We start from the raw sequence: 257973 nt of genomic DNA, 5'->3' as shown, positions 1-257973 counted from the left end.
TGAGCATTTATTACCCATAGGTTGGTCCCTGTGCTGTCATCCTATCATCCCTGGTCCCTGTCCTCTAGTGTCAGTAACAACTCCTTTATTATTGTGATGTCCCAAAAGGTCCCTGCAAACTTCCAAAATGTCCTCAAGGGTGCAATACTCTCCCCTTGAGAATAAAAAAAACAAAAAACAAAAAACAAAAAACCAACCCAACAGGAATTTCCCACAATAAGTCCCAAAACGTCCTCTAGGGGGCAACATCATCTCCTTGAGAACTAGGTGGAACCATGATCTAGCCTGGAGTTCATTACCCTCCATTTCCCAATAAAAACAGGGTTGGATTAGCAAGGAAGGTAGAGAAAATAGCTATTGGTTGGCAGTCAGCAAGATACCATAATGCCTCCCTTTGGCCAATGGTCTCCTCCTTTCTTCCCTAGTTATTTCCACGGGCTGGAGCCAGCTTCTGGCATTTCTTCCACACCGTGTAGTGACTTCTCTGTAGAGCCATCCCCGTGACTAGAAAAACAAAATCTTTTGCCAGAATAATGATGTTCCCAGAGCAGAAAGAAATAGGTACCAGGGAAAAATTGGTCACGTATGGGCATCACAGAAGTTTCCATCTCAGAAAAACACAAGGATCTGCCAAGCTTGGAGACATTTTGGAGGTCCAGATGAAGAATTTTGGAAACGATGGGCAAGTTGGTAAAACACGCAACCTTCCTCCACAACCTCCCCACACCACACCCCCCACACACCTGGCACACATGGACACGTGCGTGGGCACACACACAGATACACACACGTGCACACACACAAAGCCACGTTTGGTAGCTCTGTGGCAATCTTAGTGGCAATTTGTATCATGACTGGGAGACTTGCTCTCACTGATCAGCAAAGAAAAGCTCTAAGGTATACAAAAGAAGGTTCTTTAGATATATCGCCCAAGATGTATTGCAAAAGACTGCCATCTGGGTCTTCCAACCCAGCCATCCAGGGGGTCCTCAAAAGTGGCAAATATACTACAATTTACTTGTCTGTTCTCCAATCGATGGGTATTTAAGTTGTTCCCAGTTAGGGACTATTTTGACTAGTGCTGCTGTGAACATTCTTTTCATGCCTTTTGGTACACATTTGTTGGATATACACATTCGGGTGGAATTGTTGAATCATAGAGTAAGCTTCCTTTCAGCTGGAGTTGATATCGCCAAGCCATTTTCCAAAGGGGTTCTAAGGGAGATCCTGTATTTCTCCTCTACTCTAGCATTCTATACTTCTCTACTCTGGTCACCAAATGCTTAGAGGCTTTCCCACACCAAGCAGTTCGGCAACTGGGGGATACCAGCTGAAGTTCAATTCCGTTCTGATACGATCTACCCGGAGTTAGCATGAGACCCCGTTGGTTAAGAGCTCATTCCCACAAGATTGCCCACCCCCAGCTTCAGCCTCAAATTGGAAGCACTTCTGATTGACTGGGTATAAATCAGATGTTGCCACAACCCCTTTCTCTGTTTCCATTAATTTGCTACAGTGGCTCACAGAAGTCAGGAAAATAGTCTACCTACTAGACTACTCGTTTGTTACAAAGGATATTAAAGAATATGAATGAACAAGGGGCGCCTGGGTCGCTCTGTCCATTGAGCATCCGACTTCAGCTCAGGTCACGATCTCATGGTTTGTGAGTTCAAGCCTCGTATCAACTCACTGCTGTCAGCATGGAGCCCACTTCCTATCCTCTCCCTCTCTCTGCCCCTCCCCCATTCAAGCGGACATGCGTGCACTCCCTCTCAAAACTAAAACATAAAAAAAAAAAAAAAAGAACAGGAATGAATTTAACTCATTAATGAGCGAACCAGCAGAAAAATTAAGCTGGTTCAAGTTGGAGATGAGAAATGTGTATGTATAAAAACAAATGCAGGAATTAGGTTGGAAAGTTTGCTACAAAATTGATTAATACCACCCAAGGTCGTCTTTCCTACCAGACCAAAAATCCTTTGAAACTTGAGAATCTTCCATAACTTCTCAGAGTCTAGACCCCAATCAACAGTTACATAGGAAATCAAAGTGACATTTAGAACGTTAGGGCGGGGGCGCCTGGGTGGCTCAGCCAGTTAAGCATCGGACTCTTGATTTCGGCTCAGGTCATGATCTCACGGTTTCATGAGCTGGAGTCCTGCATGGGCTCTGTGATGACAGTGTGGAGCCTGCTTGGGTTTCTCCCTCTTTCTTTGCCCCTCCCATGCTTGCGCTCTGTCTCTCAAAATAAATAAACTTAAAAAAAAAAAATGTCAGAAGGGCTTGGTAGGCAATGTTAGACAGTGGTCTAGTAAGACTCCAAAAAGGCATGGAGAAACCTTCCTGCCTCATGAGACTTGCTGATCTTTTCATTTTTCTCATTACCTAAAAGCAGACAGCCCTCTAGAATTCTGGAATGGCCTGCTGAAGCTTCAGAGATGGCCAGCTGGAGACCACAGCTTGAAAGGACAGACCACCATGTGGTCTACAGTCTTAACCAGTGTGGCTTCATCCATCGCTAGAATACATGGGGTTCAGAAAACAAGGCACAGAAGGGGAAAGACAATTCGCAGTATTTTTCTTTCCATTCTCATAATCCTGCTCTACCAGTCCTGTGTTAAAGAAACCTCTCGGACAATTTTGTTAAAAGCACGTGCCAACATTTCATTGCAATGATGCATGCAAAGGAAAAAAAAAGTCTCTTGTAGGTGAATTAGAAATGTATTCTTGGTATGGACATTTTAGGGGAGAAGTGAATGGTTAAATAACCATCATGAAACTAGAGGCTAGATCCAGAAAGTAAATCAAACTAGATCCAGAACATAAGAAAGGAAAGACGGAAGATTAGGAGTCTTGATTGGCAGGCAGTAAGTAGTTCCTCAGAACAAATTTCATAACCATCAAAATTCACTCGAAATGGCTTAAATCTTTTTTTTTTTATCAAGAAAGCTAATTACTTCACTGAAGGACATTGTTATAAATTACTCACAAAAAGCTTATGTCCCAGACTAGTTTGCGGACATTTTTTTTCTTCTTTCATGGTAGGATTAATAGACCAAGAAGTAATTTGGCGCCTTTACCTCCAGATTTATCTTTCATGCTGCACGGGTTTTCTTTCTGTTCCCGGAACCTAAATGGTCCATACCTCGTATCAGGCTCTGAAATAAGCTTTTCCTTGGCTTGGAACTTACTCTTCTCCTTCCCATCTCAACTTAAACAACCCTGTCCTGGGCGCCCCCTTTAACACCTCATTTAATAGAGGCTCTCTTCTAACTTGCAGTTCCTTTCCCCTGGGGCATTATCGGTTTTTAAGCTCCAGGAAGCTAGAAACTGTTCCCATCGACCATCACAGAGTTTGACACTGTACAGGGAGCTCATAAAAGCACAGCACAAAGATCCTTGGATATAAACCGGCCTCAACGAATTTTTGCAGTAGGCAATGGAATGCCCACACGGACTAAAATTCTTGAGGCGCTCTCTACGGCTAATATTACGTTCCTGAGACAACTATTTAGACGCCAGGATTGTCTGTATCCATTAAATGAGAATAGTAGTTCCTCCCAGCGGAGTTTTGAGGATCAAAAGATTGTAGGTCGTTTGCACACCGCTTGAACCCGGTCAGTCGCTCCCACGTGTAACATTTATCTTGAGCCTTCCCGATAACCTACGCTACAAGCCCTTAAACTTCCCGGAGGCAGTACCAAGGCCCGCCCCTCTCGCACCGCCCCAGGGAGACGTCACTGACCGAGGTTTCTAATGACGTCAGCTCCGGACCTGTTCGGCTCCATCCTCCCCTTCTCCGGAAACCTACAACTCACGGCACCCGGCCTCCAGCTTTCGGTTATTTTTTTTTTTTTCTTTCCGTAGCTCGAATTCTTTCCCTCCCATTCTTCCACCTAAAACTTTAGTCTCTTCCCGCCTTCCCTCAAGCTGGTAATTTTCGGTTCTTCCCGCTTGCGCTCGGGTGAATTTCCCAGCCTTTTGCTCTGTTAATCGCCTCCCGAGCCCCGCCCTTCAGCCTTTCCCGTCTAAATTCCTCTTTCGGCTAGTTCCGCCTCCTGCCACCCGCCTCCGACACCGCCTTCGGCTCCTTCCGGATCGTCGCTGTTCCTTGCCTTCCCCGCCCCCCCCCCCCCCATCCCGTCCTGGTCCGTTTCGGCTATCTCCGGCTCCCGCGACTTTCCATCCATTCTTTAGCCACACCCCCATCACCAACCTCGGCTTTTTCCGTCTCTACCCGTCTCTCGCTCCTCTGCCTTCGGCTTTTTCCGCCTTGCCTCGACCTCACTCCCTCCCTTCGGCTCTTTCCGCTGGCTTTCGGGAGAAGGCCTGTGCCCCTCTCCTCCACGTGACGCGGCCTCCGCCTCCGCCTCCCAGTTCCCCCTCCCACCTCGCCCTTCCTCCCGCCTCAGCCTCTCGGCTCCTCCAGGCCGGGCCGCCATTTTGTGTGAATTTCTGACTGCGGCGGGGGCCGAGCAGCCGGGGCACCTAGGGCGGGCAGACAGACAAGACAGTCGGCCCGTCTCCGCGGCCCGTTTCCTCCCTCCCTAAAATCCTTTTTTTTAACCCCCCCTCGCTCGCTCTCCTCTTCTCCCCTCCCCCCTCGCTTGCTCCATCGCGCGCGGCCCGCGCTAATTACACCCAACCACCCACCAGTGTCCGTGTCTCCCGGGTCCCCCACCTCCGGGCCCGCGGGGGAGGTGTGTGTGGGGGCTCTCGCCCCGATGAGGGCCCCGCGCCCGTGAGCGAGTGACCCCGGGGGCGGGCTGCGGAGAAAGGCGGCGAGCGGCCCGCCGAGGCCTAGGCCGCGCGGCCTACGCGGAGGTCGGCGCAGAGGTGATTCCGAAACCGAAAAACTATATACCCATTCCTATCAGGAGCCCTCAGAGCTGAAGTGTGCCCCTCCCGCCACGCCCAAGCAGTCCTTTTTCGTGCATTAACATCCCCTCCCCCCCAAAGGAACTATGGAGGCCGCGCCCGGGACCCCCCCGCCGCCACCATCAGAGTCGCCGCAGCCGCCATCGCCGCCGCCGCCATCAACGCCTTCGCCTCCTCCGTGTTCCCCCGACGCCTGCCCGGCCACCCCGCACCTCCTCCACCACCGCCTCCCGCTCCCTGACGACAGGTCAGGCCCCCGGCCCGGCCGGGGCAGCGTCCCCGGGGGGAGGAAGAGGAGGAGGAGGAAGGGGGGCGGCCGCCATGTTGGGCCGGGCCGCGGAGGAGGAGGAGGAGGAGGAAGGGCGGGGTCGGTGGGTGTCTCTCGCTCGCTCGCTCTTTCTCGCTTGCTTTCTCTCCTGGCCTCATGCGTTTCCCCCCCCTCGCGGCGCTCGCCCGCTCTCCCTCGCTCTCGCTCTGTCTTTTTTGGGCGCCATGCTGAGGGGAAGGTGAGGAGGCGCCCCCCGGACCCCCGCGCCCGCCCGCCCGCCCTGGGGAGGGGGCGCTGGGGGGGGGGCTGCGGAGGCCCACGGGGGTCCTGGCTGCCCCAGCGCCCGGAGCTGGCAGCCATGGGCCCGCCTGCCCGTCGTCTGGCTTCGGGGAAGGGGATGGGGGAGGGGCTCCCGGACCCTTTTTGGGGGGGGGGGGGGATCTCGAGTAGTAACCCCGCTCTTAGGCATTTGGGAGTTGGGGGTTTCCAGCCCCTGGCAGTATCCTTTCTCCTGGGGGAGGTGTGCCCTGCCCTACTTGGAGAGGTACCCTAGTTCAGGCAGAAAGTGGGGGTTCGTTCAGTTCTAGCTCCATCCTTTTAGTGGGGGGGGGTCCTTTGGGTGGGGGCTCTCGCACTTTTTTTGGCGGGAGGGATTTCCTAGCTATTACCTAGAGGGCAAATTTGGTTGGGGGGGGGGATCTCTAGTTCCTTCGATGGAAGCCCCTTTCTCTTTTGCGGGGAGAAGCCCCCTCCCCGTGTTTTTCCTTGAAGGCAGGGGTCCTCTCGTTTTTCGTAGGTAGGTGATGCGTTTTTGGCGAGGGGGGTGGGGGGGGGTGAGGTTTGCTTTCCCTGCCTTGGAGGGGAGAGGAAGTTGGTCTCTTCTTTCTCATGGGGTTCCCTCCTCTTTCGGGCTAAAATGGGGCGCCATCCCTTCCGGGGGAGATAACGATTTTTTTTTTTTAATTTTGTGCTTTTGCAGGGGGTGAAAGGGAGTGCCCCCCTTCCCCTTTTATTAAGTGCGAAATGGGTTTGCCCCACGCCCTTCTCTGGAGGGTGATAAAGGGGCCAGCCTGGCGCGTTTTAGAGCGAGGTTGGGGCCCCCGTTTCCCCTGCTCCAGCAGAGGGTTGGGGTGCAGGGTTTGCCCTCCCTTTCCTGGCGGGGCAGGGGAAGAGGTGTCTAGAGAGTGGATTGGGAAATGGAAGGAGGTTTTCAAGCGGCAGGAAAGGCAGGCTGAGAAGGAGTGGGGGCGGGGAGGGGAAAAGATCGAGCTGGACAGATGGCTGCCCCATAGCAGCCCGGGCTGGGGAGTCGCGGGAGGACCCTCCCCTAGATTGGGGTCTTAGCGAGGGCTTCCTTGCCAGGCACCTCGGCCCCTTCTCCCCACTGCCACCTCCCCTTTTCCCTTTCTCCTTCACAGACCATACTTTGCCTTTTAAAAGAAATGCCACCCACATTCAGAGACACAAGTGCAGCAGTTTGGTGAGCTTTTACAAAAAAAATTTTTTTTGGTTTTTTTTTTTTTGTTTTGTTTTGTTTTGTTTTTGTTTTCTGTTTTGTTCTAATTAAATGTATCGTCCTGGGAATCGCAGCCCATCGCAGCCTGACTCCAGTTCAAGGAAATAAACAGATTAGCAAAGGTCTGTGCGCTAAGCCCACGTTGGGCTTCCGGGCCCCCTCTTGGGGGCAGGTGCATTACTCAAAGGTGCTTACACGCTTTATTCGACCTCTAAGGAGTTCTCTTATGTCAGAAGTGTATGTCTTACAATGGGTTGGGATGGTAAGTAGCCTCTTTTATTGAGTAATTCAATTATCTCCCTCTTTTTGTCCCTTTCCTGCCTGCCTTCCTCCTGCCTTTAGACCAAAGTGATGCTTGAGTGAATTGGTATGTTCGAATCAGGATTCTAACCCAGTTTTGAGCCCTTTTAGACTTGCACATCCTTTCGATCTTTAATTTTTTTTTAATTTGTCGTACACAGTTTTGTCAAAAAAAAAAAAAAAAGAGCGTTACTGTAACATGACAAAAACTTATGTAAAAGGCCCATATGTTTTCAAGCCCTTGGTATCCCTCTGTCCCTATCAGTCCATTGCTTTGTCTCCAGCCTTCGTCTTTGAAGAAAGTGGACACTTCAGAGGTCCATTTCTAGGAGACGAGGTTAAAACTGAATTTGGTTTATGATCCCTGTATTTGAGTTAATGTGCTCCCTCCCTCCCCCCGCCCCTCCCCCCTCCCCAAAAGATTGTGGTTCAAGTAGATCCAATTTTCTCATTTTACTCCAATGTCTCTTATGGTGATGGACGTTTAAATTAAGCAAGTCATTTGTAAAGTACTGTTTAAGCACCAAATCTGTAAAGTGTCAACCCCCAGTCTCCTCTCCCCGTCTCCACTGTTGTTCCCTTTGTTCGAAAGCACATGCCTGACGGTGAAAAGTTGATGCAAACGTGTTACATGCCCAGTCATGGTGGAGAGAACACTTCCTCCGGCCCCCAGTCCTCCCTCTCCTACACATACAAGGAAAAAAACGGCAACAGAAATGACTTGCAGAACCAAACACTTGTACTTCCGATGTGTTTTACAAGCATAAGTTCCGTTAAAAGACAAAACACGTTGAAGTTCCATTTTCCCTCTTGGCCCCAGTTTTGGTCCCTGATGTACTTTGGTCGAGAAAACTTTTTAACACACGGCCCTTTTCCCCTCTGAAAGATCCTGTTTACCTTTTTTTTTTTTTTTTTTCCCATTCTTAGGGGGGAAAAAAAGTTCACTTACGTTGGGATAAGGAAATGTTAACTGCAGTTCAGTGGGCCATTTGTCTTAGTCTTCCTCTCGAAATACTCACAACGTAACTGCTGTGAAGTGGGGATGTTAGGTATGTAAAATCAGTTGTGGGAGGAAGAAGTGTCCACGCTGTACAGTGTCCTGCAAAAAAAAAAAAAAAAAAAAAAAGTCTCAAGCACGAACTGAACACACTCTCTCCAGTGCGCAGGGTCAGCCGAAAATGAACTGCCTTTATTTGAAGTTTTCCATCCTTGGTGAAATTCCTTCTCCAGGAGCCAGATTCAGCAACTGGCTGCTCACAGACGAACTTTCCAAGTTTCGAGGGCAACTGAGTTGTAGAGGGATGCTTGTTTAACTTGACTTGAAATGTTAAGGAAATGGGATTTCTTTTGTAAGTGAACATTGTAGCAATCATTCAATGAATTCAAAAGTATCTCCCCAAACACTTAAAAAGGACTCAGGCGTACCAACACAAGGGTTTGGTTTTGGTTTTTTTGGTTTTTTTCCCCCGTTCTTGAAGGAATCATCCATGAAAACCAAGAAGCCCCAGTAATTATGTCAAACTGTATTTCCATAGTCTTTGTTTTTGAAATGTCACAGTACTGCCTTTTTTTTTTTTAACCCCCCCAAACTGATGTACCAATACTAGTTAAAATTCAAATTAATGGATGTTGCAAAAAAAGAAAAAGGGTGTCACTCAGAATCCCTGATTTAACAGCAACTCTTAGACGCTTGCAATCTTTAAAATTGTTATATTCTCTGGGGAGAGGTTTAATCTGAAATCAAATACGAATCTCCCAGTAGAAGTACAACCAGTTGTAGCCATGAAAATACGGGTATTCCGCTCATGAAACCCCTTTATTTTTTATTCTTAAATGTGTTCTTCAGAAGAAAAAGATGATTCCCCAAAAGGGCTTTTCTCATTCACGGTCTGTCCTGTCTCCCAGATAGGGTTTCGATTTGCTCAAGTTTTTGAGTTGTTGACAAGCCAGGATTTGTCAGTACAGCAAAGACACTCCTATGGCTTTTGCTTAGCCAGGAAGGCTCATCCTAAGTGGAAAACTGCTTTGCGCCTGTGGAACTGAAGGCTTTCCCAGCTGTTGACTCCCTGGCAAGCTAGAGATGAATGGTCGACTCCGAGTTTGTTTCCATCCAGTTGAATGTAGACCGTTTCATATCAAGCCGGTTTAGTAATTTGTCCTTTATTATTTATTTATTTATTTTAACGTTCTGTTTATTTTTGAGAGAGAGAGTGTGCGAGCAGGGCAGGTACAGAGAGAGTGGAGGACAGAGGATCCGAAGCAGGCTCTGTGCTGACGGCAGAGAGCCCGATACGGGCTCCAACCCGTGAGCCATGAGATCATGACCTGAGCCAGAGTCAGATGCTCAACGGACTGAGCCACCCAGGTGCCCTGTAATTTATCCATTAATAATTCCTCCACCTCCGCTCTTTTCAATCTTTTCCCTTCCCTGATAGGGGAGGAATGGATGTCTCCCTGTCGCCTTACCCATTGTTCCCTTCCGTTCACGTCGTCGTGGCTATTGAGGCCCGAGGACCATCTCGTAGAAGCCAGATCCAGTTACAGCAAATACCTGGATGGTGAAAGTCGCTAATTATTCCCAAGCCTCCGGGGATAGCTTTAGGTGAAACCATATTCCGGAGAACCCAGTTTTGGTCCCTGTGGACAGAATGTGCTAGACCCAGAGTGACTGGTTCTGACCCAGGGTGGGAAGTTGAGTGACAATAATTCGGAGCAAATAGTAAGTGAAATGGCTGAGTTTCTGAGCAGGCAAGGTGCTTGCCTTTACCTTGGCAACATAGCCCCTAACACAATAGGAGAAAAGAGGCCGGTCTCTGAGGTTCCTGGTAGTTGGTATTTAATAGGTCGATTCAGGCATCTGTGTAAGCGCAGTCGGCTCATCGGAGGCAGGAATCAGAATAAATGATTCGAGGCCGGTTTCATAATTAACACCTAGTGGAGAGAGAGGAGCAAGCTGCTTGTTCGGGTGGCTTATGATGTGCTTTCGGTTAAGGTAAAACTGGGGCTGTATGTTTGGAGCCAGGTTTCATTCATGGATTTGGCTCTCCAAATTTATCGGCCTCGTCTTTGCCGCGGAACCGTTCTAGTTTTGATAGTTAATGAAGATGGCAGCCTGGAAAGGCTGCACAGGGTTTTTTTCTTTTTCTTTTTTTTTTTTTGGCTTTGTAACGAAAGGAGATTACACGGGCAGTTTTACAATTTCTGACTTGATCAGTTGATGGCAGTTGGAAGACGTGGCCCCCTCGGTTGGTGTGGACTTAGTTGCATCCCACAATCATCATTCCGATAGAATGCTTTTTTGTTCCCATACTGGATATCTACCGGGAGCATAGTTTGCTTCTCTTGGCCAAATGGCTCAGGATAGAGAATCTCTCTCGTATTTTTTTTTTTTTTTCCCCTCCTTGTGTATTTTTTTTTTTTTTTCTTGGTGAATTTGTATCTCTGTGAATTGGTGACTCAGCTCCCTGTGTGTAAGGCAAGTGTTGACATCTTTTGAACGTTGGAGGTGGCTACGGGATAGGAAGGAACAGTGTGGGCTCTGGAAGCAGATAAGATTGTGTCCAGGCCTGGCCATCCCTGAAGTGGGCACTGAGGCTCATGCTCTTTTCTCAGGGTCATTGCGGTCAGGTGGGCATGTAACCGGACACCCACACGATGCCTAGCATTTGGCAAATCTTGGTTTCTCTATCTTCTTGCTGTCTCTACTGCAGAAAAATTCTAGATCGAATGTATAGCCTGGTCTGTAAGCAGAAGAGAGAACATCCGTGGTTTTTTTTTGTTTCTTTTAAATATTTTTATTTTTGAAGGAGAGAGAGAGACAGAGAGAGAGCATGAGCGGGGGAGGAACAGAGAGAGGGGGAGAACACAGAATCCGAAGCAGGCTCCAGGCTCTAAGCTGTCAGCACAGAGCCCGATGCGAGGCTCGAACTCCCAAACTGTGAGATCATGACCCGAGCTGGAGTCAGATGCTTAACCGACTGAGCCACCCAGGCGCCCCAGAGCAACTGTGTTTTTGAGGCAAGTCCGTTTCTCTTCACCCCTTAGGTTCCTGGCCAGCTTATTTAATTTTGAGCAGCAGATTGGGGTTGAAACTAAGTGGAAGCCATCTTAAGGCCTTTCTGGCTTGCTCAAGGTCCTTGTTATAGATGCTGGGACGGTCTCGGCGGCTTGAGCTTATGCTGACGTCCTGCCTGCGTTCATCTTTGGCGATTAGGGTTTGAGCCTTCCTGCCACCTCAGTGGGCCTCCCGAGAACTGAGAAAGTGGGGCCAGAGCACCCCAGCCCGCTGCTGACTGGTCTCGTCACCTCAAGCAAGTCCTTTACCCCCTCTAGAATCTCTGACAGACGAGCAAGGCCCGTCCCAGCTCCCAAGATTCTCCTCGCCCCTTGGGAGTTTGGCTGAGTCAGTAAAGGTTTTTGTTCATTCAGCAGTCAGGCCCGTACCGTGCTTTGCTTGGAGCAGAAAAGTTTTCAGGGTGTGCAAGGAGCTCTTCTCTCTGGAGGACTTTATTTAGATTTGAACTAAGCTTGTTCCTACCTTTGCCCGACCTCAAATTTCCTTCCCATGTCTGACACCTGCAGCTTCCGGCCACCATAGGGGTTGCTGCTGCTGTGGCAGCTCTGGAGACCCAACTGCAAAGGGGGTGCCTTAAAAATGAATTGCGAGGTTAGGCTGAGTGGTTACATCCCAGGTGGATCTGTCAGTCAGCTGAGCACCTGGTTCCTTTGTCCCTGTTGTCCCTGTCCGATGGTCCCCAGAAACCATAAACTCCTAGAAGTTTAAAGCTTAGTACCGCGTGGATTCCGTTTGTTCCCTTTAAACCTGTCTTGATCCTCTTCTGGTACAGGGATGGTGGGGAGTGGTGGACCGCGTGGACGTGGGGGTCAGGCCGACTGTATGTGACCTGTGAGTCACTGACTGCTGGTCTCCCCAAAGGTGTGACAGTGCCTCGTGTGAAGGTCAAAGATTACCTCCCTGGGACCTGCTGAGTGCTTCCCATGTGCTAGCTCGCCCCAGGCCTGCGTTGAGAATTTGAAACAAATGAAGTCACTTGTCCAAGGTCACAGAGCTGGGTGTGGAGGCAGAGGTAGAACCCCGGGCCCGTACCTGTATGCTGTCGTGGGGCCGATACGATGTTTTCAAACTGCAGTGTGCAGCCATTAGCAGGATATGAAGTCCCATTTATTGATTTGTCTCCTGCATTTGAAAAACAAAGGAATGAAAGAGGGTAGAAAAAGCAGAGTACAGTAGAGTTTAAGAGCCACTTTGTAAAACTTCAGAGAAACACATAAAGGAGATGTGGGTCAAGGTCAAAGCTGAAAAGCTACTGCTGGGAGGACGGGTGGACAGTCTGTGGCTCTACAAGATCCAAGCCTGCCCGCTTGGCTTTTTTTTTTCTCCCCCCTAAGTAAAGTTTTATTGGAACGTAGCCACGCCCATTAACTTACAAGGTCAGTGCTGCTTTTGCACTAAACCTCAGAGTTGCCATAAAGGTACAGAGAACTGTACGGCCTGCAAAGCCTACGGTATTTATTCTTGGGCCCTTTAGAAAAATTTTTTTTTTTTATTTAGGTCATCTCTACCTCGAACGTGGGGCTTGAACTCAGTGGCCCCAAGATCAAGAGTTGTATGCTCTTCTGGCCGAGCCAGCCAGGCACCCCCACATTTGGGGCCCTTAAAGAAGAAGGTGGCTGGTCCCTACCTGCACAGGAGCCATTGCTATCTTTGTTGTGGCAGAGGTGGTGGGAGAGAATGGAAGGGAAGTACAGGTATTCCCTTAAAAGTTGGCCCCAAAGACGCCTGGCTGGCTGTCAGAGCGTGCAACTCTTGATCTCAGGGTGATGAATTCCATCCCTACTTTGAGTGTAGAGAATACTTTTAAAAAAAGGGGGGGGGGGGGTGGCGCCTGGGTGGCTCAGTCGGTTGAGCGTCCGACTTCGACTCAGGTCACGATCTCGCGGTCCGGGAGTTCGAGCCCCGCGTCGGGGCTCTGGGCTGATGGCTCGGAGCCTGGAGCCTGCTTCCGATTCTGGGTCTCCCTCTCTCTCTGCCCCTCCCCCGTTCATGCTTGTCTCTCTCTGTCTCAAAAATAAATGTTAAAAAAAAAAAATTAAGAAAAAAAAGTTGGCCTCAGAGAGTGGGGACCCTCCGTGACCTGGTGCAGCTCCGTCAGCCCGTTGTTTCACTCCTTCCAGTGCATGTAGAGGCCCAAGCTTGGGCTTTTGAACCTTTAAGTCAAAGAGATTTTCATTCATCGGAAGTAACGGGAGACTTCTTGAAGCCAGCGGGGAAGTGGATTGCAGCTAACACGTCCCTGTTAGGGCCCAACCCAAGGGAGCTGGGCCCAGACAGGAGTGTCACTTGGCTAAATGTCCGTTGCAGGTGGCTTGGGTTATTGCCCTCCTCATTTTCCTAACAGACACCAGGGCTTAGGTTTCCTTGGGATTTCAGGCCCTGCCATTGCATGGAAAGCCAGAGCAGTCCCGGGAACCATAGCTTCTTGCCAAGGGAGGTGGGCCGCAGCCCTGGGGGGTGCTGACTGGTGGCCCCTTTCACGTCAGTTGATGCATCACGTACGGGTTTTTGTCACTCTCTGGCCTATCAGGAAGCCCTTGGTAGACACTCGGTGAATGAGTTTTTGATTAAAGACAACCCCTCGATGACCTCATTGGAGTTTTAGGTAACCCACGTTATTGCCTGTGAAAATAGTCCCGTGTCTGTGTTGACGAAACTGAGCAAGAGGGTATGGAGAGCTGAGGCCAATGCTGGGTTTGTGCAGAACATGTCACAAGTGCTGCCCCCAGTCTGAACCTGGCCCTGTGCTGGACCCTTGGAAACTCAGGTGACCGCCAGCCTCTTCTCTGTCCTCCAGGAGCCCACAGTTGAAGTTAGCAAAGAGTTGAATACAGATAATTGCAGTTCTGGTTTTTTTTCTTCTTTTTTTTAAGTTTATTTATTTATTTTGAGAGAGATTCTCAAGCAGGCACAGAGCCCCATGTGGGGCTCAGACTCACAAACCATGAGATCATGACTCGGGCCGAAACCAAAAGTCAGACGCTTGCCTGACTGCGCCACCCAGGCACCCCCAGATAATGGCAGTTCTTAAGGAAATTCTTTGGTGGTGTATGAGCAAGAAATCCTAGTAATCCTAGGCTAGGTTTTCTTTTAAGACGAAAATGTTAATATATTCTTTGTCTTAGTTGAATGTATGTTGAATGGAACCAAACCTATTTCCTCTGAAAAGATTCCAGACGAGCAAGAGGCTTGGTTCACAAGTTAAGTGATTTGATTTTCCTTTCTGGAATAATAGAAATTGGTCCTCCTTGGATGAGAACCAGCATCCTTCCAGCTGTCTGAAGCCTTGGTTGGCATGAGAAGGTGGTTAAGAAACTCTGTTGCTGAGAAACAGACTTCAGAGGTTCATCTGACAGGAGGAACTGGGATCAGATGGATGCCTTTACCAAGAACAGGAGCTGTGAGGTGCCCGGTGGCTCAGTCGGCTAAGCATCTAGCTCTCGATTTCGGCTCAGGTTGCGATGTAGAGGTTCGTGGGTTCGAGCCTGGGCTGTGCACTGACAGCATGGAACCTGCTTGGGGGTGTCTGTCTGTCTCTCCTCCTTCCCTCCACACCCCCCCCCCCCCAACTCTCGAGTGCTGGCTTTCTCGCTCTCTAAATAAATAAATAAACATTAAAAAAAAACCAGGAGCAGCGTTCAGAGTGAGTGGGAGTGAAAAAGTAGCTGTTCAGGCGAAGGAAATGACACCGGACTCCGTGAGACTCTAGTAAGTAGGCCAGGTTTTTTCTCGATCAGCTTGTTTGAAGCTCTGCAGAAACGCTCTGCCTGAGGGGTTTGTGTGCTGGGACAAACCCTGGCGTGGATGCCGCACACCCCGGGATGAAGTGTTCCTGCTGGTGTTGCACGGCTTTGGAATTTCCTTCCCTTGGAATGATTCCCGTTGCTCTCTGTCCATCTGGGGAGAAGACCCTTTCCTTGGGGTTTTTCCAGGATTCTTTGGGCCTTTCTGTGCAAAAGTCTTTGGTGAGATTTTTGAACGTCTCATTTCCCTTTATTTGATCTTGGAAGGACTGTATTTGCCTCGTGTCTTTGCTTAAGGATAGTTTTTCCTGCTAGGCATTTGTTCTGGGCCAGGGTAGTGCTAAGCACGTGATTGACCATGGTCTCAGGAAATTGTTCCCAAGAGGATTCGGTCCTTCTCACAGGTTCTGTTTCTGTCTTCACCTCACAGTTGAAACCCGGACACAGACCTCGCCCAATGTCTTAATACCTCGCTTTGGTGTTTCTTGGAATGCTGTTGCCTTTGGTCGGTTTTCTGTACATCTGTCTTCTTTTTGCCAGCGCCGTCATAAATTTCGGGGAGGGGTTTTGGCGGTTGGCCTGTTGAGTTAATTATTCTCTTCCAGATGATTTCTAATTCTCCAGGGTCGAGGTTGAGAGTTGGGCCTGGAGTCAGAGAATCCAGGACTTGTTCCAGTTTTGCTCTGTGCTGTGACCTTGTAGGCGAGTATCTTCTCCTCCCTGAGCCTCTGTGAAATGGGGGTACCGGTGACTCACGACCAGCGTGGGTCTGCTACCGCGTTTCAGTGAGGGATGAGTGGATGTGAACTCAGCAGTCTGGTGCCTGGCATGGAAGTCGGCTGCTACAGGATGTTTGTAACGAATACTTCTCACTGCTTTCGGTGTATAAGACGCTGAGGTATTCTGGCAGGTTTTGTCGTTGAGGAAATCAGGGCCGAGAGGTAAGGCCCTCATGGGGGTGATGGAGCCCCCCCCCCCAACCCCAGACTCCAGCTCTCTGCCTTCCTTGATAACCTCGCCTCAACTTGTTGAGGCGGTCCCCACTCAGGGCATCTTTTTTTCTTTAACTTATGGAAATTTTCTAGCATTTTCGTTAGAAGAGAAAAGCCATCATCTACACATCACCTGGTTTCACAGTTATCTACATTTTGCCAATTTTGGTTCATCTCACTACATCCCCCATCTGCCTTGTGTATTTTTTTAATGTTTGTTTATTTTTCAGAGAGAGAGAGAGAGAGAGAGCGCGCGCGCACGTGTGCGTGCAGGTGGGGGAGGGGCAGAGAGAGAGGGAGACACAGAATCCAAAGCAGACTCTGGGCTCTGAGCTGTCAGCACAGATCCTGACGTGGGGCTTGAACCCATGAACCACAAGATATGACCTGAGCTGAAGTCAGATGCGTAACTGACTGAGCCACCCAGGCGCCCCTGCCTTTTTTTAAAGCAGATCTCAGACTTCACGTCATTTGACCTGCAGATTCTTTTTTTTTTTTTTTTTAATTTTTTTTTAACGTTTATTTATTTTTGAGACAGAGAGAGAGAGAGACACAGCATGAACGGGGGAGGGGCAGAGAGAGAGGGAGACACAGAATCGGAAGCAAGCTCCAGGCTCTGAGCCATCAGCCCAGAGCCCGACGCGGGGCTCGAACTCGCGGACCGCGAGATCGTGACCTGAGCTGAAGTCGGACGCTTAACCGACTGAGCCACCCAGGCGCCCCTGACCTGCAGATTCTTTAGTGCATATCTGTAACTTGGAGATTTTTAAAAATTATTATATTTATTTACTTATTTATTTTATTTTATTTTATTTTATTTTATTTATTTATTTTTTTATTTATTTTATTTTATTTATTTTTTTTTTTAATTTTTTTTTCAACGTTTATTTATTTTTGGGACAGAGAGATAGAGCATGAACGGGGGAGGGGCAGAGAGAGAGGGAGACACAGAATCGGAAGCAGGCTCCAGGCTCCGAGCCATCAGCCCAGAGCCTGATGCGGGGCTCGAACTCCCGGACCGCGAGATCGTGACCTGGCTGAAGTCGGACGCTCAACCGACTGCGCCACCCAGGCGCCCCTTTTTATTTATTTTAAAGTAGGCTTCACGCTCAGTGCGGAGCGCAACACAGGGCTTGAACTCAAGACCCTGAAATCAAGGCCTGAGCTGAGTCCGGTGCTTAGCTGACTGAGCCACCGAGGTGCCCCAACGATTTTTTTTTTTTTTAAAACGTAACCGCAAAGCTATAATCCTATGTAACAAAATTGACAGTGACTACTTAATATTTCAAATACCCGTTCCAAGTGCAGATTTCTCCATTGGCATTGGAGAAAATGACTTCTGGCTGTAGGTGCGTTCCCATCCGGGTCTCAGCACCAGACCGGCTCTTCTGCTCACGTTGAAGTGAGGGGTTGGGGGTGCTGGCGATCGGGCTTCTCGTGTCCCATGGTTGGTTTGCGCTTGGCTGCTCGGGTGGGGTGTTGTCTGTTACGTGGGCACGTTACCATGGAGGTGGCGCGATGTCACAGTCTGTTGTGACACCACGTGAGAATGTTGAGGGGAAGGGAGACACAGAGCCCATTTGCTCTTGAGTTCTGGTCGATAAACCTAGGTAGTAAGGACACTGAAAACCATGTGCGAGGCCCAGAGGTTTATTTCAAGAATTTCCTGCCTCTGAAAATCCCTCAGTGAGGTGCCCCCCACCCCCCGAGGCTCCTTCAACCTCGTCGGAAAGCGAGGGAAAGCCTCTGTGCCTTCGCTCCCAGTAAACAACTGTCCCACACGGTCGGATTTGGGGACTTCGGCAGTTAGGCCTGTCGTTAACCGTTTGAAGAGGCAGAGCCTCCCCATAATTTTTGTAGTTTTGTCCCTAGTTAATGGGTCATTCTGAGCCTACCCAGGCAATTTGTTGAGCGTTTGGGCAGTTAATGGTCATAACCCTGACCTTCACATTAACCTAGCCGCCTCTTGTCAAGGGCTCTCATGATCTTCAGGTAACAGCCACTGCTCCCATGAGTGTCCATCTTTTGTTTTTTTTTGCCCCCACCCCCTTCTCTTTTTTTGCAAACCAGATCGATCCACAAACCCGGGCCCCTTTCAGTTTCCTTCCAGCTCTCTCGTCTAGAGAATTTCCATGTCGGGAAGCTTTGTTTTTTTAAGGGGCCTTTGTCCCTTCTTCCTGGGGCTCAGCTCTCCCTGTGCCTTTCCCTCCTGGTCACCCACTCGGTTACTTCCTCTTACCAGCTAGATTAGAGCAGAGGAAGGGGACGTGTTGATTTGTCTGTTTTGTCAGGGTCTGTCGGGAGAGGACGGCGCGTACTCAGTCCGGCCAAGTGTAGCAGGAACTTGTTGGCCAGCAGTCAGCAGCGACCCCCAAGGGGGGTTGGCTGAAGCTTCTCCGTACAGAAAGTGCTTCCTGATGAGCACCCCAGCCAGTTTAGGGTTATCCTTAAATCTGGTAGCTGCTTTTTGTCTGGTACTTTGTGCCTTTCTCACGTCAAGGGCTTTATCCGTGTTAATCTCATTTAACCTTAACAACCCTGGTAGGTACTACAGTCACCCCATTCCACAGGTGAGAAAACCAAGGCGCTAAGTTATGCGTACCAAGAGCGTAAGAAGCGGAGCTAGTGGTTGGTCACTTGGCCTGCAGAAAGCGGCCCCGTGCCCCACCCCGCCAGCCTGCTTTGAAGCCATGAGATTTCTTGACTGCGTGCTGTTTTTGCCAAGCCCGTGGTGTGTGTTGAGTTCAGCACGCTCCTGTGCCCTGTGGAGTGGCCAAATAGGCATTCCTTAGAATGGGCACCCAGATCTAGTCTTTGACCCGAGAGGGAGGAGCTGGCTGTCACCAGCTCTGTGAGTGGGAATTTAAATGCCCTGGAAGCTTAGTGCCGGAGGCACGAGACAGATCTGACCCTCGGCAAGCCGGTGGCTTCTTCCCGTTCCCTCTTGGACACCCGTTCCAAGTCAGTCCCCCAGCTTGGTCGGTTGCCTGTCCCCGATGGCCCCGGCGGGCCGACCCTGGCGCGGCCATCCTGGGACATTGCCAGTCCGGGCTCTGGGAATAAGGTCGTCCCTGCTCAGGCTGACGCCTCAGGCTTTCTCCTGCTTACTGGTCTCAAGAGGGCTTGGCAGGTCTAGATTGAAATGATTAGCGCAGTGGGGCTTCCCCCACTTTTCTTGAGGGATTATGTCACAGTCTATTAGGCAAGCTCCCTCGGTATTTAATCCCACTCTGACATGGGCTTTGCTGGCAGTCTGTGAGGTGGCACCACTGAAGCCTGGCTGCTGTTCCTGGAGCCTGCTTTTGTGCCGGCGTGTCAGTGGTCCCCGGGGATTTCTGCCCCTGTCCCGGCTGGTTCGGTTTTCTTGGTTTTTGTTCTTTCCCCTTATAAGGAAGACAGACCCCGTGTTCGTACAGAAGTTAAGCTGGGAATTTCCTGTGTTATCAGAGGGCACCCCCTCAGGTGACCAGAGGTTAGCCCAGGGCTCCGAGAAGTTTGAGAGCACAGCATGGCCAGATGGCACTGAGGACGCACAGTGGGCACTGGAGGGTCACCGGCCTGGTGTCCCTTGCAGTCTCCCATTTTCCCTTCGTAAGTCGCCAGCAGGTTTTTTGTTTCTGTTTTTTAAATACTGTTTGTCAGTTTTCCCCAAGTCCGTGTAAAGAAACAAAGTTCTAAGTATTCGTGACCCATTTAGTAAAAAGTTGCGGGGTAGATTCTCACTGAGCCCAGATATCCCGGCGGTGTTCGTACAGGTAACGCAGAGCCCCTCTTTGGCTGAAAGTCTTTGGAGGGTGGATTTGAACACTGTGCTTCCTTGCTTTGGGAAGTCCTTCGGCATGAAAGGGCTTTCTTCGGAATCATTCTTTTTTTTTTTTTTTTTTTTTTCTTTTTTAAGTTTATTTATTTTGAGAGAGTATGTGTACGAGTGGGGGAAGAGCAGAGAGAGGGAGAGAGAGAATCCCAAGCAGTCTCTGTGCTGTCAGCACAGAGCCCGATGCCGGGCTTGAACTCCCAAACCATGAGATGAAGTTGGACACTTAACCGAAGGAGCCACCCAAGTGCCCCCTAGGAATCTTTCTTGCTGGCGGTGAGGACTTTGGAGTCGCTCGGGTGGTCTTTGTAGCCAGCCCCCAGGTGTCAGGTGTAGACCCGGCCCACGTATTCAGGCAAGCTGCCTTGTGGGTGCGGGACAGGGATGGAGCCTGACCCTGACCCTGGGCAAGACCTTGGCCTGCCCTGTCATGCTGTGGGCGGAGGTAAGGGAGTGTCTGCAATGTCTGCCCTTGACAAGTCCCATCACCTGTCCTCCCTTTGCGGTCCACCTGCCTGAGAGGAGAGCGTTCAAAGCGTCTTGCCATCCCTTCCGCTCTGATAGGCTTCTTCTGGCTCCATGAGGGTCTTTTGCTCTGGGAGCCTTATTTTCTTTCATCAGAGCTTCTGGGAGCCCGGGCCCTTCTTGTCTCCCTGTGTCCCCTCCGTCCCCACCTGCCCGGAGATTCTGGCCGCTTTTCCAACATGTCCCTCCGAGCTGTTTCCTTTCCAGACTGTTGGTTAAGAGCGATGCGCTTTTTAGCTTTTCTTCATGGAGCACGGGCCTCCATCCCCGCCATCCTCGGTCTGTCTCTGGGCCTTCCTCAGCTCCATTTTGTCTGTCTGTCTCCCTGTGTTTCTCCTGAGGTGTGGCAAGCTGGTCTGCCCACGGTGTTCCCAGCAGGGAGGGACGTGCCTCCTGTTTGCTGCGGGAACCACACCCTGGCGTCCGCCGTGGTTCCAGGCAGCAGGGAGCCTGCCCTGCTCCCTCCGTCTGGAGAGCTCGCCGAAACCAGTTTCCCCAGTCGGGTGGCACTTTTACTGTGGGCAAGGCCACTCCAGCCGAGGCAGCTTCGTCCCACACCCCGTTCCGTGGGCCGCACCCAAGCCCAAGCCGGAAGGTGCCTCACTTGTCAGGAATGCCGGCTCCTCCCCGCTTTACCCTGCATCGTTCTGCGGGGCTGCCCCCCACCCCCCACCCTGGCGATTTGCAAGGAGACGACCCGAGACGCACGTCGGTCACCTCCCTGACTTGTTTCCTTTGAAACATCTGAACAAACTTTGTGTCCCTCGCTGTGTGTGAGAGAGCTGCCCTTGACCTCTGCCGGGCTGTCCGTGGGGTTGGGGCCGCTTGGGTTTTAAGCTGACCTGACCGCTTTGAATGGGGAACGAGAATTAAGAGAGGCTCCTTGACATTTGGGGAGCAGCGCCACCCGGGGCGGACAAAGGGGGTTGCGTGAGTGAAAGGACGCGAAGGACTCTTGGAGCATCACCAGGGTGGTGTTTCTCTACAAAGCCCCGTAGAACCTGCGGGGGCTCTGGGGGCGGGCTTGTTCCCACTCTGACCCCGGGCCCGTCTGGGCAGCAAGGTCTTTTCTGCCTGGATTAGAGCCTTTCATGGTTAGCCTTTCGGATCCTGGGTTCATTATGCCCCTGTTGATGTTCTCTTCGTTCTCTTCTGGGGTCCTAGTTAATGGAGAAGAAAAGAATTTTTTCTCTTCTCACACACGCTCTTCCATGGTCACGCGTGAGGCACTGTGGGAGCTTTTAGAAAAGATTTGCGGAATTTATTTTATTTTTCTTTTTTAAACCAACTCCTGTACTTGTGACAACTGTCTCTGTGGGTTTGGCCAAAAACTGGATTCTTTTTCCAGTTGCTTTCCTTCTTAACCCTATTTATCCCCTTCCCTCCTCCCCACCCTGTAGATATTTAGAATGTTCTGTGGGCAGCGACTGTCATGTTTGGAGAGTGCTTTTATTTTTGAAAGTACTAGGGATGGGGGTGATGTGGGGGCAGTGACAAAATCAGGAAATCTGTAGGAAGGGGAGCCAGAAGGGATACCGGGGGTCGGCAGCAGTGGAGTGCGGGGGACCCGACCCCGACAGTTGTTAGGAGGGGACGTCGGGAGGGGTTTGGGGCCTGGGACCCTTCGCTCACCCCTTCCCCTTTCTTCACCTGCTCGGTTGCCCCCCGGCTCCCCAGCCCAGAGCTGTGCAGCCCAGGCTGTGGGTGAGACCTCTGGAGACCAGAGCTTGTCACTGGTAGTTCTTACGGGGCTTTGGTGAAATACATTGTGTCCTTGGGCACAGCCCGAGCCTGCTTGCGGGTCGGGTCCAGGAGACCGGGGGCCGCCTCTGGTTTAGAACCACGGCCCTGTCCCCACTGTGCACAGCCACCACCCTCAGCTCACAGGACACATCCATAGGACTAGGACCAAGCCCGTAACCTCAGGCCGCTGTGCACCACTGTACTCTGGGACGGATGCTAATCCGTGTTCCCTGAGAGACAGCAGCCTCTCTGGTCAAGTAAGTCCTGGAAATGCTCTTAAAGCAGGGCTGCGCAGGCTTCTGGACGGTAAGACCTCTGGGAACTTCCATTAGAGCATTAAGCACTGTGATGCCCCAAGGTGGGGATTTCCTCCCCTCATTTGACCACAGAACCTTGTCACTTTTCTTCTTTAGAATTCGAGGTCCTTGGAGCACTCTGAGAAATACTGACTTAGGGTGGTCCCCGTATCAGTGGCTGCGCCTTGAAAATCCAGCGGTGTCGGGCCCCCACCCGCTGTCCCCCAGCCAGGTTACACGAGAGTAGGCGCAGTTCTTGGGGGGGGGGGGGCCGAGAGGCAGCGGCCCCCAGTCCTCCCGAGGAAGGCCTCGCTCTCTTCCTGTCCACCGGGGCCACCCCGCAGCCCTTGGACATCCCCTCTCACACCCCGGCTTCATACTGGCTTTGGGATTGGTTTATAGGGAAGATGGTGAGTTGGAAGAAGGTGAACTGGAGGATGATGGGGCCGAGGAGACCCAGGACACCTCCGGAGGGCCCGAGAGGAGCCGGAAGGAAAAGGGGGAGAAGCACCATAGCGATTCGGACGAGGAGAAGTCTCACCGGAGACTGAAGCGGAAGCGGAAGAAAGAGAGGGAGAAGGAGAAGAGGAGGTCGAAGAAGAGGAGGAAATCCAAGCACAAAGTAGGTCTGGGAGGGTGCGCCGGGGCCGGGCTGCGTGCACCGGGCCGGAGCGGAGCCCCGGGGGCCGAGCTCGCCTCGGAGGCCAGAGGGCACGCGTAATAGTGGTGCTTATTCCTTCCCCAAATTGGATAAACAGTTTTATTTTTCTTTAAAGAGTCCGTGGCTCATGCTCCATTGCCACTAAATGCCCTTAGGTGAGGTGTTTGGCAGGGAGCGCTGGGCCCTTCGGGCACATTCCGGCAGCGTCTGTCCCTGGGCTGACACTGCCCGCAGCGGAATCACTAAGTCCGTTTCTTCTGCCACTGCAGCGCCACGCTTCTTCCAGTGATGACTTCTCGGACTTTTCAGATGACTCGGATTTCAGCCCCAGCGAGAAGGGGCACCGCAAGTACAGAGAGTACAGCCCCCCGTATGCACCGGTGAGTATCTGCCTCGCAGGGGCCCCCACGGAGCCGGGTAAACCACCCTTGTTTGCTAAGCACTTGCTGCCTGCTGGGCATTCTTGCACCGCGTGTTACGTGGGTTTTAAGCCTGCAAGATGAGATACTGTTTTTATCCCCGTTTGACAGGTGAGGAAAACAGAGCCGGGAAACCAGCCAGGTGGCAGCCTTGTAGTGTAGGAGCTGGGGTTCGAGCCCAGTCAGTGGCTGATCTCCATTAGCCATCCTGAGACTTCCCTCTTCTTCCCATGGCCTTGGCAGGACTCAGGATGTCCCCGTCCCCCAGAAATCTGCTGATTTATCCTTGGTGTAGCTGACCGTTGTCCACCATTGAGAAATGACCTGTTGTGGAAAATTGGAGCAAATTATCTCAAGGGCCGTAGAGTCAGAAGTCAGATGTTTATCTTGTTATAACACGGAGCTTAAACGGGCATTTAGATTATTTGTTTGGTTTCTGTACTGTTTTTTCTCCCCAGCAAAATTGGTAAGAAAAATTGATATAGATTTTCAAGTTTTGATGAAAAATGCTTTTAAAGTTAGTAGCTCTAAAATACATCCCTGTGTCCCATGACTCAGCATCATCTGTCCTAACGAATAATTCAATCATATAATGTTACACTTGACATTGATATGCTAGCAGAGATTCAGACTTTCAACCTGAGACAAGAAATGGAGGGCACACCACAGCTTCGATTAGGAACTAGAGTTTGAGGCTTTTTTTTTTTTTTTCAAGATTTTATATTTAAGTAATCTCTACCCCCATGTGGGGATCGAACTCACAACCCCGAGAGCGAGAGTCACACGTGCCACTCACTGAGCCAGCCAGGCATCTGGGGTTGAGGGATTTTAAGGTCTGCTAATGTAGTCCTATGTGTCTATATACTTACGTTCTGTATTTTCTCATAACGAGTGTGGATTTTTTATTTTTTTTTAATTATTTATTTATGTAGGCTTCACACCCAGCACGGAGCCCAACATGGGGCTTGAACTCATGACCCTGAGATCAAGACCTGAGTTTGAGCTCAAGAATTGGATACTTAACCGACTGAGCCACTCAGGCGCCCCACGAGTGTGGGTCTCTTAAATTAATATAGATTGTTTCTTAGGACAGTTTTAGGTTTGTAGAAAATTGAGCAGATGCCTTAAATGTTTATTTACTTTTTTTTTTAAATTTTTTTTTTTTTAACGTTTATTTATTTTTGAGACAGAGAGAGAGCAGGAAAGGCAGAGGGTCAGAGAGAGAGGGAGACACAGAATCGGAAGCAGGCTCCAGGCTCCGAGCCATCAGCCCAGAGCCCGACACGGGGCTCGAACTCACGGACCGCGAGATCGTGACCTGAGTCGAAGTCGGACGCTCAACCGACTGAGCCACCCAGGCGCCCCAATGTTTATTTAGTTTTGAGAGAGAGAGAGAGAGAGAGAGGCAGAGCATGAATGTGGGGGGGGGGGGCGGGGTGGAGAGGGAGGAGACACAGAATCTGAAGCAGGCTTCAGGCCCTGAGCTGCCAGCACAGAGCTCTATCGATGCGGGACTTGAACTCACGAGTTGTGAGATCATGACCTGAGCTGAAGTCGGAAGCTTAACCTGAGCCACCCACGTGTCCCTCTCCTGTTAACGCTTTACGTTATTATGATACATTTGTTGTAATTGATGAGCCAGTATTGATGCATGGCTATTAATCAAAGCTTATGGTTATACTAAGGTTCCCTCCTCTGTGTTTTACAGTTCTTTTGTTTTCGACAAATGCTCATGTTATGTATTCACCATACACTATCATATGAAATAGTTTCAGTTCCCTAAAAATCCCCTGTGCCTTACCCCCTCCCTCCTCCCTGAGCCTCTGGCAACCCACAGTCTTTTTCTGTCTCTGTTGTGTTGCCTTTTCCAGAATGTCAGAGAGCTGGACTCCTACAGCGTATAATTTTTTCGGATCAGTTTCTTTTACTTAACAGTATGTGTGTGTGGTTTTCCCGTGTCTTTCCGTAGCCCCGTGGTTCATCTCTTTTAGCCAGTGAATAATACTCCATTGTCTGGGTGGACCCCAGTTTATTTGTTTACTAAAGGCCATCTTGGTGCTTTCCATTTGTGTGTGTGTGTCTGTCTGTGTGTGTCTGTCTCTGTCTAACTTCATCCGATATCTCTTTGCACTAACACACTTTGGAAAGCATCATTTAATAGCTTTCTAGTTTGGTTGCCAAGTAGATTATTAATTGAATTCCAAGGCCCCAAGAAAAGGTTGACCAAGGAGCACCCGTCTTGGGGGTGCCTGGCTGGCTCCGTGGGTGGAGCGTGCGACTCTTGATCTCCAGGTTAAGTTCGAGCCCCATGTTGGGTGTAGAGATTACTTTTTTTTATTTATTTATTTACTTACTTACTTATTATTATTTTTTAAGTATTCATTTTTGAGAGAGCAGGGGGAGGGGGGCAGAGAAAAAGGGAGACAGAGGACCTGAAGTGGGGCTGAAACTCACAAGCCGAAGTCTGCCGTTGAACCGACTGAGCCACCCCGGCGTCCCTAGACGGCATCCCCTAGACGGCGTCCCCTATAAATAAATAGATGGATCGATAGGTAGATAGATGTGGGCATCTTGGTGGCTCAGTCGGTTCAGCGGCAGACTCTTGATTTCAGCTCAGGTCATGATTTCAGTTTTGTGAGTTTGAGCCTCATGTTGGGCTCTGTGCTGACAGCACAGAGCCTGCCTTGGGATTTTCTCTCTCTGCTCCTCCCCCACTTGCTCTCGCTCTCAAAATAAGTACATAAAAAGGCGCACCCCTGTTGCCTACCAGGCCTCCTCCCCAAATGAGATTGCATATCCCTGGGCAATAGCCCTTTCTCTCCCCTCCCCAGTTCTTCAGGGATCGTGGGGTCCGTGTTTCTAAATTTTCTTTCGAGCCGTGGCTCTTTCTGAAGAACAGAAACATCTGAGCCCACCGCCCAGCTCTCGCTCGTCTGGGAACCAGTGCCCCGAGTGCCGGGGGCTGGTGTGTCGCCGCCGGGGTGGCAGAGGCCCCCAGACGGTGCATCAGTTGAGGGAGCGGCGGGGGTCTTGGCAGTCCGGGCCCGGGGCCCCGGGGCCGCCTCACGCCCTCTCTCCATCAGTCCCACCAGCAGTACCCCCCGTCGCACACTACGTCCCTGCCCAAGAAGGCCTACTCCAAGATGGACAGCAAAGGCTACGGCATGTACGAAGACTACGAGAACGAGCAGTACGGGGAGTACGAGGGCGACGAGGAGGAGGATATGGGCAAGGAGGACTACGACGACTTCGCCAAAGAGCTGAACCAGTACCGGCGCGCCAAGGAGGGCAGCGGCCGGGGCCGAGGTGAGGCCCTGCCGCCTCTGGGGGGGGGGCGGGGGGGAGGAGGTCCGAGCAGCTCCGCGGCGGGGGCTCGGGGTGCAGCGCGGGGCCCAGTGCCGCCGAGCCTCCGGTGCGGGAGGAGAGACCGGCCGTGGTTTCGGTGCAGGGGTGAGTACGGGGGAAGGGCGGGGGCTGCACACGCAGGGCCCTGAGAAGAAGCCCCGGTGCTAGGCCTGTGCTTGGGACGCAGCCAGGCTGGCGGGAGGCGGGGAGACGCCCTCGTGGCCGAGGGTTGTTTTCTTCATTCACTTCCTGCTCAGCTGTGAGGAGCGAGAGAAAAGGGACAGCTTGTCAGATACAGGCCAGGGTAACGGACAGCTGGCTGCCCCAGCCTCCTCCCCACTCCTCCCAGCTCCTATCACCCAACAAGGTGTGCAGCCTCTGAACCTTGAACTGTGGCAGTTAGGAGGTGAGGGAGGGCGGAGCACCGGAAACCTTCTAGAACTGGCTCCTGCCTGCGAGGTTCTGCCACCCACGAGGGTTCCTGGGACCTTATAGCTCAGCAGTACTTAGCCCTGACTGAGGCCCAGCTTATTGTTAGAGTGGCTGCTCATTCATTTTCTTGGCAGGTCTTCCCTGGACACCTCCCTGGACAAGCCCTGCTCTTTGGGGAGATTCTAGACCAGTGCCGTCCGATAGAAATACAGTGTGGGACACCTGGGTAGCTCAGTCAGTTAAGTGTCCAAGTTAGGCTCAGGTCACGATTTCATGGTCCATGAATGTGAGCCCTGCATTGTGATCTGTGCTCACAGCTCACAGCCTGGAGCCTGCTTCACATTCTGTGTCTCCCTCTCTCTCTCTACCTCACCCCACTCGTGTGTGCGTGCTGTCTCTCTCTCTCAAAAAATGATGAAAACATTTAAACAGAAAAAAATATATAACACAAATCACCGTAGAATTTAGAATTTTCTAGCAGTCCCATTGAAAAAATAAAAGGAAACAGATGAGATTAATTTAAATTTTTTTTTATGTTCATCCTTTTTTTTTTAATTTTTTTTTTTTTAACACTTATTTATTTTTGAGACAGAGACAGAGCATGAACACGGGAGGGGCAGAGAGAGAGGGAGACAGAATCTGAAACAGGCTCCAGGCTCTGAGCGGTCAGCACAGAGCCCGATGCGGGGCTTGAACTCATGAACCGCGAGATCATGACCTGAGCCAAAGTTGAATGCTCAACCGACTCAGCCACCCAGGCGCCCCAGATGAGATTAATTTTAACAGTTTATTTTATCTACCTCATATACTCCAAATCTTACTTTAACACATTATCCAAACAGATAGATGTGGTATTTTATGTTATGCCTTTCTCTCTCTGTTTTCTCTCTCTCTCTCTTTTTTTAATGTTTACTGCAATTGTATTTTTTTGTTAATGTTTACTAATTTAAAAAAAATTTTTTTTGACATTTATTTTTGAGAGACAGAGCATGAGCAGGGGAGGGACAAAGAGAGAGGGAGACACAGAATCTGAAGCAGGCTCTAGGCTCCTAGTTGTCATCACAGAGCCCGACGCAGGGCTTGAACTCACGAACCGTGAGATCATGAGATCATGACCTGAGCCTAAGTCCAATGCTTAACTGACTGAGCCACCCACGTGCCCCAGTGTTTACTTATTTTGAAAGAAAGAGAAATTGTGTGTGTGAGCAGGGGAGGGGCAGGGGGTGGGGGGAGAGAATCCCAAGCAGGCTCCACACTGACAGCTTGAAGCCATGAATCTCAAAATCGTGACCTGAGCCAAAACCGAGAGTCAGGTCCTCAACCGACTAAGCCACCCAGGCACCCCCACTCTTTTTCTTTTCCTTTTTTTTTTTTTTTTTTTTTAAATGATGTTCTGTAAATCCAGTGTGTGTTTTACCCTTGCAGCATCTCTTAGTTTGGTCGTGTTACAGGGGCTCCGTAGCCACAAGTAGCTGGACAGTGAGTACAGCTTTCAACGCACAGATGCCCTTGTGGCTGTGTAGTGAGTGCCATAGCAGGTGCACATCCACAATGCTGAGGGGACCTGGGCTGGGAACCATGGGACCTTCTGCCTGGAGCTGCTAGGAAGGCTTGGGGAGGAGGAGGAAACGATCGACCTCGGGGGTGGAAAATGGGCTGCCTTCTCTCCTGCTGGGGGCATCTGCTCACCATCTGAATCGCCCTGCAGGCAGCCGAGGCCGTGGCAGGGGCTACCGGGGCCGAGGCAGCCGCGGAGGATCTCGAGGCCGAGGCATGGGCAGGGGCAGCCGTGGAAGGGGCAGGGGCTCCGTGGGAGACCACCCGGAGGACGAAGAAGACTTCTACGAGGAAGAGATGGAAGTAAGCTCTCCTCCAGTCCCGGGAGAAAGTGGGGGGCTGGTGGGCGCTTTTGGGGGAAACCTTGGAAACAGTGGAAGGAAAGCATCGGGTGGCAGTTCTCTGCGTTTCCACATTCGTTTCTTATTTCGGAATAGAGGAAACCTTCACGTGGTTCAAAATTGGAAGGGTACCAAAGCTGTGAAAACCTCTCCCCACTGCTGCTGCCCCCGGCAGCTTAGTTCCCATCCCTGGAGACAAGTTTCCTGAGTGCCTTCTGGAAATGTTTGATGCCTTTGCAGTCAGGTGCTTGTTTCTTCACGCCCCCCCTACGCACACACGCACACAGCTTCCACGTTCATTGTTCTGTCCCTGCCCGAGACCTTTCCCTGGCGGCCCGTTGTTACAGCCACAGCTGTCTTGTGTGCGAGCAGCCCTGTGGGATTTACCTGGGGGGAGGGGAGAGGAGTTGTAGGGGTGAAGACACTACCAGAGGTTAGACACCCCCCTCCACCTTAGGCTGTCGCGTGTAAGGGGGGGCACAAGCAGGTGGCCTTGGGTGGGTCATCTGCCCTCTGAATCTGGCGTTCAGCCAAATAAAAAGGCGTAAGGGGACGGAGAGCACAGTTAGGGACAGTGCTCGTTGTTCCCTGCACGCCACCTGCTTCTCTCCTCCTTTCTGGAACCCTAGTATGGAGAAAGTGAGGAGCCGATGGGAGATGAGGACTATGACGAGTACTCCAAGGAACTGAGCCAGTACCGCCGGTCCAAAGATAGCCGAGGACGAGGTGGGCAGGGGGCCCAGGAGGTGATGGGTCGGCGGGGCTCCTTCTGGCAGCTGCTGCCGGACCGGGATCCTGGGGAGAGGCAGCAGGTGAACGCCATCTCTCTCCCCTGCAGGGTTAAATCGAGGCCGTGGCCGGGGTTCCCGAGGTCGAGGGAAAGGGATGGGCCGGGGTCGCGGCCGAGGTGGCAGCCGAGGAGGGATGAACAAGGGCGGAATGAATGACGACGAAGACTTCTATGACGAGGACATGGGCGTGAGTTGACCCTTCACTCGGATCTGAGATACTTAGCCGAGGCCCCCTTCTCGGACTTTTCCTTTTCTTGAACAAGTTGGCCTCTGAGGCCTGTTCATCCTCCTGCTCCCGTCCGCTCTTCTCCATGGGACAGATGAGCTCTCGTCAACTCTCATGGTGGGTGTGCTGCTGGTGAGACCCTCTGTTTTTAAAACCACATCCCTGTAGCACCTGCATCTCTGAGGTGTGGAAGGTTCTAGGTGACCCATCCAGGCAGCCTGGAGAGTTTGCCCCCTGGGAGGTGGATGCGTTCCTGCACAGCTGTGTGGTGCCCTTCGGTTGCCCACAGCTCCGAGTGGCAGAACTTCTCCTGTCCGCGCCGGCGCCCCCTGCCTTGGGGCTCACACCCCTCACGGCCATGACACTGCTCTTGTCACGAGAAGACGCTTCTGTCGAGGGAATGCTCGTGCCCACCGGCCGACTTCTGTCACTCCCGCGGAACCCGCCTCCCCCAGCCTGCGTTGTCCCCCCAACCCTTCCTTTTCACTCCCCTTTACGCTCACACTCTGTGTTCCTGACAGGATGGTGGCGGGAGCTACCGGAGGAGCGACCATGACAAGCCCCACCAGCAGTCCGACAAGAAAGGCAAAGTCATCTGCAAATACTTCGTGGAGGGGCGGTGTACGTGGGTAAGGGGCCAGTTACAGTGCCTGGCTGCCGGAGCAAGGCAAGGCAGCCACCTCACGGAGGATGCTCAGGCCTCTGGGAATGTTCTAGAAGCCACACTAATTGGGGGCGGTGGCCGGGTAAGGGTGGAAGTGACCGCCTACAAGAGATGCTGGGGAAGACGCTCTTGCAAAGATGTAACGTGCTCTGGTGAAGTTACTGGACTTTAGCGTTGGAAAGGGAATTTGTTACGACCTCTAGATAAAAAGGCAGGTGGGGTGAAGCAGGCCAGCCTTGAATTTCACAGCAGAGTTCAATACCAGAAGGTGGGCCGATGACCGCAGAGCTCTGAGGGTGTAGCCCGGTGTGAGTGCCGCCAGCCTTGTATTCAAGTGCGATGGCAGTGGACAGACAACGGCGCACACATGCCCAGGAAATGCCGCACCGCGTGATAAGTCTTAGGAAAAACTGTGCATTTCGAACAAATACGAACAAATGCGTACACGTGTAAAAAACGCTCTGTGTTACAGTTTCGATTCATATTATTTTTAGAAGCTTGTAATACATCCAACGAAAAATGAGTAGCCACTCCTGAGAGTAAGGGGAAACAGCCATAGGACAGTTTCTATATTTTGTTCACCCGGGTGTCGTGTTCTGAGTGTGTCTGTGGATAATGGAAAATCAAGCCCCACCAGCTTAAACGCTCAGACATTGTTCCTCTGAGGTGAGGGATGTTGGTGCCTTGGTCAGTGGCACCCTGGGGAACTCAAGCTCCTTCCTCCTTCCTACTTTTAAGAATATCCGCCATCTTTGCCGGTCCCACAACGGCTGCTGTGGCTCCGGGCGTCCCATCTAAGGGCTGAGAGGAAAGATAGGTGAAGGGGTTTGGTTTTTCTTTTAATTGAAGCAGTATTGTCCTCCCTCGGGGACGTTGGCTTATATTTCATCGGCCACAGTATCTCCACACGAGCCTGGAGAATGTGTGTGTAGCCGGGCACGTTCTTCCCAAACAAAACGGAGGTTGCGTTAGGAAGGAAGAAGCGTGGCCGTCATGCAGCAAATGGTGAAAAATAGTGGCTGCAGGGAGGGAGAGGGAGAATAAGAACGAAGCGGTGCGGGGCAGCGGAGCGGAGCCTGGATGAACGGGGACGTGGGGCGGGGAGGCAGGGCCCGAGCGAAGGGAGCGCAGCTTTGTCAGAACTTTCAAGGTGGTGGGAAGCCACGTCGTGAGCCCTCCCTGCCCTGTTGGGGGGGGGGGGGTGTCATGCGTCCCTGCCGTTGGTCCCTCCATGCTTCAGCGGTGACAGAGGAGGACTTCCCGTTGCAGGTGGGCGTCGGCGAGGGCTCAGCGTGGCACCCCCTTACCTCTTCCCGCCTCTCTTCCAGGGAGACCACTGTAATTTTAGCCACGACATCGAGCTACCAAAGAAGCGCGAGCTGTGCAAATTTTACATCACCGGCTTTTGTGCCAGAGCCGAGAACTGCCCCTACATGCACGATATCCTTTGGCGCTCACGCGTGACCTGCCGCAGCGTGCAGGACCTCCCCTGTCCTCCCCGGTGACGGCGGCTGGCCCCCGCCACCCGCGCTGGCCCTCCGCGCCTGCGCTCCGTCCGCCTCTCCGGGCGACCCCTCGCGGTCTGTCGCCTGGCAGAGCTGCCTTCCCTGTCCTGCAGGTGAGTGAACTAACCACGCACGCGTCCGCTCTCTTTACGGGTACCCTCGAGGCCATTTGTAGCGCCCTTGTCTGTTCCCTTCCTGAGACTTCCCCAGTTGGCCGTGTGGCGTTGGGCAAATCCTCCACCTGAATCGTTCCCGGGGAGTCAGGACCTGCGGACGCGGCCCCGAGGCCGGCGTGGTGCAGGCAGGAAGCCCTCCGGAGGGAGAGTCCTGAGAAAACGGGCTCTTGTTGGGTCTGCTGCGAGCACGTCATGCAGCCCCCGAGCGGGTCACTTCACCTCTCTGGGTGTCCGTTTCCCCGTCTCCAAAACAGAAGGGGCTGGATTCCACGCTCGGGTGGGTTCTGTGACACGATACGTTTGCCTTAACGTGCCCGTGAACGTGATTTCCCATGTAAGTTGTACCACACGACGGGGAACTGCATCAACGGGGACGACTGCATGTTCTCCCACGACCCCCTGACCGAGGAGACGAGAGAGCTCTTGGATAAGGTAACGTTTGGGGGTAATGTGGGGCCACAGCTGCCTCCAGGGGAACCAGGAGGTGCGCCTCCCCTTGACCTGGCGCGTCCATCTGGCTTCTGTGCGGGACCAGAATGCCCACTTGCCTTGACCTGGAGCTGGGCCGTGTGAGGGAGGGAACGGGGACTTTTTCTCTGCGGGGAGAACTGAGGTGCTCTCGCGTGTATCTTCTCTCCAGCCAGGGCGGTTTTCGTGGCGGGGCGGCAGGAGGAGGGGGGCAGCGGTGTGAAAGGAACGTTGCTTGCAAACACATCTTGCGTGGCTTAGCCATCTTTTAGAGAGAGCCCACGGTGCACAAGGAGGAGAGTGAAACTTGGGTGGGTTGTATTTTGACGGAAACGTCAGATGCTTCCTCCTAAGACTTAAGGATTCCGTTACGCAGCCGACAACGCGCAGGGTAATTGGAGGTTCTCGGGAGAGAGCGGCTTCTCCCGTGCTGTGCCAGGCCTTCCTCCCCAGCCAGGCGATGTTTGAGACTCATCCTAGTACCTGTTGTTCTGCCCGATGAGTCATGAGGACTCTGGGGGGCCCAGGTTCCTGTCTTGGGCTTCCTGACGCACTAAGGGAACGGGTGAGGGAGAACACAGGTCCTTTCAGACGAAGGCTCTCGTGCCTTCTAGTTCACGGCAGGTCTGAGAGCTTTGGCCGGTTTTTTGAGAATGGAAAGGATCGAGTCTGAGTAGCACATGAGGCAGCTTCTGGAGTCCGTCAGTACCGCTCTGTTGCTGGTGGGGTCCAGGTCTGCCTGAGGGGTCAGGGGTGAGCACTGCACGAGCAGAGCAGGGAAGCACCCCAGTGCTCACGGGCAGTGCCGTGGGAAGAACTCTCCCCTTACCAGGCCCTCTGGGAAATCTGGTATCCTGGGGATAGGGTTTTGTAATGAGCAGCTTGTCTAGAGTCTGTTTCTCTGACAGGGTAGGGAGCGGGGTAAGCAGTGGCTTCCTCTCACAAGAAGAACTGAAAGGTGACTTGCCGAGGCCTGCCCCCTGCTGGAGGTTCAGAGCTGGTGCTCTAAACCAGTGCTGTCCAAGTAGGAACACAACCGAGCCACCGGTGTCCTTTCACATTTTCTGGAAGCTACGTTAGAGTAGAAGGAAACCTAGAAAAGTCAATTTCAGGCAGTTTGTCTTAATTAACTTGGTGTGTCTGTGTTCAGAATACCGTTTCAGCGAGTGATAACGAAAAACGTAAGACGTTTTGCATCATCGTTCTCGTTGCTGTCGTGTCTTTGGAATCTGGCGCTTATCTTCTACTCAGAGCCCCTCTCCGTTTGCACCAGCTGCATTTCAAGACTCAGTAGCCACACGTGGCCAGTGACCATCGCCTTGCACAGCCCAGGTCTAAACGCCCTAGTAAAAACCCAAGGCAAACCCAGATGGTACATTTCAGCTCCCCATTACAAACATTTTGAAAGCATCGGTATCCTCCCCAATCTAAAAACTAAGTCTCAGTGGGTTAAAAACGAGTGTTGACGGACACCTGGGTGGCTCTGTCGGTGGAGCTTCCGATGCTTGATTTCAGCCTCAGGCCACGATCTCAACGGGTCATGGGATCGAGCCCCGCTTTGAGCTCTGTGCTGACACTGCTGCTTGGGATTCACTCTCTCCCTCTCTCCCCCGTTCGTTCTTTCTCCTTCTCTCTCTCAAAATAAATAAACTTAAAAGATGGTGGAAAAACCATACCAGAGTCAAATTTGGGTAGTCAGAAAGTAAAACTCAAGATGAATTTTAAGGACCCGATTAACCCAGATGAAGGCATCGGCCATTCCTCCTTGCCCAGACAGCTGCAGCTTGTTGGCCAGGGCTGGGGCCCGGAGCTTCTGGGCGGCCCCTGGGTCCACACTGTGGTGCCAGTCATGCCTGGGCCTTGGCCAGCCTCCCCTGAGCTGCCTGTGCTCTTTTTCTTTCCTTCCTTCCTTCAGCTCTGTTTTCCCACTTCGCGGACACCTTTCTGTCCGCCTAGACACACGTGTTCCCAGCCATCCGTTCCACGTTTGGAAGCATGCTTGCTCCTCCACCCAGATTTGTCTGTTAGCAACATTCTGCCCCATTTGGTCCTGTTTTATCTTATATATGTGTGTGCACGTTTGTTTTTGTTTTTTGTTTTTCCTCCTTGAACCATTCGGGAGTGAGTTGCTCACGTTTTGGTTCTTTACCCTGAAGTCCTTTCTCACACGCTCTGTTTTTTTATAGTCAGGTTTGGCAAGGTGTAGTTTGTATCCAGTAAAATTCCTCCCATTTAGTGTGAAGTTCTATGAGTTCTGACAAACACAGAGTCATGTAGCCGTCCCAAAATGTAGATTGAGGAAATTCAGTCTTCCATTGCCCCCAAAACCCTGCCCCTATAGACTCCGTGCTTCTCCATTTTCCAGCCTTTGGCATCACTGCTCTGTTTTCTGTCTCTATAGTTTGTGTTTTCGAGAATGTTCTCTGAACAGGCGTATCCAGTAAAGAGCTTTTAAACACACGTACGTGTGTGCGTAACCTCTTGGATCTGCTTTTTTCCACCAGGCATAGTGCATCTGTTGAGAATAGTTGTTGAGGGTAGTTCGTTGCTGTTTGTTGGTGAGTACGAGTCCGTTGTATGGATGGTCGTAAATTTGTCTAGTTATCAACCGAAGAAGATTCGGATTGTTTCTAGCCTGGGGCAGGAACCTACGAATTTTCTAGCCAATCAACCGACACAAGCTGATTTCTTTGCCTTGATGAGCCTTGGCTCACATACCTTCGCGTGTCTGTGGGTGTGAGTGCCCTTTGCCGCTAAGAGGCTGCTCCGAACTTTCGGAAACCCTCGGCCTCAGTCAGGATCCATCCTGGTAGGGGAGGGCCCTGGTGTGTCTCGTCTGATGGAAAGGTCCCGGGAGTGCCCGTCTTTGCAGGCGGAGAGGCCCAGAGGGGACGCGCGGGAGGTCTGGAACAGACGTGTCCCTCTCGGCGTCTCTGAGCAAGGGCTGTGCGGTTTGGGTTCGGCTTTCCTGGTGGGAACGCGGCTTTAATGTGTTTTACGTGTCACCGTCCTGCCCTCTGACGTGGTTCGGCGCCTGCTTTCGCAGCGACGTGCGTGGCTCAGGGTGGGAGATGGAGGGTAGAGAGACGAGCGCAGGGAGCTGGTCTAGACGTGGAGCTGGGGTCTGGCGAGGGGTGAGGGGAGCTGAGTCCTGCAGCGGGGGGGCCGCGTCCTCCAGCTGGCCAGGAGGCTGGGACGGGAGACTCCCGCCTGGCGTGGGGCAGGAGATGGAGGCCCTGGTGGCCGAGACGCTGCTGGTCCCGGGTAGCGCCCGGCGCATGCGGGCTGCTGGGCCGGCGCCGGCAGACGCTAGTGAAGACGGCACACAGGCTCGCTCTCCAGAGCCCGTGGTCTAATGGAGGAAGGGGGACGCTGGCCGGGTGTTCCCGACTGTTAAGTGGTACAGAGAAGCGCACGCGACAGGCATGTCTGGTCTCCAGAGGCCATCAGAGGCTGGTGGCGGGAGGCGACCCAAAGGAAGAGCGGCCGTCGGGCAGAGGAGGCAGCGCTTGCAAGGAGGGAACGATAGGGCGTCTGGGTGTGAGCTTGGCAGGCCAAGGGAGCGTGACCCCTCCGGTGGCCAGAGCTTGCCACCCCCTCCACCGGAGGGGAGGAAGCTGAGGTCAAGGTTGTTCCTGGTTAATGAGGTATAACCTTGTTAGGTTCTGCCTTCTGCCTGAGGGCATCGAGTTGCCGCTGATGGAAGGACCTAGCTTTGTGATTGATGTGTGCTGGGTCAGTGTGCAGCAGGGGACGGTGGGAGGGAGACCAGAGACCAGGTAGGAGGCTGGGGCAGAGTCCTGGCCAGAGGCAGCGGGGCCCAGGACAGGGGGCGGGTGGGCCGCTTGGGAGGTCCAGGCAGTAGCTTGGGAACAGCGTGTAGGAGAGAGACCCCAGATCGTGGCTCGGGGTTCAGAAAGTAGAGGGGGGTCCCTCACTCAGAGAGCCACGCGTGTGGCCAGTGGAGAAGGCACGTGGGGTGAAGTGTGCCCGGGTGGAGCTGAACACCTACCCGCAGCTCTCCGGATGGAGGAGTCTCCCCAGCCCCGTGCTGGCACTGACTGAAGGCTTCGGGGCGGGCAGGGCCTTGGAGCCAGGGAGGGGGGGTGGAGGCGGGGTGCCGGGGAGACCCACTGGAGAGGAACGTCAAAGAGCGGGGTCAGGGTGGCCAAGGCCTTAACTCTCTCATCCCCCCCACGCGCCCCCCACCCCTCACCCCTCCCCTCCTCCGTGGTCCTGATGTTAACCGGCTGTTCCCTAGAGCCCAGGGAATGCAGGGGGAGGTGCATTTGTGTGTTTTCCTTGCTCATTTACCCAACAAATGTGCGTCCGTGCCTAGCTTCTGCCGGGCACCGTCCTGGGCCCTGGGGGACGCGGTGGCGAGGAGACGGGATCCAGTCGTTGGGCAGATCCTGATGATGCACCGGGATCGCGGAAGTGGAGGGAATGTACAAGGAGCCCAGAGGCTCTGCAGACAGGCTGCCGTTCACGGGAGCCTGGGTGAGGCGACCCTGTGCTGGTCCCGAGGTGAGCGGTGGAAGAAAAGAGTGAGAGGCACGTGCTGAGCAGGGGACACAGCCCAGGCAGCAGCCACGTGCTCGGTCGAGAAGCAGAGGGGGCCCGGGGGCCAGTACGCCGGGCGGGAAGTGGACCGAGCGTCAGGGAGGTGAAGCATGCAGGGCCGGGGCCTGCCTCGCCGCTGAGAGGCACTGCTGGTTCGGGGCAGGGTCGCCCACACCGTCCCAGGCACCTGTTAAGATGCGGTTCCAGTTCAGCAGGTCCACTCTCAGACCACGCCTCGAGTAGCGGGGCTCTAAGGGACAGATGTTTTCTGTCAATTGGTCGAGTATTCCGGCAGACCCTGCTGTCCCCAGGTGCAGGTACCATTCCTGACAGGAGAGAGAAGAGCCGAGACCGGCCTGACACGCACCTGGAGACCCTGCTCCCACCACCCACGCTCCCGCCATCGCTGCGGGGAGGGAGGAGTGGGGGGGCGGTCTTGAGCGGTGCCGGGGCTGGGATGCTAGCTGCTAGCTGCTGAAGCATCTCTGAGCCCCATGTTAGGATCCACGAAGGCATCTGTGCTGAGGTCCCTAAGGTGGCCCCGGGCCCAGGTTCAGTCGTTTCCTGGCGGGGGGCGGGGGCGGTCCCAGGACCAAACGTGTAGCCACAGCGGGCCAAGGCTGGAGAAACCAGGCGTGAGCGTCCAAGAGTCCTTGCCCCGTGGAGTCCCAAGGACCGTGCTTAATCCTCAGGTTGTGATAGCACTCGTGGAATGTTCTATACCAGGGACGCCCAAGGGGCTCAGTGCTCAGAGTGGCGCCTGTGCCTGGCATGTACCAAAATTCCAGAATCCCGGAAGGAAAGGATGTGTTTCGGCAGAAAGCACATCGTTTATATAAACAGTTTGGCCACGGGACAATAGGGTATTAGGTATAAAGTAGGTGACACGTGCTACAATGTGGGTAAACCTGGCATTCTTTAAAATGTTTTATTTAGCTTTGAGAGAGCGCAAACGGGGGAGGGGTGGGGGAGGCGGGGACAGAGGATCCGAAGCAGGCTCCGCGCTGACAGCAGTGAGTCTGACCTGGGGCTCGGACTCCTGAACCCTGAGATCATGACCTGAGCCGAAGTCTGACCATCAGCCGACAGCCACCCAGGCGCCCTGAACCTGGCAAACGTGTTGAGCGAGAGAAGCCAGTCGCAAAAGGCCGGGCAGTGTATGCTTTAGTGAACTCTCCGGAATAGGCAGGTCGTAGACATGGCAAGCAGATTAGTGGTTGCTGGGGCCCCGGACGAGGGGGAAGGGGAGTGACTGCTAATAGGTATGGGCCCTCCTTTTGGGGTGATGGGGAAGTTCCGGAACCAGATAGAGGTGGTGGTTGTGCATCCTCATGACTACTTAATGCCATCGAGTTGTACAGTTTAAGGGGAGAAAAACAGGTGTCTTGGTGCAAACAGGAGCGTCTGCCCCCTTCCCTGCCCCGGGTGGTCACAGAGCAGAGGCGGCAGTGGTGTGGGATGACGACTTCCGTGCCTCGTGGCATGGTGGCCGCGGGGTCCTTGTGTTTTAGGGGTCTCAGAAAGTTCAGCTTCCCGCGCGGGAGGCCTGGTCCCTACCTCATCCTGGTCGCCCCCCCCCCCCCCCCCCCCCCCCGCTTTGTTCTCACCGGCAGATGTTGGCTGATGACGCAGAGGCGGGCGCTGAGGACGAGAAGGAAGTGGAGGAACTGAAGAAGCAGGGCATCAACCCCCTGCCCAAACCCCCCCCTGGTGTGGGCCTCCTGCCCACCCCTCCTCGGCCCCCCGGCCCCCCGGCCCCGACCTCTCCCAACGGCAGGCCCATGCAGGGCGGCCCCCCGCCCCCGCCCCCACCTCCCCCTCCGCCTCCCGGGCCCCCCCAGATGCCCATGCCTGTGCACGAGCCGCTGTCCCCACAGCAGCTGCAGCAGCAGCAGGACATGTACAACAAGAAGATCCCCTCCTTGTTTGAGATCGTGGTGCGGCCCACAGGACAGCTGGCTGAGAAGCTGGGCGTGAGGTGAGTGCCCCAGGGCCCCAGATTCCGTCTGGTGGGGCTGGTCTGGCCTCAGCCGGGCTCCTCTGTGCCGGGGGTCTCACTGCGAGCCTGGTCTGGAGCCCTCCGTGACCAGCCTCACGGATGCCACCGTGTCTCCTCGAGGGCATGGCCACCACGCGTGCTTTGCAGCCCCTCACAGGTGCATTTCTTCCTCCTAGGTTCCCTGGACCCGGAGGACCCCCGGGGCCAATGGGCCCCGGGCCCAACATGGGCCCCCCGGGGCCCATGGGGGGCCCAATGCATCCCGACATGCATCCCGACATGCACCCGGACATGCACCCTGATATGCACCCCGACATGCACCCCGACATGCCGATGGGTCCTGGCATGAACCCTGGCCCGCCCATGGGCCCCGGTGGCCCCCCAATGATGCCCTATGGTCCTGGAGACTCCCCACACTCTGGAATGATGCCCCCCATCCCGCCATCTCAGAACTTCTATGAAAACTTTTACCAGCAGCCCGAGGGCATGGAGACGGAACCCGGACTCATCGGGGACGCAGGTGCGCGGGGGGCCGGGTGGGGGCTGGGTTGGGCCGCTGCGGCTCGCGCAGGGGAGCGTCATCGGGGACTTGGCTTTCCTCCTTGGTCCGAGTCTTTGGAAGCATGAATCCGACTCCATCTCTGTCCCGTGAGTGGTTGAACGTTTTCAGTGACGGGGTTCACCACCCCGTTGAGGTCGAAGGGAGTCCTGTGACGTGATGAGTCTGGTTTACTTGATTGTCGCTTGCTCTGCCTGGAAGCCCGAGGGGCGGGTGCGGGGTGGCATTGGGCTTTGAGGCCAAAGCGCCTTCTCCAGTGTGGGCTCCTCCCGGACGGTCCTTGGCTTGGAGCTGCTGGTGTTCTATCGACCGACCGTCTTCCTTCCGTCTTTCCTTCCCTCCTGGCTGAAACAAGAATGCGTCCTGGTAACAGCTTCAGTGTCTGACAGGGTGCTGGCCGGCCCATGGCGCTGCATCCCTAGGAGGTCACGTGCCGCCTTCGGGAAGGCTGGGATGTGCCCACTGCTGCCAGGCCTGGGGTCAGAGCAAGCAGGGCAGCCGTAGGCCTTGCCTCAGCTGCGTTTTAGTTCAGGGAAGCAGACAGGAGACGTGTAAATAAACACATAACGCTCGTTTCAGCAGAGATCGTTTCTCGAAAAAGTAAAACGGAGAGCTTGTGGCAGACGGTCGGGGCAGAGGCAGGTTGGGAGTGGCTGTGCCGCGTGGGGATGGCCAGCAGGGGCCTCTCTGAGAAGGGAGCGTGAGTTGGGATGTGAAGGGGAAGAGGCCAAGGGGCGGAGACCCCGGTCCGTCGGCTCGGTTGAGAAAAGTAAGGGCAGCCGTGTAACTTGGGAAAGGGAAGGGACAGAAGTCCCAGCGTGGGGACTCCGACGGCCCCGGTGAGGTGGCCTCATTGGAAGAATGGTAGGGTATAGGCAGAGGCATTCGAGGGGGTGGATAGTAGGGGTTGGAGTGGAATCAGGGAAGTTTCTGGAATGCTATGGAGTTGTCCTGGGCAGAGCTGGCCGTGACGGGGCAGGAAGTAGCGAGTTTGGAGAAAACGCCGTGGGGCCTACATTCCTCCTCGTGCACATGTTATAAGACAGGAAGGAGCAAATGGGGACGCCGGCCTCGAGGCAGGGTCACCTGGGCGGATGCTCACGCCGTCCCTGATGCCGGAACGTCCTGCTGGAGAGCGCCGAGTTGTGGGTGCTGAGCACCCACAAGAGATCACTTCAGCCGCCCCGTTAAGCAAGAGGTGCCCGTTTGACAGCCGTGGGGAAACTTCGCGGGGCATCAGGGAGACCACCAGGCTGGGGGTCAGTGTGAGCCTCCGGCATCTCGGTGGTGCCCGGAGCCACAGAGCAGTGTTTTCGGCAAGGAGCGGGAGCCTTGGAAGCGGGAGTGAGAAAGGCAGGCTGTGTGAGGGAGGTGCCGTGGTTCCCACGGGCCCCTCCTCCTTTCGTAAACGTGTAGAACGTGCATGGAAAAAGGCCTGGGCGCGGAGGAAAACCAAGTCTGGCGAGCTGTTCACAGCAGGTGCCTCTAAAGTAATTCGCCCCTATTTCCTTATCCGGAAATCTATGCATTTGAAGTGTGCCCGCCCAGTGGTGGTTACTATATTCAGTCGTACGGCCGACGAGTAGTTTGTTCTGTGCAGGGGCGACTGGGACTGTTGTTCACGGCGTGTGCCCGGCACCGCGCTAGGCTCCTGCCCCATAGTGCAGGTTTGCCCACGAAGTTCAGGGGCTAGAAGAGGGTGGCCTTTCACTTCTTCCTTCATATGCTTTGTGCATGAAATATTTACAAATCGCGTTAAGCCTTTTAGTTTCTATTAAGTTACAGATTATCCTCTTGGTAGCACTGGCCACATTTCAGATGCTCAGTAGCCCCGTGGAGGATAGTGGTAGCCAGGTTGCACTGTGCAGATACGGAATATTTCGTCATTGCAGAACGTTCTACGTGTGGGGCGGCGCTGACTACACGTTCTCTGTCTGCACACACGCACGCATGCACACACAGTCCCCACGTGCAGCAGGCCCCTGCCTGCCCTTCAGGAGTGAAGGCAGACCCCGACCCTCGAGCCCTGTGCTTCCTAGACGCCATGTGAGAGAGACGCCCCCCCGCCCCCGCCCTTAAATGCAGTCGCACGCTCGTGAGCATTTGCAGAGTTCAGGACCCCGTGAAGGAGGGAGGGAGAAGGAGGGATCACCCGAGAGCCCCTGGATTGACATGTGGCCATAGCAACATTTAGTTATTTCCTTTTCTTTACAAGTCTTTGGTCACCGTGGCCGAGCTCATATTACGAGCTCTCTACGAGATGCAGTGTTTTTCTTTTCTGATTATTACAAAGAAATCATAAAAAGAGGGCGCATGGCTGGCGTAGTCGCAAGAGCGCGCGACTCTTGATCTTGGAGTTGTGAGTTCAAGCCTCACGTCGGGGGTAGAGCTTACCTAAATAAATAAAACTTAAAAAAAGAGGAAAACAGAAACCATAAACTGAATGCCCCTCACCGGTAATTAGAACAGATCAGAAGCACGTGGGGGCCCCTCTCTCCCGAGTCTCGCTCCCAGAGGACTGTTTTCTGTCTGTCTGCAAAGCCTTTTTGTTGCGTTTTGTAAACATCTGTACGACGTTGCGTCTTGTTTTCACTTCATGAGCATTTGCCCGCCCACATCACTAAATCGTGCTGTGAACCCCATTTTTCAGTGGCTGCATCCTGGGTGGGGAGACCCCCGTTGGCTGCTCCGTCCCCTGCTGTTGGGCCTTCTGTGGGGACCCTCCTGGGGAGGGTAGGAAGGGACGGGCTGCACATCGTCACCCATTGCCATCAGGGGGTGGGGGTTCTCCAGTTAAGGGCGCGCAGGTGGGATGGAGCTGGTGCCGCAAGGCCCTTCCCGACACGAGCCCTCGGTTCTTCCCTGCCACAGAGGACTACGGGCACTACGAAGAGCTGCCGGGGGAGCCTGGGGAGCACCTCTTCCCCGAGCACCCTCTGGAGCCCGACAGCTTCTCTGAGGGAGGGCCCCCAGGCCGGCCGAAGCCGGGCGCCGGTGTCCCCGACTTCCTGCCCTCAGCCCAGAGGGCCCTGTACCTGAGGATCCAGCAGAAGCAGCAGGAGGAGGAGGAGAGAGCGAGGAGGCTGGCTGAGAGCAGCAAGCAGGACCGGGAGAATGAGGAAGGCATGTGTCCTCCCCAGGGGCAGGGGCTTCCCCTGACAGGCACAGGCCCCCCCCCAGGCCGCTGTGCCGTGGAGAGGTGGGGAAGGCCTAGCTGGGTTTTGTGTCGGAAAGGAGCTTGTGGCCAGAGAGGACCCCGGCCCAGGGCCGTGGAGCCGGGCTGGAGCCGCTGCATTGCATGTCCCTGAGGAAATTGGAAGTCAGGGCTGCCTTTCTGTATCTTGGGGGTCGAGAGCGACCCTGATCCCATTGAGGAGGGCGGTGGGCTGGTCCCCGGAGGAGACAGCAGCCAACAGGATTTCCCTTCTGAGCCCTTAGAGAGGAGGCTCACCGCTCTCCTTTCCCTAGACCATGCTCTCAGGAAGTCAGCAGATGACAGCCAGTTGCTGACACAAACCAGTAATAAGCACAGTCCCAGCTGCCAGGTCACTTGGTGCCACACAGCGGATCTGATGGCATCCAGCCCAGGAGGAAATGGGGCGGACAAATGGTGTCTAGAACCAGGGGCTGGAGCCTGGGAGCAGGTGGGGACAGTGGGAAGAGGGGGCCACGCCCTCCCTCGGTGGCTCCGGTGTCACCTGCCCAGAGGTTGGACTTGGGCCAATTTCTGAGTCTGCCCACCTGGCCCCGTCTCTTATCAGCCGGTGACTGCCCTTCGCCGGGATATGGTAACGCTTCGAGGGGCCTGGGGGCCAGTGTCTGTGAGCCCCAAGCGCAGAAAGAGCGGAGTCAGTGCTAGGTGCTCCCAGGCGCCCAGGGCAGGGCCTGCCATGCTGGGACCTGAGCCCATGGCAGGTGAGGACGAGGTGTCGGAGCCCCGGGCTGGGATCCTGAGCTCAGTCCTCGCTCTGCCCTCGCTCTCAAGGTACCGTCCATGCCTCCGCTTTCTCGTCTGTCAAATGGGCGTGATAGTAACACTGCCTTCTGGGTGGTCATGAGAATTAATAAGATAGAGCACATGGGGAAGGATCCAGGAACAGTAGCCAGTGATCTCCCAGGCTTGGTGCTCAGCCCACCTGAGTTTCGTGGCTGTTCGTAGCAGCCCGCAGAGGGAGGGGTTTTTAGGAAAGGAGAAACTGAGGTTCTGAGAGGTAAGAGGCAGAGGAGCCGTTCACCCAGCGGGCCGCTGTGGGTCTGCGGACTGGTGGCGGTGGCGGTGGCCGCTCATCTTCCTGTACCTCTGTTCTTGCTCAGGTGACACCGGAAACTGGTACTCAAGTGATGAGGATGAGGGCGGGAGCAGCGTCACCTCCATTCTTAAGACCCTGAGACAGCAGACGTCCAGCAGACCCCAGGCTTCCGTCGGGGACCTGAGCAACAGCGGGCTGGGGGATCCCCGCCTCCAGAAAGGACACCCCACGGGAGGCCGGCTGGCCGACCCTCGCCTCAGCCGGGACCCCAGACTCACCCGCCATGCCGAGGCTTCCAGCGGGTCTGGCCCAGGAGACGTGGGGCCCTCCGACCCTCGGCTGGCTCGCTCCCTGCCCAACCCAAAGCCCGAAGGCGGCCTTCATTCCAGCCCTGCAGGCCCCAGCGGCTCCAAAGGGTCTGGACCACCCCCTGCAGAAGAGGAGGAAGGGGAGCGGGCCCTGCGGGAGAAGGCCATGACCATTCCCCTGGACCCTCTCCCTGGGCCCCCGTTGCGGGACCCACGGTCACAGCTGCAGCAGTTCAGCCACATCAAGAAGGACGTGACCCTGAGCAAGCCGAGCTTCGCCCGCACTGTGCTCTGGAATCCTGAGGACCTGATCCCCCTGCCCATCCCCAAGCAGGACGCGGTGCCCCCCGTCCCCGCAGCCCTGCAGTCCATGCCCACCCTGGATCCCAGGCTGCACCGTGGCGCTGCCACGGGACCTCCCAACCCCCGACAGCGCCTGGGCGCCTCCACAGACCCCAGCGCGTCCAGCTCCAACCTGCCCGACTTCGAGCTCCTCTCTCGCATCCTTAAGACTGTTAATGCCACCGGCCCCTCGGCGGCCCCTGGCTCCAGCGACAAGCCCAGTGACCCCCGGGTGCGGAAGGCACCTACCGACCCTCGGCTCCAGAAACCGGCAGACTCTGCTGCCTCCTCCCGGGCTGCCAAGCCCGGCCCCGCCGAAGCACCCTCTCCAGCCGCCAGCCCCAGCGGGGAGTCCTCCCCACCAGCCACCGCCCCCTATGACCCCCGAGTGCTGGCTGCCGGCGGGCTGGGCCAGGGCAGCGGGGGTGGGCAGAGCAGCGTGCTGAGTGGCATCAGCCTCTACGACCCCAGGACTCCCAACGCAGGTGGCAAAACTGCGGAGCCAGCCGCCGATGCGGGCACCCAGCCCAAAGGCCCTGAGGGCAATGGCAAGAGCTCGGCCGCCAAGGCCAAGGAGCCCCCATTCGTCCGCAAGTCCGCCCTGGAACAGCCTGAGTCCGGGAAGCCCGGTGCAGACGGGGGCACTGCCACAGCCACAGACCGATACAACAGTTACAACCGCCCCCGGCCCAAGGCCTCCGCGGCCCCCACCGCCACACCGGGTGCCCCGCCACCAGAGGGCGCCCCGCCCCAGCCTGGCGTGCACAACCTGCCCGTGCCCACCCTCTTTGGGACTGTGAAACAGACGCCCAAGACGGGCTCTGGAAGCCCATTTGCTGGCAACAGCCCAGCCCGCGAGGGCGAGCAGGACGCGGGGTCCCTGAAAGATGTTTTTAAAGGCTTTGACCCCACTGCCTCCCCGTTTTGCCAGTAGTGTTAAGCTGGAGTCAAGCGCTCCCCGCACCCCACCCTTCCCAGGGCAATATTTAAGGGTAGCAACCAGAGTTGGGAACTTGGGGGGAGGGGGGCTCTGGGTGGTTCCCCCCCCCTTTTTTTTCTCTCCCTCCCCTCTTCTCTCTTTCTTTTTTAATAGTACTTTCTTTGCAACATATAAATTGTATATAACCATTTTCAGTCAGTTCTGGTCAGTGCTGCGGGGCTCCCAGGCTCCCGCCAAGGAAACCTACTTGTGCACATGAACAGTTGGAAGTCCCCGGGGCCTCAGCCCCAGCGGGCCCTTCCTCTGGCCAGGCTCAGTTATCAGGGACTCTCTGAAGGCTGGAGCCCCAGTCTGGTGGCTGGAGGTCCAGTGGGTTTTCTGGGCAAAGCTGGGCCCGTCCTCCTCCCCACCCGCCCCCCCCCCCCCCCAGCCCACACCCGAGGACAAAGGGAACAGTAGGTGTCAGAAGGCACTGAACGCTGCTCACCCCGTGTGAGCGAGGAGAGATGAAGCCGAGACCGTGGGCAGACCCTGCGTCGAAGCAGGTCCAGGCATTTCTAGAACCCCATCCCCTCTGCAGTGGGCCGGCCCCAACGACCCGCTTCAGGGGCCCGAGGAAGGAAAGAATTTGAAAGAAAGGCAGAGAGCCCTTGGAAGCTGTCTGAGCTGGGAGAGGCACAGCCATTTCTGCTCCCGTCTCCTGTGGATTCGCACACCGGCTTCCCTGCTGCCCTCCGTCCAGAGTTCGTCCTCAGACCTGTGCCCTCCGCCCACATCAGAAGACTCCAGGGTGAGAGACGAACCTGGAGACGGCAGGGCTGGTGTGGGGCGGCATCCCCCAAAAGCTGCCTCCAGGAGGCAGCCTCCGCAGACCGCGTGTTTTCTGTCAGTATTAGCTCTCGTTTTGTCCCGTCGCGGCCACGCCGTCCTCCCCTCAGCCCGGGGTCTTTCCTGGTCCCCCGAAGCCAGAGCACCCAGTGTGCCGGCCCCAGCCCCTCTGGGGACAGCTCAAGGATCCGTGGCATGGCCGCTCCGCCAGGCTCCCGACAAGAGCCCCGGGGGGTTCTTGCAAAGTGTTTCTGTTCTCCGCTTGCTTTGAACCTCCTCCCACCGCGTCTGATGTAGGGCCCGTGGTTTTAGTGTGTTTTTCTTCCCAGCTAACAGGTGCACGGGTTCAGAGGTATGTCACAGTGTTGGATCTGGGGGGCTTGAGGAAAGGGCAGGAGACTAGCCAGGGCAGGGTGGGGGGCCGCTGGGCCTTCTCTAGGAGAGAACCGGCAGGACCCCCGCTTGCAGGTGGAGGGCGTGGAACCAGAAGCCTGCATCCTGCTCCCCTCCTCCGGCTGAGCCGGGATGGGAGCAGAGACATCTGCGCTGGACTCCCCCCACCTGCCCCAGGCCCCTGGCTGAGGTCCAGCCCCATCCACAGAGCTCCAGAAAAGGCTCACCCTGTGGATGGGACCTGGGGAGGCCGGTCCATGGCTCCGGGGTCCTTCCTACCTGTGCATAAGCAGGTGCTGGCCATCTCTTGCCTTGCTCTTGTCCCATCACCCCAACTGCCTTGCTAAAGGCCGCCATCTCTTTCTTGCTAATAATGAAGAAAACTGGTGATCCAGCCGGAGGGTTCCCCTCCCACCTCCTTGGGGTGGGAGGTGAATGAGGCTCCTGTACCAAACCCCTCTCCCCCGGAAGAAAAACTGTCCAGTTTGGGGCCAGAAGCACGGGTGGGAAGAGGCAGCCCGCAGGGTCAGTGCGCCGTGATCAGGTTGGTTTGGTTCGTCTCTGTCTATTTCGTTTTGTGGTTTTTAAACAATCATTAGTGAGATTTTTCTTCAGCCACCGGTGTTGGCCTTGAAGCAAAGGGCTGCAGCCCTTGATGTTTGTGAAATAAGTAAAGATACACAGTGTGGCTGTGGGTTTTTTTGTTTTTTGTCTTTTTTTTCCTTCTCTCTCTCCCTCCTTTGAGAATTTTCTTTTGTAAAAGCAAAATTAAATACTTTTTTAAAACCGAAATCTGTGGATGAAATAGAAGCTGGAACCCTCCTCTAGGAATATTCAGCCTAAGAACCTCACGGGACTATGAATTCCCCCCAAAATTTTCATTTTGCCATCAGGCCAAGCTTTTAAAAATAAAATGTTCTCTAACCAGGATTGTAACAAAAGTGTAAATATTACTTCAGAGTTGAAAGTTGATGGTGCAAATATGTATATAACGTACTGTATTTTTACAATGATCATCGCATGACTGTCCCAGCTCCCTTTTTGTACTCCTCCTCTGTCTTCCAGAAATGTCACCTGCCCTTTCTCCTGTGGTCTCTTAATCCAATAATTGTATTACTGCCATTAAAGGATGCAGTTATTTTAAAAACCCTGCGGTCTCGCCTCTCTGTGCCGCTCCCACCATCCCCCACCCTGGGAATGAGAAAAGCTGGATCGGTTCTCGAGGTGGCCGGCCCCCAGGGTGGGGGCCGAACCGCCTCTGCTTTCCTTAGTGGTTGGCGCCTGCCTCCCACGGTTCCTGAAACCCCGCCTTTGGGCCAGTCCCTGCATTCAGAGATACAGCGGTGAGCTGCACGGCCCTGCCCCCGTCCAGCCCACGGAAGGGGCCAGTGTGAACTTGCAAGACCCCCGGGCTGGCTCCTGGGGATGCGCCAAAGTGGGAGCCCTGACCAGCACAGACTAAATGCGTGCGTCTCCTCACAATTCATATGTTGACACCTGTTTTCCCACCGCCACCCCCACCCAATGCCACGGTATTAGGAGGTGAGGCCTTTGGGAGGTGATGAGGTCGGGAGGGTGGAGCCCTTCCACTGCTTGCTGGTCTAGGCTGCTAAGCTCTAAGTTCATGTCACAACCTCAGGATGCGATCTTTGAATTTCTTCCAATTCATCCATTACTGAGTAAGGTTGATTTCACCTGCAACTCAAAGATCCCAACTCCCCTTGGCTTCAACAGCCAGGCGTCCAGCATTTCTGGAAGGTCAACAGGGCAGTTCAGGGTTGGTCAGCTTGGAGTGAGTTGTGAATTCACACAGGTCCTGACCGGTTTTCAGACTGTCGGTCACCCCCTTGTGATCGCAAGATGGCTAGAGCGCCCGACAGCCTTCGCCTCAGCCAAGTGTGGGAGCAGGGAAAGAATTCTTCTGTACCTTCTCAGGAGCAAGGGAACAGTTCTGGAAGTCCCTCAGGACCCTTCCTGTCCGGTCTTGTCAGCCAGGATCAGATTGTGCGCCCCGTCCTGTGTTGGTCCCAGGGAAGAGGAGAACAGAAGTCTTGTGTTAACAACGACAAAGATCCAGCATCCTGAGGCTGAGCCCGCGAGGCTCTGTAAGGTGGGGGGAGGCACAGGGGTTGACAGTTACAGTGACAATACAGCCAGCAGTCAGGCATGGGCACGCACCCATGGTGCATCAGATCCTGTCGGCGACCCTGGGCTCCTGCTGAGGCGACACACCGGCCTGGGGCAGGGCCCTGCAAGGGGAAGGGAGCTGGTGCCTGGGTCACGTTGGCAGGTCCTGGAGATCCTCGAAGGCGGTGCTGCAGACACAGGGAGAGAATCTGGAGAGTCTGTGTTCAAGTAAGGTAGTGACTGGGTCATGCAGACCGGAGCCTAGAACCTTCTTTCTCGCGGGCGTAGGAAAGGGATTAGCTAGGGCGAGCCTGCTGGGATGACGAAGCAACGGGAGCAGGCAGCTGGGGAGCCGGTAGACTTGAGACTTGGGGGGGAGATGGGGGTCGGTCACAGTCACACGTGGTGGGTGACCGCGAGGGATCAGAGAAGATGTCTGGTCAGCCCAGTGGAAGGCAGAGATGGCACCTCAGAGGAGGACGTGGTCTGGGAACCGGCCGAAAGCAGCTGTGGTCGCAGGCTGGGGGGCTCCTGCACAGAGCTGGTCAGGAGAGTTGCAGGAACGGGTGGCATCTCCAGAAGTGCATGAAGCCTTGAGTATCACTGTTGGAGGAAGAAATGGAGCCTGAGGACAGAAGTGGCCATTGGGCACCGGCTGGTGATTGAGGCCAAGAGCTGTGTCAAGAGCCTTCCACTTTCACCCAATTCCTGGGGCATTAGGACCGGCAACCATGCCAGGTTGTCCTCAGGCACCTGACCCCGCCCACGGCCTGGATTCCACAGGTGTGAACATGGTACCATACACGCTTTATCACAGTTCAGCCATCTGCCCATCCCCCTCTCCACCCATCCATCATATTTGGATGCATTTCAAAACAACTTGCAGACATCAGAACGCAGAGTTCAATATTCACAGTCCTTTTTTTTTTTTAATGTTTATTTAAAAAAAATTTTTTTTCAACGTTTATTTATTTTTGGGACAGAGAGAGACAGAGCATGAACGGGGGAGGGGCAGAAAGAGAGGGAGACACAGAATCGGAAACAGGCTCCAGGCTCTGAGCCATCAGCCCAGAGCCTGATGCGGGGCTCGAACTCCCGGACCGCGAGATCGTGACCTGGCTGAAGTCGGACGCTTAACCGACTGCGCCACCCAGGCGCCCCTAATGTTTATTTTTGAGAGAGACAGCGAGAGCAGGGTAGGGACAGAGAGAGAGGGAGACACAGAATCCGAAGCAGGCTCCAGGCCCTGAGCTGTCAGCACAGAGCCCGACGTGGGGCTCGAACTCACAGACTGCGAGATCATGACCTGAGCCGAAGCCGGATGCTTAACCGACTGAGCCACCCAGGTGCCCCTAGGATTACTTTTTTTTTTTAATGTTTATTTATATTGAGAGGAAGAGTGTGCTTGAGCGAGGGAGGGGCAAAGAGAGAGGTAGAACAAGAAAGAGAGAGAGAGAGAGAATCCCAAACGCAGAGCCTGACAGGGGAGGGACTTGAACTCACAAACTGTTAGGTCAGGACCTGAGCTGAAATCAAGGACCAGATGCTTCACCGACTGAGCCACCCAGGTTCCCCGGTGAGGATCTGTTAAGACTAGTATAGAAACAACTGTTTAAGATGGGGAGTGTATCAGTTGTGTTAGTAAGGATGGGCAAGGTTATGCTGCAGAAACACAAACTCCCAAATCGCAGTGGCTCATTCATGGGTCGGCCGGAAGCTCTGCTCATCATAGCCACTGAGGAAGGGACCCGCGCTGAGGCTCCGCCCCTGAAACCACTTGGTGAGGGAAGGCGGAGGACAGCACCCCCCCAGCCCTTAACTGCTTCTTTCCCAAAGCCATGGACTTCACATCTGTTGTGTTTCATTGGCTAAAGCGGGTTCCAGCCAAACTTCCAGGGGTATCGGGAGGTGCTATTCTGCTGTGGGGCCGGAAGACGGACAACTGGAGCTGCTAAGAGACCAGCGCTAATGCCTCCACACCAGCCCCCCCCCCCCAGGTTCTCCCAGGCATCCTCCTTGCCTGCAGGGGTCCTGCCACGGGCTACAGTAGCCAGCCGAGGAAGTATGGTGGCCTGGAGAAGGTGTCTTCCACTGCCCGGGAGCGTCGCTCACCCAAAGCCCCAGCACCTGAAATTCACCGCGACATTTGCATGGAGGCCACGCCCCGACAGGCCGCTCCAGCCAATGAGTGAGTGGGGTGGGGCTGGGGATGGAGTTCTCCGGGGGATCCGGGTGGAGAGAGCCAGAAAGCACTCAGGCGCTAGTCCTCCTGGATCAGGGCCCCACCCTATCCCCTCATTTAAACGTAATTAATTACCTCCTTAAAGGTCCCCTCTCCAAATGCAGCCACACTAAAGGTTAGGGCTTCAACAAATGAAATTTTGAGAGGACACACTTCAATCCGTCGCACCCACTCTGCCCCATTCCACCATATCCCTCCAAAAGATGATTTGAAAGGCAAAATCTTTTAAGCATTCCTTCTTGTTTCTTCTGGTGGTTACTCTGTTTCTCTTAAACTGTGTCAGCTTTAGGTGTTTTTTTTTTTTTTTTTTAATCGACTTCCTGCTCCCTCCCCTCTTCCTTACTTTCTGGTTTGTCTCCTAACTTTACACACTAGGACACATTCCCTGTGCCCTATTCTCTCAACCAGCACTGCCCATTAATTAGAATGTTCCGCAGAGATGGAAATGGACTCTCTCCTTGCTGTCCAGGAAGGCAGCCGCTGGGCCCATGTAGAGACACTGAGCACTTAAGCCCAGGTACTGGATTTTAATTTTTGGTTAATGTGAATTTATATGTACATAGGCCATGTAGGGGTGCCTGGGTGGCTCCGTTGGTTAAGTGACTGACTCTTGATCTCAAGATTGTGAGTTCAAGGGTGCCTGGGTGGCTCGGTCATTTAAGATCTGACTTTAGCTCAGGATATGATCTCACGGTTCGTGAGTTTGAGCCCCAGATCAGGCTCTGTGCTGACAGCTTGGATCCTGGAGGCTGCCAAGGGCTCTGTGTCTCCCTCTCTCTCTGCCCCTCCCTTGCTCATGCTCTGTCTCAAAAATAAACATTAAAAAAATTTTTTTAATAAAAAAAAAAGATTGTGGGTTCAAGCCCCATGCATTGGGCTCTGCGCTGAGTGTGAAGTTAAAAAAATAAATAAGGGGCACCTGGATGGCTCACTTGAGTGTCCAACTGTTGATTTCAGCTCAGGTCATGATCCCAGAGTCCTGGGGATCAAGCCCTGTATGGGGCTCCAGGCTCAGCATGGGGTCTGCTTAAGATTCTCTCTCTCTTCCTCTGCCCCCTGACCCCACCACCGTTCACGGACTCTCTCTAAATAAATAAATAGGCCCATGTGCCCAGTGGCTGCCATGTGGGACAGCACAGCCCTAAATCCTACATACAGCACGGGGCTTCCCAGCTCTTAAAGTGATCACAATTACCAATTTGCTTTCCTCTCCAGACCTCCCACCTCCTGGCAACTCGTGTTCATGGTCAGGCTTGGTAACCGTGTTTGCCACCGTAATAAATTATCACAAACTTAAGGGGCTTAAAAATAATGCAAATGTATCCTGTTATGGTCCTGAAAATCAGAAGTCTAATATCAAGGTGTTAAGCAGGGTCGTGTTCTTCCTGGAGGGTTCAGGGGAGAATTCATTTCTTTGCCTTCTCCAGCTTCTAGAGTCCTCCTGCAGTGCTTGGCTCCTGGCCCCTTCCTTCTGTCCCTCTGACCTCTTGCTCCTGTTGTCACATCTCCCACTATTAACTGGTCCTCCGGCCTCCCTCTTGTAAAAGCCTTTGATGCGCCCCTAATTCCTGGAACCCGAGAACGCTACGGTATATGGCAAAAGGAAATTTGCTGGTGGGATTAAGTAAGGGTCATGAGATGGGGAGACAATCCTGCGTTATCTGGGTGGGCCTGATGTCATCACAAGGACCCTCAATAAATACGAGGCAGGAGGGGGGCACCTGGGTGGCTTAGCTGGTTAAGTATCTGACTGCGGCTCAGGTCATGATCTTGTGGTTTGTGAGTTCAAGTCCCCCGAAGGGCTTTCTGCTGTCAGCACGGAGGCTGCTCCGGATCCTTTGTACCCCTGCCTTTCTCTGCCATTTCCCTGCTTGCACTCTCTCTCTCTCTCTCTCTCTCTCTCTCTCTGCCCCTCCCCAGCTATTTCTCTCTCTCAAAATAAATAGATTTACTTTAAAAAAAAAAAAAAAAGGGGAGGCAGGAGATCAGAGAGGTTAACTGGGAAGCAAAGTTTGGAGTGGTTCAAGGAAGAGGCCCCAAGCCAAGGGGAGCAGCTGGCTTTCAGGCCATGCTTCCCACCAAACCCCCAAACATTGAAAACAGGTGCATTTGGGGCACCTGGGTGGCTCAGTCGGTTGAGCGGCCGACTTCCGCTCAGGTCATGATCTTGCAGTTTGTGAATTCGAGCCCCGTGTTGGGCTCTGTGCTGACAGCTCAGAGCTTGGAGCCTGATTCGGATTCTGTGTGTGTGTGTGTGTGTGTGTGTGTGTGTGTGTGTGTGTGTCTCTGCCCCTCCCCCACTCACACTCTGTCTCCTTCAGAAAGAAAGAGGAAGGAAGGAAGGAAGGAAGGAAGGAAGGAAGAAAACAGATGCATTGGGGCGCCTGGGAGCTCAGATGGTTAACCATCTGACTTCAGCTCAGCGCATGATCTCACGGTTTGTTGGTTCGAGTCCCGCATTCGGCTCACTGCTATCAGCACGAAGTCGGCTTGGGATCCTCTGTCCCCCTCTCTCCCTCCCTCTACCCTGCTCACGCTCTCTCTCTCTCAAAAATAAATAAACATTAAAAATTTTGGGGGCGCCTGGGTGGCTTAGTCGGTTGAGCGTCCAAACTCGGCTCAGGTCATGATCTCGGGGTCTGTGAGTTGGAGCCCTGCATCGGGCTCTGTGTTGACAGCTCGGAGCCTGGAGCCTGCTTCTGATTCTGTGTCTCCCTCTCTCTCTGCCCCTCCCCCGCTCATGCTCTGTCTCTCTCTGTCTCAGAAATAAACATTAAAAAAATTTTTTTTTAATTTAAAGAGGAAAAAGAAAACAGGTGCATTAACAAATACTTGTACATGAATGTTTATAACAGCATTATTTATAATGTGGACAGCTCAGAGCCTGGAGCCTGCTTCCAATTCTGTGTCTTTCTCTCTCTCTGCCCCTCCCCTGCTCACACTCTCTGTCTCTCAAAAATAATGAATAAACACTAAAAAATTTTTTTTTCTTTTTTTTTAATTTATTTTTGGGGCAGAGAGAGACAGAGCATGAACGGGGGAGGGGCAGAGAGAGAGGGAGACACAGAATCGGAAACAGGCTCCAGGCTCCGAGCCATCAGCCCAGAGCCTGACGTGGGGCTCCAACTCACGGACCGCGAGATCGTGACCTGGCTGAAGTCGGACGCTTAACCGACTGCGCCACCCAGGCGCCCCCTAAAAAAATTTTTTTAAATAATAATAACCAGTAAGAAATATAAAGGTAAAGCATGACTTCACATAGAATAGGGGTAAAGTGGGGTGAGAGAAAAACATTTTAATAGAGTTGAGTTACCCAACGGCTTATGAACTACAGAATGGTGTAATAAGATTTTCTTGCAAGATTATCACAGATCAGTGAATAAAGAAAATTCATCTCCTACAAAAAGACAAAAAAAAAAGAAAAAAGTGAAAACATTAAGTTAACTGAAAGAAGCCAGACAGGGGCTCGTGGGTGGTTCAGTCAGTTAAACGTCCGACTTCGGCTCAGGTCATGATCTCGCGGTTCGTGGGTTCGAGCCCCGCATCAGGCTCTGTGCTGACAGCTCAGAGCCTGGAGCCTGCTTCAGATTCTGTGTCTCCCTATCTCTCTCTGCTCGTCCCCAACTTGCGCTCTGTCTCTGTATCTCAAAAATGAATAAACATTAAAGACAAATTTCATAAAAGAAGTTTATTTATATTAATTAAAAAAAAAAAGAAGAAGAAGCCAGACACACAAGCCCCCTCCCCCCCCCCCCCCCCGCCAACATGTCCAGAACAGGGGCTCTGTCGGAAGAGCCGGTGACTCTCGATCTCAGGGTCGTGAGTTCGAGCCCCACGATGGGTGTAGAGATTACTTAAAAATAAAATCTTCAAAAAAAAAAAAAAATACCATTTCAGTGAGGAGGCTGTTCTGACCTCAAGAAGTCTCTGCAGGTGGGGCGCCTGGGTGGCTCAGTCGGTTGAGCGTCCGACTTTGCTCAGGTCACGATCTCGCGGTCCGTGAGTTCGAGCCCCGCATCAGGCTCTGTGCTGACAGCTCAGAGCCTGGAGCCTGCTTCGGATTCTGTGTCTCCCTCTCTCTCTGGCCCTCCCCCCGTTCATGCTCTGTCTCTGTCTCAAAAATAAATAAATGTTAAAAAAAAAAAAAAAAAAGATAAAGAGGCTTAAAATTTAAAAAAAAAAAAAAAAAAAAAAAAAAAAAAAAAGAAGTCTCTGCAGGTGTCTCCAGGTCAAACAGGAAAGGGCATTGCTTCTCTATGGCGAGCTGGGTTGGCAGTTGGGGAAGTTGGGTCGGAGAGAGGAAATAAGTCACCAGTGTGGTTTGACAGGAAACGTGTCCTTCTGTGGTCAGCGGGTCTCGGGAGATGCTGGCAAAGGGACACGTCCCACATTTCCGAGCTCAGTTAGCACTTGGAGAACTGAGGTTCGAGGCCTGCGGGGGCCGGGGGAGAGTAGCCTAAGGTTTGGTCGAGGGGGAGACAGAGGGTGACGGTGAGCACCTGGTCAGAGGAAGTGTTACAGTTGTGTCGCAGGACTTAGAGAGCAACCTGAATAAAATGCTTGGTTTGTGGGTCACATGACCTTCCCTGTGATCCCCTCAACACACGCTCGAAAGCCCTGCCACAAAAGCCGATACTTTGTCTCTGGTTCATTGTTGTGGCCACGGTGGTTGGAACGGGGCCTGACATCAGGTCAGCTCTTTTTTCTTTTTAAAGCTTATTTATTATTATTATTATTTTAAATGTGCATTTACTTTTGAGAGAGAGAGAGAGAGAGAGAGAGAGAGAGAGAGGGAGGGGCAGAGAGAGAGGGAATGGAGGATCCGAAGCAGGCTCCAGGTTCTGTGCTGTCAGCAGAAAACCCGATGCAGAGCTCGAACTCACAAACCGTGAGATCACGACCTGAGCTGAAGTTGGACGCTCAGGCAACTGAGCCCCCGGGGAACTAAAATTTATTCATTTTGAGAGAGAGTGCACTTGTGAGTGGGATGGGGAGGGGAGGGGAGGTGGGGGGTGGGCAGAGAGCTAGGGAGAGACAGAAACCATGGGATCACGATTCGATCCGATCCCATGAACCGTGAGATCATGACCTGAGTTGAGATCAAGAGTTGGACACAAAACCAACTGAGCCACCCAAGCACCCCCAGGTCAGCTGTTGATAAAAATATATTAAAAAATTGGGAGGGGGGCGCGGGGGGTGCCTGGGTGACTCAGTCAGTTGAGCGTCCCGACTCTGGATTTTGGCTCAGGTCATGATCTCATAGTTCGTGAGATTGAGCCCCACATCAGGTTCCATGCTGATGGTGCAGAGCCTGCTTGGGATTCTCTCTGTCCTTCTCTCTCTGCCCCTCCCCTGCTTGCTCTCTCTGTCTCTCTCTCTCAAAAGAAGTCAACTTTAAAAAATGTTTTTTAATTTATTGAGATGTAATTGACATAGAACATTGCATAAGTTTAAGACACAACATGTTGCTTTGATCCTCACTGATTACATATATACATGTGTATATGTACACACACACACACACACACACACACACACACTTATATATAGTACTTCAATAGGATTACCACTGTAACGTTAGCTAACACCTCCATCATGTCACACAATTTTCATTTCCTTTTCGTGGTGAGTAGATATATATCCTGTAAAAGAATACCAATGCCCGCTTTCTGCCTCCCATCCGCAGATATGGCTGCGTTGGTCTGGGATGAGGCTGGAACGTTAACTTGTCTTTAAAGCTCCCGGACAGTTCGTGTATTAGCACCACTGATCAAATTACAAGTGCAGAGGCAGCTGGCCAACATCACGATCTGTCTCTTTAAGGAGGATTTGTTTTCTCTGCCCTGACCCTTTCTGGCATTCATTTCTCTTTCCCTTCTCATCAGCCTAAACCATTTCACCAGCCAAGAATGTGAAAAATGTGTCTCCAATATTTTCTGTTCCACTTAATCCCATTTAATGCTTAGCATTCATTGCCAGCAGGCAGGCTGTTACAGCCCAGTTGAACTCCCTCCCAAGTTCAACCCCCTCCGGAGCTCCCAACTTGCCTCCCCCTCCATAAAATCTAAGCTCTTCTCGCTGGGAGATAAAGATCAGGTCTCGTAGACAAGGTTCCAGAGGGGGATGGAGAGCTACGGAAGGGTTTCAGCTAGAGACACATCACTAGCTGCTCATTTAAAACATCCTCTCTGGGGTGCCTGGGTGGCGCAGTCGGTTAAGCGTCCGACTTCAGCCAGGTCATGATCTTGCGGTCCATGAGTTCGAGCCCCGTGTCAGGCTCTGGGCTGATGGCTCAGAGCCTGGAGCCTGTTTCCGATTCTGTGTCTCCCTCTCTCTCTGCCCCTCCCCCATTCATGCTCTGTCTCTCTCTGTCCCAAAAATAAATAAACGTTGAAAAAAAAAATTTTTTTAAACATCCTCTCTGGGATGCCTGGGTGGCTCAGTCAGTTAAATGTCGGACTCTTGATCTCCGCTCAGGCCATGATCTCATGGTCTGTGAGTTCAAGCCCTGCGTTGGGCTCTGTGTTAGAGCAGAGCCTGCTTGGGATTCTGTCTCTCTCTCTCTCTCTCTCTCTCTCTCCCCCTCCCCTGCTCAGTCCTTTCTCTCTTTCAAAATAAATACTTATACGCTAAAGACATATATGTCAGTTCATGCTACCCCTCAGCTCAAACTCTCCCCAGCTCCCATCACACTTAAAATTAAAGAGGAAGCCTTCACTGTGGCCCACGAGACACCAACAACCTGACTCTCCATCTGGCTTTGACTTCCTCTCCTCTCCTCTCCTCTCCCCTTGCGCATTTTGCTCCAACCATGCGGGGCCCCCTGGCTATTCTTCCAGCACATCAAGCACACTCCAGCCTCAGGGCCTTTGCACTTGCTATCTATCCCCTCTACTTGGAGTACTCCTCCTCCTCATCACCTCATCGATAACTCTCTGTCACTCATATTGCCACTCATATGTCACATCCTCAACACTCAGAAGCTTAAAATAATAAACACGTATTATTGTGTTCAGTTTCTGTGTATCAGGAAGTACCCACAGGAGCAGCTTAGCTGGGTAGGTTCTGGCTTGGGATTTCTCATGAGGTTCTGGTCAGGGCTGTGGTCCCCCAAGGGCTTGACGGGGACTGGAGAACCTTCCAAGGAAATTCGCTCATGTGGCCGGCAAGCTGGTGCTGGCTACTGGCCTGTTCACCAGGCTATTTCTGTGTCCTCACGATGCGGCAGCTGGCTTCCCACAGAGAAAGGTGGAAGTGACAATGTCTTTTATGACCCAGCCTTGGAAGTCACACTCTGTCACTTCCACAGTATTCTACTGGCCACACAGTATTCTACTGGCTCACGCTCCTGAGCTGGGGCGGGGATGGGGGTGGGGGTAGCATGATCTGATGTATGTCTTTAGAATATGGGATGAGACAACACAAACTGTGATGGCTGAGGTCATCTTAGAAGCTGGCTGCCATATGCTCTTGTCATTCTCTACCTCATCACCTAGATTTATTTTCTGGATGGATTTACCTTCCTGAAAATATATTAATCCTTCCTTGGTCTCCCTTTCCCAGTGCTGCCGTGTCCATAGGGGCTGGGACACTTCATTTTTCTGTCTTGTTCACTGCTATATCCTCAGGGTCTTAGGCAGAACTTGGTACATCGTAGATACTCAATAAATATTTGCTGAACTACTAAGTGGAGAATGTACCCTGAGGGCGTTCTGGAGACCAATAAGTGGGCTGGTTTCAGCTGTCCAGGTGAAAGATAGCAAGGGTTTGAACTAGGAAAGAAATGGAGAGAACTTGATAGCTATTGGCAGGATCTCCTGTCCCCTTGCAAGTTTCTTATCTCTCCCTGCTACAACCCAGCCTTCGCAGGGAGGTGGAAGTGTTCTTAACAGATCAGTGGAACGTCATATGTCCCCTGCATAAATCGTCTATGGCTTTCTACTGCACAGTGTCAGGAGTTACAGGTGACCCAGGAACTAAAGGGGGTAACCTCGGAAGGCCCTCTTGCTCTGGTTGGGGTTAAGGTGTCCAGAGAGCTGCTTTTGTGGATTCAAACGATCTCTACACATTGTAGGGCATCTTAGAAAATATAATTGTGATGGCTGCCCAAGGAAGGAAAGGAAACCATCTCGTGATGGTAAATGATTGTTTATGTTCAGTGTCCTACACTCAGTGTAATTTTTCTGGGCCCCAGATTCTTTCTGCAAGGCTCTGATCATGGTTTATCTGGTCCATGCCTAGTCAGAGTTCAGGTTTCAACTAGGCTGGGTTAGGTGCCCTCTCTGGGCTCCTCTAGTCTCCTGGGCTTTCCCTAGAATGTACTTACTTAGCATGTTTATTGCTTATTTTCTGCCTATATCTCTAGAACGGAAGCTCCATGAGAGCGAGCAGCTTTCCAATCCATGAACATGGTATATATCTCCATTTATTTAGATCTTTAATGTTCCTCAACAGTATTTTGTAGTTTTCAGTGTAGAAATCTTGCATGTGTTTTGTTAAAATACTTCCGAAGGTATTTTGGGGTTTGATACTATTGTAAACGAACTTTAAAAAAAATATATGAAAAAAAATTTTTTTAAGTAGACTCCGCCCCCAACGTCGGGCTTGAACTCACGACCCCGAGATTAAGAGTTGCAGGCTCTACCAACTAAGCCATCCAGGCAGGGGGCCCCAGGAACTTATTTTTAGTATCATTTTGCAACTGTTTCCTGCTAGTATATAAACATAAAATTGATTTTTTATATATTGATCCTGTACCCTGAAATCTTGCTAAATTCACTTATTAGTTTTAGTAGTTATTTTGATTTTTTGGAATTTTCCACATAAGCAATCACATGTGCAAATATCAACAGTGCTAATCTTCTATCTTATGTCGATGCCCTTCTATCTATTTATTTTGCCTATTGCACTAGTGAGGACCTCCCATACAATGTTGATTAGAAATGGGGAGAATGAAAGTCCTGGCTTCGTTTCCAATTTTAGGGGAAAAGCAGTCAATATTTCACCACTAAGAATGGTGCTGGTTTTGAGTTTTTTGTAGATGTCTTTGATCAGATTGAGAAAGTTCAGGGCAGAGAATGTTGTCTGTTTGTTTGTTTGTTTGTTTGTTTGTTTTAAGGTTATTTGTTTTTTGAGAGAGAGAGCACGAGTTGGATAGAGGGAGAGGGAGAGATCATTTCAAGCATGCTCTGCACAGTCAATGCAGAGCCAGATGCGGGCCTCAAACCCATCAACTGTGAGATCATGACCTGAGCCAAAATCAAGAGTTGGACAGTCCGCTGACTGAGCCACCCCGGTGACCCCCCCCCCTTTTTCCCCCTTTTTGACAGATTTTAAGTAATCTCTCCACTCGAGGTGGGGCTCAAATTCGCAATGATGAGATCAAGAGCTACGTGCTCCCCTGATTGAGCCAGCCAGGTGCCCCAAATTTTGTCTGTTTTGTTTACTGATTTGTACCAAATGTGTAGCATAACTGTCAGGGAGTGAGTGCTGAGTAAATGATGAATGAATGAAAGATCAAATGAGTATAAGCTGCATGGCACTGGGCCTAGTAATGTAGCATTGGACTTATCTAATTAGCTATGTGACTTAGGATAAGGTAACCGCTCTGTCTCCCTTCTCTGTAAAATGGGTATAATAATGGTATATATCACAGAGGATTATGTTGAGGATTTAATCAGTGTATCCATGTAAAGCAAGAGCACTGAATCTGACACATGGTTAGTGCTCAGTAAACATCAGCTTTTATTATCTCAGTTTTCTGAGCCTCATTTTATTTCTTCTATAAAAGAGGGAATATTCCAATTCTTTTTTTTAAACTTTTTAAAATATTTATTTATTATTGAGAGACAGAGAGACACGTAACGTGAGCAGGGGAGGGGTAGAGAGAGGGGGAGACACAGAATCCGAAGCAGGCTCCAGGCTGTCAGCACAGAGCCCGACGCGGGGCTCGAACTCACAAACTGCGAGATCATGACCTGAGCCAAAGTCGGTCGCTTAACCAACTGAGCCACCCAGGCGCCCCTCTGATTCTTTTTAAGATTTTAGTTTATTTATTTTTTTAAAGCTTATTTTAAGAGAGAGAATCTCAAGCAGACTCCACAGCTCGATGTGGAGCTCGAACCCACGAACCATGAGATCGTGACATGCTCGGGAGGATGCTTAAAACTGTCTCAGCCATCCAGGTACTCCTTAAGATATTATCTTTTTTTTTTTAATTTTTTTAATGTTTATTTTTGAGACAGAGACAGAGCATGAACGGGGGAGGGTCAGAGAGAGAGGGAGACACAGAATCTGAAACAGGCTCCAGGCTCTGAGCGGTCAGCACAGAGCCCGACACGGGGCTCGAACTCACAGAGTGTGAGATCGTGACCTGAGCTGAAGTCAGATGCTTAGCTGACGGAGCCACCCAGGCGCCCCAAGATATTTTCTTTTAATGTATCTTTTTAAAACTATTTACTTATTTTGAGAGAGAGAGAGAGAGAGAGAGAGGGAGATCATGGGAGGGGCAGAGAGAGAGGAAGAGAGAGAGAATCCCAAGCAGGCTCTGCACTGTCAGTGCAGAGCCCAACTCGGGGCTCGAGCCCACAAACTGCGAGATCATGACCTGAGCCAAAATGAAGAGTCCACAGCTTATCCGACTGAACTCCCAGGCGCCCCGAGATTTTATTTTTAAGTAATCTCTACACCTAACATGGGGCTCGAACCCACAGCCCCGAGATCAAGAGTCCTACACTCCACTGACTGAGTCAGCCAGGTGCCCCTATTCTAATTCTTAACTCCTAGGGTTACAATGAGAATTAAATAACATTACGCACAGGCTATGCCTAGCACAATTCTTGGCACAGGCAAAGTCATTGATAAATGTTTGCTGTCATTATTTACCAAGTTCCCTACTTATACTGGGTTGAGGGCATAGGAGATGCATCAATCAAGGACCCAGTCCACTGAAAGCTGTGAAGCCTGTTGGCAGACACAGATCAGTATAGAGATCATTACCACACAGTGTAGTAAGGGGGGGGGGGCATAAAGCCATGTGTGGACCCAGAAGCAGAAGCTGGCTGCTGAGATTTGTCAGTGGGATCAGGTCTGTCCAGACTCAGACCTAAGTTTAGACCTAAAAGGAAACAACAATGGTTTATATCAAGGAAAATTGGAAACAACCTACAGATGGGGATCACCTGTGGTACCCACCTGTAATGCATCAGTATGAACCATTAAACTTCATGCTGTGGAACAGAAGAGGCGGATGGTTGCCTGGGGTATGGGGTTACTTTCCATTAGATCCTTCTGTATGTTTTGTTTCTTGTACCATGTCCAAAATAAATTAATTTTTATTTATTTATATTTTTAAGATTTTTTTAATGTTTATTTATTTTTGAGAGAGAGAGAGAGAGAGAGAGAGAGAGTGCAGGCGGAGGAGAGGCAGAGAAAGAGGGAGACGCAGAACTCAAAGCAAGCTCCAGGCTCTGAGCTGCCAGCACAGAGCCCGTCGGGGCTCAAACTCACTAACGGGGAGATCATGACCTGAGCCCAAGTCGGAAGCCCAACTGACTGAGCCACCCAGGCACCCCTATTTTTGTTGCTAAAGTTTATTTAAGAGAGACAGAGACAGCAGGAGCAGGGGAGCACAGAGCCTGACGTGGGGCTCGAAGTCACAAAACAGATCATGACCTGAGCCTAATCGGGGAGTCGGTCGCTCAACCGACTGAGCCACCCAGGTACCCAATTATTTATTTATTTTTAATTTGAGAGAGATTGCAAAAGTGGGGGAGAGGGGCGGAGGAAGGGAGGGAGGCGGGGGTGGTGGGGCGAGAGAAAGAGAACCCTAAGCAGGCGCCACGCTCACGTGGAGCCTGTGGCGGGTCTCGATCAAACCACCCTGGGATCACCACCTGAGTGGAAATCAAGAATCGGCGGCTTAACCAGGCACCCCAATCATATTTTTAATATAAAAATTATGAAAAGTATTCAATGCCATCAGTCAATGTTCTCGACTTCTATGAAAAAAAGTTAATGTGTCAAAGGGCATCTCACTTGACATTTGCCTATAAAAAAGACAGGGCAAGAGTACAACAACCGATAGCAGTAAATGCTCATCAGTGGGATTAATGTTGAGGTTTACTTTCTCCTCCGGGCTATATCAGATGTTGCAAAGGTTCTGTATTAAGTACCCCAGCTTTGTTTTGTTTTTGTTGATTGGCTATTAGAATTAAAGTTATTAACATAAACTACAAGTCCCGGCAGACATCGTGCCTCCGCCTTCTGAAGACCGGACTTCTATGGGCGCAATGATCGCTGGGATTCGTAGTCCAGCAGCAGAAGCGAGGTGGGACGCGCAGTACCGGCACAGATGACAGAGGAGGAATCACCGCTATTTCGACCAATGGACCGTGGGCGCCAGCCCTGAGTGGCGCTCTCCAAGCCAATGGGTGAGCCGCCATGCCTGAATGACGTGGGCTTCAGCCTACGGGAGCCCGTGGGGGCGGGGTGGTGAGCGGCGGCCGTAGTGGGAACCATGGGAGGCGGCTGGTGGTGGGCTCGGGCCGCCCGACTGGCCCGGCTCCGCTTCCGGGGGGCGCTGCTGCCGCCTCCGCGGCCCCGGAGCGGGGGCGCCCGAGGGTCCTTCGCCCCCGGCCACGGCCCCCGTGCCGGGGCTTCGCCGCCCCCCGTGTCCGAGCTGGACCGTGCGGACGCCTGGCTCCTCCGGAAGGCGCATGAGACAGGTCTGAGGCTGGGGCTGGGGTCGGCCCTGACGGGACAGGGGGTCCCGGATAGCCGAGCTGTCGGCGCGCGCGAGTGGGGAAAGGGGGTGGAGCTTCTGCTGGAAACAGGGCTGGGACTCCGGAGCGAGAAGGGCTTCCGTAAAAGCGCAGGGAAGCGCTTGCTGCAAGAGCGCAGTCTGTCCGCATAGAAGTGCTTGCGGATGGGACGGTGTCCGGCTAGTGGGACGCAGTGGGGATTGGAAAGGTGGGTCGGGGTAGGACAGGCAGCCTTATAAAATTGCACTGCCTGGGCGAGAGAGGCATCCGAAGAGGGTGAAGGGCGGGGGTGTTGCCCACTGGAGGGGTCCGCCTTGGAGGAGCCAGTTCAGATCCAAGAGGCGACCACTCTGCATTAGGCGGGAGCGTGGATCCCATCAGAAGAGGGGGCGAGTTCCGGATTGGAGGAAGGAACAACCAATAAAAGAAAAGCTCTGGGCTGATTGGAGGGCCAGGTGATCCAGGCTGCAGGGGGAGGGGCCTCATGTGTCGATAGTGGATGGGGAGTGGGTGTGGGGTTTGTAACCCGGACCAGCCGGTTAGCGCCACACAAGGGATTTGAATGGATGTGAATAACAGCAAGGAAGTTCACACGCGGTAGCAGATGATTGGCGTTTGAGGCTCCCTGAAGGGGGAGGCTGGAGAGAGGCCTGAAGTGCAGAAGTTTGTCCCAGAGCGGGGAGGCGGGAGGGGGATACACACATGTATGGGGAGAGGAGAGGTGTTGACCAGGATGACCCCTCGGGATCTTCCTGTCCTCATATTTAAGTTCGGCAATTTTGGGGGCGCCTGGGTGGCTCAGTCGGTTAAGCGGCCGACTTCGCCTCAGGTCATGATCTCGCGGTCCGTGAGTTCGAGCCCCGCTCTCGCGGTCCGTGAGTTCGAGCCCCGCGTCGGGCTCTATGCTGACAGCCCAGAGCCTGGAGCCTGTTTCAGATTCTGTGTCTCCCTCTCTCTGACCCTCCCCCCTTCATGCTCTCTCTCTGTCTCAAAAATAAACGTTAAAAAATTTTTAAAAAAATATTAAATAAGTTCGGCAATTTTGGTTCCTAGATTCTCCTGCAGATTCTGCAGACTATGTTGAATCATTGGTGCTGCAGAGTTTGGGGAGAGGGCTCAGATGGATGGAAGCTACAGTTTGGTGGGGGTTAAGGTTCAGTGGAGGGCCGTCAGGACCGGGTGGGGATTTGGGGTGCAATGGGATAACACTGTCTGGGCTGACAGGCTGATGCTGATTTCTTCCCCCCCCCCCCCCCCCTTCCTCCAGCCTTCCTCTCCTGGTTCCGCAATGGCCTCCTGGCATCAGGCATTGGGGTCATCTCCTTCATGCAGAGTGACATGGGTCGGGAAGCTGCCTACGGTGAGTGCAGACCCCCACTCCCGCCCCAACCAGGGAGTGTGGGCACTTGCTCCCCCACTGAGGAGGGCAGAACCCCCAACCTCCCCCGTGGGTGTAGATTCTTCCCTGCCCTGTCCCACTGCCACCCACTCTTTCCTCCCCCACCAGAAGCCACCTCATTTTCACGTGTGACTGTTGACCTTACATCCACCTGCCCCTGCTTTGTGGCCACTGGATCACCAGAGTGGGTGGCCCACGGGGTGGCTGTGGGTCCTTGTCCCCTCCGATCTGACTTTCCAACAAAGATGAGGGTCGCGTCTTAGCCCCTCATGCTGGCCCAGCCCCAGACTGGCCCTGCCACTCCATCCCTGTCTTTGCTCTCAGACCAGCTCCCCACTCCGCCTCTGGTCCTGAACCCCACCTCCCCATCCGGGACACCTCCTCTGATACCGGTACCTTCTCATGTCCCTGACCTTGGCTCTGTACTACTCTTGACGCCTACCCTGCTTTTGAGTTTGCCTCATTCTCTAACTCCACCTTGGTCCCCTGCCCCGCCTCGGTCCCCGGAGTCATCTGGATCCCAGAACCCCCGCCCTGCCCCCATCCCCCTCCCCACCCCGGCTTCTCCATCCACCCCACTGCAGTGCCAGCTTGGGCGCTCCGGCCCTGCCTCTCCTTGACCGTGGCCTCCTGCCCTCCCCCACAGGCTTCTTCCTGCTGGGCGGCCTGTGCGTCGTGTGGGGCGGTGCCTCCTACGTGGTGGGCCTGGCTGCACTGCGGGGACCCATGCAGCTGTCGCTGGGGGGCGCAGCAGCGGGCGTGGGGGCCGTGCTGGCCGTGGGCCTGCTCTGGGCTTGTGCCGTCGGTCTCTACATGGGTCAGCTGGAGCTGGATGTGGAACTGGTGCCCGAGGACGATGGGACCGCCACCGCCGAAGGCCCCGATGAAGCCGGCCGGCCGCCACCGGAGTGAACAGCTGGGCCACGGGGAATGGCCGGGCGCTGGACGGCCCGAGGACCGGGACATTAAAACCTGACCCTTGTCCACATTCTGAGTGGAGGTTCCTGCGACCGGGAAGGGCGGGCATGGGAATCAGTAAAAGCAGGTGGAGGTAACCAAGGAGAAAGAAAAGGAGCGAGGGGCCCCAAGGCCCCGGGAGACTGAGCCACGGAGGGGGAGAAGGTGTTTAATTCTCAGGGAGGGCCATCGGGGCCGTGAGCCCCGCCCCTGCGCCCTCAGGGCCCCGCCCCTCCTTCAGGGTCCGGCTCTGGAGGCCGCTCTCCAGTCCTCAGTCACCCTTCCGCTGCACCCTGGTGCCCGCGGGCCCCGGGTACGACAGGCCCAGGGTGGGATAGAAGGCCTCGGGGAGGCCGGGCCCCGGGCCCAGCCTCTGCAGGTGCGGGTACATGAGACCCAGCTCCGCAGGGCCGTAGCGGATGGTGCCGGGCGTGCACAGGCCCCGCACGACGGGGGGCAGGAAGCCCGCGTGGAGGAGGGAAGGTGGGGGGTCTCCAGGAGGCCCCAGGCCCCAGGGCCGCACCAGGTCCTGCTTCAAGGCCCCTGCCCGGATGACAGAAGTAAACTCGGGCCTCGGCAGGGCCGGGTGGCTGGACGGCTCCTCCTCCGCGCTGTCCTCTGGGTCTTTGGTCTCCCCCGGGCCAGGCTCCACTTTGATGCGTTTTCCCCGGGTCCGAGGGGGCTCATCCTTGTCTAGGGGGGCAGCCTGCTTCCCTTCCACCGGAGGCTCTGGCTCTGGAAGAGGGAGATACAAAGGGCACTGCGGGTGCACGTCCCCAGCCCTCAGTCTTCCCATCTGTGGTCTAGACCTGTGTTGTCCAACTGAACTTTCCCCAATGACGTTCCGTATCTTTATGGTCCAACCGCATTAGCCACTGGCCACGTGAGGCTACGGGGCCCTCGAAATGTGGCAGGTGTGACTGAGAAACTGAACCGTTCATTTTTAATTGAACATAAGTCACCACTCGTGGCTGGTGGCTTCCGGACTGGAGAGCACAGGTCCCAGAGGCCCCTGGGAGCTTCCCCCGGGGGCTGGGGTGCTGGGGGGTGGGAGGTGGGGCTCACCTGTGGGTTCTGGCTCAGGGCTGGACACGTCCTCACAGGCCACGCTGGCTGGAAGCTGGAAGGCGTCCAGAGGGGTCTGGCCACCCTCGGCTTGGCTGGGGACAACACAGGTGGGGTAGAGCCCCCACCCCATGGTACTTAGGGCTCATCACTGGACACCCCCCCCCCCCAGGCTCCAAGCTGGCTTCTAGCCCCACAGCCCTGTCATCCGAGGCCAGACCCGGGTAGCCTGTGCCCCCCTGCCCCCGATGCCACCAACTAAGTGTCCCCAGCATCTTCCTTTCAGGCCGCTGTTCCTCTTAGGGGCCCAAATCCAGGCCCAGAAAAGCCAGAGACGTGGGTGGCAGCAGACGGCTCTTCCCCTCCTCCACCAGCATTGCCTGGCATTTCCGGGACTTGCCCCCACTTCCTCCCTGGGCTCCCAGCCCCCGTCGTGCGTCCCTCAGAACTCTCATTTCGAGGCAGCCAGAGGAGTCTTTCCACAAAGCAGAGTTGACTGTGACCCTCTCCAGCCTTGAAGCCTGCCGTGGCTCCCCAGTGCCCCGGAATCAAATCCAGACCCTCTGCCTGGGCTGAGGCCACTTCAAAGCCGCCCCCCTGCACGTAAGGTCTCGCCACCTCCAAGCCTCTCCTCTCACTGTCCCCTTTCCCCTTCCTGTTTTCAGGCCCCTCTGGGTTCTTGTCCTCTTCGAGAAGCCCTCCCTGAAGAGCCTCCACCCCAAGCCCCCTTCCCGGTGAGGCCGGCCGGGGACAGCCCTCACCTGAGCACGTAGCTGACCCACAGCACGTGGCGCTCCCCAGGGCTCTTCCCGCTCACGGCCACGGTGGCCACGGACTGCAGCCACACAAAGCCCCCGGCTCGCTGCAGCCAACGGTAGTAACCGGTCATCACCTGACCCTTGTCCAGCACTGGGCCCAGCGCAGGGACGGGGTGAGACAGTTGCAGAGAGACAGGTGGACAGGAAGGCGGGGGCGAGAGAGGGAGACAGGGGCAGAAAGGGTGGCGGCAGGGAGGAGACAGAGGGGGGGACGAAGAGAGACAGAGTCAGAAGGACTGAAGGCTAACCTGGCTGGGGGGGCCTTCTGGATTTTTAAGGGTGGGCCCGAGAGACCCCACGGCCCCTTTCCTCCCACCCCACATGTGAGCTGTTGCCCAGGGTGCAGGGCACAGCGGGGCGGAGGGGGGGGGTGGGTTGTGGACTCAGGCCTGGGGTGCCAGCAGACAGGGGTTCTCACGGTCCAGGTGGCTTTGGCGGATCCTGGCTGCGTCCTGGCCGTGGACAAACTGGTAGCAGCTGCGGCCCACAAGCTCTGAGGGCCCCAGGTCCATGTGGTCGCTGACTCTGAGCACAGGGGGCGACAGAGAGAGGAGGTGAGAAGGGCTCTGAGACAACAGGATTGGGGGCAAAGAGGCAGGGTTGGTTCTGGAACCCCCAGCTCCGAAACCTTGCTCTGGAGCGCTCTGGGCCTCAGTTTAACCCTCGGTACAATGGCGGTGTCATACCAGCGTCCCGCCTGGAGTGGCTGTGGGCCTCGTGGGGTGGCCCCGGGCTCCCCGAAGGCACTCGGAGCTTGGGGGCTATTTCGCGATTTAATTTTCCCCACTGCGTGGTGCAGGGCGCAACCCGCCCCGCCCCCAAAGGCCCCGCCCCCCGGCCCCCTCCTTCCAGGACCTCCTCCCTCGCTGCTCTTGTGTCCCCCTGGATCCCCAGAGCCCCCCCCCCCACCTGCCCGCAGTCCTGGCTCCCCCGTGTGGCCCCATCCGCCCGCCTCGGCCCCCCGACCCCGGTACCTGCTCTCACAAGCAAGGATGGTGAGACCCAGGCTGAGGCGGAAGACGATCATGTGTCCGTGTAGTGGCAGCTCAGCCAGTGGGGCTGGGGGCAACGTGTGGCCCAGAGCCACCAGGCCCAGGGAGCGGGCCCGAAGGCGCCCGGTGACGTGGATGACCTGTGGGCGACAGGCGGGGTTGGAGGAGAGGCCTGGCGAGGCCCGGTGCCGGGGCACAGGACATAGCTGGCAGGAATGTGGGAGCCCCCCCCCCCCGTCCCCCGCAGGAGAGGAGACCCAGGAGTCAGCAGCCGGGGCCAGAGAGCTGACCCTCACCTTGTACCCCGAGGCCTTGACGTGCAGCCCCCGCTTGGTGAGGGTAGATTTCATGCGGATGAAGAAGGAACGCTCCTGGGCCCGGGAGAAGTGAGGTACCTCGGCGGGGCTGGCCTCTGGGGTGGAGAGTGAAGGAAGGTTAGGAGGTCCTGAAGGAGAAACACACACAGGCCGTCCCTGCCCCCCCGTACATCTAGCCAGACAAGGTCAAGGCCACAGCCTGAGGGTTACACAACCTCACTGAAGTCGCAGACTAACCTCCCCTCTGAGCTACAGCTGAACGGGTCTCTTCTAAAGCTCAGATATGACCCCGGCCCCTCCCTGCCCTGAAACTGCCATGGCTCCCTAGGACCCTTGGGAGAAAGCTCAGCTCCTCACCTTGGCCTAAAACTTCCGCAAGAACTGCTTCCTGCTGATACCATCTCTAGCTACAGCCTCCAGGTCTCAGGGTAGACAGCTCCTCCTCCAGGAAGCCCTCCCTGACCCCCCCAGGCTGGGTCAGCCATCCCTCCGGGGTCTCCCAGCCCAGTCCCGACCACTTTGGATTATCATTCTCTAGGGACTGGTCGGCCTGCCCACACCCGGACTGTGAGCACAGGGAGGGTAGGGCTGGGGATGCTGTCATCACTGTGTCCCCAGCCCTCCCCAGCACAGAGCAGGGGCTCTGGGTATAAGAAACAAGAAAGACTCACAAATACAGATTAGTCTGTAAATCCTGAGATACATTCTTGTAACTGCTCACCGCCAGACGAACCTGTTTCTCAATCTTTGATGCAAACCTAATCACCTTCCCCAGTGGACCCACAAACATCTCCCAAGCGTGCAGGCCCTGATGACAGCTCAGATATTTTTGCTGTTAAGCAAACCCAACAGAAGAAAATCCTCCTTACGGGAAAGTTAACCTCCTAGTCCCCCCACATCTCAGAGCTAAAAGAAACTTCCAGGGTAATCTCCCAACACCCTCCTTCTCTGACATGGACTGGAATTTTCCACTGCAGGGAAGGACTAGAAACACAGATGCAAGAGCCAGACAAACCCGGGCCGCGGTCCAGACCAACCACGTACAGCTGTGTGACCCGGGCCAATTAACTTAACCTCTCTGCGCTGTGCCTCAGTTTCCACCTCTGCAAAATGAAGACAGTGATAGCTCCCCGCTTGTGGGGTGGTGATCAGGATTCCAATTACGCAGTTAAAGGCGCAGCATGGGTAAAGCCCGTGAAGCACGGGCTTTATTGTTACCAAAGCCTGGGCCCATCTGTCCCCCAGAAGCAGCCGCAAGAGGGGCCTTTCTAAAGCTCGACTCCGGGGGAGCCAGGCAACCTTAGGCAGCTTAGGCAATTTTCGGGAGCCAAGTCGCGTTGCCTTGGTTCAGACTCTGATGCATTTTGCACAACTTTGCACAACCCGAAGGAGAGTGGGTTTTGTAACAACAAGCCCTACACCCTTGAGGCCGCGTGACTTTGGGGCCCCTGGAATTACCGATCTCAGGAGTATCTGCAAGCGAGGAAGAAGACGAGGAGGAGGAGGAGGAGGGGACGGAGGGCGGCGTGGGGGGCCCGGGAGTCCGGGCCCGGAGCCCCAGTTGCTCCAGCACTTCTGAGTGGTCCCCGGGATGGATGTAGTCGAAGACGCTGCTACCCGTCAGCTCCACCTGCCGGCGAAAGAGGGGACGGCAGAGGGCGGGTAAGATGCGCGCGCAGCCACTCGCCCGGCGGCCTTCAGCCTCCGGCACGCTCGCCTAGGTTGCAGGCACGCTTCACGCCAGTCTCGTGTTTTTATTAGGATTGCTTTTTAACCTTTTAAAAAAAAGAATACAAACTTTTAGGCTCTTCTTAAGCCTTCCCACTTCAAACCCGGCGATCGTTAAGGATTTTCTGCACCTGCTTACCCTATTAAGAAGCTGTGTACTGGGTTGTCGTAGCCTCCATTTACCCAACTCCCACCCACTCACAGCAAAAAACTGTGCCCTGAAATGAATCACAGGATGTCCCCGCAGGAATGGCAATCAGGATGCAAGCAGTGGAATGTTTCTCGAGCTCTTTAAAGAGTTAGAACTTTTTGAAGCGTCTGGGTGGCTCAGTTGGTTAAGCATCCGACTCGATTTCGGCTCAGGTCCTTATCTCACCGGTTCCTGCGTTAGAGACCCACATCGGGTTCTTCTCTGATAGCGAGGAGCCTGCTTGAGTTTCTCTCTCCCTTCCTCTCTGCCCCTCCCCTGCTCGCACTTTTTCTCTCTCAAAATAAATAAACATTAAAAAAACACAAGAATAACTTTAATCAGACAGACTTTCACACTGAATTCACCCCAAACTCTCAGAGCAGTTCCCCGTCTCTCCACACCTCCCCTAGTCCAGGCCCCCAACTTTTCTCTGCTGTCTTCCTGCCCCAGGGTCCTCCCTGGCGCTCTGGCCTTCAGTCCCCAAACACCCTTGCTAAATTACTCACCTGACCATGGCCCGCCTCCTCTCAGAAACCTCTCAGAGCTCCCACTGCCCCTGGGCTTGGGGTCCCAGGCTCCCCTCTGTCCCTCATCCCTCTGAACTCCTCCTCATTAACCCTTCCCTGCACCAGCTTCCAGCCCTAACCCTCCACTTCTCCGTCCCTCCCTTCCCCTTGGCCACATGCCCCTACCTCCAGGGTCTTCCTCCTCCACATATCTCCAACAACTCACTGTAAAGGTGCTCACAAAGGCCAAATGCCTAGCATTGAATTTTCTAAGTTTACCATTTGCCAAAACCTTTGTGATAGCGATAACAGAGGACAGTGATTTGTACTGAATGTATTGGTAGCAGGAAGGCCACAAGGAGCCAGGCCCCCCAGGATTGGGAGTCCATTTCCGTTTCTGCTATATATATATAATTTTTGAGAGGGAAGAGAGAGGGAGACACAGACTCCAAAGCAGGCTCCAGGCCCTGAGATGTCAGCACAGAGCCCCACGCGGGACTTGAACTCAGACTGTGAGATCATGACCTGAGCCGAAGTCGGACACTCACCCGACTGAGCCACCCAGGCGCCCCCTCCCCTGCCTTTTACCTTCCAGTGCCAGCTGCAGGAGCTGGGGGCAGACACAGCTGGCTGAGATAGAAAAAGCAAGCCAGTTCACTAAAACGCTACAGAAAATCTCCCAAAGTTGGCAAAACCCAAGCCCTTACGATGCAAATCGCTGTGAATTCTTCACAATTGTGGAGGAAAAAACAAAACAACAACAACAAAAAAAGCGAGTTTTGGTAAATATGGCGCACTTGGCAAACACTCATGGGCCAACTGACCTTTCTGCTAATTTGCCGTCTTCAAATTGACCTGCTACTTTAACAGCCCCCCCCCCTCGCCTGTAAGGAGGAGCCACGTGGGGTTCCCAGGGGTGCACTTTGGGAACCACGGATGCAGCCCACTTTTCGGGCTGGGATGGTGAGGCCAGGAGAGAGGAAGGGCATGCAGGGGCCAGCAAGGGAGACGGTGGCCGGGCCAGTCCAGGCAGCCCGCTGCGGGCCCCTTACCTGTGAGAGACCCAGATAAATGGAGACGGTCTCTGAAATGTAGAGGAATTTTCCTTCCTGGTTCAAGGCAAACACGAAGCCATCCAGGGACTAGAGTGGGGAGAAATAGGGGGCGGAGAGAGGAGCGCTGGGCGTCTGTCTGTCCAGCAGGCAAGTGGTAAGAGATTCTAAAAGCTGGATCTCCACCTAGGATGGATTAATCGGGGGGTGGGGAGGGGAAGGGGATCGGGTGGCCCTCGGAAAGGGGGCCCTCGCTGGGATGGATGCTGGAGAAAAGGGTGCTGCTCGCCAGAGGTGGCCGCCAGGTGGCAGCAATGAGCAGCAGGCAGGGAAGGGGCCTCACCTGCAAGATGTGTCCTCCCAGGTGCTGCTCGAAGACTTCGGAGACCAGCGCCACGGGGCCCCTGTGGCTGGGGGCTGGGGGCAAAGGGAGGGGTGAGGCCGGGGCCTGTTGGCCCCCATTCGAGCCAGGCTACAAATCCCGCTCTCTTCTCCCCGGTCCCGCAGCCACCTTGGGGTACTGGGGACCCCGGGCCCTGTCGGGGAGAAACCTGGGCTGGGGGGAAGGTTGGAAGGGGCAGAAGTGGGCTGAGACACACAGAGACAGAGAGAGACACCAGAGGATGCAGACAGGGGTCCGTCCGTCCGTTTGTCCATCCATCCAATCCAGGCAGAAACTCCCCGAGCACCAACTGTGCGGCAAGCCCTGTCCTAGGGCCACCGAGGTGACCGGGGCGGCCTGGTTCTCCCCTCCCAGGCCAGAGGCAGATACACAACACGCAAGAAACTAAAAAAATCCAGGGGCGCCTGGCTGGCTCAGTCGGAGGAGCAAGACATTTGATCTCGGGGTCGGGGGTTCAAGCCCCACGTGGGGTGTGGAACATATTTAAAAAAAAAAAAAAAGTGAAAACATTACTCAAGACCCAAGAGGCCACACACTGTGTGATTCCATTTCTATGAACCGTCCGGAACAGGGCAAATCTACGGAGACAGGAAGTAGATTAGCGTTGCCCAGGGGCTGACGGGAGGGAGGGGGGATGGGAGTGTCTGCCGATGTGGGCAGGGCTTTTTCAGGAGGCAGTGAAAATGTTCTGGAACGAGGGGCACCTGGGTGGCTCAGTCGGTTAAGCATCTGACTTCGGCTCAGGGCTTCATCTCATGGGTCGTGGGTTGGAGCCCTACATCAGGCTCTGCGCTGACAGCTCAGAGCCTGCTTGGGATTCTCTCTCTCTCTCCTCTCTCTGCCCCTTCCCCCAGTCATGTGCACGCTCATTCTTTCTCTCAAAATAAATAAACTTAAAAAAATTAAAATCTTGGCGCGCCTGGGTGACTCAGTAGGTTAAGCATCTGACTTCGGCTCAGGTCATGATCTCACGGTTTACGGGTTCGAGCCCAGCATCGGGCTCTGTGCTGACAGCTCAGCTCAGAGCCTGGAGCCTGCTTCGGATTCTGTGTCTCCCTCTCTCTGCCCCTCCCCGGCTGGCTCTCTGTCTCTCTCAAAAAAAAAAAAAAAAAAAAAAAAAAGTGGAGACAAAAGAAAGGAGATGTCCAGGAGAAATACAGGGAAAGACAGTGACAGGAGGTCATGTCAAATGGGACAAAGGGCAAAGAGCGCCCCAGCCCCCACAGTCTGGAGCAGAGAGGAGGGCAGAGGGTTGGGGGGAGTGGTGGATGGAGGCTGTTCCCACGCAGGTCCCTCTCCCTGACCCTGCAGAGAAACACCTCCCAAGGGGCTCTATGTCCAGATCAGGGAGCCAGGGGACTCCGTGACCTTGAGGGTGGGCAAGTGGCTGGCTCCTGCAGGCCTAAGGGTCCTGGTCTGGTGCCCAGCCCCAGGGCCGGCCCTCCCTGGCTGTGTGCCCTGGGACCAGTCCCTTCACCTCTCTGTGCCTCAGTTTCCTCCTCTGTCAAGTGGATTTGCAAAGAGCGCGGACCTCACAGGCTGGTTGAGCACTCAGCATAAGGAAGAGAAAGGGCCCCGCACCCTCCAGGCACACCTCAGGTGCTCCCAAACACAGAGCCAGGATCAGTATTAATAGTGTGATTACTATTGTTATTTCCAGGCCCTCAAAACACCAGGCGGCCAAACCCCCGCCCCGGCGCCCCCATCAGGACTCAGCCCCCCCACAAAACATCTAAGCCACGCCTCCTCCCGGGAGCACCTCCCCGCTGTTCGCACCCTTTTCCCACCCCGGGCTGGAGCACCAGGAACAATAAATGGAGGTGGGGGGGGGGGGTGCTGATGGGGACCCCTCCCCCGAGATGCAGCGCGAACCAGCCGGGTGACAGGCAGGAACAATGCTGCCTGCTAATTGTCGCAATTTTCCCCTGTCATTTTTGCTAATTCCTTCATCTTCCCGCTCACAGGATCAGCCCAGGTCAGACTGAACGGCTGCAATTAACAGCGTTAATGGGCACGTCGGATGAGGGGGGTGCGCAGGGGGAGGGCTTGCTGTTCCCCCGTTGGGACGGGAGCTTTGGGGTCGGTCCCCTTCGCTGACTGATGCGTCCTATTACCCCCAGCCCCCCCTCCCTCCCCAAACCCAACTCCAGACTCCTTCCTCTGCCTTCCGGCCTCTCCAGGCAAATGCCTCAGCTCCTCTGTCCCCCAAATTCGGCAGGCGGCTCTTTACTGCTCCCAGATCTGCCCCCTGCTCACGCCCAACCCCCAACCATCACTCACTCACTCAACAAACATTCGCCGCGCTTTTTATTGGAGCCTGACTGGCCGCTGGAGAAGAAAAACTGTCCTAGTTGTCATCACAGAGCTGGGACTGAGGGACCCAGGGGAGAAGGGGACTCCCAGGGGTCTGATCGCCTCCTATTCTCAATTGCCCGGAGAGATTCCCCGACCACGTGGTGGGGATGAAGTCCAGAGAGGGAAACCCTGCTCCCAGGAGGGGCAGGCCCCGCGGGTCAGATGGGGCACCTTCCTCAGCCTCAATTGTAAACTGGGTCTCATGCTAGAGCGTGAATGGGTCCGTGCGTGTGAACAACACACAGCCAGGCACACGGTTAGGGACCAAATTCCCGAGTCCTGCCCTTATTCTTACCATGTACGGTGGATAACTTGGGGCCACCTCTACCTTTCCAGGTAATTCCTTGCCGTTGGCCCTGACCTATCTCTTTCTCCCACCCACGGCTGTTTTCAGCACATCCCTCTCCGGATTCCCACCACCCCTCACCCCACGGCCCCCGCCCTGGTCTAGCTGCCCCACCAGGCAGGAGCCTGGACCATCGCACTCGCGTCCTCACTGGGCTCCCTGCTTCCACCTCTGGCTCCCGTCCCACTTGGGCTAACAGCCAAAGTCCTCACCAAAGCCCACGAGGCCCTGCAGGGCCTGGTTCCGGCTGTCTACTCTCTGCCTCAACTACTTACTTCTCTCTGACTACTTGGCCTCATTGTGCCCTGCAGCCAGTAAGCGGATTCCTGCCTGCCACAGGGCCTTTGCACATATTCCCCGCAGTCCAGACTGCTTTCCTTCCAGCTTTTCTCACGGCTTGCTTCCTCACCTCCTTCCAGTCTCAGCTCAAAGGTCACTTCCTCAGAGTGAGGCTGGGCCTGACCTGTGAATTAAGATGTCAACCCTCCTCCCCTCACTCTGTTCCATGGCCACCCAACAAATACTTAGGGAGCCCTTACTGTGCCCCAGGAACTGTCCCAGGCTCGGGGAACACGGTGTCATGGGGGAGAGACACAATAGACAATAAGTGCTTTGGAAAGAAAGAAGGCAGGAAAGGAAGACAAGAGAGCGCTGGGGGACAAGGGTGTTGTCAGTTTTAACAGAGTGGTCAGGGCAGGCCTCCCTGAAGAACTGACTTTTGGAAGGAAGGGAGCTCCCGAGGGGGGGCACAGCAAGTGCAAAGGCCCTGGGGTAGGAACAGGTTTCTCTGAGGAATAGCGAGATAGCTACTGTGTGTGTGTGTGTGTGTGTGTGTGTGTGTGTGGTAGTGTGTGTGGGGGCTTGAAGAGGTGAGAGGGGCAGAAAAATGAGATCAGAGAGGTGAGGGACAGTGGGCACACCACGAAGGGCTGGTAGGCCCACCCTTGAGGTCAGGGACTTTGTCCTGTCCCTAGAACAGGGCCTGGCACCGAGAAGTGTTCGATGATGCTGAATGAATGACGACCACTGATCTAAGATCCAAGCTGTCTCCTCCCCGGACGTGGAGGTCCAGGGCTAGGCTTCCGCATCTGTCGTGCTGTTTTACAGACACAGAGGGAGGCCCAGAGACAGGCCGAGACCCGCAAGATCCCCGGAGACCTATGGACGTGCCAGGTCTGGAGGCTGAGGAGGTGCACTCTGAAGACAGTTTGGATCTCAGCCGGGCCCAGGCTCGACCGATGGGTGAACGGCTTCCCCTCTCTGGGGCTCAGTTTTCCACTTCTATAAAAATGGGAATCAACCCTGCTCTCTTCCTAGCGTTTGCGAGAGGACTGAGTTTTGTTATTTTTTTATTAAAACACATTTTTTTTTTTAATGTTTCTTTACTTCTGAGAGAGAGAGACAGAGAGAGAGCATGAGCAGGGAAGGGGCAGGCACAGACGGAGACACAGAATTCGAAGCAGGCTCCAGGCTCTGAGCTGTCAGCCCAGAGCCGGACGTGGGGCTCGAACTCACACACTGTGAGATCATGACCTGGGCGGAAGTCGGCCGCTTAACTGACTGAGCCACCCAGGCGCCCCGGGTTCAGTGAGTTAAAAAAAAAAAAAAAAAATTGGCGAGTTATTTGTCTATATTATTGAGGAAGCCACAGAATGGGAGACACACGGCTTTGCTCTCTGACTAGCTAAGACCCTGTCCTCAGTTTCCCCGTGTGAACTACGGAAACAGGCGCTTGACCTCTTGTTGGGGCCCCTGGGAGGCAGGAGATGCCTCCAAATGCCTACTTTAGGGGATCCGGGAGGGAGTCCACGCAGTACCTTCCATACGGGGCCGGGGGGAGGGGGAGGGGGTGCTCCCCAGGAATACAGGAGGGGGGCCTCGACGGAGTCTGCGGTCTGCCCCCTCGGTGCTGTGTCCTCAGCGGGCTCCTGTCCCCTTCAAGTGCCCATCCGGGCAGCGGGAGGTGGTGGAAGGGGGGGGGGGGGGAGCTGGACGCCGGAGGGACTATCTCAACACCCCCTCCCTTCCTTTCTCTCCCGGCGTTCGGGACAATAGACAAGATGTTTATCCCCCCGCCGGCGCACATGTTGTTCGCGGTAATGACAGTAATCAGCCGCGCTAATGCCGCATTCTCTGGGCGCCAGTCAATTCGCCTAATTACCGCCTGGGAAGCCGGATTATTTAAATTTAAATGGTGATTTATTGCGAGCTTAATCAATGCTATTTTCTCTCCCCCCCCCCACCTCCTCCCCTGGGACCGGGGGCAGGAGGGGACCTGGAGCCCCTCCAACCTCACCCTAAGGACACCCGTTCTTCTGGGGGGCCCCGTCGCCTGGGGTGCCCGGTCGCTGTCACCTGCCACCTCAGATTTACACGATTCACTGTCTTCTAGTTGAGTGAAGCAGTAATACATAAAACAAGCAATAACAGTAACATAACACTGCTATGCATCCATCGGGAATAAAGTTGAATTCTAGAGGCGCCTGGGGGGCTCCGTCGGTTACGCGGCGGACTTCGGCTCAGGTCACGATCTCGCGGTCCGTGAGTTCGAGCCCCGCGTCGGGCTCTGTGCTGACCGCTCCGAGCCCGGAGCCTGCTTCAGATTCTGTGTCTCCCTCCCTCTCTGCTCCTCCCCCACTCACACTCTGTCTTTCTCTCTCTCAAAAATAAACAAACATTAAAAAAATTGAATTCCAATAAAAGTCGATATCTGTGTATCTGTATCTGTCCTTTACCCAATTCTATATTTTTACAGATGATAGATTGCCTTTCTTTGTTCATTTCATTATTGGGTCTTGGCTACTGGGATGTCAGCCTGTGCAGGACTTTTCTCAAGTTTGTTTCCTGCTGCCTCCTCTACTCAGAACAGTAGCGGGCACACAGTAAGTGCTTAAGAAACTGCAGGTTCCGCGAGGTAACCAGTGGCACTAAGGGTGGCTACATACTCATTGCCCAGGCTGTGCCCAGTATATCCAGGCTCTTTGCACACATCACCTGGCTTCCTTCTCGGCTCTCCGGGTGTCTGTGTGCGGACTTTCATCAGGATTCCCATTTCACATATGAGGCACAGAGAGGTAAGGCGACCTGCCCAGGGTCACAACGCTGGGGAGTGGCCGGGATGGGGGTGGGAGGGTGGGCAGGGACCCTGGAGAGTCTTTCTGAAGCTCTCTCCGTCTCACCTGCCGCATTATACTGTCTCCCTCCCGCTTTCCCAAACTGGGAATTCTGACTCCAGAGTCCTTGTGCTCAAGTCTGAGTGAGGGGGTTTCTTGCCCATGAGTGGATAGGAGGCCCAGGCTGGGCCCCCTCTGTCCCGCCCATGGGGCTGCGGGCCTCCTTTGTGAAAACGATTCATCTTCCCTAATAAAAATAATAGCATTTACTAGTGGTCTGATCCCTGGTGGCCAAAATTCATGAACTCATCCCTACGTCGTGTGCCCATTTAACAGATGAATAAACGGAGGCTCGGAGACTAGAAGCCACCTGATAGGGACACACAGAGGATCTGGTTGATTCCAAACCTCGTGCTCCCTCTCGGCCAAGAAGGAACTGGGCAAAAGCTGGTGGGCCCTTCACGTTCCCACTTGCCCCCCCCCCCCCCCCCCCGCCCCGGCCCCCGTCCCCTGCGCACGCGCACTCACCGAGGCCGGCCGGTGGCCCCGCGGCCCGCAGTCCCCAGGGCGGCGCCCCGAGGGCGGCGAAGCGGCGCAGGCGGAGGTAGGTGACGCTGAGGCGCACGATGGACGCCTTGTCCAGCTGGCTCGAGATGGCTCCGGGCAGCGGGAGCAGCTTGGCCAGCTCGAAGAACTCCAGGTTCTCCTTTCCGCGCCGCGAGCGCGCCGCGTTACGGGACTTCTCCTTGCGCTGCGCCTGCAGGCTGGGCGGGCGGCGCGGAGGGGGCGTCAGCGGGGCCCCCGGCGCTCAGGGGTCCGCGGCCTGGGGGAGCCCTGCCCTCGGGGCCTCGGAACGGGGTCGGGACGTGGGAAGTGGGTTCGACACTGGAGGTGGGGGCGGAACCCGCGTGTGGATGCTGCACCCGGCCGTGGGGACAGAACCCCGGGGTGTAAATCAATTCTGGGGCGGGGGGAGGGAGGAGGCAGAGGGGAGAAATGAGAACGTTGGGTATGAACTCTGAGGAAGGGGGGTAGGAACAGAACGTGGTGGGGGTTGTTTGCAGAACAAAGGTTGAGCTTCCCGGGGTAAGAAATTCTAGCTCCGGAGGGCGGGGCGGAAAGCCGAGTGTGAATTCTCCCAGGACGCCCTTGGGGGCGGGGCCACGGCCCGGGGGGCGGGGCCTTGCTCACCAGGGTCCGGGCGGGGCCTTGACCACTAGCCCAGGCAGAAAGTCCCACGGGACGCTGCGGCCACGACCTCCCCCGCACTTGACCTCGCCTCCGCCGCCACTGCTGGGGTAGGGGGTCGCCATCTCCGCGGGGGGGTGGGGGGCGGGCTCAGGCGGACTCAGGGCAGCCTCGAGACCCGCGTCTCCTGCCGCGGGAAGGCAGCGCTCGGTGCCTGCGGGGGTACCCCGGGGACCTGCTGGGGAAAACTGAGGTCCGTGAGGGGCTCGGGGTCCCAGCAAGGAGCTGGGGCCGGATGGTGCCTCAGTTTCTCCTCCCCGGAGGCCCCGGGACGGAGCCCGCCGCTCTCTCACCCTGCCCGGCCCCAGGCGAAGCTCGGGGCGAGGACGTGCCCCGCCGCCGCCGCCGCCGCCGCCGCCGCCGCCTCCCCCGCGCCGCCCGCCAGCGCGGCCGCCTCACGCCCGCGCCGGGCCGGCTCCCGCATACCAATAGGCGCACGCGGCGCGCATACGGATCCGACCGGCCCGCGCGCTGCGTGCCAAGCATGCCCAAGCCGGGCGGGCGGGGGGCAGGCGCCTCGCCGGGGCCCAGTTGCTCCCGGCTCCTGCCCCCAGAGCCCTCTGTTCCGGGGATCCGCTCTCCTAGCCCATCCCACGAGTCCGAGCGCTCGCATCCGCGGGGCGCCCATTTCCCGGGCTGGGCTAAGGAGGTAAGGGGGGGAGGGAGAGGGCAGGGACCCCACCCCATGCCCGGCCCAGGGACCACCCCCCACCCCCCAGCCCCTAGGGGTGGGGCCATGTGTCCGGGCCGCCAGATCTCCGCAACCGCAACTTCCTTTCCGAAGACCCGGGCGTGCGAGCCACAGCCCCCGACGCAGTGGCCAGAGCACCAGCCAGAGGACGCCCGCAGGATGGACCCGACACTCGGGGCCCAGGTGTCCCGGGATCCAGATCCTCCAGAACCAGGAACGTGTTCACTCAGGTCTTCATTCCTCCAGGACTAGGCATTAAGGATTCCCTCCCCCACCCTGCCCCCAGGATCCAGGCCGCCCCCAAGCCTCTCCAACCAGGTGTCCAGATGCCCTAGACCTTGGTGTCCAGGTACCCAGCCCCCTATTTCTCCAGGACCCAAACATCCGTGTGCCCCTTCCCCCAACCTCAGGATACGGGCGTCCTGACACCCTAGCCCCCAGGACGCTGGAGTTCCGGCCCCCCTATTTCTGCAGGACCCAGGAGTTCCCTGTCCCCTCCTGCCAGCCTCCAGGCGTCCCCGACCCGCAGGACCCACAGCCCCCTTACCTGGCCGCAGGGCAAGCTCCGGGCGCGGCGTGGGGCCGGCCGGGCGGCGCAGAGGGGTGGCCCCATAGACCCCGGGGCAGGCCGGGCTCGGCGGGGCGCGCGTGCGGTGGCGCTCGGTTCTCCGCGCCCACCGCGGCCTCGCAGACTTGGAGACGCGCGGACCGCGCTGGCAGGCGGGGGCGGTGTCTGCGGAGCCCCGCCCACCTAGTCTCCGCCCCTTCGGTCCCGCCCAACGCCAGCCTCTCCGGCCTTTGCCGAGGTAGGGGCTTCCCAGCCAGGGACTCCCGAGCTGCCCTGGCGTCCGAGTCCTCTCCCCCCACGGCAGCTTCGGGGGTCCGGCCCCCTTCCCACCGGAATGAGAACCTCGGAGTCGGAGCTTCCCTGCCCCGACAGGGGAACCCGGAGTCTCCAGACTCCACCGGGAGGAGCTGGCACCTTAGTCGTCCAAGAGAACCCCGTGCTCCAGCAGCCCCCTCGGGACACGGCGGGTACCGTGCACCCAAGCCCCCTGTAGATGGAGGACTTAACCTTCAGTACCCGCGCCAGGGACGCGAAGCCAGGTGTCGAGACCCTCCTTTCCCAGGAGAGAATTTCAGGATGTTAGTATCCCTTCCCCATAAGAAGAGGACCCCGCCTTCCGAGGGCCCCCCATCTCATGAGGCCAGGCTTTGGCGTCTGGACCTAGGCTGTCTCACGCACTGGGACCCAGGTATCCGCAGAACTTCAGAAATCAGGATCCTGGGATCTGACATCCTCCCCCTATCACAGGGACGGGAACCCCAACGTCCGAGCTTCCTATCAGATCATAAATAAGAACTCGGATTGTAGCGCCTCCCACGGAGAACCGGGATCCAGGCGTCCAAGCCAGGCCCTGTCCACCTCTGTCCCTCCCAAGCCTCTTCAGCGGCCTGGCATGAGGGCCTCCGGGAGCTTAACCGCTCCTAGGAGACCCCGAGGCCACCAGTGCAAATGGAGTCTTAGGAGAGCCAGGCAGGCAGGGCCTCACAGAGAGCATGGGCCTGTCTCTGTTGGACAGTTGGAGACACTGAGGCACACACCTCCGAACAGTCCTGTGCACTAGCTGGTGGGAACCCTGTTTGTGTTTTTAAAGTAAGCTTTATGCCCAAGGTGACGACCACACAATCAAGAATCACATGCTTTACCAACTGAGCCAGCCAGGCCTCCCTGATGGGAACACTTTTCAACCTGTTCACAATCACCAATTAACAGCCAGGGATCACTTACGTTCTGCTAATTCTTTTCTCCATAGGAAAGTTCTGAGCGGGGCTCTATTGCTAAACCCATTTTACAGCTCGGGAAACTGAGGCAGAGAGAGACCACACAGCCTGATTATGTTGGTCTCTCAGCCAATAATATTTTCCTGTTTATCCCCGGCGAGACTTGATAGGGCGTCAGGGTAGGGATTCGAGCCCAGATCAGTGGCTCCTATCTCCCGATCGCCACTGTCACCACTTCCTGGCTGTGTGGCCCGGGGAAGTGCCATGACAGGCCCTGAGAGGAGCACTCATGCTATGCAATTGATCTATGATTACGTACACACAGATCTTGTCAAGGTTAAGGGCCTGAATGCTCAGGTTCAAACCCCAGGTCTGCCACTTACTGCTGTGTGACGCTGGGCAAGGAGCTTCACCTCTCTGGGCCCCGTTTTTTTCTTTGTAAAACAAGGTAAATTTCCACCTAGTACACACCTCAAAGCGTGGCGGAAAGCGTTACAGAAGTTCATCCGGACGTTCTCAAAGCGTGACCTGGCGACTGGTTCCTGAGACCTTCTCTAGGTCAGATTTGCACACCGAGATGTTTTTCTGCCTTTTTCGCTTCGTTCTGGCACTGGTGCCCGGTGGAGTTTTCCAGAAGCTGCAATGGCATGTGATATCGCAATAGGCTCCACGCAGGAGCGGCCTTGAGGGTCCGGCTGTCTTCCGTAATGCCGGACTTTACAGAACTCTGCAAAAGTGTGAGATAATGACAGTCTTCTCGCTAACATGTTTTGTATGGGAACATAAATTTTAAAACCGTTATTAATGTTAACCTGTAATAGATTTCTTACTGCTGTTTAAAAATGAATGTTGCCTTTAAAAAAAAAAAAAAGATTCTCAGTTTTACGGTCTGGTGTGGCTGCTAAAGCAAAAATAAAGCTCTTTGGTCTTTCCTAAGGAGGTACCCCAAATCTTTTACCTCCACACTACTCAGAGTCGCCGGGAGACTCATATGCACACCACTAGGGGTCTCAGTTTCCCGTCTGTGAAATGGGTGGGCTGCCCTGTGGTTACCCGCATTCTTCTGCAGCTCCGAAGCCAGGGGTGCGAAGAAACACGAGAGGGTCTGGGCTGGGGTGTGTAGCCGGCGGGGGACCTCCAGCTGGGAACTGAGCTTTTCACCAAGGGCTCTTGACCAAAGTTTGGGGACCTCCAGGAGGGCTGGTGCGGCACCCAGGGCCGGCAGAGCAGGGAGCAGTTAGCACCTGGGGCCTGAGGGGGAAGGGAGAAATGGGGGAAAATAACATGTCCCCTTGGTAGATAGTGAGCTCCCTGTCACCGGGGGGAAATCAAGGAGAGGAACAAGGATTTTGGTGCGCACTGAGAGTGGGGTGTGTGTGTGTGTTCCAGTGACTTCTACTTAAACATCCTTATTCTTCCAGGGTGCCTGGGTGGCTCAGCTGGTTGAGTGCCCGACTCTTGACTTTGGCTCCGGTCCTATCTTGTATGGTGGTTCGTGAGTTCAAGCCCTGCATCAGACTCTGCATGGTCAGCACAGGGTGGGCTTGGGATTCTCTTTCCTTTCTCTCTGCCCCTCCCCGCCGCTCAAAATAAATAAACAAACTTAAAAAGCATTCTCATTCTGGGGCACCTGGGTGGCTCAGCCGGTTAAGCGGCGGACCTCTGCTCAGGTCATGATCTCTCGGCTTGTGAGTTCGAGCCCGGCGTCGGGCTCTGTGCTGACAGCTCGGAGCCTGGAGCCTGCTTTGGTATCTGTGGCTCCCCCCCTCTCTCTCTGCTCCTCCCCGGCTTGTGCTCTGACTCTCTCTCTCTCTCTCTCTCAAAAATAAACATTAAAAAAAATTAAAATAAATAAAGAAATACACACACAAACTTAGGGAAAGAGAGAGAGAAGGATGAACGCGATGAGGTCGTTGAGTCTCCAAACGACTCCAGAGGGAGAGGATGTGGTTGGCCGGGGAGGGTCGGGGGACCAGGGGGTGGGCCCCCGATAACCGCTTAGTTATTATCCCTACAAACAACCAGGCAGAGGTGTTTCGTGGGATCTTTTGTTTGTAGGATGTAATTTACGATAAGACATAGGAAGCGCTGGTCCCACAATGCCAGCGAGCTGAAAACCATTTCAACAGGGTCAAGCGGGGGGCGCCGGGCCGGCTCAGTTGGCGAAGCGACTGACTCTTGATTTCCCGCTTGGGTCATGGTCTCACGGTTCGTGAGTTCGCGCCCCAGGTGAGGCGAGCCTGAGCCCGGCTCTGCTTTGGGCGAGTCCTGCTTCTTTCTCGCTCTCTCTCTCTCTGCCCCTGGCACACTTGCGCCCCCTCTGTCTCATAAATACATAAATAAGCAAAGAGGTAACAAGCCATCTTTCTTTGGGTGTGGACGGACTTCCAAAAAAAAAAAAAAAAAGTGGATCGTCTCCAGATTTAGTGAGATTTCAGGAAATGGGTTCTTTTTTTCAGGCAACCTGGTCGGCAAGGGGAGATCTATTCTGCCTCGTACAGCCTTCGGGATTATTTTAATTACTTTTTTGGACCACGTATGCATTTAATGAGAACATATGAACAAACATGAACAAACTGCTCGATCCTAAAAAATGGGGGAGTACCTAGTATGTGCTAAGGGCTGGGAGACATCGGTGACCCAGACAGAGAAGGTCCCTGCGGGACTGGGGGGAGGCAGGCACAAGGGGCGGGGTGGGGAGGAGTCAATGGGCAGGGGCTTTGGGGGAGGGGTTTGGTGTTGGCTCCACGGAGATGAGAAGTGATGGGGGGGGGGGGTGTGGGGCAGGGGCGGGGCCTGGTCGAATTCCTCATTTCTAAAGACATCTTGGCTGCTGAGTGGGAAAAGAAATGTCATGAGCGAGAGCAGAAGCCGGGGGGGGGGGGGGGGGCAGCTGAGGAAGAGACTGGAAAAGTCCAGACAGGAGGTGACAGCGGGGGCCCTGCCGGAGACCCGGTGCGAGGGGGGAGGAGCCACGCGGACGCAGGGGTGTGGGCTGGAGAGGCCGGGAGGCAGGGCCGCCCTGAATGAGATGGGGGGCAGGGGCGGTCAGAGGAGCAGGTGCTGGGTCCGAGCTCGCGAGGGGGCAACGTCCCAGCAGCGGATGAAACCCCCCATCCACCCCCCGGGGCCGTCTTGTTCTGGAGACCCCCCCCCCCTTTCACTTCTCAGGAAGTCCTACTTCCTGTCTGATCTGCCTCTTCTGCATTGGGTCCTCAGTGCGCCAACATGTACCCAGAGGGGCCTTAGAGCCAGGCCTTGTCCAAGGCCAAGGATTGGGAGACCTAGGTCATCAGGGAGATGTCTGCCCTGGCCCTGGGGTGCTAGTGGGGTGCAGCACCCCAGGAACGTTCTCCTTGAGAGGATGATGTCGTGTTCAGTTCTAAGAGTGAAAATATTTTAGGGGCGCCTGGCTGGCTCAGTCGGTTAAGCGTCCGACTTCGGCTCAGGTCATGATCTCACCGTTCGTGGGTTCGAGCCCCGAGTTGGGCCCTGTGCTGACAGCTCAGATTCTGGAGCCTGTTTGGGATTCTGTGTCTCCCCCCTCCCCCCGCTCTCTCTCAAAAATGAATAAATATTAAAATATGTATATTATAAAGCCCATTAAATGGATGACGAGGGGTCATCCATGGATGACATCTGGACAGCGCAGTTTGGCCCCAGAGTTGTCACGCTTTTGTTTTTGATCCGTCTAGCCAGAAACATTTATTGAGTACCGACGGTATACCAGATGCTCTAGGGATCCAGCAGGGAAGGGACAGGCAGAGGTTCCTGTCACCTGAGCGCCCGTCTTAGTGGGGGTGTCGGACAACAGACAAAACAAGAAAATCCTGTGTCAGATGGAGCTAAGCGCTAGAGGACAGACTACAGGGTGCGGGCGCACGCGCATACACGATGTCACGTCGGCTGGTCAAGTACTGACAATTATTAGCAAGAAGAAGTTGGGGGTGAGAGAAAACACCCCCCCACCAACTCCATAAATGGCCCCACATCTAAATATCACCCAGCTTGACACTTGACTGTCCTCCCGGATGCTTTCTGCCTCACCCCGCTGTGGCTCCCATCTCCCGGCCCCATGTTGTCTCCTTCAGGCCACCCAAGGTGTCAGGGAGGAACTCTAATCTCAAAGAGGATGGCGAGGGTTACCCTGCCACCTGCCACCTGCCCACAGGTGCAGAAAGAAAACGAACCTCGATGGAACGGAGCCGGAGGCTTGTCACAGCAGGGCGCACAGAGGGACAGTCAGCAGCACGCTGGGCTCGTCCTCTGCCCCTGAGGGACACTAGGCAAGGCCACCGGCCAGTGGGGATGCCTCCTCCGGTCCAAGGGCACTCCTTCCAGAGAGGGAGGGCTTTTCTCTCCAGGACGCTGCAGATTCCCCCCGCCCCAAGAGGGGACAAGAGCCTGCGCACTCACTGGGGAGGCAGCAGGGGGGGTGGGGCCACGATAAGATGCCTTCTGCAATTATTAGGCGCCCACCCCTCACTGTCACTGCCTTCTGTGTTCTGCGGACTTTTCCACATCGGGGTCTCTCACTTGGTTCCAGCCCCGAACGGAACTGCCTTTCAAGGTAGTAAGAATTATACCAGCACCAGCAATAATAATAATAATAATAATAATATGGAGAAGAGTTGAAGGGGGGTTGAGTCGTGGCCCCCCTCCCCCCAGAAAGATATGTCCACGTCCTAACCCTGGAAACTTTACAAAAGTGATCTTATTTGACCTTATTGGCAAAAGGGTCTTTGCAGATGTAATTAAATTAAGGACCTCGAGGGGAGATCATCCTGGATCGTCTGGGTGGGCCCTAACCTCAGTGACCAGTGTCCTCGTAAGAGACAGAGGAGGAGGGACGCCGGGGCGGCTCAGTCAGTGAAGCGTCTGACTCTTGGTTTCTGCTCAGGTCACGATCTCACAGTTCCGTGGGATCAAGCCCCGCGTTGGGCCCTGTGCCGACAGCCAGCCTGGTCATTTGGAAGTCTGATGGCCGGGCTTCTTCAAACCTTGGCTCCCTCTCACTCGCTTGAGACGTCAGACAAATCACTTGGCCCTTTTGTGCCTCGGTTTCCTCATCTGGAAAATGGGCATAATGACAACGTCCTGGAGTTTGTGTGAAAACTGAGTTGATAGAGTAAAACAAAACAAAACAAAAAGACTCAAACAAGGCCTGATACCTTGTAAGTGTCCCCAGACCATTAGCTTTTGTTAGGATTCTTCGCCTTGCTAACATTTACATCCACTGTGTGCTCTGTAATTCCCATGGCGGGGGGGGGGGGGGGGGGGGGGGCGGAGGGCGGGATGGAGCGATCTCTCCAGTCCCCACTTTCTTCTCCTTCCCCCGAACTCCTGCAAATCCAACCCAGCCTCACCACGCGGCAGCGCCCTGGGGACGAGCTTGTAGCCCCGTGTGGCCTGGCTGCGACTGAAGGAAGAAATGGGTGGGTGGAAGAAACACCAGGAGCAGTAGCTCGTCCCCGTGCTTCTCAGTCTGCTCTTGGGCCGCTGCCAGCCCCATTTCTCAGAACCCGCCCCCGCGCCGGTCCCCACCGGTCCCCGTAATCCTCGACTCCCTTTCCTTAGATCGCCACCAACCCGGCTTCCCACGCGGTCCTGCTCGGCCGGGGCTGGGCAGGCGGCGCTCTGCTGACCCCTGGTGGCCGCGGGGAGCATCGCCGCACTCGCCGGCGGGCGCTCGGGAGCGCCTAGGATGTGCTTTTTGGGGAACAGACTCCGGCTGCTGGGTGTCGCAGGGTCGTGGGGGTGGGGGTGGCACGGAGGGTAATCAGTGTCAGCCCTGGAGTCGTCCGGTCCTGCCTTCTCTCTCCACTTGGCCGTCCCCGCTCCTGTCTACCCACCACCATTTCCCTGCCGACCCCAGGCCGTCTTAGGATTTCTCCGCTGGCCTCAGGCTTCATTCGGTATGGTTCAACACCGTTATCGATCCGGTTCTATCTAAAATTGTGAACACCGATTTTTTTTTTTTTTTTTGCACTTAAAAAAAAAAAAAAAAAGACACCGCCTGGGTACATTTTTTTTTTTTTATCTTGATCCCGGAGTCTTTGTATCCCTTTTGTACCCGAGGCGAGTGCCTCACTCACTTGCTCTGCTGCACCGTCACCTCCTCCAAGAGGTCTTCCTGACCACCCTCAAAAGCATCCCTGCGGCCCCAAATCCACATCCTTAGTTCCTTATCTGTGCTTGGTTGACATTATGGCACACATTCATTTCTTTGCCTGTTTACTGTGGGTTTCACTAGATGCCCGTTCCCAGTTGTGTCTCGGGGGCCTGGTGCAGACAGAGTGGGTGCTCAGGAAGAGTGTGTTAAGTGGCAAATAACAATTTGAATGAGTAACAAACTGAGAAGAATGCTCTTAAAGACGAGAGCTTGTCTTTCCTTGAAAGCAAATGGGTCCATCCTGGTCTGGGGTCGCAGAGGGCTTTGCTGAGCAAGTCGGTGGTTGAGGAGGAGGGTGTTAGCGAGGAGGGGTGGCCAGGAGGGGAGGACAGTGTTCCGGGAGGGAGCAGCCCTGCAGACGGCCGGAGGGGGCGGGTCCCCTGGGAGTCTGAAGGCTGGAACGCAGGGGGAAGGGAAGGTTCCCCCCAGAGGTGGGCAGGCTGAAATGCTGGGGCTCTCCTCTAAGGGATCTGGGGAGCCCTGGAAGGGGTTGAGGGAGGAGTAGCAGGGCCAGATCTGTTTTGGAAAGCTCCCTCTGGCTGCCTGAGGAGGTGGAAGGGAGGGGGTGGGATGGGACGTTGGAAGGCCAGGGAAGGGGCCGGGACAGACACCTAGGTGAGATTGAAACAGGATGGTGGCAGGGGACGTGGAGGAAAGTGGCCAGACCGGACAGCTATGCGGAAGGTACAACGGACCGTGGAGGTGGTCCGGGTCGATGGGAAAGGGAGAAGGACACGCAGAGGCCTCCAGGGTATCTGGCTTGTAGGAGATGGACAGCTTAGGAGAAAGGGTCAGGGGTTTGGCTGTGGGTGTGTCACAGTGGAGTCACCAAGTACCGTGTCACGGGCAGGTGGGTGAGTGCGGTGCTGGGAGCAGAGCTGGAGAGTCACATGGGAGAGGTCGGCTTATAGATGGAGAATCAAGTCAAGGGCGAGGTTGAGACCACTGCCATCTCCAAAGGGATCACCGTGTTCATGGCAGCTCGCGAGGACATGTGGGGGGGGGGGGGAGTCACAGGCCCTGCTCCCCAAAGCCCTCCAGTCGGGTGGGTGGCAGCTGAGAGGTGCAAGTATATAGGTACACACAACCTGAACGTGGAGAGCTATGGGCAGGTTTATGCCAGCGCACCATTGAGTACCAACTGTATACTGTAGAGAATTTTGTTTTAAACGAGGACAAATGCTCAGGCATTTACGGGGAGTTACAGAAGTCCCCAGAGCAGGCAAATAATAGCCGTTGGGAGAGTCACTGTGTGAAAGGGTCAGGGAAGCATTTCTAGACCGCGACTAGCTTTGAGGGGTCAGGTGAGGATATAGGTGAGGTGTGGGGGCACGTGGACAGGGGTTCCAGGCAAAGGGGACAGCACAAAGACCTGGGTGTGGGAAGCAGCCACAACATGCGGGGACGTGCGTGATTTTGACTGATGCCCGGGAGCTGCTGGGAGGAGTGTGGGAGAGGCAGGCTGAATCCAGGGCGAGGGGCTCCAGCATGGATGTCACAGCATCTGAGTGACAGCCCGGCCAGAAGCCCGTGCGAGCAGGTGGCCTCTCCAGTGCCAGCTCTGTTGATCGCCAGCGGCTGCCTCTCAAGGCCTGCTGGGCTCGAGCTCCGTGGGTGCCGTGGTCAACAAGCCACATCTACCGCAGGCACAGGAAGGGGAGGGGGCTCGTATGGGGACTGTTTTCCACTCCTGCCATAGGTCTCCTTCTGGATTAACTTTGGGGAATGAAGGATTAGAAGGGGCAAAACTGAGGGCAGGGAGGCCACTTAGGGCTTGGGGTTGTCGTCAGGCCAGGTGAGCTGGACTTTGGGCCTGTGCTGGAACGGAGGCAGTAGGGACAGGAAGGTCATGGCTGCGAGTGGACCTACGGAGCCTAGAAGGGGAGGGGGCAGAGTAGCCAGATCTGGGTGACTGAGGCTCCTGTGGGAGGAGCACTGTCCAGAACGTGGGCGGTTAACAGAGGCTAACACTCCACGGCTGCCCAGGAAGTCAACTCCCAGCAGCACCCCCAGCAAGGTCTTCTCCTGGGGGTGCTCTGGGACCCTTGTGCCCTGTGGGGCGGGGGGGAGGTGCTCAGGGACCCTTGTGCCCTGTGTGTGGGGGAGGTGCTCAGGGACCCTTGTCCCCTGCAGGGGGGGGGGGAGGGGGTGTTCAGGGACCCTTGTGCCCTGCAGGGGAGTGGGGGAAGGTAATCTGGGACCCTTGTGCCCTGTGGGCGGGGGGGGGGGGAGAGAGGGGTGCTCAGGGATCCTTGTGCCCTGCAGGGGGAATGGGGGAGGTGCTCTGGGACCCTTGTCCCCTATGGGGGGGGGGGAGGGGGTGCTCAGGGACCCTTGTCCCCTGAGTGTGGGGGGGTGCTCAGGGACCCTTGTGCCCTGCGGGGGGTGGGGGGAGAGGGGGAGGTGCTCTGGGACCCTTGTGCCCTGCAGGGGAGCGGGGGAAGGTGCTCTGGGCCCGGCAGGAGGGGCCGCCTTCATGTCTCTCAGGTTTGGTTTTTTACAAGATTGATTTATTAACTATGATACATATCACATAAGGCCTTTTCAGTTTTTACACCATTCCCATTGAGACGAATACATTACTTTGTAGCAAATACATGATTTTAAAAAACAAAACCAAACAAAACCACCTCAGTCAGAGATGCTTCAGCCTTGATTGATGGCTGACCATGCACTAATCGGGTTGGAGCCTCAAAAACCCACAACGTGTTTTTTTTTTAAAAAAAAAGGGGGTCTGGAAATTAAGCAAACATTCCTAACACCAACTAGAGGATGATGTCCTGGTTAAAGCCCCTAAAATACAAAGAAATAATTGTTATACTTTCTTTACATACAGTTCTCCACTTTTGCTGCAAAACAGAAATTTGGGCACACGGCCAGACTACTAACACATTTCAATACCATTAATATGCTTTTTTTCCCTCAGGAAACTCAAAATATTTGTTAATTCAACATATATAAAGATCATTTAACATGTGAAAATACAAGTACCAGAAAAATAAGCTGGCAGCAGCACTATTCCAAATTTTCAAACAAGTTTTATTCCCATACAATTCAGAGACATTGCCTTTTTTTTTTTTTTAATGTACACAGGGAACAGGATTCTTTTTTATGCAAACAATAACTTACGCCCTGTCTTGACTACATGAAAGTGGAACATCACTGCCGCGGGCGCCGGCCCAGGGTGGCGGGCGGACGTGGCTCCCGGCTCCTGACTCGGGGGCCGGCGGCCCTCCCCCCATGCCGCCCCCTCTCCGGGGCCAGCGGTCCCGGACTCGACTCGGTCGGTCCTTTCACCTAAGCGCAAACGAGTGGCTTGAACCTGCCAAGCAACAGGAGGGCGGCTCCTCGTCCACCGTCCGCCGAGGCGGCAGGGCCCGGGAGCGAGTGCAGCGCCCGCTGTCCCGGCCCCCAGGGCGCACCGTGCCCACCGCACAGGAATGTGGAGCCCGGCCCCCAGAAAGCCGCCCAGGTCCCTGGGGCTTCCTTCTCTTGGAGAAGCAACGGTGGGCAGAGCCCTCGGCGGGCGGCAGCGAACCAGCGTCCACTCCTTTCTCGGGAACCCCAAGGCAGTGTGGCTGTCCTCGCAGGAGCGGGAGGGGGCACAGAGGGAGAGGGCTTCTACCCAGTGTGGTTTTCAAGTTTCGGGGCCGAGGCTGGAACGCCCTCCAGGCCTCCCTCCCGAGACCCGGGGCCCGGGGCGGAGGCGCGCTGCTCCCAGGACGGCCCCCTCTGCCCACCTGGCAAAGACCAACACGCTCGGCGGGAAGGATCACACCCGGCAGCAGGAAGAGCAGGGTGGCGGTAGGTGTAGACACAGGAAACCGTACGGAGTATCTCTCAGCACTCCAGCACGTCAAGTGACGGGAAGAACGACTCAACAGAGAGCAGGAATAAATGTGCCGCGTGTGATCCCCAACACAACACAGCCAAGAACTCGGGGCGAATTCGCAAGCCACGCCGCGACCCCTTCCTCAGTTGTCAGAGCCTTCTAGAAGGAGCCTTCTGCTCACGACCAAGGGCTGTTCATTTCCACTGAATATCACCACCACATTCTTGTGGATGTCAGGCGCGGGCCAGGCAGAGCGCTCCCAGGCAAACTGCTATTTAGCTGTCGGGCGGGAAGCAAGTCCCATACCTCTGCTGACCTGCTCACCCATTTCGGCCAAGGCTCATTAATGCCTGTCCTGCCCTCGGTTCCAGAGCCGTGGCGCACCTCGCACGAGAATCGTTTGTGAAAACACTTCAGAGCTGACCGCGCCGCATGCACCGGAGGGGTGGGGAGCGACCCATCTAAAGCCGCACGGCCTGACATGGGCCCAGACTTGCCCTTCTGGGTCTTACCCAAGTGCCCATTTGGTATGGACGCTCACTCCCGACCGAGGGGGAAGCCCAGGGCCCAGAACTACCACTAGTGGCAACGCCAACTCAGAGTGACAAGACTAACACCCCCTAGTCCGAGCCTGGAGTCTGGAGCAGCAGAAAACTGGAAGCTCGGTCCCTGGCACTTCCTGTGCACTGTGGCTCTTGTGGGGCACGGGCCACCAGGTCCGCCCCCCACACCCTTTAAAGCCCCGGCAGGGCACAGGGCAGGCATACGAAGGGGCTCCCTGAGCTGGCTGCCAGGGGGCACCGTCGGCCCAGAGGCTGCCCTGGGGAAGGCCGGCTCCTGCTACTCTGGGGAAGGGGAGGGGGAGGGGGAGGGCAAGAGCACAAAGCAAGTATTCCTCCTCCCAGCGCGCCCCCTGCTCCCGCCCCCCACAAAAGTCACCATCTATACATCCGTTAGTCTCAAGAATGAGGGGAACTTGGGGGCTTGTGGAGCCCCCGTGCACAGCCGAGGTGGCAGGTGGTGACGTGGGGCACCTGGCCTGGTGCACCAGCACAAAGTGGGCAGCCGAGGAAACAGGCAGTGGGTGGGGATCAGGCTACTTTTGTCCCCGTCCACAGGAGGGAAGGTGGTCCCAGGCCACGCACACCCAATACCTTGAAGGGCTGCCTTGGGGCGGGGGGGGGGGGGGGGGGGGGGCGTGGACAGGTGGGCACGATCTAGAAAAAGGCTGAGATTAATTCTGTGGAGTCATTTCCTCGCCTGCCCGGGACTTAGAGTGGAGGGAGCTGGAGAGCCAGAGCCACGGGTCTGCCACCACAATCACCCACAAGCCAACCCGGGCCTAAAGCCTCAGGTGCAGATCGGCCAGGAAAGAGAGCCCTCACCCAGCATTTATGTAAAACATCTGTGTACCTTGGGTTTCTTTTTGACTAGTGTTAAAAAGAGGCGGTAAAACTTGCTGGGTAGTATTTTCCAAGCACCTTATGTTGCCGTACGAGAACTCTGAACAGTAAGGTATCCAGCTTATCCAGAGGGAGCAGTTGGCGAGCGCAGGCCCCCCCCCCCCCCCCCCCCGGCCAACAGGAAGTTTTTGGGGCCAGACCGAGGCAGCTTTTTGTCAGGCCACTGGCTGAGGGGACCCAGGGCATCGGGGAACCCACCACAGGCGTTGCTTCTTAAAGTGCAAAGAGGCCCGGAGGCTGTGTGGCACGCAGGGCCCCGAGCCCCACGACCTGGGCCCGGGGCGCCTTTGTGCCAGGCTCCCCCGCTGCAGAGGCCACGGCCCAGCCACGAGGAGTGGAGGGCAGCCAGTATCTGTAGCAGCCTTAGCACGGCGGCTGCACTGGAGAGACGGGTGGGCACTCGAAGGGTTCCCAGTGGGAAGGTGGGAAGGCGGGAAGGGCACGGAGGCTGAGGAGGCGGCCATTTCCCAGGAAGGGCCGGGGAAAGCCACGGGGCTTGTAGTGACGGGCAGGCCCGGCACCCTCCTCACGACTCCGACTGCTTCTGTGACTTCTGCTCCCCCAGGCCCTCAGTCCCTGTGCAGGAACCCGGACCACACTTCCCCGTATGTCACCCACTTCCCGTGAAGTGCCCTAAGCACTGGGTTGGTGGTGTTCGGTGGCCCGGGATGAGGAGGACTAAACCAAGCCCCAGGTGCCCCCAGCGCCCTCAGCTGCACCCTAACAGGGAGACACACACACACACACACACACACACACACACACACACACACACACCCCGCACAGAATAGTGTTTCCACAGCACTGTAGTGTGTTTCAAAGCAGACCAGGATCCAGGCTGGTCTCCCAAGCTCTCCCACCAAGGGCTTAAACTGTCTTCTTGGGAAAAGGGGATCTGCTGACAGGGTATCAGTGGGACCCCAACAGCTTTCCTGGCAGCCACCCCTGGGCATCCCTGTTTCGCTTTTACCAAGGCAAGGGCCACCCGCCCCCCGTTTGCCTCTCCGAGAGGTGGGAGGAGAGCTCAGTCTTGAGGTCTGGATTTTCTTCCTTTCTCTTTTGTGAGTTATCGGAGGGGTTTTCCGTTTTTCTTCCAGCGTTCCCTTGTTTTAAAGGGAACGTAGGCCAGATCCTGTGAAGAGGGAGGGGGCGTGCGCAAGTGGAGGGGAGTCCCACGCTCTTGGTCCGGGCACACAGCCGCCCTCCCCCGGTTCTGACCTGCAGGGGCTACACCCTCAGCACGGTACCTTGGGTGGACAGAGCCGCGGCCCGCGCATTCCCGAGGAGGCCACCGGACAGGTGCCACCCTGACGGGGGTGGAAGTGCAGACGCGGAAGGTGGAAAGAGGTGGACAAAACGGACGGGAATTGTTTTCTGCAGGGACCGATGAGCCCGCCCCGGGGCAGCCCAAATCTCGGAACCTGCTTCCACTGGCAGAGGCCGGGGCTCTGTCCAAGCGGTGAACGATGCCCTGAGGCTGCTGTGCACGGGCAGGCGGGGTAAGTGGTCTGGGGAGCAGTGAGCGTGTAGAGGGTCACGGGGGCCACTGCCTGGCCAGTTCGGTCCTCAAGAAGGTCCAAGTCAGAGAGCAGGGCGCCCTCTGGCTGCTGCCTACGGCCAGCTCCGGGGTCTGCAGCGCCGGGCTCGGGGAGCCTGATGGCCCAGCACAAGGTGTGGACTGGGGCTGGTGCTACCGCTGAGGTCTTGAGAAGGTAACAGGGGAGAGGGGACACTCTCCCCACTCCTACCCCAGTGGACCTGGTTTTGTTCAAGGCCACATGCCACCCCGCGGAAGAGAGAAGGTCACCTTTGGCCCCAGGCCTCGGTGGCTCACAGCGTGTGTTCGGCTTGCAGCTGGGAGGGGAGCAGGGCCTGCATGGGAGACTGGGGCGTGGGTGGAGGCGACTGGGGGGGTGACGGCTGACTCGTGACAGGTGTGGAGGTGAGGAAGGGGACGGTGGAAGCCACGGCGGAGGGGGAGCTGGGCGTGGCACCGGGAGGCTCACTGATGGGCCGATTGTGGAAGAAGAAGGGGCACTGCTGGATGAAGAGCTCGATGATTGTCTGGTAGGTCCGCGTGGCCGTGAGGGCGTCCATGGTGCTGAAGTCGGGTCTCATCAAGGTGGGCCAGAAGCAGATGGAGAGGTTCTCACTGGTCATGAGATTCACCTTGTTGTTGTGGCTGACTCTGTGGGCGACACCAAACTCACGGTCAGGGCTCCACAGGGCAGGGGGCCCCAGATGAGGCTCTCTGCCAGCAGGGACCCTGCCCTGTCCCATGTGTGCTCGTGGTCACTGACAGCCCAGGTTGCTCTGCCCGCCTGCCCGTCTACAGCCTGAACAGAGAAAAGGCCCGAGCACAGCTCTCCCGGGCCTGGCCTGGAAGCCGAGGTCGGAGACCCTCTAGGGGTGGTCCTCTGCCTCGGTGTCGCCACAGGGCCAGCCCCCGAGGAGTGACTCTGAGGTCTTACCTCAGGGACAATCGCCCGGGCCTCAAAGTGTGTGCCACTGCTCTGGCTGCACCGAGAGGGAGCAGGAACCCCATCAAACACTACTCTGGCGAGAGAAGAACAGGTTTGCCTGGAAAACCAACCTACTCTGTCTGTACATAAATCCGGGAAACAGTTACAGGCTTCCTGCCCACACTCCTGCACGTACTCGACGGGTTCGAGCTTCTTCACAGCACACGTACCTTGGCAGTGTTCTGTCACATACCGCGGAGGACCCTGGGCATGCCCGAGGCCACACGGGCCTCTCAGACAGAAGCAGGACGGACATGGGAGGAGGAGTCGAGACCCCAGGATGCCCCTGGTGAGCCAGCCGTGGCCTACTGAGGAGGGAGACGGCAGCCCTATCACTGCCAGGCTGAGGACAGGGCCTTGCTCTGCGTCACGCTGCTGCTCACCGGCCCGGCCCCTGACTAGCGATTTCAGGTGGAGGGAAGACCCGAGGGCAAGCCCGGCCACATACTTGTTCAGGTGAGAGATGACGTATTTGAAGACTTCGTGGTTTTCCTTTGGAAATTTCTTGAGTACTTCCTTAAGGGCGTGCAACTTCTGCTCCCGGTCATTGATTTCTGAGGGAAGAGAAAACCAAAGACTTCCATGGCCACAGCTGGTGGGTGTTACGGGCTCGAGAGATGGCAGTCCCGGGCGGGTGGTGAGACTGGTGGGCCGGGGGCCGCCTAGGGGTGGCCCAGGGCTCTTACACCAGGTCAGCCCCACTCTTCCCCCCGTAAGTCTGCGCCCACAGCGGGCACACCTGGCGGTGGCACCGACCCAGCAACCGGGCCCACCTCGGGGTCCCAGGCCCCTGCTGAAGGGGAGCACTGTGCGCCCGGGGCTTCCTGGCCCCCCCCACCACCCGAGACTCAACGATCCACACAGACTCCCCATACAGAACACCATTCTTCGCTCATCCGGTTGCCCCCGGAGACAGGAATCCCGGTGCAGAAAGCCCGCGTGCTTCCTGAGCAGACGGGTGAGCACTGCCACCCACCCATGCCCACAGACTGTCTAGGGAGGGAGTCTGTCACAAGACCAGGGCTCTGTCCTTTCCCTAGAGACACAAGGACCCCCTACACATCCCCCTATTGGAGGAGCCGATGGAAACAGTGGGGGAATTCTCATGCAGTTCATCAAAGGGCCTATGCACCCCCTTCCCCCACCACCACCCACACTTCGCCCACCATGGAATCCTAATGTAGTGGGAGTGTGAAAACAAGCTAACTCGAGTAAGGGCTTATCCACACCAGGCCTGGTTCAGCAAGTCTTTGCTGTCCTACGAGGAAGGGGCTTGTCGCCCTATTGAGGGATAAGGAATCTCATACCCAGAGAGGTTACAGAGCTGGGACTCAAACATCACTGACTGGCTGTGGATATCGTCTTCCCTGGGATCCCAGTTCCCTTCCCTGAATACGCCCGGCTTATCTTGGCTAGGAGAGCCAGCCTAGACAGATTTCTCCGAGCATGGAAAGAGCCCCCTGTGGCTACTTCTTAGAACTGAAGGTGATCTCTAGCACTCAGAAAAACTAGAGTAGGGCCCAGGAAGAGATAACAGCAATCCCACACTTACGGTTATGGGGGTGGATGAATTGGGGGATCGCTAAAAAAATACGATGGTTCCCGACTGGTTTGGGGGCACAGACTCCTTTGGGCTGGATGTGCGTTCCAGAACCTCTCCCCAGATAGGCCGTGTACAACCCCGTCTACAACCTCTGGAGTTCAAGGACTCGCCCAAACCCATCACATTCCTTAGGAAGCCTGTGGCCTCCAAGTTAAGAACCTCTGCGGTAGGCATTGCCCCTAGAGGGTCACGGTTTGGGGAAGCGCAGGAGGAGCCTGGCTCGAGCTGGGCGAGGAAGGACAGGTGGTGCACGAACGGGGGGGGGGGGGGGGGGGGGGCGGCGGCAAGGGACAGGGGGCCAGGGCCATGCGGTGGGACAGAGCCAAACCCAACCCACACGGTCTTGGGTACAAATTCTGTCCCTGACACCCGCCACCTGTGGGATCTTGGGTCAGTGACACATGTGAGTGTCAGGCCCTTGTCTGTAAAAGGGGCTGGGGATGGTGGTGCCATACTGTGAAAGGAACAGCACACACACAGTAAGCATCTGGAGGTGGTCCGAATGTCAGGAAGCAGCGGGAAGGGAGGCCACAGAGACAGGCAGGGCCGGAGCGACCCAGAGCTTTTGCCGGTAGGCTCACGGTCATGAAACTGGGGAGTTTTAGGACTCAAGATTGGGACTTGATAACAACAGTGTTTTGATAGTGTCTGTCTGTTAGAAAATGACTGAAAAGCCAAGGGAGCGAACTGGGTGGGGTCATTATCACCTTCACTGCTCTGCGCCTAAGATTTATTTTAAGGGTTCCACCTTGAGAGCACGCTTTGTCTCCGGCCTTGAATTTCAAATACTTTTTACTGTTAAACTTCAGTAAAAAGTTTACTTAAAAATAGTACACTGCTCTAGGGAGGATGCGCGATCGTCCTGACACCCGAGAAGCACGGGCAGGGCTCAGAATCTCACTTCATAAAAAAGTGATTGCGCCCCCTTACAGATGCAAGCCCGGCCCAGGTGTCTCCTGGGCGCTGGTGCGGCACAAACGCAGCTGTGTGTTTTCATCAGGCACTTGACCCCTAGGGCGCCTTCACCCAAAAGCGGGTCTCTGCCATCCTGACTAGAGGCAGGAAGCGGGGCTGGAGTGACAGGTGCTGGTCTTCTCCTTCCCATCCATGGTGCCACAGGGATGCTGGCTCCCTTGGTCTTCCTTGGGAGGAGGGAGAGGAGGGGGAGGAGGAGGAGGAGGCAGAGGTGGGGGTACCAGGCTGCCTCGATAGTAACTCACGCCCCTTTCTCAGGAATGCCACGTGGTGCGGCAGCAAGGTGCCCAACGAAGACCTAGATGGTCCCCCCTACTCATGCTTCCCCTCCCTTTCTCTAGCCAGCTTCAGCGTGCAGGTGCTCACGAGAGCTGGGGAGCACAGGGTTTGGCAGGAGGAGCAAGGAAGTCAAGGAGACAACAGGAAGCCTCTCGGTGCAGGGTCCGGCCCTCTGTTGTCTGTCTCACGAAAAACACGGCCCATCTTGCTGACCACCTTCTGACTTCATCTCGCTCACCTCCCCCCTCAAGCAAGCGAATCTTCTTCCCGGTGCTCGGGACGCCAGTGATTTCTTCCTCTGCACAGGCCAGAGTGCTAGCGGGGCAGCTTCGGAGCTGCTGTCTGTGCAGCCCTCACCGCACTAGGCTCACCCTACACGCTGGCTGGGGCGACGCCAAGAGGCAGCGCCAAGGACGTAAGACCGGTGGGGGGAGGGCGGCCGGGCACAGGCTCCGTCTCCCGGTCCCCCACGTCTGCTCCGGGTCCCCTGCCTTCTGCCAGGCCGCAGCGCTCTCCGGCTTCAGATCCTCTTTGAAGGACGACTCGGGTGGTGAGGGGCCCTCTACAGGGCAAGGACCCCCCCCCCCCAGCTAACATGTCATACTTGTGAAATGAGGTCTCAGCTGACGGAGATGGCAAGACGGGTTCAGAAGAGGCATTTTCAGGCCAGCTGAACCAAGGCAAAATCTTTACACAGACCAGGCAATTTAGAACCAATTTAGAACTAACACATACCCTAAGAACTCGGGAGGAAGAGAAGGGGACAGCCAGAGGCCACAGCCTAGAGGTTAGCTCGCCACACCCCTCACAGTATACAGAGAAACTAAGGCTCAGAGAAGTAAGAATATGGGCCCAAGGTCACACAAATTGCTGTCAGGGATCTCGATCCCACACACAGCCCCTGCCTTGGCCGTGCCGCCCTGCTGCCCACGTCATCCCAGGCCATCAGACAGGCTCTAGGCTTGGACCTGCTGCCGCCCCACACAGTGCCTGGAGGAAAATCTGATGGCCTTCGACCATCTTGCACACCTGCACCACCAGCAGAGGAAAAAAGTGGCTCAAGGTCACAGCACCCTCTCAGTGAAGCACGCAAGCACGTACAGCATGCACCCTCTACCTCTCCCTCAGGTACAAAACGAATCCAAGGCCAAGATTTCACTCCGCTGGGCTTGGAATGGAAGATTCTGGGTATCTCTCTCCGGGAGGCGTGACCCTGCAGTAACTTGTTTCATGCCTCCTACCCCGCCAGACCGAGGCAGGGACTACACACTCCTCTGTCCCTGTCCCACACAGGGCCTGGTACGTGCCAGGATGTGAGTGAGGAACACCCCTGTGACCTTAAGCAGCTATCTCGACAGACAAGAGGAGGCACGATCCCAGGATGTTTACCACCTCTAGCTGTAAGGCACCCCGTCTCCCAGTGGGAATGGTAAGACGGGAGCCAGCGCCCTGAACCACTTGGGTCCCACATCCCTTTGACAATCTGATGGAAGCTGCTGGTCTTCTCTGTACACTAAACTGCACATATGGAGCTTTACAAGTAGTTACGGGGCTAATGAGGCCCCGGAACCAAAGGTCCTTAGGCTCAGAACTTCTGGACCAAGACAGGGCTAGCTTTACGTCCCTCTGGCACGAAGGACCTAGGACAGGACTGGCTGGACCGGAGGGACTCTAAATAGGTGGTGGTGAGGCTGGCGGTGTCATAAGAGGAGGAGGGGAAGACGTGGGGCAAGAACGAATGATAATATTTGGCGAAGGCCAGGATGAGGGGTGCGTGTGAGATGAACAGGGAACCCAAAGCCCTTTTCTCCGCCTCCTGAAATCCTGGTCCTCCCTGAAGCCACAGCTCAGGTGCCATCTCTTCCACGAAGCCCTCCACCCTGCATTTTCTACCCTTCCAGCTCAGCTGGCTTCATTCTGTCTGGCAGGTAACTAACGTATGCACCCTGGCAGGGCAGGGACGACGTCTCTGCATGGAAGGTCAAGCCCCAGCGTGCCACTCCCCAGCAGTGTGGGTGACGGATGCTACTGCCACTCATTTCTGAGTCACCCACACATCACCTTGAGTGTGGTAGGAAGATAAATGGTAAATAATCACAAAAATCTCTATTTGTGCACACATTTTCAGCAATGTTCAATATTGTGAAATTCTGGAGCTAACAAAACAATTTGATAGTGACCTTGATATTTGTTGTGATGGAATCTGAAACCATTCTCAAGCCCTGAACACACAGACACAACAGCTCTTAGTATTAAGTGGGAAGAGCTGGTCAAGTTGACGTTGCCATGGAAACCCAGCCAGGCTGGGAATAGCTACTTTGGGCTTGAGAATCTTCGTTTCATAATGTCCCTTAACACTAACACTGGTACTGCCTACTTGGTGCCCCTGGCTCAGTTAAAGCCACCCCAGGACATACACAGCCCACCTTCACTCAACTGCTGTGGCCTTGAAAGGTGCCATGTCAGCGAGATCCTCTCCACCCTCCTGCCCCCAGGTTCAAGACAACGGAACCCCAGCTGACTAGCTCGGGCACAGGAAACACACAATGGGAAGAGGAAGCAGAAATCTCCACCCTTTTCCAGGCTGCTGCAGCAAGGGGCTCCCTTTCTCAGCAGTGGAGACTAGGGAAGCTGCTGTAGGAAGGGCAGCTGATTCTCTATCAATAACACCTCCCTCTCCTGCCCCCCCCCCCCACCCCTCCAAAAACAAAAAGATGCTATGTTAGCAGTTCCTGCAGAGACAATGGGATTCTGTCGGGTGCCAGGACTCTACAAGCCTCTAGATGGCGCCAAGTCAAGACAAATGCTGACAGGAATCCACTGGCTCCAGGAGGGGAGTACCAGCCCGCACCTTTTCTCCCGAACTTCCGCCAAGAGACAAGCTTAGGTGGAGAGAAAGCTGGCTCCACATAGAGATTTCCTATGTGGTTCACATCTGGGCCAGCCTGGAGCCTGCTGGAGGAGTCTTTGGACAGCAGGATCAGAGCAGCAGCTGGCACCTGTCCCCGCCCAACTCATCTTGGAGAAACCCGGACTCCTATCCAGAGAAAGCAGGTGGGAAAGAAGGCCCGGCAACCCTACGACAGCCCCAGAACCATGCGCTCCTGCCCCATCCGTGATGGGCTTGGATAAGATCAGGAGCTGTGAGAGATTTCAATCCACCGAGACCATGAGGATAAAGCAAGGCAAAGGTGGCACCCAGGTTGTGAAAGTTAGCACCGCGGAGTACGTAGACCATGGAAAGGTGACCCCAGGGGCCCCGCAGTTCTGGCAGCAGCCAGGTTCTGACCTGGGCACCCTCACATTTCAGGGGTGGACTTTTGTCGGCACGTCCATTTCCTGAAGCCACTAAGAATCTGTGACCTAAGACTTAAAACCCTGATTTGCGACTGCCCCCAAATTTCTGCCTCCACCACCTGCCTTGTGAGTAAACCATGCTTGCTTGAAACTCCCTCTTCTGAGTTGGGCACTGATGAGATGAGACTAAAGTCCTGTGTGGTCCAAGGAACATGGCTCCTTTTCCTCTTCCCCACCTCCATGGTCACCGGCCAAGACACTCCCTTCTGCAGCTGCGCAGCGATGGCTCCTTCTGGGGGTCCCGGCCCACCAGAGCCGCACAGCAGGAAGGATGCCTCTGACTAAAAAAGGTAAAAAGTGCCACAAGGTGGGAAGCTGCAGTACTACACAAAGTCCGGGAAAGGCTGCCCAGAGGGAAGGCTCCCAATCGGGTGGACAGATGCCTCCTGAGAGAAGCAGGTCAGGGTGGAAACAGCTGGCAGGGCGGGCAGGATGGCACACAAAGGTCACCATTAAAACCAGAGGTGCTGGGGCACCCGGCGGCTCAGTCGGTTAAGCATCCGGCATCGATTCAAGTCATGATCTCATGGCTTGTGAGTTGGAGCCCTGTGTAGGGCTCTGTGCTCAGGGCCTGGAGCCTGCTTTGGATTCTGTCTCCCTCCCTTTGCCCCTCCCCCGCTTGCTCGCTCTCACTCTCTCTCTCAAATATAAATAAACATTAAAAAAATTAAAAACAACAACAACAAACAAAAAACCAGAGGTGCTGCCCTGCCACCCCCCCGGCCATTGATCATCTGGTCAGGGCAACTGGAACCATCCCTTTCCCCCCAGAGGTGGGCTGGCCCCAGACTACATGCTAACTTCCTTGTAAGAGGGATGGGCAAGCAGAGGGGAAAAGAAATACCTGCCCCCTTTAACAGGTCTCTTACCGCCCTGCCTCGAGGTCTCTCCTAATATTTCATAAATAGGAGCGGGGACAGGGCTGTAGGGAAACTAAGGGTCAGGGAACATTGTGTCGACCACGCTTACACTTTGAACAAGCATAGGAGCAGACTTGACCCAAGTCTGCTACAAAACCAGGCTAGTACGTCGTGGGGTTTTGGGGGAACCTGCAACGATTTTGCTAGAATGCTTAGAAAAGCATCTCTGGTCTACAAAGGTGGGGGTGGGGGTGGGGGCTGATCTACAAGCCCCCACGGCATCATCCTTAGTTAGTTCCCTGTCCTTCTATCCTTCCAACCTCAGCTCTAAGAGCCAGCGTGTCTGTTCCCTGAGCGCAGAACTCATTCTACGGACGCTCAGCTCCTCTCCCTTAGTTCAACAAACACAGTCGGCCTGGAGTGCTGCCTGGGCCCACGAGCCGGGCTGGGTTACCAGTACTCACTGTGTGCCTCCACCAGATCAATCTGCATGTTGTACGGGACCAGGGGGTCTGGCAGCTCTGAGAAAAAGCTCTTCATGGCACCAGCCACGGTATTCACTGTAAAGTCTTTCTCTGCCAAATCCAGGTTGTGGTCTGAAAGGAAGTGGGGAGAGTGAGGTCAGTCTAAGCTGGAAAGAAGCAAAAGGAAAACTCAGTGCTTGGAGAAAGGCAGAGAAACCTCGAAGACCCTGGGATGCTGCCCAGGGCTGGCCTGGAGCCTGGGCAGGGACTCAGGATTATCAAAGACTGAACAGGAGGTGGCATTCCCTGCTAAAAAAAAAAAAAAAAAAGCTGTGAGATTCGCAGACAGAGGCTGACACCCAATGCCTCCTTCCAAGGTCATCCTTTGAATAAAGCAGCTTCACCCCCTCCTTCTGTCCTCCTTTTCCTTACACCCCCCCGCCCCCCCCTTGGAAAATCAAAGGACTTTCCTAAAAGGTTGGCTTGCTTTTCACGGTGGGTTACAGAATGTTACCAATAATCTCAGCTCCATCCTTATTCCTTAAGGTGGCAGGGTGAGCAGACTCCTCTTTCTCCCTCTGCCCCTCCCAGCTTATGAAACCAATGACCTCTGTGTCTTCACTTTTCTTTAAATACTTTATTACATTCCCGATTTACAAGAAATCATCTACTGTTAGACACCAGCTATTTCCATTTGGGGCGGTAGAAACCATTAACAGATTCTTGCATACATACAAGTACATAACTGAGTGTGTGGCTCTACCCTCGTGCTGACGTCAGGCCTCCCATCCTGCAAGATTCCTTAGCGCGTGCCCTCCCCGCACCGCTGGCTAACCGGCTGGCCGTGGCGGGGTTGGGGGCCTGCTCCTGGCCGCTGCTCTGTCCCACACGCCCACGCGGGCTGCCTGGCTTCAGAATCTGGCTTGGTCTCCTCAGGCCCAGCCACACGCTGGGTTGGACCCTACTCTGATCTGCAGCTTACTTTCCTCTCTGGCTGGTGACATCTGAGAACTTTCATCGCTGTGGCTCGTTTGCTTCTGGCACCAGTGGGTGTGACTTCTCAGCCCATAGTGTGCTCAGTTCTAAGACTCAGAGTTTAGCTCTCTGGCTTCAGACCTCTGAGACCCAGCTTTGGAGACAGGAGTCCCGGCCAAGAGCCAGTCTAACTCATGAGACTTCAGCTTTGGGAGTCTGGGTCCCAACGCTCAGCTGATCATAAACGTTCCCTCGCTTTGTCTCTCTCGTGCAGGGACTCTGCGAGGAGGGGAGTCATGGCTGAGGGTATTCCTGGGGTTGGCAAAACGGGACTATTGCTGCAACCCAACTTCAGATTATGTGTCTGCAATTACGCCCCGGGGGCCCAGGGCAAGGGAAGCAAGGCCCTTGAGAGGTGACGGAGGCACATGTTGCCCTTCCCAGGGTGAGAGAAGCAAGGCACCTCGAGAGGTGACCTGGAATACGGTCAGTGGACGGTGACACGGGGGAGCAGCGGGCTGACTCGGGTTCGGCGCGGGGAATGCTTCCGTCTGGCGGCAGGGCTCGTTCCCCTCCCCTCCGAGTGGCAGTGTGACCTCGGAGGGAAGGGTAACCGGGGCCAAATGCTTTCTCTTTCTCAGTCACCAGGCCAGCACCTCTTGGCTCCGGGGCTGTGCGCGGCAGGACACCCCGGCAATTTGGCTGTCCCGTCCCCCCTGACCGGCTCGAGCCTCCGATGCTCAGCCAGGCTGTGGCCTCACCTTGATCAAACTGTCTCTGCAGACTCTCCATCTCCGACTTATTCCCGCTGACCCGGTAGATCCCTTCTGTGCTCAGTCCTGAGGAGAAACAAACCGGTATCTTAGGAGCAGGGAGTGCAGGGAATGAGCAGGACTGGACTTGAGCAAAGACGGGGCGATTCCGTGAGGAGCCCACACGGGGGAGGAAGAGGGCGAAGCACAGACTTTCCTAGATGCTTCAACCCACTCCCCCCATTTTCGTTTTTACTTCAATATTTAAAAATATTTTTTGTGGGGTGCCTGGGTGGCGCAGTCAGTTAAGCGTCTGACTTCAGCCAGGTCACGATCTCGCGGTCCGTGAGTTCGAGCCCCGCGTCGGGCTCTGGGCTGATGGCTCAGAGCCTGGAGCCTGCTTCCGATTCTGTGTCTCCCTCTCTCTCTGCCCCTCCCCCGTTCATGCTCTGTCTCTCTCTGTCTCAAAAATAAATAAAACGTTAAAAAAAATTAAAAAAAAAAATAAATAAAAATATTTTTTTGTAAAAATTAAAATAATATAGAGGTACCTCAGCTAAAGATAATTTTTGTCCACATCTTGATGTATATTCTTGTATTTTAATTAAAAACTTCAGGGGCGCCTGGGTGGCGCAGTCGGTTAAGCGTCCGACTTCAGCCAGGTCACGATCTCGCGGTCCCTGAGTTCGAGCCCTGCGTCGGGCTCTGGGCTGATGGCTCGGAGCCTGGAGCCTGTTTCCAATTCTGTGTCTCCCTCTCTCTCTGCCCCTCCCCCGTTCATGCTCTGTCTCTCTCTGTCCCAAAAATAAATAAATGTTGAAAAAAAAAAAATAAAAAAAAAAAAATAAAAACTTCAAAACAATTTTTTTCAGTGTTTATTTACTTTTGAGACAGAGAGAGACAGAGCATGAACGGGGCAGGGTCAGAGAGAGAGGGAGACACAGGATGGGAAGCAGGCTCCAGGCTCCAAGCTGTCAGCACAGAGCCCGACGTGGGGCTCAAACCCACAGACTGCGAGATCATGACCTGAGCCGAAGTCGGACGCTCAACCGACTGAGACACCCAGATGCCCCTAATTAAAAACTTTTAAAAATATTTATTTTGGGGAGAGCACAAGCAGGGGAGGGGCAGAAAGAGGGGGACAGAGGAACCAAGGCAGGCTCTGCACTGACAGCAGCGAGCCAGATGTGGGACTCAAACTCACGAACTGTGAGATCGTGACCTGAGCCGAAGGTGGACGCTCAAACGACTGAGCCACCCAGGTGCCCCTTAATTTTCTTTTCTTTTTTTTTTTGAAATTTTTAACGTTTATTTATTTTAGAGACAGAGCATGAACAGGGGAAGGTCAAAGAGAGAGGGAGACATAGAAGCTGAAACAGGCTCCAGGCTCTGAGCTGTCAGCACAGAGCCTGACGTGGAGCTCAAACTCAGACTGTGAGATCATGACCTGAGCCAAAGTCGGACGCTTAACCAACTGAGCCACCCAGGCGCCCCCTTAATTTTCTTTTAAAGTAGGCTCCTTGCCCAATGTGGCGCTTGAACTCACAACCCCGAGAATAAGAGTTCCATATTCTACCGACTGAGCCAGCCAGGTGTCCCTTGAGTTTTAATTTTAATTTTTTTTTTAAAATGGGAGATAATGCTGTGTTTTAACCTGACCTTCTCACTTACAAAGTTATGTTGTGGGCTTATTCTAATCATTAACTATTCTTTTTTTTTTTTTTTTTTAACGTTTATTTATTTTTGGGACAGAGAGAGACAGAGCATGAACGGGGGAGGGGCAGAGAGAGAGGGAGACACAGAATCGGAAACTGGCTCCAGGCTCCGAGCCATCAGCCCAGAGCCTGACGTGGGGCTCGAACTCCCGGACCGCGAGATCGTGACCTGGCTGAAGTCGGACGCTTAACCGACTGCGCCACCCAGGCGCCCCTCATTAACTATTCTTTACAACATGATTTTAATGACATCAAAGTATACAGTAACTTTAAAAACAGTCCTATTGTTAATCATTTAGTTTTTCCTGAGTTTTTTTTTTTTTCCTGTTTAAATACCCCACAATTATGTTTCTTCTGTTTTCTGGAAAGCTAGTAAGTTTAACAGATTCTTGGCAATGTGTGTTTCTTACTTTGTCAATTTCCTATTCATGTTCTTGTCATTCTTTTTATTAAAAAAATTTTAATGTTTATTTATCTTTGAGAGAGAGAGAGACAGAGAGAGAGAGAGAGCGAGAGCGAGAGCGTGAGCAGAGAGAGAAGGAGACACAGAATCCAAAGAATGCTCCAGGCTCTGAGCTGTCAGCACAGAGCCCGACGCAGGGCTCGAACTCGTAAACTGTGATATCATGACCTGAGCTGAAGTCGGAAGCTCAACCGACTGAGCCACCCAAGTGTCCCTAATTTTTAAAAAATGTTTATTTTTGAGGGGGGGGAGAGGGGGGGTGGAGATTGGGCATGACAGCATGAGCAGGGGAAGGGCAGAGAGAGAGGGAGAGACAGAATCCGAAACAGGCTCCGGGCTCTGAGCTGTCACAACAGAGCCTGATGTGGGGCTCGAACCCAGAAACTGTGAGATCATGACCTGAGCCAAAGTCGGACGCTTAACCGACTGAGCCACCCAGGCGCCCCTGTTCTTGTCATTCTTGTTCATTTTTTATGAATGGTCCCTCTCACTGTGTACTTGAAAGAGGCCTCTGAATAGTAAGGAACTATGTTAATGTTACAACATTCTCCCTTTTTGTTATGTGTCTTCTAAATATGTATAATGAATTTTTTGAGGTATGTAATTTAAAATTTTTAGGTTTCCAGGACCAGTCTGTTTCTTTAACATGTCTCCCTTTGTCTTTAAACATTTTTTTAAAAGTTTGTTTATTTTGAGAGAGACAGCCCGGGCAGTGGAGGAGCAGAGAGAGGGAGAGAGAGAGAGAATCCCAGGCAGGCTCTGTGCTATCAGTTCAGAGAGCCTGATGAGGTGCTCTATCTCACGAACTGTGAGATCATGACCTGAACTGAGACCAAGAGTCAACCGACACTCAACTGACTGAGGCACCGAGGCGCCCGGATGTCTCCCTTTGTTTTTATCTTTGAACAGCTTTTCCTATTTTTAGAGCAGGTACTCTCTATTTCTTTCTTGTTCTTTTATATATATATTTTTTTCACTTAGCTCTGTGATCCTCTTATAACCGATTTAGTATATACAGCGTTAGGTAAGGAAAAAAAATCCTAAAATGTAGTTAAGTAATACAGAAGAACATAAAGGATCAGGTCAGAGACTGACTCACCCCACCCTTCAGCTCTCAACCCCTCGGCACAGGAAGCACCGCTCAGGTTAAAGTGGAGTCCAGGCCCTGGCTACTGCCTCCACTGTCCTCATCTCAGGGAAGGAGAGGCCGCGGCTGTGCCCGAGACCACAGTTCTAAAGGACGAGGAAGTCACAGTGAAGAGCAGAGTGGGATCTCATGGCTAAACCAAGCCTGGCCCCTTCTGAAGACTACGGTTTCGAGCAACCCTGGCTAGCTGAAGGGGCCCTGAGGATGTGCCCCGGAGCCAACACCAGAAGGCAGTGTGGGCAGTGGAGACGGGACCCGGCCCGGAAGTCAATTAGTGAGCCCCTGAGAGCCAAGTGTCTCAATGTCAGTTATCACCGTAATTACTGCCTCTGGAGAGGCACCCATCAGGCAAGATAAAAGCAGCAGCCTATTTCTGGGGCCCCACAATAGTAGCAGGTGAACTCTAAAGAACATCGAAGCAAGAGTCATCAATTCTCTGGCTTAAAAGCTGTTAATTGCACATAGGCCTTTCACCCCAGAGAAAAGGGGGTTAACGGGCCAGCCGTAAGGACACCCTACCTTGCAGTGCCTGGCTACAAAGGAGCTGCCCTCACTGCATTTGTGGGGAGGGAGAAGTACGTACACTTTCCAAACCTGAGGCCCCAGACGAACCCCGCTCGGCAACCTTGCTCACTGCCTCCCTTCGGCACTGACGTTTCTTGAGTGTCTCTATGTTGTGCACTGAGCCGGGTGCTTCCCCACCACATCCACCTACCACTCACTCACTCACTCAATAAACGACGATGCCCCTGAACCCTCCAGCCCTTATGGTAGGAGCTGCTGGACAGTGAGAACACAGATGAGAAAAGGAAGATTCTAAAAGGTGAAATCCTCGCCCCAAACTGCACAGATGATAAGAAGCCCAAGTCCAGGGCCTCTGTCACCCTTCTGCCTCAGTGCTGTTCCGGAAGATGTCTGGCATCTACCCAACAGGTTGGGGTCCAGACCACAGTCTTCCCCGCGGAAGATATGCCACACTTGAGTGAAGTCCATTGGTCCTCGCCATTCTGGGTCGCTTTTGAGATGGCACATCCCCTAATGCTGTCAACCCCCAAAGGTCAGAGTCAGGGATGGACCTAGTAAATTTCCAATGGTCTCTTTTCTACTTAGTGACTTTTCCAAAGCGTCTCAGACATATTTAAACTTTTTACCTATTTCACATCCCAGGTAACCACACATACCACACACACACACACACACACACACACAAAATCATCCACACTTTCACATTTTGGCAAGCCCTGAGTTATGTGTCAGCAGGCACAAGGCTTCACCTCCTATAGGCTGAAAATACAACCTACTTTCTACATACTCTTCCCTTTATCTGAATATCAGCTCCCTCCAGCACACAGGAAACAACGGCACAAGTGGCAGGGGCTTAAAAGTCCCTCAAGAATGTGGCAATGCCCTGGTCTGAGCCCCAGGTGTGGACAGACCCCGTAGGAACTGCGGAAGATCCTGACAGCCTCAGGCCATTCACCATCTTCTGGCAACTCTGACCTCCAGCGTGGAGAGAAGTCCTCTGCGCTGTCTCCTCGTGGCCACCTGCCCCAGCACCGGAGGGCAGAAAACAAGCTGCAAATCAGCTCTCTGGAAACTATCCGAGGCGTGGGCCTGCTGAAACCTCACTAGATGGACGATCACGAGAGTGGAGGCATTTACAAGCGCAAGGCCAGCTCTGCAGCGTCAATTCATCATCAACTTAGTATTTCCTGTAATCGGGACACGTGTTTATTTTACGAAATGCCATTTTAAAATAGCAATTCTGCTGCTGCCCTACACAACGCCACAGCATAATTTAGGAAAGGTATCATCTGCTTGGCCACTGCAATTTTTCACAGCTACTAATCAGACATCAATTAAATAAAAACAAAAGCTCAGAACAGACTGCAAACACCACAAAGGCCGCTACCGAAACAGAGCCCAGGGCTAGCGATACCGCTGAGAACCACGGCCCCTGACACAGCAGGACGGGCTTCCCCGGGCTGCGCCTCCCGGGACCCACGAAGAAACACTCTGGGGGGGCGGGGGTTGCGCCTGTGGCTCAGGCCTGCCAGCAGGAAGCAAAGCCCTTGCCAGCGGTGCCCCGATGACACATCCATTCCACGCCTGCAAGTCTGCTTGAGAAGCTTCAACCTCGACTCTGAGGCATCTCTGCACACCAGAAATCTCCAAAGACCCGCTACCAAAGCAGGGCCTCACCTACAGTCCTCTTTCTTTCCTTTTTAAAAAGTCCGATCTGAAAAAGCCCTTCAAATATGTTCTCCATTAAAGCTAATTTTTGGGAATAGAACAAGGGAAAGTTCAGAATGGCCAAGGTCACTCTCTTCAAATACCTCAACAACTGCTACGTGAACAGTCTTGTCCAACTGCTCTGGAGAACAGGGCTACGACTAAGAATGGAAACTGCAGGAAGGGAAACGTTCTCTCAATATATGAAATAACAATCTAATACCTACGGCTGACATTCGCTGGCCCGGGCCAGAGCTTCTGAGCTCCCTCTTCACCGGACAGCCATCTGTCAAGGGTTTCTGTTTAAAAATATTAACACCTGGTCTAGGAAGATAGCCAACAACAACAATACCAAAGCGCCCACTGGACGCTTACTACGTGTGAGGTGCACGATGCCAAGCGCTTGCTGTGCATTTTTACGTTAGTTCTCACAACAGCCTCTTCAGAGAGGTTATTACTGATCCCATCGTACAGTCGGGAATGCAGAGACTAAGCGGTAAAGTCAGACGGGCAAGGTCAGAGAGCTGCTGGGCTGTGATCTCAACCCCACCTGACTTTTAGAGTCTGCGTTCTTTTACCCTGTTCTAAATCACCACTTCTGCAAACTGAGCACGCGTCAGAACCCCTGGGAAGGCCGGCTGCAATACAGGTGCCCGGGCTCTGCCGCAGAGATTCCGACAACATCAGCCCGGAGCGGGATCCAGAACGTGGATCTCTAGCACATTTCCGGACAGTGCGGACACTGCCGGTCGGGGAATCCTCCTTTTGGATAACCGCTACTGTAGAAGATGACCCAGACCTTGAAGATCAGACTCCTAAATTCGACGTTTCAATAAAACCGGGAGGCAATATGTACAAGGCAAAATAAATACTGGATACTCTGGAAACAAAGCATTTTCAAAAGTATTAAACTGCTGCTTTTTCGTAACGTGAGCAAGCCTTTAGTGTATTAAACTTTATCCATAGCCATGTATGACTTTCACAAAAATGTTAAAAAATAGTGAAGAGAAAGGCAAAAGGGCCTTATTCTTTCTTTCGCTGAATATTTACCAAGCCCCTACATGGCAGTTAAGTGCCTTTCCAGAGCCTTTCAGGTGTGGTCTTCCTCAAAACTCCTCTGATGACCTAAGAAGGCTAGATGGCCCGCCCATGCCAGCCAGGAGGCATGCCCCATGGGCCCGAGAACTAGCATATTTCACCCTTGATTTCCCCGTCAGAGTGGCTGCTGACCCCGGCTCCTCCCTGGCACCCGGAGCACTAGGGACACTGGGAGCTTGGAAACCGAGGGGGGCGAATCACCTCCTGCCAGGGCACGTGTCTGATTTTCTGAAATGTCCAAACGAGTTTATATTCTTGGGTCCCAAGCACCACTTCTCAGCACCAGCGTTCGTGGCCAGGTGGCTTTCCGCAGTCGGCCCACGTCAGGCTTTGCCTCTGCTCATTTACACCAGGACTCCGTTCCTCCCAAGTTTCCTTTCTAGCAACAAATCAATTCCTCTTCTAAGATAAACTCTGACTGGTTTATTTTTCACATTCTATATTTAGGTATAAAAACTCAGCACTTCAGTCCTTTAGAAAAAACTTAATTGGTGCCGCCGGTGCTCTAAGTGGCCCACACGAGACGGGCCTTAACTATGAAATAACTTTTGTTGACTTTTCTGGGGGCTGAAAACCCATCTAACAGAGTACTCTTCTCGTCCATGCATCTAAGAAGAAGAAGTCACAGGTGGGCTAAATTACAAGCCCAGAGGGGTGCTGGGAACTCGGAGAGAAGGCAACTCCCTCGACCATAAAATCTAAACGGTCTTGAAGAGGGCCAACCTCTGGGGAGGAGGAAGATGCCCTCCGTTGGGGCCGCAGGCCAGCAGCACACGTGGTCTCTCCTTCTGAGGGTCACACCGCAGCACCCCCACCTTGGAGGAAGACGAAAGGGCTGGGGGCGGTGGAACAGGGAGGTCAAGAGCAGAAGCGACCTGCTAGCTGTGGGGTCCCGGGCCCCCTGGCTTTCCTTCTCTGCACAACAGACAGAACAGCTCCCCCGCGGTGGCCTAGTGGTGTGCCTTTTGGGAGACCTTGGGGTCAAGGCAGTAGCTATTACCCGGATGATCTGAGTGGAAAGCAAGCCGGCAAGTGGAGGGGCACCTGACTTTTGTCGTCAGGGAGACACGGGCTCGAATCCTGACCCTCGCTGCGGCTCACCTGACCACGGAACGGATGCACGCCCACCTGCGCTGCTGTGACGGAGAGACGGAAACCTACGCGAAGGCCGCAGTTTAACGGCTGCTGTTGTCCCGCCTGGCTCTACACCCTTCACAAGCCTCGCCGGCAGTGGCGCCTAGAGGCAGGGCCCGTTCTGAGGGCTGAGCCCAAACCAGCCAGTCCGCAGAAAAATATTTTAAAACACGCCTGGGCTCCGACACCAAAGTGACCGCGATTCTGATCCTGGCTCTGCCTCACAGCTGGCAGGGTGACTGGGGACAGATCACTCACCTCTCGGAGCTTCGGCTACTCGGTCAAAACCAGGGTTGTTTATTAAGGACTCTGGTCGAGACGCCGCCAACAGTGAGATTACACACGTGCAAGGGAGGAATACGAATGGCTGGCACACTGGAAGGCCAATGGCAGTACGAAAACGATGACAGGAAACTTTTTGTTGAGGGCTTACTATGCACCCGGCAGTTTTCTCAGCTCTTCACTAGAATTATCACAGTGGATCCGCCCACTAATTCTTCAAGGTAAATATTGGTTTTATTCCCATTTTACAGATAGCAAATGGAGGCTTGGTGAGGCTGAGCCATGTGCCCAAAGCCATGGAGCTGGGTCAGTGGTGGGGGCAGGATCTGAACCAGCTCGCCCAGGCTCTGTCTCCGATTACTGTGCAAGGGGTCCACTATCTGCAATGCTAATCCCCGGTCCCTTCTCCCTTGAATGTGGTATGGAGGTTACATCCTGCCAACGCCAGATCGATCCACTATGGGCTCTGAGGACTTTCCATCCCCTGCGCAGTCCTACGCATTCATCTCTTCATTCACACCCCGCTCCGTGTTCTCATCTGTCACTTGGAGGGTGAGGAGGAAGCGCCACAGAAAAAAATGCCACCTCCTCGCCACATAAAAAGCAGCCAATGGGAAGTGTCCTTGCTTTATTCCTACGATGCAGTTCTACTATTGATGACACGAAAGAGTCCCCGCCAGATCTCCCCGTTGCCTTCCTGTTTTGGATGTGCTCGGAATGATTTTCTGGCTCTTCTATTAATCGAACACTAGGGTCACTCTGGCCCCGCCAGCGCCCCTTTGTTAGCTGTCTTCCCTCGGTAATTCCCTCGTCAATCAAGATCTGTTTCTGGCAATGCCAGACCTCCTCTCTCCCCATGACAGAATGCCACTAACACTCTATTATGACTGCTTGACCGGGTGTTAGCCCCACAAGTAGGCACTGTGGCTTTATAAATTTCCAACTCTATTGTACGTACACACAGTCACGTCATAAATCTCAAGGCTGAGGAGGAAGGGAGACAAGAGATCCGGGGGAAAGAGATGAAAATATCACACCAGGTCTGGGGCATCATATGGCTCCAGCATCTGGCTGATCCTTTATAAGCTACCCATGTATTTACTGCATTTAACTGTGAAGGAGGGCTTCTGGACTCTGCTCTGAGCCAAACAAGGGGCCCTGTATTTTTCCTGATTTTCAAGAAAATGCAGACCCCGAAAGATGGGTTTGAGAAACCACGCCGACAAAGTGAACTTCAGGTCAGCCTAGAGCTGATGCTGCCTGTTCTGGGCAGCCCGGGACGGAGGGGAGAGGAGAGTGTGACCCACAGTCGAGCTGAGCAAACCGTACCCAGCAAAGCAGCAACCAACGTTCCAAGCCGGGAGCAGCTGGGAGACCCTTCTGCCAAGAATTCGAGCATCCTTCGGGCTCCGGGTGTGGTTCTGTCGGCACACGCACAAGCCCAGTGGCACAGGGGTGACGGCAGTGTGGCTCTGAGGCGAGCTGGGGCCACCACGGTGAGGGGTCTCCCTGGCTAAACAAAGCGCTACCGACAAAGAAACAGCTCCAACCAGCGCAGAGGTAGTGTGTCACTGCCAGCCCCATGCATATAATGCCAACTTCCTTTCCGACAGGCCCCCAAGGAGAGAGGCCCCTTGAGGTCATGGGCAGATTCCTCCCAAGCATTAATGAGGGCAGAGGTTAACTTCTTTCAGGTTCCTGATTCCCAATGAACCATGAAAGGAACAAAGATGTCACCAATCACAGCCCGGTGTCCTTCCTTTCCCGGTTTCCCTTTCCTCACTAAGACGAGCACTCTTCATAGGTGAGAGGCCTATAATCCTCAGGCAGAAAAGGGGCTTGTAGCCCCCACCGGCCAGCAATCCTTCTGCTCTGCGTCTAGGACACAATACGGCACGTGGCGTGGGGTGGCCCGCGTCACCGCCCGAGCCTGCTCCCCAGCCCCCCCATCGTGTTGGCTCGGAAGCACCGGATCTTTCTCCGCAAGGCCTTCTTACAGGTTGTCACTTCTACTTTTCCCTCCGTTGCTTCTGGCTGGCTAAACATCGCTCCCTCAGAGAGGACGCCCCTGAGCCCCAGATCTAAATTAAGCGTGTTACGGTAAGTGCTTCCATTTACGCGGTGCTTCCACGACGGGCCAGGCTCAGGGATAAGCCCTTTACGTGCCCCATCTCAGCAAGGCCTCACAACAAGCCGGGAGCTGTAGACTACCATTGTTATGGTGCCCCTTTTACAGCGGGACAGACCGAGCCATGCGGCAAACGAACGGCAGGGGTGCACTCGAACCCAGGCAGTCTGGCCCCGGAGCCTGTGCTTAATCCCCACACCCCACTCGCTCTGCACCTTCTTACAGGGCACCGGCGAGCTGGAAAGTCCCCGCGCAGCCGAGAGGTTATTTGCTGCGTGCCGGCCCCCCAGTAGGCCATGGGAGCAGGGAGGGTTTTCTGATTACCCTTCTAGGTACCGGGACTCGGCAGGGCCACTCACACCGGAAGAAGGCATTCAGCAACTAGGCCCAGAATGGAGGGAAAGAGAAGTAAGTGCCTGACACTAAATGTGCAGTTTCTCTGGTTGAAGAGAGGGAGGAAGCGGATGGCCTCGTGCCTCCAGGCGTCCTGGCAGGCCTTCCCAGCCCGTGGAATGTGGGAAAGAGAGAGCCTCCGGCCTGGCCAGCATGGAAAAGATGTTTCATAAACAACTGTGTCCAACCCCTACCTTCCTTTATGCACCGGGTGAGGGTCTGCGCTCCCCATCTCCACTAGTCCCTGCAGAGGTCAGGGGGACTTCATAAATTCATTTATCATCTCCTGGGGGTTAGTCGCCTGCTGCTCTGTGTGTGGCTTTCCGATCTGGGTTGTTCACTTTTTTTTTTTTTTTTAATTTTTTAAATGTTTTCTTTTATTTTCAAGAGAGACGGAGACAGAGCGCGAACAGGGGAGGGCAGAGAGAGAGGAAGACACAGAATCGGAAGCAGGCTCCAGACACTGAGCGTGTCTGCACAGAGCCCGACGCGGGGCTTGAACCCATGAACCGTGAGATCACGATCCGAGCCCAAGTCGGACGCTTCACCAACTGAGCCACCCAGGCACCCCTGGGTTGTTCACTTTTACAGAGAGGGGCCATAGTTTGGCTTTGGCTGGGATCCCCCACAGTGGGTTGCACCCCTTCCCACACACACATGTGTAGGCATGAAGGATAGACAGGGACCGAGAGCGAGGGCGAGGGCCAAAGAGCTCCCCTCAGGCAACAGTTCAGGGGCACAGGCGGGTGCGGAGAGGCTCTCGCGGGCGGCCTGCCGAACCGACTGTGGGAGCAAACGCGGCGTGTGTCCGGGCCGCTCGCTAAGGGGGAGCAGCCTGCCTGACGGAGCTCACCGCTGCCGAGAGGGAAGGCACAACCGGAACAGCCAGGCCAGGCAGGTCTGTCGGAACTGTCTCGGGGATCTGGGCTTCCACCCAGACTATTTCTGTCTTGGATGGAAGGGCAGGATTACTCTGTGAAACAAGCTTTACTTCTCTTTGGCTGCTGGGCTGTCCAGGCAGCCTGCCAGGGCGCACTGTGCAGATCAGGGCACTGGGTCCTGAGGAAATCCGCTAGCAACGCCGAGTCACAAGCCACACGAACTCTGCTTATCTGGAAGAGGCCAAAGTGGGGCTGACTGCCTGCTTTTATGGCAAGGGAGCATTTTTTTTTTTTTTTAAATAAGTCAGTTTTTAAACACGTTTGTTTATTTTGAGAGTGAGAGATTCAGAGCGTGAGCAGGGAAAGGGCAGAGAGGGAGGGACAGATAGAATCCCAAGCAGGTTCCACACTGTCAGCACACAGCCTGAGGTGGGGCCCGATCCCACGAACCCATGAGATCGTGACCTGAGCCGAAATCAAGAGTCAGGCGCTTAACTGACTGAGCCACCAGGTGCCCCATGGGGGCATTTTTACAACGCAAGTGCCTGTGTTTAACTTACAAGTGACCAGAAAACAGGAGGGTGGTGAGAAAGGGGCACATGAGAGGCAGTCAAAAAGAGTGGAAAAACCTCTGTTTTCACACTATTTAGGTTATGGGCCAGCAACTTGCCAGCGAACCTAGAATTACAGGGGGTGGGGAGATTAAGGAACACAGAACCCCCATAAAAATCACAGCAGATGAAACCACACACCTATTTCAGCACTTTATCATCAATTCAAAGCAGTATAAATATGGCAATTACTCCATAAAGCCTGTTGGTGTACCCAAGTCGTAACTGTGCCTATTAAACTGTTACAGTGATAGATGGGAGCATCTACACTGAAATTAGCTGCCGTCTCTGAAAGAAAGAACTACAGAGACCTAGGCTGATGGCAGGGAAATAAGCCACTGGATCTGACGGCTCCAGTTCCACCAGATCTCTTCCACGATAGCTCTAGAATATGGCTATGATGCACGTGGATAGCAATATGGAGGCTTTTTTAGGGTAGCAGTTTCCCAAGTGTTAAAGAACTTGGTAAAATTCTGAATCTGTTCAGTCGGATGAGACAAAGCTCACAGCTTCAGCAGCGTGAAGCACGGAAGAAAGAGCTGGAACGTGGGTCCTGTCCATTCCGACGGGCTGCGAGTGGCCTCTGCCCAAAGGACTCCAGGACTTGTTTCCTCTCTTCTAAAAAGGGATTAGTGGTACTTTGAGATCAATAGCGTACGAAGTTTGTACGGTGACCTGGGAAGAAGCGGCACGAGCACAGGGCTCTCCCCAGGCTGCGGAGGGGCGCGCTGGCCCAGGCTGGGTTCTTCTGGCTGCTCCCTTCCGGCGTCTCCTTCCCAGCCTTGGAGGACAGCCGCCTCCTCGGCCCTGGTGCCCTCAGAGGGGCAGAGGAAGCCCACCTGGCAAGACCTTAAACTTAGGCACCCTGTGGGAAGACGGGCAGGGGCAGTGTCGTAAAACAGGAAGTATACAGTTGGTCTTTGTACCCAGTTCCTGGCACAGGGCTCCTAAAACCCTTGGAATTTCCTTAAAGATAAGAATGTCTTTTGTTATTCATAACGAGCCCTTTCTAACCATACCTGAGTTTTTGATGAGTGACTCTTACAGGGCCCTAGACAGCTTCACGGTGGGGGTTGGTGGCCACAAAGACCGCGTCTTGATTAAAGGGGTTACGACTTTCAGCCCCCCTCCGTGAGAGAGGGGTTGGAGATCCAGCCCAATCACAGACAGTCAACGACCTAATCAACTATGCCTAACTAACGGCACCTCCGTAAAACCCCTACACAACAGGGCTGGGAGAGCTGCTGTGTTGGGGAACACGCCAAGGTGCCGGGAAGGTGGCACACTCAGAGGGCGCACGTGTACGATGCCCTAGCAGCTCTTCTGTTCAGCTCTTCCGGAGTTGCATCCCATGTAACCAACTGTAAGGGTCTGTCCGGCACCGTCCAGAGTTCTGTGAGGCGTTCGCCCGAACTACTGAATCTAGGGGGAGGTTGAGGGAACGTTCCCCCTGACTTCGTGGCCAGGTCAGACAGAAGTGTGCGTGGGTAACTCGGGGATTCCATACTCGCAAATGGCGTCTGAAGTGAGGACCGGCTTGCGAGACTGAGTCCTTAAACCTGCTGAGTCCTACAGTAAGTAACCCTGGGGAGTCAGAGTCAGAAGGGAACTGCAGGACACCTAGTGGGTGTCCGAGAGCTGGAGAAGTGGTGCTGGAAAAGACCTCACATATCCGATGTCAGGAGGAAAATAAAAAACCTCTGATGTGGTTAGAGAGGAAGAAGGGTGTGTGGTGCAGGCAGCAGAGTCCAACATTAGCCGGCCTGACCCCACTGCTCCGGGAGCTGCCAGGGTACGATCTTCTCCGGGCTTCAAATTCCTAGCAAAGGGGGGGCAATACAGCTAAGAGGGTGATGGCTCTGGGTTAGAATCCCAGCTCTCCTACCTTCCCTTTCTGAATCTCATTTTCCTTATCAGAAAATCGGAAACCACGCCCATCTCAGAGGGCCGCCATGAGAACAAAATGAGACTTCTGGAAACGGCTCTGGCCCTGTCGACGTGAGCTCCAAACTGGCCCCCGGGCCACATTATCTGCCGCAATACCCACGACTCCCCTGCAAGGGAGCCGTTTCCATCTTCATTTTACAGTCCAGGAAACCGAGCCTTAGACGTTCATGAACTCGCTCAGGGTCACACCTGTCACGCTGCCCACAGATGTCCCCTCTCTGGGCAAGGCTCTGTGCGGCATAAAGAGCGTTTCCCAATGAGATCAAGCAACCTGGGAGTTCACCAACAGCTGGAGGAAATCAGCTCAAGTAACAGTTTGGCCTTTTGTCTTGCTGTCTCCCATCAGGGCGACACTGTAATTTGCTCTCAGTTACGAAGCGTCTTACTTACTCCAAACACTAAGCAGCCATTTTCCATGGATGAGTTTGGTGGCGTTTTCTGGAGGGCAGTTCCAGGGAAGACTGGGCCGGGGTGTTCTGAAGAACCGTGAACCACGTATCCGAGTGTTCCCTAACACTGGGAGGCTTTCTCATGTTCACCGTGAAGACACAGGAAGAGACAGAGACGTGTGCTAGGCCGTCTCTCTGTGAGGAGGGATAAAACTCAGGGACCCCTGATGGTTGTCTCTTTTCAATCTACAATATGGAGGCGACACCCTGGAAATAAAGCCAGGAGCTAACCTTACCGCATAAAAACACTTTTACTGCCGTTTGTCATGAGGATACGTGACCAGTGAGTGACTCTCACTTGGGAAGGACCCAGTGGGAGGGGACAGGCACACAGTAAAGCCAGGGGTGGACTATACCCACCCTCTTTGGCCAGCGGGGCACATGGAATCCCTGGGAAGCTACGGGGTCTCTCCCGTCCCGGGGCTGTGACGAGAACACTGTTCCAGCTAGGCTCAATCACCTCCCAACTACTTACCCTTTAAGTAGGGGAACTCTACCTCCCGGCCCTCACAGAGCTCTCTCTTGTCAGCTCTGAGTGGTTTAGGGCCAAGTGGTTTTGCTTTTATTGGACCATAAACTCCTTGAGGACAAGGGTGTGCCGTCATCCTGGCTTGCTCTGGGTCATACGGCAGGTATGCCACAAACATGTGGCTGCAGAGCTATCTTTAACCTTTTGGGAGGAGGCTCCCCTCACCTTGCTCACCTGACGAACACGGCTGCACATTCTGGTCTAGCCACGGTGTGCATGCGCGCACGCGCGCGCGCGCACACACACACACAGACACACACACAGACACACACAACCTCCGCACTGATTTTCAGGGGTTCGCGGATCTCCGGAAGCCCATCCACAGACCCTAGGTTAAGCGCCTCTAAATACAAAATACACTTGCTTGCACAGTCCCTCAAGTTGACTCCAGGGGTCTGAGAATCTGCTTTTCCCCAAGTTATCTGCTCTAACAATATAAATCCCTCCAACAACACACATTTCACCAAACTCCACAAAGACAGCCCTTGTGGCAGGAGCATCCTACAGCCTTCAAAGGTGAAACAAAACTTGTGTGCAATACAGCCACCTGGACAAGGAAAAAGAAAAGCAAAAATGACGGGCTCCAGCCAGTAAGAGATCTCCAAGTGATCAATCCTCAGGAATTCATCTTGCATCTAGCGACTTTATCTCCTTCTCTGCCCTCGTCTAACCAAGTCCGTGCGCAGGAAGAAGTCACTTACTCCTTCGATAAATACCCGGGTGCCCACAACACGTGAGGGGCCACGCTAGGTGAAGGCGAAGAAGAGGCAGTTCCTGCCCTGGAGTTCCTTACGGTGTAGCAGCATCGCAGGACACAGAGGAGCAAAGTGGCAGCACCAGTACAGGGCTGTGCACCAGCAGCAGAGAGCCTACTGGTTCTGATGCCAACCCCTCATCTTGCCTTGAGCAGGTGGGAGAGTGGGACTCAGAGAAGGACTCCTGAAAGTGGAGAGGACAGACAGAAACAAAAACGGAGGTCATCTCAGACGCTGAATCCAACCCAGGAATACACGGAGCAGAGAGATCCAACAACGGCATGAGTTCAGAAACCTGGGGCTGAGGAAGAAAATCTACTGCTTCTTTGAGGCTGAGGACACCCACGGAAGCGATTCATTCAGCAGTTATTTAGGTCGGGATGGTTCAACTCGGGGTCTTTAGACCCCTGAAGAGAGTGTTCTCTATTGTTCTGCCTGTTGCTGCTCAGAACGGCCCAGATGTAGATGTTCTCTCAGAGTCACTGAGGCTCTAACGCGGTCGCTGTCTCCGCCAGCCCCTGTTTGTTCCGTGGCTGAACGATGGAGCAGTCCCAGGGTGCGTGAGACAGCAGAGAAATCAGGCAGTGAAGAATCTTTGGCAGACAGATCTCTTCTCAAAGGACCCACCTTTGAATGAGTACTGGCTGCTACGAACGGAGAAATTTTAAGTACAAACCTAGAGCAGAACATCTACCCATCTTATCCTCCACCCATATTGTTGTTGTCATTATGTAACAGCCCTATAGAGACACAATTCACATACCATACAATGCACCTGTTGAAAGTACACAATTCAATAGTTGTTGTTGTCATTCTTCTTCTTATTATTTAGAGAGACAGTTCGAGTGGGGGAGAGGAGCAGAGAGAGAGAGAGAGAGAGAGAGAGAGGGAGGGAGGGAGGGAGGGAGGGAGAGAGAGAGAAAATCCCAAGCAGGCTCCATGCTCAGGGGCTGGGATCATGACCTGAGCTGAAATCAAAAGGTGGATGCTCAACTGAGCCACCTAGACGCCCCCAATTCAGTGGTTTTTAAATAAATTTAGAGAGTAACCATCATCACAATCAACTTTAGAACATTTTCATCAACCCAAAAAGAAACTCCATACCCATTAGCGGCTACTCCAAATTTCTCTCTCCTTGAAGCCCCTGGTAACCACTAGTCTACTTTCTGTCTTTATAGATTTGCCTACTCTGAACATTTCCTATAAATGGAATCCTCAAGTATGTGGTCCCTGTGACTAGCTTCTTTAACTTATTTTCAAGGGTCTCCCACGTTGTATTAATTTGAACCCTAAATTCTAAGATGATTTTCAGACACTTCCCCGAACCCAGGAAAGATGCATTTGAATATTCATGGCTGGCACCTCCACTCAGGACACCACATCTCCCATTGGCCCAGGCAGCCTGATTCATTCGCTTTCTTGCCCTGCTCTGCTGACTCACAGCCCCTTTCTTTCCAAGCTTGTCTACTTCAATATCCTACCTCTTAAGTTTCACACATCCCTTGGACTGTTAACAGTACACCCTCTACCCCTCACACTAAGAACACAGAGAATCTGTTTCCACTCCGATGCTGCAACCTTGCTCAAGGTTAGTATTGTATGCATCTTTTTACTTCTCCTTTTCTGTGCATACAATTCCATGTTTCCACTGAATGGAAGTCTTGAAGGAAGAGGTCTTTTGAATGTCTCTATACCAGTCTACCAGTCGGTCATTCACAGCCATTTATTAGAGCCCTGTGTCCTTAGTTTGCGGGATACAATGATGAAGACCCAGTCCCTTCCCTCAAGGAACTTAGGATCTATTGAGGAAGGAAGACAATCGGAGTTCAGTGTGATTGACTGGTCACAGAGGACTGCACAGAGCCCTACAGAACATGGGGTGGGGTGGGGTGGGGGGGTCCTGGCTCAGAGGGGAGGTCAGAGAAGGACTCCAGGAGGGGAGTCCTTGAAAACAGCAAGTAAAGGTGGTGTGGGTGAGAAGTATCACAAAAGCTTAAGGAACTGCACATAGTTCTAGTCTGTGTGGCCGCATTTTATCATTGTGGGTGAAAGTAAAGGCCAGAGGTGAAGCTCTCTAATGACAGGTGGGGGCTGGATCCTACTGGCAATAAGCATTAAAACTTTATTCTGAGCCACTGAAGAATTTTAAACAGGGGAAGGTGATGCAATCTCATTTATTACAGAAAAACATCTGCAGCAGTGTGGAGAAGGAACACAGGACGAGAAGCTACATCCATAAACCAGGAAGGCAGACTAAATGCAGAGGTGGGGGCCAGATTCGAGACCCTTGAGTAGTAAAAACAACAGGACTGATTGATCAGAGTGACTGACGTGGGAAGGTACAGAGGGAGAGGACTCGGACAGCCTCATGCCTACACAGTTTGGCAAATTCTTGCGGATGAAACCCTTCAAACCCTGCCTTCCCACTGATGACAGGGCTGACAAGCTTTCTTGGGAGCGGCAAAATCCCTTCTCCAAATGAAATCTGAAACTAAACCTTCAGGGTGAAGAACCCAAGGTCCTGGTAGCTTGCCTTCCCCATCTGCACACAGAGGCACTTCCTTGGACTCCTAGGGATCCAAGACAGGGAGTCTGAAAAGCCCTGGCCAAGTCCAAATGCTGGAGCCTGACCTTCATGCCTAGGGCAACAGGACTTTGTGGTCAGCAGCACCTCTCACCTCCACACCCAACTCTTGTGCAGCCCACTTCCCTTGCCTGGAAGATTCTTCTGCATCCATTGTTTGCTACAGAATCCAAGTTCTCCTACAGGCCTGGCCACCACCCCGGACATGTACCAAGCCAGCTCAAGGGAATTCCTTCCTTCCTTCCTTTCTACTAAAACCTCAGTTTCATGGACACTGGGCAAACTCACTGCCACGAACTCTTCCCTGTTCATGTTCTCTTCCACGGAGCCATCTCATCTCTCCAATGAGACCTGGTCTTTGGCTTCCTCGGGATTAAAAATGCCTTGGGAGCACCAGGGTGACTCAGTCAGTTGGGCATCCAACTCTTGATTTCAGCTCGGTCATGATCTCATGGTTCGTGGATTTGAGCCCTGCACTGGGTTCTGGGCTGACAGTGTGGAGCCTCCTTGGGATTCTTCTCTCTCCCTCTGTATGCCCCTCCCCTGCTTGTGCTTGTGTGTGCGTGTTCGTGTTCTCTCTCTCTCTCTCTCTCTCTCTCTCTCTGTCAAAATAAATAATAAATAAACATAGCGGGGGGAAGAATTCACATATTGACCTTAAAACCCAGGGTAAAATCATCTTCCCCTAAGCTCCAACAAGCCATATCAAGCCCTCTGCTGAACTAAAACTGCCTTGTCAAGCAAACATGATCCCAAATTCAGAGGCTAGCTGAGTCAGTTAAAAGTTGAAAATTATTCTGTCACAGTTTTTCAGTGGAGGCTGACCTATGGTATAAAGGAAGACAAAATGTCAATAGTTCAAGTTCGCAAAACAAGTTGGAAATTGAGGGGCGCCTGGGTGGCTCAGTCAGTTGAACGAGCAACTCTTGATTCTGACCCAGGTCACGATGTCACAGTTGTGGGACTGAGCCCCATGTTGGGCTCCACGCTAATAATGAAGCCTGCTTGGTATTCTCTCTCTCCATTTCTCTGCCCAACCCCGCCCCCCAACTCTCTCTCTCTCTAAATAAATAAATAGGGGCGCCTGGGTGGCGCAGTCGGTTAAGCGTCCGACTTCAGCCAGGTCACGATCTCGCGGTCCGTGAGTTCGAGCCCCGCGTCAGGCTCTGGGCTGATGGCTCAGAGCCTGGAGCCTGTTTCTGATTCTGTGTCTCCCTCTCTCTCTGCCCCTCCCCCATTCATGCTCTGTCTCTCTGTCCCAAAAATAAAATAAACGTTGAAAAAAAAAAAATTAAAAATAAATAAATAAATAAAAGTATACCAAAAAAAAAAAAGTTGGAAATGAATTTTCAATTTACAGTAAGCTCATCTCTGATGATATGGTGGCATTTGGTTAACAGAGCATCACAGCAATAAGTCATTACTGACAAAAATGCTACTGGGTGACACTCTATTGAATTCCACGAATAGTGGGGATACAAAAATAAAGAGCACTGTTGTGTCTTTTCAGGTGACAACTTGGGGAGACAACGTAAAGATGTGAAAAGTGAAATCACACTTAAAGGTAGTAAGGATCGTCGGGGTGCCTGGGTGGCTCAGTCAATTAAGTGTCTGACTCTTGATTTCGGCTCAGGTCATGATCTCCGGGTTCGTGAGATCTAGTCCCACGTTGGGCTCTGGACTGACAGCGAGAAGCCTGCTTGGGATTCTCTCTCTCTGCCCACCCCCTCCTCTCTCTCTCTCAAAATAATAAACAAACATAAAAAATATATAGTCAGGATGGTCAATCAACAAGAAAGAAGGATTCAGGCTGGGCCTTTGATATAAGACGGATTTGCTGAGGCCAGAGGGGAGGATAGAAGGCAGAGGGTAAAGGAAAACAGAAGGGAAGAAATAGGTGAGGTGTGTTAGGGACCTGCAGGAAGGCCTAACATGGGAATTGTCTAGCGGGAGAGTGCCTCCCTATAGTAGGCCCCGTCTGGTTCAAAATAAGGACTTACTTTAATATTATATCTGGAAGGTCCCTCCTCCAGCACTATATTTACCAGTGTCCCTTTAGTACAGATCAGGTTTCTTTAACACTTCCTCTATGTGTCAGGGGTATTTGGGATTTAAGAGGAGGCCAGTCTGAACTTTATACAGTTATCTGAAGTTTGCACAAATCTCTCGGTATGGACACGGAACACACCATGCTTGTGAGGCTGTCTTACATTAAGAGGGCTGGCCCTTGTAATTTAGCTTGCTTGTTTTCTTTCTTTCTTTCTTTCTTTCTTTCTTTCTTTCTTTCTTTCTTTCTTTCCTTCCTTCCTTCCTTCCTTCCTTTCTTTCTCTTTCTCTCTCTCTCTCTCTCTCTCTCTCTCTTTCTTTCTTTCAAGTTTACTTTTATTTATGTTGCGAGTGAGCACACACAAGTGCGGGAGGGGCAGAGAGAGAATCCCAAGCAGGCTCCGTGCTGTCAGCGCAGAGCCCAACGTGGGGCTCCAACGCACGAACTGTAACATCAGGACCTGAGCCGAAATCGAGTCAGGACCTTACCCGACCGAGCCCCCCGGGCGCTCCATTAGCCATTATCTGTAACACAGGACCAGACAGGACATCTACAAAGATGTGCCACCAGTGCTAGCAAAGTCAGAAGTGTGTGCACCAAGGGTTCAAAATACATCTCCAGTCAAAAGCAACAATTTCTGACCACGGGAAATGTTCAAACATCCAGCTATGCTTTGACTTACAGAAGGTTTCCAGATAGAATCTCCACAGCAAAATCAAGGAGTCTTGGATGCTGAGAATCTCCCATCTTGGAGCCACACACCATGCAAACAACCCCTTGGAATCCACCACTCTACCACCCTCTCAAAGCAGGCCGTGAAGGACAAAAGAGAAATCACTTTCCTTTTTACTTTGAGCAAGCAATTTTCTTGAAGAAGCAATTATGTGAAACAGGGACCGGCCTGAAAAATGACCAGGAAGCAGCAGCAGAGGGTACAGACTGGAACGCAGTGAGAAGAAGGACTGAGTGGGAGAAATCACGAGTGGAGGGCAGGATGGCATGACGGGCACTCTGACTTTCTCGGCAGTCCACGAACCTTCCTAGGCTGGTCTGTGTGAGGCCCTGGGCCGGGACTTTCCCCGAACACGGTAGCGTGTGGCTGTCAAAGCAGAAACTCCTCTTGGCACATCAGCTGACTCTCAGACGCACCGCTATTCTTCGAGGGCCTCAAGGTGAAAGACACGGTCACACATTCACAGCGCTTCTGGATGCCAAGAGCATCCCTAGTCCAGTCTTGGCAAGACAGGCAAGGGCTCTGGCTTTAAGCACAAGGCTCTCAGGAAGCCTCAGCTGCATGAGGTGGCAGAGGGAGGGGGGGAGCTTTCGACTCATGGGGTTTTAGCTGTAAAATGAAAAGAGTTGGACTAGACGCTCCAAAAAGCCTTTTTTTAAGGTTTATTTTGAGAGAGACAGAAACTGCACGAGTGGGGGAGGGGCAGAGAGAGGGAGAGAGAGAATCCCAAGCAGGTTTCATGCCGCCAGCGCAGAGTCAGACGCAGGGCTCAGACCCACGAAGCCACGAGATCATGACCTGATCTGAAACCAAGAGTTGGACGCTCAACCAACTGAGCCACGCAGGCGCTCCTAAAAGAGCCCTTTGCTGAAGTATACTACACATTTGTAAGTTTTTTTTTTTTTTTTTAAGATTTTATTTTTAAGTAATCTCTACACCCAACGTGGGGCTCGAACTTACCACCCGGAGATCAAGAGTCACACGCTCCACCGACTGAGCCAGCCAGGTGTCCCCACATTTATAAGTTTACAGAGAAGCACACAGTGATGAGTTTCCATGCACCGAACATACCCACGTAAATAAATAGCACCCAGGTAAAGAATCAGAGCATTCCCAGCATTCCTGAAGCACTCCTCCAGTCTCTACTCCCCGCCAAGGATAACCACTGTCCTGATTTCCAACAGCATAACTAATCTTCCCTGATTTCTACTTTACAGAAACAGAATCATACAGTATAGCATGTATTCCTTTGTTTCTGGCTTCTTTTGTTCAGTATGTTCACGAGAGTCACCCCTACTGCGGAGGGCGGAACTAGATGATTACAAAAAAATTTTTTTTTGTTTAAACTTTATTCATTTTTGAGAGACAGAAAGAGACAGAACGCAAGCAAGGGTGGGGCAGAGACAGAGAGGGAGACAGAATCCAGAGCAGGCTCCAGGCTCTGAGCTGTCAGCACAGAGCCCGACTCAGGGCTTGAACCCACGAATTGTGAGATCGTGACCTGAGCCGAAGTCAGACGCTTAACCGATTGGGCCACCCAGGCGCCCCTGAACTAGATGATTTTTAAGGCACTTTCCCATTCTAATGGGTTACCATGTAAAACCACAGTGTTGCCTTTATATACTGCATAAAGGCAGATGTGGGTGGCACGCTGGACAGCATTTTGGCAATATCCATAAAATACAAAATGTACACACCTGTCTGTCCATTCTGAGGTATTTATTCTGCAGACAGATCTGCACACACGTATGTATGCATATGTGTATATACCCCCCCTCCTGCAGATAGACAGCCACAGGAGTACAGTTTATAACACAAGATTAGAAACAATGTCTTTCAATAGGAGACTGCGTAAATAAATTATGATCTATCCAGACCAAGAAATACTATGCAGTGAGGAAGAGGAGGAAGAAGGGGAAGAGGAAGAAGGGGAAGAGGTAGTAGAAGTTCACACCTACCATTATGGGAAAATGTCTACAATGTATTTTTATATTTTATTTTTTGAGGGAGGGGGGAAAGGGAGAGAGAAAGTGAAAGGGAGGGAGAGAGAATCTTAAGCAGGCTCCACACCCAGCACAACGGAGCCCGACATGGGGCTCAATATCACAACCCTGAGATCATGACCTGAGCTGAAATCAAGAATCAGATGCTTGGGGTGCTTGGGTGGCTCAGTCGGTTGAGCGTCCGGGTTCGGCTCAGGTCATGATCTCGCGGTTCGTGAGTTTGAGCCCCGCTTCGGGCTCTGTGCTGACAGCTCAGAGCCTGGAGCCTGTTTCGGATTCTGTGTCTCCCTCTCTCTGCCCCTTCCCCACTCCTGCTCTGCCTCTCTCAAATGAATAAACGTTTAAAAAAAAAAAAAAGATGCTTAAGTGACTGAGCAACGCAGGGGCCCAGCGATGTATTTTTAAGTGAGGAAAAAAGCAAGGCATAGAACAGTATGTTTGGTGTTGCTCCCTTTGTGTAAAAACAAGTAGCACCTGCTATATATATTGTGTGTATGTGCAGAGAAAAAGAAAGTTTTGTGAAGGAACGACTCAAACTCGTAACAGCAGGTAACTTTGAGGAATGAGAAGGCAACTTTATTTTTTTCCTTCAAACAATTCTATCCAGTTTAATTTTTTAAATAATTTAACACTTACTGTTAAATTCCTTTTCATTCAATGCAGCAATTATACATAAAGTACATAGTGAAAGTCTTATTTTTCACCATTACCCCTATCAAAAATCTCCCTCCACTCCCAGAGCCACCTGGGAGATACTCCCGAAGTCTTTGCCATTTCCAGACAATTTTCCTTTCTATCTTTTCTTTCCTATCTTTTCCTTCCTTCCTTCCTTCCTTCCTTCCTTCCTTCCTTTTTTTTTTTTTTTTAAAGTAATCTCTAAACCCCACCATGGGGCTTGAACTCATGACCCTGAGATCAAGAGTCACATGCTCTGACTGAGCCAGCCAAGTGCCCTGACATTTTCTTATCATGTCATAAACACACACGCATGGTTTCTTCTACCTTATGAATGGGATCATACTACAGACATTATTTTATATTCTGCTTTTCTCACTTTCTAATACATTGTGGGCATACTTCCGTATTAGTACATACAGATAAACTTCATCATTTTAACACCATCCACTGGATGGATGCACTGTTCTGCCGTTAACAGACATCCTTGTACATAAATTTGTGGGCAGAGGCAAATAATTCCATAGGACAAATTCCCAGAAGAGCCAATGGCTAGGACTAAAGACATACGAGCTTAAAATGTTTATTTATTTTTATTTTAGAGAGAGAGCAAGCGAGCACGAGTGGGGAGGGGAGGCAGAGTGGGGGAGAGAGAGAATCTTAAGCAGGCTCAGTGCAGAACCCAACTTGGGGCTCGATCCCATGACCCTGGGATCATGACCTGAGCCAAAATCAAGAGTCGGATGCTCAACTGACAAAGCCACCCAGGCTCCCCAAGGGTTTAAAATTTTTAACAGTTACTGCCAAATTATCTTCTTTAATGGCCGTATCTATATTCCCACCAATAGTACACAAATGCACAATCTCTAGACACTGCACCTTTGGTGATTTTTAATAAGGAATACCCATTTTACCACAAAAACAAAAGCTTTAAAAAGACTGAAAGCTAAACTTAGCAAAAAGCCCAATTTCTAAGTTTAACCTATTTTTTTTTTAATTTAAAAAAATATTTTGAGAGAGAGAGAGAGAACAAGTGGGGGGGGGGGGCAGGCAGAGAGAGAGGGAGAGAGAATGCCAAGCAGGCTCCCTGCTGTCAGTGCAGTCCCGACGTGAAATCTGTGAGATCCGTGACCCTGACTCACGAACCATGAGATCACAAGTTATGCCGAAATCGAGAGTCGAGCACTTAACCGACTGAGTCACCCAGGCGCCCCAAGTTTAAAAGCCAGTCTCCTAACTGCCAGATTTATTTAGAAGGCTGAACAAAGCACCTAACTTATCACTGTGCATATATTCTCCACTGACAAAGAATGCTGGCTCTGAACATTCTGACCAGAAACGATCAAGCCACCACGACGGCTGGTTGCCAAGGTCCTTGCTAGAGTCAGGCACGAGAAGTATAACTTGTATTGCTAAGAATCATGTTTCTCTGCCATTATCGAGATTTCCATTTTAAAATTACTCAGTTGTAGGTTCTGGTTTCCTGTTTCTAGGAAAGGCCAAACCTTGTTTTTTTGTTTTTGTTTTTTATTGTTTATTTATTTTTGAGAGAGACAGAGACAGAATGCAAGGGGGTTTGGGCAGAGAGAGAGGGAGACACAGAATCCGAAGCAGCTCCAGGCTCTGAGCTGTCAGCACAGAGCCCGACGCGGGGCTCGAACTCACGAGCTGCGCGATCATGACCTGAGCCGAAGTCAGACGCTCAACCGACTGAGCCACCCAGGTGCCCCTGAAAAGGCCAAACCTTGTAAGGGCTAGCATTTCAAAGCACAGACCAACAGGGCTGCTATGCTAGTTTTTAGGAAGGTGGGCAGATTTTTAAGTCAGCGAGGCCCTTGTCTAGATGAGCTAGTCTAATAAGCCTCTCATTTTAAAGTTGGGGACACTGAGACCTTAAGATACAAATAAATAAGATTAAGAGCTTGAGCTCTGGAATTAGATCAACATCTGAGATGAATCTGCTACTTATTAGTTAAGCCACTTCTGGGCAAATGAATTAATTTTCCTCAATACCAGCTCATCATTAAAAGAGGAAAATGCTAGTTTCTTTCTCATAGGACTGGAGGGGGATTAAGTAAGATCATGCAGAAAAGAGAAAAGAGATTAGTCCAGAATACTTTCCCTCTGCAAGATCACCCAGGAAGGTCTACGCAGAGCTGGGCACAGACATTCCGCTCTACCGGTACGCTAAAAGAAAAACGTACAAATCCAAACACTAGAAATTCTAAACGGAACATCTGTCAACTCTGCTGACACAACTGACAGGTGGCTGTGGTAGCTTTAGTGCTTCTCCCAACATTCACTTCTCCTGGGAACAAGAAGAGTGAGCTCCCTTGCCCCCTGGGCAGGTGAAGTCACGTGCCCAGGTCTCACCAAGGCCTTACACATGAGTAAAAGTGAAGCATTAATGGCGGGAATGAGATCTTCCGCAAGTTTCTTTCTCTCTCGTACCCAGCATCATTCAAGAGCGTGGCTGCCCTATCATCTGGGTCCCCGAGTCAGAACAATGAAGACCACAGCCCCCAGGACAAATATCACGGCTAAGAAAAAGTCTGCTCTGGGAGAAAAAGGGAAAAAAAAAAAAGAAAAAGTCTGCTCCTTTAAGCCATTGAGATTTTAACCTGGTCTGACCTGACTGACACACCGTGGCCAATCGGAGAAATTCAGCTACAGAAACGATAATAATAATAATTAATGGTGAGGTGAAAAAATGTCTTCTCTCAAAAAAGAACGCTGTTCTCTTTACGCAGACTAAAGAATGAAAACCTTGAGGGCACCTGGCTATTTCAGTCGGTGGAGCCTGCGATCCGTGATCCGCTCCACACCAGAAGACCCAAGACCCGAGGGAGCCACAGGGGTCAGCAGGTCGGTTACCTACGAGCTCCCAAAGCGCCTCCGGTCTTGGCGACGAGAGTGGTCTGCACTTGCTCCTGCCGCGCACGCTGCCGGTAGGAGAGGAGACACCTCTTCCTCAAGATTCTCAGCAGAGTGATATACACACAAGAAATGTGTACTCGAGGACAGAGAGTCCAACTGAAATGCTAATAAAATCAGAGGGAGACGGAAATAGCCAGGCTAAGGGAGAGAAGTCAGGGAAGGGTCTAAACCCACCCCTCTCAGTAAACCCTGAAGCCACTCCCTCAATAAGATCAGGTTACCCCGAAATGACACAAAAGCAGCAAGTTCCCAACCAATGGTAGTGAGGAAGGTCTCATCAGGAGGCAAAAAAAAATAAGGACCGTAAAAAATGAGTTTTTTGGAATGTTCAACTGATTTAAGTTAGAAGATTGTACTTCCTTTTAAACCGGCAGAAAAAAGACGACTTGATCCCCTTTCTCCACTGGAGAATCACACAAACCAACCAGGAGAATGAGAAACAGAAACATCACGTCTTTGACAAAACTAGAGACATGTGTGACCCCAAACCCCAATATATGAGTAAGAACCGCCAAATGTTGTAAAGGTCAGATGAGGGTGTGGGAAAGCGATGAAAGAGGCAGCCTGTTGTTACAGATGTCGGACAAAGCAAAAAGCCCATTTCTAAAGAGTAAATTCCTCCTTCGAAGGGGGCAAAACCAGCAATCCATTGTTTCAACCAGTGGGAACTGGCTCAGGGACTGGTAACTGAGGCAGACCCATCTGGCACGAAGACTCGAGCACAAGTCAAACCTACAGGAAGCAGTCCAATCAGGGAGGCCGGGCAATGGAGAAACAGCCTGGGGCCTTACAACCACCGATTCCAGACGTCCCAGGGTAGGAAAGGCTAGGAGCTCCGTTCACAAGTAGACATTTAAGGAAAACTCCAGCTAAGCCAGCCTCCCCCACCAAAACGGTCCACAGATTTCCAGATGAGGAAGGAATTGCCTCATTCAAAGATGAATGACAATTTAAAAAGGATCTAGCACGTATTGAACGGGACCTTTAAAAATGGTCAAGACAGTACATTTTATATTATGCAATTTTACCTCGCTTAAAAAAAAAAAAAAGAGTGCCCAAATTCTCCAGGAAGACTACCAGCAAAAAGGGAAGTTACAAGAAAACCTAACTGCAAAGAACATCTATCACAAGATGTTGCCATGTGGCAAGTAAAATATATTCCCATTAATTAAAAAAACAAAAGAAACAGGCAATTCCCCCTGTGAAACAGCGTGTAAAGCAGAGATACAAGCACTGAGAAACGATGAGACCACAAGCAGAGAAAACATTTATGGGCAGAGTTCAGAGAAGTAGAAGAGAGAAAGAAATATTTTTCCATTATGGAAATTAAAAAAAACACATGGAAAAGACATTGCTGAAAATCCAGTAAGGGACACATAGTACAGAAATTAAGATAAGTCAAATCTACAAATTAAAAGGGCTCACTACGCTCCAGAAAAAAAGTGACTTACTTCAATTAACAAGGTATGTCCTGACAAATTTATTGAACTTAAAAAGGGGGCTTCAGGTAAAAAAAGGCTGTCCTCAGACTCCCCCATGCACGGTCTACACTAGAAGACCACAGCACTGTGCCTATGAAGGCATCAACAAAAGACAGGATAACCCAATTATTTCATATCCAGTAAAACTTCCATTTGAATACGAAGACAATAAACATTTCTGAGCATTCAAAAGGAAAAAAAAACTCCCACGGAGTAACTGCATTTATGAATACTGATGCAAAAACTGTGAGCAAATAGCATTCCGCAAGCAGCACATTTAAAAATAATATGCTATGTATGACCGAGTGATCTGTTTTTACTCACAACACCTCCGACACCAAATGTATGTGGGTTTTTCCTCACACCAGCCAATCCTCCGGATACCAGCTGGGTGTCCAATTCAATTCAATTCTCACACTAACTACCTGGAGTCAGTGCAGACCCCACAGGTGAAGAAGGGCTCAGTCCCCTCCACTTCGGAGGCCAGTCACAGATCTGGGGCTCTCCTGTGTACTTCTGACTAACAGCTTATAAACTGGGGGCTCCCACAACCCCTTCCGCAGGTTTGAGAACTTGCCTGAACAACTCTTAGAACTCAGGAACATCTTTTACTTACTACTGGTTTATCATAAAGCATACATCAGGAACGGGCAGAGGGAAGAGAAGCACAGGCCAGGGTGTGCAGAAGACAGGAGAAGCTTCCCTGCCTCTCGGAGGGTACCACTCTCCCAACAACTCAACCAGGAAGTTCTCCGAATGCCATCATTTAGGGGTTTTTACAGAGGCTTCATTACACAGATATTTTTGATTACATCACTGGCCTGCTGGTGAGTCAACTGTCTCCCAGTGAGAAAATTATTAATTTACTGTATTCCTAAATAGGTGGAAGGAGAAAAACTATAACGACTGCAACTTCATAAAAGCTCAGAGGGCATTTAATGTAACTGAACTCCACTCTTGATAAAAATAAAACCAAAAAATTCTTAGCAAAATAGGATGGATGAATAAGCTCTTCAAAATGAAAAAATATATATAATTTATCATAGAGGCCACCTTCAGCCAAGCAACTTGAATGGAAACCTGAGTAAGGCAGAAGGACCCACGGTGACCCCCACCCCCTGGCTAAATAGATAGGCCCATCAATCAACGCACCTCAAAGTATCTAGAAACCCTAGCTGATCAATGGGCTACTTACACGTGAACACAGGTACCAAAAAAGGAAAATTCCATTTGTTCCCAGACCTCCTCAGCTTCTGCCTTTAACTACAGCCCCTCACCACTGCCTGGCAGAGTCTCTCCCTTGCTGTCCTCCCCACTGCTCCCTTGCAGTGTAGTCAATAAACTTCTATCTCCTTTGTTCTGCCTTGTGACTTCTTTCCTGGCCCATGCCGCAGGCCTCCATCTGATCAGGTTGCCCCACATTTGGTGGCCTCTATCTGATCAGGAGACCCCAAAAGCCAACAAGGAACAAGGTAAGAATATCCACCATTACTAGTATTATTTAAAATTGTCCTAAATTGTGGTTTATATACACAATGGAGTACTACGTGGCAAGGAGAAAGAATGAAATATGGCCCTTTGTAGCAACGTGGATGGAACTGGAGAGTGTGATGCTAAGTGAAATAAGCCATACAGAGAAAGACAGATACCATATGTTTTCACTCTTACGTGGATCCTGAGAAACTTAACAGAAACCCATGGGGGAGGGGAAGGAAAAAAAAAAAAAAAAAAGAGGTTAGAGTGGGAGAGAGCCAAACCATAAGAGACTCTTAAAAACTGAGAACAAACTGAGGGCTGATGGGGGTGGGAGGGGAGGGTGGGTGATGGGTAGTGAGGAGGGCACCTTTTGGGATGAGCACTGGGTGTTGTATGGAAACCAATTTGACAATAAATTTCATATATTGAAAAAAAAATAAAAATAATAAAATTGTCCTAGAGGTACTACAGGTACTATTGATCAATGTAATTAATACAGAGGGAAAAAATATCAGAGGAATAAATACGCAGAAAAGGAGATAAATTATAATTAGAGATGTTATAAATCATTTACCTAAAAAAACCAGGAAGTTCCATATCTTGATTGTGATGTTACATCTGTCAAAACTCAAGAATGTCACACTTAAAATCGGTGTTTTATTGTATGTAAATTATATTTCAGTAAAGCAGACTGAATCATTTGAAAAATTATTACCAGCAATAAAAAGTTCAGTTAGGAGTCTGGTTACAAAGTTAATATACAGAAATCGAAAGCCTTCATCTACATAAACAGCCACCTACTAGTCCCTTTTCAAACATTCATCTTAAAAAAACGTGCAAGACTGGGTGTTGTATAGAAACCAATCAGACAATAAATTTCATATATTGAAAAAAAATGTGCAAGAACTATAGGAAGAAAACTTTCAATAAGGCTGAGGAACACAAAAGAAGACGTAACATAAAGATAGCCAACAGTTAACATATGATCTAATATAATCCCAGTAGGATTCCAAAAGGTTTATTTTTAAAACTAAACAAATAGATTCTAAGGTTCATATGGAAAAATAAACAAAAGCAAGAAAAGCCAAGAAAATCCGTAAGTGGCTACCTATAAAACTACAGTAAATAAAATAACGCAGTTCTGGCACATACATGGACTGGACGAATACCTAGCTAGCTAGATCAATGAGATGAGAGGGTTCAGAAAGACATGCCAATAAATGTAAGAATTTGGTATATATTACAAGTGGTTTTCGAATCAGTGGTAGGAAGACAGATGATGCAATAAGCAATGCTGTCACAACTGAAATAATGCTGTATCTTCTTCTAAAACAAATTTTAGATAAAAATAAAAACCACAAAATACTAGGAAAAAATTATGGGTTTTCAAAAATAATCCTGAGTGGAGTAACCCTTTCTGAATACATCAAAAGCCCAGAAGCCAAAAGAAACAAGGGAAGATTCAGCTGTAAAACAAAGGAATAAAGTCTATGCAGAAGAAACCTTATAAATAAACTCAAGCAATGAACAAAGATACCTGTAACTTACATCTTTAGCTAGTTTAAGGGGCCTGGGGCAGAAGGCTAAGAGGGAGATTTGCTTTTTCATTGCTTGCTGTTCTGCATTTCATACCAAACACAGGATTAAAAAAATTAACAGTGGACTAGCTTGTATTCTGAAATCACCTTTCCTACTACTTTGGGATTGATAAAGTATTGTCAGTTTAAAAAAAAAAAACGTTAATTTTTTTTTAATGTTTATTTATTTTTGAGAGAGAGAGAGAGAGAGAGAGCATGTGTGAGTGCACACATGAGCAGGGGAGGGGGCAGAGAGAGAGGGAGACAGAAGATCCAAAGTGGGCTCTACTCTAACAGCAGAGAGCCTGATGTGGGGCTCGAACTCACGAACTGTGAGGTCATGACCTGAGCCGAAGTCAGATGCTTAACCAACTGAGCCACCCAGGTGCCCCTCAAAAAAATTTTTTTAAAGTTTTATTTGTAAGAGAGAGAGAGAGAGAGAGAGAGAGAGAGAGAGAGAGGGAAAGAAGCGGAGTGGCAGAGAAAGAGGGGGACAGAGAGGATCTGAAGCAGGCTCTGTGCTGAGAGCACAGAGCCTGTTGCGGGGCTCGAATCCGCGAGCTGTGAGGTCATGACCTGAGCCAAACCTGGATGCCACCCAGGCACCCCAAGTATTGTTACTTTTATGAAATAATTGTCTAACAGGTTTTTTAAGTTTTTATTTAAATTCCAGTTAGTTACCATATGGATTAACATTAGTTTCAGGTGATTTGTCTAATAGTCTACAAAAATTTAACACTCGGCGGAATGAAAATGCAACCCTGTATTATTCCCAAAATGCTGAGAGTGACTGTACTGAGTGATTTTAAATAAAAAAGTCTGGGAGCCCCTCTCGTGCAGGTAATGATGACACTGACAACCTCTTAAAAGGCAAGATATGCAAGAAATAAGACCAAAGTTGTGATAATCCAGCTCCCTACTTGGGAAAGCGTGGCTGCTGATCGCTTCCGATCTTTCCGGCACCATTACAGGGTCTCCCTCACAGGGCCGTCGTGAAGATTCGATGAGCTACTGTACCTGGCACGTACCTATTCAAGCACAGATGAAGGCCTTACTTCTTCTCTGAGACCAACACACCTCCAGACAAGAAGAGCTGCAAAGTTTTATAATCTGCGAACATTTCAACATGTCTCTCTCTTTTTAAGTAGCTTCCACGCCCAATGGGGGTTGGAACTCAAGACCCCGAGATCAAAGGTCACACGCTCTAACCGACTGAGCCGGCCAGGCGCCCCTCCATTTGTCTTTCTTGTGATCTCCAGTATCACCCATCATGTAGCACGGGTAAGGCTCCCTTCTGCACTGAAGAAACCAAGGACAAAAGAGACGAAATGACTCCAATTCTCTCCCCTGGGTTCTCCTAGTCTTTTTTTTTTTTTTTTCCTTTCCCTTTTTGTTTTTTCAAATTTATTTATTTTGAGAGAGAAAGAGTGTGAGCGGGCAGAAGCAGAGAAAGAAGAGAGAATCCCAAGCAGGCTCCACACTGTCTGTGAGGAGCCCAATGTGGGGCTCAATCCTGTGAAACGTGAGATCATGATGACCTGAGCTGAAACCAAGAGTCAGATGCTTGACCCACTGAGCCACCCAGGTGCCTCTTCTCAGTCTTTTGAACACAGACATGTCCCTCCTATATCTCTTCACCCATTCTCACCTCCTAACTCCCAAGGGCAGGAACCATGTCCTACTCACTGACTCTCGGACTGCTGAAGATGTTCACTCATTGCCTGAATGAGTGAATGACAGACCCAGAACTAAAAGTCAGATGTTCTGATGGCTGCATCAGTCACCTTGCCGCCATACCAAAATGGCTACTATGCTCAACTTCACAAATTTGAAGCAACTGAGAAAGCCTACTTGGATGAAGAAATCATCTAAGCCGCGCATTTAATAGTTTAAATCAGACTTAAAAAACAACAACAACAACAAAGATGAAGGATAGTACCACCCGAACAACAGTATTAGAAGGTCAGCTTTAAGAACAGTTAAAAATTGGGGCACCCGGGTAGCTCAGTCAGTTGAGCATCCGACTTGGCTCAGGCCATGACCTCATGGTTCGTGAGTTCGAGCCCCAGGTGGGCTCTGTGCTGACAGCTTGGAGCCTGGTTGGGATCCTTTCCTTCTCCCTCTCTCTGTCCCTCCCCTGCTCTCTCTCTCTCTTACAAAGTAAACTTAAAAAGAAAAAAAAAAAGAATAGTTAAAAATCATCTGTCAACAGTATGGTTTTTGTTTGTTTGTTTGTTTGTTTGTTTGAGAGAGAGCGAGCGATTGGTAAGGCGGTGGGGGGTAGGTGAGGGGGAACAGAGAGAGGGGGAAAGAGAGAGAATCCCGGGCAGGCTCCGCGCTGCCAGCATGGAGCCCAATGCGGGGCTCAGAACTCAGATCGTGCCCTGAGCAGAAACCAAGAGTTGGACGCTTCACAGAGTGAGCCACCCAGGTGTCCCTGTCATTAGTATGTTAACAGTGATCAACAAGTACTGTATTTGTCAAATGCGTAGAAATAACTGGTGAGGGGTGCCTGGGGGGCTCAGCCGGTTGGACATCCGACTTCAGCTCAGGTCATTATTTTGTGTTTCATGGGTTCAAGCCCCGCATCGGGGTCTGTGCTCACAGCTCAAAGCCCGGAGCCTACTTCGGATTGATTCTCTGGCTCCCTCTCTCTCTGCCCCTCTCCCACTTGCACTCCGTCTCTGTCTCTCAAAAGTGAATAAACGTTAAAAAATTAAAAAAAAAGGAAAGAAATAGCTGGTGAAATCTGGATATACGGACATATTGCAATATCATTTTTATCATCATCACCATTTAATAGACTAGGAAGCTGAGGCATAGACAGAGTAAGTAACGTGCCCCAAGTTACAGAGCTTTGGAGGTGGCAGAACAGGGCCTGGCACCGAAGCAGAAAGATCCCAGTGGGTTGTTCCCGACTGCTCTGTTGTATTCTCTTTCTTGTTAAATGATGCTTATAACTGAGTGGCAGCATTAAGGCTCATTTTTACTTTCTTCTTACATCTTTCAAGAAGAAAAGTCTGACATTAATACAGCCATTTCCATTTTGTAAAAAAAAAAAAAACAAACAAAAACCAAAACCTCATTTTCTTTTTTGGACGGTTTAAGGGGTTCTCCCCTGGAATCTTGCTTATGTTATTTAAATGATGCAGACGTCCGTCCTTCCCTTCCAAAATCATGAAGATCAAGCTGCCTTACCTAAAATACAGGAAATATGAAATAGAGATGTTCAGATTAGGAAGATCTTGTCGACCTTACGAAAATGCTGCCAAGAAGGCTGTTGAAAGGCGAGCTGTGTGTGGGCCAGGGCCAACTCCTCTGGGGCTCTACCCTCCCAGCGAGGATGAAATGAAGTAACAACGCTTACAAAGAGCTTAGAACTGGACCTCGGAAACGTTCGTTATTCTCACCATAACTGTTGTGAAAAGTGCCGCTACCACATTCCTAACACCGGATGACGTACGGATCATGTACGTCTCAGCCCATTTCAAGGTTTTCCCAACTAGGCTGACTTTTCACGAATACTTTACTTACTTGTCCTGCCCATGACCCTTCCCCCAAAGCTGGTATCACTTGGATGAGGGCAGCTGAGAACCAAGGGGGCCTTTCTGAGAATCAAGAGTTGTTTCATTTAGTTCAGTTCCGGCCAGGTACTTTTAGCTTATTTTTCCTCATCTAGTCATAGCGATATCAAAACAACAGTGACAACAAATCCATAATCTACATTTTTAAGACTCAGAAGAACTTTGAATTTACCCAGATTTGGGGTCCTTCCCTCACTTTATGGGTCACAGAGGAATACGTGCTCTCTGCCTAGGAAGTGAAATACTTCATTCTAGATTAAGTTTCTACACAAACACTCTCTTGCTGCCACAGCCCCAAATCTGGCTCCTGACGACCACAACAGAAGAAAGAGTTTTCTGTCGTGGCTATTGAAACATGAAAACCAGATCACACCACGGAAACACTGGCCGTAGTTACAGTTATCAGGAGCTCTGGACCACGTACTAGAAAGGTCTTGTTTCAACCAAATTGTGGCTTACGTGAAAAGATAAACTGTGTGAGTTTGTTTCTTCGAACTGCTGGGAGGCCACCAAATCTACACAGCCAAAGGATTCCAGCCAGGAGTGAAAGAAGGCAAACAGAGGTGAAATCACAGGGCCTTTACACCATCTCTGTGTGAAAAAGTGGGATCCGATTGCCCGATACCCCAGTCGGCTTACATTGCAAACAAACCAACCACCTGAGAGCCAGGCGCTACACAAAAGAGCAAGCTTATCTTTTCAGACCAGGGTTCTCAGGTGGCGCTCTTCCCCGTCTCCTTCTACCAGCCTTAGGCCTTCTGACTTTCTGTTGCCTCAATCCCCATTCTTACTGACCCAATTGCTCTCTTCGGGTCACGTGAACACAAAGATCCCTGAGTGAGGTCACTGGAGGGCCAAGCCCCACTGGGATGCATAAGCGAAGAAAGAACTGGCCCCTGCTTTAAGGGTCTCAGGCCTCCCGATGCCTCTGTCAAACCACCCGGCCGCGTGTATCCGTCGGCTCAGGCTGCCACGGTGTCTATAGAAAGTACCACAGACTAGGGGGCTTAACAACAGAAACACTTTCTCAGTGGAGGCTGGGAAGTCCAAGACGATCACAGCGCCGGCCAATTCAGTTTCTGAGAAGCGAGCTCTCTCGTGTCTCTTCTCAGAAGGACACGGCTCCTACCAGACCGAGGGCCCCACCCTTATGGCCTTATTAACCCTCAAGCAAGGCCAATGTGACACAGGAGAGGTACATCTAGAGTGTGAAGACTTTAGAGAGAGGGGGGATTTGTCAGGTGCAGGGGTTGGGGGAGGGCACGTACACAGCACATCGGGCGGTTAAGAACGGCGATGAGCAGACACGGAAGCATGAAACGGGAAAATGCGAAGAAAGAGGAGGTTGGAAAGGCAAGCCAGGATCAGCAGCTGCCCCGCCTGCTTACCATTTCTTGCATTCTCCCAGTCTGGCTCCAACCGGGCTGCCCACCCCCGTGCTGAGTTATACCCCTCCACCCTTTCAGGTCTAAACCAAGGGTCTAGGTCAATCCATGCCAGCAATATAGGGGACTGGTTACATACCCAGAGAAAGGGCAGAATGGAGGAAGATTTACAGAAATGCAAGGAGATCAAGCACACTCAAGTTCCCAAGGGTCAGGACTGTTCCCTACGCAGTGGCCAGCGTTATTTTACTGAGCAGAGGCCAAACACTGTCCCTCCACTTAAAACCCTCCAGTGACTTCTTACCTCACTCGGTAAAAGCCAAGCCCTCACCAGGAACGTTCCGGTCTTGGGAATTTCACACTGGCTCTTTTCTCTGTTTGGAAGGTTCTTCCCCAGGTAATGGCACGGCTCCCGCCCTCGTTTCCATCAGGCTCTCGTCAAAAGCCACCCCCCCCCCCAGCTCCCCCGTATCTGAAATTTTAACACTTGCTCCAGACATTTCACATACCACTTTCCTGCTTTATTTTTATTCTCTCGAGCACTAATCACTAAGATTCTTTGTATATATTTTATTTCCTGTCCGTCTCCCCCACTAGATTGTAACGCCTGCTGCACGAGAGCAAGAATTTTTATCTGTTTTGTCCAATACTCTGTCATCGGCGCCTTGAACGGTGCATGGCACACAGTACGTGAGATGTTCAATACGCAGGTGCTGACGGAATGAAGTAAGGACAGGATCCTCACGATTCCGGGTACCCTAGGCCGCTGGCACTCTGACCCAGGCAGAGGAACGAAGAAGTGCGCAGGGACCACCTACCCTAGAGAGTGAGGTAAGATGGAGGTGACGATAGCCCTGTGGAAAAAGAGATTCCCAAGGCTTCACGACGGGCCACGCAAGCGCAGACGAGACCTAAAACAAGAGGCTGACGGTGAGGAAAGACCAGCTAGACGGGGGTTCCGAGCCAGCCCACGAAACACTAAGGACGAGCAGGAAGCTCAGCCCCCCAGATTTCACCACGAAAGAACCGGGGCTCCCCGTGCCAGGCACGTGTCTCCGACGTGCCAGGCCAAGGGGCTCACACGCATGATTTCATTCAGCCCTCGCAGCCCTCACGAGGTAGGTCCTCCCGACGGCTGCACTGCACACAGGAAGCACGGATCTCAGGACCTCGGAGACGGGAGGCGGCTCAGCGAAGAGAAGTAGCTGAGCTGGAATTTTAAACGGAGTGTGATGGGTTCTAAAGTCCACGCCTCACCTGCCCTGCGCTAGGTCTCGGCTCCAAAGGGAGAGGGAGTCGCCGGGCTACTCTCACCGAAGGAGCCGCCTGGGCGGCCCTCAAAGGTGAGGGGCACAATGGCCTGCGGGCGCGGCAGGGGCCCGGGCGGAGGAGGGCTCCCTCAAGGTCAGGCAGGGGCCCGCCCAGAGTGGAAGGTGCAGCCTGGGCGACGGGAGCGGCACCAGAAGCAGCAGCAGCAGCCCAGGCTGATCACCCCTCACAACCCGCCAGGTACTCTTATCAGGCCCCGAACATACCGAAGCACCTCAAGGATTCAAGGTACCGTCACCCCCATTTTAGAGTCAAGGAACGGAGTCGTGGAGAGGTTCACCATTTGTTCACAAGCAGCAGCGTGGAGATCTGAGTCCAGGCACCCTGGCTCCGGGCTCATCCTGTACAGACTATTCGGCAGCAAGACGAGTCGGGGGCAGAGGGCTACCAAAACCTGCCTGACGAGTACGTGGCGTGTGCCTGCGGTGCCCCGGCCTACGGCACAAGCCCTCGAGTGGCTTCTCGGTGGGCACGGTTACTAACGACAGTGCGCTCTGTACCCTCCTCATCTCCACCTCCTGCCTTCATCTGCCCTGATGTGTTTGTGGCCGGGCCATCTCCCAAAGGCCTCTGCTCTAATGGCGAGCGTCTCTCCCTGAAGATGCTACCCTCAATTAGTGGTGAAATTTAAATCTGCCACACAGAAAGCACTCTGCTCGTTTATCCAGGCAAATGAGCTAAATCAGGAGGAAGGTCACAGCTCTGAGTATCTGTCAAAGACCATTTTTATAGAGGGCTTCCATTTGCGCAGAGGAGATGAGGGCCACCTCTGACCTGCAAATGACGCAGACAAGCTGAATGAGAGCCACGGCCGGCCTTCGAGCTGTGGCTGCAGGGCTCGGCACTCGCCCTCAGAGACCCCTGCTTCTGAAGCCTCACCCTTCCTCCCCTCACAAACCGCCCGCAGGGCTGAGCCTTTCGTTTTGGAGCCTCACTGGTGGATGTCAATAAGAACACCTACTTATCTGTGCTACAAAACAGCCAAACTCTAATCAGGGAGCAAAGCCCCTACAACGGACCGCAAGTAAACCCCACCGGGTTATCAAGATCTGTGCTGACCACAGCCTCACCTCAAAACCACAGACAGAACCCCGGCAAAGAAAAGTTACCTCACAAGGTACTGGAAGAATTCAAGACTCCTCCGGCCAGGCACGCTTTGCAAATGGGAACGATCCAGCTGCTAAAAGAGTATGTGAGACAGCTTTGTGTCCCCGTAAGCGCCCTTCCAGAACCACCCCTTAACTCCTTCAAAGTTCCAAAACACCAACCCGTGAAGAGGTAGTAAGGAGAACCTCTTACTGCTCTAGTTCCCGGCCTCACAGATGATTGTCCCTTCAGGGACTGGTGTCTTTTAAAACGTCATGTTCAACACGCTAAAATTAATTATTTAAAACTGCATCACTCTTGGGTATATACTTGAAGCACACGAGTGCTCACATACGCACCAAAATTCATTTACGAGAATGTTCACAGCAGCGCTATTTATAATAGCCCCACACTGGAAAGTACCCAAATGTCCATGAAGAGCAGAATGAATAAATAAAGAGTGGATTATTCACGCGATGGAAAGATATAAAGGGTATACGGCGATGAGAATGGTCTCCAACCACACACAAGCATGGGTGAATTTATGGATTCAACCACGGAATGAATCTCGCAGACATCATGGTCGAGTGAAAGCTAGGCCCCAAACTGCATTTGGTATAAGTCCACTTTAAAGCATAAAAACAGACACAATCATTCTATACCGTTAGAAGTCAGGGTAGTGGTAATGCCTGGGAAAAGGTTTCTAGGGGAATTCGCCTGTCTTCTGTTTCCTAAACTGGCTGCACAGTTGTGTTCGGTTTGTGCACACAGTTCACGGAGTTGCACTTATGATGGCTGTACTTTTCCTTAATGGTTGCTATACTTCAATGAGAAGTTCCAAAAAAACCGCCGTGCGATCTCATCCGCTACTGTTTTGGGGCGAAGTCCTGTTTGGATTTCTACAAGCGCAGCAAGTCGGTGACAGGAGCCACCAAAAAATGGCTTAACGTCAACTGAGTGATGACTACGTACCAGGAATTACGTGAGAACATTACAAGCAAGAATGCATCCAGTTCTCAAAAACTCTCTGTGAAAGACCTACTATTTTTATTCCCAACTTGTGAAGGAACAGAAAAATAGGGCTTAGCCGGTTCAAGCTGAAGGCCAGCTACTACCTGCAAAAGTCAGGATGCCAGGGGTGACGTCGAAGCTTAGGGCCTCACCACTGGACTATCTGAATGGGAAAGGGGTTTATGTTATAAACACAGAAGTTGCGTTAGGCCCTCAAACTTTTTTCTTTTTTGTGACACCTTTTTATTGAGTCCAGGCCAGCTGTCTTCTAAAAGGCAACACGTTCTGGATTTATCTGATTGTTTCTTCATGGTAAGATTCAGATTAAATAGTTTTAGCAAAGGAGATATATGCTTGGTTGAACCGCTAGTAGGGGCACCCGGTCTGGTCACTTTGTGAAGGTGGTGACCCCCAGATCTCTTCATCTCCTTGGTGCTGGGTGACATTTTGAGACCACGGAACTATCAAGTTCCTTCAGAACTGTTCTCCAGCGATTTTTTTGTTTTTAGTTTTTAAAAATTAACTATCGAAGCATAGTGTATACATGATGAACTCTATCCATTTGAAGTATACATAACATTTGATAGTTTCGAATAGAAGATTTCCATCATCCCCCAATTGCTGCCATGCCCCCTTGCCATCAATCCTCTTGACACTCCTAGCTCCCAGGCAACCACTGATCTGCCCGCTGTCACTAGAGATCAGTTTGTATTTTACAGAGCTTTATATAAATGGAATCAGAAGTTGTCATCTTTCGTGTCTGGCCTGAATCACTCTCAGCATGTAATGCTTCTGAGATTCCCCCATACTGCTACGTGTGGCTAGAATTTCTTTTGGCCCCTGCGCAGTATTCCAGGGGTGGAAGGACTAATTTGTTTATTCACCTGTTGATGGACACTGGGTGGTTTCCGGTTTGGGGCTCTCATGAACAAAGCTGCTAGAAACAGTTAAGTACAGGTCTCTGTGTGAGTATGTTTTCATTTCCCTTGGGCAAATACCTAGGAGTAGAATGGTAAGTGTGCATTTAGCTTTCAATAAACTGCCAAAGAGTTTTCCAAAGGGAGTCTACCCTTTTACATTCCCATCAGCATCGTGTGAGGGTTCTAACTGCTCCACAGCCTCACTTGGTCCTGTCGCTCATTTCATTCCCCAGTGATTTTAAAATCCAATAATGTTCCTTGCCTGAATTAATTATGCATTTGTGTGCTTATGTCTCTGGACATCATGGGGGGGGGGAGGGGGACTCGAGTTCAACACAGTTCCTAGCATAGTAGGTGCTTCATTAATATAAACAGTCAGTAAATATCTGCTGAATGAATGAAATCTGCAGACTTTGTCCCCAACCTCAACGAAAAGACAGTAAGCTAAACATTTTAGACCCTACTAACAACTTATCAGGAAGTTTCTATCTTTCCATAACTACTTGGTGCTGTATCCTGCATTCTCCCACTGAACCGGAGAGGAGAGGTCAAGGCTGACCGGATTCTGCTGTCCACTGAGGAGCAGCGCCCCAGAAGGCAAATAAGGAAGCCCCTCTTGCATGACACAGCCTGCTAAGGGCAGGCACTAAAACCCCAGGGCTCTGCGTGTGGCTCAGCCGCAGGCCCCGCAAGAGAGGGCTTTGAAGATACACGGGAGTTTCAGCTGCACTATCGTGTCCAGGTAGGTGCTGCCCTGAAAGGCAGAGCCCCGTTCCTGTCACCAGGTGAGAGTCCTTCCGAGACAGGAGTGGAAGAGACCGTGAAGGCTGCCACCTTCTCTCCAGCCAGGCTAACCCTGCACTTTATGGACACTGAGTCCTCCCTATGCTTGATACAAGATGTTGACCCTTCCCAAGGGCCAGCTTCCCGCCACATCTGGGTTCTTGGAGTAACAAAACAATCTCTTGTGAACGGAGGTCACGTATGCCAAGTGCCCAGGACAATGCCCGGGTCATAGCGAGCACTCCATAAATGTGTCAGGAATAGAAAATGGGGAGAGTTCATGTGATGGCAGACCATGTTTGGCATTATTATTTTAAACAGCTGCCAGGCTTCCCTGACTACAGGGACTTTTTCATTCCACAGGGACAGACTGAAATTAAGATGCGCTAACAAAACCATGGCCTATCAGTTATTTATACGGTGGGGTCTGAATACATAATAATTCAAGATGTACGAGAGGGGCCCTCTGCCCAAATGAAACCGCCTCTCCCTGGGAACAATTTCTTTCCTCAGCCCTCTGTGGCACTTGCCAGAGGTGCCAGGAATTCGCCACCTCTTAGTAATTGAGCAAAGCAATTAAGAAAAAGATTATTAGGTGGGAAACCATTTTTGCTATTGTCACCCTGCCCCCTCCCACTGCCAAAAGAAAAAGGTTAAAGATCACAGAAAGAGGGAGCAAGGGGGTCTGGTCTCACACATTACATCATTCAGAGAAGTCATTCCTAGAGAATGCGGTCTTCAGCGAGGCCACAGGCCTGGGGAGTACGTGCCGCAGAGCCCAGATGAGCACGGCACGAAGCACTCGGCCTCCGGGAGACTAGACCTTCAGGCCGGGGAGCAGTGACACTTGGAAGCTCCCTCGGGGGGTTTCTATGCTGCAGGACATGGATGTTTCCCCCAGTTGTGGGAAGAGAACCTTGACCCAGAACTGGCCCAGAGACGTGGGATTTAAAACCTTAGTTTTATGACCACAGTGAGGTGTAAAGACAGCATACTTCTCCTGAGAAATTATTCTCAGGACTGTGAGTAGGCTCTAAAAGTAAGTCCCCACCCTGACTCCAGCGAGATAAACTCTGGACAGGGCTGAATATTCCTACTCCCTGCCATGCATCAGAGAGCTCAGGTTGGCTTGGCCAATGTTCTCTCCTCACTCGGCACCACACTGCTATAGAAGGGGAGCAGGGGCTCCCCTGCCCTGACGATTTTCCACGTGGAGGAAAACTGGGGGGGAAGTGTTCTAGCCAGAAATACAAAGGCAGTCCAAATGGCAGCGGTGGCCCCAGAGCAGCTGCAGTCGCGACGTGCCCCCTCCCGGCATGATCAGGTAACCAGAGCCGCAAGGGACGAGCTGCCGTCCTATCAGCACAGCAAGCACAGAGGCTGTCTCTGAGGCTGGGCTGGGCTAAAACCCTCTGCAAATCAATCTGAAAGCTGTTCTACCTATGGGCCACTTCTTGAACACTTTCCACTTTTGTTTATTTTTTTAATGTTTATTTATTATCGAGAGACAGAGAGAGAGCACGAGCATGGGAGGGGCAGGGAGAGGGAGACACAGAATCTGAAACAGGCTCCAGACTCTCAGCTGTCAGCACAGAGCCCGACGCGGGACTCAAACCCACAAACCACGAGATCATGACCTGAGCTGAAGTCAGACGTTCAACTGACTCAGCCACCCAGACACCCCAAACACGTTCCAGTTTTTCAGGAAATATGAAACGAGGGTGAGTGAACTGGTCGGAAAGCTCAGGAAAAAAAAAAGGTGCAAGCCAGAAGCAATCTCCAGCTCCCACAGAGTCCTGGTAACACACAGCAGGAGCAGCAAATTGTGAGGCGAGAAGGCAGCGATCCTTGCCTTAAGATCTGTGTCAAGGAGGGCTCGGCAGTTTACTCACAAACTCTGAGGAGGAAACACAGCAGTCACAGGAACCTGCCGTGGGCCACCCCTGGAATACGGAGTTGCTTGCCAACAAGCCTCTCTTCGTACACTCCCCGAGACCCCTGCCCCCAACTCTTGCCACCCTTTCTTCTCAGGTCCAAGATTAAAATGCAAGTTAGCTGGCTTGGAGATGGAATTAAAAAGACGATGCCCAAGGTGTATGCAGTGTTAAATTAAAACAAAAAATAAGCTGCAGAACAGCGTACGCACGATCTCGTGCTGTGAAACATTTGGGGGGGGGGGGAGTACTAGCAGAAAACATAATCCATCTATTAATGCAGATTACTTCTGGAGATGAGACTGTAAGGGACTTTCACTTTCTGTTCTAGATCTGTATTTATAATAAATTTTTTTTTTTTTTTTTTACTGTGAGCAAATTTATTACTTTTGTAATTAGGAAAAAATATTAAGGTGATGGGATAGTTCACGTTGTCCCAATTCCTAACGGTCATGTCACCACTTCCCCACTGCTAGCTGTGACAGACCCTGGCCATGAGGTGGCAGGTGGGGAGCAACCAGGGTCCTGAGGCATGCAAGGAGAGGGGCTTCCTTCTGGGTTTCTCACTGGATCTTTCTTTCTCACTTTGGTGGGCAGGAGTGTGAATTCCCAAGCACGGCCTCTGAAAGTGACGGTGCGGTATTTTATTTGCCAGGACAAGCCAAGTGCCAACGTGTCTGAGACAGACACAAAGACAGGGACACGACAACTTTGGACTTCGAGCTGCATGGGGCAGACCTGGCAGACAAGTTCCATGTGGAGTATCATCTCCAATCAGCTAGACATGACTGCCTGAAACTGGGGTCATACGACGATTTCCACCATGAGCAGTAGAGGGAGCGATGGGATGGACGGGTGGGGTGGCAGCAGAGGGTTTCCTAAGTGCAAGTTCAGGATAAGTCAGACCTGGGGACACACACGCTCTGTGATTCATTCAATCATTCAACAAAATCTCATCAGTCCCAGGCCTCTGCTGAGACAGGAGCCGCAATGATGAGGCAGCCGTGGGTGGTGTCAGAAGGGGGCTGAGGATGATGGAGAGGTACAGACAGACAGCACACCACACAGGGGGACATTCTACAAGACTACTGTCTAGACTTTAAAAAAAAAAAAAAAAAAAAAAAAAGGTCATCATTCAGAACAAAACAAAACAAAAGGCAAAGAGAACTGTTTTGGACTGAAAGGTGCAAAGGAAGCAATAGCCAAATGCGCTGTGAACATGGCTTGGATCCTAGAACAAAATCCTAGCTAGAAGAGAGAGTTTAAAGTCAACTGAGTAAATTTAAACGTGGAATGCCTGTGAAATACTACTGAATTAATGCTATCATTCCTAAAAGTGATAATGTTAATGCAGTTACAGAGAGACTCTTTAAGCTTAGGGATACAAGCCGAGATTTTTTAGAAGTGAAGGGATGTGTGGCACCTGCAGCTTATTCTCAAATGATTTACCAACAATAAAAATGAGGAGAAGAAAGGGCAAACGGGGCACAATATTGAGTGAATTATCATACTACTCTTTTAACTCTTCCATGGGTTTTACTGTGTTCAATTTAAAAGCTGGAGAAAGGGGTGCTGGGTGGCTCAGTCGGTTAAGCGTCTGACTGTTGATTTGGCTCAGGTCATGATCCCAGGGTCATGGGATCAAGCCCCGTGTCAGAATCCAGCCTGAGTTTCTCTCTCTCTCTCTCTCTCTCCCTTTGCCCCTCTTCCCTCCTCATGCTCTCTTTCTCTTAAAAAAAAGGGGGGGGGGAGCTGGAGAGCAAAGAAAAGTCACAGATATTTACATTTATGGTACAGTCTGACAGGCAATAGGAAGAAGAACCAAATGTACTACTGGTGAGGCGAAGCCGACAACTGGCACATACTGAGCACTTGCCTGGGCCACGCGCCACACTCGGCGCCTCCGTGCAAGTCTGCCGGCACCTTCGCGGCAGCCCAAGCGGCAGGTCCTGTCATCACCCTCAGTTTCCAGATGGGCGTAAGGCGGAACGATTCTAAACCGGGCCTAACTGCAGATCTGAAGCTCTGTATCACTAGCCCAAAACGTCTGTCCCAGCGAATCTGGTTCTTTACGTGCGTCAGGAGAAAATGCTGCATGAGGCCCCAAACAGGGGAATAGTTAAATAATCTATTTTGCCGGAACGTCGTGCGGCAATTGAACATTGTATTTCTGAGGGAGATCCTCTCTGCTTGCTTGATGGGATGCTACCCAGCTCGTGCATACTTAGTAAAACTACTTAGTAAAACTACTTAGATCTTCACACTAAAAAAAAAAGCCGTATCTTCACAGACTCACAAAACAATGTCTGATTTAAAAAGCAGTGATTCTCGGGGCACCTGAGTGGCTCAGTTGGTTGAGAGTCCGACTTTGGCTCAGGTCGTGATCTCATGGCTCCTGAGTTCGAGCCCCGCATCAGGCTCTGTACTGACAGCTGGGACCCTGGAGTCTGCTTTGGATTCTGGGTCTCCCCCTCACTCTGTACCTCCCCCTCTAGAACTTGGTCTCTCTCCCCAAAATAAACAAACCTTGAAAAAAATATTTTAAAAAAGCAGTGATTCTCAGGGCGCCTGGGTGACTCAGTTAGTTGAGCATCTGACTTCGGCTCAGGTTGTGATCTCATGGTTCGTGAGTTCGAGTCCCACATCAGGCTCTGTGCTGACGGCTCAGAGCCTGGAGCCTGCTTCGGATTCTGTGTCTCCTTCTCTCTCTGCCCCTCTCCTGTTCGCACTGTCTCTCTTTCTCTCTCTCTCTCTCAAAACCTGAATAAACATTAAAAAAATTTAAAAAAATAAATAAATAAAAAGCAGAGATTCTCAAAAAATGGTCGTTCAACCCACCTCTTGGTTACTGAATTCTTTCCTTGCAGGAAAATAGGAGTAGGTAAGCTGGTAAAGTCAGGGCTCTTTTGCCTCATCTAAGTTATGCTAAAAAAATTTTTGAGAACTATCATACCACATATTATGTAGATACGTAAATATAATATTTACATGTAAATATAACGTGCATTATGTAATTATGTAAAAATAAAAATCGACACACACATACAGAGAAATAAGACTATCAGGAACTATATCAGACTATTAACAGTGGTTTCACGAAGTGGAAGATCAACAACTCTTTAAATCCTTTCTCACAGTTTTGGGCTTTTGTTGAATTTCTACAATGAACATGCTTTAATTTTACTAAGAGGAAAAAAATCCTTCCAGGGAAAAGAACACCCCCCCCCCCCAACACACATGCTAAATTAAATTCACAGATTCCATGTTTAACTTTTTTCCCTGAAATTCTATAAAAGTACAAACCAATGCCAAAGAAGGGAAGTATGTAATCAAACTTTAAAAGGACAAAGAAAACAAAGAAGAAAACAATGGAATTAAGGTATTCCAGCCTGAAGACCACTCATTTAATCAACAGGTAATGTATGTTGTGTACCACACTCTCAGAAGACAAGGAGAGCAGAGAATCCTCTTCCCAGGAAGTGAAAACATGCTTGAGAACTACTGGGGAGGTTGCATCCACCGGCTACTGGGGGTGGGGCAGTCTTGAAGAATGAGGACAAGTTCCAGAGGCAAGGAGGAATGTGGGATACATTTCAAACCACACGAAGAACCCATGCAAAGCAGCAAAATACAAAGAAATCCTGCTTGTATTCTTGCAAAAGTAATTTTTTTAAGTTTATTTATTTATTTTGAGAGAGGAACAGTGTAAGCAGGGGAGGGGCAGAGAGAGAGAGAGAGAGAAAGAGAGAGAGAGAGAGAGAAAGAGAGAGAGAGAGAAAGAGAGAGGGAATCCCAAGCAGGCTCCACACTACCAGTGTAGAGCCCGATGTGAGGCTCAAACTCACGCAACCTTGAGATTATGACCTGAGTCGAAACCGAGAGCCGGACGCTCAACCAACTGAGCCACCCACCTTGTAAAACAAGTTAAAAATTAATGCCTGTAGTAGCATAAAACAGAAAGCAGAGGACAGAAAAGGAAGAAAGAAGAGAGAGAGAGAGGAAAAGAGGAAGACGGGGGGCAGGAAGGCGGGCAGACAACCATAACAGCACCACGCATGGGAGGAGGCAAGACTGCTGAGGCCGGCACCTGGTAGGCAATGAGGCAGTAAAAAGAGGTTTTTAGTAGAGGAACCGTCATATAATCACGACGAGGGGGGTGATGGTGGGGAAGCAAAAGTGAAACAGAGAGGATAGAGCCGAGAGATGAGGAAGTAGAAGTGACAGACTTGGGAACTGATCGGAGGTGATCCTGAAGCTCCAAGCCTTTTGGTGACAGGGCGGACAGTGGCACAGTCTAAGAGAACTTTAAGAAAAGCAGCAGCTTGGCAGCGGCTGGTGGTAAAGCCTCATACCCAAAAGGATTCATAAATCCAAGGGCAAGGAGAGGTATAATTTTGTCATCGGATACCGAAAAGTGGGGGCACCTGGGTGGCTCAGTTGGTCAGGTGTCCGATTCGTGGTTTCAGCTCACATCATGATCTCACGGTTCGTGGGTTCGAGCCCCGTGTCGGGCTCGGCACTGGCAGTGCGGAGCCTGCTTGGGATCCTCTCTCTCTCCCTCTCTCTCTGCCCCTCCCCTGCTCATGCTCGCTCTCTCTCTCTCTCTCTTTCTCAAAATAAATAAACTTGAATTGCAAAAAAAAAAAGCGAATCAGTGTAAGAGCGAGAGAAGCAAGGTGCGGGAGGGGTTGGTCAAGACCACTGCTGTGCCCAGCTAGGGCGCATGTGGGTGACACTGAGGCACCCTGTGCTACCACAGGGGAGCCACTTGAGGAGACCGTTCACAAAAGGCTCCCCCTACAAAGGGAAGGCTCCCCCTGACAGGAGAATGCCGACTGATCAACGCTGAAGGAACCAGGGAGTCAAACGATGGGGAGAGAGTGGCTCTGCAGTGGAGAAGCTCGGCCCACACCGCCACCTTAACCAAGGGGTCCAAGTGAACGTTACCAGTGATGGGTCAAACTGACATCATGTGTCACATGGTGCGATGCACCGACAAGGACACGGCATCGCTTCCCTGCTGTTTCTGCCCAAGATGCAAATAGGAACTTAATCGTGAGGAAAACACCCAAAAAACAAGCAAACAAAAAACCCAAAAAAACACCAAACTGAGGAGGAACGTCCTACAAAATAACTAATCTGTAGTTCAAACTATTGAGGCCATGAAAAACAGACTAAAAACTGTTCTAGATTGAAAGAGCCTCGAGACTCGACCACTAAACCTAATGTGTGGTCCAGGATTAGCTCCCGGGCCCAAAATATTTTTGTGTTTTGCCATAAAGGACATTAATGGGACAACTAATGAAATGAAAACAGAGGACAGGTTAGCGCTGGGTCAATGTTTACGTCCTAATTTTGATAACCGCACGGTGGTTACGTAAGAGAATGCTTTTAGGAATTACCCACTGAGGTAGTTAGAAGTAAAGCTGCATCAGATCTGCAAACTTTCAAATATTTCAGACAGTTATCTATATAGAAAGAATGGTGTGGGGGAAAGTGCTAAAACACTAACACTGAAGGAACCTGGGAATTTTTGTAACTTCCAATTTGTTTAAACTTGTAATTTTTCCAATAAATCGAAAATACTTTGAAAATAAAGGTAAGGAGAAAGCAACCTTCCCCTCCCCCAGAATGACACAGGGTATCTTTCTGAAGTGCTAGGTCAACATGTAAAGGCCTCAATCACCTGAATGGGACCTTTGTGCGGTTTTTCCCCTTGCACAAGGGAGAGGTGCCAGAAAGAAACTGATCTATAAAACCAGTGTCAAAAAGATGGACACTGACAAAAGTGTCCCCATTCTGGGGACAGAACGGACTAAACAAAGCTGCAGATCTGCTGTTAGATTAGGCAAAGTGTTCACCGTGATTCAACCCTGGTGTGTCGCAGAGAAAACCCCGGAAATAACCACGAAGTCTGCTTTAGCAGGCTTCAACTTGAAACCTATTTTCCCTGATTTGGCACATCCTACGTAAATATTAACACCGTCACGCAGCTTACTAGGATGCTGCTGAAATTATCTGCAGCACCCACGGGCTGTGCACACCATACGATACTTAACATCATTGCAGGGAACACCGGGATCAGAGCACAGAGGGAGGCTCTAACCCCTACTTTGGTTTCAAATTGTTTAAACCCATATTCTTGAGCTCAACTACTAATGCTAATGCCCAAGAACTGACCTAACCATGCACCCGCTTAGACTACCTTCTCCTCAAAGCTCATCAGCTCTGAGAGCATCCAGGAGAAAACCAAACCAAGGGACACAATGGCAAAAGGGAGGCCAAAGAGACACGTTAGGAGAACACTTAATGAACAAATAAATGTTTTCAATACAGGCACAAATTTGTCACTTCGAGAACGATGCAGAAAACATTAAGACAGTTGTTCTTTGCAGTAACACCAAGTTGTCAGTGGAGTTGAAATACAGCTGCCTGACCAGAAGATATCCAAGGATCCTAGCTGGGCTTTTTTCACCCCAGGGAAAAAATTCTATCAATAATGAATCCCAGGCGCCTGATCAAAGGCCAAGGTCTGCAACAGTCACGACTACTCCTTCGTTTTATTAAGCCAAAGTTTATTACCATTTGTGCCCAGGACAGGGCTGCGGACACGATGGTAACACGCCCCTTTCCCCGCCCTCAAGCGGCTGGCAGATCGTCGAGGCCACAGACAAACAGGGTGGGTGCTCTGACAGGGAGCTGAGGGAGCACAGCGAAAGCACCTAACCAGCCACAGCTGCAGGCCTGAAAACACGCTGCCTGGTGCACGGAAAGGTCTCACGGATCCTGTACAACAGCCGCAAAACTACACGCAGATGGAGACCCATAAGTCTGACAGCTGTCCAGACTGCTCAGCTCCTTCTCAGAAAGCATCTCACACTTAAGGAGAGCTGATCCCAGAGTCTCCAGATGGCTCAGCTCGCCAGAAAGTAGCCCGTAGACAGTGAAAGCCATGATCAGCTCTGAGGTAACAACACTCTTACCTGTGGCTTCAATGTACTCAATACATCTCTCAATAAACACGGGGATGGGCTTCTCTGGAGTCACGACAGTTGTCAAGGGCACCCCAAAATAGTTACTCTCCCAGGTTGCCTTTGTGATGGACGGCCGGGGTTTGGGCTTTGGTTTCTGTATAGGAAAGAGAAAAGAAAGCATAAAACAAAAACAAAGTGAATATCAACATGCAACTTAAACATCAGCTAAAGCTTCCAGAAGGGAATCCACAGTGGTGTGGAAACTGCTGGGAAGACTCCAAGCAGGATAGAGATCCATTTGCTCATCTCACTAATTCTGTATTTTCCAGCCTCCAAATATCACACAAGATGCCAGCCAGTTGACACACAGTCACACCCTGAGTGTGAGACTGCATTATCAACACAAAGGTGTTTAGAAGAAGCAGGCCATGCTGAGTTAATAACAACGAGATGGCTATCCACATCCTTTATCAGGGGTGCCCTGGAGTAAACAGGAAGTTTTCCAAACATCCCACATGGATAATGAATGTCATACACTCAAGACGGCTAAAATCTTTAAAAAGATAAAAGATGGAATGGAGAATGAGTAATTTCCTCTTTCCAGAAAAGAAATAGAGCATGTGTTCCGCTACGGCTGAAAGCTCCAAATGAGAATTCCCTTCCATACATTAGCCCGGGGTTAATTCTCAATGGCTATCGAATCAGGAAAGGGTAAAACCAACTGAGCAAACATGACAAAGAAGGTAATACTTGTCTCTTCTTTCCCAGCAGCCCCCTTCCTCCGGAGCAGGAGCAGCGGCAGCGGCAGCGGCAACCACTTGAGAGCTCACCGTGTACCAAGCCAGGTCCCAAATATTACTTCTTTTAAACCTCACGACATTCCGTTGAATCAAGGAAAAATGTCCCACGTGCCTAAGTCACACAACTAGTAAGTCATAGTGCTGAGATTCAAACCCAGGAGGGTCTGTCTCCAAAGCTCAGGCTCATAGACCTTTCTGAGATATTCTGCTCCAAAATTATTCAATCCTTTTATTTTGAAGCTCACATGAGGAAAAAATGCTCTGAACAAACGGTAAATTTCCTAAAAGTGACAAAAACGTACCTGAAATTCTGGACTTCTGTTAAAATATCTACTAAGGAAAAGGGTAACCAAACAGGAGCAAGGCAAATGGACCCAGGTGTAGCTCCGGCAATTCGGTTTCATGTCCAAGTTAACGAGATGAATTTAGAGGGCAGATTTATTACAAATATACGCAACCTATAAACTTGAAAGTATTTAGGGATCTTTGCATAAAATCCACTGGAGGGACAACTAACTAGCCAGGGTCAACCATTCACATTCCTCTTCCTGCCCATCTTCGTTCCTTCTGGTACCTCTATTTATATGGGAACAAATCGCTTCCTGTTTAGTCTGAGATTCTCAGAGGACTTCCTGTGCAAACAAGTACCAAAGAAAAAGAACAACTGAGAAGAAAACGTACACGAAAGAAGGCACAAGCCCATCTCTAAGCTGGTTGACATTACCTGCAATGACCACCAAAAGGCAAAGACCATCCACTCTACACAGAGCCTGCTAACTGGGTCAGTCTGGAAGACTGTACCGCCATGCGAATGGATCTTGGCGTTCCAGAGAAGAACCACAGAGGCTCCACGAGGCTCACCCCTGCCCCTGCCCCACTCCTCATAAATGCAGCCACACCGCCTCTCAGGTTGCAGGGAGTGGCCACTGTTCCTTCCCCTTCCAGACTGCCTGCCAGAGGCAAACAGGCTCGGACCTGGACTTTTTACCAAAGAAGTAAGGAAAAGCAAATGAGTGATTCATGATGTATCTTTACACGAGATAATTTAACCAATCTAGACTCTCTCCCTGACATCTTCTATTTATATGAAGTATAACATAAAGAATTTAAGATCTGAAATCTTAGCAGACCTGGGTCTGAATCCTGACAGACAAGTCCTGTGACTCTGGGTAAGTGACTTATTAGCATCTCAGGGACAGGGCCTCCTCACAAGGTGGTCTTGAGGGTGAAATGTGGGTGACCTGGCTCAGTGCCTAGCCACACAGTAGCCATCCAGTAATTCGAGGAAAGAGAGGGGCGAGTGCTTCTGTTGTCACACATTGTGGCAACCGAATAACCATGAGTCAAGCGATGCTCTCCCTTAAAAATGCCATACAGTTTAAATTATTAGCTACAGATTCTGAATATACAAGGAAGACCACCTGGATTTCAGCGACATTCTTTTTATCAGTCTCAGTCTTGCAGAATTTCCCTGTCAAAACTGACAACAGTATTGTTCTTCAATAAAACTGATGCTTCCAAATAAATTGTTAAGGAATAAAAAAATGGAACTTTTTTTCTAATCACCACAAGGCCTTCTTTTTCTTAAATTAAGTTTACTTTTATTTTTATATTTTCATTTATTTTGAGAGAGAGAGAACAAGCAGCGGAGGGGCAGAGAGAGACAGAGAGAGAGAGAGAGAGAGAGAGAGAGAGAGAGAGAGAGAGAAAATCTCAAGCAGGCTCTGCACTGTCAGCGCAGAGCCGATGTGGGGCTTGAACTCACAAACCATGAGATCATGACCTGAGCTGAAACTGAGAGTCGGACGCTTAACCAACTGAGACACCCAGACGCCCCTACCAAGCCTTCTAACCATAGTTCTAGTAAACGATCAATTTTAATCTTATACTTCCTTCCTCCACCTTCTCAATACCAGAACAAGATGATGAGGTGTGTTCTAACAATCTAAGTTAACTAGAAACTTTACCATCTATCAACTGAATACTATGTACTGGACCCTTGCTTAAGTTCCTTAGATGTATTATTTCATTCCAGACTCACAACAGCTCCAAGGGTGTGGGGTTAATAACTCCATTTTACAGATGAAGCGGAGTCGTAGAAAAATTCAGTTACTTGCCCAAGTCAGTTTTGACTACAAAGCTTGCTCTCTTAACCACTATGGTTCACGGCCCTTCCCTGAAAGGTCCTGGGAGAGGCAGAATGAATAAATGGATAGCTGAATAAATGATTAAGGGTACACCGACAATCTGGAGAGTTTCTAAGGTAATAGAGGCCCACTCACATAAAATACCAGGGATCTTTAAGCTGGAAAAGGAAGGAATGGCGCATTATGACAACTATTTCATACAGCTACAGGACTATCTCTTGGAAAGAGAGATTATTTTATATGATTCCAAAGGGTTATGCTGAAAGAGATACGAAGAGAACACAGGCAATTTTGGCCTTAAATATAAAGAGAAATTTAAAAAACAAAATCCCCAGGTGTTTAAAAAGGAAGGGACTGCTCTGTATAAATATTCCAAGCACAGGCTGCAAACTACATACCTCTGCTACACCACTGTCAAGGAGATTCTGCCATTCGATGAAAGACTAAATTGGATACTGCCCTTATGCCTCTCGTCCCAAAGAATCCAAGACCCGAGTTCAGTGCTTCAACTTACAAAATGCAGAAATGGAGAGTAAGCTTTAACAACAGGATCAACTCCCGTTACTAAATGACATGGATTCTCCCTCTCAGATTTAAACAAACCCTGGTTTATCGAATGTCAAAACACCTCCTAGAAGTAAGTGAAGGCTCTGTAGGGTGTCACAAAATTAGGACGGGGATTCTTGCACAACGAATTCTAAACCTTTCTAGTAAGGAAATCAGACTTTGTGGTACACACTAAGAGGTGGGCCAGATTGTCGGTATGACAAACAACACATCAGGCACCTGAAGGGTTACTGGGCACATGTCAGATGGAAACGCCACTCTTGTGAGTGGCCTGCCAGCTGTCTCAGTCCCCGGTCAGACGTGGGTCGCTCATTATGGAGTCCCTGGGGCCCTCCAAGCAGCAGGCTCTTGGAGAGGAGAAAGTAACACCATCCCAACATCAATCTTCTTTCGAGGGCACTCACAGAGCAGGCTGAATTGAAAAAAAGCATCTAGCCAGAGGAGACCAAGCCCTGAGAATAATCTACACATCTGTGCCTCTAAGTTTAGAGTCTTATTGGGTCAAAAATGGAAACCAGTGATTAATCTGGAGTGGCCATGTGCAGGCCACTGCTAGGTACTTTGCACAATTACCTGAAACCTTACAACCATCTTCAGGGTAAGGGTTATTAGCACCATTTCACAGGTGAGAAATCAAGCTCTGAGAGAGTCACACCCAGCACTGAGAGAGCCAGGCTCCAGAGGCTAGTGATCTATAAACACCAAAGCCCCTTTTTCCCCTACGTGAACTCTATGATGAAATGACAAAAACCAAGGACCGGGTCAGTTTGAACCACCTTCATCTTGTTCTTTTGCATGGATCTATTTTTTGAACGAGCAACACAGTGCATTGTTCTTTACTTCAGTTTCCTTAAAAACAGGCCCGATTCTTGGTCTTGATAATACCCAGGTGGCAAAGGAAACAAAGAAACGAACCAATAGTTTCTGCCAGGACGGCACTGCGAAGAGACGGTGGTTGGAATTTCCCACTGGCCCCTGGCTTTCGAAACAAGAAAAGAGCATAAAGGGAAACTCCCAACTCTGGTGGAGTAGGAAGACATCTGTAAGCCGACGGGGGTCCCTCTGGAGTCCACCGGGACAAGAAAAAGGTTCGAATGCCATGTGAAGAATGAGAAGCGACTGACAGAAGGGCCCTTTCTATCAGGCTGCAAGATGAGTGGGTTCCAGGGCCTGATATGCAGTAGGCACTCCATAAATTTCCTGAACAAAAACAGTTTCCAATAGTGCACAGGGCCAATATTTCTTTATATTTTTTCAAGTTTAGCTGAGATGAGGACTATCTCTGTATGTACAGAAGTTTTTCTTCTCCTAAATTGTGCTCCTTTTCCGCGGATGGAGGAGGTGAGGCTCAGAAGGTCTTATACTGGCACTACCGTCCCAGACTCCCTTTTAAAAACTAGATGAGGTAATGAATTCCCTATGTCACTGTGTGGCCACTGGATAAAGGACAGTCATTTATGTACACATGTGACTGTTACCCTACTTAACTCAGTAAGGATCTTAGCATTTTTGTTTTTTAACGAATTATGCCCAAGGTCACAGAGCAAACTAGCAGCAGGGCTAATCCCAGGACCAAAGTCCTCTATCCCCCTCAACGAACTTACAATCTAACTGGTAAAAGAAAGATATATCCCTGGCAAGCAAAGCTGATCTAGACATCAGGCTCAGTAAGAACTGAGCCACAAAGGAAAAGAGTCTCCCATGGCTCCAAAGGAGAGCTCAGCCATTCCTTCTGGATAAAGAACATTCTATCTTCTGTGGGAATAGCAGGTACAGCTATTTAGCGATTTTGAGCTGACAACTTCAAATATTCTCTCCTGGTCTCTATAAAATACCTTTAATACATGTCAAATTATTTAACCAGATTTTAAAGTCAGAACATATGATCACCACAGTTGTACCACCTAGCAGTCTTTTAAATGCTTGGTAACCTATCTAATGAAGGAAATAAAAAACAGAATGCAGGTTGCTGGATTCTCTCTTTTTTTTTTTTAAAGGAGGAATGCCATAGACAGAATGTAGTCTGGGACAGGGATAGTGCCCTCTGAATGAGAACAGTTCTCCCTCCCAAGAGTGATATTAGCAAAGCCCTCGAGAGGCCCTCCCCTCTCGCCACGATTTGCCAAGCAGTGTACTGGCTGACTCTGGATTAAGGGAAACTGGGAGGAGTCTTAACAAAAACCAAAAGATTCCATACACAACGTGACTACAGGTTTCCCCCAGAGCACCTCTTGCATTCTATATTCAACATTACAGCTTTCTGATGAGTAATGATTCGTTCTTATTTCCAACAGAGCTTCAAAAGAACCTTTTCAATTACGTTACTCACTCGTGCCCCAAATGTATTCTTGGTTAACTGGTGCTCCCTCTTCTGGCTCTGAAAAAAATCTAAGCCCAAGTTTAAGAGAAAACCTGAGGGTGGATCTGTTCTCATTGGCAAAGTCTGTTATGAAAGCACAAACGCTTATTAGACTTGGTCTCCTTCACGCTGCCAGTTAGTATTACAGCCAGGTCACCCACTGTCTCGGGGCATCTTTTTTTAGGGTTGGGAAAGGAAGCAGCATAAAGTCTCTGCCTTCCTAGCATCCCTAATCCTCTCCCAGGATGGGAAAAGACATGTGCCATCCCTTCACAGGCCCCAAATCAAGCGAGACCACAGCCTGCTGCTCTAGAAAGGCATGAAGTCTAGCAAATCTGGGTCAGCCCCTGCTGCTGTCTCAGACTGAACGGCCAGTGCAACAGCGGGCTAACTAGGAAGGAGGGTCCACTAGTCCCAGGAAAGTTTTTTCTACAAACACCCTGCCTGATCCAACACTCACTGAATTCGGACTTCCCAGAGTTACAGGTCAGTTTTTAATCTGCTTGCCTCTTCTCAAATACTGGATAAAATGCATTCAGAAGACCTTTCTCTATGGAAGCAGAGGTGATTCTTGACTCCTGCTGAAATAATTTGGGTCCTAAAAAGATATTTCAGTATCACTAGGTGGTGGATGAGAACAAGCTGGTTCAGTGATGATCAGAGCAATTCTCTGCTCTTTGAAAACTAGATATGGGTTGCCCATTGTCATTTTTTTTTTTTTTTTTAAGAACAGGTGTGCTATAAGCTAAGGCCCATAGTTAAAGATGGTCTATTTTTGTCACCAAAAACACACTACAGCAGTTCTTTGGGCTTAAAATAAACTGAGAAAACGCATGACACCAGCTCAAAACAATTTCTCAAAGTTCCAGTCGCTATTTCAGTGTCCCCATGCCTTTTTTGTCCTCTACTCAACTAGACTCTGAAGCCAGAAACAAATAGCACCAGGCCATTCTTAGGGGGTAGTGTAGGGAAATGGATTTTTTTAGATAATAATCACAGTCCTTTGTCTGAAATGAACAAATTACTAGACTGATTGAGTGGTCCAAATGTGTGCCTGGCTATTGAAGATTACCATCTTTCTTGCGGGCTGGACTCTACCGACCCGTTGGAAGCGGAAGTCAGAAGAGCGGGTTCAAAAATCTCAGCTCCTCCATTTAGAAAACTACACCAACACGGGCGGCGGCAACGGGAAAAGGGCTGGTGCCGCACCTGGTGCACAGCAAGCGTTCGGTACCTCCGGGGAAGGATGAAACCCCACGGTATTCGCAACCCTGCCATCCCCAGCCTGCTTCCCCTTCACTCTCCACAGCAACCACTCTAGGTTTCTTCCACGTGTTGTTTTTTATTTTTTCTTTCTTTCCCCCAGCTCCAAGTTCCACGCTGTTTTCTCAAGAGCTCTCCCCAGAAAACCTCCACCCTCACTGCCTTTGTCCGCCTCACTCTGTAAGTCTCCATTTACACACTGTTGCCTTAGGGAGCTTTACCGGACCCTCGCTGAGGTTAAAACTCCTTGCTCTACAATCCCTTAGCACCCTGTAGCTCCTCTGTGACAGTATTCAAAATACATGTCAGCGCATATTTAAAATCCGCCATCCCTTGACGGTAAGCTAGATAAACACACCACCACGCGCAGCGCCCGCAGCACAAAGCCAGGGGTACCACTGCTCACTAAGCGTCCGTGCACTGAACTGGAGGTTTCCTTCCCAAAATGAATGAATGAGCACATGCTTTGGAGCAAAAATCCTTCTCTTAAAAGATGCAATTCTTTCAGGAATCAGAAAATCCAAGGTCAAGTAGGCCCCCCCCACCCCATCTTTAAGGCTATGGTATTTATTTGGCCTCACAGCACATTGAGTAGGCCTAGCCTTTTCTGAAGCACACACTGAGAGTCTTTCCCGAGCAGGTTACAAAGAGCTCATATTTCATACCATTTAGCTTGTCTGTCAAAATGCAACATCCCTCCCTAGGGAGCTAGCTGTCCAATTCCCCAGCTGGTTTTTATTCACACTAGAAACTTTAACTCCGTTCTAGGCCTCACAAAATGAGAGCTGTGTCCACACAAAGCCCCAACAACCAGCCGATTCACTGAATCCAATGAAATAAGCCAATTCACTGGGGGGGGACACAAACTGTCAAACTGGTTACTTGGTGCCTTATAGACCAAACAATGCGTGATTGAATTGGTTTGCTTTTTCAATAGGTTGTCTTGTCATGTGGTAGCTACAGTGAGTGAAAGATTTTCTTTATCATTCTGTTGTCTTTTTTTTTTTAAACACAAAGATAAGAGCACATCAGATAGAAGGGTGAATAGCCAATAATGTCTTGTCTTTAAATCCATGGTCAAACACACTAAATTCAGCAACTTGAGCTTGCCCAAAAGGCACATTTTGTGGACCAAGACTCCCAGCCTGTGGTTTCTTTTTTTTGGTTTTGTTTTTGTTTTTTTTGTTTTTTTTTTTTTGGTTTTAAAATAAGACCCTGCCGGTCCTGATCTCATCTTTGCAAACGCATGATACTGTGAGACAGAGACCATGTGCAACACCAACTCTTTACAGACAAAGCGTCTATTCATGGGCCCCACTGAAGTGCAATCGTAGATTTTCAATTTCATTCAGCTGAGTGCGGAAGGCTCCCACTATGAGGGTGGGTTGCTAAATGGTTCAGCTGGGAAAAGGACCCAGAATGACAGTCAGCCTTACAGTCTTCACTTTCATTAACAGAAATGAAAGCGATTCCCTCACTCCAACTCCAATTTTACAGTAAAGAGCTAATCTAGCAAATCGGCCAAGGGAAGCTGAGCAATTTCTCCTTCTCCACATCACATCGGTACCCAGAGCACAGCTTTTTGTTGTTGTTGTTAGGGCTGTTGCTAGGGCAAGTGCTGAGAAAGCAGCTGAGTAACACACAGGGTTAAAACTTACACAAAAGGGAGGGACGATGTTGGTCCCTCAAGCCCTCGGCTAGACCAGACCAGCACTCTCCTCTCCTTGAATACGACATGCACATTTTCACCTTCAAGCTGTTCCTCACCTCTGCCACTTCTTCGGTTCTACCCACTCTTCAAGGTCTAGTTAAATAACACTGCCATACCTAACACCTGTCCGAGATGCAGTATGCTGAGTGTTTCACGTGCAAAACCTCATTCCGTTTCTCACCACCACATGAGGAAGGTGCCACTATGTTCTCCCTTCCTGCCGAAGGGATATGGCAGGTGAATCACGCGCCCCAAGTCCCAGTGAGGAAGCGGAGGAGTCGGGATTTGGCTTTAGGCCCTCGATCCCGAGCTCCTAATCACTACACACGCTACACTACCTTCACCGCCCCCAGCGGTGGGATTTCCACTCTGCCTCCACACAGCGCCCCCTGGGCACACCACCTATTTCCAGTAGTTGTGGAGGTCTCTCTGCCTCCACTGGGAGCCACGGTCTGGGCAAGAAGGATCCGTGCCATTTCCCCAGCGGTGTCTAGCATTCTGGCACCCGGGAGGTACTAACTGTATCTTCCATGACCGACTGGCTCTCCCCGCACGTCAAATAAATACTGTACTGCCTTGTCACGCCAATAAAAATCAGAAGCCAAATCCCCCACGTAGGGGTTGGCTTGGCATTCTCTGTCCTATGGTATCTTGCTTTTCCAGTAAGACAAGTGTCAGTCTGCTTTCTTAAGGCAGCAATTTTAATAGGAGGTTTGCCCGAACGAACGGGGAAGAGAATGAAGGCTGATCTCTGGATTAGGGTGACAAAGCAACTACACTCATTTCAAAGCACCATTTTCCGAGGCAGGAAAAGACAGTTTCACCTTTTACTCACACTTTCCAAAGGATACTCCTGAACTGGCTTCTGGCACGCTATGGCTCTTGGGCCAGAGGTGTCATTTTTATTTGACTTGAAGAGGTGTGGCCCGCATAACTAAGACGGGAAGTTAATCACTTCTTGCATGCTGACCCAGCAACCCAGGGTAAGGAAGTTCTAGGTTAGGAAGTGCTCTTTAAAAACAGGGTCCCCGGCCGTCTTCGGCTGAGCCTAACGTGTGCGCTCTTTAAAGCACAGTCTGTTTGGGAATGTGTCTTAAAAACATTATCTTCAACAAGTGTTAAAAATGTAGTCAGAAGTCAGAAGATCAGTTACAACTCAGTGTGCTATTATGCCACCTTCCTAATCCTAATTCCCAGGTGTGCAAACACCCCCACAAATTAAGACTGCCAGCATTCAGATAAGCTATTCTGGTAACAGTCTTCATCAGGAGTGGAGGAGGAAGAGAAGAAAGTCAAAACGTTAAAATGTTTGGATTCCAGGATCATTAAACAGGAGAGCTTTGAGGAAATACTGGGAGGCAGGTGAGGCTAACTTCAGACTTCATAAATACGAAAGGTTTTCAATGGGTCTGCCCATTACTAACCCTTGGAGGACAAAATACTGAAGGCAGATGAAGGAATCCAAGAGAAAAAACAAGGGGAAATCAAATAGGAGAATGCCTATGATATTTATTAATGTTCTGTTCGGGGCAGGCGGGGGGTGGGGTGGGAAGGGGAGGACAGAACACACAGCAATGCTGCCTTGCCCTTTCTAAAATTACACAGGTGAGGAAATTCTGGAAACTCCAGCCAATGGTGACTGGGAACCACTGTGTATGCTATGAGGGAACACAAAGTGAAGGTGCGCTCCCTGTGAGGGCCATGGAACCATGTTCCTCCACCTGCAAGGGCCCTCCTAACCAGTAAGAGCTGCAGAACTAGCCTCCGGGTAGTACTTACTTTACGACAGAATTGTCAACTCTAGATCCTTCTGATTTGGTACGTCTTGTAATAACATAAGTTTTTGGCATCCTTTCTTCCAAAGTTCCCCGAAATGTTTTCAGACAAGTGACTTTGTTCTCTGCTGCTTCACGGTAGGGAGAGGAGGAAAAGCTTTCAATTCAGAGAAATCCTCATTCTGTACGTCACAAGGCTGGTCGTGGGCTAGCATATAACACACTTTTATTGTCCTGTCTCACCAAGATGTCTTTCTTTGAAAAAACAGAGTGTTTCCCTCTGCTCTAAATGGGGGGGAAAAAAGAAAAATCTGGGAAATACCTTTTCTATCTCAAATCTTAAGCCCAAGGGGACAGGGCACTCTACTTTGTAAACCACAATTCGAAACAAGATAAAGAAGATTCACCTGCTGCTGTTTCCTCTCCATCTGATGGCAGGCCTGACACTCATAACACATGCGGTTTACTTTCTTTCTCTTCTCCCCATCCTGCTTTGGTCCCTAAATAAAACCTGAAGCCGTCACAGCAACTCACTTAAAATAATGCAGCTGGAGGGCACTCCAATCTCACAAATATGGGACAGGTTTATAACTCACAGTGGCAAGTAACTTCTTACTTTTCACTTACGTAAAGACCCTTCACTCATTCGCATATGCAAACAAAATAATCATCCAATTTTTCCTAATCTAAGATGCAGCAACCTTACGGGTCAGTGAGGGGAAAAAGGAGCTTTTAAGAGGCATACGGATGAAATGTTTGTCTAGCAGTCAGAGACTGAGCATGCAATTTTAGATTCTGGTGTTCACATAAAGGAAGAGCAAGCATATCGTCACTGGCTTGGCTACCTGTCAGGACACCGACAAGTTCTACACGATCTGCTCATTTTGGAATTACCTAACTCTTGTTCTGGACAAGGACAACTCAAACTCAGGCTGTCTATCCAAGGTCCTTACTACTCCAGAGCTGCCAGTGGTAGCAATCTGAGACACTGCCTACTTTTTTACACCAAGTCAGAGAGTAAATGCACACACCGACCAATTTTTTTTTAACCAGAATAAGCTGTCCTTGAAAAATCATCATCATCGTCATCATCAGTCAGCTCTCACCCAGACACTGTGCAAGCCACTCCTATGATTCATTCCTAAACTGGTGTCTTACCTTAGTGTTCCTCCGTAGACTGCGAAGAATATTCCTCCTCCTTGGGTCTTCGTCTGTTTCATATGGAATGACGGCATTGTCCCCTTTATAACCTTGAGATGCCTGATCCTCCTCTTTTTTCCGAATGGGCCCTAGCTCATCATCGCTCCCCACACTGAAGCTGGTTCGATAACTAGCAAACCTTCCTAACCGGCTGCATCTCGTCCTGTACAGCACGGGCTTGCTCACGATGGACACCTTGCGGCCTCGCTCTAGAGAGCTGGTGTCCATTTCACTGTCGGAACCGTTGCCACTGCCGTTGGACTGGGCTTTGTTGATATTCCGAATGGTGATGATTTTGCCTTGGGTGCTGTCATGGGGCACTGAATATATGTTTTCTTCTTCGTTCCTTGGCTTGACCACAGCATCCATGGGTTCAGCATAATCAGAAGGATCAAACCCATCCGGAGGTAGCCAGGTGCTAGAAGACACAGACTTCCTCTGCCCATCTCTATGGCCTTGGTCTAAATAAGACAGATCCCCCTTTGTGATTTCAAAATGGACAGGAGGCTTTGGTTTGACTGGTGGAGGTACTTTGTTGTTCAGTTTACTCTCAAAATTGCTCATGATGAACGACAGCCCATCATTTCCCTCCAGTTCCATAGAGAGCTTAGAATGGTCTTTGGACAGAGAGGGCAGTGACGTGTCTTCTCGAAACAAGCTATAAGAAGGGGGCTCGATATCCTCTTCTGAATCCTGCAGGTTGGAGTTGCAGAGTGGAGAGCCCGCTCGGGGGGAGTTAAACACCTCTTCCGTGGTGCTACAGGCCTCGGCAGCGTTATCGTACATATGAGTAGCCTCGATTATGTTCTTTTTATCCACCACATCCTTAAAAAATGGGTGGAAGATCTCAAGTTTGTGCTGGGGTTGGCTACAAGGGATGCTTGTGAACCTCCCGTCAATCTCTTGAGCAATCTCCTCCCCTTCGGTCAGCTGTTCCCGACTTAAGTCATTGTCCAGGACATCTACAGCGCCGTCAGTGAGTGCGACCAACTGAATGGGGATAATATCCTGCACTTCACAAAGAAAGGCACGTAACATAGCCAAGGAGGCCTTACGTTTGGCTGAATAAAAAACAATGTACCCATGGACCAACCGGCTTTTTCTGATGCTAAATGAGGAATGGTACGAAAGAATAGACAGCTCAATGCGCTTCTTGTGGAGTCCGATCGGTAGTTCAAGTAAAACAGAGTTGTTGCTTCCACAATGGGAAGACTTACAGGTCTGGGACTGAAGGACAGGATAGAGTATGTCATCTGCACTGAAAGGATCTCCACACATCAGACACATGACAATTCGCAGGTCAACGTCAACCAGATCTTTGATGCTAGCAGTAGAACTGACCAGGTTTAAGTTACGCTTGGAGTCCAGGAGTCCCTTCAAAACTTGACTGATTTGCTTTTCATTAATGTTGCGTCCATAACCGATGCCAGCAGAAGCAGGGTCGAGAAAGACACACTGAAGTTTGCTAGCAATCTGCTGACCTTGTTGTATTAGGCTATGCAGGGTCTCTCCACTGGTGTCTCCTCTCTTGTTAACTAAGATCAACGTCAGGGGAAGATGGGCTAAATGGTTATCTCGCCTGCCAAGTGTGGACTCTCTACTCTTCTCTATACTCTCCACCACATAGGATAGAGATTCCTTTGAATTGTAAAGGCAGAGGCAGCCGTGGGGCTGAAATGTTGGCGTTTGGAAAGAGTTCACAGGAAGCCTGACATTCCCTTCTATCGGCCTCAGGGAAAGCTCATACATTTTACCATCTATCACATACTTATCATCATTTGTACAGAGAGCTCGAATCTCATTGGCCAACTCACGTGCGAGGCCATCTTTGCCTAAGATAACCAAGTTGATCCTATCAATGTTGGGGTCAGACAGTGAATTTTTCTGATTCCGGTCAGATGGTCGGATAAACCGAGAACTAATCAAGTGCTCGATCTTAGCATCCACACAAGCTGGGCAGCTAGGGCACGTTTCCTTGGTTGGGTGATACACAAAATGAATGTGCTTCAGGATAAGGGCATCACGCTCCGCTTGGAGCTTCTGTAATGCTTTAAATCGCTGTTCCTCCCCCAGAACATCCTGAATGACACCCATCTTCTCCTTGCTGGGCTTAGCATCCAGCTCCAGCTCATAAAACAACTCTGAATATTCCAAAAGCAGTTCCTGAAACTCTTCCTTTGCTCTGTCTATAATTTGCTTTTGGTGTTTGCCATAAATATCCATGTATACGGATTCTTCCAGCCACTGGTAGAAATCTTCGTTCATAATAAAACTACGGGCCTCTTCCCAAGGCTTTCCGGGAGTTATGAAGGGAGAGGTCTCCAGGTTTTCTTTAAATGCCCTTCTCATCTCAGCTCTTTTCCTCTCGTTCCGCAGCTTCTCTAAGTGGGCCTCGTACAGCTGCTCGGCAGGGACGGTATCCATCAAGTCAAAGGGAATCCGCTCATTCTCCATGTTGTCAATGTGGCTGGTGGCATCCCACGGTGTCTCTTCGAGCACAACAAACCACTTCAGGAATTCTGGCTTGGTCTCCAAGAGCTTTTTGGTTTTTATGCAGCTTAGGTGGTCTATTTCATCTAAATTGGGTATAAGAGCTTCAAAGGCTAACGGCAGGGCTGCGAGGTACAGCTTTCTCCTGCGCTCAATGTGCTCGTGCTTGAGGCGGTGGACGTGCTGGAGAAACAGCTTCTTGGCTTTCTGAGTACCTTCCAGGTAGACATAGTCCTGGTACTCAGGAGAGGCCTGCATCTTTCGGCTGACACTCGGCCAATTCTCGTTGTGGTTTTTCACAATGCGACTCACCAGCCACTCATACTTGTCTTTTGCTGTAGCTATCTGCTGACTCTGCTGCTTGAGAGCTTCAAAATAAGGAATGATTTTCGTCTTTCCCCGACTTTTATCAATGAGTTGCACTAAGGTGCTGAAAGCCAAGTCCACGTTTACGTTGGATCTTGCTGAGGTCTCCACAACCTGGAGGTTCTTTTTGCTTAAGGCAAAAGTATGTGCATCTCTAATGTACCGCTCAACGCCCTCATCACACTTAGTCAGGACCACCACTATGGGCTTTTTTGTTTTTGCAAGCTGATTGTAGAGATTGGACACAAACTTGAGCTGGTCATCAAAGTTCCTATTCATGCCCCTGCTAACGTCAATACCAAGAAGAAAACCATCAATCAGCAGCTTTCCATCTGGCATCTGTTTCTGCTCAAAGTCCTGCTCCAGCCCCAGCTGGTCAGTGCAAAAGTACATGAGTTTTTCAGCTGATGCGAGCTTGGTTGCAGCAGCTCTCTTGATATAGGGCTGCAGGGCCGTGCTTCGATGAGGTTGAAAAGTCTGATCATCGATGAACTCAGTCTGCTCCACAATGTGCATCTTACATTCCACACAATCCTCCAGGGAACGGCTAACTTCTCCCCAGTAGAGAAAGTGGTCATTATTGACCACTCGCCCGCCAAAGTCACTGGTGCTGAGGACAGAGGTATGGTCCAAGTGAAACTCATCAGCACTCGGGCGCACGAAGCGGTTGCACAGGCAAGACTTCCCAATGCCGCACTGGCCCTTCTCCTTCTCGGTCCCAGACAATCCCACCACACTGATGTTGTAGGTGGGAATGCGGACATCTTGCTTTCTTGCCATCATCATCGTCGACACATCCTGCCACAATCGGCCACTTCCAAGATCAGATTAGTGTTTTCCAGTGGACCTGATGGTTTCCCCACATTATCAGTGGGGGCCGGCTGCCCACGAGGTGAAAGTGTCAGGTCCCATAGTGTTTGTACACCAGCACGAGGTCAGTTTTCACCACTTCTCATCGCCAGATAGTACACATTTCTTCCTAGACGGGGGCGGGAGGAGAAAGAAAACCCATCAGCATCATAATTTTGGAACCTGATTTTAGTCGCTGAACTATAGCAAAAATCAATTTTCTCGTTCAACAAATACTTAAACACTAAATGTGCCAGGCCTCACGCTGAGTGAAGATGTAAGAGTAAGACTGACATCTATGTGCTCTCAATACCTCTAACAGAGGAAGACATACAAGTAAGCAGTTGTGCTGAGTGTTAAAACAAGACTTTGAGGGCTTCTTGGAAACATGGCTGACACCAGGGTTAGAGCAGAGTTAGTACAAGAAGAGCCTGGAACATCCTATTGTGCAGGAAAGGAAGTGCTTGAAAAAATGACAGGGCACCTCACAGACACAGGAGCCCACTTGAAGGGGATCCCACTGGTCAAATCTGAAACAATTTGAGCACCAAAATAATTAAAGACAGTAATGGATTATAACCCACTGCCAAAAACAGAAACCTGAGTTCATACTACTGGATCAGACAAGAATCATCACTTGATACCCCATCTAGGGGGAAGATTTTGATGAGAATCAGGATATCTGCACAGACCTGAGGTACCTCCTGATATGCTACTTATCAGCTGCAGAGGGAAGAGGTACCAAAAACCACTAATTATACAGTAAAGAAACTGCCTTAACACTTTGTTTTAAAATTTTTTTTTTAATCTTTATTTATTTTTGAAAGAGCGACAGAGTGCAAGTGGGGGAGGAACAGAGAGAGAGAGGGAGACACAGAATCCGAAGCAGGTCCCAGGCTCCGGGCTGTCAGCACAGAATCCGACGCGGGGCTTGAACTAATGAACTGCGAGTCGGACGCTTAACCAACTGAGCCACCCAGGTACCCTGGGTTAACACTTTGGGTAATGAAAATTATCACCACCAAAGAGGGACAGAAGGACATCATGGGCCTCCAGATGTGGTACCCCCAAGAGGACACATTACTAAGCGGTGTGATGACCTAGAATGTATTCCCTCAACCGAATCACAAGGAAACATCAGATAAACAAAAGACGAGCGAGATTCTATTATGGGGGTTGGGCGGGGGGATGTAGTGCACACTCCATACTTCTCAAAAAGTATCCATGTCATAAAAGACAAAGAATGGCTATGTAAACATTCTAGATCAAGAGAAGCTAAAGAGACATCATAACTAAATGCAATTGTTTGAACCTAGAATGGATTCTGCATCAGAATGGGAAATACAGGACATTATTAAGTCATTTAACAACACTGGACTCTGAACGGAATATTATATAGAAGTATTTGATCGATGTAAATTTAGGAAGGTAACTACCATGTAAGCGAATAGGCCTACTCTTATAAAATACACACTGAAGTATTTGGGGGGAAAAGACCATAATGTGTGTGACTGGTCCAGAAAAAAATATGTATATACGTTGAAAGAAAGAATGCGCATGCGGTAAAATGTTAACAACAGGTAAATCTGGATAAGATATTCCTTTGTGCCATTTTAATTTTTTTGCAACTTTCTATAAATTTGTGATTGTTTCCAAATAAAAAGCATTTTTAAAAAGGTGTGACTATTGGGTGGTTTCCTTGACGAGAACAGAATAAGCTTCGTGAGGACAAGGTCCACCCCTTCTCGTTTACTTCTGTATCCTCAGCCTATGACACGGTGCTTGACACGAAGATTTACTGAAGGAATGAGTCAGGGAATGACTATGAGGGCATATTACACCCAGTGTTTTGATTGAGGAAGGCCTTTCTGGAGGAAGTTCCACCTCAGGAGAAACCTGAAGTAGGTGAAAGAAACACGGAGACTCGTCTCTGCAGAAAAAGGCACGGCCCCTCGAGTCATGTGTGGGGAGCGGATGGGTGAGATGCATTAGAAGCAGAAATCAGATTAAACCTCTTTCAAAGAGTCTGCAGTCTTTCCCGAAGGCTATGGGGAACCACAGAACGTGGCTGAAGAGTGGCACCTTAAAGGACCTAAAGTATGAAGAGGTGAAGTAATGCAACGTTATGATAGTATCTTACGATGTCTTTAGCGACCTCCTGGTTAACAGAAATCAAATACATAGGCCTCGTCTGTCTCCACATAAATGGTCTTCCGGCTACTACTGCTTATACTGCACTGCCGTCTACTCACACGTGCAAATATGACCACGCGACGGCTGAACATGTAGCCAAATGAACAGTCCCCTGAGATAACTCAGTTTAAAATAAAGAGAACAGGGGCGCCTGGGTGGCTCAGTCGGTTAAGCGTCCGACTTCAGCCAGGTCACGATCTCGCGGTCCGTGAGTTCGAGCCCCGCATCGGGCTCTGTGCTGACAGCTCGGAGCCCGGAGCCTGTTTCAGATTCTGTGTCTCCCTCTCTCTCTGACCCTCCTCCGTTCATGCTCTGTCTCTCTCTGTCTCAAAAATAAATAAACGTTAAAAAAAATAAAATAAAATAAAGAGAACAATTTTCTTTTGAATCTCGGTCATGGCTGGTAGGAATCCAGCATCTCCACAACCTGAATATATTTTTGTGAGCCCTTCTCCTAAGAGATGCCACAGGAAATCACATCACCATACTTTATTCTAAGAAGAGGGGGTGATGAATGAGAGAGGAAAGTTGTCCCCTATGATGATAACCTCAAAAGGTCACAGACCTTTCCCAAACATCCCTTATCTTCCCTCGATAACCGAGAAAGCCAAACCCTCCGTGGAAACAAAACGTGCCTACGTGTGGTATGTAAAAATGATTTGACCATTGTCAAGACAGAAATCTCGATGATTATAAGCAATCACCTCCAGATAACCTAATGGCATGCTCCTAAAGAAGCCAAGGTCCAGATTTCAGCAGAAACAAGCAGACATCCATGTGAAAGATGGATCCCCATCCTCCACTTCCCCAGGCGACTGCTTCCTTAGGTAAAATTGTAAGATGTTTACACACATCCTCTGAAATACCCAAATAGCAAAGATTCATACGAAATCACAGTGCTTTTGCTTATTACTTGTAGTACACACACACACAATTTTGTTTCCACCTCTTGGGAGACTCAGGTTTGACAGAGCCTCAGATAGGAATGCTGATGAAAGTGTAAGTCAGGGGTGCTCCTGTCACAGAGCCCTTCTCCGTCAATTCCCCATCCCAGAGTCTGGCAGGACTCAAGGCCGCCTACTTGATCAATCCTGAAATGCAACTTGGTGACAGGGTCCCACTTCAAGTGACTGCTGCACGCAGCTGGCAAATCATCCCCCTTATTCTCTGTAAAGTGGGTCGAATAAGCTCTCTCTTCACAAAAATCCCAGGAAAACAAAACACCAAACCTGCTCTTGAACCTCAAGAAATAGAGACGGCAGCTCAACTCTGAACTAAGCTAAAATGTATTCTCCAAACCTTGTTTGGTCAGTTTCTTCAGCGCATGATATTCTGTGCCGCCCATGCAAGTCAACGTCTCCGCTATCTGAAGGACGCTAAAGACAGAAAGCAACAACTCTCGACCCTCAAGAATGTAGCAACTCATATTTTAAACCCAGAATGCTGCTGACTACACTAAAAAAGCTACCAAACAATGAGAATCAGCTGGCAAAGGAATGGTTAATTTGGGGACACCTGGTAACTTTCCACTTGGTAGAAATCGAATAGGTTCCCCGGTAGAAGCACACTCTTCTTACATGCCTGTCTTTGATGTCTGGATAATGCAGTTTTACTAGTTCCTCAATTGGACTGAATTACACGGTAAACAAAGACTGTTATAAATCTAAGAACGCTGCAAACACTTGGTTTAAAGGAAATAACTCGAAGTGCTTGGTCACAAACACGTTCAACTTTTCTAAGAGGTGAATTTAAAAAAAATTAGCTGAGTCACTAAATTTAATGATCTTAAGGCCACAAAGAAAGAGAAAGTAGAAGATGGGGCATGTCCGAGACTTTGCAATATCTTTAGTTTACATCTGATAGGAACCGGTGTTCTTAGTGGGCCACCAAACTCCTCAAACGGCAAAATCCAAATGTCCATTCTACTAATTTGCCAATATTAGTCCTTTGAAAACTGAAGAGTTACAGCAGAGGGGGAGAAAGTATTCTTTAAACTGAAACGACTTCTATCTTCAAGTTTTAGACAGCCAGTTGTATTAGAAAAACTAAACCCTAATATTTAGTAGTTTTACACCACAAGTCAACTCCTTCAAAAAGGAAAATACTTCAGGGGCACCTGGGTGGCTCAGTCGGTCGGGCGTCCGACTTCAGCGCAGGTCGTGACCTCACGGTCTGTGAGTTCGAGCCCCGCATCGGGCTCTGTGCTGACAGCTCAGAGCCTGGAGCCTGCTTCAGATTCTGTGTGTCTCTCTCTAACCCTCTCCTGCTCATGCTCTGCCTCTCTCAATCTCAAAAATGAATAAATGTTAAAGAAAATTTTTTTTTCGAAAAGTAAAATACTTCAGGAACATCTTCAGTTTTTGTTACAAATATATGCAGCACTACAACATAACGCAAACAACTGAGAGCTCTTTCAGAACCAGCCACCAGACTTCCGGAGTTACTTACTTGACTTATTTAACCACTATACCGGCTCCCCAAACAGTGTCTCAACTGGAAGGTAGGGGGGTGTTTTCTTTTTTAACACCTCTACAAAACTTAGGGCAAGAAGTGGCAACATTCCCAAGATAGTACACATTTCAAAGGACACAGAAATGCCACTGTGATCCAGCACTCCTATGACTGCTAAAGTTCATACTGTCAACAGCTCCATCAGCACGCGTCCCCCCCACCTCCCGTCTTACCCCCAAGAGGAAATGTTTCTGGGCTCTGTGATCTGGAATGTCCCCTAAGACACAGATCCACCACTATTACCCATAACCAAAACTACTGTCTCTATCTCTGAGAATAGTCAAATTCTGAAGATGCATTTGGTTTCAAACAACCACGTATAGAATACCACACCAAACTAACGATACTATAATATTATACGGTAATTATATAATATTACACAATAATAAAGTAAAGAAATAATTTCATAAGGAGTTGCTAGCAAAAAGGAAGTAGAATACTTGGTACTATAATTTTTCTTAATCCCAATAGAGGAAGGGAATGGAAATATGCATTGTAACTAACAAAGCAAAGAGCATTTTCTAAACCTCCTTAATACCTCATACTTCTCACCACCTTAAATTTCTGAATAAGTTTTCAAAGCTATGAATACCATCAGCAGCTGGTTAAAAGATCAGCATTAAGTAGATACAAGACTCTTATCTATGGGAAAGAGGAAATGCAAAAGGGGGGATCTAACTGGAAAACATTTTTCTTGTGAGAGAGACTCCAAAAGGAGAATTTTCTAGAGGAACAGATTTTCCAAATGAACCAGGAAGGATGGAATATAAAAGCTCCAGTAAGAAGAAAACACAACTCTATGGTCTACTGAACCACCAAACTTAAACAAGATGGTCTTTTTTTAAAAGAAAAAATTTTTAATTATTTATTTTTGAGAGAGAGAGAGAGAGAGAGAGAGACAAAACATGAACAGGGGAGGGGCAGAGAGAGAGAGGGAGACAGAGAATCTGAAGCAGGCTCCAGGCTCTGAGCTGTCAGCACAGAGCCTAACGTGGGACTCAAACCCATGAACCATGAGATCATGACCTGAGCCAAAGTCAGACATTCAACCGAATGAGCCACCCAGGTGCCCCACAAGATGGTCTTTCAATGAGAGAATCAATTCACACCTGTCAGAATGGCTAAAATCAAAAACACAAGAAACCAGTGTTAGCAAGGATGTGGAGAAAAAGAAACCCTCTTATACGGTTAGTGGGAATGCAAACTGGTATAGCTACTGTGGAAAACAGTATGGAGGTTCTTCAAAAAATTAAAAATGGAACTACTCTATAATCTAGGAATCACACTACTGAACACTTAACTGAAAAACACAAAAACACTAATTCAAGGGATACATGCACCCCATGTTTATCACAGCATTATTAACAATACCCAAATTATGGAAACAGCCCAAGTGTCCATCAATAGATGAATGAATAAAGAAGATGTGGTATAAACATATAATGGAATATTATTTAGTCATAAAAAAAGAATGAAATTTTCCATTTGCAACAACATGGATAGAGCTATAATGCTAAGCGAAATAAGTCAGAGAAAGACAAACACCACATGATCTCACTCATGTGGAATTTAAGAAACAAAAGAGTAAAGGAAAAAAAAAGAGAGAGAGAAACCAAGAAACAGACTCTAACTAGAGAACAAACTGAAAATTACCAGAAAGGAAGTGGGGGGTGGGGGACAGGGGAAATAGGGGATAGGGATTAAGGAATACATACAGGGGCGCCTGGGCGGCTCAGTGGGTTAAGCGTCAGGCTTTGGCTTGGGTCATGATCTCGTGGTTGGGGAGTTGGAGCCCCATGTCGGGCTCTGTGCTGACAGCTCAGAGCCTGGAGCCTGCTTTGGATTCTGTGTCTCCCTTTCTCTCTGCCCCTCCCCCACTCACGCTTGTGCGCTCTCTCTCTCTCTCTCTCTCTCTCTCAAAAATAAACATTACAAAATGTTTAATAAAAAAATAAATAAAATAAAGTTTATTTAAAAAAAGAGTACATATGTATCATGATAAAATAAGATAAAATGATTTAGAAACAAGATAGTCTTTAAAAACCCAAAGGTTTCCATTTTTATATTAATAAATGTAGAGTGACTTTTCTGAAGGTTTTTGTTTTTCCTTTAAAAACTTTACATAACTCACAGAAGAAAAGTGAGAAGTGAAGTCCAAGGTCCTCATTCAACCAATTCAATTATCTGTGAAATCCAGATAAACTTACAGAACCTTAAAGTTAGAGATGTGCACAAATGATGTGACAGGGTTATTCAGCTATACATGGGAATTATAACCTTTATGAACCTGACTGACAGAGGGAGCCTTCGTTTCCTCTGTTGAGTTTTGTTGGAATGTGAAGCAATACCCTTAATTCTGCTCATCTCTTTACCACATGAAGAGTGTCGTAGGAAACGACTACATCAAACTCAACAAGCACAAAACAGCCTCCGATACTGAATAGAAGAGAAAGGTAGCCACTTGATGGCCCCAGTGACAGCAGGTAAAGTCTCTCTTCCTTCCTTCACAATATTTCAGATGGGTTAGCCATTTTTCTATTACTCTATAGTCTCTAATCTTTAGACCTGAGAACTGAATCAATCAAATCGCTTGCTTAGAAAGCTAAGACAATGTGAAGAAACAAAGAAGAAATGGGGCACTGTCCTTGCTGATGAGAATCTTCTGATTTACTTCACATACAATATTTTACTTAGAAAAACAAAAACAAAAACAAAAACTTAACCACAAGACAAAAAAGGGCACAGACCATTTCCTGGGATCCAGAGGAAGAGGAGATCATTCAGATCTCGAGGGGTCAGAGCAGAAGTGAAATTTGAATTGGTACACAAAAGACTGGCAGGGCTTGGAGGGATGACCCAGGCGTTCTAAAGACGTGAAAGGGCAAGAATAATGGTGACCAAAACGGAAAAGCACCGGACACGTTTTGGGACAGACTGACTGGAACAGTGTTCATGGGCGGTAGAAAGCGAGAAGGGCAGCAAGGACTCAGACTATGAACAGACTATTTTAACTTGTGAGAGTCCAATATGACAATCTTTGATCCCACCAACGTTATTTATTAGTGGGAACACTACTACTTTAAACTCCTCGTCTGACAAACTAACACCGTCTAAGGAGTCGATCAGTCTAAGGAGCTGATCTCCTAACTTGAAAGAAAGCTCCATTTGAATATGGCAAATTCTATTTCTATTCAGTTTAACGCAAATTAAAATAATAAAATGGGGAAGGGGGCAGAAAATATAGATTTACAAAGGCAGCAAAGAGGAAATATTTGCCCAGAAGAGTACTGGAGGTTGCCCCACTACTACAGGCTACACACACCTACTTCTGTTTAATGTAGGAGGGAGGATTTCCTCATAACCACGGAATCTCACTACATCCCCAGGGCTCTGGCTACAGGAAATCTCTGAAATGGGTCATCTGGATCTTTGGAAAGACTGATTTAAGTGTTTAACCATCTGGTCTTGAAACATGTAATCTCATGCAACAGACGGGCTATTCTTGGACACTGGATATGTACCGGCATTCAGCTCTCACTATGCCCTATGCAAACTCAATGGACAGCACTCTCCAGAGGGCCCAGTGAGAAAAACCAAAAGCAGTTTTAAAGCACTGGTATCTTAGATGTCTGTTTGCAAAACAATGTGGCCTAAAGTTAATTTTTAAAAGAGCAGCTATGAAAGATTCTCTTCCATTCCATTTGTAATTTTGGCAAATGTCTCTTCCTGCTCCTCTCGATTCATTTTCTCCCCAAGCCCTAGTAAAGAAAGTTACCTCTAAATTCCAGGGTAGGGGCACCTGACTAACTCAGTCGGCAGAGCACATGACCCTCGATCACGTTGAGGTTGTTGAGTTTGAGCCCCGCGTTGGATGTAGAGATTACTTTAAAAAAAAAAAAAAAAATCACATCAAATCAAATCTGAATTCCAGGGTAAAAAAACTATGCCACTATCTTACCATCCTCGGCAGCCCGCACTGAAGAAACCAACCAGCCCATTTTTCACCCTGACACAGTTCTCATGCTCTGAGGTGTGCGAACTCTATGCGCGGGTCCCAAAGAAATAAAATTTCTAAGGCAAGCTATTCACAGGATGAAATCAACTTCCCCTGATGAATGAAAGGGGCTGCTTTCAGCAGAAGCACTTCCTTAAACTTTATCCTCAGCAGGTTTCTACCAGGTAGCTCTAGAGTTCTAATCAAGCTATCTGATCAAAGCAACTATAAACAAAGACAAAACCAAAGGCTGAGAAATCTTTTTCACTGATGCAGCAGGATTTCCCTGGGTTACCTATACCAAGAACAACAACAACAACAAAACAGGATTTCTCGATAAGCTGTAAAAATATTCCAAGCCAAAGGAAACTCAAAACCAAGGCCAATGCAGTCCAATAAGTCTTAGGATCACAGCCTACTTACCATTAAATGCAGTGAGCTGAGATTCTTAGGAAACCAAGAAACAAAAACACAGCCAAGTCTTACCTTTGAATTTCCTGGTATTCAGATCGATTCTACACTTTTTGAAATGGTAAAGAAAACCTGTATTATTATTTCAGCAGTTGCTTCTGAGCACTTACGATCTAATCTATTCCGGTGTTTTTGTTTTTGCTTTAAACTAGAAAAATTTTGTAAATGATCCTCTCCATAAACATTTCTCTGAATGTGTGAGAATGGAGGCACCATCCAGCCAAATGTGCCTTGCCAACAGAGGACAGTGCTAAAGAAACAGGCATTTCTGTCAAATTGGGGAAAACAGGTCAGCTTATTTTCAAGTCCAACAGTAAGCCTTGTTATTCTATTCCCCTGATGGCATTCTAAGAGGACATGAGGATTTCAGCCCATTATTTCTAATTATTCTTCACTCCTTGTTTGAATTATTCTATAAATTGTCAGTCGTAAAACAGGCTACTGTAAGTAATAAAAGCCAGGCCACATGCATAAACTTTTAAAAAAAGAATGGTTTTATTTTACCTAAAGCACCTGTACTGAAGATAAGGACAAGGGTCACAAAGAGACAGAGGCAACAGAATCAACTTCTATATCTGAATCGTTCCTTTGGAACAATTTGGATCCACAGATTAAAGAACCAACTGAGGATCACACCAGCAAAATCCATACTCATGGCCATCTTTTCTACTTGCCGGTCTCCACATTTACTTACACATTTGCCTTATTTCAAATGAAGCTAAAAACAGATGTCTGAGAGAGATGAAAAAAATTAACACGTGCAAGAAAAAACATGCAAAAGGGCCTGGAATCAGCCCAAAATTGTGTCCTAAGCTCAATTAATCATATTTGAAGATCTGCTACATTGAGGTGTGTATCCCTGTCTTCTAGAAGAGATGAATATTTGAGTTAATACGTGTAAAGCAAACTGGATTTTCTGAATGAAACGATGTTACACGTTGGCACTATTAACAAAAAGTTATTACGGAAAACATTATTTCCTGTTCAAGTATTTATCACCTCAATATCTGAAAAGCGTACTTCAGGTCCCTACTTTGAGGCTAGGAAAGGGGATATGGTGGGAAAAGGGTACAAGTGAAGCTTCTGTTTTATTCCTTGACTTGGGTTGCTTACACGGGAAGTCATTTCGCAATTGTTCACACTGTGCAGGCTTTACACGCTTCTCTGTCCACTTCTGTAAAAGCACGCAATCAGAGAAGTGAAGTGGCACGGGCACCTCACACGGCTAGCAGGTCGAGCCGGCCCTGTACTGAAACAACCCTGTGCTCAACCAACACGAGCAAGCACTGCAATACTCGCCCCCTTCTACACGAGGCCTCCGCCCGGGATCATGTCAAACAGGTGACTCTAATCCTCACGGGAGCCAGCGAGAAGTGCTGAGAAGCAGTGCCCTGGAGAGCCCTGGATGTAACCGGCAGTTCTTCAGGGCTGTGCAGAAGGCTGAACGGGTGGCACAACAGACCTTCCAGCCTTAAAACAGAACAACTCAATTTGATCTGTTTTATATGTTGGGATCCCACGTAAAACAATTCTTTTTGATTTTGTTTTAATGTTTATTTACTTTTGAGAGACAGAGAGAGAGACAGAGGTGCAAGTGGGGGGATGAGCAGAGAGAGAGGGAGACACAGAATCTGAAGCAGGCTCCAGGCTCGGAGCTGTTCAGCACAGAGCCCGATGCGGGGCTCGAACCCACGGACCATGAGATCATGACCTGAGCTGAAGTCAGACACTTAACTGACTGAGCCACCCAGACGCCCCCATAAAACAAACTTTTTAAAAGTTCTATGGCTTTTTTTTTTTTAAGAATAATTAAAATTTTTTTTTTATTTATTTGACAGAGAAAGCACGAGTGGGGGATGGGCAGAGAGAGGGGGAGAGAAAGAGTCCCAAGCAGACTCTGCACTGTCAGCATGGAGCCCCGATGCAAAGCTCAAACTCACAAACCGTGAGATCATGACCTGAGCCAAAGATGGATGCTTAACCAACTGGGCCACCCCGATGCCCCTCTCTATGGGTTTTTTTAAAAGCTCAAAAAACTTCATGGTTTGAAAAGCCATTTAATGGTCAGACATTTGGTGGTCTGATTCCCAAGATTTTGCCAAGAGACAAGAGAGTCAAAAAGAGCCTCCTGATCCATCCCCCAACCCCTTCTTTTCTTCCTCTCATTCAGGAAACTCATCCCGGTTAGTGACTACTGAGATCAAGGAAAAAGAAACAACTCAGTTAGAAATGGAACTCGTCCAGAATCCAGGCCTCCTCTGACAATGCCCCACTCCTTTGCCCCCCAGGTCCTGTCTTCCTACTGTATCGTGCTGTCCCGGCCAGAAAACTGAGTGGAGGGCCTAAGACATGGACGGCAGGAGAGGTCAGGGGCAGATCCGTGGAGGACACAGTTACACTAAGGAGAGTCTGGACTTCATTCCGAGGAAGCCCCAGGATGCTGGACAAGAACGGCGTGGTCAGGTCTGGGTCGAAAAGGGGAATTCTGAGAGCAATCCGTACACTCTCATCCTCCCTCCAAATCTGTCTATTTTACCCTCACCCAGTGGGTAAATGCTTCCCGTGTAAAGGCCACTTCGAACCTGGTCATAATAAGCACTGTGAAAAACAACTGCTCACGATGGAAACGCTGACACAGTGGTGGTGTAAGATGCCCCTTTGAAAAGCCTTGTCAGGGCCCAGTCTTTGTAATTTAGTGGTGGCTCACAGGAAGCGCCTGAGAGCCAGATTCTTTCTGACTGTGCTCAAGGCCATAATTTCCTTCCCATACTTAAACCAATGACCCTGTGTCTCACTGTCAAGGGAGTCTGCCAAAGGGAGAGGGCAGATAAATAAGAAGCAAAATCTGAAGAAAACTGGCCACTTTGCAAAAAATTCCTAGGATTCTTCTTGGGATTAACAAATTTAAAAGGACTTCTAGATGAACGGATCTGTTTCTCCAAATGAAAAGCCCCTGGAAGGCAGAGCTGGGGAAATGACAGCCAACTCCTTCAGGTAACAGATGCGGAAGCTGAGGAGGAGAAAGGAAGTAAGTCACACAAGCCGCTGTCAGACCTGTGCTCTAACAAAGCAGGGCCTCTCTCCCACCTCCAGCTCCCACCCCAGAGTGGTTTCCACACACCCCTCTCTGCCATGAGATGGTAAGATTAATGAAGATCATAAAATCAAAAGGGAAAGGGGGCAAAAAGGAGTGACATTTGGCCCGTTACCACGTATTACAGCTACTATCTCCGCCCTTCACCACGTGTGTATTTTCACCAGGTTCTGCTACGTGTTCTGTACAGTACCTAACTACCACCCATTACTTCAAGATAAATTTCAAACTATAAAACACGTCCTGTTGGGGAGTCCAAAAATAACTAAGAAAACACTTGTGATCACGTAAGCAACTTACTAAATGGCATTTTCTAAAAAATGCTAGCTACATGATTTTCCCTTAGATAACAGACCAGAATAGTAACTAGTTCCTCCTTATCAACCACCATTCCTTGAAAGTCCTCAGCCAGTAATTTTCATGAAGATCAATGAGTCACCTCTTATCACTACTTCAGGACTCAGACTTAAGAAGGAAAACAGGTCCAGCCTACCCTTCCATGACAGCTGTCCTACTAGAGGAAATCACCTTGACCTCATGTGTTTGGCTGCTGTTCAGGAAACCAGGTCTGAGTTAAAATTCTCAAAAATACACTCACTTTGGGTAACAGCATACCCTTCTCTGTCATATATACATAGAATGCCTGCCCTATTTCTTCCCGACATAAACCCACTGAGGGTCTAGTGACCTCAATTTCCAGTCTCCAAGTTACACATGATCCTAAGAACATATTGCAGGCACATTCTTTGTAAAGTCTTAAAATCAAAGTACAACAAATAGCTACTGCTGATTTCTAACTCACATTAGAAAGAATGGAATAGGAAAGTACACCACCATTATAAAACCTTATCAACAGACTGATTTTGACTACCCACAGCATCGACTATGTTAAAATCTTAAATGAAAATTGTTATCTCATGGCTAATGTGACTACTACGGTCTGCAGGAGGAAGAGGAGATTCGGTGATGAACAAACATGATTCAACTCAGCTCCTTCACTTCTGCACGTATCTCCCCAACTCCTTGGACCGCTCCCCTGCTCCTGCAATCCGCTATTTTGACTTTCTGCTCAGAGGAGCCGCTGTGTAAGAGAGCCCATAAAGGGGTTTAATTTTGCTGTCCCTAAAAGGACAATCCCTCTGGCAATCAAACCCCCTCAAGAGTGCAGGTGTCAGCATGTAAATAAACTTCTATAACTTATCTGCACCAAAGTGCCCTATCCAAAACACCAACCCCTCTTTCAGTCTTCTCCAGCAAGGACATTCCAGGGTACACTTGGATGAAGAGATGATCCCCACCTGCCTGAGCCCTTTTGCCCAGTAAAGAATCATACACAGTAAGGTGGGGTTTCTCTCACTGTTGTTTCTTTTCTTCTTCTTCTCCTTCTTCTTTTTGCAAAGGGTGGGCTTGTTTCGTGTTAACTTGTCAGTCCTTGAATTTATATATTCCTCCACTGTCTTATTGGAGTGGGCCGTTGCAAAGACAGCAATTACAATCTATGTATCGTGGCTTGTCAAGTGTTACAAAAGTTCAAAAACTGAGTTCAAAACTGGGCTACTGACTCCATTTTCCATATTGACTATGTAACAGAAAGCCCAACTCAACCAGTTAAATCATGAGCACTAAAAGCCTAGTCAGGAGCAATCAAAAGGCAACTGAGCTTGAAAGCTGTACGTCCACATTCCACACTGTCAAGGCTGCAACGAGCAGATGGCACGGACAGAGCTGGAATGTGTTCAATATAGCCTTCTCACGCCCCTTCTCCATCCCCCCTCCAAAACCCATATTCCTACGAGCGCAAGCCTCACTCTATAATCCAATACAGTAAGGCCAGTGTTGTCTGGAGTCACTAAGTTTTATATATGCTTGCTGCTAATTAAAGACCATTCAATTTTAAGAACTTAATAAAAAGGCCATAAACCTGTATCATTCTACAAGAATGCCAAGAATGGTAAGTAACCAACTAATATTCTTCCAAAGTGACCTTTATTAAGGGCTGCCTCTCCAACTGTGCCAACTAACATGTCAAGAGGCAGAAACATTCCTGTCACAGGCTACTCCCATTTTGAAAAGCAAAGGCAAGTGAAAAGGCCTTCTTCAAGTTACCAAAGCAACTCAAGGGCCTACAGTGTAAGTACTAGCGCAAACAGTCTGAAAAGTGGCAAAATCAGAGTTTAAAAACCCTGGCACTTACGGTGCCAGCAAATGATTCAGAAGAATTCTGAGAAAGGTAACATTAGCATTTTAGTGGCAGAACATTTGGAGAGTAGCCAAGAGACCTGGACTTTCTCTCTAACTAGGTCATTAAATCTTGCAGGTGGGGAGGGCGGGGGAGGCACACACAGATAGAAACTAGTTAAATGGCATCTCAGAGCCAAGCTATCTTGACAGCTTTCATCCGTCAGCAGGATCACTGGACAATAATGTTCTTCAAGGAGACAGGTAGGTCTCTTGGGGCTAATGACAACCTAAGTGCACACAATTATAATCAGACTGATAACGATCAATCCCTACCGCTGGAATGTACACTCAAACTCAACAGCTGAGAGAGAGAATCTATCTGCTGCCAGGGAAGCTAGATCACCTGGCTCCCCACAGCCTCAAGTGTTCCTTCCCACGTCTGCTCTTGCTTTCTGCAAACCACACTCTGTAGAACAGCAAATGATCTTTTTGAAGTGCATCTCTGATCTTGGCAATCCTCTGCTTACAACCCCTCCGAGCCTCTCTGCCCTTCTACTAAAACCTCAAATTCTTACACGTCCCCAAATGTGATCTCATCTCCACCACTGTACCTTTTTCTCACTAGACTCTAGCTACTGTGGCCTTCCTCCAGTTCCCTGGATGCCCCACTTATTTATTCTCATTCAACCATCCAACAAAAAATTACTGAAGTATTTTTATAAATTACCTACAATTGTGCCAGGCACTGTCCTACACACTGGGGATACAGCAATGAACAAAAGAGACAAAGATCCTTGCTCACACTCTACCAAGGGGAAACAGAATCAGAAAACAAAAAAGTGAGGGAGTTAAATAATGTGGGCTCTGGAAGGACCGTTCCAGGCAGAGTAAACCTAACTGCAAAGGCTCTAGGGACGGGTAATAGTTTTCTTTTCACATGTTTCTTGTTAAATTGTTAACTCCAAGATGGGGATTTAATGTCTTATCTTTTTTTTTCTTAATGTTTATTTATTTTTGAGAGAGAGAGTACACCAGCTGAGGAGGGGCAGAAAGAGAGGAAGAGAGAGGATTTGAAGCAGGCTCTGCACTGTCAATGCAGAACCCGGTGCAGGGCTCGAACTCACCAACCATGAGATCATGACCTGAGCTGAAATTGGATGCATAACCAACTGAGCCACCCAGGTGCCCCTCTATTGTCTTATCTATTCTGCTCTCCATCCAACCTCAGCACTGAACATAATGCCTGGCTCAATAATTACCTGCTAAATAAATGGGATAAGTGGATCAATTTCTTTTTTTTTTTTTTTTAATATTTATCTTTGAGAGAATGCAAGCAGGGGAGGGTCAGGGAGAGCGGGGGACAGAGAATCTGAAGTGGGCTTTGCGCCCACAGGCTGACAGCAGGGAGCCTAATGTGGGGCTCAAAGTCACAAACTGCAAGATCATGACCTGAACCAAAGTCGGACACTCAACCAACTGAGCCACTCAGGTGCCCCAAGTGAATCAGTTTCTAAAGAAAAAAGAAGAAAACCCCACAAAACTTACAAACCAAACCAAAACAACAAACGAACCAGAAAAAAAGCCAAAAAGGTGTACCCAACAAATAAAAGTGTTACCTCAAGTTATCAAAGGTGCCTGCAGAAGTTACAAAGACTTCAAATACACGGTTTATGATTAGAGTGAATTTAGTGCCACTTAAAGAGATATCCTAATAACAACGAGTCTTACCAAGGAATCATCCCAGGAAGAGGTAAAAGCATAAAAAGAAAGAGCAAGAACCTTCAAAGATATAAAGTAATCAAGACATTCAAATGATGAAGAAAACCAGAATTCGTTATTGACTCCAATGGCCTGCCCCAGCCCACTGCCAGCTATGCCAGTCAAAAAGCTGATCGGATGGACTGTTCCCCCCCCCAACTCCACTATCGCAGCCTTCACCGTGCCCTTTGCATCACAAAGCCTGGACTAAGGGCAGTTTCCTCACTGGTCTCTCCCAGGCCAAAGCACTGTGTACTGTGCTCCATGTTAATTTTAATAGTCTTGGGGCGCCTGGGTGGCTCAGTCAGTTAAGCGGCCGACTTCGGCTCAGGTCATGATCTCGCAGTCTGTGAGTTCGAGCCCCGCGTCGGGCTCTGTGCTGACAGCCTGGAGCCTGTTTCAGATTCTGTGTCTCCCTCTCTCTGACCCTCCCCCGTTCATGCTGTGTCTCTCTCTGTCTCAAAAATAAATAAACATTTAAAAAATTTAAAAAAAAATAATTTTAATAGTCTTTGTCACATCTCCACCCCAATTTGACTCCAATCTACCTTTCCAACCTCTTCCAACTATCCTTCAACAAGAACTCCACACTCCAGATAAACTGTTCCCTGAAAATGCCTTGTACATTCCTGCTTCCAAACCTCCACACAGGCTGGACCCCTTATCTGGAATCCCATTACACCTCTCCCCTTTCTGAATGCTATCAGTTTAAAATACTGCCTCCTCTTCCCGTCTCCACTATGACATATTCATCATCCCCAAGCAGTCACAGCATTCATTCGGCCACACTTGCGCTTTCTGTGCTTTTCTCTGCATCACCAGAACTGAAAGCCCGCAAACCACATTTCCCAGACCCCTTTCCCAGCTGGCTTCCAGGTAGGTTCTGCCAAAAGCGGGAGACTGGATGTCAGGAAGAGGGAGCCAACACTCTTCCTGCTTCTGGTCTGTCTGCAGCAGCAAGCAACTGTGGAGGGCTGCAGACAACGGCACACAGCACAGGCTCCGCATCCTCAGCCGGGTGCTGGCTCTTGGCTTCCTGCTGAGCTGCGGCAAAAGAGCAAAAGAGCTCCGGCAGCAGCTCTCCAGTCGGAGGTTCCAGCCCAAAGGCAGCTAGCTTCCTCATCTTTGGATAACGACCCCCTGTCTCCCTTTTGCTTCTCTCCACACACCATCTTTTCCTCATTTTGCTCCTCCAGGCCTTCCAACACCTCCGGAACGGATCTCTCGCATTTAAATCCCTCTCTGCTTGACACAGCTAGAGTGGAGTTTCCACTTTCCTGACTGGACAATAACTGATAGAACAGCAGATGACGAGGAAATAAAAATAGCAGCATCAACAAAGATGGAAAATGAAATATAAACTGGCCAAAGATCCTAGAAAATGTCTCCTTAGGTATATTACAATGTACTTTTTGAGTTCTAAAGATTAAGATGCTGGCTTAGCTGTATATTTAGCCAAACATTTATAGTATAGTTTCGTTGTATGTTTTTTAATTCTTTTTTTTTAAACGTTTATTTATTATTGAGACAGACAGAGACAGAGCATGAGCACGGGAGGGGCAGAGAGAGGGGGAGACACAGAATCCAAAGCAGGCTCCAGGCTTGAGCTGTCAGCACAGAGCCCCACGTGGCGCTCAAACTCACGAACCGCGAGATCATGACCTGAGCCGAAATCAGATGCTTAATCGACTGAGCCACCCGGGCGCCCCTAGTTGTATGTTTTTTAAAAGAAGTCAATATTGCATCTCTCTTTGACTAACCGAGTTTCTGTGGAATACAGAGAATCCTTCCAAGTGTTTCTTTCGGTTTCTCCAGAACCTCACACACAGGAAGCACTTCTTAGGTAAGTGGTGTCTGACTGATGACTGTTACAAAGCTTTGGAATTCACGGAGATTGGGGGATGAAGGGCAAGCAAATAGTCCAGTTCTAAAAGCAACTTGAAAACAAATCTCCGGGCACCTGGGTGACTCAGTCAGTTAGCTCAGTTAAGGGTCCAACTTAGGCTCAGGTCATGATCTCAAAGTTTGTGAGTTTGAGCCCCACGTCGGGCTCTGTGCTGACGACTGGGAGCCTGGAGCCTGCTTCAGACTCTGTGTTTCCCTCTCTCTCTGCCCCTCCCCAGCTCATGCTCTGTCTCTCTACCTCGAAAAATAAACATTTATTTATTTTTGAGAGACAGAGAGACAGAGCGCAAGCAGGGAGGGGCAGACAGAGAGGGAGACACAGAATCTGAAGCAGGCTCCAGGCTCTGAACTGTCAGCACAGAGCCCTACATGGGGCTTGAACTCATGAACCGTGAGATCATGACCTGAGCCGAGGTCAGACACTTAACTGACTGAGCCACCCAGGTGCCTGCCTTGTCATCTGTCTCTCTTTTGTACAAGTAATACCAGCAAATACTGGGATGCCTGGAGAGCTCAGTCAATTAGGAGTCTGACTTGATTTTTGGCTCAGGTCATGGTCTTGCGGTTCGTGAGACAGAGCCCTGAGATGGACTCCATGCTGACAGCGTGGAACCTGCTTGGGAATGATCTTTCTCCTTCTCTCTCTCCCCTCCCTCATTCACACTCTTTCTCTGTGTCTCTCAAAATAAATAAAAAACTGGGGCGCCTGGGTGGCTCAGTCGGTTAAGCGTCCGACTTCGGCTCAGGTCATGATCTCATGGTCCGTGAGTTCGAGCCCTGCGTCAGGCTCTGTGCTGACAGCTCAGAGCCTGGAGTCTGCTTCTGATTCTGTGTCTCCCTCTCTCTCTGACCCTCCCCCGTTCATGCTCTCTCTCTGTCTCAAAAATAAATAAACACTAAAAAAATTTTTTTAAATAAATAAATAAATAACTTTAAAAAAAAACTATTAAAAAAATACCATCAAATACTCTCAAGCCAGGCACAGCATCAAATAAACTATATGCATGTGTTTTCGTTTCATTTTTCACAATAATCCAATGAGGCAGGTACTGTTAAACCCCCATTTTCCAGATGAGAAAACAGGTTCAGAGAGGGAAAGTAACTCATTCTAGACCACCCAGCTTCATGTGACGCTTACCGCCTGCTTCTGAAGCTGGCACACCCGGCTGAACCCCAACACTGCACGGCTGCTAAGCCAGAATGGACAAGAACAGCTGTGCAGGTTGAGCCTCCTGAAAAAAAATCAAAGCTACCTATTTCTAGAATCCATTTGCTCTGTTAGCAGAGCTCTCCACTGTGAGGGGGGCAGGCTCCTCTCTACCTAGAAGCAAAACCGGAATAATATACTCCTCACAGTAATGTGTGTGAGTGCCTCATGCTGCTCAAAGTACTATTACATACCTTGCCTTACAATTTCTTAAACGCACCTGGGAATGACAGGTATTTCCTCCCTTCCTTAGATAAGAACACCGAGACCTGGAGACTACACCCCTCACCCAAGTAGAGAAGGATTCAATATGCTGTCTCCTCAATGGAAATGATGACGTCACCCAAGACTCACAAGAGAAACAGAATGTCTGCCATAGTTTGTTTGTTTTCACTGTTTTTTAATTTATCTTAGAGAGAGAGAGACAGAGAACGAGCAGGGAAAGGCAGAGAGAGAGACACAGAATCCGAAGCGGGCTCCAGGCTCCAAGCTGACAGCACAGAGCCCGACGCGGGGCTCAAACTCACAAACTGTGAGATCATGACCTGAGCCAGAGTTGGATGCTCAACAGACTGAGCCACCCCAGCGCCCCATAACATCTGCCATAGTTTTAAACACAAAGACCATCTCCAAAACGCCACTTAATGGAACGTGGCTGTCTTTAAACTTCAGTATAATTTGCCACTGAGAATCAGTATCATTTCAGTTGTCTGAGCTCAGTATTTTTAAATTGTGAGAAAACACTAGCTTGAGCCTTTCTTCATTTCTCAAACCATGGAAGGGAGATGTTCTAAGTTTCTGTCCTTAAATTTAATTTCATTTTTTTTCTCTCATCCATCCCACTGCAAAAACGCATTTCTGCTCACATAGAAAGTACACCTGAAAAATCACCAAGGAAGTCATTATGTGACCTCGCGATTCTGGAGATCCTCTTTCAACGCTGCAGAAAAATGACCTCTTTCATACTGATCAGACAGCAATGTTGGTATACATCCTGTGAGGGGCAGCTCCTCCTAAGGACAATCATAAAATTAAACACTCCGGGAAGAAAACCAACCTCAAATGTAAAAAATGAAAACACCTCTACTAAAATTCCGTGGGTAGGAGAACCCATCTCTTTTATCTCCGTCTCAAGAACTCACAAAACAGCAGAGTAAAACGTGACACAGCAGACGACGGGAAAAGACCCATGTCTTTCCTTTCCCTAAAGGTGAAAACCACCCGGACACAGTGTACACAACGTCAATTCCATTTCAAGTTTCAAAGAAAAAATTAAAACGGCTCAAAGACAATTAGAAGTAACATTTTATTCATAGATCAAAGCTGCTTTAGAAATTTCACATCACTGTTTCACACTCAAAATCTCTAACCTCAAGGTAAGAATCTCACTTCATCAGGTCATTTTTGATAAATTCGCCCAATCTACAAGGAAGCTTGAGGGGTGCCTGGGTGGCTCAGTCGGTTAAGTGTCTGACTTCAGCTCAGGTCATGAATTTGCAGTTCATGAGTTCGAGCCCTGCGTCAGGCTCTGTGCTAATAGCTCAGAGCCTGGAACCTGCTTCTGATTCTGTGTCTCCCTCTCTCTGCCCCTCCCCGTCTCATTCTCTCTCTCTCTCTCTCTCTCTCTCTCTCTCTCTCTCTCTCTCTGTCTCTCAAAAATAAATAAAAATATTTTTAAAAATTTTAAATAAATAGGGGGCACCTGGGTAGCTCAGTCAGTTAAGTGGCCAACTTCAGCTCAGGTCATGGTCTCACAGTTCGTGAGTTTGAGCCCCATGTCAGGCTCTGTGCTGACAGCTCAGAGCCTAGAACCTACTTTGGATTCTGTGTCTCCCTTTCTCTCTACCCCTTCCCTGCTCACACTGTCTCAAAAATAAATAAACAAAAGAAATTAAAAAAAATTTTTTTAATAAACAAACAAACAAATAAATAAATAAATAAATGGAAGCTTGACTTTGTCCATAAGCTTCTGAGCTGCGTGGAAATAATTTCCCTTGAAATCCACAGGCAACAGATTGCATCCTAATTACATCACTTACTCTTTGTTTTGAGGGTGCTGGGGACAAACTTAAGGGCAAGGGAGTTGTATCTAAAAATATTCACCCTGGGATGCCTGGCTGGCTCAGACAGTAGAATATGCGACTCTTGATTGTGGGGTTGTAAGTTCAAGCCCCATGTTGAGCTTACTTAAAAAATAAGATTAAAGATTATAAAAAATAAAAATACTAAGCCTAATCACAAAATGGAAGCACTTGGAAAACAACTGCATCCTGAATTTATGGTAAAAAAAAAAAAAAAAAAAAAAAGCCCAAATCAGGAGAGAAGTTTGGTTTTTCCCAATATGCAGTCTTTGCCAATGTGAAACTGTATGTAAGAATTTAAGAGTCAGTCTGAAATCTTCTTTTAAGTTTATTTTGAGAGAGAGAGAGATAGAGTGAGTGAGAGCGAGCACATGCACTGAAGGGGCAAAGAAAGAGGGAGAGGGGGAGAGAGTCACAAGCAGGCTCTGCACCACCAGCATGGAGCCCAATGAGGGGCTCAAAACTCAAACCATGAGATCGTGACCTGAGCCGAAATCGAGAGTTCAATGCCCTATGGACTGAGCCACTCAGGTGTCCCCAGACTGAAATCCTTTTTAAAAATGGAAAGAAAAATAAATAAATAAATAAATAAATAAATAAATAAATAAATAAAAATGGAAAGAACTCAGCAGAAAGGCAGAAATAAACCCGATACAGAAACACCTCAAAAATACTTGTAAGTAAACGTGCTCTTCTCAAATACATTCTCAGTTAGTGAAGACGGTATTACAAATCTATATCCCAATCCTGTTTAAGGGATTCACTTATAATGGATGGAATTAAGTCCCTAAATCTACCTAAACCCTGGGATCATACTCCTATTGGTGCAAAAAGCTTCCACCCAATCTTCCTAGGCTAATTTACTTACGATATGATACGAAGACCTCACTGGGGACTAGCTAATGTAAAAATGCTGGCAGTGACCTTGGCACACATTTTAAACATTTTTAATCTGCTTAAATTATAGGTCAAAGGCAGGGTGGGGACAGCACTCATAATAAATAAGAGTACTTTGTAATCTTCAAAGTGCTTTCTCATTTAATCTTCACGACAACCCCCAGAGCAGAGGCTGGTGCCCACTATCCAGATCCCAGAATTGTAATGCTGGTGAAGGGACTAACATCCCTCTCAATACATTCCACTAGAATAAAAGCAGAGGGTCTTGTCTGGTTGTTCTCAGGACCCAGCCTAGTACCTGGTACGTGGTAGATGCTCATCAACACCACTATTACATGTTCAGAAAGCCCAACCCAGGGCGCCTGGATGGCTCATCTGGAGCATATTACTCTTGATCTCGGGGTTGAGTTCAGAGCATCACGTTGGGTGTAGAGATTACTTAAAAATAAAATCTTTAAATAGAACTACCCTACGACCCAGCAATTGCACTACTAGGTATTTACCCAAAGGATACAAAAATGCTGATTCAAAGGGGCACATGCACCCCAGTGTTTATAGCAGCACCATCAACAATAGTCAAATTATGAAAAAACCCCAGATGTCCATCAGCTGATGAATCCATAAAGAAGAGGTGGTGTATGTGTGTGTGTGTGTGTGTGTGTGTGTGTGTGTGTGTGTATATATACATATACATATATATATATATATATATGTATACATATATATATGTAATGGAATATTACTCAGCCATCAAAAAGAATGATATCTTAGGGGCGCCTGGGTGGCTCAGTCAGTTAAGTGTCCGACTTCGGCTCAGGTCATGATCTCACAGTTTGTGAGTTCAAGCCCCGTATCGGGCTCTGTGCTGACAGCTCAGAGCCTGGAGCCTGCTTCAGATTCTGTGTCTCCTTCTCTCTGCCCCTCCCCCACTCACGCTCTGTCTTTCAAAAAAAATTAAAAAAAAAAAAAAAAAAGAATGATATCTTAGGGCACCTGGGTGGCCCAGTTGGCTAAGTGTCCAACTCTCGATTTCAGCTCAAGTCATGACCTCACAGATCATGGGATCAAACCCTGTATTAGGCTCTATGCTGACAGCCCAGACAGAGCCTGCTTGGGATTTTCTCCCTCTCTCTGCCCCTCCCTACTTGCTTTCTCTCAAAAATAAAAAAAATAAACATTAAAAAAAAAAAAAAGAAATCTTCCTTTTGCAACAATATGCATGGAACTAGAGTGTATTATCACAAGTGAAATAAGCCATTTATTTATAATACCAGTAATATCATTCCACTTATACGTGGAATTTAAGCACCAAAACATGAACATAGGGGAAGGGAAGGAAAAATAAGATAAAAACAGAGATGGCGGGGGTGGGGGGGGCCTGGGTGGTTAAACATCTGACTTTGGCTCAGGTCATGATCTCACAGTTCATGAGTTCGAGCCCTACATCGGGTTCTCTGCTATCAGCATGGAGCCTGCTTCAGATCCTCTGTCCCCCTCTCTCTGCACCTCCCCTGCTTGTGCATGCTCTCTCTCAAAAATAAACATTTAAGAAACAAAACAAACAATAGCAAAAAACAGAAAGGAAGGCCAACCATAAGAGACTCTTAAAAACAGAGAACAAACTGAGGGTTGCTGAAGGAGAGGAAGGTGGGGGATGGGCTAAATGGGTGATGGGCATTAAGGAGGGCACTTGCTGGGATGAGCACTGGGTATGTGTAAGTGATGAATCACTAAATTTTACTCCTGAAACCAATACTATATGTTAACTAACTTGGATATAAAGAAATATATTATTGGGGCGCCTGGGTGGCGCAGTCGGTTAAGCGTCCGACTTCAGCCAGGTCACGATCTCGCGGTCCGGGAGTTCGAGCCCCGCGTCGGGCTCTGGGCTGATGGCTCAGAGCCTGGAGCCTGTTTCCGATTCTGTGTCTCCCTCTCTCTCTGCCCCTCCCCTGTTCATGCTCTGTCTCTCTCTGTCCCAAAAATAAATAAACGTTGAAAAAAAAATTAAAAAAAAAAAAAGAAATATATTATTTAAAAAATAGTAATAAAAAAATAAAATTGTAAAAAAAAAGAAAAAAAAAAGTCTAATCCACTTTGCAGAGAACATCACCCCAGTCCAGAAGTACTATGACTCAGCCAGGGCCATAATGCTGGCTGTTTCCCACTCTCCTAGTTCCTAAATCAAGGTGGGTTCTTCCCCCTAACAAGGCTGTCACTGAGGCTATAAAAGGGTTCCCAAACTCTCTCAGAACTCAAAACTCCCACTGGCATTTGACCACTTTTCATGTTTTCAATAAATTTAACCTATATTCTTTTCCTCCCTCAGGCAGACATTTAGTTTCTTCTTATGCATCAGTATTCACTTTAGTTCCACAACGCTTTATTATGTGTAATAATATGCCCCTATATCATGCACACAGGCAGTGCTTACTCTGTACAAAGGACAGTGCCCGTGGAGGGTAAAGATGAATGTCAGTGCTCTGAAGGACTCCGAAGCTGATCATAATTAAGATAGGCAGGATCAGGAAGGACACCTGCACCTGCAGACTATGGGAGAAGGGACAATCTCAGCAAGAAGACCAATCTGAGCTGACAGAACCTGAACAGGTGTTCAGGAGAAAGCAAATGGTACACGTGACCACAAGCCGTGGTGCAGATGAGGAAGCCAAGTGATGATCTGGAATCAACCTCTGAGGGCCAGAAACTGCCATGTCATTCTGCAGGCAGTATTTCACTCCTTCCTGACATCTCTTTCTTCCCTACTGGTCCCACTTTCTCTTTGCCAAAGGAAGAAAAAAAGCACACAAAAGATTTTGAGTATTCAACTTCTATCTTCATTATGTTCTTTTTATTTGGAAAAGTTTTCTCAGTAGTATCTTAATATGATGGACAATTTCAGGATCAAGGGTACCAACTGTGGCTCTACACCTACCCAATGGATCAATTAACCAAGTAATCTTTTACCAGTTAAGGACCGCTTTGACAATATGATGAAAATTTGGACCTTCTCCCACAGAAAATGCACTTACACACAAAAAATTCAGGAACCCCAGATTAAGAGCCTTTGCCCTAGCAAAAGTTATGGAACAGGCCAAAAAAAAAAAAAAAAAAAAAGAGAGAGAGAGAGAGAGAGAGAGAGAGAGAGAGACAGAGATTCAGCTACTCCTTCCAATACTAATTAGGAGTACCCAATTCCCCCATTCACATAAGTAGAATTATCTTTCTTCTGAGTGACACAGTAATTATCATTAGTGAAAAAAATAAAATGAGGGAATTTCTCCATGATTTGTAATCATTGCTTACTAATAACAATACAGCTTCCATTTATTGGGCCCTACTCTGTGACCAGCCCTTTGCGAAGCAGTGGACACGTTGTATATAAATATGAAAGTCCTATATGGCAGCTAATAGTTTAACCCTATTTTATACATAAGGAAGCTGAAGTTCAGAGGGGTCAACCATGACCTGAGTCAAGGCTATCCGGCTGGAAAATGGCACAGCTGGGTTTGGAACTCTGGCATCTTGACTTTCAAAACCCATCTATACTGCCTCCCAGGGGAGGTGACCTTGACACCATATTGATTACTGAGAGAAATCAAAAGATACTGCCATCTCCTAGTAAGTAAACAGTGAAGTCCAAGGGTCCAGCCCAGAATTACACACCCTCTCGGTGTCCAATAGATGCTTGCTAAGTGACCTAAGAGCAAAGAGAACCTTACACTCTTGACCAGAGCAGGGGGAAACGGTGCCAGCAGTCTTCAAAAGAGTTCCATGTTAATACATGTGTCACTGTCATGTTTCCAACTGGACCTCCCCAGCTTGGCAATGGCCGTAAGCACCTAATCTGTTACACCCTCACATGCAAAGGTTTGCAACATATCAATGAGGTAATAAGTCAACAGTAAAATTTCACTAAAACATACAATTTAAATACTCTTTCCCCTGTGTTCCTGTCCTGTACATCCTACCCTGAACATCCTCCAAGACTACAGCTGTGATTCAACATGATAGCTGTTCCCATGAGACTACTAGCTACCATTTCGGAGTACTAACACTGTGTATCACCAAGAGCTGATTTAGGGCCAGGACCTGGTCATCCTCATCTTTATGTGACCACTACTCAGTTACTTGGACCTAGGAAGGCAGTGATTATTATTTCAAATATAAAGATGTTTTTACTGAACAGCGAGAGAATAGATGAAAGTTTAAGAGCCGTAATACCAAGCTTCCAAAAAAAGAGAACACTTCACACAATCCTCCCTCAGATATTCAACAGTACAATTTTTGCAACAAGGACTCCTCCAAGTATCACGGAAAAACCAAATGCAGTGCCCAATCTAAAATGGTGAAATAAAAGGAAGACAAAATGAGGCCATGGGTCTCAGCGTTACTCTAAACCTGTGGTTCTAATCTTTTTTGGGTCATGGATTCCTTTGAGAATTTAATGAAAGCTACAGATCCTCTCTCCACAAAAAATAAACGGAACCAAAATGCAGCATATTCTCTTAGGAACATTATGGACACTCCTCCAACCATACCCCTTAAGGATCCAAAGACCCTCAGTTTATAGCCTTTGCTTAGAATTTGCGTCTCTAGCCACATCTAACTAGGGGCAATCCAAACTCACCAACCACTGTTTTTCAGAGGTCATACCAACACCAAGGGAAACTGAAGACAGAGGTGATGGCTTTAGCACCTGCTAAACCACAAGGGTCCCTACTCCTCTTGTTACCTGATTCATGTTATTAAGCCACAATAACAAACTATAGGGTGAGGATGTTCTCTCTCTCCCACTGGAATGTAAGAAGTTCAAAAGCAGGGACCATATCAGATAGCATTACGTATTCCACCTAGGGCTGTACACACGCTAGAGAATTGTTGATTTGGTTTACTAAAGAACAGACTTACAACAATCTACACATTATCTCTTACGGTAAAATGAGATAAATTCACATAGTACAAGGAAAAGATAATGCTACAGAACTGGAAGATTTTAAAATGCCTTCCTAAACTGGACCCCTGGAGCTTGATGTGCAAGAATAAGCCTGTAAAAAATGTGCTTTCTCATCTCTGAAAGCAGGGGTTTGGCCATCTATGGCACATACGCGGGTTCACAGCAAACTACAGCCACCATTCCTTACAGGCCTCAGTGAAACTGCCAGTGGAGGCTGAGAGAGTGTGAGGTGTGCTGCTTCCTGCTTCCTGGAGCAATTGATTCAAGAAACATTCCCCAAGTTATCAAGCATGCTTAGATTCCTGGGTTCTATGCCTGGGAGATAAAATAATGAAAAGTACAGTCCTTCAAGGAGCTTAAGATGTAGTTGGAGAAAGAGAAAGGAAAAGAAAACAGGCAGTTCAAACACACAGTAGTAAGTACATCAGGGGCAAACTCAGACAAGGTCTGACCACCGATGGTCAATCGGGGAAGGCTTTCTGAGAGAAACAAAATCCGAGCCAGATCTAGAGCGCCTGCGTGGCTCAGTCAGTCAAGTGTCTGAGTCCTGATTTCAGTTCGGGTCATGATCTCAGGGTCATGGGATCAAGCCCCAAGTGGGCTCCATGCTCAGCATGGATTCTCTTAAGATTCTCTCTGTCTCCCTCTCTCTCGCTGCTCCTCTCCCCTGTTCGCACAGACGCTCTAAAACTTAAAAAAAAAAAAAAAAAAAGCCAGATCTAAAGAATTAAAATAAATTAGTTAAGTTTTTGTTGGTTTGGTTTGGTTTGGTTGGGATGGGGGTAGCAGGAGAACACCCCAGATAAAAGGAAACAGTACATGAAAAAGGCCCAGAAGCTAGGATTTCTGGAAGAGCTACAGTCATTCAACATGGCTGGAACACTGGGTGTAAGGAGGGAAGTGGACAGAGACAGGCACAGCTCCGGGGGGGGGCTTACATAAACCAAATCTATGTATGCTTCCCCCTTGCTGAAGTCACAACCCTGAAATGCTCTGGCTCTTCTTGGCTTTAAAAAAAGGGGAGGGGGACGCCTGGGTGGCTCAGTTGGTTAAGCTTCCTAACTCTCAGCTTCGGCTCAGGTCATGATCTCATGGTTTGTGAGTTAGAGCCCCGCGCCCGGCTTTGCCCTGATGGCGCTGAGCCCGCTTGGGATTTCACTCTCCCCTTCTCTCTACCCCTCCCCAGCTAGCTCACTCTCTCTCTCAAAATAAATTTAAAAAAACGCAAAACAAAACAAACACACAAAAACCAAACAAACAAAAAACACAACAACTTATTTTGGAATGATTTTAGAGTTACAGAAAAGTTGCAGATATGACAGAGCTGCCATATTCGATTCACCCAGCTTCCCCTAAGATTAACATAACCATTGCAGATGTGTCAAAACGAAGAAATTATCTTTGGTAAAAAAAACTAAACCAGAGATTTCATTTGGATTTTACCATTTTTCCATTAATTCTCTTTTCTGTTCCAGGACCCAATCCAAGATTCCCCAATTCCACTTAATTCAAAGACTTTTTAAAAATTCCTTCCTTGGGCACCTGGGTGGCTCAGTCGGTTAAGCGTCCGACTTCAGCTCAGGTCATCTCATGGTTCTTGAGTTCGAGGCCTCCATCGGGCTTGGGCTCAGTGTTGATAGATTCTGTGTCTACCTCTTTCTCTGCCCCACCCATTTGCATTCTGTCTCTCTCTCCGCTTCCCATCCACCCCCCAACATCAATAGCCCACTCTGAAGGTAAAAACGTCATTTCAGAACAGAATGGAAGTTACCAACACAGATAATATGAAATAGGAAAAACTGTTAGGGATTAAAGGAAATTTGACAAAAAGTGAAATCAATGACATCTTTACACAGGAAAGAAGCATGCACGCTCTCACACACACACACACAATGTTCACAAAAACAACTTGGCTCGAGGTGCTGCTTCCACTATGGAAGAGAAAAGAAATTCAAGCAGACCCGATTCTGCTTCTTCCATCTTGCCAGCAAGGAATAAATCCCTTTAATTTCTCTTCTCCAAATACCCCCACCACCCCAAGGAGCCAAGCCAAAATGCCCTGAACGCCCAACTCATCCTCAAAACAAAATGCTGGCAAAATCATCTGGGCTGTGGAAGAGGAAAAGAAGGATGATTCATCCTCTTTCCTAGATTTTCACTAAGAACTCTAAGCGTTAGGACAGAATTCCATTATGTCACAACAATCTTTATAAAGGCACTTGACCAAAATTAGTCATAACTTGCTTCTGTTACACGTATGACCTGCATTCTAAGCCTCCATCTCCTAAAATTCCAAAATCTGCAACAACCTTGATAAATGTTGACTTCTAGAGGGGCGCCTGGCTGGCTTAGTCAGAAGGGCCTGCGAACTCTCGATCCCGGGATTGTGAGTTTTGAGTCCCACGTTGGGTGTAGAGATTACTAAAAAAATTAAATAAATAGGGGTGCCTGGTAGCTCAGTGTGTTGAGCAACTGACTCTTGATTTCAGCTCAGGTCATGATCTCACGGTTTGTGGGTTGGGGCCCCGCATCGGGCTCTATGCTGACAGTGCAGAGCCTGCTCAGGGTTCTCCCTCTCTCCTTCTCTCTGTTCCTCTCCTCCTTGTTCTTTCTCTCTCTCTCTCAAAATAAATAAACTTAAAAAAAACTTTTTTAAAGAAAAGAACAAATAAATAAAAAATTTTTTTAAATGGATTTCTAGAATCAAGGATGAATCCTATGCAGAAGTCACTGCAATGTCAATGAAAACTGGCAATTTTTTCTACAATTAAAACACAATTGTTAACAATGGTTACCCCTGGAAGGCAGAATTTAAGGAATATTTTAAACTTTCCTTTATTATTTCTGCTATTGAGGGCTATTTGTCAAACAGTCATCAAATACATCAAGGAGCATGGTCCTATGCCAGAGTCAGAAGAGACGAGAAAACAAAAAAAAACAAACTCTCTTGTGGAGCGTATAGTGTAGATCTGCACTCCCCAATACCCTGGCCATTGAAAGTTTCTTCAAAATTAAATAAAACTTAAAATTCAGTTTCTCGGTCCCACTATCTACATTTCAAGTAGAAACTTAACAGTACAGAAAGTTCTATTAGACAAGGCTGATCTGCAAAGAAGCCCTGATGCTAATTCAGACCTTGGAAATAGGGAGGAATGGAGAAGGTTTCCAGAAAGCAAATATATATTTGAAATGGGTATTAAAGTGAGCATTCCAGGCCAACTGATGGCAGACAGCACATGCCACGGACCTTCCCTGCATCATACAACACCAAAATTTCCAGGGCAATTCCCCAAAAACCAAAAAGCAAAATACTTTAAGGAAGCATTATAAAAACGAATTGGGTGATAGGCTTTGATTTATAGTTTGCTGAAATAAACTTAGATGAAAATACCTAAAATGAGGAAACCAGATGATAAACTCCAATAAGGATCTCACTAAAAACGAGGAAGGAACACAGAACTGGAATTAACTGCCAGATCATTCTGGAAATCTTTAACAGGTAAGCCAAACTAAAGATCAAGGGGACAAACCAAAGAATTCGCTATGCTCATCCAAATACCTTTCAGTGGGAGAAATATTTCCCAATAATCGAGGTCAATATGTGAATCGAAGGTGATTAACCCCAGAGAGAGAGAGACAGAGACAGAGAGAGAGGAGAGCACACATACAAAACCAGCCCAGTAGACAGCTGTATAACAATTTGGTACTTTGGGAGGTGGGAGGGGTAATCCTCTTTTCTCTGAATGTTCCTACATTACCTAGCATGTGCTGCCTCAATTTCTTCATACATAAAATGGATACAAGGAAAGTATCTATTTCTGAGGGCTATTATGAGGATTCTTTGAGTTAAAAGATATAAAGCACACAGAACAATGTTTGGTACATAGGAAAGGACTAAGGAAGCAAAGGCTACTATTATCGCAGAAGCTTCTGAGGACCCAGCTTCACTTGGTGGAAAGGAAACGGATTTCCCCAGGGGTGAGCCCAGAGGGAGGAGGGATGCTGTACTGACTGTATTAGGAGGGGCGGTTTGAAAAGTCCAATCCAGGGGCACCTGGCTGGCTCAGTCAGTCAAGCGTCCAACTTGATACTAGCTCAGGTCATGATCTCGCGGTTATGAGACTGAGCCCTGTACCGGGCTCCACGCTGAGCATGTAGGATGCTTGGGTCTCTCTCGGTCTTGGTCTCGGTCTCTCTCTCTCTCTGTCTCTCAGATAAATAAACTTAAAAAAAAAAAAAAAAAAAGCCCAATCCATTCCAGGTTGAGGAAGCTTTGTAGACACCTTCCAACCATGTCCTATGGGCTATGACAACGCCCAAAGCCAAGGAGGGGACAACTGCTAGAACTTTGGATTTAGCTTTAGGATTTAGCTGTGGACCCCTGATACGCTGGTTTAGTATTATCAATGTTCAAATTTTTTTTTTCAAAAATCTCTCTGGTCTGCCCAGCTAGACTACTCTATCCCTCATTCGGGCATTAATTAGGCGCCTGTGACAAGTCAGGCACTTTACAAGGCAATAGAAAAGCACTAAGGGTTTTCAAGCAAGGGAATGCAAGTCAGGTTTTTGTTTAGTGACTTGCAGAGAGAATAAACGAGAGAGGAAATTATGTAGAGAAGGATACCTTGCAAGAGACTTCTACCGTCAAGCACATTACCTTACTTTTTGGATTTCCCAACGGCATACACTGTGGATTTCACTTGACTGGCTCCCAACGAATATTTGACTTCCCTGTGAGAACCCCTACCAATTTAGCATTTACTATATGACAAACATTTCATTCTTTACCCTCAGCTTCTCACAATAGCCCAGTGAAGCAGATACCAGTACCTTTAGTTTACACATGAGAAAACTTAAAGAAGGCTCAGGGAAGTCAAACAGCTTGTTTAAGGTGACAGAATAAATGGAGAAGTGGGATATGAATTTACGTCTGGCTGTCTAAATACCTATCCACACATTATTGGTGCTGGCCTGGGGCAAAGTCTTCCCCAGTCTACGTAAAAATGAGATTTAGAAACATATACCTACACATGTCCATGTAAGGCTGCCAACTTCCTTGAGAAAGGCTACCTTTGATTTTGATACTAGATCCTATTTTTTATAAAATAATAGTGAGGAAGGTTTTTCATTCTTTTTTTTTAATGCCCTCCTTGGCAAAACTACAAATTACAAAATTTGTATGTCTCTTCCCTCCACCACTTTCCTTTTTTTTTTTAAGTTTATTTATTTATTTTGAGAGAGAGAGGAGAGAGAGAGCACGCACACATGAGTGGGGTAGAGGCAGAAAGAGGGAGAGAGAATTTCAAGCACGCTCCATGCTGTCAGCGCAGAGCCCGATGTGGGGCTCGAACTCACAAACTGTGAGATCAGGCCCCAAGCTGAGATCAAGTCAGCACTCAGGCGCCCCTCCCACTATCATTTTCAACTGGTCTATAAAAGCCAAGTCCGGGAACCACTACACTAATAATGACATTTACATAGCACTCACCATGACCCAAGCATTATTTTAAGCTCCTTAAATATACCACCCCTTTTAACTGCACAGTGACTCGGGGAGTAAACACTACTATATTCCCCTTTTTATAGATGAGGTGCCTGAGGCACCAAAGTTTGAGTCTTGTCTGAGGGCGCAGAGCTGGCCAGAGGTAGGACTGGGGACTTGAAGGGAGGCCTATGCGTCTCGGTGAGAATACCTGAGGCCGCAGTCCTAACATTGTGAAAGCAAACAGACCTCAACCACTGCTATTTGGCCTATGACCTATAACATTTAGATGTGTGAGACACTTACTGATAAGACCCGAAAACTGACTGCTACCTGGGGGCAAGTTACAAGATAACACATCAGTAGCAGTCGTTGCTCTGCAGAGTCAAAATGCCAGCATGCTGCCCTTGTAGCCCTCTTCCGTGGCGGTTACCTGAACAGTTTAATTAACCAAATTGTTCTCTTTCATTCCCCCCGAGAAAACTGAAAGGCTTTCCAACCTTAAAGAGTTTGCACATTCATCTTGGCATTCAGTTCTCAAAAGAAATCTAGAATTAGAACACAAAAGCCTTTGTGGTAGGTAGAGTACGTATCCAGGCTCATTTTATAGACAAGAATTTAAATGAAAATAAATGACTTGCCCAAGGTAACAAAGTTGGTGAGAAGCAAAATGAAAACTGACGGCAGAGAGGGTTCTGTACGTGGCGTGAGGAATCCTAAGAATGAAAGGACTGAAAGACGGCAGAGACTACTTTTTCCTGGTTTCTATCTAAAACATATACCTTTAGGGAGCACCCGGGTGGCTCAAGTCAGTTAAACGTCTGACTCTTGATTTTGACTCAGGTCATGATCTCACGGTTCATGAGACCGAGCCCTTCGTGGGGCTCTGCGCTGACAGCATAGAACCTACTTGGGATTCTCTCTCTCCCTCTCTCTGCCCGCCCCTCACCTCCCTCTCCCTCTCTGCCTCCCCCTGCCCCTGCACTGACTCGAGTACGCGCTCCTCTCAAAAATAAAGTTAAAAAAAACTAATAAAGTAAAATAAAACGTAAGATAAAATGTATGACTTTAATTCAACAAATATTGTGTTCCTACTGACAGGTTCTAGGATATATGCGCCCAGTGGGTTAACAGAATAAATGGGAGAACAGAAAAAAACTCCTGTGGTGCTTCCAAACCTATTTTGCAATTTCTTCCTGCTGTCTGAATATAAACCCCCTCACATTTCAATTGAACCTCAGGTCTTCCAGTATTCTCTCTCATGAAAGAATGACCAGTAAATAAATGTGTGTGTGCAAACGTCTTATTAATTAACAATAAAAACAAGGTAAAAATTTAAATCTCCAAATTATTCCTTATTCAAGATAAAATATGAACTTGGACCATATTCTTAAGAAGTTCTTTCTTATCGTAAGATGAAATCTATCTTCCTAGTCTACCTATTCTTGTGTTGAAATGTTTGGTCACACTTCTCTAAGATAAGATCAGGAAAAATCAGGCCACTGACCTTCTAAATTTTTTACTTTCTGGTACAGAAACAGGATGTTCCTTGTTTCACCTGTAAGGGAAGAATTGCTTTTGTTTTAATAAATGGCATATAAACTCTCGCAGGGAGGAAGAGACGTGTTTTGTATAACTAGTACTCTCAACAGCGTGGACACCCTAATATTGGTTGAATGGGAAGGAAAAAGGAAAAATAAAACCTGTTTCCCTGTATCTCTATCCTCTGGAGCTACAAACCTATAGGTTTATTCCTTCTTCTGCTTAATAGCCCTAAATTATTTAAATCTTAAAGAATTTTGGTTCATAGAAGGGAAGATATAACTAATGTGATGTCCATTCTTGATTTTGGCCAAGAAAAAGGGAAAATAATATATGAATGGCTTCTCTTTTTAAAAAAAAATTTTTTTAAGTTTATTTATTTTTTTTTATTTAAAAAAATTTTTTTCAACGTTTATTTATTTTTGGGACAGAGAGAGACAGAGCATGAACGGGGGAGGGGCAGAGAGAGAGGGAGACACAGAATCAGAAACAGGCTCCAGGCTCTGAGCCATCAGCCCAGAGCCTGACGCGGGGCTCGAACTCATGGACCGCGAGATCGTGACCTGACTGAAGTCGGACGCCCAACCGACTGCGCCACCCAGGCACCCCGAAGTTTATTTATTTTTGAGGCAGAGAGAAAGAGCGTGAACAGGGGAAGGGCAGAGAGAGGGAGACACAGAATCCGAAGCAGGCTTCAGGCTCTGAGCTGTCAGCACAGAGCCCGACTCGGGGTTCAAACTCACGGACCACGAGATCATGACCTGAGCCAAAGTCAGATGCTCAAACGACTGAGCCACCAAGTGCCCCTTCTCTCTCTTAAAACAAGCATCGGGGACACCCTGCTGAAAAGAGAACTAATGGATTAGCTATGTGATCAGCCACAAAGCAGACTTCAGTTCTCTTCTCTGGGGTACACTCAATTCTTTTTTTTTTTTTAATGTTTCATTTTAGTTTTGAGAGAGAGAGAGAGAGAGAGAGAGAGAGAGAGACACACACACACACACACACACACACACACACACACACACACACACGGCATGAGTGGGGGAGGAGCAGAGACAGAGGGAGACACGGAATCGGAAGCAGGCTCCAGGCTCCGAGCCGTCAGCCCAGAGCCCGACGTGGGGCTCAAACCCATGAACCGTGAGATCATGACCTGAGCCAAAGTCAGCCACCTAACCGACTGAGCCACCCAGGCTCTATAAAGTGAGAACTACGGCTCTGAACCATGCTACCTCAGGAACCTACTAGCTCTGTGACCTTGGGCAAGTCCCTTCTAAAAGCCTCAGTTCCCAGGCTACAAAATAAAATACCACCTACCTCAGAGAACTGTTGTGAGGATAGGAGGGGAACACTCTGCAGTCTCCTGGTACACAATAAGCATATTGTTATCAAATGCTAATGCAGCTAATAACTAATTCAATTATTATTCTAAGAAAGGGCGACTGCTTTAACCTTCAAAGGAACTAGAATCCAGCAGATATCACTATGACTAATTTCTTGGTTTTCAGCTCAATTTTTCCTTCATGTGTTTATAACACCAAACATAATACAACCATACGGAAGCAAACAAAAAAAAAAAAAAAACCTTATCCTTTTGTTAAAAAATAGTAGGAAAAAAATTTTTACTCAAAATTCTACAACACAGAGATAAATACATACAGCACTTTGGCATGTTTCTTTTAGTTTTCCCATATATATTTTAAAATAACTGGGATCATACTGTTTATAGTTCTATATCCCACTTTTTTCTCATACTTAATTTTATTTTGTGTGTACTTTCCCATGTCAAGAATTCTCCAAAAAACATCCTTTTTAAATGACTCCGTATTTTTCCATAAAGCAACCGTTTCTCTAAGGTTAAAACATTTATTTACTGTTTATTTTTTATACACATCACTAGAGGCAGTATCTCTGTGTACAATCTTGGTCCTCATCTCTATTTCTTGGTCCATACACAATCTGTATGTTGATCAAGGATCTTATGTCACTTAAAACATTGCCAAAATGCTTTTTAGAAAGTTCACACCAGTTTTTGTGTCTGACAGTCCTGATCGCAGTGACTATTACCTATTTCCTTTAATTCCCAGCAAACAGAGACCCAAAACCTCTGGAATTACAATACAAATGGGGAAGATCTGTTATTAAAAGAATGCTTTCATCACTTGTGGTAATTTGTACCAGGTCACTATTATTCCATTCTCTCTCTCTCTCTTTTTTTATGTTTACTTATTTACTGGGGGGGGAGGAGCAAACAGAGAGAGGGGGAGAGAATCCCAAGCAGTCTCCGTGCTGTCTGTGCAGTCCAATGTGGGGCTCAGTCTCACGAACACTGAGATCATGACCTGAGCCTAAATCAAGAGTCAGCCAACAAACTTGGAAAAGCTACAAATATCACTCAATACAATTCACTTTCTATATTAAAGTCAGGACTTAAATGCCTTTCAAATAATTTTCAACTTATTAAGAAGTGTATGGATAAGGAAATGATGCCCCATTATATGAAAAAGCTGGGCAGACAATATGTAGAAAATTCAGAGATGTAAACTTTAAGTTTTATGTACTTGTCTACACATAAGTTGTACCTTAATTTTTTTAATAAAAAAAAATTTAGAGGATCTGTACACAAGAAAACATATGGGGGCGCCTGGGTGGCGCAGTCGGTTGGGCGTCCGACTTCAGCCAGTCACGATCTCGCGGTCCGTGAGTTCGAGCCCCGCATCAGGCTCTGGGCTGATGGCTCAGAGCCTGGAGCCTGTTTCGGATTCTGTGTCTCCCTCTCTCTCTGCCCCTCCCCCGTTCATGCTCTGTCTCTCTCTGTCCCAAAAATAAATAAACGTTGAAAAAAAAAATTTTTTTTTTTAATAAAAAGAAAACATATGTATTCCTTGTATTCACACAGAACATGAAATCCTAACTATTTTAGCTAATGCTGCCATTTTTAAGCCTTTATGGCTGTTGGCTAATGCTGGGCATATGCCAACAGTGGAGACTCACTGCCTGAGCACGGAGAGGACTTTTTCCCTTTTCCTCATTTACCAAAAGTTTTATCTGCATTCCTCTGGTGACTGACCAATCAGAGGAAGAAATCTCCTAGAAGTCAGCAACATTCAAAAAGTATTCAATTATTTCAGGCCATTAGAAATGGTACCACAAAAGCAGCATCCACCACCCTTCTACCTACGAACTTAACGTATCTGGAAAATAAAGACCTAGTGATACTTTTATCACCGACCATTCAAGTACACTAATCCCAGTGAAATAATTCCCTTGAAGTGAAAGCCACTCTAGTTAAAGATGCAGATTTCGAGAATCTAATAATCTTGTATTAATGCAGTACTGGCTTTCATTTGTACACAATCAATTTGCTACTGAACAAAGAATCCTTTTTAATTGCCCATGGCAATTAACGGTAATCATTTTCTTTTGTCTTATTCCTAAGAACTACAGGCTACAATAGATGAAGCCGGGATTTTGACCTTTCTTTTAAATGGAGACAGGGAGAAGTACAATGCAACCTTTTTTTTTTTTTTTTTAAATGTTTTACACTTCAGGAAGCTATTAGTTGCAGCTAGCCAACATACTTTTACCCCAACATTATTTAATAACTTTTTGAATCGTGTTTTTGAAAAAAGCATTGTAAAGAGTGCCACACAAGTAAGGGGCAAGGTGTAGTTTTATCTGTAAGTTTCTAGTTGCCTAGAGTGTTTTCTCTTGAAAATTGTCAATCAGGAACCACTCAGATACTTTCCTACTTACCAAAGAAAATACAGCTTAAAGGAATCATTACATGACCAAACATGTCTTTCTTCTTTCCTGTGGACTACTTTACTTATATACAGTTTTGTTTGTTATACCCGGGTTTGCATCCAGGTCAGAATTCAACCCCTCAACTTTGTCAACATGCTGGCTAGAATGACAAGCTGGTACTTGGAGCTACAGATTCTTTTTCAAAGTAGTGTGACACAGAACCTACTGTGTGCTCAGTAGTCTCTGAATATGGAAGCCTTTAAGACTGTCAATATGGGGCTGCCTCTCAAATGCAGAAATTTATCAGAACAGTCTATTCAACACTTGCTTCCCTCACCCACTTTATATTATTATATAGAGAGTTAACCGTTCACAACTATAAATTCCTTAAGGGGATGAACTATAGCTTATTCTTACATCCCAGAAACACAAGGCAGACTAATAAAATAAACACGGGTTTTAAAATTAGACAGACATAGCTCTCGACTTATTAGCTGTGTAACTCTGGCCAAGACACTTATGACACAGTATGTATATATACATGAGGATTAAATGCTGACCAGGAGGGCATGCCCTCTGAGAGTTTAAAGCCTAAAAATGGCCATTATATTTGGTGCACATCTCTCCACCCACCTACCGCGCAGATAAAAACAAAAAGGCTTTGGCACCTGTTGGGTTCAATCAACATATATGCAGCAGGGGGCCTACCAGTACAAGGTTATTTTGCTAGGTGTGATGGGAAATAAAAGATACATGAGGGTCCCCACCCTTAAGGAGTTTACTATCTGGAGAAAGGAAACAATCAAGCATCATTAGCTAAAATAAAGCAGAATGGGAACCAATGGAGTACAATCCCTTCATCTTTCCAACGAAGAAACCTTAGCCCAGAGAAGTGAAAACAATTTGTCGAAAGTCACACAGCTAGTAAGCAGCAGAGTCAGGGCTAGGACCGGAGTTTCTTCATTATCAACTCAACATTCTTTATGCCATAGGAAGCTGCCTCTCAATTTGTTCAAATTTGCCAAGTGCAAATATTACCATAACGACCATTTTCCAATAATAATGCAGAGACACTAGAAGAACAAAAAAGGTATGAAATACCACAGGTACACCATGCAACAGTCACAACTGCCACAAATTTCATAAAATGAAAACGCTCATTTCAATAAAGGAAGATGAAGGAGATAGGCAAGTCTGGCTATTTTCAACTAAAGTAAATACTACTTTCCTGTGATGATGGCTCATGGCTGAAAAGTACCTGGTTCTCTGCTAATATATCAACTTAATGGTGTCTCCCAACCCCAAAGAAGCAAATAAATGAAAATCAGACTGCCAGATGCCGAAAGTTATTTTCAAGAATTCTTCATAGATGAAGCCTCATTAAAGCACTGTATCAAAAATTAAATAAAAATAAACTTTCAGGAAGATGAACATGAATGATTTGTTTGCACTTCTTAATACCAGCAATTCAAGTACTATTCAGACATTGCTATTTGAGAGCCTAGGTCAACAATGACTCAGCTTGAAAGATTCCATATTGCTTTTAAAAGCCGTGTACGGTTTTAAGTTATGTAGTCAATACAATCTGGATGCCACTCTCCCCCAAAATTATAAACTCTAATTTTCACATGAATGGCTGAAAAAGAGATAGTGTTTATGTTTGAAAAAGTATACGACAAAGGCAATCCAATTCGTTTTACTGCATCTCCCAGAGAAAGGGCCCTTCCTTACCCCCCAATTCCAGGCTACAGGATTTGATGTAGGGGAGGGAAAAGAGGTGGGGGTGGGATGAAGACCAGCACCAGGAGTCCAGTCCCAATCCCAGCTCTAACTTGGTATGTGGTCCAGGACAACAAGAATCTAAAATCAGAGCTGGACAGCACACTAGACTTCAGACTAGGAATGTGAAGCCCAGAGAAGTGAAGTGATTTGTTCACGGTTCCCACTAATTAGGTTAAGGCCTAGACCAGAAGGTCTGCTGCCTGTATTTCCAATACGCCTTCAATTATGACAGGAAGCCTGTCACCATGCCCTGTGCGAGTTCATTTTCCCATCTGTAAATGAGGAGGCTAGACTAGGCACGGGTTTTCAAACTGTGTTGTCCAAACCCAAGGGATTTCGGCTAATCGCTTTCCCTCTTCAAGCAAAGACTCTCCAAGTTTATGTATTTCATGTAGTGTGAAAAAGAAATTTTACACAACTAGACTAGACGATCAATAGAACGTCACACTGGCTGGGTAAATTAAGACACCCAGGTGGGGAATGACAACAGTCAAGGCAGATCACAGGAAGGCCCTGCAGGTGGCTTAACACCTCTCAGAAGGCCCTCCACCTCGCAGACTGAAGATGTGAGAGCAGAGCCTAGAGGGAGATGGACAAACACTCTCACCTCATCAATCTCCAACTGTATTGACCTCATGTGTCTCCTCATCACATAAGAGACCACAGAAACACCTGAGAGGCTACAGTTTACAGTCATCTGTGAAACCCTCGCTCCTCCCAGATTGTCCTTTGCCAAAAGTTACCATCAGGCCAAAGGATCTGCACGTGGACAACTTCTTCCATGTAACCTGTATCAAGAAGAATGACTTTTCTGATTTTTTTTTTTATTGTCCTAAATGCTTTGGCCTTAATCGTGCCAAGAAAAAAAGAGAAAATAGGCAAGGGAAGGGAGAAATGGTCAAAAGGATAGTTCAAAAAGAAAAACAGCAAGGGAAGAACTTTGATCAGACTAGTATTACAAGAATTTTCTAGGCACTGCAGGAGACCTTAAGACGTGTTACTAGGCTGAAAACAGTCATCCACCGCCATCTCCTGCTCCCCATCCCATTCCCAACTGGCATATTAACTGTTCCAGAAGGCCAAGGCTACCACCTCAGATTTCTGTAGCACCCAATTCCATCATGAAAGCAAATGCTGACACCGAGGTTGGAGCCTTTGCTACCATCAGAGAAATCTGACAATCTCTGTAACATCAGTTACCAGTTTAGGAAGAAAAATCAGCTTTGTTCTTCTGTCTCTTCTCTTCCTATTATGTAAACTTAGGGTTTGGGCATGGAGAACCTTTCTATGCTGCCAGTGATGTCAAAACTCTGAAACACAAGTTTAAGCAATGCTGCACACACAGTTGTTTTAATTCTTAATTAGCTATCACTTCCCCTTTAAGAATAAAAAACAACTATTTATACCAACGTGGAAAACAAATTCTAAAATAAATCCAGAGAATGAATCATAATTCACAAGGCCAAAATTAAAAAATGAATGGAAACCAACAGGAAGATGAACCAAAATTCAAGTCAATAATGGTGAAGACATATGCTATAGGTAATTAAAATTGCCAGACTCTGCTTGGCAGAAAATTTAAGACCTAAGAAGTCAGAAGCTAAAGAACCAAATGGATGTACCATCTAGCCCCCCTCACTGTATCATATACAAATGTCCTAACTTTTGATGAGTCAATAGTCCAATTCTGCAGATAACAGTGAATACTTTTTTATTTCAAGTGTTCTCGTAGAACTATTTCTAAATAAGTGCTGAAGTAAACAAAGTTTGATCAGAGCTCAGTTAAGAAATAAAAGTCCTTCCAGTAAATGCTCCTCCACAGCTGGATGGCTGCTTTAATATGCAATTGCCCTAGGCCACAGGGATTTAAAAAAAAAAAAAAAATCAGGCTTTTGATTTACTTAAGAAATAAAATAAATAAACCCATAACATGCAAAGGTTCCCGCTCCCAAATTAAGGACAGAAAATGGTTAGATGGCTTTTCTGTAAAACACACCTCTTTCTCTGAGTAAATTTCCTGAACCCCACTCCCAACATAAGCTCACTAAAGAAAAAGCTTGAGAAAAGGTAAAGGTAATAATTTCTCAGGTAATAAGACCAAAAATCCAATCGTATCAGCCAGTTCCTGGCACTCTTCTCTCACTCTACCAAATCAGGTCACTCACAAGGCTTGGGGAATGTCAGGGCCCACCCACAGACTCCTTGTACACCACTGAGTCCCCCACCCCCACCCCGCCCCCCCTCCAGCATGGATCTGCCCAGAGGCATTCAGCTCCGGTGGCTGGGAGCTGCCTGCAACACCAGAGGGCAGAAATCTGAGTGACACTTGGCACTCTCTCTTTCAACAAACAACCGCAACGGGCTTTCCAAACTCAGGCCTTAATTATTTTGAAGACCAGGAAGCCAGAGCCTTCCTGGGGCAGAGGTGAAAAGAAATAAGCCCACCCTCCCAGAGGTCACACAGCAAACCCGAAGCCATTAGGGAAGGCAAGGCTGCAGCTTCTGCAGCCCCAGAGCAGTAAACACCAAATGTGGCCATAACCCCTGGTGGGACTGGGGAGAACTTGAGAACTAGCATTTCCCCAGCCAGAGGTAAAACAAAAATTAGACTGTCATGGGGTGGAGGGGGGAGGCAAAAAAGCACACCTGTAAGTTCTTCCAAGGGGTGCTGGCTTGGAGGTGGAGGTGGGGAAAGGGTACAACTGTCTCTTTACAATAGCTCAGAGAAGGAGGAAGGGAAAGTAAGAGAAAAAAAAAAAACAAACAAACAAAAACCTGTGAGCTGCTGCACTCTCCTGTTCTGAAGGACACAAAGCTGCAAAGCCCAGGGATCAGAAGGGGCTGGGGAGTGAGACAGGAGTGAGAAAAATAAAGGTGCGGGGGAGGGTAATGGAAAGAGACCTGCCCCCTCACCACCACGAACCTTGGCAGAAGTAGGGGAAATGGGGCAGACATTCCCAGACTCCGGAGAGCAATAACCAGCCAACCACCCCCCATCTAGGTCTCACAGGATCCTTGGGGATAAAACCCTGAGGGTCGGGGTGCTGAGTGAATCTTTGGTCTAAACCACAGTCTAGAGAACCCTGGATCCAACCTAGCCCCTTCCCCTCCAAAGCTGAGTACTGGAGGCTAGAGGAAGACAAGACTGAAACGGGGAGCATTCAGTGGGGATGGGTGGGTCAAGGGTGGGGAGCTGGGAAAAAAGCAAGCCTGACAGGAACCAAACGGAAGAGAAGGCGCTTGGCAGGACACAAGGGGAAAGAAAAGGTGAGGAAAGTCAAGGTAGAACAGACTTGGGAAACGGGTATCAAAAGAGAGGGAGAATCCATCCAACCACTGAGATGGCTCCAAGAGGGAGCTGGGGGGTGGGGAGGCAGCCGATGATCAGAAAGAATGGTTGAGAAGACATCTCTACCATTGGGCAGAACTGGGGGAAGAACTCAAGGAGGAGGTAAAAAGCAGGACAAAGGAGAGAGAATACACGAAAGGAGAGATTGGAGGTCGAGGCCTGAATCAAAATGGTGGGGGGAAGAGCAGGTCAGGTGGAAAACTTAAGTATTGAGAGGTAACACGGGTGGGATGCAGTTACAGAGAGACCAGGATTAAAGAGAACCACTCCAAGAGGGGAACAGCAATAGGAAAGTTAAAATGAGTCAAAAAAAAAAAAAAAAAAAAAATAGGGGGGGCAAGTGGACAGCTCCAAAAGGGGCAGAGCTGGGAGGAAAATGTTACAGCAGACGGGGCAGAACTGAAAGAGCAGGTGCAAAAAGGATTCGGGGCAGGCCTGCGAGATGCAGCAGAATGGGAAGGAAAGGGGGTGATGGATCAGAGAAGTTATCAAAGATTTAGGGAGGTAAAGGGCAAGCCTAAGAAGGGCCAAAATGGAGGGAGGAGAGGACTTTAGAGCGAAGAGGAGGCTGGAAGCAGGTCTCAAGCAGAGAAGAACTGAAGGGGAAACAGGTCAAAGAAAGAGGGAGCGAATGAATGAGACAGCTCAACAGTGCCAATGAGGAGGTGGGGTGGAAAGGAAGCCGCAAGAACACTGGACAGAACTGGGGCCTGCAGGGCAGCACTGAGGCTGCGGACAGGCTGAGTTAGAGAGGTCAGAGAAATGAATGGCAGAAATGAGAGCTGCAGGGTCACAGAAGGGGGAGGAGGCTGCTTCATGGAAGGCAGAGTCGGGGAAAGCGAGCAGGTAAGAGGGCACAGCAAGATCTGAGATTGGGCAAAAGGGCAGATCGGGAAGGTAGAAAGGTCTGGAAGAGTGGGGAAAAGGCGGGGGGGGGGGGGGCTCTGAACGGCAAATGGGAGCCAGATCTGCGAAGGGGAAGAGGCAAGCATGGTGCATCCCAGTCCGAGAGGGGGCAGGGGACTGAACTGAGGCATGGAAGGGTCGGAGAGGCAAGGGGCATCCGGGAGATGCACGGGGTTCCGCGAGTGGGCAGTAGGGGCCCAAGGAGGTGGAATTAAGTCCAAGGAGAAGACCTAGGGTCAGCAGTGCCAAGACGAACAAGGTCTCAGATGGATCTCGAAGGAGGTGGAACTGCAGGTCTTAGAGGGACAGTTCCTGGGGGTGCAAGAGAGGACGGGTAACAGTAGACGGGTCAAAGAAGGGAACAGATCAAGGGTGGTGTGAGTGGAATCCAAGAAGGGGCAGGACGGACACGAATCTCAAAGTGAAGGTCCAGAATTAAGGGATGCAGAAATGCAGAAGGGTCACTGAGGAGGTGGGTCGCTAGAGGACCGCAGAGTCCAGGAGGGGCGAAGGGCACTACTGACGGGCGGAAAAGGGAAGGGGGAGGCGCAGAATTGGGAGAAGAGTGGCTTAAGTGAGGAGGGGGTGGCCGAGGCAGGCACCGAGATCCCAAATGGGTCGGAAGGTGGGGGCAGACGCGGGGACAGCAGGGCTGGGGCGAGCAGGGGCAGGTCCGAAGGGCAAGCGGGCCCCGTGGGCCGGGCCGCTGCGCGAAGCAGCGGGGCCGGCGGGGCCCGGGGGGCTGGGGGGCCGCTCCCTCCCCTCCCCCTCCGGCTCCTCCATTGTTCGCGGGCTCCGGGCCCCGCCGTCCCCGCCTCCCCTTGGACCCCGCAGCGGGGCGGCGCCCGGCCTCGCCGCCGGGGCCCGCGAGCTCGCGCACTCACCAGCTGGGCGCCCTCAGCGCGGCTCCGGCCTCCAGGATCCCAGCAGAGGCGACGGCGGCCCCGGCGCCATGTTCTGCTGCTCCTCGTCCAGCGGCGGCTGAGGCGGCGGCGGCGGCGGCGGCGGCTCCGGCGGCGGGGGGCCGGGCGGACCCTCCCTCGCGGGCTCCCTCCTCCGCCTCCTCCACCTCCTCCTCCCGCCGCGCCGCGGCTCTCCCTCGGGGCGGGGGGGCGGGGAGGGGAAGGGGGGAGGGGCGGGAACCAGGGGGAGGGCGGACCAGCCCCGCTCGCTCGCTCCCTCCCTCCCTCGCAATGGCGGCGGCGGCGCCTCCTTCCTGCGGCCGCCGCTCCCGCCGCGCGCGCCCCTCGCCAACTGCGCGTGCGTGGCACGCGGACCGTTGCAGGAGGATAACGGCCCCTGGGCGCGCGCCGCAAGGGGATAACCGGCGCCAGGCAGGAGATGAGGCGAGGGCGTCTACGCACCCGTGGGGCTCAGTGCCACTACCGCGGCCTCTGGCTGGGAACGGGCGCGGAGGCCATAGTGCGCGTGCGCCCCAAAGAAATGCCGCTACTGCGGTGGCTGCGACGCGAGACGGCACCAGGCAGCCCGCGACCGGGCTGAGGAAACGGGGTGGGCAAGTGCGCGTGCGCGGGAGGGGCTGCCTAGCGCGAGACGGAGGGAGTGGCCCGCGGGAGTCGCGCGCGGCCTTGCGCGCGCCAGAGGCAGCCGATCCCCTCCTTGCGGGGGCTCGTGGAGAAAGCAGGAGGGGAGAGACATGGCCCGGCTTTGGGGGCGGGGGCGAAGGGCGCGATCCCGCTCGCGCGGGACCTGACCAGCCAATGGGAGGCAAGGGGAGGTGGGTTTGCCGCGCAAGCCTCAGCCCCTGGAATAACGGAGGAGGAGAGAGGGAGCGACGTAACGTGGGGCAGCGGGGAGGGGCTGAGGAGCAGAGAGGACACCCAGCGAGGGAGTTGATTGGGGAACACGAGGAGGCGTGGCCCGCCTCACCCCAATCCATGCCGGGCAATTTGTCGTTCCGGAAGAAGGGGCAGGGCTGGGGAGCGCGTGCTCTTTCCCTCGGCCGTGATGAAAATCTGCAGGCAACGCGCTGGTGGATACGAATTGCTTGGGATTCTGTGTTCGACCGATGCCCGGGAGAGGGACGAGGGTACGCTCCTGCGTACAGCCCTGACCTCCAAGTCAGCGTTGTGCAAATGACTGCAAATCAAATGTCAGTTCCGGCCCGTGGAGGGTAACAGTAGTGATGGGAAGGGGGCACTGCGGTAACCCTTGAGTTCTTCTGAACCGAGGAGGGGGTTCCTCTGGGATCCCTCCGGAAGTACGCGTCGTGGAAGACGAGCGTTCTGGGCATCCAGTCAGTTTTTACGGAATGCATGAAGAAAGGCTGTTTCCTATTGCATTTTGCGTTTCTTTCTTCAGTCTCTTCGTCTACAAAATGGAATAATAATCGTAACTCCCTCATGGGGTTGCTGAGAGAATTAAATGAGCTGTATCGGTTAAGTACTAAAAACTACTGCTTTGCAAACGTTGATAAACAAAATTACATGCACTCAAGTTTTAAAACATCCCATTAAATAAAGGTTTTTTTGATTACCGATCAGAGTCGTTTCCCTCGACTTTTTTTAACTTGGCATTTTTATGCATATAATCTGATTTTTAGATGTGCATTACTTTCCTTTCATTTTGTTTTGTTTTTCCGAGTTTGTTTAACCAGTCAAGTGCGTGGCCCAGGTTTTCTTTAGGCTGTCATCGCGAACCTTGGTTCCTAAATTATTTTGAGATCACTTGAGGGAACACCGGATCCCCCCACCTCAAATTACTTAATACGTCTTTTTAACTCCCAATGCAATGTTCCAGGTCGTTCCATTCTTGGAAAGACTGTGAACTGACAACACCCAGAATAGAGAAGACTGGGTTCACTCTGGACCTAGATGTCCTTCTCTCTGTCTTTTGGAGCCTGTCAATTCTACGTTTGTGCTTCGACTCTCAGCTTAAAATCACTTCCTCAGAGCAGCCTCCCAGATTTGGTCTGACTCATCCTTTGATGAAAACAGGTACTTTATGCTAGGTGACATTGTGTTAAACATTTTTTTTAATTTATCTAGAGAGAGAGAGAGGGCACCAGCGAGGGAAGGGCAGAGAGAGAGAATCCCAAGTAGGCTCTGCACTATCAGCACAGAACCGTGAGATCATGACCTGCGACTAAACCAAGAGTCGGACGCTTAACCGACTGAGCCACTCAAGTACCCTATACTTGGTGATATTCTAAAGCACGTTAAACATATGAACCCACCTAATCCTCAATATTTTATGAGTAGGTTATACAGTAAAACCTTGGTTTGCAAGCATAATTCATTCAGGAATCATGTTTGTAATCCAAAGCATGTATCAAAGCAAATTTCAAGAACCACTGGCTCAGTTGTGATCATGTGACATTCCCTATCCCATACTACTCACTCGTATTGCAAGACATCGCTCGTTTATCAAGTTAAAATTAGAAATGTTTGCTCGTCTTGCGGAACACTTGCAGAACAAGTTACTCACAATAAAAGGTTTTACGTAGGTGTCATTGTTGTACTAAACCAAGACCCAGGAAGGCTATACAGCTAGTAAGTGGCAGACTTGAGATTCAAACCCAGATAATGGGGGTCAGATGACTACAACTTATTACTTCTTTATAGCACTCCACCAGGGCTTGAAGTTCTGTGTTGGCATCACCATTTTATGTGCGAGCCCTTTGAAGGCAGGGGCTCTGTCTGGCTAGTTCTGCAGTCTGGCAAATGGCCCACAATAAATACTAGTTAATAAATAAATGAATGAATCCCATGCTAAACAAAGGGGATGGCCGAAAAGACACAGTCCTGTCTGAGGACTAACTCTTACCCCTTTTTCAGACGCTAGCTCATATGACCCCCTCTTCCAGGAGGCTCTCCCTAAGACACAGGCTTGGTCTGGTGCTTCCTCTAGGTTCTCACAGCCCCGTGGGGCCCTTCATCCAATCCCTGACCACCCTGGGTTGTCCCTGCCTGGTAACAGGTCTTTGTCTTCCATCAGACTGTGAACCCCCTGAGGGCAGGGCCAGGGCTATCTCAGTCACTGTCGATGTCTCCAGCACAGGTCCAAGCACAAGGCAGGGTCTCAAGCAGTGTTTTCCTTGAATGAACAATTGAACTTATCAAGGAGGGTCTTCCCAGCTCTGCAATTCTTCTTTCCAGTTTGCCAGAGGGCCGGTGTTAGCAAGCCAACCACAGGAAGCAGGCTTCCCTGGGGGCAGCCGCCCCCTCACTGCCCTGCTAGCCTCCGCTCCAGGATAAATAAACAACCGAGTAAACAATTAGCTGACAGAGAGAGAAGTACCAACTGCTGGCCTGGGCCGCTGCCGAGATTTCCCAAGCATCTCCCAGAAGGGCTCCGAGGACTGGAACTCAGACCAGCCAGAGAGCCGGAGTAGGTACGAGGCAGGCGGAGCCTGGGGTTCTGGACCCCGCTCGTAGAGATACACAGCCAGAAAAATCCACTAAAGAGTTTTGCAAAGAGGTGAATGTGCTGGCGTATATTCTCTGTACATTCCTCAGAGTCTGAAAAAATCAGGCAGAGGGTGGGGACCGGGTCTGCGCTGGACCAAGAAGTCAGCGAGCTCACAGCGCCGCCTACAAACCGAACAGAGGAAGCTGCCGCCAGCTGATGCCGCCGGGAGGACAGAGAGCGGTGAACTCTTCCGCCATTGGTCGGCAGGGCAGCCAATCACGAGGAAGGAACGGGAGGCGGGGATGCTCGGATCCCCGCTCGGATTCACTGCTGGATCCCGTCTCCAGGCCAGCGGTTGAAACGAAGCGGTCACGCACTTAAAGGCTCATGGAAGGATGGATAATGAAAGAACCTCCCAATTTCTACAGACTTCAAAAATGGAAATATAACATAGATACGGAGAAGTCCACAAATCACAAGGGTACGTACAGCTCCCTGAGTAATTCACAAGGAACACACCCCCTGTGGGGAGTATGGGTCTCAGAAGCCTCCTGGTGACCCCTTCCAGTCACTCCCTCCCACGAGGAAAATCTTTATCCTGATTTCTACGGCCATAGATCAGTTTCTCCCGTTTTTACACTTTATAAAAACGGAATTATGCAACCAGTGTCCTCTTTTAATCAACCTTGTGAGATTCATCCAGGATACTGTGTGTACTTATCGATCGTTCATTCTCAATGCTGTGTAATATTCCACCATGTGGATGAAATACGACGTATGTAGCCATTCTATTGTCGTGAGCATCTAGGTAATTTCCACTTTGGGGCTCTTGTGGGTAGTGCTGCTGTGACAGTCTAGAATACGTCTTTTGGTAAACATACGTATTCATTCCTGCTAGGTATGTACCCAAGTGAAATTGCTGGTTACAGGGCGGGCATGTACTCACCTTCCCCAAAGTGAATGTACCAATTTCCATCCCAGGAGTCAGGTGTAAGAATTTCAGCTGTCCCACCTTTTCCGTCTTTTTAATTTAATTTTGGCCATTCTAATGGTTGTTCAATCTTATCCTTTTTAGTCTTAATTTGTCTTCCTCAGTGATTTATGAGGTTGGGCGTCTTTTCATAGGTATAAAGTCCATTTGAATAGCATCTTTGGTGAAATTATATATATAACATATATAATATATGTTATATAACATATAATATATATAATACATAACTATGGGCAAAATAGGGGCGCCTGGGTGGCTTAGTCGGTTGAGCGTCCGACTTCAGCTCAGATCACGATCTCGCGGTCCGCGAGTTCGAGCCCCGCGTCGGGCTCTGGGCTGATGGCTCAGAGCCTGGAGCCTGATTCCGATTCTGTGTCTCCCTCTCTCTCTGCCCCTCCCCCGTTCATGCTGTGTCTCTCTCTGTCCCAAAAATAAATAAACGTTAAAAAAAAATTAAAAAAAAAAAGAAAAAAAAACAATGGGCAAAATATGTTATATAATATATATTATATGTTATATAATGTATATTATGTTATATAATATATATTATATGTTATATAATATATATTGTATGATACATATGTTATATATGTTATATGTTATATAATATATATATTATATTGCCCACTGTTATATATTATTTTCTTTAATTATTTAAAATTATGCAATACTACATGAATTTCTTGTCCTTGCAAAAAAATTAAAATACTCTAGATTAGGGACGCCTGCCTGGGTGGCTCAGTTAGTTGAACTTCAGACTTCAGCTCAAGTCTGATCTCATGGTTCATGAGTTCAAGACCTGCCTCAGGCTCTGTGTGGATGACTCAGAGCCCAGAGCCTGCTTTGTATTCTGTGTCTCCTTTTCTCTGCACTCCCCTCCTCCCCCCCCTTAAAAATAAAGAAATATTTTTTAAAAACCTCTAGATAAAATTCAGTTTCCATGGAGAATCTAAACCCATCCCACTTACCTCTCCAGAAATGTGTTTGTTTTGTTTTGTTTTTTCCCCCAGATCTCTCTACACACTTACACGAACGCAGCATAGTATAGTGGCTTGAGGCATTGACTCTGGAGCTGGAATGCCTGGACTAGAATCTCAACCCCACCATTTACACTAGCTGTGTGACATTGGGCAAGTTACTCAACTTCTCTGTACCTCAATTTCCTCATCTTTAAAATGGAGTTGATAATATTAATACCTACTGCACGGGGTTGTTTTGAGGTTTCAATAAGCGAATCGCTTAGAAAAATACCTGGAACAGGGGTGCTTGGGTGGCTCTGTCAGTTAAGCGCCCAACTCTTGATCTCAGCTCAGGTCTTAATCTCAGGGCCATGAGATCAAGGGCTGGCTCTGTGCTGGGCATGAAGCCTGCTAAAAGAAAGAGAGAGAACTACTTTCTGTCTCTATAAATTTGCCCGTTCTAGGTACCTCATGTAAATGAAACCACACATTTGTCCATTTGTGTCTGGTTTATTTCACCCAGCATGATGGTTTCAAGTTTCCTCCACGTTGGTTGGGGGCGTGTATCAGGATTTCATTCCTTTTTAAGGTTGAGTAATGTTTCAGTGTATATATTACATCTTGTTTATCTATTCACCTGTTACTGGACATTTGGATTTGGGGCTATTGTGAATTGTGTTGCTAGGACCATTGATGCACAGGTATTTGAACCCCCTTTTCAGTCATTTGGAATATCTACTTAGACATAAAGTTGCCGTATCCCATAGTAATTCTACATTTAACTTTTTTGTGGAACTGCAAAACTGTTTCCCACAGGGCCTGCAAGATTTTACATTCGCGATGTGCGAGGGTTCCAGTTTTCCCACATCCTTGCCAACCCTTGTCATTATTGTTTTGGTGGTGGTTGTTTTCTTTTGTTTTTGATAATAGCCATCCTAATGGTTGTGAGGTGGTATCTCGCTGTGGTTTCCATTTGCATTTCCCTGAAGACTAGTGATGTTGAGCATATTTTCCCATGCTTATTTGCCATTTGTCTCTCTTCTTTGGAGACATTACTCTGGATATCAGTCTCTTACCAGCTAGGGGCTTTGCAAATATTTTCTTCCATTCTATGGGTTGTCTTTTCACTGTCTTGACAGGGTCTTTTGGTGCACAAAAGTTTTGGGGCGCCTGGGTGGCGCAGTCGGTTAAGCATCTGACTTCAGCCAGGCCACGATCTGGCGGTCCGTGAGTTCGAGCCCCGCGTCAGGCTCTGGGCTGATGGCTCAGAGCCTGGAGCCTGTTTCCGATTCTGTGTCTCCCTCTCTCTCTGCCCCTCCCCCGTTCATGCTCTGTCTCTCTCTGTCCCAAAAATAAATAAACGTTGAAAAAAAATTTTTAAAAAACAAAAGTTTTTAATTTTGATGCTCAGCTTTTTTTTTTTTTCTTCTTGTGTTGCTTATGTGTTTGGTATCAGATATATCACTTCTTGTGTTGCTTATGTGTTTGGTATCAGATATATCACATAACTTTTAAGAAGAAAAATGTGGGGGCGCCTGGGTGGTTCAGTGGGTTAAGCGTCTGACTCTTGATCTCAGCTCAGATGATCTCAGGATCATGAGTTCAAGCCCCATGTTGGGCGTGGAGCCTATTAAAAAAAACCAAATGGTGGCAGACATTACCTTAGCCCAGTGACCAAACTCACCAAATGATCAAACTCAAATGAGACAAACTAGCATCACACGCCCCTCATGGGATACTCTGAGAAGAAACAGGATCATTCCTGTCATATTTCTGCCCCAAAATGTCAAACCTGGATCTCATCATGAGAAAACATCAGACAAACCCAAATTAAGGGACATTTTGCAATATAACTGAAGTGGACTCTTCAAACTGTTCATGTCTTGGGGTGCCTGGATGGCTCAGTCATTTAAGCTTCTGACTCTTGATTTGCGCTCAGGTCATGATCTCTTGGTGGTGGGATCGAGCCCCGCCTTGGATTCCACATTGAGGGAGAAGCCTGCATAAGATTCTCCCTCCTTCTTCCCCTGCCCCACCCCGTTCACTCTCTTTCTCTCTAAAATAAAATAAAATAAAATAAAATAAAATAAAATAAAATAAAATAAGGAATTTAAGAAACACAACAGCTGAACATAGGGGAAGGAAGGGAAAATAAGATAAAAGCCTGGAGCCTGTGTCTCCGTCTCTCTCTCCCTGCCCCTCCCCTGCTCACGCTTTGTCTCTCTCTGTCTCTCAAAACTAAACAAACATTAAAAACATTTTTTTTGAATCGCTCCAATACATACATACATAGAGTAAATGGGGCACGATGTCAGCTAATCATGGATCTAGGCGAGTAAACACTGGAGTTCGTTGTTCTAATTTTACAACTTTTTTTTTTGTAGACATGAAAATTTTCTACACACAAAGCTGGGACAATGAATTTAAGATCAAATGGTACACTGTGGAGATACCTGTCCACAACATCCTTTGTGTCTCCAACAACGTGTCAATGCATACACGTTTCTCTCATTCCTTTTTTTTTTTCTTTTTTCTCTTTTTTTAATTTGAGAGGGAGAGGGAGAGACAGAGAGAATCTTAAGCAGACTCCAACTCCATGCAGAGCCCCACGTGGGGCTCAATCCCATGACCCTGGGATCATGACCGGAGCTGAACTCAAGCGTCTGATACGCAACCGACTGAGCCACCCAGGCGCCCCTCTGTCAACTTAACTACTGCCTAATATTTTGTTATGTAGCTGCACATAAACTAACTGACTTTTCCCCTCACGATGCATATTTTGACTCTTTCCAGTTTTTCCCCAGGGCAAGCATACCATCATGATCTTGCAAAGGGAAGGATCATTTCAAAATCCATACGAGAGTGGAAGTGTTAGGATTGCTCCTTCTTTCCGTGTCTCTGGAATATCACCTTTAGACTCCAAACCACCCGGGCATGAGATTCCTGAAGGCACAGACAGAATCTGTTCCCCTGCAAACCGCACGAGGGACCCCAGGCCAGAATCATCCAGCTGAACTCCCGAACTCCTGACCCACAGAAACTGCGTGAGATAAAATAATATTTACTGTTTCCTAGGTGATTTTAAAATTCATGGATATGGGGCGCCTGGGTGGCGCAGTCGGTTGGGCGTCCGACTTCGGCCAGGTCACGATCTCGCGGTCCGTGAGTTCGAGCCCCGCGTCGGGCTCTGGGCTGATGGCTCAGAGCCTGGAGCCTGTTTCTGATTCTGTGTCTCCCTCTCTCTCTGCCCCTCCCCCGTTCATGCTCTGTCTCTCTCTGTCCCAAAAATAAATAAACGTTGAAAAAATAAATAAATAAATAAATAAATATAAAATAAAATTCATGGATACAATGTCCTTTTTCCCCTGCCCAACTTTCAGACTCTTGCAAGGGCAGGGTCATCACCTAAGAGTGAGTGCCTTTTTTTCTTTTTTTAAGGTTTTATTTATTTATTTATTTATTTATTTATTTTATTTATTTTTGAGAGAGAGTGCGAACAGGGGAGGGGCAGAGAGAGAGGGAGACGGAGAATCCCAGGCAGGCTCCGTGCTGCCAGTGCAGAGCCCTACATGGGGCTCGAACTCAAGAACCCGAGAGACCATTACCTCCGCTGAAATGGAGAGTCCGACGCTTAACTGACTGAGCCACCCAGGCACTCAAGAGTGCCTCTTTAATTTTATATCCTGGGCACCTTGCTTACCTTCTCTCAATCCCAACCTTCCTGGAGATACAGCAGTGCACCAGATAGAAATGATCCCTAACCTTTTCGTGCCAATGTGTTGGCGCTTCGGCTAATACCACGTTTTGAGTTTACATTGTTCTATGATATGTAGTTTTTTTAATATTTTTATTTCTTTTTGAGAGACAGAGCAAGGGGGGGGGGGGCGGGGAGGGACAGATCAGGGACTCCCAGAACCACGGTACTCAGGCTCCTCTTATGAGGGCTTGTGACGAATATTCAGAGGGGGGGATTTTAACATTACAATGAAACTGAGGTCACGAGTTGAGCACTTTCTGATTCATCCGCACAGGCATCTCATCCACAAATGTTTCTTTCCCCAGTCCAGCAACTCGTTAGTTAATTTCCAAAAGATGAATTTGACAGGTAGGTGGAAGCTCTGGGAGCTTGCTGAGCTTAGGAGGTCAGTCCTGAGTTCAGGGAGTCAGAGGGTCTCCCCACTGATTCTATAAGAAATGAAACTTGGGGCACCAGGGTGGCTCAATTGGTTGAGCGTCAGACTCTTGATTTTGGCTCAGGTCCTGATCTCATCGTTAGTGGGATCGAGTCCCTTGTCAGGCTCCATGAGAAGAGCATGGAGACTGCTTGGGATTCTCTCTCACACCCTCTCTTTCTCAGTCCCCCTCCACTGCTCTCTCCCTCTCTCTATCTCTGGAATAAATAAATAAACATTAAAACAAAACAAAACAAAACAAAAAAGAAACCTAGAGGGGCACCTGGCCGGCTCAGTTGGTGGAACACACTATGCTTGATCTTGGGGTTATGAGTTCGAGCCACAGGGGGGGTTTGGAGATTACTTAAAAATAAAATCTTAGGGGTGCCTGGGTGTCTCAGTCGGTTAAGCGTCTGGCTTCCGCTCAGGTCACGATCTCACGGCTCCTGAGTTTGAGCCCCACATGGGGCTCTGTGCTGACAGCTCAGAGGCTGGAGCCTGCTTCGGATTCTGTGTCTCCCTCTCTTTCTAATGCACCCCTGCTTGTAATCTGTCTCTCAAAAATGAATAAATGTTAAAAAAAAAAAAAATCAGGGGCGCCTGGGTGGCTCAGTCAGTTAAGCGGCCGACTTTGGCTCAGGTCATGATCTCGCGGTCCGTGAGTTCAAGTCCCGTGTCGGGCTCTGTGCTGACAGCTCAGAGCCTGGAGCCTGTTTCGGATTCTGTGTCTCCCTCTCTCAGACCCTCCCCCGTTCATGCTCTGTCTCTCTCTGTCTCAAAAATAAATAAACGTTAAAAAAAAAACATTAAAAAAAAATCAAACCTAGGGGCACCTGGGTGGCTCAGTGGCCATGATCTTGCAGTTGGTGCGTTCGAGCCCCACATCGGGCCATGCACTACAGTGTGGAACCTGCTGGGGATTCTCTCTCTCTCTCTCTCTCTCTGCCCTTCCCCCCTTTCCCTCTCTCTTTCTGTCAAAGTAAATAAGTAAACTTAAAAAAAAAAAATCAAACCTAGAGAATTTCGGTGATGGGAGAAGAGGACCTTTGTAGGCAGACAGGGTCTTCTACACAGGTCTGTGGAAGTGGTGTTTAAGGTAAAGGAAGAAAAGGAGTCAGCCTCAGGATGAATGCGGAAAGGCGTACCGGCAAGAGCAAAGTACAGAGGAAAAGTTGCTGAGTTAGGAAAACATTTGGCCTATTTGAGATAACTGAAAGGAGACAACTGTACCTCTGGATAGGAAGTAAGAAGGTCCTATTATCCTGTGGACGTTAACAATGAGCATTCGTGATGTCAGCTAGTATTTATTGAGCACTTACTATGTATCAAACACTGTGATAAGCGCTTCGGAAACTTATCGACGATGCAAAACAACCCCGCCGAGGTGACCTCTTGATTACTCCTGTTTACACATGAAGAAATTGAGCTAAGAGGTGAAGTTGTTGTCCCAAAGTCACACAGCTAGTTAATGCAATGGCCGAATTTGCACACAGTCCTCTCAAAATCATTCTCTTAAACCACTGTCAATCTCCCACAGGGAGCCGCAATATATTTCAAAAAAAAAGCACTGGGTGAGCGCGGTCAGAGTCACATTTCGAGTTCCCACAGCGCAGTTTTTTCTCCTTCTTCTCCTTCTTTTTTTTTTTTTCTGCCCCCAGACCCACAGATCAATTTCTTACTTAAAACTACTATTTCCAGCATGTCCTTCTCGCCTTGGGAGGATAGGGATGGAGGGAGGACTACCAGAACTACATTTCCCAGAATGCAACTCCCCGTTGCGGGCTGTCACGCAATTGTAGTCCTCGGAAGGGACCATCACCCGCAACTCCCAGCATGCATTCGGGGTCTGTACCGTGGGGTGGGAAAAGGACAGTCGCGCAGCATGTTGGGAAGGGGGACCAGCCCTTTTCCCAGGCTTGCAGCCTGGCCGGGGGAAGGCATTCTTGAGACTACGGTTCCCAGTGGGCTGTGCGCGAGAAGGCGGGCGCGTTCTTCTGCCGGAAGTCCGCTCTAGCCCTGGGACCCCGGAGTGCTGCGGGAGCCGGAGCTGCCAAGTAGCCGCGGGACCGGGGCCGCTGGGGTCCGGACGGGGGTCGCCATGGTAACGGGGGCGCGCCCACCTTGGGGACGGGCGCAGGGTGGGTCCGCGTGCAGGTGTTTGAGGCTCGCTTGGGTGCTGACAAGCGTCCCCTGCCGCGGTGCGATGGTTTGGGCCGAGCGCGGGCTCTCGGGATTGGGGCCGATTGGAGGCCCGGGAAGGGGGCAACTGGGTGGTGATTCTCGGCGCGGAAGCGCACCGGGGGTCTCGAAGCTAGAGGACATTGGCGACCGAGTGCCAAGGGGGAGAGGGCTGTGCGGGAGACACTGGAGATGGCGGGGGCGGGGGGTTGAAATGCGGAGGCGATTCGTGAAGCGGGACCTCGGAGGTGGGGAGAAGGAATGGGAGGTGGGGAGGGGGCGACCCAAGAGGAGGGATCTCTGGGAGTGTGGCAGGATAATTGGAGAAGAATGGAAACCTCTGGGACTGCTTCGGAAGGGGTCTTTAGAAGGCGGAAACTGACACTGAAGGGAGAGAGGGGCTGTTGAAACGGGAGGAGTACTGCTGACGAGAGAGAGGGAGAAAGAGAATGAGAGAATCTCAAGGGGAAGAGCCCGGGCGCTGGAGACGGGAAGTAGGCTGCTGTAGGGAATGGGGTCAGGGGAAGCGTGTTGCAAAGCAGGAGAAGGCTTGGAGGTAGGAAGTGGGTATTAGAAACGGTTGGGGGGCAATGGAACAGGTCTTTCCAAGAAGAGGGGTCTTGGGTAGGGTTAGACATGCAAGTGTGAGAGATGTGAATGCAGTTTTTGGAGCAAGGACTGGGCACTGGATTTGGCTCCCCTCCCCCAGGATGGGTCTTTGGGCAGGGAGCTGGAAAACAAGATCAATGGAGGTGGGTGTCAGAACGAGGGAGTCTCCCCCATAAACAGGGTCCTTGGAGGCAACACGGACCTTTGGAACAGGGGAGGAGGCCTTGGCGTCAGAGAAGGGATGTCCCCAGTAAAAGGCCTTCTGAGGCCTAAAAGAGGGGATTGATCGAAACCCAGAAATTGGAAGTCAAAACGGAAGAGCTCCAGGGGATGGGGGCTCCGAGACAGGGGGGCATCCAGAGGGAACATCAGAGGGGTGAGGGTGCAGGAGGGAAGGGACCTCTTAGGGCAGATTCCCAGAGGTGGAGAGATTGTAAAACAGAAGAGGTGTGGGAGGGAATTTGGGGGTGAGCGGCAGGATTCTCCCTCAGCTCTTTTAGCTCTCCTCCCCCATATACCCTATATATCTCCGGCTCTGCCCACAGGTTGTGGCTGCCTAGTGAGCCTCCCCCCAGCCAGGCCCAGGCCCTTTCCCTTTGTACCCAGGACCCCTGGCCTGCTAGGAAGTGGTTTTCCCTGGCTCAGCAGATGGGGTTCTTGGAAGGAGAGTGTAATATCCTGTTCCTGTCTGTCTTGATTGGTTGGGGGAAGGGGGGACTATTGGAGAGTGAGGCTTAGGAAAGAGAGTGGACTCCCATGAACGGATAGAGGCTCCCCGAGAGTCAGCCAGGGTAAAGGGGTCCAGAGCAAAGCCTTTCGACTCCCAGGTGTGCTTTGTGACTGTGAGACTTCTTTCTCTGAGCCTCAGTTTCTTCATCTATAAATGGGTATACGCATGCCTGTCTCAAACAGAACTGGGCCTAAAGGCGGGCTTCCTAGCTGGGTGAAGTTGGGCCTTGGTTTTCTTTTCTTTTCTTACTATTTTTTAGCTATTTATTTGGGGCGCCTGGGTAGGCTCCGTCGGTTAAGCGTCCGACTTCAGCTCAGGTCATGATCTCAAAGTCCGTGGGTTCAAGCACTGCGTCGGGCTGTGTGCTGACAGCTCTGGAGCCTGGAGCCTGCTTCTGATTCTGTGTTTCCCTCTCTCTGCCTCTTCCCCGCTGTCACTCTGTGTGTTTAAATAAACATTTAAAAATGTTTTTAAATGTTTATTTATTTATTTTGAGAGACAGAGTGCGAGCAGGGGAGGGGCTGAGAGAGAGGAACAGAGAGAGAACCCCAAGCAGGCTCGACGCTCAGCGCGGAGCCCGACATGGGGCTCTGTTCCACGACCCCGGGATCCTGACCCAAGCTGAAATCAAGAGTCGGACCCATAACCGACTGAGCCACCCAGGCGCCCCGGGCCTTGGTTTTCTTAAAGTCAAATGATGGTGAATTATAATATCACTAAGAACTAATACTTGTGTAACATTTAGTATGTTCCAGCCACTGTGCTGGGCCCCTGACATTTCTTAACCCTTGCGACTATCTTATGAGGGAGGTGCTCTCATTATGTCCATTATACAGAAGGAGAAACTGGGGCCCAGAGAGGCCAAGTTACTTGCCCATGGACACACAGCCAGGAGTGCCAGGATTCGTTCAGGCTCTAGAGTCTGTGTTCTTCGCCACTTGGACAAATGCCTCTCAGCCATGATCACTAATCGTATCGAGGGCTGTACATATAACAGGCACTGTGCTAAGCACTTCTGGCATTAACTTGTTCATGTTTTCATAGTAGCCCTATGAGGGTTGACCTGGCTTTCCAGAATCACAAGAACGAATTTCCTAGCCCTCGCTGATGGTAATCAGAACCGACACAGCGCATAATCCTAACCAGGCACGGTGCTGGTCTAGATGCTTTAAATACACTGTTTACTTCCCATCGCACTTTATGAGGCCCTTTCCAGGTGGATAAACTGAGGCACCAAGGAGTTCCATGACTTGAGAAGTGGCAGATGCTTTGGAAAACAGTTCAGCAGTTCCCGAAAAAGCGAGACGCACATTAACACAAGATCCAGCGGTTCCCCCCCTTAGGTATATACCCTAGAGAAATGAAAACATCACGTGCACATAAGAGCTTGCATGCAAATGGTCATAGCGGCCTTATTCGTAATCACCCAAAAGTGGAAATAACCCAAATGCCCATCAACGGATGGGTGGGTCAGCAAAAGGAGGTATAACCCTGCGGTGGAATGCGATTCAGCCATAAAAAGAAATGAAGCCTGGGGGCGCCTGGGTGGCTCAGTCGGTCAAGCGTCCGATTTCAGCTCAGGTCATGATCTCACGGTCGTCGGGTTCTGCGTTGACAGCTCAGAGCCTGGAGCCTGCTTCGGATTCTGCGTCTCCCCCTCTCTCGACCCTCCCCAGCTCATGCTCTGTCTCTCCCTCTCAAAAATAAACATTAAAAAAAAATTTTTTTTTTTGAAAAGAAAAGAAGTGAAGCCTGGACACACGCCTCCACGTGGGTGCGCTTTGAAAACATTGCCAAGGGACAGAAGGCAAACCAAGGGCCACATAGTTTCTGATTCTATTCACACGAAATGTCCAGAACAGGAAAATCTATAGAGATAGAAAGGTTCTTGTTTGCCAGCGGCCGGAGGGAGGGGAAGTGTCGGCTACACGGGTGGGGGTTTCTTTCTGGGGTGATGAAAATATTCTGGAATTAGAGACTAGTGATTTTTGCCCAATCATATGAATGCACTAAAAACCACTTGAACTATATACATCTTGAATGGGTGAATTTTAGGTGGCGCGGTCGGTTAAGGTTCTGACTCTATGATCTCTAGCTGGTGAGATCCAGCCTAGTGTCAGGCCCCACGCTGACAGCGCAGAACCTGCTTGGGATTCCCTCTCTCCTTCTCTCTGAGCTCTGTCTCATGTGTGCGCTCTGTCTCTGTCTCTCTCTCTCTCTCTCTCTCAAAAGAAAGAAACATATCTTTTAAGTGGGTGAAATTTAAGAAATTGATAAGGAAAAAGAAAATAAAAGAGTTGGGGTCTCCCGGATTCAGACCACACAAGTCTGAAACTCAAAACATTTCCCGAGCGCATGCTACGTGCCAGCTCCTGAATTAAGCTTATAAACCTCTATCCCACCGAACACTGACAAGATGGGTCTTTTTAGGAAACTTACTTTGCCGGTGGGGAGTCTGAGGCTGAGGGGGCGGATCCTTTGTCCAAGGTCAAACAGACAAAGATAGCGGAGCCTGGGCCTCAGGGCCAGGGAGTGGGAAAAGTCACTCCCTTGGGGTGTTGGGACCACCGGGCTCTGGGGAGCAGTTGAGACCCCAGAGGGCAGGCGGCAGGAGGCGTGGCCCCTGTCTACAGGCGTGGCCCGTGGGGATGGGCGGGGCTTCAGGGCGGGGCATCCTGGACCAGCCCTCTCTCCCCGTCACGCTCACTTCCGCTTTCTCCTGCTGTCCCCAGATCCGCTTCATCCTCATCCAGAACCGGGCGGGCAAGACGCGCCTGGCCAAGTGGTACATGCAGTTCGATGACGACGAGAAACAGAAGCTGATCGAGGAGGTGCACGCCGTGGTCACTGTCCGAGATGCCAAACACACCAACTTTGTGGAGGTGATGCTCCCCTGCCCCCCCATGCCTTCCACACTCGCCTGCTTCCCTCCACCCGTCCTTCCTGCCCAGCCTCCTGCCCGACGCCTACAGGCAGGAACCCCTCGGGCCCTCTTTTCCTTCCCGCGTTCATTCCCTCAACACGCTTTGAGCTGGCGATCTTCCTTCTTTGCAAAGAACTTTTCATTGTGGGAAAAAAAAAATTTTTTTTAAGATTTTAGTTTTAAGTCATCCCTACACCCAACGTGGGGCTCGAACCCACAACCCCGAGACCAAGAGTCACACGCTCTACCAGGCGCCAGGGTCCCCACGTTGTGACGATTTTCGAACATACAGATTAATACAGTGAGAAGGAAGTTGATTGAAGATTCATACACCCACTATCCAGATTTCATCTGTATTAATATTTCACCCTTTGGCTCTACCTTTTCTTTTTCTTTTGGCTGAAGGATTTTTTTTTTCTCGTGCCTTTTTAAAACTTCCTATAAAGGGGCGCCTGGGGTGGCCCAGATGGTTAAACGTCCGACTTTGGCTCAGGTCATGATCTCAGAGGTCGTGGGTTCTCAGAGGTCGTGGGGCTCTATGCTGACAGCTGAGAGCCTGGAGCCTGCTTCAGATTCTGTATCTCCCTCTCTCTCTGCCTGTCCCCCATTCGTGCTCGCTTGCTCTCTCTCTCTCTCTCTCAAAGGTAAATAAACATTAAAAAGAAACTTATTTTATTTTATTATTATTATTTTTTTAAATTTATTTTTCAATGTTTATTTATTTTTGGGACAGAGAGAGACAGAGCATGAACGGGGGAGGGGCAGAGAGAGAGGGAGACACAGAATCAGAAACAGGCTCCAGGCTCCGAGCCATCAGCCCAGAGCCCGACGCGGGGCTCGAACTCCCGGACCGCGAGATCGTGACCTGGCTGAAGTCGGACGCTTAACCGACTGCGCCACCCAGGCGCCCCAAAAAGAAACTTATTTTAAAAAATTACTATAAAAATGAGGGCACCCAGGTACCTGGCTGGTTCAGTCGGTGGAGCGTGTGACTCTTGATCTCAGGGTTGTGAATTTAGCCCCACATTGGGTGTAGAGATTGCTTAAAAATAAAATCTTAAAAATGAAATAAAACTCTAGAAACACACACACACACAAGTAGAGACTAAGGTAGCGAACTATCCCTTGCTGTAGTGTTTGAAATTAAGTTACAGAGATGATGACTTTTCCCTCCTAATTATCTCAGAAGATAAAGATGCTTCCTTACATTACCGCAATATCATTAGCCGACCTGATGAAAGTAATCATACTCCCTTATTTACTCTAATACCCAATCAATAGTTAAATGTCCCCCAGATTGTCGTAGCTGATTATTCAGAGCCAGTCAAGGATCTTGTATGGGTGTTTGTTGCTATGTCTCAGGTTCCTTCGTTCGTTCGTTCATTCATTCATTCATTCGTTCATTTTAAGTAATCTCCATACCCAACAGGGGGCTTGAACTCATGACCCTGAGATCAAGAGTTGTAGGCTATACTGCCTGAACCAGCCCGGTGTCTTTAAATCAGGAAGGCTGTGTCTTTAATTCCCACAGCATCAGCCAGGCTGTAAGTTCAACACATTTAATGGGGGCCTACTGTATGCCGGGCATTGTTCCTTACTATTATTATTATTACGTTTATGTTTATCATTTTTGAGATAGAGCAGGGGAGAGGCTGAGAGAGGGGGAGACAGAGGCGCTGAAGCGGGCTCTGCGCTGACACCAGAGAGCCCAACGCGGGGCTCGAACTCACGAACTGTGAGATCATGACCTGAGCCGAAGTCGGACGCTTAACCAACCGAGCCGCCCAGGCGCCCCCGCCGGGCACTGTTCTGGGTGCGGGAACTGAAAGATCCAAGTCCCCGCCCTGAGGGCACTGATGTTCTGGTCAGAGGGAGCCTGGTGACAAAGGTAGAGCCTGGCGGGTGGTGATAGGTGCCGGGGAGCAAAAGCGTCATCTGTGGGAGGTGAAGTGCTGGCTTGTGTACAGCGGGGGTCGGAATGCAGGTGTCAGGGATTTAAGGAGGAAGTCTGGAAACGGTAGCATTGGAGCCAAGACCTGAAGGGGCTGAAGAAGTGGCAGGAGATGATATCTGAGAGGGAGGGAGCCCTCCCAACCCAGGGAGTAGCGAGCAAAGGCCCTGAGGCGGGAACCTAGTGGGGCATTCCCGGGATAGCAAGAAGGCTAGCGGGTCTGAGGTGCTGTAAGGCAGGGAGGAGGGCCGGTGAGGTCATAGAGATAACAGGGACAGATCACCTGGGGCCTCGTGGGCCTCATAAGACTTGAGCTCTTAAGAGGGAGGGTTTTGAGCAGAGGAGGGAGGTGGGCCAGCTCAGGAAAGAGCAGGTTGAGGGTGAAGGCCAGGAGTGAGGTGTCTGTTCACACCCCAGCGGAGAATCCAGGATGGAGTGATGAACCGAAGTTTGGGCAGAATGTGGTGATCTGGAAGGTTCTGCACACTGCGAACAAGGAAGGCCGAGGGACTGAGCGGGGTTGGGGGGGTGGTGATGATCGACAGAGGGGAACAAAGGAGAGAAGAGAGGCCATATGTAGAGGCAGAGGAAAGCCAGGAGATTTGGGGTTCCCAGCAGCCTAGAGAAAAGGGTTTCCAGGAGGAGGACGGGATGGGGGGCCTTGCGGGGAGCGGGGCGACGGGGCGAGAGCCGGTGCAGCAGGTGCAGGATGGAAGGAGGGGGCGGATGCCCTGTCCCCCGCTGCCAGCATACTGGGCCTCCTGCTCGGAGTGCTGAGGGACCAGGAGCAGGTCGGTGAGGCCAGCTGGGCAGGCGAGAAGGGCACAAGGGGCCCTGACGCCCAGATCTTCGGTTCCTCCCGATGCAGGCCATTCATTCATTCATTTGTTCCCTTGTGCGTTTATTTCCCAGTTTATTTCCCACTCTCTCCAGTGACCACCCAGAGAGGGCAGGGCTGGGATGGAACAGCTGGGTGGGAGGAGGGCGCCTGACTCAGCCTGAGGGTCAGGGAGGGGTTCCCAGGGGAGGGAATGCAGTGGGGAATAAGAGAGAATTGGTGGGGCGCCTGGGTGGCTCAGTCGGTTAAGCGGCCGACTTCAGCTCAGGTCACGATCTCACGGTTTGTGAGTTCAAGTCCCGAGTTGAGCTCTGACAGCTCAGAGCCTGGGACCTGCTTCGGATTCTGTGTCTCCCTCTCTCTTGGCCCCTCCCCTGCTTGCACTCTGTCTCTCTGTCTCCCCAAAAGAAATAAATATTTAAAAAAAATTTTAGGGGCGCCTGGGTGGCTCAGTCGGTTAAGCGTCCGACTTCAGTTCAGGTCACGATCTCACGGTCCGTGAGTCCGAGCCCTGCGTCGGGCTCTGGGCTGATGGCCCAGAGCCTGGAGCCTGCTTCCGATTCTGTGTCTCCCTCTCTCTCTGCCCCTCCCCCGTTCATGCTCTGTCTCTCTCTGTCTCAAAAATAAATAAAAGTTAAAAAAAAATTTTTTTTTTAAAAAAGAGAATTGGTCCCTCCCCCAACGAAGTGGGAAGGATCAGGGGTAGGAGACAATAAATACTGTCTCTCTCAGGAGACTGAGATCAGGGCAGGCTTCCTGGAGGAGGGGACTTGTGAGAGGAAAACCTAAGAATGAGTACCCAACGAGAAGGCCCAGGCCACCCAAACTTTCTTCCTCTCGTTTGTTCATGAATGCCTATTCCTTAGCACCTATATTAGATTCCTTTTGCTGTGGTAACAAATCACTTTTTTCTTCTGGTTTATTTATTTATTTTGAGAGAGAGAGAGAGAGAGAGAGAGAGAGCCAGCATGCACACAAGTGAGGGAGGGTAGGTGAGAAGGAGAGACAGAATCCCAAGCAGGCTCCACGCCACCAGCGCCGAGCCCGATGTGCGGCTCGAACTCACTGACTGTGAGATCATGACCTGAGCCGAGATCAAGAGTTGGGACACTTAACCGACTGAGCCACCCAGGCGCCCCTGTGGTAACAAATTACTAAACTTAGTGGCTCCAAACAACACAGATTCATTGTCTCAACAGTTCTTGAGGTCGGGCGTCCACAATGGGTCAGCAGGGGCTGAGTTCCCTCTGCGGGCTCCGGGCTCCGGGGAGAGTCTATTTCCTTGCCTTTCCCCCACTTCTGGAGGCGGCCCGCGTTCCTCCGCACGGGGGGGCCCCTTCTCCAGCTTCAAAGGCGGCAGCATAGCCTCTTGAACTCTCTCTCCCACCCACACTCTCCCATCGTCTTCTTTCCCTTATAAGGATCCTTGTGGAATTGCTCTGGGCCCCGTCGGGATAATCCCAGATCTCCCCGTCTCAAGATCCTTAGCCCACCTGCACAATCTCTTTTGCCATGTAAGGTCACCTATTCACGGATTCCAGGGATTAGGGCTTGGCCTTCTTCCCGTGCAGGGTGGTGCTGGGGACACGGCGGTGACAGCCCCAGCTCAGTCCAGTGAGGAGACAGACCTGCCCCCAGACAGTGACGCCTGGAGTGGTCAGGGTGGGGATGGGGGCCCCGTGGTGGGGGGAGTTCAGAGGGGGCCTGCCCCAGCCTGCGGGAAGAGACTCATCTGAGAGTATATAGCAGGAGAAGGCATGAAGGTGTGGGGGGCCGGATCCCTGAGAGAGAGAGAGAGAGAGAGAGAGAGAGAGCACACAAGGTGCCCGTGGGGAGGGGCAGAGGGAGAGGGAGAGAGAGAATTCCGAGCAGGCGGTCAGTGCAGAGCCTGACTTGGGGCTCGATCCCAGGACGCTGAGATCATGACCCGAGCCGAAATCAAGAGTTGACGCTCAACTGAGTGAGCCACCCAGCTTCCCCCAGAAGCCTCCAAATTTAAAACTGAGGCATAGGAACAAGCCGGGAGGGTGATAGTGGGAGTCGGAGAGCTTTAAGAAAAAACAGAATGCTGGGCGCCTGGGTGGCTCAATCGGTGAAGCATCCGACTCTTGATTTCTGTTCAGGTCATGATGTCAGGGTCCTGAGATTGAGCCCCACGCCTGCTTGGGATTCTCCCTCGCTCCCTGCCCCTCCCCGGCTCTCGCTCTCTCTCTCTCTCTCTCTCTCTCTCAAAGTAAACAAAGAAACTTAAAAAAAAAAAAGGAAAGGAAACATACTCAAAGTATAGAAATTAACAGAAGGATGAGCCCCGGGGGAGGAAAAAAAGGCATAAAAATCAGGGACTAATGTTTTGTAGTTTCCACCAGGTGGCGACAAAACATTCTAACACCAGACCCAGGGCTGGGATTTTTCAGATATTGGCCAAAGACCTTGTGCTTAGCAAACCCTGATGCCTGTTTGTATCTATATCTATCTCTCTTTTTTTATTTTTATTTTTTTTAAATTTTTTAAAATGTTTTATTTATTTTTGAGACAGAGAGAGACAGAGCATGAACAGGGGAGGGGCAGAGAGAGAGAGGGAGACACAGAATCGGAAACAGGCTCCAGGCTCTGAGCTGTCAGCCCCAGAGCCCGACGCGGGGCTCGAGCTCACGGACCGCGAGATCATGACCTGAGCCGAAGTCAGACGTTCAACCGACTGAGCCACCCAGGCGCCCCTCTCTCTTTTTTTAAAACAAATTTTATTTACTTTGAGAGAGAGAGAGAGAGAGCGCGCGCACCATGCCAAAGGGGGAGAGGTAGAGAGGAGGAGAAGGAGAATCCCAGGAAGGCTCTGTCCTGTCCGTGCAAAGCCCAATGCGGGGCTCAAACCCACGCACCACGAGATCATGACCTGAGCCGAAGTCGGATGCTTAACCGAGCCCCCCAGGTGCCCCTGTATCTATCTCTTTATCTACTTTCCCAGTGCAGACCTCAGTGCAGGCGCCCCCTCCTCCAGGAAGCCCTCCTGGATCCCCAGGCTGGGGATGACCGTGGATGAACCTCTGTGGGTTTGGGAGCCCCGCGAGGGGAGGGCCAGGCCTGTCTCTGTCACCACTGTGCCCCCAGCACAGGGCCAGACGCAGAGCAGGGCCTCAGGGACCGTGCATGGGATAAAGGACGGAATTTTTTGGCTCCGCTCTGCCCAGCACGTTGGGTCCTGGGCACAGCTGGGCGCTGACAGGCTCTCTGCCCTGCAGTTCCGGAACTTCAAGATCATTTACCGACGCTATGCTGGCCTCTACTTCTGCATCTGCGTGGATGTCAATGACAACAACCTGGCCTACCTGGAGGCCATCCACAACTTCGTGGAGGTGCAGGGGCAGGCGGGGGGTGGGGGGGGCGGGGGGGCGGGTAGGGGCACTGTGGCCCTCGGCCCGACTCCCCGGAACCACCCCTGGTCTCCCCTCGGGATGCCCAGACCGGGTGGGTGGGGGTGGGGGGCCTCCCTCTGCCCCTCCCTGCCCGTACAGTTTCCTCTTTCTCCCTCTGCCTGTCTGTCTGTCTTGTCTGCCGTCTTTCACTCTCCGATCATCCCTGCCCTTGACTTTCTGCCTCTGACCGTCTTTGTCACCGCGTCTTTCCTCCTCCCTGCCTCCCCCTTCCTCAGTTTCTCTGCGTGTCTCTCCCTGCCCGGCTCTTACCATCTCTGCCTCCTCCCCCAGGTCTTAAACGAGTATTTCCACAACGTCTGTGAGCTGGACCTGGTGTTCAATTTCTACAAGGTGGGCTTCCGGTCAGGAGGAGGGAGGAGGGCGGGCCGCCCGGTGCCTCTGCCCCTGTCCGTTTCCTGGCTCTCTGTCATCAGGGGTTCGGACCAGCACCTGTTGGGGGGTGGGGAGGCCTCCCTCACACCGGGGTCTCCCCCCCCCCCCCCCTGCCACCCCGCCCCTTCGACCTCCCTCCGCTCAGGTTTACACGGTCGTGGACGAGATGTTCCTGGCCGGCGAGATCCGCGAGACCAGCCAGACGAAGGTGCTGAAGCAGCTGTTGATGCTCCAGTCCCTGGAGTGAGGGCGCAGGCCCCCCACCCGCCCCGGTCCCCCGGCTCCCTGCTCGCCCCCTTGCCAGGCCCGGGCCACCCCGGTGCCCTCCCTCAGCCGCCCGGGAGGAAGGCCCCCGCTGGGCCCGGGCCACCAGGAAGGAGACTGCACCCCACCGCCTCCGGGCCCAGCCGTGGGTGGAGGCCACCTCGCGCCTTCCGGGTAGCTGTGCCCTTGTCGTGTGACGCTGTGAGTGCACGCGTGGAGCTCCCAATAAACCCATGGTCCCGCCCGGCCTGTGTCTCTGAGCCCTCGCCTGTTCGCCCTAGAAGCCGCAGGCACCGAGGGACGCCCCGCCATCGTCGTCGGTCGGTCGGTCAACTAACACCCGTCGGCCTGAGCGAGGCGGGTGCACCGGCTGCATTCCCGCCCGCCCGACCTGGAGGGGTGAGGGATTTAGACACTGAGCACTTGCTACTAAAATAGTAATACTCCTGCCAACATCTAATAGCACCGGGCCTCACCTTCCCTAATCCTCACAAGGTCACGAGGAAGGGACTGTTAGTATCCCCGCTTTCCAGGTGAGATCACTGAGGCTCGGGAAGCTCAAAAGACTTGCCCGCAGTCACATAGCTAGTGTGGCTAAGCTGGGTTTGTTCTGAGCCCTGGCAGGTGGCTCCAGAATCTTTTTTTTTTTTTTTTAATGTTTATTTTTGAGAAAGAGTGAGCGAGCAGGGAAAGGGCAGAGAGAGAGGGAGACAGAGGATCCAAAGCGGGCTCTGTGCTGAGAGCAGAGAGCCGGATGTGGGGCTCGAACTCACGAACCGCAAAATCATGACCTGAGCCGAAGTGTGACGCCTGACCATCTGAGCGGCCCAGGCATCCTGGTTGATAAGAGTTTTGTTTTGCTTTTCTTTCTTTTTTTTTTTTTAATTTTTTTTTTTAACATTTATTTATTTTTGAGACAGAGAGAGACAGAGCATGAGCAGAGGAGGCTCAGAGAGAGAGGGAGACACAGAATCCGAAACAGGTCCCAGGCTCTGAGCTGTCAGCCCAGAGCCCGACGCGGGGCTCGAACTCACGGACCGCGAGGTCAGGACCCGAGCCGAAGTCGGACGCCCAACCGACTGAGCCACCCAGGCGCCCCTGGTTTTGTCTTTTAAGTTTATTTATTTACTTGAGAGAGACAGAGACCGCGTGAGTAGGGGAGGGGCAGAGAGAGAGAGACTCCCAAGCAGGCTCCACACCGTCAGCACGGAGCCCGATGCGGGGCTCGAACCGTGAGATCACGACGGGAGCCCAAACCAAGAGTCAGATGCGCGCCCAGCCAGCTGTCGCCCAGGCGCCCCGGCGGTCGCTAATAGATTTTATCTCGCAGGGTTTGCTTGAGGGTGAAGTCAATCCTGAGAAAGTTGAGGGGGTGCGTGACATTAGGAAGCAAACGCTCACTGCACAGACCTGAAGTGCCCGCTGCGGGCCGGGCCCTGTCACAGACACCAGAGACGTCTGCGGAAGCGGACAAGGAGCAGCCGGCCCGCAGAGGCGACTTTATAGATACAATCGTTACAACAGCGTGTTAGTTTCTCGCTGCTGCCGTAACGACCTTCCACGAACTCGGTGGCTTCCAACAACGGGGACTGGCGACTGACCACCAGAGGAGGGGTGAGGGTGGAGCGCCTGCGGCTGTCGAGGGGGTGGGAGGTGAGGCCCTCCCGGGATGGGGAAAGAGCGGGTGGGAGGAATATGCTGAGGTTCTCGGGACATGGCGAGCGGGTGAGTTTCCTGCAGCCGCTGCAACCTACGACCACAAAGCAAGGTGGCGTGAAAGGAGAAATCAAGCCCCTCCCAGTTCTGGGGGCCAGAAGTCTGAAATCGAGGTGTCAGCAGGGCCCTGCTCTCCCCGCCCCCGACACCCCAGGGTGGGGGGGATCCTTCCTTGCCTCTTTCGGTTTCCCGTGGCTCCTGACATCCCCTGGGCGGGGACCACGTCCCTGCAGTCTTGGCCTCCATTGTCACGTGCTCTTCCCTCCGTGCCTGCACCTTCTCCTTTCCTTTCTCTTACAGGGACACTGGTCACGGGATTTAGGGTCCTCCAGGAATTATCCTATATGATAATATCTATTATATATAATATATCTAATATATAGTATCTATATGATCTTGGGGAGCCTGGGTGGCTCAGTCACTTGGGCATCTCGATATTGCTCAGGTCCTGATTTCGCAGTTCCCGGGATTTGTGCTCCGCTGACGGTGCGGAGCCTGCTTGGGATTCTCTCTCTCTCTCCCTCTGTCTTTGCCCCTCCCCTGCTCATTCTCTCTCTCTCTCTCTCTCTCTCTCTCTCTGTCAATAAATAAACATGAAAAAGGGGATAATTTACATGATCTCATCTCAGGATCTTTTAACATAATGACATCGGCAAAGACCCTTTTTCTGAATAAGGTCATGTTCACAGGCTCCAGGACGCGGCATATCTGGGGAGGCGGGGTGGGGGACCATCCATCACTAGAGTGGGTTTGAGATACCTTGGGTCATCCAGGAAAGGTGACCAGGAGGCCTTTGAACACGCGGACTCTAAGGCTCAGGGAAGGATATAGGGAGCGTTCCTTAATTTGTGCATTCAAAACCTCTTTCTTGGGCACCTACTATGTGCCAGTCACTGTTTAGCCCTGGGCGGATACCACAGCGAGCAGGACAGGTCACCTGAAGGCAATGGGGCAATGCATACATAAGCAAGTCCGTATCCGCTATGTCACAAAGTGAGGAGTGCAGCGGAGGCAAATAAAACAGGGAGAGGAGGCAGAGAAGCATGGCGGATGCCATTTCTGTTCGAGATGATGGTCCGGAAAGCCTCCCCGGAGGAGGTGACGCTGGAGCTGAGAGTGAGAGAGGGGAGGGAGTGAACCATGGGAGATTTCAGGGGACGACTGTCCCAAGCAGCGGGAACAGCAGGTGCAAAGGCCCTGGGGCAGAACATGCAAGGAAGCCAGCATGGCGGGAACAGCGTGGGCAGAGGGGAGAGTGGAGGTGATGTGTTCAGAAGATAGAGGGGCTGTGGGACGGGAAGGGGACGGCAGATGGCAGCGAGTTGCACCAGCTGTGGTGAGGACACTGGGTTGAGATGAGAGCCACAGGAAGGATTGTTTCTTGGTGGTGGTTGGAAGGGCTTGGGGGGAAGGTGGTGATGGCTTTGTTGAGCTCGACCTCGCACTGCACGCAATTCCCCCACTTAAAACGTACAATTCAGAAGCTTTCAGGGTATTCGCAGGGTGAGTTACATCACCACGATCATTGTTATTACCGAATTTATTATTATTTTTAATGTTTTATTTATTTTTGAGAGGAGGGATGGGGCGGGGGGGGGGGAGACAGGAGATCTGAAGCGGGGTCTGGGCTGACAGCAGAGAGCCCGACGCGGGGCTCGAACTCACAAATTGTGAGATCACGACCCGAGCCGAGATGGGACCCTCAACCCACTGAGCCACCCAGGCGCTTTCAACGTGTGAAAATCCTCATCACCCCCCAAAAGACACCCGTGCCCTCAATTGCTGGCACCCCGCAATCCGGCCACCACCTTCCCCCAGACCCGCTCACCCACCAACCTTCTTTCGGTCTCTGTGACTCTGCCCGTTCTGGACATTTCATAGAAACGGAGTCCTACTGTCCGCGCTGCTCGCCAATGCTGAGCCAGGGAGGGAACGGAGAACCGCTAGCTGGGATTTCAGGGAGCCGAGAGGCCAGTGAGGTGACTGGAAGAGTGTGGGCGACAGAGGCCGCTGGCAGGGGCCAGGGCGGGGGGCACCGCGACCGAAGTAAGGGGAGGGGGGGCGACACCGGATTCCGGACACGTTTTGAAGGCGGAGAGAGGACTTGCTGACAGCGTGAGGTCAGCTGGGAGAGAAATCAAGGATCCCTCCCAATTTTGCAGCTCCGAGCGTCGGGGTCGCTGGGGCCTCCTTTTCCAGGAGCGCGAAGCCAGCGGGAAGAACACGTCTAATTGGTGCGCTCGAGTGGTGCTTGGTGGGTCTGCGGCTCAGGGGAGAGGACGTTTGGAAGTTGCTAGAATGCTGCAGGTATGGACAGCCACGAGGTCGCCGAGGTCGCCACGGTGGGGGGGGGGGGGGGAGGGAGAAAGAGGAAGAGGAGAGATCAGAGGGTAACAGAGAGGCTGACAGGCCAGTGGTAGGCAGGAAAGCCACCCAGCGCAGCGTCATCCAATCAAGGGGACCGGGGGGCTCAGGAGGAGACAGTACCCGTGCCTTCCGTGATCACTGCACGATGGCCCTGTCAGGATGGCTCGCTTAGAAATACCTAATGTGGGGGCGCCTGGGTGGCGCAGTCGGTTAAGCGGCCGACTTCGGTTCAGGTCATGATCTCGCGGTCCGTGAGTTTGAGCCCCGCGTCGGGCTCTGTGCCGACAACTCAGAGCCTGGAGCCTGTTTCCGATTCTGTGTCTCCCTCTCTCTGCCCCTCCCCCATTCATGCTCTGTCTCTCTCTGTCTCAAAAATAAATAAACGTTAAAAAAATTAAAAAAAAGAAAAAAAGAGAAATACATAATGTGGAGGAGGGGGGTGCGGCGCCTGGGGGGCTCAGTCAGTGAAGCCTCCGACTTGGTTTGAGCTCAGGTCATGATCTCAGGGTTCGTGAGTTCGAGCCCCACATTGGGCTCCGCCCTGGCCGTGCAGAGCCTGCTTGGGATTCTCTCTCTCCTTCTCTCTCTGCCCCTCCTGTGCTGTCTCTCTCTCTCTCTCTCTCTCTCTCTCAAAATAAATAACCTTTTGTAAAAAAAAAAAAAAGGTGAATTTTAGGATATGTGAATATACCTCAATTTTTAAAAGAAAGAAAGTGAAAAAAAGAAAAGGTGCTGAGTGGTCACATCAGAGAAGGGCAGAGAATCGGCCGCTGGATTTGGTAAAGTGGGGTCAGCGGGGACCAGAGCAGGGCTGGTGGAGCCCGATCCCTGGACCAATCAGAGCGGCTTCTGGAGAGCCCAGGAAAGAACAGGACAAAAGCCCCTAGAAACCCCTGGGAGGAAGTGTTGCTCTAAAAGAAAACAGTGGCTGGGGAGGGATGTGAGATCAGGGAGATGGGGATTTTTTTTTTTAATGTTTATGTATTTATTTTATTTATTTTTTTTAATTTTTTTTTCAACGTTTATTTATTTTTGGGACAGAGAGAGACAGAGCATGAACGGGGGAGGGGCAGAGAGAGAGGGAGACACAGAATCGGAAACAGGCTCCAGGCTCCGAGCCATCAGCCCAGAGCCCGACGCGGGGCTCGAACTCCCGGACCACGAGATCGTGACCTGGCTGAAGTCGGACGCTCAACCGACTGCACCACCCAGGCGCCCCTATGTATTTATTTTTGAGAGACAGAGAGCACAAGCAGCATAGGGGCAGAGAGAGAGAGGGAGACGCAGAATCCGAAGCAGCTCCAGGCTCTGAGCTGTCAGCCCAGAGCCCGACGCGGGGCTCGAACCCACGAACTGAGAGATCATGACCTGAGGCGAAGTCTAATGCTTAAGCGACTGAGCCACCCAGGTGCCCCAGGACTGGTGTCCTTTAAGAAGGGGAAATTTGGCCCCAGGGACAGACGGGCTCGGAAGAAAGACAAGTGAGGACACGGGAAGAAGACGGACACCCACAAGCCAAGGAGAAAGGCCTAGAATGGATTCTTGCTCCCAGCCCTCAGAAGGAACCAATCCTGCAACACTTCTGACCTCCTGTACCACGGGACAATACACTTCTGCCGTTTAAGCCACCCGGTCTGTGGGCCTTTCTTAAAACAGCCCCGGGAAACTAATCCATGTGGGAAAACAAAGCTACAAGAAAAGGCAAGAACCTTTTGAGCAGGAAGGAATCGAGGGCTTGCCTAACCAGAAATCAAGTTCATCATTATTTAGCCTCAGCCACTAAGAGACCAGGGTATTTGCGTAAGATTAGGCAAGCAGATTACCAAAAAAAGAACAGACGGCTCAGAAACAGACCCACACATTCATGGAGATTTCATAAGAGACAGAAGGTCGCCTTTCAGATCACGGAGGAAGGATGTGGGTTATCCACATGGGGCTGTCTAGAAAGGACTGCATTGAAAGTAAAAACCTTTGGACATCAAAAGACACTGTAAACAAAATGAAAAGATGTGCCACACGTTGTGGATGATAGTTGCAATCCATGAACCTGACAGAGGGATTCGTGTCCATAATATATAAAGAGCTCTTGAGTAATCAATAAGAACAAGACAGGGGCGCCTGGGTGGCTCAGTGGGTTCAGCATCCGACTTCGGCTCAGGTCGGTGGGTTCGAGCCCCACATCGGGCTCTGGGCTGACGGCTCGGATTCCGCGTCTCCCTCTCTCTCTGCCCCTCCCCGGCTTGCACTCTGTCTCTGCCTCTGTCTCTGTCTCTCTCTCAAAAATAAATACACATTAAAAAGTTAAAAAAAAAAACAAGAACAAGACAAAACTGAATGAATAACCGTGCAAAAGAGGGAGGGGAAAACAGCCCCGGAAGTTCTGGAAGATGAGGAGAGGAGGCAGGTTATGAGATGGGAGATCTCTACCTCACACCGTATACCAAACATCTGCGATGTAACCTATCTGTAGTTACCAGCCCCCTGGGTGAAGACGGGCCTGGCAGAAGGGGGCGCATGTCAGGCACTTCCGGTGTGCAGCTCATGCTCAGTGGCTTGAGTCGCCTACTTTCTCGGGCGGCACAGACATCCTTCCAGACACGCGGGCTGGAAACTTTGAAGGGCCTCATGACTCACCTCTCCATCGCACGGCCCACATCCCAGCCAGCTGGAAGTCCCGTGGGTTTGACCTTCAGAATGTATCTGAAGCCTGACCCCCCCACAGCCACCACCCCGGTCCCAGAGCCGTCGTCCCTCACCTTAGCCATGGCGGTCACCTTAACCGGGGCAGAAGGTTCCTTAGGCGACGGCAGAACCCTTTCGCAGGAAGTGCACGATGTCACTCGCTTCTCTGAATCCCTTCTGCGGGGGCGCTTGGGTGGCTCAGTTGGTTGAGCATCCGACTCTAGCTCAGGTCACGATCTCGCGGTCCGTGAGTTCGAGCCCCGCGTCGGGCTCTGTGCTGACAGCTCGGAGCCTGGAGCCTGCTTCAGGTTCTGTGTTCTCGCTCTCTCTCTGTCCCTCCCCTGCTCCTGCTCTGTCTCTCTCTCTCTCTCTCTCTCTCTCTCTCTCAAAAATAAACATAAAAAAATTTTTTTAATAAAAAAAATCTTAAAAAACCCACTCAATAATGATGCGTAGAAAACGCTCAAGAAATATTAAATGAGTGTACGAACAAATGAGTCCTCTCCCCAGCCCCAAAAGGTAGGGGAGAGGACTATCCCATTTCACAGGTGAGGAGACTGAGGCCCAGAGAGGCAAAGTCACCTGCTGGAGGCCACCCAGTTCCCATCTGCTGAGTTCTTGCTGCAAGGAAGGCTCGGCGCTCGGCCCCCAACTTGAAGGTTCCCTGATGGGGTCTGATTGTCCCCTGCTGGGCAGGTGAGGGCCCAGTCACTTAGCTGGCGCACAGACCCGGGGAGCGGCAGACCCGGGATTCGAGCCTGTCTGGGGTCAGGGCCATTTTTTCCCCTGGGGCTGCCGGCGAGCCGGTGTGAGAGGCCGAGCGAGATAACTCGACACCCTGATTCCATTTGTTGTTGTTTCGAACGTTTGCTTTTCATCCTCAACGTACGGGTTAACCCTGTGCTCTCTCACCCCACGCAGGGCCCTGGACTTATTTGGAAGCCAATCCCAGATGTCACGTCAAGCGGCCACACGTCCCTTGGTATCCAGGCAGCCTTGGTGTTGCCGAATCTTCAAACATTGAAAACCACGACATGACAGGGGCGCCCGGGGGGCTCAGTCGGTTGAGCGTCTGACTCTTGATTTTGACTCAGGTCATGATCTCACGGTTCGTGAGATCAAGCCCCCCCTCCGGGCGGACAGCTCGGAGCCTGGAGCCTGCTTGAGATTCTCTGCCTCCCTCTCTGCCCCTCCCCTGCTTGTCCCCTCTCTCTTTGAGAGTGGGCTTGGTTGATCCCATTACACTGAGTGCACAAAGCCACACACATCATGGAGTTGCCTGGGTGGCTCAGTCGGTTAAGCATCTGACTTCGGCTCAGGTCCCGATCTCACAGTTCATGAGTTCGAGCCTCGCGTCGGGCTCTGTGCTGACAGCTCGGAGCCTGGAGCCTGCTTCCGATGCTGTGTCTCCCTGTCTCTCTGTCCCTCCCCCACTCGGGCTCTGTCTCTCTCTCTCTCAAATATAAACAAACATAAAAAAGTTTTTTAATAATAAAAAAAAAAAAAGCCAGACACAGAAGACCAACATATTTCATTGACATGAAATCTGCAGAAGCAGCAAATCTATAAAGACAGAAAATAGACTGGTGGTTTACCAGGGGCTGGGAGGGATGGAGAGATTGGGGAGTGATGGCTAAGGGGTATGGTGTTTTGTTTTGTTTTTTAATTTTTTAATGTTTATTTATTTTTGAAAGAGAAAGAGAGAGAGACAGAGTGCGTGGGGAGGGGCAGAGAGAGAGGGAGACACAGCATCCGAAGCGGGCTCCAGGCTCCGAGCTGTCAGCACAGAGCCCGACGCGGGGCTCGAACCCACGAACTGGAGAACAGATTAGTGGTCACCAGGGCTTCAGAAGGAGGTCAGAGCAGAGAAAATGGGGGTGGCCACACCAGGACAATGCGGGGTCGGTGAGGGAGACATTGTGATGGAATGCTCTGTATTCTGACCCGGTCAGTGTCAGGACATCCTGCTTGGGATACCGGACAGTCGGTCCTTATTTGCAGATTCCATACTTGCGAATGCAAATACGGAAACCCCCAAAGTCAATACTGGCGACACTTTCCGGGTCATTCCCAGACATGCACAGAATGGAAACAAATAAGTCAATAAATAAAAAACTCGAGTCGCCCAACACACACTCCCAGCTGAAGTTGAACGGGGCTACAGGTCCGTCTTCCCCTTGCAGCTCCTACGCTGCAAACAAGCATCCTTTTCACGGTCTATTTAAGGGCCACATTTTTTACATTTTTGTGCTTTCTGTTCGTGGTTTTCCCGTTTAAAACAGCCCCCAAGAGTCGTGCTGTCCAGAGTCCCCACGCGCAAGAAGGCTGGGATATGCCTCACGGAGAAAACGTGGACGATGTTTACGTGCGTTAGAAGAACTTCCCTCAGGTGTGAGTTACAGAGCTGTTGGCCTGAGTTCAAGGCCAAGGAATCCACAAGGGATATTATGTAAGGTGTTTTCAAACAGAAACACACAGAAAACAAAGTTACATATTAATGGTTTCGTGAACATGTTGTAACCAGAAGCTGGCCAGAGCCTAACTGTATGCAGCCCCCGCCCCTCCCCAACCTCCGTGATTCAGTATTCGCTAACTCAGCATTTGCGGCAACTTGACATAGCATGACTGCCGCGAATGAAGAGAATCAACTGTACTATAGTTTTTTTTTTTTTTAACATTTATTCACTTTTGAGAGAGAGAGAGCACACACGTGAGTGGGGGGGAGGGGGCAGAGGGAGAGGGGGACAGAGGATCCCAAGCGCGCGCAGTGCTGGCAGCAGCGAGCCTGAAGAGGGGGCTCAAACTCAAGCCGCGAGATCAAGACCCAAGCCGAAGTCAGATGCTTAACTGAGCCCCCCAGGTGCCCCTCAGCTGTACGCCACTTTTATAAGATGTTCCCATTGGAGAAAACTCAGTAAAAGGCACACAGGATCTCTCTGTATTTGATTTATTTCTTTAGCATATTTAAAAAATTTTTAAATTTCATTTTTTTTTCAACGTTTATTTATTTTTGGGACAGAGAGAGACAGAGCATAAACGGGGAAGGGGCAGAGGCAGAGGGAGACACAGAATTGGAAACAGGCTCCAGGCTCCGAGCCATCAGCCCAGAGCCCGACGCGGGGCTCGAACTCCCGGACCGCGAGATCGTGACCTGGCTGAAGTCGGACGCTTAACCGACTGCGCCACCCAGGCGCCCCTAAATTTAATTTTTAAAAAAGTAATCTCTTTGCCTGATGTGGGGCTTGAACTCCTGACGCCAAGATCAAGAGTGCGATGCTCCAGTGACCAAGCCAGCCAGGCGCCCCTCTCTGTGTTGTTTTTATTTTCAGTTTCTTAATGTTTATTTGTTTTTGAGAGAGGGAGAGAGAGAGGAGAGAGAGAGAGAGAGAGAGAGAGAGACGCGGGGAGGGGGGGAGGGGCAGAGAGAGAGGGAGACACAGGATCCAAAGCAGGGCTCCAAGCTGTCAGCACAGAGCCCGAGGCGGGGCTCGAACTCACAGAAGGAGAGATCATGGCCTGAGCCAAAGTCGGATGCTGAACTGACTGAGCCGCCCAGGCACCCTCTCTGCCTTGTTTTTTAAAACTGCAACGTGAGTCTGGGGCGCCTGGGTGGCTCGGTCGGTTAAGCGTCCAACTTCGGCTCAGGTCATGATCTCGCAGTCTGTGGGTTCGAGCCCCGCGTCGGGCTCTGTGCTGACCGCTCAGAGCCTGGAGCCTGTTTCAGATTCTGTGTCTCCCTCCCTCTCTGCCCCTCCTCCGCTTGCCCAAGCTCTCTTGCTCTCAAAAATAAATAAACATTTAAAAAAATTGTTAAATAAACAACAATAAAATAACGCGCTGTCCTAGAATCCTGAAAACAGCCTTTGTTATCACTAGACCACACACATACACACACACTGTGATTTTGGAAATTTATTCATTCTTTCAACAAACACTTCCTTTTTAAAAAAATTTTTTTTAATGTTTATTTTTGAGAGAGAGAAAGACAGAGCATGCGCAGGGGAGGGGCAGAGAGAGAGAGGGAGACATAGGATCAGAAGCGGAATCCAGGCTCCGAGCCGTCAGCACCGAGCCCGACGCGGGGCTCGAACTCACGGACCGTGAGATCATGACCTGAGCCGAAGTCGGACGCTTCACCTAAGACTGAGCCCCCCAGGCGCCCCTGAGATATGTATCGGCTGGTTCAGTTTCCTGCTCTGAAAATGATCTGTTCAAGTCCTTCGTCCGTGTTTCTCGGCCCCTCCCCCGCTCATGCCCTGTCTCTCTCAAGACAAATAAATACACTTGACACAAAAAATAAATCAGTAGATGGAACCATCAGGAATGAACTTGGCCGAGCAACGTGATCTTTTGGAGCCTTGGTTTGCCCATGTGTCAAGCAGGGTCGAAGAGGTGGGAGGCATTGCACGAGCCCGCGCCCCGAATTGCTTTTAGGGCCGCGCGGGGCACATCGTCAGCCCCGAATAAATCTCAGCCACGAGTCACGGTAAGAGTTCAATCGCGACAGAAGTTTTTGGGACTGAGATTTGGCTTCCTCCCTTCTGCCTTCGCTGTCTGTCCCCCCCTCCCCACCCCGCCCAGATGTGGCAGCAATCCATGTTAAAACCTAAGTTGATCCTATCTCTTCTCTGCTCGGAACCCCCCCCCCCCCCCAGTGGCTCCCGTCTCAGAGAAAAAGCCAGGGTCTCACAAGGCCCCACGCCGTCTGTCACCCTGCCTAATGTCCCCATTGCATTTGCTGCTGCTGTTACCCTCACTTACTCTGTGAAGTACATTGGCTCCTTGAAACCTGGTCCTGATCTGAGCTCCCCCCCCACCCCGCCATCCCCCCTGCCAGAATCCTTCCTCTTCCTAGAATGCCCTTCCCACAATTCCAAGGGTCTGCTCAAATGTCATCTTGTCGTCCAGGACTTCCCTAAACACCCCATTTCAAATTCCAAACTTTGGGGCCGCCTGGGTGGCTCAGTGGGTTAAGCGTCCGACTTCGGCTCAGGTCACGATCTCTCAGTCCGTGAGTTCGAGCCCCGCGTCGGGCTCTGTGCTGACGGCTCAGAGCCTGGAGCCTGCTTCGGATTCCGTGTCTCCCTCTCTCTCCCCCTCCCCCACTCATGCTCTGTCTCTCAAGAATAAACATTAAAAACTTAATAAAAAAAAAGTAAAATCAAAGGGTAAAATTCAGTGTCATTCAACGCATTCACAATGCTGTGCAACCATCCCCACTATCTTTTGGTCTCTACAGACTTGTCTCTTCTGGATGGTTCATATAAATGGACCATACAATATTCATCCTCTGGCATCGGCTTCCTTCACTTCACTTCCTTCATTCCTGCGATGTTTCAAGGTTCATCCACCTCGTCAGAATTTCCTTTCATTTTCTCCCCCCACTGAGGTATTTTATTTGTACGTACGTATTACACCCTTTGAAAAAGACTGCCGGGACTCTCCCTCCTATATGTTGTTCTTCAACTTCCTCTTGGTCCGAGACACCAGCCGTGGTTTGTCAGTGCAAATAAAATCAGACTAATGGCACAGGTCTGGAAGCTTCAGAGCAATTTTCCCAGCTCCGTGATCGCCAGTGATTTCCGTGTAATCGGGCTTCATCATCGCAATTAGACGCTGGAAAATGACTCTGGAGCGTGGCCTAATAAGAACTTGGCAGATGCTTCCCTCGTCGGCATTGTTAACGCTCTGGAGCTCTCGAAAGCCTCCGCCAGGACGTTCACACCAGCCTGATGGAGGCGGGGAAAGATGGAGGGCGAATAATGTTCCATTGTGTGGACCTACGACATTTGGGTTATCTACTCATTCGTCGGTGGACTCGAGTTGTTTCCTAGACGGCTCAGACTCCTACGTCTCCTTTCTGCCCACTCGCAGGGGGGACGTTGCTTTCTACATCACTGAGAGAAGAGAACCCACCAGAGGAAAACCTTCCCAGACTCCTCCCACTACTCGGTGTAGCAGTTATCGACTGCTGCGTAACAAAAAATCCCTCTGTGATATTCATGGATTCTGTAGGTCAGGAATTTGAGCGAGGCACAGCAAGGACAGCGCGTCTCTGCGCCCCGATATCTGGGGCCTCGGCCGGCTAGAGTGGCAGACCTGGGAGGTAACTCCCGGCTGGGAGCCGGAAACAGCTGGAGGAATCTTCACTACGTCCGGGAGTTGGTGCCGGCAGCTGGTGGCCGGGACCTCAGCTGGGCTGACGGCTGCCATACCTTTATGGGACCTCCCGGCGCGGGCTCCTTGATCATCCGCAGAGCCAAGCGGCTGGGTTCCAGGAGCGGGCGCCCTAAAAGCAAGTGGGAAATACCTGGTCCTCGGAAACCTGACCTCCACTCGCTTTACTGGTCTGCGTAGATGCGAAGGTTTGCGCAGTGTCAAGGGCGAGGGAACGTACCCTCACACGAAACACCCTCAGCGGGAGTGGGGGGGGGGGGGGCGGCGGCGCCCGGGTGGCTCAGCCGGTTAAGCATCCGTCTCCTGGTTTGGGCTCAGGTCGTGATCTCAAGGTTCATGAGTTCGAGCCCCATGTCGGCCCCGCGCTGCCAGTGTAGAGCCCGCTTGGGATTCTCTCTCTCTCTTCCTCTCTCCCTGCCCCTCCCCCACTCGCGCTGTCTCTGTCTCTCTCAAAAGAAACACATACACTTAAAAGAAAAAAAAAAAACACAGTGGGAGGCACGTCGAGGTCGCACTGTAAGAGCGTGTGGGATGGGAGAGATTGTTGTGTCTATCTTTGGCAAACGCCGTGGTCGCCCTTGAGCCTGGGGACCCTTCCTGTTTTGCCTAGATATGGACAACATTCCAGCCGGGCTCCTCTCTCTCCTCCGCTTCTCCTCTGGCATCTAGGAATCTAGATCACCCCCACCAGCACTCAAAACGGTTTGATCTTCTCTGACCTTTCTATTAAAAAAAGAAAAAAAAAATACTGATCCAAGCGCTGGGGTGGCTCAGTGGGCGAAGCGTCTGACTCTTGATTTCGGCTCAGGTCACGATCTCACGGTTCATGAGTTCGAGCCCCGCATCGGGCTCTCTGTCGGCTGTGCAGTCTACTTGGGATACTCTGCCTCTGTCTCTCTCTCTCTCTCTCTCTCTCTCTCAAAAATAAATAAATAGGGGCGCCTGGGGGGTTCAGTCAGGTAAGCATCCAACTTCAGCTCAGGTCATGATCTCACGGTCGTGAGTTCGAGCCCCGCGTCGGGCTCTGTGCTGACCGCTCGGAGCCTGGAGCCTGCTTCGGATTCTGTGACTCCCTCTCTCTCTGCCCCTACCCCACTCACAGTCTCTCTCTCTTAAAAATAAATAAACATTAAAAAACATTTTTTAATAAATAAGTAAACGTTAAAAAATACGGACTCCCCAGCCCCCTCTATGATATCCTCAGCCCTTAGGACAGTGCCTGGCGCATAGTAGGCGCCTAGTGAATATCCTTTGAGCAACATTTTGAGTGAAACTGATAATAAGAGTTGCCTCCGGGAAGGGGACCTGCGTGGGCAGCAGATATCGTTTAAAAGATTGTGAGCTGCCGGCACCCAACCTGAAAGGTACTCCCCCCCGCCTTTTAAAATCCTAAAAATGGAATACTTTTCCCTTTAGGCCTTTCGAACCTTCTGAGTTACACAGTCTGACTACATCTCATCCATTGACATGAATAGATTGCATTATTTTTTAAATCTTATTTTTAATGCTTTTACTTTCGAGAGAGAGAGAGAGAGAGACAGAGCACGAGCAGGGGAGGGGCAGAGAGAGAGAGGGAGACACAGAATCTGAAGCGGGCTCCAGGCTCTGAGCTGTCAGCCCAGAGCCCCACACGGGGCTCGAACCCACGAATCGCGAGATCATGGGCTGAGCCTAAGTCAGACGCTGAACTGACGGAGCCCCCCAGGCGCCCCATATGTCGTATTTATTTATTTAAATCTTTATTTTTGAGAGATAGAGAGAGAGAGATACAGAGTGAGAGCGGGGGAGAGGCAGAGAGAGAGAGGGAGACACAGAATCCGAAGCGGGCTCCAGGCTCCGAGCTGTCAGCACAGAGCCCGATGTGGGGCTCGAACCCAGAGACCGCGAGATCATGACCTGAGCCGAACCCGGACGCTCAACCAACTGAACCACCCAGGCGCCCCAATATTGTATTATTTTTAAAGATTAGCCCAGCGTGGGGTGCCTGGCGGGGGGCGGGGTGGGGGCTCCTTCGGTTAAGCGTCCAGCTTCGCCTGGGGTCTGATCGCGTGGTTGGAGAGTTCGAGCCCCACATCGAGCTCTGCACTGACAGTGCAGAGCCTGCCTGGGGTTCTCTCTGTCTCTCTCTCTCTCTCAAAATAAATAAACTGAAAAAGAAAAGAAAAAAAAAAAAAAAAGATTCGCTCAGCCTCTGGCCCCAAATGAGTCAGCAACTGAAAATCGCGTGCTGTCACTGGGGTGGGACCCCCCGCCTTTCAACCCTGCCTTTCAACCCTGCCTTTCAACCCTGCCTTTCATTCTCCTTCCCTGAACACCGACGCCTGGGAATCTCTGTCTCCTCTGAGCCTCCCCACGCTGGCCCAAGGGCAGCCCTAGAAGTGTTTGATCCGACCACTTCAGAGCCCTCACCTTGGACGGCAGCCCATCAGAGGCCACTGGCCTTGTTGGGAATCCTCCCCAGAGGAGCCTTTGAGGATGGGATGGAAGACAGTAGCCGGATGGGGCGCTCAGGAACACAGGCCTGGGTCAGGAAGAGGCAAGGCTGAGGGGAGACAGGGAGGCAGCCAAGGTCAGCCTCCCGGGGCGTTTACTGATGAAGTTTCCGGGTGAAGGTGGGGGGGCGCGGGGTCCGGAGCTGACGGCCAAGAGAGGATTCCCGAAGACGTCTTTGGTGCAAACAGGGGATTTTATCAAGCCCTGGGGACAGGACCCGTGGGCGGGGAGAGCTACTCTGGGGTCGTGACAGCTAACTCATCCTATCCCCTCGGGTTGGGAGGGGATCAGGGATAGAGGAAGTCTCTCAGGTATTTCGGAAGCAAGGTTTCCAGGACCTTGAGGGGCTCGCCGGGTTAGGAAAACGTCATTGATTACCGTTTAGTAAAACCTCAGTCGTCTGACCCTTCAGATGGCTCTCAGGGGCCGTCAGCTGGGAGTATGATTGCCAACACATATCTTGGGGGAGTGGGCATAAAGGAAGTTTCCAAAGGCGTTTGTCTACGTTCAAGTGACTCACGGGATCCTGGGGTGGGGGGTCAGGATCATGTTAAGCCAATGAGAAGGAAAACCCAGCAGAATCAAAATCCCCTTGCCATTACCCGTATGGCTTCTGTCACCTCGCTTCCCTCCTAGGCCAGCCAGCCCCCAGGAAGCAGAGCTGGATTAGTCCCGCCCACCTGACCCGGAAGCCGAGCCTTTGGAGGTGACCGCCAAGGCTCCCTTTTGCCCCCAGCGAAGTGTCATCATCGAGGCAGCCGAGCCCCTGGGGGGAGGTCACTCTGCCCGTGTCAAGGACGCGCCAATGGGCTGGAGGCAGTCAGGGGACGTAATTCTTCGTTTGCCTTAGTTTCCCCCGTCTCCGCGGCAAGCGCTTAAACCCCTTTCCTTTGTTCGTGGGGAGCCCCGGGGGTGTCCGGGGAATGTCGCACGTATTCCACCGGGGGGAGGGGCTGCTGCTGGCCTGTGCTGTGCCCTCAGCTTGCTCCACGCGCCCTCCTCATTTACCGAGCACCTGCTGTGTACCCAGGTATGTGCTGGACAGGGCTGGGGACCCAGGGGTGATCAGTCCTACCCCGGGCATTGCAGGAGACAGGCCGATGACTAGAGAGTGACAAGCCTGGGTTGGACAGGGTCGGGATGGGGGCACCTGATGCAGCCAAGGAGGGCTTCCCGGAGGAGGGGATGCTACCAAGCTCCTGACAGAGTCGATGGCTCCCATGGAGACCTGTCTTTTCAGCTGCGTCTGATGACACTTTGCCTCGTTCCTTCAATCCAGCCGCACTGGCCTGCTTCCTGATTCCCGAACTCTCTGAGCTCATTCCCAGCCTCTGGGCCATTACACTCGCTGTTCCCTCCGCCTGCTTCTCCCTTCCCACTTCCTCACCAGGAGGGCACCTTCTCAGTCAGATCGCAGACCAATTATTCTTGCAGGATTTAACTTAAAAAAAACAAACAAACCAACAAAAACCCTGTTCCTACTTCCACGGGCTCCCTTTTTTGTCTGCCGAGGCCTCCCTTCACCCCCCCAGCTCCCTGATCCCTGGCCGGGTGCCTGACAAAGAGTTGACGCCTGTCAGATCATTGTCACGTGGAGGAAGGAAGCTGACATCTCCCTCTGGGGGTGCAACTCAGTCCGGTGCTCCTGCCCTTGTAGACGGGGTATGAAGGATTCAGAGTTGCTTTTGTTGTGTTAAAGGTTTATTTATTTTTGAGAGAGAGGGAGAGAGAGAGAGAGAGACAGAGCATGAGCAGGGGAGGGGCAGAGAGAGAGGGAGACACAGACTCCGACGCAGGCTCCGGGCTCTGAGCTGTCGGCACAGAGCCTGATGCGGGGCTCGAACCCCCAAACCGCGAGATCGTGACCCGAGCCGAAGCGGGACGCTCAACCGACTGAGCCACCCGGGCGCCCCAAGGATTCGCAGCTTTGATCCCCTGGACAGTTGGAGGCGGTGGGTCTTATCGGGATCCTTTGGTGCGGGGACGGAGGTGGCCAAAGTGCCTTTTGGGGAGGCCGTGCAGCTGGCTTGCAGAGGCCAGGCCAAGAGGGCCGGGTCTGAGGGACAAGCCTCGCCTCCCAGCGCCCCTAAGGGCTTCGTGCAGAACATTCTGTGGCGGGACCTTCTGGAACAGGCGATGAGGGCTTGGCAGCCCTGTCCAGTCCCCGCTCTCGGGTCACTGCCCCAGCCTCCTCGCAGCCCACGCTCACCCTCCTCCATCCCTGTTCCCCACAGCAGCCCGAGGCAGTACTTTTTATAGAACACTTGAAAAAAAAAATGTTAATAGGTAATTAAAGGCACAGATCTCTAAAAGCACAGGAAGGGGATGCAGTGAAAGCCTTCCCTTCCCCCCCTGGGGCCCCTCCGGGTGGGGGGGGGGGGGCCCTGGGGCCACCAGTTTCTTGGGTTTTTTCCCAGAGATAGTCGATCATATGTAAGTAAGCACAGCTAGTGAAATGTTATGGAGGTAATTCACATGATCCTGCCCCCCTTTTTTTTTTTTTAAATGTAAGGGTACATTCAGGGGCGCCTGGCTGGCTCAGTCGCTGGAGCTGGTGACTCTCGATCTCGGGGTTGTGAGTTCCAGCCCCACGTTGGTCGTAGAGCCTCC

General features: G+C 50.6%; 5 protein-coding genes across 14 annotated transcripts; 3 read left to right on the top strand and 2 right to left on the bottom strand.

Moving 5' to 3' along the window:
- Positions 1–3772: 3772 nt before the first annotated feature.
- ZC3H4 (zinc finger CCCH-type containing 4) lies at positions 3773–48064 on the top strand. 8 transcript variants are annotated; one of them, XM_047834990.1, is made up of 15 exons: positions 3773–3840; positions 4960–5125; positions 22553–22772; positions 23081–23191; positions 26314–26536; positions 28716–28867; positions 29535–29631; positions 29744–29883; positions 30444–30551; positions 31915–32026; positions 32590–32699; positions 38912–39276; positions 39474–39817; positions 42728–42979; positions 44171–48064. In XM_047834990.1, exons 2-15 carry the CDS (start codon positions 4965–4967, stop codon positions 45688–45690), a joined length of 3915 nt encoding a protein of 1304 aa, XP_047690946.1. In that variant the 5' UTR covers positions 3773–3840; positions 4960–4964; the 3' UTR covers positions 45691–48064. The 8 variants fall into 8 exon arrangements, with proteins under 8 accessions (XP_047690946.1, XP_047690954.1, XP_047690947.1 ...); XM_047834991.1 differs by lacking the exon at positions 3773–3840 and adding an exon at positions 4418–4836; XM_047834995.1 differs by lacking the exon at positions 3773–3840 and adding an exon at positions 6565–6626 and having other exon boundaries at positions 5027–5125.
- Positions 48065–63778: 15714 nt separating this feature from the next.
- On the top strand, positions 63779–66434 carry TMEM160 (transmembrane protein 160). Of its 2 annotated transcripts, none has more exons than XM_047837006.1 (3): positions 63779–64011; positions 65315–65407; positions 66093–66434. In XM_047837006.1, exons 1-3 carry the CDS (start codon positions 63804–63806, stop codon positions 66356–66358), a joined length of 567 nt encoding a protein of 188 aa, XP_047692962.1. In that variant the 5' UTR covers positions 63779–63803; the 3' UTR covers positions 66359–66434. The 2 variants fall into 2 exon arrangements, with proteins under 2 accessions (XP_047692962.1, XP_047692961.1); XM_047837005.1 differs by lacking the exon at positions 66093–66434 and adding an exon at positions 65771–66085.
- A 124-nt stretch (positions 66435–66558) lies between these two features.
- On the bottom strand, positions 66559–81983 carry NPAS1 (neuronal PAS domain protein 1). Of its 2 annotated transcripts, none has more exons than XM_047837004.1 (12): positions 81775–81983; positions 80480–80714; positions 79817–80052; positions 73415–73488; positions 73072–73161; positions 71054–71225; positions 69575–69690; positions 69261–69418; positions 68705–68811; positions 68230–68377; positions 67469–67563; positions 66559–67138 (listed from the first exon to the last, which is right to left on the bottom strand). In XM_047837004.1, the coding sequence occupies exons 2-12, from the start codon at positions 80599–80601 to the stop codon at positions 66675–66677; spliced, it is 1782 nt and encodes a 593-aa protein (XP_047692960.1). In that variant the 5' UTR covers positions 80602–80714; positions 81775–81983; the 3' UTR covers positions 66559–66674. The 2 variants fall into 2 exon arrangements, with proteins under 2 accessions (XP_047692960.1, XP_047692959.1); XM_047837003.1 differs by having other exon boundaries at positions 80480–80711.
- A 9801-nt stretch (positions 81984–91784) lies between these two features.
- Positions 91785–217234, bottom strand: ARHGAP35 (Rho GTPase activating protein 35). The gene is made up of 7 exons (XM_047835419.1): positions 217021–217234; positions 168330–172206; positions 156559–156703; positions 106276–106353; positions 104540–104671; positions 97450–97555; positions 91785–96667 (listed from the first exon to the last, which is right to left on the bottom strand). Exons 2-7 carry the CDS (start codon positions 172011–172013, stop codon positions 96310–96312), a joined length of 4503 nt encoding a protein of 1500 aa, XP_047691375.1. The 5' UTR covers positions 172014–172206; positions 217021–217234; the 3' UTR covers positions 91785–96309.
- Positions 217235–228577: 11343 nt separating this feature from the next.
- AP2S1 (adaptor related protein complex 2 subunit sigma 1) lies at positions 228578–240175 on the top strand. The gene is made up of 5 exons (XM_047837079.1): positions 228578–228730; positions 232879–233028; positions 239098–239211; positions 239563–239622; positions 239810–240175. The coding sequence occupies exons 1-5, from the start codon at positions 228728–228730 to the stop codon at positions 239909–239911; spliced, it is 429 nt and encodes a 142-aa protein (XP_047693035.1). The 5' UTR covers positions 228578–228727; the 3' UTR covers positions 239912–240175.
- The last annotated feature ends 17798 nt before the right edge of the window (positions 240176–257973 follow it).

The sequence above is a fragment of the Prionailurus viverrinus genome, chromosome E2, assembly GCF_022837055.1.
Source record: "Prionailurus viverrinus isolate Anna chromosome E2, UM_Priviv_1.0, whole genome shotgun sequence".
NCBI classification, from domain to species: Eukaryota; Metazoa; Chordata; class Mammalia; order Carnivora; family Felidae; genus Prionailurus; species Prionailurus viverrinus.
The sequence above is the reverse complement of the archived record's forward strand: the minus strand, read 5'-3'. Positions and strand labels throughout refer to the sequence as shown.

Excerpts from the sequence above, each read along its gene's own strand:
- NPAS1 (XM_047837004.1), bottom strand. The coding sequence starts at position 80,601 with ATGGCGACCCCCTACCCCAGCAGTGGCGGCGGAGGCGAGGTCAAGTGC. Across the intron at positions 71,226-73,071 it reads TTTATCTGGGTCTCTCACAG|GTGGAGCTGACGGGTAGCAG; the intron begins GTAAGGGGCCCG and ends TTTCGCCGGCAG. Across the intron at positions 68,812-69,260 it reads ATCCTTGCTTGTGAGAGCAG|AGTCAGCGACCACATGGACC; the intron begins GTACCGGGGTCG and ends CCCTGTGCTCAG.
- ZC3H4 (XM_047834990.1), top strand. The coding sequence starts at position 4,965 with ATGGAGGCCGCGCCCGGGACCCCCCCGCCGCCACCATCAGAGTCGCCG. Across the intron at positions 26,537-28,715 it reads GGGCAGCGGCCGGGGCCGAG|GCAGCCGAGGCCGTGGCAGG; the intron begins GTGAGGCCCTGC and ends ATCGCCCTGCAG. Across the intron at positions 39,277-39,473 it reads GCTGAGAAGCTGGGCGTGAG|GTTCCCTGGACCCGGAGGAC; the intron begins GTGAGTGCCCCA and ends TCTTCCTCCTAG.
- ARHGAP35 (XM_047835419.1), bottom strand. The coding sequence starts at position 172,013 with ATGATGATGGCAAGAAAGCAAGATGTCCGCATTCCCACCTACAACATC. Across the intron at positions 156,704-168,329 it reads GTCTACGGAGGAACACTAAG|AAACCAAAGCCCAAACCCCG; the intron begins GTAAGACACCAG and ends TTTCCTATACAG. Across the intron at positions 96,668-97,449 it reads GTCATCTCTCACCTGAACAA|AGTCAGCCACAACAACAAGG; the intron begins GTATGTGGCCGG and ends TGTCGCCCACAG.
- AP2S1 (XM_047837079.1), top strand. Across the intron at positions 233,029-239,097 it reads AACACACCAACTTTGTGGAG|TTCCGGAACTTCAAGATCAT; the intron begins GTGATGCTCCCC and ends TCTGCCCTGCAG. Across the intron at positions 239,623-239,809 it reads TGGTGTTCAATTTCTACAAG|GTTTACACGGTCGTGGACGA; the intron begins GTGGGCTTCCGG and ends CCCTCCGCTCAG.
- TMEM160 (XM_047837005.1), top strand. The coding sequence starts at position 63,804 with ATGGGAGGCGGCTGGTGGTGGGCTCGGGCCGCCCGACTGGCCCGGCTC. Across the intron at positions 64,012-65,314 it reads CCGGAAGGCGCATGAGACAG|CCTTCCTCTCCTGGTTCCGC; the intron begins GTCTGAGGCTGG and ends CCCTTCCTCCAG. Across the intron at positions 65,408-65,770 it reads GGGTCGGGAAGCTGCCTACG|ACCAGCTCCCCACTCCGCCT; the intron begins GTGAGTGCAGAC and ends CTTTGCTCTCAG.